This window comes from Bufo bufo, chromosome 7, assembly GCF_905171765.1.
Source record: "Bufo bufo chromosome 7, aBufBuf1.1, whole genome shotgun sequence".
NCBI lineage: Eukaryota > Metazoa > Chordata > Amphibia > Anura > Bufonidae > Bufo > Bufo bufo.
In genome coordinates, this window is record NC_053395.1 from 184,216,809 (window position 1) to 184,425,048 (window position 208,240).

The 208,240-nt window shown below is 43.5% G+C and overlaps 1 protein-coding gene across 1 annotated transcript; it reads left to right on the forward strand.

Annotated features, from left to right (window-relative positions):
- The first annotated feature begins 44,860 nt into the window (after positions 1–44,860).
- Positions 44,861–204,070, forward strand: OLA1 (Obg like ATPase 1). Its single transcript, XM_040440290.1, is given in 15 exon segments — positions 44,861–44,980; positions 49,727–49,751; positions 49,837–49,937; positions 60,732–60,816; positions 60,819–60,874; positions 62,076–62,092; positions 62,095–62,109; positions 62,112–62,201; positions 126,711–126,886; positions 137,178–137,258; positions 142,594–142,691; positions 186,627–186,767; positions 187,346–187,442; positions 189,836–189,958; positions 203,843–204,070. Coding segments are annotated over 14 exon segments (1,197 nt in total). The 5' UTR covers positions 44,861–44,980; positions 49,727–49,736; the 3' UTR covers positions 203,945–204,070.
- Positions 204,071–208,240: the final 4,170 nt, after the last annotated feature.

A 208,240-nucleotide genomic window follows, 5' to 3' on the forward strand; every position in this document is an offset into this window, starting at 1 on the left:
ACTAATTTATTTATCTCAAATAGCCAACGCTACCATTGTACCTGAATACCAGTATAGTCTGTCTTCCACACAATTATCATTTTGCTGTAACAGCCTGCCTACATTCAATATGCTGACTGTGCTGTTAATAATGTGCCTGCGAAGCTGTATGGTAGGAAATGTCTAAAGCCGATTAGTACGCCTTAGACCTTTTCAAGGGTAATCGGCCCACAGAGAGGGCTCTGAGTGCCGCCTCTAGCACCCGTTCCATCGGTTCAACACCACTGAACTAAGTTATCAGTTGTAAAGGGATATAAATACTTATTTGCATAACTGTACACATAAATAACAATAGGTGGGTGATAGAAAATTAATGTAAGCATCGTACTTGGACAATTTTTGTCTCTGACCTCTTTGATCAGATCCATCCTATGTCTTTTAAGGTCCAACCATTTTTTTAACATCGCACTTTTTGAATGAACCTTTCCATGCTGCTGCCACAGCCGGCGTGCTTCTCTCCATACTATGGCCTGTTTCTCTAAACGGCATTTTAGATCGTCATATCCCTTCTCCAACATAGTCTGCCAGATAACAATTAAAGGATGTAATCCCAAAGTTGTAAAATACAATTATTAGTAATTATAGCCATGTCAACCATCAAAAATAAAACATTTATATTCAAGGCAAATATAAGAACTAAACTCCACAGTGGACGCCACTTTAACAGTGACTTTGACAGTGGCCGCCCCTTTAACAGTGACTTTGACAATGGCCTCCCCTTTAACAGTGACTTTGACAACGCCTCCCCTTTAACAGTGACTTTGACAACGGCCTCCCCTTTAACAGTGACATGAACAGTGGCTGCCCCTTTAAGAGTGACTTGAACAGTGGCAGCCCCTTTAAGAGTGACTTGAACAGTGGCAGCCCCTTTAACAGTGACTTAGACAGTGGACGCCCCTTTAACAGTGACTTAGACAGTGGCCGCCCCTTTAACAGTGACTTTGACAACGGCCTCCCCTTTAACAGTGACTTGAACAGTGGCTGCCCCTTTAAGAGTGACTTGAACAGTGGCAGCCCCTTTAAGAGTGACTTGAACAGTGGCAGCCCCTTTAACAGTGACTTAGACCATGGCCACCCCTTTAACAGTGACTTTGACCATGGCCACCCCTTTAACAGTGACCTTGACAGTGGCCGCCCCTTTAACAGTGACTTTGACAACGGCCTATCCTTTAACAGTGACTTGAACAGTGGCTGCCCCTTTAAGAGTGACTTGAACAGTGGCTGCCCCTTTAAGAGTGACTTGAACACTGGCCACCCCTTTAACAGTGACTTGAACAGTGGCTGCCCCTTTAAGAGTGACTTGAACAGTGGCAGCCCCTTTAAGAGTGACTTGAACAGTGGCCGCCCCTTTAAGAGTGACATACTTGTTAGGTAGAATTACTTACAGTGATCAAAGCTTCCAGCTCTTCTGCTTTGAAATAGCTTTTTGCCATTTCCGAAGTTACTTTCAAAATCTGTCTCTGTAGAATCGGTCTCTCTCCACTCTCTTTCCGATTCAAAGAAAGGCACGCACGTACGTACAGACGCACGTACACGATTATTTAAATGACGTATTATCGAGATAACAAACCAAACATAGTAGACTGTATAGGCAGGCAAATTTCATATTGGTACCATGCTCTAAGTTGTATTCGCGTACGAATGAAACTTAATTCTATTGAGCCAACCAATAGTAAATCAGACTAATAGCTCTAATGTTCCATTCGAACGCGATTACAACTTATAGTGGGGGACCAATTGGAAAGTTGACTAATGTGAACAATTGACTGTTAGAATTAACAAATAAGAAAATAGAGCAGGATTCTCTTTATTGGTTGGTTATGGTTAGGTTTAATCTGGACAGCTGTAAGTTAAAAGAGCAATGCGAGTAATTTAAGTTCAAATAATCGCATTGCGATTTCAACTTAGAGCTGGGTTTCTAATGCTAGAATTAACGAAGTTAACGAATATGGAATATAGCAGTGCTAAGTTGAAATCGCCATGCGATTAATATAACTTGAAGTAATCATTGCGATTTCAACTTAGACCTGGTTTACTATGGTTGGCTTGGTAGAATTAGCGAAGATGACGAATATGACGAATGTATTCGTCATATTCCTCAAAACGAAGATAACGAAATATTCTCCATCTTCGTTTTAGCTCCATATTCGTCAACTTCGCTAATTCTAGCAATCAATCAAATAGGAAAGTTGACTAGAGACAGCTAAGTTTTTAATTCGCTATGCGATAATATTACTTTGCTTTTTTTTTTAATAAATAAAATAATTATAATACTTGATAATTATTATAATTATTCTATTTATTTTTAAAAAAAGCAAAGTAATATTATCGCATAGCGAATTAAACACAGCTGTCTCTATAGTCAACTTTCCTATTTGCTAGAATTAGCGAAGTTGACGAATATGGAGCTAAAACGAAGATGGAGAATACTTTGTTATCTTCGTTTTGAGGAATATGACGAATACATTCGTCATATTCGCTAATTCTAGATATCAAACCGATAGGAAAGTTATCTTAAGTTAAAATCGCAATACGCGATTATTTAAATCGCATATTAATCGCGATAACTAGAATAATGACGAATATTTGATTTCGACGAATATGAGATGAATATTCAAGTGAATTTCGTCGAAATCGAATATGGCACCTCCCGCTCATCACTAGTGGAGACATTGTATCTGTCATACAGGACATCGATCACCGCCGATGAGCTGATATCATTCATGTCCAGTATCCTTCTACTCCACATTATTAATGGGCCGATAACTATTATATATGATCCATAGATTTAGCTTGAGTTACTTGGGTTATCTATCATTTTGTTGCAGCTGAACTCCAAACAGATAAAGCGACGAAGTGATAGAAACCATATAAATAAGAAAATTGCTTACATCTTTCATTACTGAGCATGCAAATAAGTATATGGGTAACTAAAATACACACATAAACACTATATTTAGATAGTGTGACACAGGTATTTTCCTCCCAGCATGTGCTGCTGGGCTGATTTACAGCCAGCTGAGGTCAAATACTGGACAGGATTTTAAATGCCGGTCTGGGTTTTGGCAGCACCTGGCTGTCCTTAAATAGGCAGCTGAACTCAGAAGCCAGGTCTCTGTGTTCGGATCTGGAAGCTTTGTGTCTGCATGAAGGCTTGCTACCTGTTTGGTGTGAAAACCGGTTGGTGCTGCTATCAGCAAGGACTCTTTGAGGCAGAATTGCCGCATGGTGTGAATTACCACCAACACCGCAAGGTGACTTTTTGTTTGAATATGGCTGGTTGTTTTTTTTCACTTGCCTAAAGTGTGAATAAAACACTGAACTGTTTGATCCAAAGAACTTGTTGTTGCCTCTATACTGCGTCCGCTAATCCTGTCTACCAGAGCGAGTCCCGACAATAGATAGATAGAATGATAGATAGAGATAGCTAAATAATTACATAGGTCTAGATAGATCAAATAGAAATCTATAAATAGTTAATTTTCTCTCTCTCTATCTATATAGCTAGATCATGTACATATCAAACACCCCTGTTCATATTATGTACCCAGTAGTTACGGTGTATGTGATTTTAAATTCCACACTGGTGTAATCTCCTGCCTCTCTGCTCTGTCATTTAAAAGGTATATGATGCTCCTCCCGTCTTTGATGAATTTAATGACAGCAATTATTGAAAAGATTTTTTTTCAACAACCTTGGTGCATAATTTACAAAAAGTTTGTTTGACATGTTTTCTCCACTTCTAGTCCTGTATTAACAACCTGAGAAATCCAACGCTTCTGCTCCTGGGTGCAATTAACAGTGCGCTCAGATACAGACTGATTGACTCAATACTTCAGGGTGGTGCTTTACGTAAATGTATTTCCCTTATTGATGTAAACATGTTTGCAACAAGCTTCTGGGTTACTGCACACTGAACATGATTTAACATACACACATATACATATATATATATATATATCTTGAAATTTAAATGTGTGTAATTATCTAATATCTATCTCTCATATCTATCTATCTTCTATCTATTTATTTATCTACTATCTATCTATTTATTTATCTCATATCTATCTATTAATTAATCTTCTATCTATTTATCTATCTCATATCTATCTATCTATCTATCTATCTATCTATCTATTTATCCAGTTTCTATACCATCTAGTAGAAATTCCATTATTCCATCCTTTTCTTTCAGATTTGGACCAGGCAGGAGAATAACGCCAATATCTTTCTAACAACAACCAGATACAGACTAAATTGTATGTCATATCATCAACTAATCCATGTTCACTTACAAGCACTTGGCTCCTCGCAGCAATTAGGGGCTATTACAAGTCATTACACTGATCTATGTACCTTAAACAATGCAGATGATTTATGGGACACATCTCTGTGACTTCTCTTGTAATAGCCACCTAAGCTATAAACCAGCATTTGTAGATTGATGTGACCATACACACTCATAATAGTAACCTGCAGATGGGGAGGCCGGGCTCTCAGTATTGTGCGCTGCAGATCCCCATTCGTATGTATATGGAGTATTGTTACTGAACTTTTATTGGGGAATGGAGGGCAGCTCATCCCATCTTAGTTAGAGTGAGACAGATTTTGTCTTGTGGGTATAATAGGAAGTTTATTTATATGTAGCATACATGCTGCAGGAGGCACGCCCCTGTATTGTATATTACGTGCATGGCTGCACTCTGTACCAGGCATTCACAAATCACAAAGCTACACTATATTGGTGCAGATTTACTAATCCAGTCAATGGCATAAACTTAGACTGTCTAGACCTGCACCAGCTGTATCACAGGGGCTCAGGCTGGATGATACATGTGGTGCAGGACTATTGGTAAATTGGTAAATCTGTTGCATCTATAAGGGCCATGTGCCGGAAACTCAAACCTGCTCCAGCTAGGTGCTGGCGTAGGTTTAAACTGTAATTTATGCCAGTTTTTGGAGTAAATTATATGAAATGTGTTGGGCTCTCATGGCCCCTTCTGCTGGGCTCTATCCACTCCAAGTGGTGAGAAAGGTGTAAAACAGAAAAAGTCGCAAATGTTTTGCAACTTTTTAGGCCAAAAAATGTGTAATGCCTTTGTAAATGACCCCTAATGTATTTGAGTATCATTAGTCATTAATAAATACCTAAATTCGGAACACTTTTATCACAGCTCATTTTACTAAACTGCCCCCAGGCTGGGTGAATAAACTTGTACAGTATGACGGACATTTATCATCTCCTATATGCTAGAAAACAGTTGTAAAGTTTGACGCACGGTTGTGAATTTATTATTATTATTTTTTTTGCAGGTTTAAAGCCTTGCTCCCAACTTTTCCAAAAAAATGGGCAGGGGGGACAGCAAGTAGGCAATTCGGGGTCGGCGATAGCTTGTGCGGAAATGTACACTAGCTCCCTTGCTGGTGTAGATTTCCGTTTTGGCACACAGACCTGCACAGATGCACCCACACTAAGGGCTCATTCAGACGGCCGTATGTATAAGGCTCCATTCACACGTCCGTGGTGTGTTGCGGACCCGCAAATTGCGGATCCGCAACACACCTGCCCGGCACCCCTATAGAAATGCCTAGTCTTGTCCGCAAGCTGCGGACAAGAATAGGACATGTTCTATCTTTTGCGGATCTGCGGACCTGAAGATCGGGGCCGCGCTCCGCAAATGCGGATGCTGACAGCACACTGTGTGCTGTCCGCATCCATTCCCTCCCCATTGAAAATGAATGGGTCCGCACCCGTTCCGCAAAATTGCGGAACGAATGCGGACCCATTTGCGGACGTGTGAATGGAGCCTAACTGGAGTATAACAAGCTGGTCTTAATAAATGCTCCCCTATATCTCTTCCTTGTGGCTATATCTGGCTGTATACAAGATCACTGTATCAGGAACCCAAAGGAACCCTTTCCCTGTCACTCAAGAGAAGTTGATTTTATAAAATGTTGGAATAATTTGTAGGTCACATCCATTAGAATGCGTTGTTCCCGCTCTGTCTGCCTGTAGTCAGCTGTAAATCTAACAGAATGTAACTTTAAGGAATAGTTGACAACATAGTGATGGGTGACCTAGTTATGTGACAGCTCTATTAATACGTGACATTTCTGTGGTAGCATTTGCGACATGAAATGTGATGTCATTCTTGCACACCATAGAAGACGACACTGGATCAGTGAATCCTCAGCCCTGCAGCCTATAATAAAACTCTCGGGTGTGTCCCCGTCTTGTCTATATGCTAGGTCTTCAGACATGTTTACCGCGTTACTGTTAGTACATGGATATTTGTATTTGTAGCACTTTATCCAGGGTGGAAGCAGCAGAACGATTCACATGACAAGTCCAAGAAGCTTACGATCATATTACAAAATCAAACACTACTGCCTAGGTGTATTTAAAGGCTATGGACACCTTCGGGGGCAAAAAAAAAATTATGATTGCATTTTACTCATTTTGGGCTAAAAATAATTTTTCAATTGGTCTTTATTAAAAAATATTGAGTGTTTTTAAGATCAGAGAGCAGAGATATGGATCCCGTCAGATTAGCTAGCTGACGGAGCAGAGAGAAAATTCAGATCCCTCTGTTAGAGCATCTCAGCCCTGGACGGAAAAAAAGGCTCCATATTTGTAATAAAGACCAATTTAAAAAATGATTTTTAGCTCAGAAAGGGTACAATGCGATAATAATAATAAAAAAAATCCCCCAAAGGTGTACATTGCCTTTAAGTAACTGCTAGAATTATAGGCATGTTGGGTGGGTTACATTTTCAACCAAAAAGTTCTCAAATGGCACCCGTAAGCAGGATCAACCCTATTACACCACTTATAGTGCCTAGTTGGGCTGATCCCGCTGAATAAAAGGATAGATGTCTTGTGAAAATCTGTTGTGGTGTTCTTGAGAAAACAGACTTTTACTCTTTATGCAAATGAGTGCCTTAGTGGCCTGAGGGGTGGGGCTTAGGCCCTGGGTGCTTCTCAATTTCCCAGGCTGACAACTCCCAAGTCTTCAATTGCATAAAGAATAAGAGATCCAAATGCTGGTTTGAAAAACGTAGTATATTTTTCTTGGCACAACTCCTGAAAGGATAGGTCCGCGCATGGCGGTTTTTATACTGCAAATCCAGTAAAATCGGCCTGTGTAACATGCGGATTTTGCTGTGGATTTACCACAGATTTCCCTCCCCTGCACTGAAAAGAGTGAGATCCACAGTGAACATCTGCATTAGAAATTGACATGCTGCGGATCGGCGTGCATAACAATTCTGCTGTTGTACCAATGAATAGGACAACGTAAATAAGCAGATCCACTACACTGCGTTATGCATGGCACAACTCTGACACGGCAGACTCTCATAAATGACATCGACATCGTCATCACAATTCCACGAAATCAGGTTTAACGTAAGCATATATTAGTGATTACTCATCCACGTAAACTACATGGAAACAAAAAAGAAACAAGTGCGTCATGAAAACGAGACAACGGAACCAAAGCTACTAATTAGCTGAAACTTTCATTAAAACGTTCTAATATAAAACCCATGGAGTTCTGTGCAAGAAAAGGCACCATTAACCCCTTCCTAATGGAGCTGTGCGAGAACTCATTTTTTGCAGGATGATCTGTAATTTTTATTGATACCATTTTAGGGTGTGTATACGTTTTTGATCACTTTTTATTCTGTTTTTTTGGGAGGTAAATTGATGAAAAAAACTACTAATTGGCCATTTAGATTTTACGAATACGTTTTTTTATATTTTAATAGTACGGGTGTTTTTGCACACGGCAATGTTCATGATTAGGCTTGAGCGAACCGCGCTTCGGATCATAGATTAAAATTTTGTTTTGTACAGCTTTAAAATATATTTGTCAAGAGAAGGGGATGGGAAGGTGCAAACTGACTCCACCCACTCCTCTGTCCCTGCCTACTTGCACTTACCCGTCCTAGGCAACGGAGCGCAACTGGGCGGCGATCCCTAACCTGCGTAAGTGCGGAGGGACAAACAAACAAACAGAGAGAGGTCGAATAGCAAGGTCAAAACCAGGAGGTCAAGGCGGTATAAGGGAAAAGGCAGAATCAAAGTCAATGAGCAAACTGAATGTCAATACCAGGAGAAGCAAGTCAAACAAAATGAGCAAGCAAAAGACGAAGTCAAGTAGCGAGCCGAAGTTCAAATACGAAGTCCATATGCAAACCGAATAACCACAAGGTATAGAACCTTAATCACAGGCAACCTGTGGCCAGCAGGCTGCCTGTTAAATAGGGGAGCAAAGGAGTCATGTGACGTGCCTAACGTCACATGACTCATCCCCCTGCACACTGCTGAGCGCCGAGTGTCCAGTTCGGCGGTCACACTTTTCGTTGAACTTACGGGAGCGGAGGACGCCGGCCACGCTAAGGAGGCGAGCGCGGCCGGGTCCTCTCCGCCCCCCGTTGCCTTGGAGACGAGGACGCAGCGCACGTGCTCGCTCCAAAGTTATTGCAGGGCGCTTCGGCGACCCCGAAGGGAAGGAGGACAAAGCCGGCGCCCTGTGACAGTACCCCCCCCCTTCTACGAGGGGCCACTGGACCCAAAGTAGCTGGAGAAGGTTTTTCTGGATGAGCAAGATGACATTTTTTAATCAGCCTAGAAGCATGAATCTTATTCACTGGCTAAGGAGGGGAGCGCGGCCGGGTCCTCTCCGCCCCCCGTTGCCTTAAAGACGAGGACGCAGCGCACGTGCTTGCTCCAAAGTTATTGCAGGGTGTCGGCGACCCCGAAGGGAAGGAGGACAAAGCTGGCGCCCCGTTACAGTATCCCCCCTTCTACGAGGGACCACTGGACCCAAAGTAGCTGGAGAAGGTTTTTCTGGATGAGCAAGATGACATTTTTTAATCAGCCTAGAAGCATGAATCTTATTCACTGGCACCCAGGACCTTTCCTCGTGTCCATAACTCTTTCAATGAACAAGGTACTGAAATGAATTACGAAATTTCATAACATCAATGATTTTAGAAATAATAAATTCATTTTGAACATTCACCAGTACCGGAGGGAGGGACTGCCTGAGACGAAACTACGAGTGAAATATATTTTTTAAGCAGAGATTTATGAAATACATTGTTGATATGAAACGAGTCTGACAGCTTCAACCTAAAAGACAGAGGATTAATGATGTTGAGAATTTCATACGGTCCAACAAATCGTGGCCCAAATTTCCTAGAAGACACTTTTAAGGACAAATTTTTGGTGGACAACCAGACTTTCTCCCCAACCTAAAATCTACCCCTTTGGAACGCTTCCTATTGGCTTTAATTTTCTGAACTTCCTGAGCTTTTTCCAGGTTCGACTGAACCCGAGCCCAAACTGTGCACAGTTCTGAAGTTACGCTATCAGCTTCAGGGTTAGGTGAGGAAATAGATGAACAAGAATTAAAACGAGGATGGAAACCAAAATTACAGAAGAACGGCGAGATTCCAGTGGAAGAGTTCACATGGTTATTGATGGCGAACTCTGCCAAAGGAAGATATTTCACCCATAATTGCTGATTATCAGAGATGTAAGATCTTAAAAATTGTTCCACAGCCTCATTCAATCGTTCAGTCTGTCCAATAGTCTCAGGATGAAAAGATGATGAAAAGGAGAAGCGATATCTCACATCTCTGACAAAAGGCTCTCCAAAACCTGGAAACAAACTGAACAACCCTGTCAAATACAATGTTCTCCGGCAATTGTACCACTTGCTCAACAAAAACAGAAGCCAGAGTCTTGGCATTTTGGAGCTTAGCCAGAGGAACAAAACGTACCATCTTACTAAACCTATCAACCACTACCCAAACCACAGATTTACCCTCAGAGGGTGGCAAGTCAGTAATGAAATCCATAGAAATATGTGACCAGGGTTTACTGGGAATGGGTAGTGGTCATAATTCACCAGCAGGGCGTGTTCTAGGAGTCTTGGATCTGGCACATACAGTACATCGCAAGCAGAGACAAAAGAACTGACATCCCTAGATAACGTGGGCAACCAATAAGACCTGGACACCAGTTTTCTGGTGGCCTCAATACCAGGATGACAACATAAAACAAAATCATGGCACTCACCCAGCAGCTGGAGACGGAAATGACCAGGAACAAATAACTTATCTGTAGGTGTCTGCTCTGGAGCTAGGTGTTGTGCCGCCTCAATATCATAAGCAAGATCCGTGGATAAAGATGCCACAATGATGTTAGCCGGCAAGATAGGCTCAGGAGGTTGAAACGCACAAAAGCTTCGAGACAAAGAATCAGCTTTCACATTCTTACTTCCTGCCCTGAAAGTAATAGAAGAGTTAAAACGCGTGAAAAACAATGCCCATCTGGCCTGACGAGGATTCAGGCGTTTCGCCCCCTCCCAAAAATTTCTCCACTCCTCAAATGCCCATTTAATGGCTAACAACTCACGATTGCCAATACTGTAATTCCTCTCAGTAGGAGAAAATTTTCATGAAAAAAAAGCACAAGGTCTTAAATTAGTGAGGTTAGAGGGTCCCTGAGACAGAATAGCCCCCTCCCCATCCTCAGAAGCATCGACCTCCACCACAAAAGGTTTCTCTTGATCCGGCTGAATCAAGACTGGGGCGTTCCCAAAAGATTTCTTAAGAGTTTCGAAGGCTTCTATGGCCTCAACAGGCCAGTTAACAAGATCCGCCCCTTTCTTGGTTAAGGGTCTAGCAATTACTGAAATTTTTTTGATAAATTTAAGATAATAATTTGAGAACCCAAGGAAGCACTGTAATGCTTTAAGGGAAGATGGCCTTACCCAGTCTTGAATAGCCTGTACCTTACCAGGATCCATCTTAAACGAGTGTGGAGTAAGGATATAACCTAGATTTCTTGTAGATTTCTTGTACCCCAAAAACAGATTTCTCTAATTTTACAGATAATTGATTTTTTCTTAGAATTTCAAGCACTTGTTTGTTAGGAATAACATGTGAATGCCAAGTCGGGGAAAAAAAATCTAAATATCATTAAGATATACAATCATACATTTACGATAAATTCTCTGAATATGTCATTCATTAAATTTTGAAAGACTGCAGGAGCATTACTGGGCCCAAAAGGCATGACAGTGTATTAAAAATGCCCCTCCTGAGTATTAAAAGCAGTCTTCCATTCGTCCCCTTCTTTGATACGGATCAAATTATATGCTCCTTTCAAATCAAGTTTGGAGAACCATAGTGCCCTCAGAACCTTCTTGAACAGATCGGGGATCAATGGGAGAGAGTATTGATTTTTAATGGTGATTTTATTCAATTCACGATAATCAATACACGGTCTGAGGTCTCCATCCTTTTTTTTTTACAAAAAAAGAACCCCGCCCCCATAGGAGACACAGAGGGTCTGATGTGTCCTTTATTTAGACTTTCCTTAATATACTCCCTCATAGAATTGTGCTCTCGCCCAGATAAATTTTATATCCGACCCTTAGGGAACTTGGAATCCACCACTAAATCAATGGCACCGTCATAAGATCTTTGGGGGGGCAGACTCCCCGGGTCAGATGAGGAGAACACATATGCAAAATCTTTGACATATGAAGGTAACACCTTAGATTCGGCAGAGATACCTGCCTGTAAAATGGGTAAACAAGAGTTACATTTGGGACCCCATTTTTCGACCTCACCTCTGGTCCAATTAATGACAGGGTTGTGTAATTGGAGCCAGGGCATACCTAAAACCATTTCAGCTGGCAAATTTTCTAATATCAACAAGGAGCAATTCTCAGTGTGGGTGACCCCTATAGTCAGGGTTATTTCAGGTGTACAATACTTAACAGTTCCCCCAGCAAGGGGGTAGAGTCAATGGCTACAGTAGTTTTCTACCGGTCGGTCACCCTGCACAAGAGATTTTAACTGACTTTCCGCTACTGATGTTCTGTCAGGTTCATCATACAAAACCCAGAGGGCTTAAAAAAACGCGTCAACAGACCTAAGACACTGAGAGTCGGGGGGTAACAAAAATGCCCAGTCTTGGGGGTCGCCTTGTAATAAGGACATAATAATTCCCACTCTTTGTTGAGCAGAACCAGAAGAGTGAGGGCGCAAACGGGAATACAGTTTGCAGCTCTCCCTAAAGGCCAAAAAACTATTTTGATCTCCCGAGAACCGATCAGGGAGCTTAACATGAGGTTCCGCCTGTAGTGCGGATGATGAAGAAACAGAAAGGTTTCGGACAGTTTCCTGTGCTTGAAACCTCTCCCCTAACTCCTGGACAATCTGGGCTAGGTTTTGGACATGATCCGTGAGAGTTTGCAATGGATCCATGATATGGTAGTATGGCCTGTGATTCTGTCACGAGAAGGGGATAGGAAGGTGCAAACTGACTCCACCCACTCCTCTGTCCCTGCCGCACTTACCCGTCCTAGGCAACAGAGCGCAACTGGGCGGCGATCCCTAATCTGCGTAAGTGCGGAGGGACAAACAAACAAACAGAGAGGTCGAATAGCGAGGTCAAAACCAGGAGGTCAAGGCGGTACAAGGGAAAAGGCAGAAGCAAAGTCAATGAGCAAACCGAATGTCAATACCAGGAGAAGCAAGTCAAACAAAATGAGCAAGCAAGAGACAAAGTCAAGTAACGAGCCGAAGTTCCACTAAAAAGTCCAAATGCAAACCGAATAACCACAAGGTATAGGACCTGCCTGTTAAATAGGGGAGCAAAGGAGTCATGTGGCCAGCGTCACATGACTCATCTCGCACACTGCTGAGCGCTGAGTGTACAGTTCGGTGCTCAGACTTTTCGTCAAACTTACGGGAGCAGAGGACGCCGGCCACGCTAAGTACCTTTTTTTCATTAGGTACAACACGCTAATGGGTCATATGGCCGGACGACCCGTTTAAGAACTGAGAGAGTTCTTATGCTTTTACCTCCTCCTTGCAGTGTGATTGGTAATTGATTCATAACTTCTAGCAGGAATAATAAAGGAATGACACAACACAAAGTCATAAGAATAGATGCTTCACAATTGTTATTACATGGGGAAAGCAATTGATTGCTAAAAACAGACATGTCAGGAGAGATGACAGGTAATTTTTAAGTTTTATTCTGGCCCTTGAAAGTGGTTTAGTATGACAGTGTGTCCTTGGACGAAACAAGGTTATGCTCTCAAGATTTAAGCAATCTGTAGCTTTCCAGCAGGTTCGTCGGGTGGCGTTGGAATCTGTAGATGTAAAACATCTGCAGAAGCCTTTTGCCTACCTGAGCGATACAGTACATATCTAGTGAGCATCCTTCACTTGACAAATGTATGTAAAGTTTCATACAGGTCTTGTTTTTATATAATGCCGATCACGTCCAAGTGCATTTAACCGCCACACGTAATTTCGCCATCTACCCCCACCCTCAAGTGAATTTTACTAATCACAACACTTTATTGTGAAGGTAAATAGATGCTGCGTTTAATCAATACCGCCATCCATTCTGATCCACACTTAAGGTAACTCAAGTCAACTGTAAATAGTTCAGTATGTGGATAATTACAGAGAAGGCAGCAATTTACTCACAGCTAATTCCCCTGACTTCTTTTCTACAGGAAAAAAAAACTTATAGGAACCAAGCTCAACTTCCTAAAGGCTTTTGATGATTTAGAAAATAAAAAATAATAATAAAAATACAATCCCTTGTGGATTTTTTTGCCCAACATCTGTACAGGCGCCGGGATCAGAAAACCTAGGAATGGTTTACAAATGTTAAAATTAGGCCTTATGCACATGGAGGAGCTGCGTGCACACAGCATCTTACACCGAGCCATAGGCGTCCTGTGTGCTGCTCTGCATGGCTCCATATCACGAAGATACTGTCCCCCAAAAACGAATACTTCTACAGAAAATAGCTCCGTAATGAAGTGTTCAACAGACCATGGCATGAAAAATCCTCTTATGTCTCCGTATGAATTCTGAAGTATATGCACAAATAGATCAGCCCCTTAGAAGCCTATGTGCAGCATTTTACTGCCTCATACATCTCAGAAGTTGTACGGAGTTGTAATAAACTCATATGTATGAAGCCTCTCCAGTATGAAGATAATAAGTAGATGGAGCATATAATAATATATATATATATCTATATTATATATATTGTGACAACTCTGGGTCACTTAGCTCTCCAGGATCGCCGTCTTCTCCGCTTAGACGGTTGGCACACATCAAGAAGGCACTCCAACACTGCAGATTTGGGTGCAAACTGACCACGACCAGCTTTATTGTCACTTTTACAATAGACCAAACAATTCATAAATACAAATCCTCGGCCGTCTAGCCACTGACTATACAGTATTCTCGCTCTTTATCGGGTTCTGGGTCTACCACCCAGCTCCTAAAACACAACACGGTGCTTACCCCACACAGGGTTAGAGGGTCCCGGCTCCCACAGGCCTTGGCGCAGCCTGCTCCTTCCCCAGACAGGGAGTCCTGATTGAGGAGCTCAGTCCACCTTTATCCGGGCTCCTCAGCTGGCTGCTAATTACCAGTCTAGCTGCTGCAGACAGTGGGAAAAACCTATTTTCCCAGCCTTTCTTGTTCTCACCCTGCTTCCTCTGGGTGAGAAACACCATTTTAATGGCCCTCTGGCAGCTCCACTGCCACAATATAAAATATATATTTTCTGGCCCTTGTATATAAAAATGCTTTAACAAAAAGTTTTGAAAATGACTGCAGTCGTCTGATGTCCAATCTATGTACAAGACACGTAAGGCATAAGGTGGTAATTAAACTCTCGGTTCCGGGTTCATGCCACTCCAAACCCTCCTGCCCCACCACCTTTTCATCTCTTATAGGAACAAATGCCAGAGCGACAATTGGTCTCTCAAATAAGAGAATGACTTTGGAGAGGAGGGGGTTCATACTATTCATTGTGGTGTCTCCACAGAGCACAACATATCCTAATAAAGTAGGTAAGGGCACTCTACTTTCAAAAAAAACATCTCCAAACTTTTGTTTTTGTTCAATTATTCAACTTTTGCACACCTTGTAGGATTTGCTTGTAAACATATGCACAGGAGAATTCAGGACTATTCTATATGCTCACAAAAGAAATATCCATACCTGTACATCAGTGGGCATTGTCATGTTTTTTTCACAACTGGACAAGTTGTAGGAAGAAATATTTGTAAAACTAATACAATGTTACAAAAATAAACTATGTAGATGTTGTAGATATATAGATAGATAATAGATTCGATAGATAAATATATAAAAAGGTAGATAGATAAATAGATAGATAGATAAATATACTATATAAATATTGGAGGAGGAAGTTTAAAGGGAACCTGTCACCGGGATTTTGTGTATAGAGCTGAGGACATGGGTTGCTAGATCGCCGCTAGCACATCCGCAATACCCAGTCCCCATAGCTCTGTGTGCTTTTATTGTGTAAAAAAAACGATTTGATACATATGCAAATTAACATAAAAGAGTCATATCTTACTTGTGAGACCAGAAAAGAGTCATATTTTCAAGCTCTGACTCATCTCAGGTTAATTTGCATATGTATCAAATCGGTTTTTTTTACACAATAAAAGCACACAGAGCTATGGGGACTGGGTACTGCGGATGTGCTAGCGGCCATCTAGCAACCCATGTCCTCCGCTCTATACCCAAAATCCCGGTGACAGGTTCCCTTTAAGAGATGAGTTGAGGTCTTCTGGCTAGATTGTGTCTGCATTAGGTAAACCCGTCCCTTAGATTAAGGCTTGTCTTTGTTTGTTTCTATTCCCCAAATACTAGAACAATTTATATGCATTTTTTAAGTAAAATTTCTGAAATATATTTCTAAAGACTGAAGGCTATGAAGTTTTGTACACATAATAAAATCGCTTGGATTAGAATTCATCCAGATCTGCCAAATGTAAGAGTGAAGCTTTGATGGAAAAAAAAAGCGCTTTTCTTTACAGCTTATTTTGGTTCTATTTTGTGAAAGCCATGTCAAAAAAACATTTAAAGGGGCTGCCCCAATGTTTGATATTGATGGGCTATCCTTATTATAGATCATCAATCTCAGATTGGTGGGGGCCTGACTCCCAACACCCCACCGATCAGCACTTTGAAGAGGCCAAAGAGCGCTGCAGCTTCCTCCTAGGCCAGTGACGTCATGTTCATCAGTCACATGGTCTATGTTCAGCTCAGTTCCATTCAGGTAAATGGACCTGGGCTGCAATACCAAGCACAGACGCTATACAACGGACAGCGCTGTGCTTGGTAAGCTACGAGAAGGCAGTAGCTGAAATATCAGAGTCAACAAGTCGGCTAACCACAAGGTCTGTTAGTTCTGGCGCGACAAACGTGGCAGTGGAGGTTGCTCGTATGCTTTGTAATAGTGAGATCACAAAAGTCCATGCAAGCACCATGCGACGTGGATTAAACAAATCTGAAATGGTGGCCTGAAAAAAGGTGAAGAAGCCTCGACTTCAACATCATCGTAAGAAGAGTTGGCTCGAGTTTGCAAAAAAGTGTGGACAGTAGAAGATTGGAAACGGGCGATGAGATGAAAGTCAATAGACTGGGTTCTGATGGGTGCAAATGGGTCTAGAAAAAACAAGGGAAAAGAGGACTAACAGATCGAGAAACTGAATGAACTGTCAAGTTTGGTGGAGGAAGCCTGATGATATGGACTTGTTTCACAGCCAAAGGGATTGGATACTTGACCAGGATCAATGGTGAGCTCAATGCTGAGCTATAGATGAGTATCCTACAAGACAAGTTACTGTACTATGGGTATGAAAAGGATGACATAGTGTTCCAGCAGGACAATGACCCAAAGCATAGGCGAAGAGATTGGCGAAGAAATGGTTCAATGACAATGAAGTAGAGGTGCTGGATTGACCCCCACAGTCCCCAGACCTCAATACAATTGAACACTTGTGGGTAGAGTTGAAGAAAAAGCTGTATTCATACCCAAGTGAGTCGACCAGTATGCACCAACATTGGGAATTTGTAGTAGAGACCAGGGAACAGATTTTGGTCGAGACATGCTTGAACCTGATGGAGAGCATGTTCAGAAGGATTCAGGCAGTGTTGAAAGCCAAAGGTGGACTTACAAAATACTAACAATAAAAATTTAGAATTTTAGGAGTAAGGCTACTTTCACACTAGCGTTCGGGTGTCCGCTCGTGCGCACCGTTTGAAGGGGCTCACGAGCGGCCCCGAACGCATCCGTCTGGCCCCAATGCATTCTCAGTGGAGGCGGATCCACTGAGAATGCATCCGCCTGCCAGCGTTCAGCCTCCGCTCCGCTCAGTGAGCGGACACTTGAACGCTGCTTGCAGCGTTCGGGTGTCCGCCTGGCCGTGCGGAGGCGAGCGGATCCGTCCACACTTACAATGTAAGTCAATGGGGACGGATCCGCTTGAAGATGACACCATATGGCTCAATCTTCAAGCGGATCCGTCCCCCATTGACTTTCAATGTAAAGTCTGAACGGATCCGCTCAGACAACTTTCACACTTAGAAAATTTTCTAAGTTTTAATGCAGGCGCATCCGTTCTGAACGGATGCGAACGTCTGCATTATCGGAGCGGATCCGTCTGATGAAACATCAGACGGATCCGCTCCGAACGCTAGTGTGAAAGTAGCCTAAAACAGTAACGATGCAGTTACATGACAAGAATCTGCAGAACTAATCATATGATAAATAGTTGCAAGTCCAATTTATGTATGAGATAGCCAAGATGAATGTCTATAAAATGATGGTAGTCTAACGTTCAAAGCTGTAGTAGATGGTGAGATATGGAGCCTGAAAGTCACAAGTTTAAACCCTTTTGCTCGTCAGTGTAACTCTAATTGCAGTGGGGGTCAGGGAACCCGTTTATGAAGTGAAGTGAATTAATACCAAAATTGTGTCTCAAAATAAGCCAACCAATAATAGGTATACAGTTAAGACAAAAGTGTTGATCCCTGCATCGAGGCCAACTGAGATAAATCTAGTGCAGGTCTATCCATCTACAGGATTAGTAAAGCTGCCCCAATGTCTCAGTTTCAAGTAAGGAAATAATAATGTATGTTACTTTATTTTAAATATCTCAATACAGACTTCAATTAAATATCCTGGAAACATATTACATAAAGAAAAAAAATCCATTCCAGAAGTGCTAAAATGACGAATTTTCATAGAACATAACGTGCCCATTCTTAGGGCTGGCACCATTAAAATGTGCTTTTAAGTGTTTTAAACCTATCCACCTTGCCTCCTATGAGAAGATAATAAACTCAACTGCATACCTAAGAAAGAAAAACATTCTTAACGCACAATAGAATAATTTGAGCTACTTAATGATATGCCTTTTTTTGGTAGCTTAAATGAGTGCTCTGTATCTCCGCTCACCGCTGATCACAGGTAAAACTTATGAAAGAAAATTGAAATTACAGAGAGCATACGGAATGCAATCACAAGGATAACAAGGAACCAGTTATAAGCCAGCAGCTATTTAAGCACTTTAAAGAGAAATCTTCCTAGTATCCTTCTGCCTTGATTGATGCAACTTTCTTAAACTGTTTCTTCAATATATAAGTATCTCCTGAAGAAAACACAAGACTGACATTCTATTGAACGTGTAGCTAATGTGGGAAGGCTGCTGCTGCCGGTATAATTTGGTGTCAATTGCAGAGAAGCTCTTTGCAATCAAAAGATTTTTTATAGGATAAATAAATACATAATCCATTCCCCAAAGTATGTGGACACCCATCGCACCTACAGTATATGGACACAGTATTCCAAAACCAGCTGCATTAATTATGGATATATATATATATAGTGCCTTGAAAAAGTATTCCTACCCCTTAAACTTTTCCACAATTGTTCACATTACACCCACAAACTTAAATTTTATGTGGTAGACCAACACAAAATACATGGTTTTAAAAATGTATTAATAAATACAAAATCTGGAAAGTGTGGCCTGCATTTGTATTCAGTCCCCCTGAGTCAATACTTTGTAGGACAACCTTTCAATGCAATTACAGCTGCAAGTCTTTTGGGGTATGTCTCTACCAGCTTTGCACATCTAAGAGCTGAAATTTTGGCCCATTCTTCTTTTGGCCCAGTGAGGGCAGCAGCAGGAGCGCCTCCACAGGTCAGTAAATAGACGGGGAGCACTGCTAATGCAAGAAATGGGCCAATTCAGAGCTATTGATACAATTTCAGTAATTAAAATATATTACAAAAATGGTCATGATCACTGCCCCTACATACTACACAAAAAAATAAAAAATAAAGTTTAAATTGTAAAACCTTCTAGGACAAGGACAGATCTGAGTGGTGAATTACACAACACACAGTCTTCAATTCCACAGAAAATCCTTGAGTTGTGTACATTATAGTAATAACAGCATGATGGCTTAGTGGATAACATTGCTTTCCTGCAGCAATGGAGTCCTGGGTTCATATATAACATCAAGGGTGACATCTCCATGGAGTCTGCATGTTTTCAAAGTGTTTGGGTGGGTATCCACTTTCCCTGTAACTGCCACAGCTTCTAACATAACATAAGGCTGGTGGCAGTTGTAGATTTAAATTGAGCGTGTGCCACCACCACAGTGAGATGGACAAGAAATAAAGAAAAGAACAAACAGCAGGTGGCGCTATGCAGATACATTTTATTGAATAGCTCAGTGGCTATAATACATTTTTAATTACAAGCAAATACAAAAGTATTTAAATCCAGGTTCTCATTTGCAAAATGTAGACTATAAGTGATTAGTATTATTAGCCATGCACATTATTTATCATTCTGAAGGTCTCTAACTCACAAGCCTCCTGCAGTATTAACATATTTAATCATATCATTGGACTTTATAACATCACATCGAATAACTGGTGGCCAAGCCAGCAATCCGAATATTATTCTTGAATATCCTGACAGCAGTAAGGGTGGAGAAGTGAGACGGCCATCTTGAATTTTGTGCATCGGAACTCCCAAAGGCAGCAGCAATCAACCTAACCATATCCACACTGTAAGTTAGGGATGAGTACGTGTACGGACTTTCAGTGATAGGTTAATAGTATAGGATAGTAGAAAATCTGACAATCCATGGTGTCAATAGTAATAATGAATTATAATACACTTAAAGGACTTTTAACAAGATTACAAACATGTCCTATTGCACTACATATCAAAATCATAAACATCTGCCCATGTAATCAATGGTCCAAAATGAGGGAGTAAAACGATCTCACCCCTGCTGGTTTACCATCCTCTGGCTTTGTTTTTGATTGTTGTCAATGTCATCCAGGTAAGAGAGGACGAGCATACATAGATTGTCCTGCTCCGTGCTCATAGTGGACCTCCACTCTGTGCAGTGAGACGCCATACGTGTTCAACTGTGCTTGCCCCATGCGTCATAGGAAATATAGTTCTCACTACTGAATCTGGCAAGCTGTAGAGCTGTCCTGCTATACCAGCGAGTGTGATCAGAGCTGCGGGGGTACCAATTCAGGATGCAAAGTGGCTGAGTACATGTGGTGTGCTTTACAGTGTCTTAAAGGCTACGTCCACCTTTGGAGGCACTTTATTTTATGACTGCATTTTACTTATTTTTGGCTAAAAATAATTTTTTCAATTGGTCTTTATTAAAAATATTGAGCCGTTCTGTCACAAAGGGTTAACTGTCTAGCTGTGAGAATCGTACTTTTTACTTTTACTTTGTGCTGTCATCTAATAACCCTTATCTCTAATATACTAAGAAGTCATAAACACTTATTTAAGCCACATTATTATCAGTAAGATAAGGACTGAGCTATAATGAGGGTTTATAATGTCAGAGATAAGGAGCCGTCAGATTAGCTAGCTGACGGAGCAGAGAGAAAATTCAGATCCCTCTATTAGAGCATCTCAGCCCTGTACAGAAAAAGGGCTCCATATCTGTAATATAGACCAATTTCAAAAAAAAAAATTTAAGCTCTAAATGAGTACAACGTGATAATAAAATAAAAAAAATTGCCCAAAGGTGTACATAGCCTTTAACGATTCAAGCCCTGTAAAAAAAAAATGGGATCTTGGTACAGCTGCTTTACAGCAGCTTCCAGGATTAAAAAAGGGGTTTGATTTCCTAGAAACAGCGCCACTCTTGTCTATGGCTGTGTCTGGAATTGCACCTGGATGAGGTTTAGCTGCAATACCAACCTTTTTCTTTGGCAAAGCATGCATTTTTTTCCCCTAATCCTCGACAGTCCCCCCCCCCCCCCCCATCTTGTTCCCTTGTCATGTCCCCGTACACACGTGTTTCAAATTGTCGGCTGTTGTGTTTAGCACACAAATAAAATCACAGTTATCATGTTTTACTTGCTAAATGAAACCAGCTATTTATCCACATAGGAGCCATTGAGGGGTCATACTTTCCTGTAAAGTGTGTGTCTAATATAAAGCTCAAAAGAATTACTATTGACCTCGGTGTAATATATATAAAGGGAACGAGAAACATGAAAACATTCATCGGTAAATGTGCTGTAAACAGCAATGTAATCAAATTAGGTGTTTTATAGAATAGGTGGCTTTATTTAGAGGCCAAGTAGAGCACTGCCATGTTCAAAGGTATAGTCGTAAGCTTTATAATTGCAAATTCTTCTGCAAGTGGTATCCTTTTATTCTAGAAATGTATTAGGTGATAATGGCTTTAAAGTGAATTGATTATAAAGGATGCACAGAATTATAACAGAGAGTGATTATTAAAGCCAGCAAGTTATGTGATACAGATGGAGTGGTGTAATTGGAAGGATTACATTGGTCAATGAGCAACGTGAGGACATGGTGTATTCACGAACGTATGCATTCCCCAAACATACAATACATTTCCCTGTCCCTTCTGCATTGGGTCGAACACCGAACACTGCCTGCACCTGCAACTCCCCAAGTGGGCATGCATTGAGCCCAGTGAAGTGCTTCTTCTCCTTCATTTCCGGCACAGGCTGATTTAGGGCTCAAGCACACGACCGTATGTATTTCGCGGTCAGCAAAAATATAAAAAACGGATGACATCCGTGTTGCATCCGTTTTTTTTTGCGGATCCATTGTAACAATGCATGTCCTTGTCCACAAAGCGGACAAGAATAGGACATGTTCTAGGACATACGGACACGGAATGCACAAGGAGCTATTTCAGATTTTTTTGTGGCCCCAATGAAATGAATGGTTCCACATACGGGCTACAATAAAAACGGAACGGACAAAAAATACATTTGTGCGCATGAGCTCTTAGATGTGATGCAGCAGGGAAAGGGCGGGCAGACACATTGCAGCAGGGGGCGTCATGTCACAGCGGAGGGGAGGCGGGATTGGGCTCTGCATGAAGGCGGGCTTGGGCACTAGCAGGAGGCATGCCTAGGCTTCTTTGTGCGAAAATAACACCCTCTGGGTACCTTACTTGGCTCATTTGCATACCAAACAAATAGTTTTTTTTATTTTTTCAGAAGATAGAAAACACCAATCGCTGAAACAAAGGTACACTTGGGAATAAGGTACAATGTGCTATTAGGCAATTGCTTTACATCAATAGTATGATGTAGGTGGTAGATTCCCCTTAAAAAGGAGCTGTCACCTTTCCTGACTTGTGTCCGTTTTAGTAACTACTTGCATTCCCATGCATGGTGTCAAACCATGTGCAGGGACATCCCCCCCCCCGACAGGTAACACCCAGCTGTACCTTTACTGCAAGCTGCTGACAACCTTCTAGTAAAAACAGAGGAATAGCACAACATAGAGCCATAAGAATAGATGCTCCAGAATTGTTATTACACTAAAACAGACATGTCTGGAGAGGTGAAAGGTCCTCTTTAAAAGTGCAATAGACCTTAGAGATTGCCTAGTGCATGCGCACTGTGATGACCATTGTGGGCAGCAGCATCATTCCATGCAGTGCGCATGCGCGGGCGGGATATCGGCCAGTACACTGGATGACGTAAAAGGCATACAGGCCGGGCCAAGCAACAGGCTGGGAAGGGGTTATGTGAGAAGAAGGCAGAGCGGCCTGGGCACTTACAGCCCGAACTCCGCCCCTGGGCACCTGCGAGCCCTCATTTACATATGAATAAAACTCAGTTTTTGCCCCTGGTGAACATCCAAACAAAAAGACAAAGGTACCATTTGACTGATCTATAGTTATGCTATAGTACTATGTAAGTGGTCTATAGGGGCAAATTGTGGTGACAGACTCCCTTTAACCAATCACTGGTAACAGGAGTCGTCCCAGAAGATTGGAAATCAGCAAATGTTGTGCCCATTCACAAGAAAGGTAGTAGGGAGGAATCGGGCAACTATAGGCCAGTAAGCCTGACATCAATAGTGGGGAAATTAATGGAAACCATACTTAAGGATAGGATTGTGGAACATCTAAAATCCCATGGATTGAAAGGTCAAAAACAGCATGGGTTTACTTCAGGGAGATCATGTCACACTAATCTTATTGATTTTTTTGATTGGGTGACTAAAATAAAAATAAATAGATGGCGGAGGTGCAGTAGACATCGCTTATCTAGACTTTAGTAAGGCTTTTGATACTGTACCACATAGTATCTGTCCCATCAGTAAATTGCAGTCTTTGTGCTTGGACTCCCATATTGTTGAATGGATTAGGCAGTGGCTGAGGGACAGACAACAGAGGGGTGTAGTCAATGGAGTATATTCAGACATGGTCTTGTTACCAGTGGGGTACCCCAGGGATCTGTTCTGGGACCCATATTGTTTAATATCTTTATTAGTGAAATTGCAGAAGGCCTCGATGGTAAGGTGTGTCTTTTTGCTGATGACACAAAGATTTGTAACAGGGTTGGTGTTCCTGGAGGGATACACCAAATGGAAAAGGATTTAGGAAAACTAGAGGAATGGTCAAAAATCTGGCAACTCAAATGTAATGTTGATAAGTGCAAGATAATGCACCTGGGGCGTAAAAACCCAAGAGCAGAATATAAAATCAGTGATACAGTCCTAACCTTAGTATCTGAGGAAAGGGATTTAGGGGTCATTATTTCAGAAGACTTAAAGGTAGGCAGACAATGTCATAGAGCAGCAGGAAATGCTAGCAGAATGCTTGGGTGTATAGGGAGAGGCATTACTAGTAGAAAGAGGGAGGTGCTCATGCCGCTCTACAGAGCACTAGTGAGACCTCATCTGGAGTATTGTGCTCAGTACTGGAGACCATATCTCCAGAAGGATATTGATACTTGGATACATGGATTGCAGGATAAAACTTACCAGGAAAGATTAAAGGACCTTAACATGTATAGCTTGGAAGAAAGACGAGACAGAGGGGATATGATAGAAACTTTTAAATACATAAAGGGAATCAACAAGGTAAAAGAGGAGAGAATATTTAAAAGAAGAAAAACTTCTACAAGAGGACATAGTTTTAAATTAGAGGGGCAAAGGTTTAAAAGTAATATCAGGAAGTATTACTTTACTGAGACAGTAGTGGATGCATGGAATAGCCTTCCTGCAGAAGTGGCAGCTGCAAATACAGTGAAGGAGTTTAAGCATGCATGGGATAGGCATAAGGCCATCCTTCATATAAGATAGGGCTGGGGGCTATCCATAGTATTCAGTATATTGGGCAGACTAGATGGGCCAAATGGTTCATATCTGCCGACACATTCTATGTTTCTATGACACCCCTTCAGCTGCCCCATTGCCCAGAGTGCACGGGGGCCTTTCTACCGCTCAACTGTTTAGCTACAGCCTACTTGTTAGAACTGGTCTTCAGAGACATGAAGGATTTAAATTTGAGGAAGTACAAGTAGACTGCTTGAAAGGAGTCTGTCAGCAGGGAATTCACTTTTAACTCTGGCACAATGCTCGGTAGGGCTAGCTCAGCATACTACAATCATATCCAAAGCTGCATTATCGGGAAAAACTGCAGTTAAATGTTATGCAGATGAGCTGTTAAGTGCACTGAGGATTGGTGCACGTAGCCCCACCAGCCTTCTTTTTGCTAGCATCCCTTCTCTCCTTTTTGATTGTATGTGGCGGAAGGGATGCAGGCAATATATAGGTTGCGTTGTTCTGACAACTCTTGGAGAAAAAACACCACCAAAGCAGGATACACAAAATTTCATTTATTTGAAACCAGGGTGACAACGCATTTCAGAGTTGCAAACTCTTTTAACAAGTCTGTGGAATGAAGCGGTCGGTCACGGAGATGCTCGCGGACTGATCTCCTGGCTGGGACTGCATGGCTTCCCCCCACCTACAATATCTACGTTCCTCCAGAGGGTTGGCTACCCCTCAGAGTGATGACCTGACGACAGGGGCGTAACTACCATAGCGACAGACCATGCGACTGCTATGGGGCCCAGGGAAAGAGGGGGCCCAGTCTTAGTTGGGATTATCTCCTCTTCTAGTGGAGGACTCTACCCTCTAAAGCCTCATTCACACGTCAGTGTTTTCCCATCAGTGATTGTGAGCCAAAACCAGGATTGGAACCTCCACAGACATAAGGTATAAGGGAATGATCTGCACCTGTTCTGTTTTTAGAGCCGCAACTGGTTTTGGCTCAAAATCACTGATGGAAATCACTTGCCGTTCACTGACTGCGTGAATGAGGCTTAAAGGAACAACTTTTAGCAAATGAGGCAGTGGAAAAATGGCCCAAGAGTCATTGAAAAGGGTTTAGGCAGAAACCCCTCTGTCCTGTGTTGGGGGCCTGGTTTGATCCTTCCTACGGGACCTCTTCGGAAAAGATTCAGTAAACTTGTAATTTTTACATTTACATATATCTCTGCTTTTTCTGACTTTAGTTGTACACGGGGGAGGTGTTATCAGTGATTGATAGCATTCTCTGTGTAAGTGTGTATATAGAGATGGCTGTCAGTCACTGATAGCTGTACAGGGGGTGGTCTTAAAGGGGTTATCCCATGAGAAACGTAAAAAATGAATATCAGAAATCATATAGTACATGTCAGTCTCTTTTTAACAAAACTAGAACCAGCCCTGTACCCTCATATGGATCCAATTGCTTGGCTAGATTTATTTCAAGCTGGCAGCTCAGAGGGGCGTGTCCCTTTCCCAGGGGGTGTGTCCTTTCTTCTGCAGCTGGTGGCAGGTGAAGGATGGAACTGAGCATGTATGTCAATCTCAGTAAGCTGGACAGAGAATTTAGAAAAAGGGCAAACAACAGGTGGCGCTATACAGATAGATTTCAGTGAATAACTCAGTGGCTATACAACATTTTGAATTACATGAAAATTACAAAAGTATTCAGATACAGGTGCTGGTTTGAAAAATGTAGAATTTTTTGTGGGACAACCCAAAGAAATCTATTAATCTGGACACTTTTGCACTAAAAATGGCAACACTAGTCATTTCCATTTTTCAATATTTTCATGCGGTATATAAAGTTTGTGAAATTTCTATTTTATTGTATTATTACCATATTAAAGGAAATGTGTTACCTACAATTTGTTTCTGGTAGTTAAAACCAGATAGTGGAACATATCCTTTATTCTACTCTGCTTTTATTTTCTGATATTTTCAGATTTTTTTATTCTATTTCTTGAACATGATTATGGGGGCGGCCATCTTGTTTGAGCTCTTCTTAACAGCATTTAGAGGTAAGCTTTACAGCAGCCACCATTGGCCATAGACACAATGGTCTGGAGGGGACCTCACTGACTGAGATTTCTACGCATGCTCTTTGGTCTGAGCAAAGGTCATTGAACAAGGAATTAGTAGATAAGTTGTGACCATCACCTGTGGATCCCGTGTTATCTATACCCAGAGGTGATATCTCTAACTGAAATGATAATGAGATGACTGCTGAAAAGTGATCTGTACAGACCAAGAAGTGGCGTTTATTATTAGGCTTACTGGCCAGTGTGAAAACTGCAGGATTTTTGGATTGGCTTTAAATATAGATAGTGACATGGAAAATTCAAAATAACATTAACAAAAATTCTTTAAAATATGTGATTTAAACAATAGACTTTTAACCTGTTTTTAACTGCTAGAATTCAAGCAAAAATCACATTCATGTATACATACCTCATATGAAACATAAAGTAGTAAAAACTAAGATAAGCACTCATTTTAAACAAAAACTGGGGATCAGAGAAGTACAATTTGGGGATGTTATGGATATATGCTGCAGATCCTAATCACTTTCTTGAGAAACTTCTTACCATGAAGGCCGTTGATAAGAAAAAATTTGAGATTTTTGGAGATGTATACGTATAGCGGTTTCTACATTTCAAAGGCAGGGATGTAGCAAGTGTAATGCACTAGGCAAAAAACGCGTGAACAAGATAGACAAGAGAATGTAAAATATTGCTTTACAAACAGTGCTGTGCCCCTCTGAACGCTCGTGGAGCTGGGATACAAATTTCCGAAAACACTGATGAAACCATTACTCCTCCATCTATTTGTTCATAGCATATATCATTATTCAAGAAATTCAAGAACCATAATGACGGAAAATCACACAGAAAGGAAAGCAAAGAAAGAGACTGTCAGAGAGGACTGCATTTTTATTCAAGGAATTCAAGAGGTCCATAATGATGGAAAATCACAGTGAAAGGCAGAGACAAAACAGGGATTCCATCAATGGCATGACACTCAGGAGCCCTACAAGGGGGAGGACAGTCAAACCAAGCACATAAAATAGGTGCTGAATGGGGTTATTTCATGCTTCACTTCTGTTTACTTTATACCCCCCCCAAAAAAAATTATATATATATTTTTTTTACACAACACAATTTTCTATATATAGAATTTGCATATTGCATTTAGTCTTTTAGTGAAGATATAGTATAAAACACTGTGAAAGGAACCAAAAATTGCCCAATAAAAGCCCCGTATATCAGTCAAAATGCAGTTTAGGCTTCGTTCACATCACCGTTCAGGACGGATTCGGCACATAACTGAGCCGAACGGAGCCTACGGACCACATAGACTATAATGGGGTCCGTTAGGTTTCCGCTCAGAAGAAGATTTTGGGAGCGGAGACAAAAGTCCTGCATGCACAGCTTCTGTCTCCGCTCCAAAATCTTCTTCTGAGCGGAAACATTATAGTCTATGGGGTCCGTCCTTTCCGTTTTGAAGGAGAACGGAAAGGCTGAACGGTGATGTGAACGAAGCCTAAGCCTCTAAAAAAAAACATCACCTCATCCACACCAGATGTCCTGTGACAGATTTTCAGTTCAACCATATATTATGCATACTGGCCATCTTTTTGAGAAGACCACCCCGTAGAAGACCACTTTTTAATGTAGTTTTGATAGGTTGCCTCCATGAGGTATCACAGTACATCCAAAATACATACGGCATAACTGTATATACAAAGGCAGGTATTGTATATAGAGCAGGATGTTGGAGCAGTAGTCCTGTGCTTATACAAAGCAACTGATCTGATGAAACAGAATATCAACGTACCCCATATAAGAGGAGGAAAAGTAAGAGCAACAGTCTGAGCCCTTACACAACTCAGTAGACAGAAATATAAAAAAGGTATGGGTGTTAGAACATTACTATGCAAAACAAAATGGTTTTTTTTTTTCAGTAAAAAAAAAAAAAAGATATTCATAAACATAAGAAATTATATACATTTGCAATCACTGTAATCATACTGACCAGAAAGAATAAAGGTAATGCTTCATTTTTACCGTACAGTTAATGCCGTAAAAACAAAACCCATGAAACAGTGGCGGAATTTTATTTTTTCCAATTCCTAAATCGTATGGAATACTAAATAGTTCCATTAGAAAGTCAAAAAGTCATGGCTCTTGGAAGGCTGGGAGTTGAAAACAAAAAAGTAAAAAAAAAATGAAAATAGCTGCATCAGAAAGGGGTTAAAACCTGGAAGAAGGTTGGCCAAGCGGTTAACCTAACGCATGCACGTAGTAGGAAACATCTGAAGACTAGCTGGAATCCTCCCAATGCCTGTGCAGGCGGAATGGTATATTGATGTTCTGGTGTAATGAATATGCTGGGACTCTTAAAGCACATTTATTAAGACCTGGGTCTTAATAACCCCTATGTGTGGCGGTGGATCCGTCGGAGCTATGAAGAGGTGCAGGCATCTTCATAACTTCAGCAGATCCACCCCCTCTTCTAAATGTAAGGCAGCTTCCTAGCTGTCTTACATTTAGACCTTTTTCTACTCCTGAAACAGACCCATCCCTTTCCCCGCCCACAATCTTAGACCTGGCATGAGCGGGGTTAGTTGCGCCGCCATCTGCACCTGAAATACGCCTAATATAGGCATATTTCAGTATACTAAATGACCCCCTTAGTTCTTAACAATCTCAGACAGAAATACCATTACTTGGAACACTTTCTCTCTTCCTATCCCAGCACATTTTCAATTCGGCATGCTTCAGGAATTACAGAACGCTTCACCCACCCCTATATTAAGCTTCTTTAAGGTAGGAACTGGAGTAGGGGGTCCCCGGGAGTAGTAAAATTGTTCAGGGGTTACCCCAGTCCAGTGCCAGAAGTTGGCTCAGATTGGTTTACTGCTCAGCAGAGAATCTATGAACAGGTTGAAATCAGTTTATCCTCTTTATTGTCTTTTTGGTGCTGTGCTATAGGAAACCAAGGGTTCCTGAGAAATCTGGCAGGGAATTCCAAAATGTTATACGTTGGATCCTCTGAAAATTGCTTCTTCTACCCAAGGAACCCTCTTGCTAATTAACTAAACTTGTTAGAGGGGCAGGTAATGTATTTCAAAGTCTTATAGTCTAGCTTAGATTTCTTTGCCTGTCTCTTTTTCCAAAGCTGAAATAAATTTAGTTTGCACTTGAGAATTGAAGTTTCTAGCTGCCTAAGCTACACTGACACAAAACAAAAAGCTAGGAATAGGATAGTAGGAAATGGAATACTAAGAGAATAGAATAGAAACGCACAGAGCTCAAGCTACACGCAGCAACTAAACAGCAGAAAGCATGAACATCTAAAGGAAGGCTAACCAATCAAAATCCTCCCTACATTAACAAATTAGAGCAAGGTGATCATCTGACCCAGATCAGAGGTGAGGCTTCGAAGCAACTGCCCCAAACAATATTAGTGAACAGAAGAAGAGGCAACAGGGAAATCCCTGCTGCTCGTAACAATGTTTCTAGATTCTTATTGCTAGCAAACGTTCATATTTAAAATAAAATTATGAATATAAAAAATATAAAATTGACTTTCTACATCTAATTCTGTAGTAGTTCATCTCAGAATTTTGGATAAATGTAACTTCACTACAACAAAGAAACTTCTATATTCACTGAAATCTTCATGTTGTTAAAAGACTTACTACAGGTAGTGTACAGCCCAATACATCATACAACATTGACTGGAGAAGGTAATAATGCTTGTGTTATAATCAATTTTCAAAATTCCATAAATTTCTAAAACTAATTTCCAATTTTTTTACGAAGTCACCGAGAATATTTGAAAAAACGAGTGTCACAGAGTAACTGGGTGGATACAGATTGTGCCACCAAATATAATGTTTGACTGAGAGGCAAACCGTCTCCACAAAGGTGACTTGAAGGAACAGTTAGGGGGAAGCTTGGTGGATTAGGAAGGAAATAAAAGTTCCAAGGGTTCAGATAGGACACAGAAGAAGAGACGGTGGAAAGTCTTGGGAAGCACACAGAAGAGAGCATGATATAATGAGGGACAAAGATGTAAGACACCAAATAAGGGGAGGTGAATTATGTAGGTTGCTCTGAATTTAATGGGAAGCCAACAAAGGAACTGAAGCAAAAGGGAGGTAGAGTCTGAACTCCTAAAATGTGATAATTCCGGCTGAGCAGATTTTATATATCAAGAGGGAGAAAAAAAAAAATTGGAAAATTTTTTAACTGGACAACTGAAGTTTGGAAAATAATATAATTTCCTACAGAAAATCTGTTTTTAAGCAGCATATTGCATTGACTGTACATAGCAAGAAATACTGATACAAAGTATGAAGTTTATTACTAATATTCTATATAATAGCAATAAAGAATAGTAAAGTAAAACTCGGTGCAGTCACAGCAGACTCAGTACTGGATTTATATCTTAGACGCCTGTAGGCAAAGATTGTCTGATGACTTACCATCAACTAAGCAACACCATAAAGGGGTTTTCTGGGAAAATTAACTATCAAGAAAAGGCCCCTAGCGTCTGAAAGATTCATACTTACCTGCGCCCCGCCGCTCCGATCCTGCACACTGGTGTCCCTTGGTTGTCATTTATTTCTATCATATAATGAACCTGCTGCTGTTTTTCTGCTTCGCTGTTCCTAGAATGGAAGAGAAAAATAGCACAAATGTGAATGTAGCCTTTTTTGTAAGAGCAGGCAAACATTTTAAAGCCCCAAGTGACACGTCACTATTGACGGCAATCATTGTCTGCAGTGGCGAAAGTGGCCATAACCAGGCCCCGACCGAAAGAAAACATGCCAGGAACCAGAAGATAGACAAAATGAAGCCAGCGTGCAGGAAGGGAGCAGGTAAGTATGAATCTTTCAGGAGGCGATGCAGGCTATGGGCCTTGCCATGATCGTTATTATTCCCCAAAAAAAACTTTTAATAATACATGGCATTAAAATACAATGCATTCAGAAAGTTTTCACTCTTTAACTTTTTTTTACATTTTGTTATGTTGAGATCTTTTACTAAGATAAAAAAAAAAAGTTTTACCCCCTTAATCAGCACTGAATAACCCCATAATGAGAAAGTGAAAGCAGAATGCTAGAAAATTTGCTAATTTATAAAAAATATAAAACTAAAATCTTGCATTGACATAAGCATTCAGACCCTTTAGGCCTCTTGCACACAACCGTATGCCCTCTGAGATATATGTCCCGGAGCGGCATTGATCGTGCACACAGCATCATAGGGACTATTGTCCTGGACTCATATGATCTTATGAGTGCGGGACAATAGCCCCGCGGGTGGCCCGACGTGCACAGCATCATTGTAATCTATGATGCTGTGTGCTCCCGTGTGCACGATCAATGCCGCTCCGGGAGATATGGCCCGCTCACGGACCGTATATCACGGAGGGCATACGGTCGTGGGCAAGAGGCCTTACTCAGGACTTAGTTGAAGCAGCTTTGGCAGAGATTATAGCTGCCAGTCTTCTTAGGGATGATGTCACAAGGTTTATACACCTAGATTTGGGGATTTTCTGCAGATCTGTTAGGTTGGACGGGACCGCTGGTGGACAGCCATTTTCAGGTCTCTCCAGAGATGTTCGATAGGGTCAAGGCTCTGGCTGGTCCACGGCTGTGTGCTTAGGGTCATTGTCTTGTTGGAAGGTGAATCTTCAGGCCGGTCTGAGGTCTAGAGCTCTCTGGGTTAGGTTTTTATTAAAGGGATTGTCTGCGTTCAGAGCTCCCCTTCACTCATTTAGCCTGTATGAGTGGAGCTTCGGAGCATTTCTAGCTCCCCTTGCTGTGCACTGTATAGCGCAGGACATGGGCTGTTTGTTTCCTGCCGGTGACGTACCTGTCTTCTTCTCAGTATGCTAGGCGGAGGCTTCCGCCTAGCAGTGTTCCCGGCACTAATGAGCGGTCTTTAGCACTGCCCTAGCTTGTAAAACAGCCTAGGGCAGCGCTAAAGACCGCCTATTTGTGCCAGTGATGTCACTGGGCTCACTCGCTCCATTACAGCCAGCGAGAAGGTGAGCCCCCTGAGAAAAGCTGGTGTCTCCTACTCCTTGTACCGTTGCTGTCTATTAGCCTACAGGGCACGAAACCAGAATGGGGGCACAGTGGCGCAACAGAGCAGCCGAGCTGAAAAAAAAATTACGGCCATGACATCTACTAATAAAGCCCTACAGTGCCAGGTACTTATATTGTAATATCAGGACCAGTGAAAGAACCTCTTTAAAAATAATACAATAAATTTAAGGATACTGCAGATTTGTTGCATAAAATACACATGTAAGGCCTCATGTTTTTTCACTGTCAGTGATTTGGCTTCAGTGGTCCGTGTCCGATTTTGCTTCAGTTGTGTTTCCTTGTGTCTTCCTTTTTTTTTGTCTGACAGGGGGGGAAAAAAGGAAGGTTAATGAAAAGTGTAATTTTATTGCACCAAGGTCTTGTAGAAAAAAAACGGACGCAGACGACATACCAGTTGTGCATCCGTTTTTTTTGATGGACACATTGACTTGAATGGGTCCGTCCTCCGTTTTCCACTGACAAGAATAGGACAGGTTATAATTTTTTGACGGACTGGAATCACGGATGCGGAGAAAAAACTGAGGACTATCAGTTTTTTTTCACAGCTCCATAGAAATGAATGGGACCTCCGCTAAACTGTGAAAAATGACGGAACGGACGCGGATGCACACAACGGTTGTGTGCATGAGGCCTAATGGACAGAACTCTAAAGAGCTGTTCACACTTTCAGGACCTGACATGAATTTTGAGGACTTATTCTAGTATAGAGGATGATAAATCTGCTGATGGCCCCCTTTACAGGAAGTGGTCAGGGTGTGGTGGTCAAACAGAATTTGCAGCAAAAAAATATAAACTGGAAAATGGGTCCTGTCAATCAAGGAGGAGAGGGAGGGTTATGGCACAGGAAACAAGAGGCGCCAGGGTGCACAGAGTGGCTTGGGGCCACCCTCAGTGCACTTAACTGCTCATTTACATATAGATTAAAAGTACGTTTTCTCCTGAATGAAGCAAAAGAAGTGAACATTCGCATTAGCTAGCCCCACAAGGGCTGGTTGGTTTAACAGTGAATTTCCTAGTGACAGACCCCCTTTAACCCACATGATGAATGCCATTAACCCCTTAAGGCTTCAGATAAGTTTTTTTTTAGCATTTTCATATTTTCCTCCCATAACAGCCTTATTAAGGCTTACTTTTTGTAGGGAAAAGTTGTATTTTTTACTGGTGCAATTTAAATTACCATATCTTGTACTAAAAAAACAGAAAACCATTATTTGTTGGGTGAAATAAAAAAAATAAAAAAACATTTCCACCATGGTTTTTCAGGTTGTTTTTATGACATTCACTATACGCTAAAATGACACAAGCTTAGACTCATGCACACGACCATATGTATTTTGCGGTCCGCAAAAAATACAGATGACGTCCACGTGCATTCCGTATTTTGTGGAACAGAACAGCTGGCCCCTAATAGAACAGTCCTATCCTTGTCCGTAATGCGGACAATAATAGGACATGCTCTATTTTTTTACGGAACAGAAATACGGAAACAGAATGCACACGGAGTAACTTCCGTTTTTTTTTGCGGACCCATTGAAATGAACGGTTCCGCAAAAAAACTGAACGGACACGGAAAGCATATACGTTCGTGTGCATGAGCCCTTATTCTGTGGGGCAGTACAGTTATGGAGATACAATTATTTTCTGTTTTACTACCAAAATTTTTTTTTTGCATCGTCATATTTTGACACCCAGAACTTATTTAGGTTTTCATCTACAGGGCTAGTTTTTTTTGCAGGTTTAGCTGTAGTTTTTATTAGTACCATTTTGGGTTACATACAACATTTTGATAACTTTTTAATTTTGGGGGAGGGACAATGTGATCACAAAATGGCATCATTTTCATATTGACATTCACCACTCAGGAAAAAGATTTTTATATTTTAACAGTTCAGACATGGTGATACCTATTATGCAAATGTTTTTCTATGTAAAATTGGGAAGGGTTTAAATTTTAATATTTTTGTTAAAAAATTTTCACTGTAACTTTTAGTCCTCTTAAGGGTTTTGCACTCATCGCTTGTACCAAAGACTGCAATAGAATATTAATGCAGTCTATGGGATTTTGACAGGCTACCTGTCAGGCTTTGCCTCAAACACAGCTTTAGGCCGAATGCACACGGCTGTGAGCGATCCGTGGTATGCCGACCTGGATTCCTGCTGACAGCAGGAGCGCACGGCGTCATTGGTTGCTATGACGCCGTGCGCTTCATGCCGCCGCTGCACTATAGTAATACACTCGTATAGATCATACGAGTGTATTACTGTAGTGCAGCAGCGGCATGAAGCGCACGGCGTCATAGCAACCAATGACGCCGTGCGCTCCTGCTGTCAGCAGGAATCCAGGCCGGCATACCACGGACCGTTCACGGCCGCGTGCATTCGGCCTTAGGGCTCATGCACACTAACGTATTTTCTTTCCATGCCCGTTGCATTTTTTTGGAAGCCCGTATACCAGTGGAACCATTCACTTCAATGAGGCTGCAAAAAACCGGAAATTACTGTGTGTGAATTTGGTTCCGTAAAAAAATAGAACATGTCCTATTATTGTTCGGATTACGGACAAGGATAGTACTGTTCTATTAGGGGCCAGCAAAGTACGGAATGTGTTTTTTTACAGACTGCAAAACATCCGACGGTCGTGTGAATGAGCCCTTATACACTCACCTAAAGAATTATTAGGAACACCATACTAATACGGTGTTGGACCCCCTTTTGCCTTCAAAACTGCCTTAATTCTACGTGGCATTGATTCAACAAGGTGCTGATAGCATTCTTTAGAAATGTTGGCCCATATTGATAGGATAGCATCTTGCAGTTGATGGAGATTTGAGGGATGCACATCCAGGGCACGAAGCTCCCGTTCCACCACATCCCAAAGATGCTCTATTGGGTTGAGATCTGGTGACTGTGGGGGCCATTTTAGTACAGTGACCTCATTGTCATGTTCAAGAAACCAATTTGAAATGATTTGAGCTTTGTGACATGGTGCATTATCCTGCTGGAAGTAGCCATCAGAGGATGGGTACATGGTGGTCATGAAGGGATGGACATTGTCAGAAACAATGCTCAGGTAGCCCGTGGCATTTAAATGATGCCCAATTGGCACTAAGAGGCCTTAAGTGTGCCCAGAAAACATCCCCCACACCATTACACCACCACCACCACCAGCCTACACATTGGTAACAAGGCATGATGGATACATGTTCTCATTCTGTTTACGCCAAATTCGGACTCTACCATTTGAATGTCTCAACAGAAATTGAGACTCATCAGACCAGGCAACATTTTTCCAGTCTTCAACAGTCCAATTTTGGTGAGCTCGTGCAAATTGTAGCCTCTTTTTCCTATTTGTAGTGGAGATGAGTGGTACCCGGTGGGGTCTTCTGCTGTTGTAGCCCATCCGCCTCAAGGTTGTGCGTGTTGTGGCCAGGGCTGTGGAGTCGGAGTCGAGGGAAATTTTGGGTACCTGGAGTCCGAGTCGGCAAACAATGCACCGACTCCGACTCCTACTAAATTTAGATTGGAATAAAAAAAAAAAAGCAAGTTTAAATGTCCCAATTCACAAAAAGTTATAATTAATGACTTCTCTACTGTAAGAATAAAGACCAATGCATGCAGTGCCTCACGTAACCGCAAAACGAACACGTTAAGTGATCGTGAAGAAGCATGCTTTTCATGTGCTTCACTATATGGCACGCAACGCACAATTAGGAGCTGCAATACTTATACTTTCCATAGTGTTGTGTTCTGCTTTTACAGGGAACGCAGCATCCATGTGTAACCTAGCCTCTCACTGATAAGGGATTAAATAAATATGTTTTTTGCAGGACTAGAGAGTGAGACACTTGTATAAGTGAAGGGAATGGAGGGCCAATAGTTCAAGACAGAAGCTGTAAACCATTGGAAAAACTGCTGTCATTTAGCTAAGGCTATAAAAACTTGTAAACTCCGATTGTTAGCTTAAACTTTAAACATGACTATGGAATTCTCCTAGGAAAATCATGTTTTAGAATAAATGGTAGGTTGCGTTTCTTTCCCTCAAGGAATGTATAAAATACATTCGCATATTAATACAGAGGAGTCGGAAGTACATAAAACTGAGGAGTCGGAGTCGGAACATTTATCTACCGACTCCACAGCCCTGGTTGTGGCTTCACAAATGCTTTGCTGCATACCTCGGTTGTAACGAGTGGTTATTTCAGTCAACGTTGCTCTTCTATCAGCTTGAATCAGTCGGCCCATTCTCCTCTGACCTCTAGCATCCACAAGGCATTATCGCCCACAGGACTGCCGCATACTGGATGTTTTTCCCTTTTCACACCATTCTTTGTAAACCCTAGAAATGGTTGTGCGTGAAAATCCCAGTAACTGAGCAGATTGTGAAATACTCAGACCGGCCCGTCTGGCACCAACAACCATGCCACGCTCAAAATTGCTTAAATCACCTTTCTTTCCCATTCTGACATTCAGTTTGGAGTTCAGGAAATTGTCTTGACCAGGACCACACCCCTAAATGCATTGAAGCAACTGCCATGTGATTGGTTGACTAGATAATTGCATTAATGAGAAATAGAACAGGTGTTCCTAATAATTCTTTAGGTGAGTGTAGATAGCTCTCTATGACAGGCCTGGGAGCCTTCATAAGGCCCCAAGACTGACATAGAAGATCGAAGCCCTGCTAGTCACAGGGCTTCGATGGGAGGTCAGAGAGAGCCCCCTCCCTCTGTCTAACCCCTAAATGCCGTGGCCACTATTGAAGGTTAAGGACCAGTATCTCAGTTATCTCCGATCCTGGTCATAGTGGCCTCATGACATCTGTAATACACAGCCAGCATCTACCATGTATGGAGAAGGATCAGCTGATAACTATGCACCAAACATCTCTCAGGCCCAGCTTATATACTATTAGGTCAGGGGGCTTAAATGGGTTAAAAGAAAATATTTGACTCCAAAAACATCAGCTTGCGTTGCAAAAATAAAAATAAAATAAACCCTTACAAAGACCCACCTATTGAAAAATAAAGAAAAGTTGTGTTTTTTTGATATATCAACAAAAAAATTATATTTAAATATACACTGCTCAAAAAAATAAAGGGAACACTTAAACAACACAATGTAACTCCAAGTCAATCACACTTCTGTGAAATCAAACTGTCCACTTAGGAAGCAACACTGAGTGACAATCAATTTCACATGCTGTTGTGCAAATGGGATAGACAACAGGTGGAAATTATAGGCAATTAGCAAGACACCCCCAATAAAGGAGTGGTTCTGCATGTGGTGACCTGACCACTTCTCAGTTCCTATGCTTCCTGGCTGATGTTTTGGTCACTTGTGAATGCTGGCGGTGCTTTCACTCTAGTGGTAGCATGAGACGGAGTCTACAACCCACATAAGTGGCTCAGGTAGTGCAGCTTATCCAGGCTGGCACATCAATGCGAGCTGTGGCAAGAAGGTTTGCTGTGTCTGTCAGTGTAGTGTCCAGAGCATGGAGACACTACCAGGAGACAGGCCAGTACATCAGGAGACGTGGAGGAGGCCATAGGAGGGCAACAACCCAGCAGCAGGACCGCTACCTCCACCTTTGTGCAAGGAGGAACAGGAGGAGCACTGCCAGAGCCCTGCAAAATGATCTCCAGCAGGCCACAAATGTGCATGTGTCTGCTCAAACGGTCAGAAGCAGACTCCATGAGGGTGATATGAGGGCCCGACGTCCACAGGTGGGGGTTGTGCTTACAGCCCAACACCGTGCAGGACGTTTGGCATTTGCCAGAAAACACCAAGATTGGCAAATTCGCCACTGGCGCCCTGTGCTCTTCACAGATGAAAGCAGGTTCACACTGAGCACATGTGACAGACGTGACAGAGTCTGGAGACGCCGTGGAGAACGTTCTGCTGTCTGCAACATCCTCCAGCATGACCGGTTTGGCATTAGGTCAGTAATGGTGTGGGGTGGCATTTCTTTGGAGGGCCGCACAGCCCTCCATGTGCTCACCAGAGGTAGCCTGACTGCCATTAGGTACTGAGATGAGATCCTCAGACCCCTTGTGAGACCATATGCTGGTGCGGTTGGCCCTGGGTTCCTCCTAATGCAAGACAATGCTAGACCTCATGTGGCTGGAGTGTGTCAGCAGTTCCTGCAAGACGAAGGCATTGATGCTATGGACTGGCCCGCCCGTTCCCCAGACCTGAATCCAATTGAGCACATCTGGGACATCACGTCTCTCTCTATCCACCAACGTCACGTTGCACCACAGACTGTCCAGGAGTTGGCAGATGCTTTAGTCCAGGTCTGGGAGGAGATCCCTCAGGAGACCATCCGCCACCTCATCAGGAGCATGCACAGGCGTTGTAGGGAGGTCATACAGGCACGTGGAGGCCACACACACTACTGAGACTCATTTTGACTTGTTTTAAGGACATTACATCAAAGTTGGATCAGCCTGTAGTGTGTTTTTCCACTTTAATTTTGAGGGGGACTCCAAATCCAGACCTCCATAGGTTAAAAAATTTGATTTCCATTTTTTTCTTTTGTGTGATTTTGTTGTCAGCACATTCAACTATGTAAAGAACAAAGTATTTCAGAAGAATATTTAATTAATTCAGATCTAGGATGTGTTATTTTTGTGTTCCCTTTATTTTTTTGAGCAGTGTATATACACAAATAGTACAGTATTAGAGGAATTTCTTAAAGAGGACCTTTTATCAGAAGAAAGTGTGTGTAATTCTTATACTACCTTATCGGGCTGCTGCCACTGATGTCCGGACACTTAAAGGACCCCCCGTTCGCCCGCTGTGCTCCCCGTTTGTTTCATCGCCTCATATACAAATGAGGTGACTTGGTTATAGTAGGCGTTGACATTTTAGTTCTGCTGGGCGAGGTTATCTTCTCCCTGGCAGCGAGCGCATCCAATCGCAACGCCCCGCTCTTAGCCAGGGAGAAGGAGCTCAAGTTCTCGCGAGAACTTGAGCTTGTAGACATCCGGACCGAGCGCGAGAACTTGAGCTCCTTCTCCCTGGCTAAGAGCGGGGCGCTGCGATTGGATGCGCTCGCTGCCAGGGAGAAGATAACCTCGCCCAGCAGAACTAAAATGTCAACGCCTACTATAACCAAGTCACCTCAATTGCATATGAGGCGATGAAACAAACGGGGAGCACAGCGGGCGAACGGGCGGGGGGGGGGGGGGGGGGTCCTCTTGAAAAAATAAGTGTCCGGACATTAGTGGCAGCAGCTCGATAAGGTAGTATAAGAATTGCACACACTTTTTTTTCTGATGAAAGGAGCTCTTTAAGCCCTGCACTGCAAAATTCTGGTTAAAAAAAAATATATATATATATCACAAAAAATAATAGGAGTTAGCAACTTTTTGTCTTATTAGTGTGAAAAAAATTGTGGCATTTTTCATTTTTACATCACATTCTCCAGTTTTTAAAAGTGGGTGCGTAGTGGCCATGGTTATCCTGTTGAGCAGATGTAAACCAGATTTATCAAATTGTCTCCACCTCCCTCAGTAAAGGCGCGGTGTAGAGCGTGGGGGAACATCTTCAAGGTAACATAGTAACATAGTACATAAGGCCGAAAAAAGACATTTGTCCATCCAGTTCGGCCTGTTATCCTGCAAGTTGATCCAGAGGAAGGCAATGCAGAACTGACTGCAAATGTCCCCCTCAATGTATAGATTTCGGCCATTGCTCTATTTAAAGGGGTTGTGCTACTAAGAAAACTCACCTTAACCCCTTAAGGACACAGCCTTTTTACACCTTAGGACCAGGCCATTTTTTGAAAATCTGACCAGAGTCCCTTTAAGTGCTGATAACTTTAAAATGCTTTGACTTATCCAGGCCATTCTGAGATTGTTTTTTCGTCACATATTGTACTTCATGACACTGGTAAAATGGAGTTAAAAAAATAATTTTTTTTGCACCAAAAAATACCTAATTTAACAAAAATTTGGAAAAATTTGCAAATTTCAAAGTTTCAGTTTCTCTACTGCTGTAATACATAGTAATACCCCCAAAAATTGTGATGACTTTACATTCCCCATATGTCTACTTCATGTTTGAATTGTTTTGGGAATGATATTTTATTTTTTGGGGATGTTATAAGGCTTAGAAGTTTAGAAGCAAATCTTGAAATTTTTCAGAAATTTACAAAAACTCAATTTTTAGGGACCAGTTCAGGTCTCAAGTCACTTTGCGAGGCTTACATTATAGAAACCACCCAAAAATGACCCCATCTAAGAAACTACACCCCTCAAGGTATTCAAAACTGATTTTGCATACGTTGTTAACCCTTTAGGTGTTGCACAAGAGTTATTGGCAAATGGGGAGGAAATTTGAGAATTTCATTTTTTTGTCTAATTTTTCATTTTAACCCATTTTTTCCACTAACAAACCAAGGGTTAACAGCCAAACAAGACTGTATCTTTATTGCCCTGACTCTGCAGTTTACAGAAACACCCAATATGTGGCCGTAAACTACTGTACGGCCACACAGCGGGGCGTAGAGGGAAAGGTGCGCCGTATGGTTTTTGGAAGGCTGATTTTTATGGACCGGTTTATTTACACCATGTCCCATTTGAAGCCCCCTGATGCACCCCTAGAGGAGAAACTCCCTAAAAGTGACCCCATCTAAGAAACTACACCCCTCAAGGTATTCAAAACTGATTTTACATACGTCGTTAACCCTTTAGGTGTTGCACAAGAGTTATTGGCAAATGGCGATGAAATTTGAGAATTTCATTTTTTTGCCTAATTTTCCATTTTAACCCATTTTTTCCACAAACAAAGCAAGGGTTAACAGCCAAACAAGACTGTATCTTTATTGCCCTGACTCTGCTGTTTACAGAAACACCCAATATGTGGCCGTAAACTACTGTACGGGCACACAGCGGGGCGTAGAGTGAAAGGTGCGCCGTTTGGTTTTTGGAGGGCTGATTTTGCTGGACTGTTTTTTTGGCACCATGTCCCATTTGAAGCCCCCCTGATGCACCCCTAGAGTAGAAACTCCATAAAAGTGACCCCATCTAAGAAACTACACCCCTCAAGGTATTCAAAACTGATTTTACAAACTTTGTTAACCCTTTAGGTGTTGCACAAGATTTAATGGAAAATAGAGATACAATTTCAAAATTTCACTTTTTTGGCAGATTTTCCATTTTAATATTTTTTTTCCAGTTACAAAGCAAGGGTTAACAGCCAAACAAAACTCATTATTTATGGCCCTAATTCTGTAGTTTACAGAAACACCCCATATGTGGTCGTAAACCGCTGTACGGGCACACGGCAGGGCGCAGAAGGAAAGGAATGCCATATGGTTTTTGGAAGGCAGGTTTTGCTGGACTGTTTTTTTTTTACACCATGTCCCATTTGAAGCCCCCCTGATGCACCCCTAGAGTAGAAACTCCAAAAAAGTGACCCCATTTTAGAAACTACGGGATAGGGTGGCAGTTTTGTTGGTACTAGTTTAGGGTACATATGATTTTTGGTTGCTCTATATTACACTTTTTGTGCGGCAAGGTAACAAGAAATAGCTTTTTTGGCACCATTTTTTTTTTGTTATTTACAACATTCATCTGACAGGTTAGATCATGTGGTAATTTTATAGAGCAGGTTGTCACGGACGCGGCGATACCTAATATGTATACAATTTTTTTTATTTATGTAAGTTTTACACAATGATTTCATTTTTAAAACCAAAAAAATGTTTTAGTGTCTCCATAGTCTAAGAGCCATAGTTTTTTCAGTTTTTGGGCGATTGTGTTAAGTAGGGTCTCATTTTTTGCGGGATGAGATGACGGTTTGATTGGCATCTATTTTGGGGTGCATATGACTTTTTGATTGCTTGCTATTACACTTTTTGTGACGTAAGATGACAAAAAATGGCTTTTTTTACACCGTTTTTATTTTTTTACGGTGGTCATCTGAGGGGTTAGGTCATGTGATATTTTTATAGAGCCGGGCGATACGGACGCGGCGATACCTAATATGTATACTTTTTTTTTATTTATGTAAGTTTTACACAATGATTTCATTTTTGAAACAAAAAAAATGATGTTTTAGTGTCTCCATAGTCTAAGAGCCATAGTTTTTTCAGTTTTTGGGCGATTATCTTGGGTAGGGTATGATTTTTGCGGGATGAGATGACGGTTTGATTGTTACAATTTTGGCGTACATGCGACTTTTTTGATCACTTTTATTACCTTTTTTGGGAAGTAAGGTGGGCAAAATTTTAATTTCATCATAGTTTTTTATTTTTTATTTTTATGGTGTTAACCGTTCGGGTAAAGTAACATGACCGTTTTATAGATCAGGTCGTTACGGACGCGGCGATACCAAACATGTGTAGGGAATTTTATTTTTTTCATTTTTTATCAGTGATAAATGTGTTTTTTGATTTTTACTTTTTTTTCACTTTTATTCACTTTTTTTTTGACCCAGACCCACTTGGTTCTTGAAGATCCAGTGGGTCTGATGTCTGTATAATACAGTACAGAACAATATATATTGTACTGCACTGTATTTTACTTACACTGAACAGATCTATGCCTTTAGCACAGATCTGTTCAGCACCATGGACAGCAGGATGCCTGAGAGGCGTCCTGTTGCCATGGGAACCTTCCCCGTCTGCTCAGAACTTCGCAGACGGGGAAGGGTAAGGAGGGGATCTCTCGGGGGGCTGTCTGGGGGCTCTCTCCCTCTCCATCGGGGGGCTGCAAAGGCACAGCAGCCCCCCGATGGGAGAGGGAGGGAGCTCCCTGCGCTGTTAACCTTTTCCATACAGCGGTCCGTACGGACCGCTGTATGGAAAGGGTTAAACGGCTGACATCGCATCGCTGATGTCAGCCGTTTATACCAGGGTGCCAGCAATGTGCTGGCACCCTAGTATACCCACTGAACACCAATGAATTTTCAAGGGGAGGCGGGCGGGGGATCGCGATCCCGCCTGCCGCACCGCCCGCAACCCTCCCCCTGCACCTCCCGCCACCATAAAAATCATTCGGGGGTGCAGGGGGGGGGGTGAATAAAACTTTTTTTAGGCATAAAAAGTTTCTGATCCCACCAGAAACTGCAGAAATCGCAGCAAACCGCAGGTCTGAATTGACCTGCGGTTTGCCGCGATCGCTAACCGCGCATTTAGCCTAGGTGCCTGCTCAATGATTTGAGCAGGCACCGGGTTCCGATCACTGCCGGCCGGGCGGCAGTGATCGGAACAACACATAACGTACCGGTACGTCATGTGTCCTTAAGTACCAGGACATCATGACGTACCGGTACGTCATGTGTCCTTAAGAGGTTAAGGGTACTTTCACACTAGCGTTTTTCTTTTCCGGCATAGAGTTCCGTCCTAGGGGCTCAATACCGGAAAATAACTGATCAGTTTTATCCTAATGCATTCTGAATGGAGAGCAATCCGTTCAGGATGTCTTCAGTTCAGTCCCTCTTACAGTATTTTAACCCTGCGGTATTTTCTCCATTCAAAATTCCGGAACACTGATCCGGCATTATTTTACATTAAAATGCATTAATGCCGGATCCGGCACCAAGTGTTTTTCTGGATGACACCGGAGAGACGGATCCGGCGTTTCAATGCACTTGTTAGAATGATCCGTCTACAAATGCTATCCGTTTGCACACGGATTTCCAGATCCGGCGGGAAGTTTCGGCGACAGAACTGCCTGCCGGATCTTCACAATGCAAGTGCGAAAGTACACTTATCCGGTGATGGTTAACCTCTGGCGCTCCAGCTGTGGTAAAACTACAACTCCCAAAATGTACGCTGGCTTGGCTGTTCTCAGAACTCTATATAGAAATGAATGGAGCATGCTGGGAGTCGTAGTTTCACCACAGCTGCAGTGCCTTTAGCCATCACTGCCCTAACCTGTAGATAGGGGTTGCTGTCTTAACTGGACAGCCCCTTTAAATGTCTCCTCAAACGGCCATTACGCTTGCAATACACACAACACGTCAGCCTCTCCCACTCCCTCTGGCTGATACTGCACAGCGGGGCCCCGCGCTGAGGAATGACAGGCGAGGCTCCGCCAGCGCCAGCGCACGCGACGCCTGTGTGGATGCCCGGAAGCAGCATGTTAGGTCACCTGACCTCTTATCCTTCCTGCCAACCAATAGCACGCTGGTATTGCGCGTCGTCACGCTCGTCGCCCCGCCCCTTCCGTCTCTGAGACGCCGGCTGCTGCCGAACGTGACTGGGAATTCCGTGAGGCCTCGCACCGTTTCCTCCGCGACAGCCACCCCCCCCCACCCGGGAGAGACACGTGTTGTGGAGGTGAGCTGCGGTGTCGCTGTGTCTCTAACTCATCATGGCGCCTGTCAGTGCCGGGCTGCTGCAGACGTTGCACGTGTGTGCTGTGCAGATTGAGCGTTTCCACCCCCCATCAGCCACCCTTATCCCCACCATGGGAAATAAATGACTGTTGCTTTTATTCGGATTTGTCATTGCACTTCATAGTCGCAGCTGCTGCAGAACCTCTGAGTAGCAGAGATGTCACATGGTCAGCAGTGACTGGCAGCTTATCCTGTGCATGCGCTTCCAGTCTGGCTGATACCTGTGAGAGATGGCGGTCACTGACAGTCTGCTGCCTGGGGTGATGCATGTATCTTGATAGTCTTGTGGCATCTCCGCCATTGGAGTCCGGTGAACCTGTGTCCATTAGGCCCTGTGCAGATGGCGGTAATGCAGCTGCGCGGCGGTGTCCGTATCGTAGTTGCACCGCCCCAGCGCATGGTGTTCTGGCTATTATGGCTGCGATACAGAGGCTAAAGTATGGCGGCATTATGGCGGTCTGAACACGGCCCTAAAAGCGGTTTTTTCATGTAGCAATTGCATTCCTTTTTTTTTTTCTCCCCAAAAATCCTTAGAAGTTTATGAGGCCTTCAAGGAATTTTCCAGTTTTATGTAAATAACGCTTAGAGGGTTTGTACTAATCTGGTGCCCACCCATAACACGGTCCAGAGCCATTGCCATCAGGCTGGGGAAGCTGCAGGACACATGTAAGAGTCTGTCTTCACACAGTCAGTGATTGTGACGAGCCAAAACCAGTACAATGGAAAGATCTGCGCTAGTGATGAGCGAATCCATTCACCTGCACAAATTGACATTTGGGAGGGAGCGTGCCCACAGCTTTAGACGCTCGCTCTGCCGACAGATTAATTATGGCCATCGCTTGTAAAATCCTGGACAACCCCTTTAAGGTCGTCTTACATGGAGCAATCATAGGGTTAATTATCAGTGATAAGTGTTTATAGAAACGCTCCTCCTTCCCGATAATTGCCCTTCGTAAAGGTGCTGGTGATCACCCATTGAACTTGTCATTCGGCCAGCATCAAAACCTATCATTTTGGGGGCAGCAGAAAGTCCTGTCTAAATAAATGTATATGAGGCCGAGGAGGGATTGTTAGACACCTTCACAGACGGCACAAAATTCCACGACTGAAAATCAGTTCCATTCTTTTGAATGGGGCAGCGAGCACATGGATTTCTGGAAGCCCCAACTGATTGTCACAGGATGTTCTGCCCCGTGTGAAGGTGATTGCTGCATGTCCTTACAGTTCTCACCCCTTCTGGTGGTCAGGCAATTATCTGGAACCTCTAGGGGGAGATCTACCAAATGAAAGGCGGAATATGATTGATTGCTAGGGGCAACTAAGCCAGTTCTACTTTATACCAGTTTGAGAAATCCCCCCCCCCCCTTAGGCCTCATGCACACGACCGTTGTGTGTTTTACGGTCCGCAAACCACGGATGGCGTCTGTGTGCATTCCGCAATTTGCAGAACGGCACTGACAGCCTTTAATAAAACTGCCTATTCTTGTCTGCAAAGCGTAGATAAGAATTGGACAGGTTTTTTTTTTTTTTGCGGACCACGGAACGGAGCAACGGATGCCGACAGCACATGGAGTGCTGTCCGCATCTTTTGCGGCCCCATTGAAGTGAATGGGTCCGCATCCGAGCCGCCAAAACTGCGGCTGAGATGCGGACCAAAACAACGGCCGTGTGCATGAGGCCTTAGTTCGTTCCCGATCACTGCCTGGAACATCAGTCCATGTGAAAGGATGATTAGGGGCCGTTCACACTGTGTCTTTTGACAGCGAAATTTGATGCAGATTCTGGGCCAGAAAGCCGCCAGGTGGCCACAGGGAAACCGCCTCACGTTTTCTACGGGAGGTCGCAGTCTTTCTGCAGTGGTAAAACCCCCTTCCCCCCGGATAACAGCTATTCACCAGTGTGTGCTCATTTAAGGCTACTTTCACACTTAAGTTAATATTTTCCGGTATTGAGATCCGTCAAAGGGTCTCAATACCGGAAAAAAGCGCTTCCGTTTTGTCCTGATTCATTATCAATGTGGACAAAACGTAACTGAACAGAACGCTCCAAAATGCATTCTGTTCTCATACCGGAGAGCGAACCGCACCATGTTGTAGTTTGCTTTCCGTCCTGGGATGTGGAGCAAGACGGATCCGGCATGGCCCCCAATGCAAGTCAATTGGGACGGATCAATTTTCTCTGACACAATAAAAAACGGATCCGTCCTCCATTGACTTTCATTGGAGTTCATGACGGATCCGTCTTGGCAATGTTAAAGATAATACAACCGGATCCGTTCACGGATGCAGATGGTTGTATTATCAGTAACGGAAGCGTTTTTTGCTGAACCCTGCCGGATCTAGTAAAAAACGCTAGTGTGAAAGTAGCCTTAGGTGAATTCACACACTGCAGATTAGTTGCAGAAATTGCAGCCACCAAAATTCTGTCCCATGTCCTTGAATAGGCTTGTTTTTCAGCACATATTTCTGCAAACCCCATGCAGATGAATGGGACAGTTGCAGAAATTTCTGCAACAAATCTGCCACATGTGACTTCACCCTTAGGCTCTGTTCACATGGGGAAAATCTGCAGCAGATTCAGTGCCTGAATACAGTCCACATTCAAAACGGCATCAACGGCTTCTTGTTGGAGATCGTTTAGGCCTCAAGCACACGGCCGTTGCCTGGCCTCGCCCCTATTGCGGGCACCGGCCGCGTGTTCACCGTATCACGGATGCGGACACATTTTACTTGAATGGGTCCACAATCCGGAAGGTCCGGTGTGGAACAGAGGCACAGAACCCCATGGAAGCATCAAGCACTACAGAGTGCTTCTGGGGGGTTTCTCTCCGGGCCTCCGCACCGCCAAAAAATAGAAGATGTTGTGTGGACGGATCATGGGGCCATGCAAGTTGAATGGGTCTGGATCCGTCTGCGGAATCCGCACGGGTGTTGCCCGTGCATTGGGGTCCCCAATGTATGCCTCCCAAGTGTCCCTCTTTTTAACCCAAGTCCCTCTTTGATGCTTAAACGTCTCTCTTTTTGACCTGGGGAATTTGTGCATTAATACATTTACTAAACTATCTGTATGGTCTCTACCTGTATATTAGACCTGAACTTCAGAAATTTGGTGCAATTTGTACATTAAAATTTCTATAATCTGATGATTTATGTGCTAATATTTAAATGGATGTTGAAGCGCAAGAAGAAAATTGTCCCAGGGCTCCAGATGCTGTAAAAACATAAAGATCATCAATATCTGACCGGCGGGGGTCTGACACCTGGGACCCCCACCGATCAGCTGTTTGAGAAGGCAGCGGCGCTGGCAGTAGTGCCGCGGCCTTCTTGCTGTTTTCCGCAGGCCCAGTGACGTCACTACTAGTATCAATGGCCTGGGTGGGGCTAAGCGCCATTCAAATGAACAGAGCTTAGCCGCGCCCAGGCCAGTTGATACTAGTCGTGACGTCACTGGGCCTGCGGTAAACAGTGAGAAGGCTGGAGCACCGCTGCCTTCTCAAACAGCTGATCGGCGGGGGTCCAGGGTGTCGGACCCCCGCCGGTCAAATGCTGATGATCTGTTCAGAGGATAGGTCATGAGTTTAAACAAACTGCAGAACTCCTTTAAGTAGAGGATCCGGCAGGCTGCGCTGTGCTGGCACAGCCTACCAGATCCACAAGCGGAAATGTGAACGAGGCCTAAGCTTCCCTTTACTGGTCCATCCAAATGGTGGTGATGGAAGGGGGGTGGGGTCTAATGTTTGCCAAACCCCCATATTCTTGTAAGACCTCTTAAAGTGAATGGGAGCAGCACTGCTGTACCATCCCCGGCCATTGTAGGGAGAGCTGTGCTGTTCTGGAGAGCGGCAGTATTTTCAAATATCTGGGAGTCGGACCCTCAGCCATCTGATATTGATAACCTAGCTAGTTGTCACCCACATTTAATACCTGTCACATGCTTGGCCTGGCAGTGGCCTTTCTCCCAGAAGAACAAAAGGATCGGGCGAAAAAATTCTAATTGCCCAAATCTTCTCTCTCTTGTCATCATCTGTTGAGGGATAATTGGGAGCTCCCCATACACATTAGGGTCCATTCACACGTCCACAAATGGGTCCGCATCCGTTCCGCAATATCGGGAACGGGTGCAGACCCATTTATTCTCAATGGGGCAGGAATGGATGCGGAGAACACACTATGTGCTCTCCACATCCCCGGAGTGCGGCCCCGAACTTCCGGGCCGCGGCTCCGCAAAAAAATAGAACATGTCCTATTCTTGTCCGCAATTGCGGACAAGAAAAGGCATTTTCTATGAGAGTGTCGGCAATGTGCAGTCCGAAAAATGCGGAACGCACATTGCCGGTGTCAGTGTTTTGTGGATCCACAATTTAAGATACCTCTGTCACATGCTGCATGCTACATGTAAGTATTTTTGCACATCGAGCTGAGTTGCTTTGGGGCTTGTGTGGCATTTCATTCTCATTTATCGCTGTGGTTCCCGGGCAGAGTCGATGCCGTCAGTTGCTCATATTGATGGCGTCAGGTGTCGTTTTTGGAAAGTGTGCGCTCAGCTTATTCGCTGTGGCCCCCTCTATTATTAGCCTGCTGGGTGTCTGCATGTGCAGCGCATGGTGTGGATTTAAAGTGTGATTTGTGTAACTGGAAGAAATGCTCCTTTCTCTGATCTTCACACTGTTCTTTGTCCTCTCTTAAAGCGATGCAATAATGGCTCCAAAAAAGGTACACGCTTATTACTTCCATTTACTGGTAATAACCGATAGCCATAGAGAGTAATTAGGTGTGTGTGTGTTTTTTAACACTTTAGATGCCCCCCAAGAAAGCAGACGATGGACCAAAACAGCACCCGATTATCGGAAGATTTGGGACCTCTTTGAAGATTGGAATCGTGGGGCTGCCAAACGTAGGGTATGTAAATGAACCCATCCGTATTATTTCAGTCGGGAACGTGAAGGGTTAACCTTAGAGACGCCAGAGTCGCCCGCTGTGTTTAACCCTTCGTGGTCACATTGCAGCTGTCCTTGTTTAAAGTGCACCTGCTTAATGACAGGTGCACTTTAAAAAGCTTGGCCGAATGGCAGCTGAGGACATTAGGACACAAAAAGCAGTAGCCTCCATGTGGTGCAGATCTTCATAACGCGGGTCTTCATTAACGTTCACCTCAAACCTCTTTCACCGGGTTGTTCGGTGTATAATATGTTTATAGTATCACCAAGGAAAGACCGTGGACAGTCTATTTAGATATGCTAATAAGTTATATTCTCATAAAGCGTATCTCCCACTGGAGTGGTCCACTGTGGAGGTTTGTCTACAGGGTGTCATGATGCAGATCCAGCAACGGCAGGGCAAATGTAAAAGGCGGCTTCAGGCATTGTATAGTACTCTAGAAGTGGCAGCTTCAGGCATCGTAGAGAACTCTAGAAGTGGCAGCTTCAGGCATTGTATAGTACTCTAAAAGTGGCAGCTTCAGGCATCGTAGAGAACTCTAGAAGTGGCAGCTTCAGGCCTTGTGCAAGACTGTAGAAGTGGCAGCTTCAGGCATCGTATAGTACTCTAGAAGTGGCAGCTTCAGGCATCGTATAGTACTCTAGAAGTGGCAGCTTCAGGCATTGTATAGTACTCTAGAAGTGGCAGCTTCAGGCATTATATAGTATCTAGAAGTGGTAGCTTCAGGCCTTGTGCAAGACTCTAGAAGTGGCAGCTTTAGGCATTGTATAGTACTCTAGAAGTGGCAGCTTCAGGCATCGTAGAGTACTCTAGAAGTGGCAGCTTCAGGCATTGTATAGTATCTAGAAGTGGCAGCTTCAGGCATTGTATAGTACTCTAGAAGTGGCAGCTTCAGGCATCGCAGAGAACTCTAGAAGTGGCAGCTTCAGGCCTTGTGCAAGACTGTAGAAGTGGCAGCTCAGGCATTGTATAGTACTCTAGAAGTGGCAGCTTCAGGCATTGTATAGTATCTAGAAGTGGCAGCTTCAGGCATTGTATAGTACTCTAGAAGTGGCAGCTTCAGGCATCGCAGAGAAATCTAGAAGTGGCAGCTTCAGGCCTTGTGCAAGACTGTAGAAGTGGCAGCTTCAGGCATTGTATAGTACTCTAGAAGTGGCAGCTTCAGGCATTGTATAGTACTCTAGAAGTGGCAGCTTCAGGCATTGTATAGTACTCTAGAAGTGGCAGCTTCAGGCATTGTATAGTACTCTAGAAGTGGCAGCTTCAGGCATTGTATAGTACTCTAGAAGTGGCAGCTTCAGGCATTGTATATTACTCTAGAAGTTGCAGCTTCAGGCATCGCAGAGAACTCTAGAAGTGGCAGCTTCAGGCCTTGTGCAAGACTAGAAGTGGCAGCTTCAGGCATTGTATAGTACTCTAGAAGTGGCAGCTTCAGGCATCGTATAGTTCTCTAGAAGTGGTAGCTTCAGGCATTATATAGTACTCTAGAAGTGGTAGCTTCAGGCGTTGTGCAAGACTCTAGAAGTGGCAGCTTCAGGCATTGTATAGTACTCTAGAAGTAGCAGCTTCAGGCATCGTACAGGACTTTAGAAGTCGCAGCTTCAGGCATTGTATAGTACTCTAGAAGTGGCAGCTTCAGGCATTGTATAGTACTCTAGAAGTGGCAGCTTCAGGCATTATATAGTATCTAGAAGTGGTAGCTTCAGGCCTTGTGCAAGACTCTAGAAGTGGCAGCTTTAGGCATTGTATAGTACTCTAGAAGTAGCAGCTTCAGGCATCGTACAGGACTTTAGAAGTCGCAGCTTCAGGCATTGTATAGTACTCTAGAAGTGGCAGCTTCAGGCATTGTATAGTACTCTAGAAGTGGCAGCTTCAGGCATTATATAGTATCTAGAAGTGGTAGCTTCAGGCCTTGTGCAAGACTCTAGAAGTGGCAGCTTTAGGCATTGTATAGTACTCTAGAAGTAGCAGCTTCAGGCATGGCACAGGACTCTAGAAGTAGCAGCTTCAGACACCATACAGGACAGCTTGAGGTGTTGTACGGTACAATCAAAGTAGTAGCTTCACGTATTGTGCAGTAATATTGAAGTGCCAGCTTCATAGGGTACAGTGGAACTGGTAGCTTCAGTCATTGTACACTAATCTAGAAGTGGCAGTTTCAGGTATCATATGGTACTCTAGAAGTCAGACATGGTCCAGTGCTGTGGAAATGTTTCTGTACTGAGACAGTAGTGATTATTAGGTAATTCATCTGGACCTTCAGAATAACTGTAGAAAAGGCACTACAGTCAGCATCTCCTCCCCGTAATATGGGAGTAATCGGTTATATTAGGCTCCACGGCAAATGCAGACTAGATATAGACTGGGTTTATTTCCCCTTTAGCACGCCGCTTAGCTGGTCACCGCTGTCCTCGCAGTAGAACCTCAGTGAGATTATACCGTCCTCTCTGAACACCAGCGCCATCGTCCTGTAGACGTTTTGTTCATAGCTTCCAACCCTACTTAAGTCTTGGGGATTTGTCCTCGCACTCCTCTGGATGATCAGTGGGGGTCAATGTGAGCTTATACATTGATCCTGTTAGGACTGTATTACACCAACAGATTGTGGTCTGTATAACAAAAGATCTGGGTGTGTAAACGGTCATCTGACCAATGATTGGCCAGAAAATCTGTCAGATAATCTGCTGGTGTAATACAGCCCTTCAGGAGAGGCCATCAATAGCAGTTCGGTGGAGGGGCCACTGTTTGCTGCATGTATTGGGAAACCAGTAGAATAGATCTCATTTAAAGGGAATTAGTCAGCAGGCTGACCATGCTGAACTGCTGACTGCTCTAGCTAGGGGCTGTGGAGAGCAAGACAAGTCATATTTTTTGTGGAGCTTTTATTATCAGGAGTTGTGTGAAGATGAGCTTACATTCTGCCAGATTCTTCTCTGATTAAATTTTGTCGAATGCCTACAGCCTAGCTGCAGAAACAGAAGATTGGTACTGACCTGCTCCACGTCGTTCCGGTCCTCTGCGCTTCCTCCACTGTCTCCAGCTTTCGGTCCTCGCACTGTTTACATTTGGCGGTACATGGGCACGGTCACATGCTCTGCTGTATCCAATAACTGGCTTCAGCGGAGATGGGCCGCGAGCAGCATGTCACCACTGGCGTCAGCGGAGCACGAGACCATGCCGAGGTGTATACAGGGCAGGGAGCGGAAGGTGGAGGTAAGTATGAATCTTCTGTTTTAGGGGGCAGTCTGCGGGCTTTAGATAAAATGTAATTATTACTGGAAAACAACTTTAAAGGGGTTTTCTGGGAATTTCGTATTGATGACCTATCCTCAGGATCAGCTGCATGAGGCTGTGGTGCTCCATAAGCGTGTAGTCCTCTTCCTAGGCCAGTGATGTCACTGTACATTGGTCACATGGCCTAGACGCTGGGCTGTCATAGCAAGTGAAGCCGCTATACAGTGTACGGCGCTGTGCTTGGTGGGCTGTGAAGAGGCGGACATATGCTGAGTGCCGTGGCTTCTCCAAACAGCTGATCAGTGGGTATCCCGGAAGTTGGACCCCCACCGGTCTCATATTTATGTCCTGTAGCATCCCACCAGGAGACTACTACAGCTGTCGTTTAGAGGGGAGGGACTGTTAAGCAGCTCAATGCACATGCCACCTCCTGGCCACTTAAAGGAGTATTATCACCTCAGAGAATAGAGGTATATTGTCTGATAGGTGCGGGTCCCACCTTTGGGACCTGCACCTATCTTGTAACCGGAGCCTTTAAAGTCACGGAGGGCCGAAAATAGCTGAGCGGCCCCATAGAAATTAAAGGGAGCGGTGGCCGCACATGCGTGGTGCGCCCTTCGTGACTTTTAAGGCTCCCAGAGGTGGGTCCCGCACAATTGCATATCCAAGCAACAGGTCCCCATTGCCTGAGATGATACAGCCCCTTTAAGGACACACACAATAATACAATCTAAAAAAATAGAAAGGAAAAAAAGAAAAATACTGTCCATAATCACATTTTAAGTGATCTATCTAGTACTGAAAAATATTAGTAAAATTCCCATGAGGTTCTTAGCTCACATTTTGACGCTCCTCTGGATGGTGACCTCCTTGAAGTGGTTCTCCACCGCACGGAGTTACTTGGCTTGTAGTGCAGATCGGAGCAGTCCGCGCTAGCTTTGTGCCATTACTGTTCATACATCTGCTGTATTAATATTCTGGGCCTTTTGCCAAAGAGAATTTCCATCCCATTGTCGTTACATAATTGGAGGTAATGTCGTAGTAGGTCCAAGGCCTGTTTAAATGAAAGTAGGTCTAATTTAGCTGACTGTTAAACCGTACTTACCGTCAGGTGAGTCGGCGCAGTGGTGGTAATCTGGTAACGGTTCATTCTCCTGGCTAATGGTTTGCTGATTACCCTAACAGTTTCCCCGGCCGCTCTTCCAGTGTTGACATGTAATCAGCTCACGTTGGGGATATTTTAATGTGCCTTGTAAGTAACCTGTGCTATTTGTTGGGGAATACATGTAAAAAAATAAAAATAAAGTTGGTGTTAAAATAGTAGGAATTTCTAAATTGCAGACCTATAGTGGGGTTAGGTGCAGTGTCTGTGTGCCGCCATAATGTACCCTCATGAGTATAGGAGAATAAAATTACCGTTATCTGATTGTGCCCAGGGTCAACTGTGGAGGGCAGTGGTTACAGCTATACCACGGATCCAGACTGTTTAACCCTTGAGATGCCTCAGTCATTACCAGTTAGGGCATCAGCAAACGGAGGCGGCTCCATATGACTTTAGATTAGCAGCAGATTTGCGGCACAATACGAGATTCTGCTACAGATTGGCCGGGAATTGCTCCCTTTGCATTTCAAAGGCTGAGTTTGGCAGAATTTCTACACGGCATGAGTGCTGGTATATTCTGGTACCTGTGGAAGGAGGTTTGAAAATCCCATCCCTTGTATCATCCTGTAACTTTGCCTCTGAACCCAGCCTAAGTCTTCCCATCTTTAAGGGGGTTGTCTCATTTAGGCAATTGTCTTATAGGTGCAGGTCCCTCCCCTGTTACCAGCACCTATATCGGGAATGGAACCCGGTCAGGCCACCGCCAAGCGCTCTCCCCATAGAAGTGAATAGGAGCGCACTGCACACGACCGGCCACCACTCCCATTCACTTCTATGGGCCCGACGGAAATAGCCGAGCCAGTGCCTCGACTATTTTTTAGTGGCCCCATTGAATAGGAATGGAGGGTGAGGAAGGATGCACATGAGCAGTGCGTCCTCCACCACTTTTGGGGCTCTGTTCCAATATAGGTGCGGGGTACCAGTGGTGGGAGAGCCAATGGCAGGCGGTGACGGGCATGAGCCTCCCTAGCATCGCCAGGGCTCCCCATGACGGCATTCAGTTTGACGCAGGTCATGTACAGGTAATGACTAGCTGCAGTGGTGACGTGTCTCCCATGTGACACCTCACTGCTGTAGTGGCTGCATAACCCTGCAGCAGTATACAGAATGTCAGCTCTGCCGCCAAAACAGTACGTCACTAGCAGCAGGCTGAGGGAAGAGGACACAGAGGGGGGCTCCGAAAGTAAAGTTCTTTTTTTTTTTTTTTTTATGTCCATATAAAGAAAAATGCAGCCGGCACTGCCTAATGTCCAGCAGGATCCACACCTGCTCCATAAACATGCCTCAGTCCGGGGGTGCTCTGCCAAGTAGACCTATATTCAAATAGTTTAAAGAAGAAAAAACGCGGCACTCGCCATCAACTTCCTTTTTGCAGCTTTAGGCCTCATGCACACGACCGTTAGTTTTTTGTGGTTCCGCAAACCGTGGATTGCACTTTGTCAAGCCTCCCATGGCGTGGTGGGGAGGTATGCTATATGTATCACTCCCACGTCGTGGTCGAACAGGTGAAATGATCACTTCAATCTACAACTTGATGTCCTTATAAAAAAACATAGATAAACATCAATATATTCGAAAACCATTTCATACAAGCACAGCTAAGTCATTTATGTCATTTAATCCCAGAGGCATCAGTTTTAATGATCCATGCGGCTTCCCGCTGTAATAATCTGCGCTTCCTCCTCGTTCAGGCATATGGACTACCGCTATCCCTGCACGCTTCCGCACTTCATCTCTGCCTCCATGTACATCATGTATGTGCTCAATAAGTCGAGTCGCTCCAATTCTACTTTCTATAGATTTTTTTGGTGTTCCCTGAATCGCACGGAGAGAGGTCTAAAGGTCTCACCCACATAAAACCTCCCACATGGGCGTCTTGCAGTATATGAAGTGTTTCACTGTATGTCCCACTCCTCCTATGTCCACATATGAAATTCCCTCTCGGTGTACATTTCCCTAACCAATTTAAATCAGTTTTTGGTAGGTTGCTCCTGGTGATGACATCCCCTATGGTTCTACTCCTTCTGAAATTAATAATGGGACTGGTGTGTGCCCACCCCGTTCCAGCATATGCCAGTCGTTGAGGATCCCACTCCTAATTACTGGGGCCATGGGAGAATAGTCAAATGTGAACACTGTCCAAGCGTTTTCACGGTTCCTTTTGTTTTTCCCTTTTCTTCAGTGTTAGTGCCTTGTTTTGCTTCCGTTTACATGCCCTCACATAAGCTCTATCTATGATATATTCAGGATATCCTCTCTGGAGGAAACGTCTCTTCAGCTCCTTACATTGCTCCTCAAACTCTATTTGGGTCCTCACTTTTCTCGTCAAGCGCGTTAGTTTGGCCGCAAGGGACTGCCGTCTTAACATGGGGCGGGTGAAAATGTTTATAATGTAACAATGCATTTGTGGACGTAGGTTTTCTGTATACAGTGGTGGTATGTAGACTCCCATCCCTGATCATAACCTTAACATGCAGAAACTCAAGTTCTTCTTTTTCTATTCTGCTGGTAAATCGCATGTTCATATCATTTGCATTCTTAAGATATTCCACAAATGCATTGAATACCACCATGTCACCCGTCCAAATTATGAACACGTCATCGATATATCTCAAAAATAATCTGATATGCTGCACAAAAGGATTCCTCATCGTGAATAGATATTTCTCTTCAAAGGATGCAAGAAATAAATTGGCAAAGGTGCAGGAGACTGGTGTCCCCATCGCCGTACCTGAGCGAACTCGTGTTTTAAGTTCGGCGTCTAAAGTTCAGGAGCAGGTTATCGAAGTATCCCGTTATGGATTCTAAATTCCGTTATGGTCCGTGGTAGCGGAATCCATAACGGGATACTTCAATAACCCGAACTTTAGACGCCGAACTTAAAACACAAGTTCGCTAGTGTTAATACATATGATAACGCGTGGGTGACAAAGTCCACGTATAAAGCACTCCTGCCTGTTTTCTCCAACATGTCTCGGATTGTCTGTACCCCCAGTTCCTGGGGGATTCTAGTGTATGGGGTCTCCACATCTATCGATGCCAACAAAAAATCATCTTGGCATTCGATATCTTTGAGAACTTCCAAAAAAAATCATCCAGATAGGAGGGAATCCCTTTTAGCAATGGATGTAACATCCAATCCAGGTATTGGGAAAGGGGCTCGGTAACCGATCCGATCCCTGATGCAATAGGCCGTCCAGGTGGGTCCACCAGTGATTTGTGGATTTTAGGTACACAGTACCATACTGGTTTGGTAGGGAACTGGGGGTACAGTCTCTCTGCCGTGCGTTGAAACAACACTCCCATATCAACATATTTCCTCTCAGCTGCTGTTGATATTTTAATGTGGGGTTGGATTGGAGAAGTGCATATGTGTTCCTATCACTCAATTGTCGTTCCGCTTCTTTTATGTAACTGGTTTGAGAATTCTATCCTCATGCTTTGCGAGCCGGCCCAGAGCTTTATTTTCACCTTCCTTTAGATTGGATTCGCCAGTGGGAAACGGGTCTATACTGCTGCCGGTCGGCAAGGGTGCAGAGAAAGCGGACTTAATCCCTTTTCTGAAATATTCATATTGATTTGACGCTTCATGTTGCCCATCGCATCCCTGTAGCTCCAATAGTGTATCTATCATCTGTCTGTCTAACCTATCGGTGTATTGTCCAAAGTGGAAACCCAGGGGGCCTATTGTGATAGGTTGTTCTAATTCTATGACTTCTCTAGATGTTTCGTTCATATTTCGAAAAAAATAATTTTGCTTTAAATAAATCACTTCAAAACTAACTTTATCAAACTTCTTAACCATACTAAAATTAAGTCCCCTGGAAAATAAAGATAGACAATCATTATCCAGTTCAGCATCTGTCAGATTCACTACATTGTAGCCCGCCAGCAAATCCTGGACCTCCCCCACATCCAATACTAGCGTCTCCACGCCACTTGTTTCCTTTTGAAACCACTTTTGCAAGACCTTCCTTCTAGTCCTCCTCCTTCTAGTCCTCCTCCTTCTAGTCCTCCTCCTAAAGGGGTTGTGGTCTTAGATGATACGTTCTCCACTAGTTGCTGATAGACGTAAGTATTGCAGCGCTCACCTGTCTATCTCTTTGGGGGGCACGGACAAATGGCCCAGAAACGGTCGTGTAGAAATTGCAAAAGAAGTTGTAGAGTCCAGCTTTCCATAAAAAGATTATTTTATTCATTGGACATAAAATCCAGACATCCAATACAGTATAAAATGTCTACGCGTTTCGGACCCCAATATATGGGTCCTTCATCATGAAGGACCTATATATTGGAGTCCGAAACGCGTAGACATTTTATACTGTATTGGATGTCTGGATTTTATGTCCAATGAATAAAATAATCTTTTTATGGAAGCTGGACTTTACAACTTTTTTGCAAATTCTCCACTAGTTGCATCTTATTCGAGATTTGAATCCCCGCAATCGCTTCCTCCAAAGCGTTTGAGCCTGAATCTGTGGTTCCAATAGTCTTGGGATGTCACTTATTTTGACGTTTCCTCCGTTGAGGACCGTCTCTTAGTCATCCAGTCAAAGATTCTGCCATTATCGTAATCATAGTTATCTTTTTTCCTTTCTTTGATTCAGATTGTACTGGTATTACACGTTTCTCCGGTTGATTCTCAGTCCGTCTTGCTCTCAATTCATTTTTGTCCCTATTGAGTTCGGCCACCACGTCATTATATTCTTTCTCATTTCGCGACAAAATAAGTTGCATAAGTTTAAAGGAGTATTCCAGGTGAATAGATCCCCACTGTTCTGAAAATCCAAGGTCATCCAAGGAACTGGGAAATATCTTTATACATTCTAAGTCCCCTCGCATGCGAGACATATGACTTCAAGGAGTTGATAGTCCAAAAAAACCGCACTTCTTTCAGTGAGTTGGATGACTTTCATCTCTAATGCTCGTATACTCATGACTGTAAGCTGTCTTTGTCATCACACTGTGCAAAGAACGTGCCCGCATCTATCAGCCCCCTGATTAATTGCTGCTTCACACAAAACTTTTTTTTTTTAATCTTTTTTTTTTTTATGAGGTTCCTGAGACTTTGCTAAAATAAAAAAAAAACTTGGACAAACCCCTAATAATCAGTGATGGGAGAATTGTGTCTTGTTCACTTGATTATACCATTAATAACGTATCAAAACCTCACACAGTAAGTAATAGACTAAAAAAATTGTGGCTCTCAATCTGCATAGAGGTAAAAATTCAACACACGCTGAAGGGGATTTTCTGGGGTTCATATTTTGATCTCCTCCGATAGGTCATCAATATCTGATCGGTGGGGATCCTACTCCCGGCACCTCCACCGCTGTTTGAAGAGGACGCAGCGCTTCCGTGACATTGTGTTCGTTGGTCAAATGGCCCAGGTGCAGCTCAGTCCTAGTTAAAGGGGTTCTGCAGTTTAAACTGATGATCTATCCTCTGGATAGATCATCAACATCTAATCGGCGGGGGTCCCGACCCCCGGTACCCCGCCGATCAGCTGTTTGAGGCAGCAGCGCTCCACGAGCGCCACAGCCTTCTCACTGTTTACCGCTGGTCCAGTGACTTCACGACTAGTATCAACTGGCCCTGGGCAGGGCTAAGCCTCGTTCACTTGAATGGAGCTTAGCCGCGCCCAGGCCAGTTGATACTAGTCATGACGTCACTGAGTCAGCGGTAAACAGTGAGAAGGCCGTGGTGCTCCTGGAGCGCCGCTGCCTTCTCAAACAGCTGATCAGTGGGGGTCCCAGTGGTCGGACCCCTGCCGATCAGATGCTGATGATCTATCCAGAGGATAGATCATCAGTTTAAACAAACTGCAGAACCCCTTTAAGTAAATGGCATGGACTGCAATACCAATCACTGCCACTATACAATGTACGGCACTGTGCTTGGTATGCTGTGAAGAGGCTGCCTCACTCACCGGAGCACCATGGCCTCCTCAAAAAGCTGATCGGCTGGGGTGCCGAGAGTCAGACGCTCACCGATTAGATATTGATGTCCTATCCTGAGAGTAGGTCATCAATATAGGAGTCCTGGATAACCCCTCGAAGGCCAGCGTGAACTGCAGGGTTTAAAATGATCACGTAACTAGTTGTGCTCTAGTGCTTACCGCTTTCTGCATTAGTGGAAATATAAACTGAACCAATATTGTATTGGGACCCACTTTTGGTTCTGTCATTTTCCGGTGTCAGAAAGGTTTTTTATTTTTAAAATATATTTTTTAAGGGGGTAAAACAAACTGCACAGTCATTGCTATTAGTTGTTAATCCATTTTAATATGCGCCCACATTGTACAGCATTTCCCAGAAAGCCATAAAACGCATTCCTTACACCTTCTCTTACTTTAACATGAAATCAACTTTCTTTAATGTGTTGACAAAGAGCCAGCGTCCGCGGAAAACTTCCATTTGCACCATTGATCCAAATGAGAGCAGGGGTGCCCAGTCCCAGATGAGAGATTCGATTTTCTGTGTCAACATCACAAGCCAGCAAGGTAAGAGTTACTGCATTGTACAGCAAAGTGTCCTCCCTCTATGATGATGGTGAACCCTACAGTCCTCTAGATGCTGAGGATGCAATCATAAAGCTAGCTGTAAAAGAGCTGGCCCTTGTATTTCTGTATACTCCTGTGGTGCACAGGGGGGTCCAACCATACCATCGCTTGGGTATATCTCATGGAAACTCTGTGCCAGATCAGACCGTAGCTTGTGATTTACCTTCAGTAGTCCTATCTACTATAGACATTTACAGTAAATCCACAGTCCACGAACCCCCCCCCCCCCCCCCGCCCCATTCTGCAAGGCAGGGTGGCCAGAATGTGTGTCTCTCCATTCAGATTTGTAGGAGTTTACAGAAGGAGCAGATAAGCTTAAAGGGTTGTCTCATCATGGACAATGGGGGCATATCGCTAGGATATGGCCCCCATTCTCTTATAGGTGCGGGTCCCACCGCTGGGAGCCGCAGCTATATATAGAGAACGGGGGTATAGAGAAAGGAGCCCTGAAAGTGAAGGAGGGTGCACTGCGCATGCGCAGCCGCCTTCCATTCATTTCCTATGGGGCAGGCGAAAATAGCTCTTTCCTTCGGGCCCCATAGAAGTGAATGGGAGCGGGGGGCCGCACATGCACGGTACGCTGCTATTCACTTCTATGGGGAGCCGGCTTAGTGGTGGCTGACCGGAGTCCCAGCCACCACCTTGCGTGGCTCCGTTCTCGATATAAGACAATGGGGGCATATTCACACGTCCGCAAAATGGGTCCGCATCTGTTCCGCAATTTTGCGGAACGGATGCAGACCCATTCATTTTCAATGGGGGCCAGAATCCGCATTTGCGGATCCGCACTACCGCATCCGTGCTTCCGTTTCTTCCGCAAAAAAATAGACCATGTCCGCAATTGCGGACAAGATTAGGCATTTTCTATTATAGTGCCGCGGAATGCACATTGCCAGTGTCCATGTTTTGCGGATCCGCAAAACACTTACGGACGTGTGAATGGACCGTTAGCCTGTCAATTCAGTCTGCAGATGGTTATAGCCGCCTTGCATGGCGGAATGAGGTCAGGGAACCTCAACCTGGTCTTCTAAAATGCTTCCTTGACATTTTGCGTGTTCTATGTTGCGCTGATTTATATTTCTTGCAGAGATCTGATATTCCCTTATGACTCATTTCTCTAATGATTTAATTTACTCTAAAGCAAAGTGCCGGCCTTCCTGATGTGGTGGACATCGCCGCCTTGTCAAAGGGGCCAGTGCGGGCCAAGGCTTGGGGAACGCGTTTCTGTCAAACATCAGTGCCTGTGATGGAATATTTCATCTTATGCGTAAGTACCAGCTGATCTCACACATGTGGTGCTGAGAACGCCATTATCCTAGAAGGATAGAGTGACCTCAACCTTAAAGGGACACTACCATCATTTTTTGTTTTATTACATATTAACAGCCTATGAATATTCCCCCCCCCCCCCCCCCCCCCCAAAAAAAAAAAAAATCAGATGGAACATTTTCTGGATATAATGTTTTTTTTAAGTCACTCCATGTATTCTACTTCCTGTTCTGGCCCTTTAAGTTGCTCTTTTACTTGTAATTTTAGCACGGCAAACAGCCTCGCTTGACTTTTTCAGACCATTCCCTCCGACCAGATACATACTCACTTAGAGTATCACACATTACACTGGCAAATGCAATGCTCTTCCTTGATCTGTCAAGAGAGCAATATTGTTGTCATAATGTCATCCTAATTCCTGCTTAACTACTATTTTACTTACATCTATCCCTCACAGTAGCAATAAGCTAACACTTGGTTTCGGACTGTATAGGAATTTTCTCTTTCTGTGTTGACAATATTTGGTATTAAAGGGTTATCCATGATTAATGTAAAAAAAATGAAAACCATATATAATCTAGTACTGCACATGGGATCCACAGATCTCCATTTGTTGTGCTAGATTTATTTCAAGCTGGCAGCATAGGGGGCGTGTCCTTTCTCAGAGGGCGTGTCCTTTCTACTGCAGCTGGTGGCAGTTGAAGGATTGGAACGGAGCACGTGCTTCCATCTCAGCGAGCAGGACAGGGAAATTAGAAAAAGAACAAACAGCAGGTGCGCTATTCAGATAGCTTTCTTTGAATAACTCAGTAGCTATAATACATTTTAAATTACATTCAATTACAAAAGTATTCAGATCCAGGTGCTGGTTTGAAAACTGTTGAATATTTTTCATGGGACAAACCCCTTTAATATTCAGTGATACAGTACAAATGGAATGAAAAAGAAAAAAAGTTCTTTAAAAAATAGTTTTTTTTAAATGAATGTTGAGTTAAAAAAAAAAAAAAATTTTTTTTTTTTTTATGAAAGTGCCCCTTTAAGTTAAGGAATCTGTCCACCCCGATTTTGGACCATTATCTAAAGCAGGGGTCAGCAACCTTCGGCACTCCAGCTGTTGTGAAACTACAATACCCAGCATGCTCCATTCATTGTTATGTGACTTCTGAGAAGAGCAATAATGCATGCTGGAGTTGTAGTTTCACAACAACTGGAGTGGCCGGAGGTTGCCTATCCCTGATCTAAAGTAATGCATAATGCAGTAGTACTGCAGATATGGAGTCCAAAGCACTTAATATTCCTACTGCCCCCCATCTCCCCCCACTGTCAGAGCTGAGATGAAATACTTTGTCAGGTCTCTACACAGGGGTCCTCTCCATTATGTTAGAACAGCACAGCTTCGAATGCTGACAGTGGGGGAATCGGGGGCAGTAGGAAAATACTAAATAGTGATGTGGACTCCGTATCTGCAATACAACTCATGTATTACTGTGAACAATAGTCCAGATTGGGTGACAGATTCCCTTTAAAGGGGTCTTCCCATGTGGTATGATGGCAGGTGCGGGTCTCAGCATCTGGGACCTGCTCCTTTTTCCGGAGCCCTCGAAGTGAAGGAGAGCACACTACACAAGTGCTATTTTCAGAAGACCCATCGCGGTAAATGGAGGGCTCGCCACAGAAGCGCTGCCACAGCTGCAGGAAATAGCCGAGCCAGCACTCGGAGCTTCCTTAGCGGTAAAACGGAGATGGCCGTGCATGTGCAGCTGCTTCTTCCTTCACTTTGGGGCCGCATTCTGGAGATGAGAGCAGGTCTGAGAGGAGGGACCCGGACCTATCCTAACGATGGGAAGACTCCTTTAAATGGATCCAAAATTCTGTAATTTTCTGTGTAAATCGGATGGCCCCCTTTAATAGTATCAGTGTTGGCATCCGAAGGGACGACCATAGACCTCTCTAATGCCAGTGGCACACACTCCCTGTGCGTGGCATCTTCCACGTAAGCCACGTTTATCCGCCTATGTATTTTCTGCGTTTAGGTCCTTAAGTGTCACTTGTTACCCATTCACATGGTCCTGGACAAGTCATTTACACCATAGAGCTGTCCCTAATGATTTCATAGCTTTTGGATAATGAAGATCCCATTCCAGCTACTGGTCCCAGCTATAGCGGACATGGGGCTCTCCGGATGCGCGTCTGTTCATGTTACATGATACGCACTATTAATAGCTGGATGGATGGGCCGTCATGGCATGGCTGGCAGAGTAACGCGACTTAATGTCACCTTTTAAAGATCAGATTATGCAAAATGTCTTTAGACATCCATGATCTGTCACTTCTAGATAGAACAAGGTACTTAGCAATCAGTGGCTAAATATGTGGAGACATTCTGATTTTAGCTGTCAGAGGCCAAGTTTATGTGCTGCTTGGTGACAGGAGACAAGCCGGGGAGACCTCCCATTCAATAAATTCTATAAATGTCCTGCTGGGCGGCGATCATCATTGGCTCATTCAGGCTCCTTTACAGAAGTCACAAAAGTAAGACGCTTCCGGGGTAGGTTCGCTTTAGAAAAGTCTGTTTTAATCTGTTTTTCCCAAGCTGTGTATAATTATAGGATAAGTATTCAGTGTACATGTGTGAAGGCAAAGGGGGACATTCGTTAAGACAAGTTCATTGTAAATCAGTCTTAATCTGTCCCATACTGGCATTGTGTGTCACAATTTATTAAGAAAGACCACACCCAGTCATAGTTTTGGCGAAGCTCAACAAGTTTGTGCCAGAACTGGAATCTACACCATCTAGTGCAGTGGGCCGAGTTTGGGGTGGCCCCGACACTACACTGGGTCCCACGGACACCGTCCAGTGTCGCCACATGTTGCTGCTCTCCGGAAGGTATGATAAGGCGTGGTGCACCCCAAATGGGAAATACGTCCAGAGAGTCAGGGTCTGCAATAAAACCAGGGTGTTTTCTTTACTGGACGGATTCAGGTGCAAAACAATACAAAAGCAAAAAACAAACAATGCAACAGCACTCTGCAAACACCAATAATAAAGTAAATACAATCATGCCTGTGGCCTGCTGTCCCTGTAAGTATTGGAAGCCATTTGGCACCAGGAGAGGTGGAAGAAGTGGGCTCAAGTGCATTCCCTGAATAAAATAGAGGCCAGTGAGGCACCAAAGAGTACATTAAAGTGTGGGTTTTGGCGTGCATGAGGAGCCTGTAATCCCCTGAATATAATGAAGGCCATTGTGGCACCATGAGAGGTATAATATAATGTGGGCTTCGGCATGCAATGTGAACCTGCATTCCCTGAATGTAATGGAGGCCGTTATGGCAGCCAATAAATTGTGTTATTTAGTGTTAGGCTCCCGTCTTATGAGATCGCCTTGATGCCAGCGAACGGTGCACAAATAATTTTGTGCAAATCGTATTTGCCAAAAATCTCACATTTTATAACACAGCATTAGCAATTTATCATTTCTATAGTGAGTAAGGCACAATTGTATTCACTTTATTATTTGTCCAAGAACAAAGAGAAAGGTTGATTCCAGCTTCAGCATATAAAACGTTTTCTTTATTCGGCTTGTAATAAAATCCAACAAAGATGTCACATGGAGAGACACAAGATTGTGACGCTGTTCGGGCTGTGGTATTGAGCCCTTCTTCATAGGTATTGTCTTGAAGAAGGGCTCAATACCACAGCCCGAAACGCGTCACAATCTTGTGTCTCTCCATGTGACATCTTTGTTGGATTTTATTACAAGCCGAATAAAGAAAACGTTTTATATGCTGAAGCTGGAATCAACCTTTCTCTTTGTTCTTGGACTTATCAAGTGTGCTAGGTTCAAGCCACTTTCCTTTCCGTGCTTCAGGGCATGTGACCAGAGGTGAGAGCTGCTAAAATCCTTCCCTTACTTTATATTTGTGTTTGCTGAGTGCTGTTGCATTGTTTGTTTTTTGCTTTTTGTGCTTTCAGCCATGGCGATGGGCAACCTGCACACTGGGATGTGATAACTGACCCCCCAATTTTATTTTCTTTGCGAAACAATACAGGCAAGGCATAGGGCTGGCTTCTCCAGTCTGCTTCCTGGCAGAAGAAGGGTTTTGATGCTAAGGAAAGGCCTGAGCTAGCTGTCCCTCTCTATTTCAGAAGGCTGGTACACCTGGTCAAAGGCTGGAGGCCCACAGTCTGTAGCTCAGGAGTCCGGGGTGCTCCTTGTCACAGGGCTGGTGACCCATGGTCCTGTGGCTCAGCGTCCCCATCTAAGCTTTTTCTTCTGTCACTCATGCAGACTGGCATGAGTCTCCCACTTCTAAGCACTGATTCCCTAACTGCAGAACACTAGGGGCTCTGACTGATCTCCTTATATACAGTTTCTAGCTGAACAAGAACCTTCTAGTAGGAGGGGTGCAGCGGAGAAACACAGCACAAATAGATACAATGTTGACATTTCACGTGCCATGGCATTGGGGACACAGCACCATGGGGTATATAGTCCAACTACCACTAGGAGGCACTAGACACATAAAGTGTTGGCTCCTCCCCGTTGGGCTATACCCTTTCCACAGGCACAAGGGCTATTCATTTTTGTCTAGTGTCCGTAGGAGGCAGACCTGTCCTGCTTTTTTTGCAGGTCCTGCTGTTTATTTTTTATTTTATTCTTTTCTCAGTGATCTCCACCGTATATAACCTGCTGCAGGCTGGGGCTCCATCGTGTTCCACTTTAGTTGCCCCCCCCCTGCGGGCGCGTACTCCTGTACCATCGCCGTCACTCCAGTCCCCACAGACTGCATCCGCAGTGGCTTGCCGGCATTCCCATCGGTTCCCGTGTTGAGTCTGCCGAAGGGGTGACCCTGCGGCGCCCGAAAGACATCAGATGGTGAGTATAGTGAGTATATTCCCCTGTCCCTGTGTCCCTGCCCCTGGGTTAGTTCCCTCCTGTGGCCAGGGGGGTGGGATCCACCTTAGCTGGGGGTCCTGGGAAGCTTCCATCTTCCTCCACCTTTCTTTTCCCCCTTGGTTGGTTTTTTCTCGTCCTCCCTGGCCACACAGTCTTCTCCTGGGCCTTCCCCTCAACTTAGTCCCCCGGCTTTTGCAGGGACTAGGCCTCATCTTCCATGGCCCGTTCCCGGCTCCCAGGTGCTCTGTTTGCCCTGTTCCGCCCACCCCCAGGCGTCGCTACACACCCCCCCTACCCTCCTCACCTAGTTTTGTGGGTCCGGAGGCCCCTGGTCGGGCCGCGATTCGCCCCGCCCCCCTCGCTCCATTCCGGGCCCGCCCCTCATAAATCGAGGCCCCGGCTTTTGGGCCTGCTAGCCGCGATCTTCCCGGCCCCTCCTCCTTGCTTTCCCGGGCTTTTCTGACCCGCCCGGCCCTCGGAGGGCTATCTCCTCCACCCTTTACTGGTCTAACGTGGTTATCTATCCAGTGGATAGATCCTCAGTTTTAAAAGAACTGCAGACCCCCTTTAAGTCATTGTCCTATGTACTGTGTGAAGGCAAGCTAAAGCTGTACACAGGGATCACTCAAGTCGTTCCCCCCCCCACCCCTCCTCAATTGCTTCATTTCTCCTGCAGCCTCTATAGCTGCTGCAGCACCTCTTTGTGGGAACATGGCATCCGGGTCCAGATATAACAGCCTCTGCTGGCTGCTCTATGAGGGTCGCCTCTCCTCGGATCGCACGTGTTTTTCACGTGCGTCCGCTGTCTACGAAGGCTGCCATGCGGTCGGCCTGTCCCTGCTTGTGTGCAGTACCTCTTCCCAGTCCCCCATTGTGTCCCCTGACCAAATCCTTTGTGTAGGTCCCTTCTGAATGGTCTCCCTCTTTGTTAAAGCCATGGGAACCTTGTCCGACTCTCCCAATCTCTGGCGAGTCGCGGACCGCTACCTATCCAATTGCGGCCACCTATGCCCTCCCAGGGTCCTCCCTGCAGATGAGGCATGCTCAGATACCGGGTCCGGCAAGGGGTAGCTCACAGTACAACCTCGGGTGGTCTCAACAGGATCCACCCCTCCTCGCATCCTCGGGTCCTCCCCAGGACAGGCCTGAGGCTGGTGACGAATCCTTTCCTGTCACCCCAATCCGTTGCCTCTGGGGACACCTCTGTACCGATTACCTCGGAACAGAGCATCAGGGCGGGTTCTTCCTCCATACAGAAGCCCTCTGGGAGGTTAAGACTAACGTGCACGGAGGAACCTCTCCTACCCAGGTTGGTATCCCCTCTAGTGGATTTTCGGATGGCGCTCCCCTGACTGCACAGGTATTCAATCGCACAGGTAAGGCAGCCGTCCCCGTGTTTAGCATAATGAGTCACCTAATTGGTGTCTCTGGTACGTACGCCTTCTCCTTAACAGGGGGGGTACCTGCACCACTGCCAAAGGCTGTACCTGGCAAGCCTTCCTGGTTCCCCTATACCAGGGGCTATGCTCTACACATTTGAGAGTGTTTCCACCGGGTCCCCATCCTGGTGCTGGTGTTCGCCACTCTACCTTTCTAACAGGGGGTCCCTGTTCTAGGCAAGCGCCTCCTGTAGGTTGGTAAGGAAAAGCAATTACATCTGGCTGTTTCCATCCGCCTTGCTCCTTTTCATAGGTAGAGTACCTACACCTACTCCAATTACTCCTGCTGGCTCTAGATGCTGTAGCCGATACCTCTGGCTGGCGCTATGTGTTCCATTCGGCACTATTTCTCCCTTCCGGCGGGATATACAGGCCGCCTTCATTGCGTAGCAATTGCTCCTTCTGTCCTCCCAGACTTTTTTGCCCCTTTCATAGGTAGAGTACCTCACCATCTCCGATGCTGTAGCCAATACCCCTGGCGGGCTCTATTGTGTTCCATGCGGCAACATTTCTCCCTACGGGCGAGATATAGAGGCCACTTTCAATTGCCGTAGAATTGCCTCTGTCTGGTTCTAGTCGGCACCCAAGCTGCCACCTTGGTCCCTTCATAGGGTAGAGTACCTGCACCATCTCCAGAAGGCCTGTAGCTGTTGCTCCTGTCTGGCTTTATGGTGTACCATGTGGCATTTTCTCTCCCTTACCGACGAGATATTGAGGCCTCCTCCAATTGCCGTGTCATTGCAACCTACCTCATCTTAGTGTGCACCAAACAGCCATCTTACTCCCTTCATAGGTAGAGTTCCTGCACCGTCTCTTATGCTGCAGGCCGTTACACTCTGTCTGGCTCTATGGTGTACTATGCGGCCCGGTTTCCCTTTTTTTCAGGCGAAATAGAGGGCCTCCTTCAGTTGCCATTTCACCTGACTGATTGTAGTGTGCACCTGTCTTGTTCTTTGTGGTACCGGCGGCCCTATTTTCCCCTTCCCGGGCGGAATATAGGTACCAATTGCTAACGCGGTAGCTGTTGCACCTCTCTGGTTCTAGGGTGCACCATGTGCCACATTGCTCCGATCTTAAAGTAGTACCTCTACCATCTCCAGATGCTGTACCCATTACACCTTTCTGGTCGGATCTCTGCACTACGCAGCCATATTTCTACTTTACAGGTTGAGTAACCTGTACCCTCCAAATGCTGTTGCAGTCCCAGATTCTGTGGCTATGTTTCCACTCTCCTTAGACATGCAGCCACTTTCCCTATATTTTAGGCGTGTGGTTGTAATACTCAAAGTGCTGGGCCCTATGGTGCAATCTGTGGCCCATACAGTTTCTGTATTACTGGGTGCTTTCTGCCCCCAGGTTCTAATCTGTGCTGCGGATGTTGGTTTCACCCTTTTGGTTCTTCCATACATCTCCACTCCGTTACTGTCGTGCTCAATGGTCTCCTTGCACTTCTCAGGGCACGGTCTACAACAGGCCATCCTGGTTCTGCATGTGCATGGTTACCATATCTGGCAGGGGTGGGCCAGCCCAACCCCCACCTTGTCGGTCTAGTGCTACTTATTGTAGCTCCAGTATATGGCTGATCTGTTCTGATCTGGCGGGTGGTCCACATACAACCACGCTCCCTACACCATGGCCAGGTGGTTGTTGGCCTTTGTGCTAGGGTTGCTCTTGCCATCTCTATAAGGTACTACGCTATGCTGCGCTTCGCGTTACCCCATGTTATAGAGGAGTACTCGCGTTGTTTCCTATTACAGAGTGGCCCATTCCTGGTGGAGTACAGGGATCTCCACTGGATCTTCTACCTTGTTGGGGCACGTAGCTGGTGAGCATCGGCCGCTGCAGCAGTTTTCGGTCATCGCTGGATGTCCTCCGCCACATGGAATCCTTCTGGGGTCATCAGCATTTTTCGTCGCTGGACGTCCTCCCTGACGGGTCAGGGACAGGACCACTGAGCGCCACAACACCTGCCTGCAGTTAATTTTTCAGCTGATTGCTCTGGCATCGGACCCAGGTTCCAGGTGTTCTCGTATTCCCTTATATTCCTCTGCTTAGTTGTACTACATGTCAGAGGGGGCAGTCCCCTTGGACCTTGCCGTCGTTTGCACCTGTCAGGTACTTTCTCTCCCCTTGGGAGTTTTCAGTACGCCGGTCGCAGCTGGTTTCTTCTACATTTCTGTGTAGTCTCACCCGGCTTTTTCATGGCGACTTCTGCATTCCTTATGCATATGGATGTCTGTCAATTTAGTGGTACATCCCGAGCTGCTGTACTTGCCCTCTCCTGGACAATGTATACAGCTTGCTAGTCACTGTTCTTGGAATGGCTAGTTGTCCATGGCCAATGTCCCTTCCCTATGGTAGTTTCATTTCTCCTTTCCTGGATATCTGCTTGCGTGGTCTTCAGGTGGTTCAGCTCCTGGTTCCTTGTGAGCCCATTCCGGGTACTCCTTTCTGGAGTCCCTGTCCCCGTTCATTTGACCACTCAGGTTCTGCATGACAATCGTTTTTTTGGGGGGGTCGGGGCCTGGGCTGATTGTTCCCTTTATGGGTTCCAATAGCCTTGTGGTCTTCTTGGGATTAGTGTCTCTTTTCCCATCCTCCCACGTCAAGTACCTGGTATTGAGTGGTTTAGCGCTACGGTTTGCAATTCCGCCGTATGGTCTCCTTCGGGAGGGACCTCCTCCTGTTGTAGAACCTTTCCTCCTTAGGCTGTTGGAGTACTCTCCTTCTACTTCCATGTCTTTCAGTCCAGTGTGTCCTGCTGAGATTTCCTGGGCCTGTATCTGGTTCTTTTTTTCCCTGATGCTTCACATGCCCAGAGTTTCCTCTGGTCTTACGCTTCACAGTGATATCTTGTTTTCAGAGGCTCGAGCCTCGTCTCCTGTTTTTGGGACGCAGGTCTTACTCTTTTTTTCCTGGCTTTTACCTACAACCCCCTCCTTCTCCAAGGGTTGGCGGTTTCCTCTAGCAGCCTTGGGTTTTCGCCTTTTAAATAGGGCGCTTAACTTCATCACCTGCCTTGAGGTGAGGGGAGACCTGCTCCCTTCACATGTGAGCCTTGCTAGGGCTTCACTCACTCGTTTGGCCACAGGTTTTTTCGCTCTTTGGGTCTGAGACAATTTAGAGCGTTAGCTTGGTGTTCCCTTTTGCCGCCTTCTTGCATTTGGGATTTTCTTCCAGGCATTTTTCCTGGGGTGCTGACAGTCTTCACTGATTCTTCCTTGAGGTTTCTTCCTTGTTATGGAACCTCTTGCCCATTCCGTGTTTTTCTCCTGTTGGGTCACATGGTTCTCCTGCACCTGTATACCCAACCGGTGGCATGGCTGTTCTTTTCCCACCCTCGGGGACTGCTTTGGGACGTCCCATGGTGCTGTGTCCCCCAATGCCATGCACGAGAAAATTGGATTTTTTGTACTCACCGTAAAATCCTTTTCTCGTAGTAGGCATTGGGGGACACAGATCCCACCCTATGTTTTTACTTCCGATTTTCCGGGCTGGTCTCTTGATCTTTCCCGGTACAGGAGTTGTTGGTTCCTTGCTTTTTTTCTCTCTCCTACTGCTTTTGGTACAAACTGAATAGCCTTGTGCCTGTGGAAAGGGTATAGCCCAACGGGGAGGAGCCAACACTTTTTGTGTCTAGTGCCTCCTAGTGGTAGTTGGACATATACCCATGGTGCTGTGTCCCCCAATGCCTACTATGAGAAAAGGATTTTACGGTGAGTACAAAAAATCCATTTTTTCCGTCTCTCATAGGCTTACATTAGAGCTTCAATGATACTCAATAGCAATGACACAGCAGTTTTTCCAGACATAACAGAGCTAAACCAGACATCCAGAAGGTCAGTCTGTCTGGTTTCGGTGGTAAACAAGTCTGGCCTTTTCCCTCCAAAACATGCTCTTCTTTAAACCTTATGGTAACTGTAGAAAATCACCAGCTTCTCATTCAAAGTCCCAAAAGTCTCTCAGTATTAATTCCCATAGAGCCTCGCAAATACAGTGCAAATGAACAGGACATGTATTACACCATTTAAAATGCAGTTACACAGTAATAAACAGTTCAAGTTAAACCCTTTTAAGTGAAATAAAGTAAGAACTTGATGTTTTTGCATAGGGGGAACAGGGTAAATGTTCACAAATGTCCAGATTTCAAAGTAACCCTGCTCCAGGGCACTACACTAGTAGTTGTCGTAGCTTTCAGGTATGACTTACACTCGTATTCTGTTGTAAATTAATAATAAAAATAATAATAAATGTGCAGAGCTGGTTAGGCCGGGCTCTGCACTGCCCACTTCTTGCCTCGTATCGCCCACGTTTGGAAGATTGGCAAGTGAGGGTGCAGACCCACCAAAAAGTCTCAAAAGTTTTGTGCAAGTGTAATCAGAACTGCACTCGAGATGTGTTAGATGGACATAGACCGCCAATCACACGCAGATTTTTTACGTAAAACCACCATACACATTTGTCAATGGGAGTCCACTTTGCCCTGCGATTATTTTAAGTGTGGATTTCTAGATTTTGGTAAGAAAAACTATGTCCTTTTGTTGGCACATTTTCCTGCTAGACAGCACTGCAGCGGGTGTCCACTTGTGGATTAGCCAATTGAAAGGCACTAAAACCACAGAAGGACCCCCACATTCAGAATACAAATCACTCAGCCTAGGCTGCCTCGGTTTCTTCTGGTGTGAAAACCAACGTGTGAACATTCCCTTAGATAGCTTGTCAGTTGACCGCTATTCCCCCCAACCTCCCGATATTCTTATGTATGTTTTCTCAATAGGAAGAGGGGAATAAAGTCATCAGTATAAAAATCTTGTAAAACCCTTTTAATGCACATTAAATTGGTGACTTTGGCTAACATTTATCTATGGAAATAGCCACTGTTAGGCCTCTCTCCCACGGGCGTGTGCGCCCCATTGCCGTACTGCGGATCCGCAATACACGAGTGCCGGTCCGTGGGCATTGCGCATCAAGGATGCGGACCTATTCACTTCAATGGGTCCACAAATCCGGAGATGCGGAATGGAACCACGAAACCCTACGGAAGCACTACGGAGTGCTTCCGTGGGGTTTCGTCCCGTACTTTCCGTTCCGCAAAAAGATAGAACATGTCCTTCTTTTGCGGGAACAGCCGGATCGTGGAACCCATTCAAGTGAACGTTTCCACGATTCGCTGGCGGCTTCCCCACGGACAGTGCACGTACATTGCGGACCACGGGCGCACACGCCCGTGGGAAAAGGCCTTGCTCTGTTAAATCTGCAAAAATTAGGAAAGGGTTAGGATTTGAACTACACATTTACGCTTGTTTGTAGTCCTGAAACCAGGAAACACAGGAGCTGTATAAAAAACATTCTAGGATATATTTTTAATCAAGACAATTTATAAAGTTGCCTTTTTTTAATTTTAGTACTTGTAAAATTTGTAGATCACCGTTAATGTTAGCCTTGTTCTCCATTTTCAGTTATTAAGAGTGCTATTCTATGGCATGAAATGTTGTTCTTTTTTGCTAGACACGAAATCTTGATCATCAAACTGTTAAGATGAGTGATGATGGCCACAGCTTCTCCTGCGCATGTATTAGAAATAGCCACAAAACTTGGCTCTTGATATTTACTCTAAAGAAGATCCAATTTTCTAGCGACGCTTTATCCTGATGTAAGGCGCTCAGCCTGTAAAAGCTCCCTCTCTTTCCTGCGATTTCAATGCTATCTTTATTTAGTTTGTAGGAAAGAGATTTACAGTAGTGGCAGTTATGAAATGATTGTTGCTTTCTTTATATCCCATTTTCTCCCTAGGGGCTGCCATGCAGTGCGAGTCCCTTCACTATAATATATCAAAGCCTTTATATTAAGAATTGCGTGCCTCTAAGCTGTTGGAAGGTTGTTTTTTATTTTTTTTTCCTTTTTAAATCCATGTATGAAAAACAGATTGTCCGTGAGCTTTTTGTATGGTCCATTACGTATTTGTAAAAGCAATGGGTTAAAAAAGCTAATAAAGTGGTCGTCTCTCAAAGTCAACCCCTGTCCATATGCTCAATATGGATGTCATAGAGAAGGGGCCTCCTGCTCTAGACCCCCCCACTATGAGCCGGAGCAAAGACGCCAATAAACAGCTGCTCTTGTTCTGGTGGACTCAAGATCTCCATGGAGGCATCTCTCAGGACTAGAGGACCATATTTTAACATGAAAGGTATGGTTAAGTTTGGGGAAACCTACCCTACATGGTGGTATTTTTACATTGCAGACGATTTTCGAGATGGGGCTCCCTTTAATGCTTTTGGCAGCTTCTACCTTTTTCTGCAGGAAAAATAGAGACAAAATGGCGACAAGAAATAAATCTGCAAGTATATGGTTTTGCCCTGGCCAGTTTACACATAGTTAGTTTGACATGACGCTCAACTTTTCACTAGATACCGTCACCAACCACTGAATGTGGGAGAGGGCCTCCCCTCGAGTCAGATTTTGGGGGGAAAGAAGGGTTAGGCATAGTGAATTTCGGCGTTCCCGATCCTTTTGTTCTCAAGAGATAAGCCAGAGGTGAGCGTGGTGACGTCAGCGCAGGTCCTGCTGAATTAAGATAGAAGGTTCTTCTATCTTCATTCAGCAGGACCTGCGTTGACGTCACCGCGTTCACGGCGTGTTGAGCGCGATGATGTCAGCGCAGGTCCTTTTGCAGGTCCTGCAAGAGGAAGAAAGAAGACGATAACGCTGTGCGATCAAGTAGATGAGGTGAGTAATTTTTTTTAATTTTTTTAACCCTCAATGGACATTTTACTTAGCATTTTGTATTAAGAATGCTATTATTTTCCATTAAAACCATGTATAATGGAAAATAATAAAAATCTACAGAACACCAAACCCGAACTTTAGTGAAGAAGTCCGGCTTTGGGTCTGGGTACCAACATTCAGTTTTTCATCACGCGCTTGTTAAACGCATTAAAACGCTTTGCACTCACGTGGAAAAAACGTAACAATGCAACGCAATCACAGACAAATTGCGTGCGAACTCGCGCGGGTTTCCCTGAACCCGGCACGCTCGTCTGCAAGGGGCCTAAGACCTTACTGTTCAATGAGTCTGTATTGTTAATGGTCACCAAGCACCTTCAGTACCACGCGGCTATTAACCATCCACAGATCTACGGAACGGTATTCTCTTCATTAGTTGAATAAGAGCACTCGTACTCAAACACCGCACAACTGTGACAAACCCGCGCAATGTTGGTCCGAACCCTAAAATCTCCGGGTGAAGAAGCCGAGGCCTGAGTGTTGGGCCTTCTGGAGAAGAGGCCTGCTTGGATTGTGACCTTTTGGTAAAATTGATTGAAAGGAGACATCTTTATCCATTTGGGATGATTTGTGGTTTCCTTGGTAAACTTAGTGAAAATTAGCCTTTTAATAGCCCCAAGTGCCGTTATTATTACTACAGATCTCTGTATTCCAGTGCCTTCACACCGCACATCCCGGCTACACCTGCTTATACTTTTTATTTTCCCCTCATTTTATGCCTTGAAAGTGGGAATCCTGATGCATGGACTCAGCTCCAACCATTGCTCCATAGCGCAGTCATTTGCATAATTTCTTCTTGGTGGGATAGTTGACCTTTATTAGGACACCAGTAGAGCCTAAACGTTTTCCGAATGGGAGCCTGTAAATGATTTAGTGTCCAAATGTTTAAAAGCTCACAGGCCGTTTCTGCTTGTCACCAGAATGTCTCAATGGAGTCTCCGTGTGACGGCGCTCACTCGCAGATGGGAATAATGGACCGCTGAAGTGTAAACCTGTGGCCGATAAAAAGAGCTGCCAATATCCTCCACAATTATGTATGTTAATGTTTCAAGGGAACTGGAGATATGAGATAAGCTGTGGTCACAGGGGCAGACAAATTTTCTGGATTCGTCCTGAAGTGGCTGCTCACTGCGGAAGCAGATTATCATTATGTTTTAACCGCACAGCAAATGGAGGTCTTGTATTACCTGCAGATGCGCGTCCCTTTAAAATCATCAGAGCTGGCCATACAGAGTTGTCATTCGGCTGAAAGCCTCCCCAGCTCTCCATGCACAGTGAGCTGAGTGTGCATGTGGTCCGAACAGGTGGAGGGTAGTAAGCTGCTGCCAGACTCTGATGGGTGGTATACCTCTCCTGAGAACAAATGGAGAGTGCATGTTGAATTCATCAGACCAATTCTTTTTTCCCCCGACATCTGCCATTAGGGGAAAGTTAGTACTTCCCCCGCACATTAGATGGTCGACTGGTAAAGCTGAAAACAGATGACTTGCCTAAAGTTAATGTGGTGGCCACCTTTACGCTGACCATACACATAAGAGAGCTTCGTTCGAACACTTACTTGGTCAGCAACTCCCCAAACCTGCTAATCAACAAATGCGCTACGTGTCTCTAAGCATGCATGTTTATTTCAATCAGGAGATGGACTACTTGGGGAACAAAACACGTTGGACACGTTGAAATCCAAGGGTGTGTTCACATTTGTCTAGCGATCCGTAAACCGCCCCCCCACAAATGGGGCATTGTACCAGGTTGGGAGACTCTGCAGTCAGCATTTTGGCGAAACTACACAGGATCGGCGGACATATGTGAACTCATCCTAACTTCCTCATCTTAATGTTTCCCAACATCTACCTTCAAGGACCAAATCAGAGAGGTATGAATGCAGATGCAGCAGTTCCCTACAATGTATGCCTTCTTTACTTACATTAAAGGGGGTTTTCTGGGAATCTTTAGTCATGACCTATCCTCTGATCGTTGGGGTCTGACATCTGGGCACCCCATCGATAGCTGTTTGAGAAGGCACTAGTCTGGCAGTAGCATCACAGCTTTCCCTAGCCATGTGTTGTCACGTTCATTGGTCGTATGCCTAGGCGCCGCTCAGCTCCCATTGAAGTAATGTGCTGACCTGTGATTCTGAGCACAGCCGCTACACAATGTACGGCGCTGTGCTAGGTGAGCAGAGCGAATGCCATGGCGCTACTGTGAGCGCTGGTGCCTTCTCAAACAGCTGATCCGTCGGGCTCAGTAAAATGATCTCGGAAAACTATTTAAATGTGATCAGCGCTACTGTTTTTTATGGGTAGGAGCATTTGCGTTTTAGAGACTGCTTTCACACATGCAGTTTTTGACAGTGTTTTTGCAATTTTCAGCAAAAAGATGCACTGTATAGGACTTTATTTCATCATTTTCCTATTTTTTTCCATACATGCCAAGATATTGCTTAAAATGCACTATTTTCTAATTGTATTTTTTTCTTTTCTTTTTTCTTTTCATTCTACAAAACCTCTAACGATATCATTTTCTGTAATTTTTCATGAATCGCTCTTGTTGAAATCCAGTATTTTTATTAAAAAGGGATCGTTTGTGTGGTCTGTTACTTTCCAAACATAAGGCCACTCTCTTCTGCCGGGGCGCTTGATTGTTTTCTTCACCTTTTATGCTGTTAGGTGTGTCTTTGATACCGGGAATACAGGAGTCTTGCTACGCTCAGTCATTTGAAGTGTTACCTCGCACATCCCTTTGGTGGCCCCACAGTTGATCTTCTCGCTCCTCTTGGCTATTGACATTATTGTTTAAGTGATCTTTTTGGTGGTCTCGTTGATGCTCTTTCTCCAAAATTCCTTTGTGTCTCTGCTTTTGTTTAAAGACTAGAAAGCGACAAGACATTGCCGGCTGTCAAAGGTTTTGCTTTTTTCCTACTAGTTTGTACAGCCCGAGTGTCCCTGGGGTATTTTATTTTTTTATTTTTTTTGTTACCTTAAGCTGCTTTTGGTCTAAAAGTCAACTTTATATGGTTTCAATCTTATTAAATCATTGCCATCCACATGCCAGCTCGGCTTTAATCACAGCTGTAGTTCTTTTATGTCCTCTCTTATATTAAAGTTTTTGAAAAAGGTTTTTAACATTTTTCAGCATTTTTTTTTCTAGTTGGATCTTAGACATAAATTGTCATTGTTCAGTGTTATTAAATCACCTCTTTGCTTAGGTCATTTCATCCTATGACTGCGTAGCTGACATTAGATGGCCGCTCCAGTTTTTTGTCTTCTAAGGCTACTTTCACACTAGCGTTAAAGTTTTCCGGTATTGAGTTCCACCATAGGGGCTCAATACCGGAAAAAAACGCATCAGTTTTTTTCCTAATGCGTTCTGAATAGAAAGCAATCCGTTCAGTATGCATCAGGATGTCTTCCGTTCTGTCCCTTTTACGGTATTTGGCCAAAATTCCAGAACACTTGCAGATCCGGCATTAATTTCCATTGAAATGTAATAATGACGGATCTGGTACCAAGTGTTCAGGAATTGCCGCAGTGACTGATCCGGTTTCCGGTCTGTGCATGCGCATACCTTTAAAAATGTAAAAAAAAAAAATACTGGATCCGTTTTTTCTTCCGGATGACACTGGAGAGACGATCCGGTATTTCAATGCATTTGCCCAAACGGATCCGGAAACAAATGATATCCGTTTACACTCGATTTCCAGATCCGGCAGGCAGTTCTGCCGAAGGAACTGCCTGCCGGATTCTTCTAACGCTAGTGTGAAAGTACCCTTAGGGTTGTCAGCAAGTTCTGTTTTTATTTCCTGTATGGTATATCTCGAGAAATGTCTTCATCTGTCTTGTTCTTGTTATTCTACTAAAAGTTCTAGGTCACTCATTACCTAGATTTAGTAATAGATGTAGAAGTCATCTATTTCATTATTTTTTCCGCCTCTAGACCGGTCTGAAGCCTTAAACTGAACACTTGGTTATGGTTGGAGTTTTTGGTTTGGTTAGTTTCACTGGTGAGAGGGGGATGACTTGATGGCAGCCAGATATCCACATGCCCCATTCCCCCCCCCCCTTCCCAATCATGTGCTGTCAGGGGGACATTCGAGAGGTCATCTAATCTTGCCAAAATTGGTAGCTTCAGCCAACTCATTTTGACTGTATAGCCAACTCGTATTAGGTGCCATAACCTCGCCTTCTGTAGTGTTTCTTTATGCATAGTGGACCTGTAGAGCGCATGCATGACCACTGCATCATTCAGATACTTCCGGAACAGGTGGCTCCAAACCCCAGTTGTAGGGGTTCTTGCAAATGGACCCCCACCCATACATTAATCACTTATCCTGTAGATTGGAAATAAATGTTTGTGCTGGGATAATCTCTTTAGGAGCAGGGTTGCTCAACCTGCGGCCCTCCAGCTGTTGCAAAAATACAATTCCCAGCATGCCCTTATAGCTGTAAGCTCTCCAGGCATGCTGGTAGTTGTAGTTTTGCAACAGCTGGAGGGCCGCAGGTTGAGCATCCCTGCTTTAGAGGAACACTGCAGACAACAGTGACACGCCATGTTGTCTAGTGCATGTTCTGATGGAGTTATGCTCTCTTCGGTTCTTTAAACCTTGTTTCATGCGTATCCGGAAAATGTAAATACCTTCCGTGTTGCATCTGTATTTTTTGCGTACCAATTGACTTTAATGGGTTTGTAGTCCACATTTTGCAGCCAAGTATAGGACCTGTTCTATCGTTTTGCAGAACGTACATACGGGTGATCCTTGTCCTTTCTGCATGCGTATGTCCTTTCCGCATGCGTATGTCCTTTCCGCAAAAAGAATATGCAGACCACGGATCCGTTGGAAGTCAATGAGACCTCAAAAAAAGTTTCGGACTGAGTCCATATTTTCTGGATCCGTAGTTTCCAGACTACAAAATCGACATGGTCATGTGCATAAGGCCTCAATCTAATTATTGAGCTTTTTAATAATTGCAAAGTTACAAAATAGTTCATATCCGATCAATTCCCCCATAATGTTGACTCTATTCAGACAGGTATAGCAGTGGAAGATAACTGATAGTATAGGTGTAGCAATGGTATTGAAGAAGACAAAAAATAACGTTCATAACTGTCTAGATTGACTCTCCCTTCCCCATTTACATTAAAATTACCACAATTCTTTAATGGCAAATGATAATTTACTGGTTGAACTAGCGTTTTTTCAGCTCAGTCGCTACTTCTGTTCACATTATACGATCGTCGTCCACCGTGATTCGTTGGCGTTTGAATTGTAAAGACTATCTGCTCGTCTAAACCCAGCATTAGCCGACCACTGCAGAATACTGACTGCATGCCCGTCTCTCCTGTGACTAATAATTACGCAAATGACTCCTGCAATAGAAAGACATCACTTATAAACCAGCTGTGCAGAATGCTATGGCCGTCGTGAGCCAAAATGTGTAGAAAACCCTTAACATGCCATTGCAGCTTCACCGGTATCTTCTAAAGGGCAACCGCTTTCTGGTAGAATAAAAGAAGCCAACACCATGCTGTTTGCAGATGGAACTAGTCACATTTTCCCAGCGGGAGCCACCTTATGGGCCAGAAATTAGTTGTGTATCAGCCGTACGTCTAAGAGGTTGGAGTACAGGATTGTGAGGAAAGCCATCATCCTCATATGAAATTGAAATGGGTTTAGTAAACCACCTTGTTTAATTTGCATGAAATAATAGAAAAATGGGAGCGAGTATAATTTCATAAGGTGACATCTTTCGCTTCCCAATGGGTAACTCTAGCAGGATGACCATAGAATTGCAGGATGTGGTGGAGCACGTACGTTCAGATGGTAGCAGGTTGCGTTCTACCTGTATGTGACCTTGCTCCATTTCATTATGTCCACGTATGACCGATTTGTTGCAGACATTCATATACTCTGTCAGGACCGCGAGGGAGAGGGTTTTCCGCCACTGTGCCAATCCCATCCAGTGGAAACCCAGCCTTAGGCCTCGTTCACATTTCCGTTTTTCCACTAATGAGTGCTGTCTGCAGAAAATGTGGACCGCACGCGTACCCATTGATTTTAATGTTATGTTTGTTCACACATCAGTTTTTTTTTTTTTTTTTTTTAACCGACGTGAGAAATGCACTACTTGGGTCCATGATGCGGAACAGACACTCCCATTGAAATCTATGGGTCAGTGAAAATAAGACACAACACGGACGTCATCTGTGTTGTCTGTTTTTTCACTTATGGCAGATGCTTTGGAAATTGATTTTCCGCTGAGCAGTGTACGTGGAATACGGATGAGAAAGAGAGGGCAAAAAAATGGAGACAGAGACCAAACATGGATCCTACACGGATGAGACACCGATGTCAAATGGGCACGGAAATGAGAATGAGTCCCTGGGGTATATAGAAACGTGACTAAGATGTTGCAGCTTTTCTGCTGAAAATCCAACGTTACAGATTTTGCCGCAGAAATGTTGCCGCTTTGATGGAGATTTCACTCTTTGAGATGGAAAGGGTGAAATCCCCAGTTAAAAAAACCTGCAGCATAAATTGACACGGCGCAGAGTTCAAATCCGCACCACAGGTCAATTTCCCAGCTAATTTTTTTCCGATAAAAATTGCTAAAAACTAGGGTTGAGCAAACTTCTGTTTTCAAGTTCGGCGTACAAGGTTCGTGTTGGCTATAAGAATGACGTTATACGGGGGCCATAAGTTATAATCCATGGTAGCGGAATCCATAACGCAATTCTTACATAACCCTAACTTGACAACAGAAGTTCGCTCAATACAACTAAAAACCCATTCGCTTTGCACGAGCGTCTGCAACGGCAAATCTGCAGCGTTTCAGTCCCGCGTGGACATAGCCTTACAGCGATCCAGGAATATCTGCAACTTTGCCGCCCGCTCTAGTGGATCTGGATGGTACTTGGAGCAGACTTTGTAGGATGCTTTATGGCCGTGCCCTCTCAGCCCTTCATTCAAGTGCCTTGTGCTTCCAGCCCTTTCTGCATCACTTGATATTATCCCGATTTTGTCGTGAACTTGGCAGACGGGAAGCATCTCTTTTCACCCCACCAGCCTTTTCATCTGCTGTCTCTTGTGTGCCATCCTATTCATCGCCATGGGGTGACAAAGCAAGATCCCCGATCCCCCCCCCCCCCCCTTCCCCTTGTGCCCATGTGTGCCTTTGTCGAGTGCTTTGTACACTTTAAACTGCTCAGGCAAAGTCATTACCATGTTTAGACAAGCGTTCATTTATCTGTGTGAATCATTTGCATTGGATGATTCTTCTGCCTTCTGAGTGCCATCCACCACAACCATGTGTTAGAAAGTTTGCAGTACACTTTAACGAAGAGAGGCTCCGTAATGGCACTATAAATGAATGTGAAGATCTTCTCTTCTTTTCATTGGTGTTTTTTTGTTTTTGTTTTTTCCCTCACCGTAAAGTGACAAGCAGGTTTTTTTTCTTTTCTTTTTTTTTAATGAAATGTTTTATAAGCTGCGTTGGAATGACAAGTCCGGAGAACCATCTCGGCGCAGAATCGATTTGTCAACTTTCGCTCTTTCCTATGTAAATTGCTTCCGTCGCATCCCAAATAGAAATAACTCGGCCCATTTGCCTTTTAGGGCAGTTTATGAAAAATGTATTTGCTGCGGATAATTTCAGCTCTGTCTCTGTGGTCATTTCTCTGTCTATATCAGAAACCTAGATCTCCTCAATTTTACATGCATTTGTCAGAATCGTATTCAAAACCTTCATGAATTATTCCCCGGTTGTGTAGCCCAGGAGTGTTTGCGTGTATGTGATGATTTTTTTTATTTTATTTTTTTAAACCTATAATTTTTTTTTTTTTTTGCCTTTTTGTTCTTTTTACATTTTCACAGCTTATTACTTTGCAAGGAGGCAAAGTCAATTGCTTTGAAATGCTGCACGAAGCTCATGTAGACAGTGGACAAAGCGTATGGAATTGCTCCGCCTGTTGTGTGGAGCGTTTCAAGGGTGCAGAGCAAATCTTCTCGCCATTAAAGAAGCAAGGGCTGATGAATAGAAAACATTCAGAAAATAAATGGGGGTCAGTTCATATCCGGGCTGAGAGATTCCAGGTAGTCAGTGCGTCATTACGTCTACCATTTAGTATCACTGGATCTATATTGTGCTTCTTGCCTATATATATATTTTATTTTGTATTTTTTTTTGTGCTCTCTGAGCCATCTATGAATATTTCACATCTGCTTTGCCTTCCATTTTGATGTGGAAGGATCGCCAGTTACATGGCACGAAAAGTCATAGAACCAGGCGATGGGTTTGTTAGTCCCCTACCAAAATATTTGCAAGGACAGGAAATGGGCAGGGGTCAATGCAGAGTGCAGACCTGAGGCCGCTGCAACCTGTATCGGTCTTATGTGACTGATCATCTTGGCACAGTGGTGCTCGGGGGTAAATGGTAAGGCTATATATCAGAGAATACACCCAACATATACCGCCGATGTGATAGGAACAGCTTGACAGATGGAGTCCACCCATTTAACATTTAGGTCTCATGCACATGACGCTGTGAAATATCGGTACCATTCAGCACCCATTGTGATACTGTCATTGTGGCAATATATTTCAGTATAATGTTCAGTACAATTGCCTTATGAATTCCCTGCTTCATATCCAATTATTTTTTACAGTAGTGCAGTGCATGCAAATATTTTTCCATGCCTCCACAAACAAAAACAATGTGATATTTCAGACTTCACTGACTTCTCTGATATAAAAGAACCACCCAGGCCCAGATTTACTAACATGCCAAAAATCTGTCTTAAAAGTGGCGCAATTTGGCACATCTGGTGTTTACATAGTAACATGGTTTGTAAGGCTGAAAAAAGACATCTGTCCATCCAGTTCGGCCTGTTATCCTGTAAGTTGATCCAGAGGAAGACAAAAAAAAAAACTGTGAGGTAGAAGCCAATTTTCCTCATTTTAGGGGAAAAAATTCCTTCCGCACTCCAATCAAGCATCAGAATAACTCCGTGGATCAACGACCCCTCTCTAGTAGCTATAGCCTGTAATATTATTACACTCCAGAAATACATCCAGGCCCCTCTTGAATTCCTTTATTGTACTCACCATCACCACCTCCTCAGGCAGAGAGTTCCATAGTCTCACTGCTCTTACTGTAAAGAATCCTTTTCTATGTTTGTGTACAAACCTTCTTTCCTCCAGACGCAGAGGATGTCCCCTCGTCACAGTCACAGTCCTGGGGATAAATAGATGATGGGAGAGATCTCTGTACTGACCCCTGATATATTCCCTCAGTCTTTTTTCTAAAGTGAATAACCCTAATGTGGATAATCTTTCAGGGTACTGTAGTCCCCCCCCCCCCCCCATTCTAGTTATTATTTTAGTTGCCCTCCTCTGAACCCTCTCCAGCTCTGCTATGTCTGCCTTGTTTACAGGAGCCCAGAACTGTACACAGTACTCCATGTGTGGTCTGACTAATGTAAAGTGGTAGGACTATGTTCTGCCTGACACTGGTATCTACAGCTTAGCTTGCTGTTCACTAAAATTCCTAGGTCCTATTCCATGTCAGGGTTACCCAGTGTTTTACTATATATATATATATATATAATATTTTTTTTTTATCCGTTTATTTTTTATTGAAATAAACAGTATCACTTGAACACCAAAAAGGAGTTCGTATTTTTTTGTACAATTGAAAATAAGTACAAAGATAGTGGTGTACGCAGACAGTGTTTTACCATTTAGTATGTACGGGTGACTTGCATTATTCCTTCCCATGTGCATAACCTTACATTTGTCAGTGTTAAACCTCATCTGCCACTTCTCTGCCCAAGCCTCCAGTCTATCCAGATCCCTCTGTAGCAGTATACTGTCCTCTTCCGTGTCAATTACTTAATTACTTTGTTTACCGAATGCTTGACTAAGTAGAGGGAAGGGCGCGAGCTTTATAGGAAAGAGGGTAGACTTAAGATGCACCTTTTGGCACCTCAATTCTGGGGTAAAAATCTGTCCAAGTAAACCAACCAATAATTTGTATGGAGTCAGAGAAAAATGTCTATCCCTGCACCAGATTTATCATCCAGCCTGAGCACTGGGATAAATCTGGTGCATTTCTAGACAGCTTGTCTCAATTTACACCATCTTTCCGATTAGTAAATCTGTGCCCTACTTTTTCAGTTTTCTTACATAGAGAGTAAAAAATCTCTTCCAAACGTGTGCCGCCTGTTCCGTGCATCGGGGACTGTAAATTGCGGTCCCCAATGCATGTGCACCATCCGTGTGGCTGGCGCAGACAGATGCAGACCCATTCAACTTGAGTGGGTCCGTGATTAGTCCACACCCAAAAAAAATAGAACCTGTTCAGTCACGGACAGCAAACCACTGAAGCACTCCGTAGTGGTTCCGTGCCTCTGTTCTGCACCACACCTTCCGGATTGCGGACACATTCAAGTGAAACGGCCGGTGCCTGTATATGGCGGACCCGCTGTTTGCTGGCCGCAATACGGGCACCAGCCGACAGTGGTTGTGTGCATGAGCCCTTACAATCATATTACTTATGGAATCCTCCTTAGGATAACATGCATGCCACTTCCTATTGTTGACAGCTCCATAGTACCATAATTTGCATGAGGCCTAAACCTAGGGCTGCACATAGACCCTTTTTGTGCTGCAGTCAGAAGACTTGCTTGCAGTTTTTTTCATACTGTGTCTGCTGAGAGTCATATACACGTCTGTATAGCGCCATGCATCGTATGCATTTCTGCAGGCTGTGACTAGCTCAGCCCTTGCTCTGGAGAGTGTGTTGAGACCCTGGCCTAAATCAGTGACTCGTCTACAGACCCAGACTTGTTTACTAGGTAAGGCCTCTTGCACACGAACGTGTGCGCCCCGTGGCCGTGCTGCGGGCCACAATGCACGAACACCAACCGTGGGGCAGCCACAGCGGATCGCGGACCCATTTGCTTTAATGGGTCCGCGATCCGCCCGTTCCACAAAAAGATAGGACCTGTTCTATCATTTTGCGGAACGGAAGTACGGGACGAAACCCCACGGAAGCACTCCGTAGTTCTTCCGTAGGGTTCCGTTCCGTGCTTCCGTTACGCACCATTCCGCATCTCTGGATTTTGCGGACCCATTCAAGTGAATGGGTCCGCATCTGTGATGCGGAATGCCCACGGAACGGCGCCCGTGTATTGCGGGTCCGCAAATGCAATCCGCAATACGGTCACGGAGCGCACACGTTCGTGTCAAAGAGGCCTAAGTGTTCATTTCCAGTCGACACAATTATGGAGACGGGTCGTGTTTGAGTTTTTTTCTTTATTTATCTTTTATTAAAAAAATACTTGTTTTCTCACTCGAGAATGAGGTGCATTTTGCTTTTCTTCTCCCTCCTTATTATATTTCACAAGAAGATTGCACAATAAAGAGCGTTTTTATTCCCATTCCCTCCTTTTCAAGCCACCTGTTGCTCCTGATGCGCAAGTACATAAATTGGAACAAAATGCTCATCAGTCATCAGTAGAAGCATTAAAATTGCTTTCGAGACTTGCTTTACAAGAAATTCTTTTGTGCCTGTGACACTAGCTTCGTTTTATACAATTAAACTATTACACGCTAGAATAATTTAAATTGCAGCCGCAGTTCATCGTGATAGCGTTTTTTTGTTCTCCTAAGACAAAAATGTGTTTACTGTAAGACACGTTCTGCTGTTTAACATTTTAATATATATCGATTTATTTATTTATTTATTTTCCCTTCTGCAGGTGTCTTTTCACTTATTCTAGTAAGATCCTGTTGAAAATACATTTGTATGTATCTGTGCATGTAAAATAATGTTAGTCTTCCAGCCGATAAACCAGAAAGTCTGGTCTACCATCCGAAAATGTTAAACTGCATGCGATTTTATTAAAAATTGCCACGGTTTTGCAATGTGGTCACTGGCCATGTGATCTATAAAGGTTAAAGTAGCAGTCCCACAAAAATGTTCTGACTTGTTAGAAATGTACATGATGTAAACTGTAGTGAAGGTAATCTTCTCAACAGTCACTGTATTTGTGAGTTATAACCTCCCTTCTGATCCTCAGCTGTGTCATGTGACCAACACTTAATGTCATTCTCATAGGAATGAATAGAGAAGTAACGGACTTCCTCTCCTGTGTCAGTTGGAGATCAGAGTGTTGGTCACATGACACAGCTGAGGATCAGAAGGGAGGTGATAACTCAAGCAAGTGCGGATGCGGTGCGATTTTCACGCACGGTTGCTAGGAGACGATCGGGATAGGGACCCGATCTTTATTATTTTGCCTTATAACATGGTTATAAGGGAAAACAATAGCATTCTTAATACAGAATGCTTAGTAAAAATAGGGCTGGAGGGGTTAAAAAAAATAAAAAAAACAATTTAACTCACCTTAATCCACTTGTTCGCTCAGCCCGGCTTCTCTTCTTTCTTCAGGACCTGGGTAAAGGACCTGTGGTGACGTCACTGCGCTCATCACATGGTCCGTCACATGATTCATCACCATGGTGATGAATCATGTGATGAGCGCACTGATGTCATCAAAGGTCCTTTACCCAGGTCCTGAAGAAAGAAGAAAGTAGAGAAGCCGGGCAGCGCGAACAAGTGGATTAAGGTGAGTTAAATTTTTATTTTATTTTTTTAACCCCTCCAGCCCTATTTTACTAAGCATTCTGTATTAAGAATGCTATTATTTTCCCTTATAACCATGTTATAAGGGAAAATAATACAATCTACACAACACCTAACCCAAACCCGAACTTCTGTGAAACATGCCGATTTTTCTCACGCGCGTGCAAAACGCATTTAAATGTTTTGCACTCGCGCAGAAAAATCGCGCATTTTGCCACGACGCACCCACATCTTATCCGGCCCAAAAACACGACGCCCGAGTGAAAGAGGCCTTAGGATGTATTCAGACATGCAGTTGGATACAGTTAAAGCTACAGCAGGTAAAAAACCGCATGGCAAAAAAGCATTCAGATTTGATGTGTTTTAACCACATCCAACTTCACCACCTGGATACACCCTTTAAGGGGTTTTCAGGGCTCTAGATATTGATGACATATTCTCAATATCAGATCAATTGTGACCTCTACCTCCCGATCAGCTGTTTTCAGCAGCCTCCCAAATGCCAGAAAAAAGCACACTGGACCTCCGTCCACTGTGTAGTGGCCCTGTCGGGTGAGAACAGCTTATAGGGATGATGTCAGGATTGATGTAAAACATGAATATTGGACATCATATAGTACATGACAATGTCTTTGTAACAAAGCTAGAGCCAGCCCCTTACCTCCCATGGATCCAGAGGTCTGCCCATTCATTTCTGAAATTCTGAGGTCCTTTCTGCTACAGCTCTCTCCCTATCACAATTCCGGGTGTGTGTCCATTCTGCTGCAGCTCTTTCCCTGTAATTGCCACAGCTTCTAACAGAAGATATTGCTGGTGTCAGCTGAAGATTTAAACTGAGTGTGTGCGACCACCTGAGTGAGGTGGACGGAGAAATAAGGAAATAGTTGAATAGTTCACTGGCTATACTTTTTAATGATATGCATTTACAAAAGTTTTCAGATCCAGGTGCTGGTTTCAAAAAGGTAGAATATTTTTCGTGTTACAACTCCTTTAACCCCTTAGGGACTTAGGGCGTACCGGTACGCCCTGTTTCCTGAGTCCTTAAGGACTCAGGACGTACTGGTGCATCCTAAGTTTAAAAGTTCTATTGCAGCGCGGCGGGGGTTAATTGTGACAGGATGCCCGCTGAAATCATTCAGCGGGCATCCTGTCACAACGCCGGGGGGGGGGGGGAGATCATGTGACCCCCCCGTATTGGCGATCACCGCAAACCGCAGGTCAATTTAGACCTGCGGTTTGCAGCTTTTACCTGGTGCGGTGGTCAGCAGTGCCATCGGGTCCCCATGCAGCTGTGGGGGGGGACCCGATGGCATGGAAGGCAGCGCGATGTCTTCCGGTGACGAGCCTGTGAGATCCAGCCCCCTGGATCTCACAGGCCGGAAGCTGTATGAATAATACACACAGTATTACTCATACAGCCAATGCATTCCAATACAGAAGTATTAGAATGCATTGTAAAGGATTAGACCCCCAAAAGTTCAAGTACCAAAGTGGGACAAAAAAAAAAGTGAAAAAATAAAGTTTTCCCCCAAAAAATTAAGTTTCAAGTAAAAATAAACAAAAACGTCATTTTCCCCAAATAAAGTAAAAAAAAAAAGGTAAATAATAGGGGGGAAAAAAAGTATACATATCAGGTATCGCCACGTCCGTATCGACCAACTCTATAAACATATCACATGACCTAACCCCTCAGATGAACACCGTAAAAAATAAAAACTGTGCTAAATAAACCATATTTTTGTCACCTTACATCACAAAAAGTACAACAGCAAGCGATCAAAAAGGCGTTTGGCCACCAAAATAGTACCAATCTAACCGTCACCTCATCCCGCAAAAAATTTGCCCCTACCTGAGACAATCGCCCAAAAAATAAAAAAAACTATAGCTCAGAATATGGAGACACTAAAACATCATTTTTTTTGGTTTTAAAAAAGCTGTTATTGTGTAAAACTTATGTAAATAAAAAAAAGTATACATATTTGGTATCGCCGCGTTCGTATCGACCAGCTCTATAAAAATATCACATGAGCTAACCCCTCAGATGAACACCGTAAAAAATAAAAACTGTGCTAAATAAACCATATTTTTGTCACCTTACATCACAGAAAGTGTAATAGCAAGCGATCAAAAAGTCACATGCACCCCAAAATAGTGCCAATAAAACAGTCATCTCATCCCGCAAAAATCATACCCTACCCAAGGTAATCGCCCAAAAACTGAAAAAATTATGGCTCTCACACTATGGAAACACTAAAACATGATTTTGTTTGCTTCAAAAATTTAATCATTGTGTAAAACTTACATAAATAAAAAAAAGTATACATATTAGGTATCGCCGCATTCGTGACAACCTGGTCTATAAAAATATCACATGATCTAACCTGTCAGATGAATGTTGTAAATAACAAAAAATAAAAACGGTGCCAAAACGGCTATTTCTTGTTATCTTGCCTCACAAAAAGTGTAATATAGAGCAACCAAAAATCATATGTACCCTAAACTAGTACCAACAATACTGCCACCCTATCCCGTAGTTTCTAAAATGGGGCCACTTTTTTGGAGTTTCTACTCTAGGGGTGCCACAGGGGGGCTTCAAATGGGACATGGTGTCAAAAAAACAGTCCAGCAAAACCTGCCTTCCAAAACTGTATGGCATTCCTTTCCTTCTGCGCCCTGCCGTGTGCCTGTACAACGGTTTATGACCACATATGGGGTGTTTCTGTAAACTACAGAATCAGGGCCATAAATATTAAGTTTGGTTTGGCTGTTAACCCTTGCTTTGTAACTGGAAAAAAATTATTAAAATGGAAAATCTGACAAAAAAGTGAAATTTTGAAATTGTATCTCTATTTTCCATTAATTCTTGTGGAACACCTAAAGGGTTAACAAAGTTTGTAAAATCAGTTTTGAATACCTTGAGGGGTATAGTTTATAGAATGGGGTCATTTTTGGGTGGTTTCTATTATGTAAGCCTTGCAAAGTGACTTCAGACCTGAACTGGTCCCTAAAAGTTGGGTTTTTGAAAATGTCAGAAAAATTTCAGAAAAATTTCAAGATTTGCTTCTAAACTTCTAAGCTTTGTAACATCCCCAAAAAATAAAATATCATTCACAAAATGATCCAAACATGAAGTAGACATATGGGGAATGTAAAGTAATAACTATTTTTGGAGGTATTACTATGTATTATAGAAGTAGAGAAATTGAAACTTGGAAATTTGCAATTTTTTGAAATTTTTTGGTAAATTTGGTATTTTTTTATAAATAAAAATGAATTTTTTTTACTTCATTTTACCAGTGTCATGAAGTACAATATGTGACGAAAAAACAATCTCAGAATGGCCTGGATAAGTCAAAGCGTTTTAAAGTTATCAGCACTTAAAGTGACACTGGTCAGAGTTGCAAAAAATGGCCAAGTCCTTAAGGTGTCCTTAACCCTAAGTTCACACCTGAGCGTTTTACAGCGCGTTCCTACGCGCTGTAAAACGCACAACAAGGAAAAAACAATGCTTCCCTATGGGAATGGTTCTCACCTGGGCGTTTTACAGCGCGTACGATCGCGCTGTATAACGCCCGACGCTCAAACAAGTACTTGAGCGTTCTTTGGGGCGTTTTGTCGCGCGTTCCCGTACATAGACTTTCGGGAACGCGCGACAATGTGTGTTCGCTTGTCTCTGTATGCGCGATTGTAAACGCCCGTACAATCGCGCATACAGAGCGCTCCTTTCAGAACGCTCAGGTGTGAACCCAGGGTAAGAGATTAAAGAGGTTTCTAGTTTGCATCAACATCCTTTAAAACAGGGATGCTCAACCTGTGGCCCTCCAGCTGTTGCAAAACTCCCAGCATGCCTGGACAGCCTACAGCTATTAGGACATGCTGGTAATTGGAGTTTTGAAACAGCTGGAGGGCCGCAGGTTGAGCATCCCTGCTTTAAAATAATGATGTATGAAGGTAGCTGTTATTTTGTAATGTACAGTATTTTTTTTTTTTGAACCTTTATTGCTCCTATCTTCTGAACGTTTTTTTTTTCCCCTGTTCCGTTTTTTGCGTTCCGTATGTATTCATTTCAATGGGTCCTCAAAAAACCCCCGGATAGAACATGTCCTATTATTTTCCGCATAATGGACAAGGATAGTACTGTTCTATTAGGGGCCAGCTGTTCCGTTCTGCAAAAAACGGAATGCACAAGGATGTCATCTGTATTTTTTGCTGGACCGCAAAATACTGAAAAAGCAATACGGTCGTGTGCAAGAGGCCTAACTGTGCCTACGGTTAGTTTGCCATCAAGCAGCATAGCAAAAAAAATAAAATAAAAATACTGTGCACTGGTTGTACTGGTTTTAGCACAATAACATGAAATGTCCGCATAAAAAGAAACTTAACTGCAGAACTTTAGCCCTGAAACTAGTGTAAATTTATTACTGATTGCGGTAACCTGCTTTACTGCAGTAGTCCATATGTGAGCCTAATTCCAAGCGGGACTGCTGCGTTCCTGGCTATTGAGAGTATTAATGGAACCAAATTGCTCTTTTTTATGCAAATTTCTCCCCATTTCTGTCCCCCAAGAAGCTTTTTAAAATATCGCTGTTGGGCTCTTTAAATATAACAATAGCTAAAAGCCGAAGAACACGATCAAGCACATTTTTCGAAGGCAGCCCCGCTTCCATGGCATATTAAATTCAACCCAAGGTAAAGTATATTATTCACAAAACTCAATAGGGATCCTGCACTTGAAAACAGGAATTAAAAATGGAGTGCAAATGAAAAAGAAAAAAAAAAGTCTAGCTTTAACAGTGGTGAATTTCCATCAGCTCGCCTTGTCGACGCGTCCGCTCTGCTGTGTTTTGTGCCTGGCCTACGTATATGGGCTGCCTTTAAAACTTGAGTTGCAACTTTATATCCCCCCACCCTTTTTTTTGTCTTGACCCCGGGGCCCAACGTGTTCTGCCACCTGAGACAATTATCCTCCCGTGTTGTGAAATTAGATTAATTGGTAGTCATGGTATAGAGTGTTTTTTTTTGTCTTTTTTTTTTGCTTTGGAAAATGTGAGTGTCCAGGGGGAGTAATTTCCTAGGAAAGGAACGTAGCGATTGTTTTTGCATTATTAGATGAGTACTATGGCTTTGCTAATATCTCGCCTACTGTTTGACAGAGCAGTGGAAAACCTTCATATGGGAGGACGTAAGGAGGGAAAGGCTGGCTCTATGGTATTATTTTACCTGTTGCTGAAAGCTTTTTAATGAGAATGTTCACATCTTGATTATCAGATAATAGACGCTTACTATAGCGTGAAAAGTTGTGTGCAATACTTTAGGAACATGTAAGATTGTATGGATAATGGAGCTGCTTTGTCATGAAATGTGCCGGTCACAGCCCACCCACCCCCGATGCTGGTTAACAGGGAGTTATTATAAGTGCGGCAGTAATAACGTTTTACAGCAAACTCTGTCTACAGTTTTCTCTCTTTATGGTGGTCATATGAAATATATAGGTAATCAGGTAGTACATGGAGCACTAAACTTGTGTTTTTTTCCATCAGTTTCCATTGTACTTTGACAGACGAAATAATATAGCATGCTGCGTCATTTTATCCAGTAAAAAAAAAAAAGGGGGCTTCTTTATAAGTAAGTGTGATTTGTTACAAAAAATCCTTCATATTAAACCATGGCTTCTGCAAGAAAAATAGAAGCCATGATAGCAGTGTGAGCACAGCATTAAAGGATATGGACACCATTGAGGGAATATATATTTTTTAATTATTGCATTGTACTAGCTTTTAGCTAAAACAATCATATTAATTGGTCTTTCTAAAAAAAAAATAATGTTGAGCCCCTTTCTCTGTACAACCTCGAGATTCTCTAGTACCATGCTTTGTATTTTTACTTTTTCCCTTCATGCATCTCAGCTGACGGCTCCTTATCTCTGATCTCCTGACCTTATCAGCACTCATTACAGCTCATTTCTTTTCTTAGGCTACTTTCACACTCGCGTTTTGGCTTTCCGTTTGTGAGATCCGTCATGGAAAAGGATCCGCTCAGAATGCATCAGTTTGCCTCCGATCAGTCACCATTCCGCTCTGAAGGCGGACAACAAAACACTGCTTGCAGCGTTTTGGTGTCCGTCTGACGAAACTGAGCCAAACGGATCTGTCCTGGCACACAATGCAAGTCAATGGGGACGGATCCGTTTTCTATGACACAATCTGGCACAATAGAAAACAGATCCGTTCTCCATTGACTTTCAATGGAGTTCATGACTGATCCGTCTTGGCTATGTTACAGATAATACAAACGGATCCGTTTATGACGTATGCATGCGGTTGTATTATTGTAAAGGATCCGTTTTTGCAGTTCCAGGACGGAATCCGCCGAAAACGCGAGTGTGAAAGTAGCCTTACTGATAAGAGTGTGACTTAGGGCCCTGTTACACGGGCGGATCGAGCAGATGCTTGTCAGAAGGGAAGTGTTCCCTCCCGGCAATCACCTTCTCGCTATTAACATGTTAAAAGATCCCGATTACCCGAAGAACGAGCGCTTGCTCATTCATCGGATAATCAGCGGCAGTATTCTAGGGCTGTTTCACACGAGCGGATGCCGTGCATGTCCTCCACAGCGTGAATGAGAGCCAAATCGCGCTCCGGACAGCAGAGACACGGAGCATTAACATGACTGATAATGCTCCGTGCCTCTCTGTGTGATCTTTGTACTGCAAAATCACAGTGAGATAAAGTAGTCACTGTGATTTTGAAGTAAAAAGATCACAGAGAGGCACAATCGTGTTTTAAAAAAAAAAAAAAGTTTAATTTTTTTTTTATTAGCCATGCAAGAAAAAAAAAGACAGAATTGGTGAAAAAACTACTTACAAATTCATACAACTTTGAAACAGTACCCAAAGCCTCCAAAACTGCCTAAATACAAAAACACATAATTACTTCTTTCTTTTTTCCCCTCCCCACTCATCCCCTTCATCCCTTCACCCCCTCCCCCCCTCCGTTTATAAAAAAAAACACAACAGAAAAACCACCATTCTCTTTCCGTCCACTCTCTATACCTTCTCTCCCAATCACCTTATGAGCCCAGTCCAATCTCCTCCAAGTTCACCAACCATCTCTTCCAAGTTTCAGTAAACAACTTATTTTTTTTCTCAGTGACTGCGTAAAGAGGAGGGGGGCTTTTTTGCATCCAAAATTTAGCAATACATCTTACCGCTAGGAACAGGAGTTTAGAGGCTATTACTCGGTGTGAGACTGACCTAAAGCCAGACATGTCTCCAAGGACACATATTTCAAACTCTACCGGTATAATTAACATATGCAGCTTCAAAATCCTGCTTATCACTTCTCTCCAAAATCTCGAAATATAACTACAAGTCTAAAGAAGATACCCATCCTCAGATCCCTCCTCCCCACACTTCAGGCAACTAAAGGACTTATTTTTATAAAACTTTTCTAGTTTTGCTGGAGTATAATATAACCTATGTACTACAAAACATTGTATTAGTTGGTGTGCTCGATTTTTTTGATGCTTGAAACGGACTTACTATAATTTCCGACCAGTTGTACTCTCTACCTGGGGAAATACTACCCTCCCACTTTTTAATAACCTCACGCACATCTAGTTTTGTATAAATACAATTTGATAGTAGTTTATAGAATATTGAAATCCTTTTTTTCCCTTCACACATTCCTATAATGCTAATCAATTGAGGGGGTAATGTCTGAAGATCCTCCTTCCCCCTCAGGGACATTTTCAGAGCATGTTGTAATTGATAATAAAAGATTCAGAAATATCATACGCCCTGCTAAGTTCCTGAAAAGAAATCATCTTATTGTTGTTCCATACCTGACCCAGTTTATAAATCCCTCTCTTAGGGCTCTTTCACACTTGCGTTGTCCGGATCCGGCATGTACTCCACTTGCCGGAATTACACTCCGGATCCGGAAAAACGCAAGTGTACTGAAAGCATTTGAAGACGGAACCGTCTTCGAAATGCTTTCAGTGTTACTATGGCACCTAGGACGCTATTAAAGTCCTGGCTGCCATAGTAGGAGCGGGGGAGCGGTATACTTACAGTCCGTGCGGCTCCCGGGGCGCTCCAGAATGATGTCAGAGCGCCCCATGCGCATGGATGACGTGATCCATGTGATCACGTGATCCATGCGCTTGTGGCGCCCTGACGTCACTCTGGAGCGCCCGGGGAGCCGCACGGACGGTAAGTATGCTGCTCCCCCGCTCCCCGCTACACTTTACCATGGCTGCCAGGACTTTAGCGTCCCGGCAGCCATGGTAACCACTCTGAAAAAGCTAATGTCGGCTCCGGCAATGCGCCGAAACGACGTTTAGCTTAAGGCCGGATCCGGATCAATGCCTTTCAATGGGCATTAATTCCGGATCCGGCCTTGCGGCAAGTGTTCCGGATTTTTGGCCGGAGCAAAAAGCGCAGCATGCTGCGGTATTTTCTCCGGCCAAAACACGTTCCGTTCCGGAACTGAAGACATCCTGATGCATCCTGAACGGATTTCTCTCCATTCAGAATGCATTAGGATAAAACTGATCAGGATTCTTCCGGCATAGAGCCCCGACGACGGAACTCTATGCCGGAAGACAAGAACGCAGGTGTGAAAGAGCCCTTACTCAATACTGAGGTATCTACCCCAGCCAGGTCTTTTATCATGGGGTTATTCCACATTAGCGTATCCTTATGTAAGTCTGGAGCTCCCCACAACCCCTTTCAAGGAAATCCAAATTTTATACATCAATAACATAGTTGGAGATTTATCTGCCCATTTTTGAAGGTGAAATCCTGCATCTAGAAGCTGACATAGACCCACCTCTCTAAGCCTCGGGGGATAGGTAAGCAGAATAGAACGAAATAGTTGGGAATTCCCCCAGTCTAAACAGTTCTTCAGTTGGCCCGCCAAACTGTATAACCTAAGATCCGGAATAGATTAGCCTCCTTGGTTCTGGGGATATCTCAACTTTTGAAGTCGCATTCCTGGTTTAAGACCTCTCCAGATCAGGTCGGACAGCAACCCCTCTAGTATCTTAAAAATTCTATCTGGGAGCATTCCATAAGATATAATTTATAAGAGGTAATAGGCACATTCTAATCAACGCTATCCGTCCTGACATGGAGAGCGGCAACTTTTTCCGTATCCTAACTTTCTCTTTAATTTTCTTTATCATAGGAGTTACATTCTGATTAATAAATTCTCCTGGTACTGCAGAAACCACTATCCCCAAAAATTTCCCTCCTCCTTGCTGAATTTTTAGCAGGGCAGGAACAAAATTGCCTAGAGGGTCTATGGGGATACATGCAGACTTATCCCGATTTATTTTCAGACCAGCTACCAGTCTATATTTTTCGAACACCTCCAAATTTTTTACTAGAGATCCATGGGAGCCCACAAACAACATCAGGTCATCCTCGTATAACGCGATCTTTTCTTCATGCAGACCAAATTTGAAACCAACTATGTCTTTGTCCTGTCTTATTAAAGATGCCAAAGGTTCCAAAGCGATTGCGAACAACAGAGGGGATAAAGGGCATCCTTGCCGTACCCCCCTCTAAATCCGAAATGGCTCGGAAACCAAACCATTAAGAGCTACTCTCGCTCTTATATCAGAATATAGCAGCTTAATCCACTGAATAAAATATGGTCCAAACCCCAATTTTCCCAGGGTCTCAAAGAGGAAGGGCCATTCTACTGTATCGAAAGCCTTGGAGGCATCGATCGATAACCGGAATCTCTGACCCACATTGTCCGACTTCAGCTGCATATTCATAGAACATCTCCTGATATTAATGGAAGTAGATTTCCCCGGAATAAATCCAGTTTGGTCTTCATGAATAATTGTAGCCAGTATTTTAGATAGTATCTTGCAATCTGAATTTATTAGGGAATTTATCAGTCATGTTAATGCTCCGTGTCTCTGCTGTCCAGAGCGGGGCTTGGCTGTCTTTCACGCAGCGGATTCCACGCACGGCATCCGCTCGTATGAAACAGCCCTTACACTGCCTGATGATCTCTAACCAGCTTTAATACGAACGCTCTTTAGTGATCATCTTTACGATAATCTGCCAGTGTTATAGGGCCTTTAAATAAATGCTTATGACCTTTTAGTAATTTAGAGATGAGGTTTATTAAGATGACCGGCACAAAGTGAAAATACCATTCACACAGCTAGACAAACAATTAACCCTTTGTTACAGAATGGCGACATATTTTTTAATAAAGACCAATTGAAGAAATTATTTTTAGTCCAAAATGAGTAAAATGCAATCATAAAAACATAGCTTTTAAAGGGGACATATCTGTTTTAGCAACTATTTGCATTCTCTATATAATAACCATTCTGGAACATGTATTCTTATGTCTCTACGATGCCTCTCCTTTATTAGTCCTGCTTGAAGTTATAAATAACTTGCTAGCAATTGGCAATGAGGGTCCAGTTGCGGTGTCCCTGCACAGTCTGACACTGGCAGCACTGATGGGATAAAGTCAGACTGTGCAGGGACGCCCCCCAGCTGGTAACACCCCTCCTGCTTGCATTTCATTCCTAACTTCTAGCAAGAGTAATAAAGGATTTGCGCATTGAGTCATAAGAATAGATGCTGCAGAATTATTTTTACATGGGGAATTCAAATAATTACTAAAGGTGACCGATACTCTTCAAAGGGACTATTCATTTTTGGCAGTGTGAGGGTATCTGGCAGTAAGTGTCTGTGTGATGGAAATGCCCTGTTAACTGTTAGGCCCCTTTCACACGGGCGAGTTTTCCGCGCGGGTGCGATGCGTGAGTTGAACGCATTGCACCCGCACTGAATCCGGACCCATTAATTTCTATGGGGCTGTTCACATGAGTGGTAATTTTCACGCATCACTTGTGCGTTGCGTGAAAATCGCAGCAAGCTCTATTTTGTGCGTTTTTCACGCTACGCAGGCCCCATAGAAGTGAATGGGGCTGCGCTAAAATCGCAAGCAAGTGCGCATGCGGTGCGATTTTCATGCACGGTTACTAGGAGACGATCGGGATGGGGACGGACCATGTGATGAGCGTAATGACGTCTTCAAAGGTCCTATTCCTCACAAAAGAAGACAGAAGAGATGCCAGCTGCGCGAACAAGTGGATTAAGGTGAGTTAATTTCTTTTTTTTAACCCCTCCAGCCCTATTGTACTATGCATTCTGTATTCAGAATGCTATTTTTTTCCCTTATAACCATGTTATAAGGGAAAATAATACAATCTACACAACCTTGAACCCAAACCTGAACTTCTGTGAAGAAGTTCAGGTCTGGGTACCACATTCAGTTTTTTATCACGCGCGTGCAAAACACATTGCACCCCCGCGATAAAAACTGAACAGCGGAACGCAATCGCAGTCAAAACTGACTGCAATTGGGTACCTACTCGCGCGGGTTTGCCGCAACGCGTCCGGACCTTATCCGGACACGCTTGTGTGAAAGAGGCCTTACAGTTTTGCACGTGTGTTCAGACCTGGGAATTGTTAACCTATATGGCAGGGATGGCCAACCTGAGGCTCTCCAGCCGTTGCAAAACTACAACTCCCAGCATGCCTAGACTGCTTACAGCTATCAGCCTACAGCAGGGCATGGTGGGAAATGTAGTTTTACAACAGCTGGAGAGCCGCAGGTTGGCCAGCCCTGCTATATGGCATCCATATGACGCAGATTCTGGGGACACTCATGCCGTCATTGTCATACTGTGGTATATTTTTATGCTGCATTTTCGATTGTTCTATATATAAAGCTACCTTCACATATGCAGCACAAACTGCGGAAGTCTGTTGCGACAGACTACTGGAGTTTACCGTATCCGACATAGGCGGATTCTGCCGCTCACCTCCAGATCCCAATTGACTATAATGGGATCTGACAGGGGGTCCAGTAGCTTACTCCATGCTGTATTTTTTGGCCGGCCCAAAGCCAGTATTTATGCAGGAAAGTGGCTGGATCCCCATCTGATCTCATTATAATCTGTGGGGATCCAGGGATGTGCTGCAGTTTCCGGCTATGCTATGGAGTTTGTGCCGCTATGTGAACGTGGCCTAAAGTTTTTTTTATTTTTTTATTCTGTTTACTTGCTTTTTACATTCCTGGACCTGATTGAAATATTTTAAAATAAGGATTTTAATAGTCAAGTAATTAATTGGCCCCAATCCTATACTGATCAGCTGTACTGTGCTATTAGACTGTTTAAATCACCGGGTATTGTAGGTATTATTTAAAAATTCACATTTTAAATTCATATTAAATACGTCCACCGTTATCTCTGTATATTTTTATGGCAAAAAGTAGTTGTTTGTGACGATAAAGCCATTTGGGGTGGACAAACGGCTGTTAAGTTTGATCCTAAAACTTACGTTCCCCGTGGTGACAGTCACCCTAATAAAGTACCATAATGATTACGGAAGTGATCAGTAATGTGGAAATCTTACGTACCGCGCTTACATTTTTTATATGTGCGGCTCTATTTACCCTCACATGTATGCCCTTGATTATTGGAAAAGAAAATCCTGAAAGAATGTTAATTAACTTTGCATTAGGCAATCAGGGTGTTGTACTCCTACATTAAATCATCCACAGATGTGTGTTCCTGCAGAATGAAATCTGTGGTCGGCCTCCGCTAGATAGGTTGGAGCATTTATGGCCTTTCATCATTAAAAGTGCAATTTAGAGTCTCCTATTAGAGGAGCAGAAGATTAAGTCAGATTTGGGTGGAAAGCGACTGCACGGCGAAAGGAAAATCCCTGAATGTTTGAAATAATGAAAGTTAGTTTAGACTCTATGAAACTCTGCCTTCTCTGATTTATGAGACCGTTCTGCTGTTTTCGTGGCCTGTAGTTACAGGACGAGACTCTGCCTCATCCCCTCGTGAGATTGAAGCATCAGACTAAGGCTACTTTCACTCTAGCATTTTAGTTTTCCGGTATTGAGATCCGTCATAAGGGCTCTATACCGGTGAAAAAAAACGCTTCAGTTTGGTCCCCATTTATTGTCAATGGGGACAAAACTGAACTGAACGGAATGCTCCAAAATGCGTTCTTTTTAGTTGCGTTCCCATACCAGAGTGCAAACCGCAACATGTAGCTTGCTTTCTGTCCTGGGATGCGGAGCAAGACGGATCCGGCATGACCCCCAATGCAAGTCAATGGGGAGGGATCTGTTTTCTCTGCCACAATAGAAAACGGATCCGTCCCCCATTGACTTTCAATGGTGTTCATGACGGATCCGTCTTGGGTATGTTAAAGATAATACAACCGGATCCATTCATAACGGATGCAGACGGTTCTATTATCAGTAACGGAAGCGTTTTTGCTGAACCCTGCCGGATCCAGTTAAGACGCTTCTGTGAAAGTAGCCTAATAGGACTTCAGGCTTAGGATTTAAAGAGTAGCGTGAAAAATAGCCACAAATTTTAGAGGCACAAGAAGGACATTACATCTTCGGGTGAAGGACCACTCCTACATGGCGTCCCCATTTCAATATTTGTTCCTCTGCTTTCCTTAATGTGAAGTGTCTAGGGTCTCTTTGTAGCAATAGCATTAGTAATGTTTCAAAGACTTTAAACAAAATACAAAAACAAACATTTTACATAAAATGTCAAATTGCTGAAGCATTGCAATAAATGTAACGTGTACCTTAAAGGGGTTGGCCACTTTCTTATGAAATTTCTGACCTGCCATACCCTGATGGCGACACTACAATGCCGCATTCCTTACCGCAGCTCCCAAACTGAAGCGCCCCTGCTCCCCATGAGCCCTGTGTGTAATCATTGAATGCCGACCTTTGTGACCACGTCCACCGCTGCATCCTCCACGTGTCTCAGCAGTGCAGTGCTGTCTGCGCCCACAACGTATACACAGAGACATTACTGTTGTAGCCTACATCATTTCTTGCTGCATAAAACAAAATTGACCAGACCTTTTCATATGCACAGGTTACAGTACAGTGCCGTAAACAAACTTACATATAGAATATATAGCTATTTGATTTTTAACCCCTTAATGCAGAGTGACATACTGTACATGTACCACATCTGCAGGGGTTAACACATAATGCATTACCTGTGTATGTGTGTGTATATATATATATATATATATATATATATATATATATATATATATTTATTTAAAGAAGCAGTGGTGGTGAACCTATGGCATGGGTGCCAGAGGCGGCACTCAGAGCCCTCTCTGTGGGCACCCGCGCCCTGGAAAAAGCCTATGGTGTACCAATATGCCTTAGACTTTTCCTGCCATTCATCAGCGCAGGGCGCACTATGAACAGCACACTGAATGTAGGAAGGCTATTATAGAGAAATGATAAAGTACATGGAAGATATACTATACTGGACTGTGGTATTCAGGTTTAATTGCCGTGGTGGCACTTTGCAATAAATAAGTGGGTTTTGGGTTGCAGTTTAAGCCCTCGGCACCTGAACGGGTCACCATCACTGGTTTAAAGGGAATCTTTCACCCTAATTTTAGACCATTATCCACAGTAATACATGAGTAGTACTGCTGATAGGGAGTCCAGATCACTATTTTTATTTTACTACTGCCCCCCTGTTCCCTTGTGGCCGGTGCTCAGAGCTACATTGAAATACATTGTCAGGACTGCTGTGCATGCACACGAGTCCTCTCCATTATGTTAGAACAGCACAGCAGTCTGGACTGTGTATTTCAGCACAGCTTTGAGCTCGGGCAGCAGGGAAATGAATAGAAAAAATACTCACCCAGACTCCTTATCTGTGGTATCACACATGTATTAATGTAGCTTGTAGTCCAAAATCAGGGTGACAGATCCCATTCAAGCCACGCAGTGAACAGCACAAAATGAAAAAAATAAATATGTAGCAAAATTGTTTTTTTTGTTCTCTTCTTTCTTTCCCCCAAAATAGCTGATAACAGTTAATCAATAAATCATTTATACCCCACTCATCTCACCAAAAAACAAAAAAAAACAACAAGCCTATCATACAGCTGTATTGTCACAAATATAAAGTAATGTTCTTCAAATGCAACAATCAGATTATTATATTTTTCATAGGCAGGGTCAGTGTTAGAAGGGTAAGGTCACACATTGTGGCCATATGATCTGCAGCAGGCTCAGGACTGTATTCTTTACTTGGCCATGTGGTTTTGCAGATACCTCACGGCCTTTAACAATGAAGACTAAATTAACAATCCGGTCCTAAGTAGTTAATTTCAGCCTGCTGCAGCTCGTACATTCACCTGCAAGGTGGACAAGCTGCGTTGCTGTTCCCTTATGAATATATATATAAAAAAATCATCCTTAGGGCTGTTTCACACGAGCGAGTCCATTGCGGGAATCGCGCTCCGTGTATGAGTGTGATCCTCCGCTCTGGACTTGCAGGAGCGCACGGCATTATCATGATTTATAATGGTATGTGCCTCTGCTTGACCTTATTTCTACAGAATCATACTGACAGCTTTATGTCACTATGATTCTGTGGAAAAAAGGCCATGCAGAGGCACATAGCATTATAAATCATGATAATGCCGTGCGCTCCTGCAAGTCCAGAGCGGAGGATCACACTCACACACGGAGCGCGATTCCCGCAATGGACTCGCTCGTGTGAAACAGCCCTTACTGTTTTGAATTCCCTTGCTTTCCAGCACTACTGCTCCTTTGTATACTGCATGTTACCGCTGCAGCCAATCACTGGCCTCAGCACTATTCGGCAGGAGACCACTGAGGTCAGTGATTGGCAGCAGTGGTCATATATGGGCATGTCCCCACTGCAGTCAGAACAACAAATTTGGCAGGGAGGAAGGACCAGCATTGCTGTAACGGAGGGGCTTCGGGAGAAAAAAAGTCTATTTTTTTTTATTTATTATTATTATTATTATTATTATTATTATTATTATTGTAGCATTGTCCCTGCTGATTTAGTGCAAAAAAACATAGAAAAGTGTTAAAAGAGCAGATTATCTTTTAACTATTTAGAAGGAAATTTTTTTAATCTTTAACCTTATCATGGCATCTTATAGACAGTGGATGACGCCAGCCCTCTAAGTGGCCCCCTCATTTACATTTTTGGAAGGGTTGTTGGTGAGCACGTAAAATTTCCAGAACAATAACCTCTAAACAGGCGTAAGCAATAAAGAACATGTTTCATATCTCTTTTAATCTTCTACTGAATTTACTTGTGCTGTAAACGGTTATAACTGTTGGCTTTGCATATAATAACACGCTAGCGGAGGTGATGTGCTGCTTTTATGTAATGTTTGCTTTTTGTTATGTGCTTATCTCCTTGGCCATGCATCTGATATGGACTCGCAGGGACTGTTCACAGATTTGACCGCTATGTTGTATCTATTAAGCGCCTGCCGTCTCTGGTTACATGTTGCGGTGAAGGAGTACATACTTTTCTCCTCTCAGATCTCCCCGTATGTTTCATATAAAAAATCCCAAAACGGCTTAGGTCGTAAAACTGCTGTTCTCCAAAAGGGGCTGCTGATGTTCAGGGTTTCTCCACACGCCATGCGTTAACCTTTAACTACTGCCAAGAAACCGAGGAACGTTACAACATTTAGTACGATCAGAAATATTAATCCCAAGCCTGCGGATGAACCTTTTACTGAATGCTCCTAAGGCCTCATGGACACGAACCTTGTTTTGGTCCGCATCCGAGCCACATTCCGTGTGCTTTCCGCATCCATTGCTCTGTTCCGTGGCCCCACAAAAAAAAAAATATATAGAACATGTCCTATTCTTGTCCGTTTTGCAGACAAGAATAGGCATTAATATTAGGGGCTTCCGTTCCGCAAAACGCACACGGGTGGCCTCCATGTTTTGCGGATCAGCAATTTGTGGACCGCAAAACACAGCACAGTCGTGTGCATGACGCCTAAAGGATATGGTTTTGTCCTTTAAGCAAAAAAAGTTAAAAGGGTTTTTTTTTTTTTTTTTTACTGATGACCTATACTCTGGAAAGACGATCAGTATCTGATCTGTGGGGGTCTGACATCTGGGACCCCCGCCGATCACCTGTTTTGAGAAGGCCTCGGCACTCCTATGAGCGCCGTGTCCTCCTTGCGGCTTACCAAGCATTGTATAGCGGCTGTGCTTGGTATCGCGCTCAGCCTCGCACAAACGTGTCGTCACTTGGCCTAGGAAAAGCTGTGGGAAAGCTGCAGCACTCACAGCAGCGCCTCTCCCTTCTCAAACAGGAACCATCTTGTTTTTGCAATGCGTTATGATACTTTCTATAGATGTGGAGATATCGTAATGACAGCTGTAAAGATCTTCCCTGCTTAGAGCATGACTTCATCCTGCACAGTAGACAAGGCCAATAAGCCAAGAGCCCCCGAGATTCAGTCACAGGGATTGCCAAAACATTTTTATGTAGCCTTTTCTAATAGGTTGGGTCAGTTGTAGTGATAGACATGTATGTATTGCTCTGTAAGGGATACATGAGCAGGAAATGCATACTGTGGCCCTGATTTATCATGCCTTCGCTATAGAATTCTGGCTTCAAAAAGTTACAATATGGGGCTCTTGTGACTTTTTGGACTCATTTGCAAAACAATATTTCCACTTTCTGCATTATTTCGCCACGCACTCCAGTTTTGACTTATGGTTGGGAAAGTGGATGTGGTTAGCGATGTTAATGAGTTTCACTCCAGATTTATCACTTAAGGTCCCTTAACACGAGACGACAATCTAGCAGAATATCGGTAAGGTAGCGTTCCTTCCCGACAATTTGCTGACTGCTAGCGGTGTATTTACATGGAGCATTCTCCTCCAGAGTATGGGGAGCAGTGATCGCTAATGCCATCGCTCTTCCCCATACCGACTCGTTGTTTCCCGGCAGCAGATCGTGTTTACACAGCACAATCTGCCACCGGGAAACGATGATTTTTTGTGCTCCACATAAAATACAATTACCCGATGAACAAGTGCTTCGCTGGTTCATCGGGTAATCGGCGGTACATTTACACCGCCAGATCATTACGACGCTCGATAGTGACGATCTGTTCAATTGTCGGCCCGTGTAAAGGGCCCTTTAGTCACAATCTCACTCCAGTAGGAGGGTAGAGTAGGAAAACTGCAGTAGCTTTTCTAGCCAAAAGTGTTAGGTTTAAGGATAAGGGCTCGTTCACACGACGTTGGTGTCCCGTTCCTGTATTGCGAACCACATGTGCGGATCCGCAATACACGGGCACCGTTCCGTTGTCATTCCGCGGACCCATTCATTTCAATGGGTCTGGAGATGCGGAACGGAACACTACGGAGTGCTTTCTGGGGTTCCGTTCCGTGCCTCCGCACCGCAAAAATATAGAACATGCTCTATCTTTTTGCAGAACGGAGGGATCGCGGACCCATTCAAGTGAATGGGTCTGCGATCTACATCCGCCTGTCCCACGGAAGGTGCCCGTGCCTTGACGGGCTTCACACGTTCGTGTGAACGAGCCCTAAGACAAATTTCTTAAACAACATGTAAATCTTTGATAAATGTGGCATAAAGTACTCCAACACAGACCGAAATATTCCCCTCATGATAAATTCCCCCCTATGTCTCATATACTCCAGCTATAGTTGGTATGTATGCAGATATTATATTTCTCAGCCCAAACCTGGTATCTACTCGCCGCTCTGCTCCCATGCAGATTATGGAGGTCAGAGGGGGTTTGCCGCCCATGTCGTATACAGATAAATGCAATCCCCTCACCCATAAGAAAAAAGAGAATGGTCCAAATCACAAATAGTGCTTTCTTGCACATATATAATAGCACATTATCCAACCACCCTTGTAAAAGGCAGGTATTTGATTTAAGAGCCACACCTCTTATCACTGTCCCGCTGGCAGAGGCGTGATGGAGGGCGTGGGCGACATAACTCTCCCTGACAAGCAGATTAAAAGCAAGAAGGTGAAGAGGCCGAACAATTGGTTGATAGAAACGTCACTTTTGGCCACATCACGTGTAGCATCACCGTGCATTATGTGCTGGTTATTTCCCAGAACATTGCATAAAAGTCCTGTAGATATTAATGGATCGTCCCACCAGCGGTTTGTGGTTTTCACTTCTTCAACCCCAGGACCATAGTCCTTCTGGATATTCTTTCTCGAGTCCGATCCTTTTTTTAAATGTATGTAGAAATTACAGTAAAGTGCTGTTCTGGTTTAGAGAACCCTTTGACAGAGGCCTTACTATGGAATTCTGAATGAATTATGGGGTGAGGGTTCAGAACCCTTGTCTATTAGAAAAGTTTGAGAGCAACAATAAAGAATCCTGCGGTACAGAGGCAGCCCATTGATTTAAAGCACCTCTAACAAAGCAGATCTCCTATGTTCTCCCTTATCTGCAGGCTGATAGAAGGAGAAACACAGATCTGTATACATTTGACAGTATATATATATATATATATATATATATATATAGAGAGAGAGAGAGTCTCTATGATTTTCACATGAATATGTGTTGAAATACCCAGACTCCTACAGAAAGCGCAAGAGTCCTGTTATAAAGATACACAGTCTAGAATATATACATATTTACAGGCACCTTTCACATGAGTGAGTTCCACGCAGTGGACTTGCAGCGTGTCTCAATGAGAGCACCCGTCCTGACCTCCCAGCACTGACAGGGTCGCATAGCATTATATTGATTTATGCAGAATAACTGCTGTACTTCACTGACTCCTCAGTCCCACAGACTTTGACTGGAACAGCTGGACTCGTACTCAACTGTCACTGTCAAAAAAAGGAAGGGGAGAACTCGGAACTATCCTATAAATTGATGAATGTCCATTTTGAGAAAACCCCTTTAGGCCTCTTTCACAAGAGTGAGTTTCACGCATTGGACTCAGAGTGGGTCAGCGAGAGGAGAATCCTGCTCTGAGCATTTCTTTGTAGGTGTTAAAAAGATCCTATGTAACAAAGCTTCCAAAATCAAGTTAAAAGTGGCTGTTTCATCAAGAAAACCTACAAAGGAGTTACAAGGTGAAAAAAACATCTGTGATGGCCATCAAGGTGTGATCAGTGAGGGTCTAGCTTGAGGGAGAGGGCTGTAATATGTCTGCAGATTGGCATTTCGATTGTCGGGAAGAAATAGTTCCTTCCCGGCAATCGCCAGCTCGTCTGTGAAGGAGACCTCTGCAGTTACATAGAGTGATCTCCTCCACAGTATGGGGAGGAGTGATCGCTAATGCCATTGCTCTTCCCCATACTGAACCATTATTTGCCGGCAGCAGAGCATGTTTAGGCAGCAAGATCTGCCGCCGGCAAATGATAAATTTTTAGCATGCGTAAAAAATGCGATTGCCCGATGAACTTTTTCTCGTTCATCGGGTAATCGGCAGCATTATTACACAGGTAGAGCATCACTAATGAGCGTTCCTACGAACTCTTTTTAGCGATGATCTGGTTGACTATCTGCTGGTTTTATATAGCTTAATCGTTAGAGGACACTGTGCATGTCTACTGCGACCGGGGAGAGATGAGGGAAATGACCCCCATTATGCAGTAAGACCAACCTGAGGGAGCTCTACCGCTAAGCAGAAGGAAGGACTCTTTCATTATTTATCCAGGCACAGCCTCTTGTCCAGACGTGCTGTCAAACCAGGTACTGCATCTAGGCCTCAATCACTTAAAGGGGTTTTCCAAGTGTTTAATACGATAAGTGAGGTTCTGTTACCTAGCACCCCACGCCAGTCAGCTGTTTGAAGAGGCTGCGGCGCTCTGGTGACCGCTGCGGCCTCCTCACAGGTTATCAAGCACACCACCGTCCATTGTATAGTGGCTGTGTTTGGTATTGCAGCCCATGCCTATTGATTTGAATGGGACTGAGCTGCGCCTAGGCCATGTGAGCTCTGTGAGCACTGCAGTCTCTTCAAACAGCTGATCGGCTGGGCTGGCGGTGTTGAGCCCCTACTGATCAGATACTGATGAAGTACCTTCAGAAAAGACTCAGACAACCAATTTAATGTTATGTTTTAAGAAATTCTCTGTTAACTGATGATTTTATTATGTTATACTACACAGAGTGCTTAAAGAGAACCTGTCACCATGAAAATGCAGTGCAATTTCCCGGCAGCATGTTATAGGGCCGGTGGAGCTGAGCAGGTGGATATATACGATAGTTTTATGGGAAAAGGTTCAGTATAACTTGTAATTTATACATTTTTATCTCTGCTATTTCTGACTTGAGTTGTACACGGGGAGGTGATATAAGCGATTAATAGCATTCACTGTGTAAGTGTGTATACAGGGATAGCTGTCAGTCACTGATAGCCAGCGGTTTATGTGGGTGGTGTTAACTATAGAAAGAGGCCAGCATTAATTGTATAAATTACAAGGTTTACTGAATCTTTTTACCATAAACTATTTATCAATCTGCTCAGCTTCTTCTGCTCTATAACCTGCTGACTGCAGATTGCACTGCATTTTGTGGTGACAGGTTCTCTTTGAGGTTTGTGCTGTTTCCTTATAAAAACGCTGCCCTAAGGACTATTTTTGACATCCTCGTTAAACGAGACCCTGCAACTTTTTCCATTTTAAATATTGTAATATTTTACTATATCAGTATTAAATGTGTAATCAAGGTCAAAACAAGGACAGATTGTCTTAAAGACGGAGTGTAAAGGAGCCTGGTGCTTTAATAGATTTCAGAGTTGAGTCTTTCAAACAAAATGAAATAGAGCGATTAATCCCGCAGTTATACGAAGAATTAAAAAAAAAAAAAGAAGGGAAAAGAAACAAAGAAAAGAATAATTTCAGTAACAAAAGCCTGGGTCCCATAGGGAATGAAATTGTGTGGAAGTAATCTGCGGAACCTTATGAGTTAAGAATATAACATGTAGCTGTAAAATCTTCATTTTGATGTATTTCGATGATTTTTTTTTTTTTTTTTTTTTTTTTTTTTTATACATCCTCTCTAGTTTGGACAGATTTTGATAATTGTTTACTGAATAGGTCTCACAGGGAAGCGTTCATACAGCGCGCTCCTTGCAGGGAACGGGTTAATCCCGCATGGTAGTCTGGTAACATAGTAACAAGGGAACTTCTCATTAAGCAAGAAAGAGAGAAAAAAAAAAAATATTTCATTTTCTGGTGCAAGACATGGGGGTCTACGTGTATATGCCGGGTGGAGATCGCCATATGTGGAATTCCTATTTTGTGCCTGGGGTAAGAATTTAGCGGCAAAACGGTCCACAGCGTGTTTTCATTGCTTGTTGAAAGACTTTCACGCCGTTAAAATAAGCATTTTGATGGCGACTGAATTAAGAGTTTTTGTCAGTCTCTTCTCATCATGGATGATTAGACTAAAACGTCTGCTTGTCTTGACTTGAGATCGCCACAGCTTCAGATAACATGCTTTGTGATTGAAGGTCGAAATATTTTGAATTCTAATAGGCTGCCAGATGAATTGCTTGAAATAGACTGTAAAATTTCAAGGCTTCCTTTTTCCATCTGCTGTGAAAAGAACCATTGGGAATGGTTGAGCTTGATGATCATAGAATTACTAGATGGTGATTCTAAAACCCTCAAAGGGATGTTGCTATGGCGATGGAGTTCCAAACTGTGAAATGACTCACCTTTGAAAGGCTTCGGGGGTCTGAGATGCTGAACACATCATTGTTCAGGTGGTCATTGGTTAGGAAATTGCTGGTGCCTGTGTAATCAGCACTCCTGTGGTAGTTAACGATCTAAAAAGGTTTGTTCTGAATGATGTGGGACAACAGCGACGGGCAGAAGACGCTTCCTCTCCATCCTAGTTTGCTTAGTCGGCTACTTTGAAACAAAAAAAATAAAATAAAAATATCATGGAAAAAAAAATCACACTGAGTTTTTGGATTTTTTTATTTATTCTACGTTGAATAAAACATGAATGGAATTGAGGGAAACTGTTTCCATTCCATGGAGTTGGTCTTTGGACTTTCCAAGATATTTTAATTAACGACCTTTCCTCTGGATAGGTCATCAGTATCTAATCGGCGAGGGTCCGACAGCCGGGACCCCCGCCGATCAGCTGTTTGAGAGTAGCGCCACCGCCTTTTTCCTGCTCACCAAACACAGCACCGTGCGTTATATAGCGGCTGTGCTTGGTTTCGCAGCCCAGCCGCATTCACTTCAACGGGGCTGAGCTGCGCCTAGGCCACGTGATATCAATTAGCATAGACCACATGTCAAGCGCGCGGCCCTCCAGCTGTTGCAAAACTACGACTTCCATCATGCTCAGACATGCTACAGCTATCAGCATGCTGGGACTTGTAGTTTTGCAACAGCTGGAGGGACACGAGTTTGACATCCCAAGTTGCGAGAAGGCCGCGGCGCTACTGTGAGCGCTGGCACCTTCTCAAACAGCTGATCGGTGTGGGGTCCCAATTGTCGGAACCCCACTGATCGATCAGATATTGATGAGCTATCCAGAGGATAGGTTGTCAATTAAAATATCTTAGAAAATTCTTTTAATTTTGACAGAGCAATAGAAAGGATCCTCCGAGGGAAGAAGGGGGTCTCTGAGCCCGGCTACTTTCACACGGCCACGTAGGGACGGACTGACCTACTGGGAAATTTCCCGGTGGGATGATGCCCAGGGGGGTAGTCCAAACCCTCCTCACGGCCGCTGGGCAAGTACATAACCATCTGATGCTCTCAGCATTAATTAATACTAAGAGCATCAGGTACTTTTGCACCTGGCCAGCAGCCGCAGGTGCCGCGCCTTGTTCGTGAAATGCAGTCCGTGTGATAGCCACAATTCCAGGACTGACTGCAGCTCCTCTGACCTGAACTCACGGCATTGTAGATCGCACGAGCCACAGTCGGTCCGTCTCATGGGCTACGTTTCACGGAGCACACACAGCACACACAGCCATGTGAAAGCCGCCTAAGGCTACTTTCACACTAGCGTTTCTACTGGATCCGGCAGGGTTCAGCAAAAACGCTTCTGTTACTGATAATACAACCGTCTGCATCCGTTATGAACGGATCCGGTTGTATTATCTGTAACATAGCCAAGACGGATCCGTCATGAACTCCATTGAAAGTCAATGGGGGACAGATCCGTTTTCTATTGTGTCAGAGAAAATGGATTTGTTCCCATTGACTTGCATTGTGGGTCATGGTGGATCCGTTTTGCTCAGCATCCCAGGACGGAAAACAAACTGCAGCATGCTGCGGTTTGCTCTCCGGTATGAGAACAGAACGGAATGCATTTTTGAGCATTCCGTTCAGTTTCGTTTTGTCCCTATTGACAATGAATGGGGACAAAACTGAAGTGTTTTTTTTTCCCGGTATTGAGACCCTATGACTCTAGTGTGAAAGTACCCTTAGAGACATCTCTGCTGCCCACATTTGTGTTTTATGGAATCGGCTAGAACCAGCAGAACGTGCTTGACTGATTAGGTTCATCTCCCGGGCTGTTGTGTCTTGTCGGAGATTTCCTGCTACACGTTTTCTCTCTGACATTTGTGTCAGTTCAGAGAACCGACAAGAGTCCAGCGTACGGCTGCATTTTATCATTCGCTGTGGCAAATTCCAAAGAGAAATTTTGTGCACCACTGACCGTGCCGTCTAGGTACTGCTACATGACTGATGCCGTATTATGAGGTGCAGGTATTTACTGATCACTCTTACGGTATACTCACACACTGCTGTTTCGGTGCGGTTTTACTGGAGATTATTTTATGTTTTAATGGGCGTAACCTGCACTAGCTGTGAAACACCAGCAGTTTGCCGTAAAACCATGCACTTCCTGACAACTTCATCTTGTGAATAGACCCTTAAGAATCCTGTAATGTTTGCTGTAATAGATTGGCACATAGCTTTGTTGCCCATAGCAATCAGCAATCAACATGACCACTGCAACCAATTGCTGGCTGCAGCCATGAAGCTTTGACACCACTGTGGCCAGTGACTGCAGTGCCGACACTACATCAATGGGGCAGGGGATTGGTAAGGTGAGGATTACTCTTTTTGTTGTTTGATATTTTAAGCTCTTTGTAAAAAAAAACAAAAAAAAAAAAACACAATATTTGGCTGGAAAAATCTTTACGTTTTCCCAACCATGAAATTTGTGAAGCGCATCAAATAAATGTTTATTTCATAGACACATGAAATATCTCTTTTGACTGACAGGTCGAAGGAGTTTTCCGGGTGTTTAATATTGATGAGCTATCCTCAGGATAGGTCATTAATATCTGATTGGTGGTGGTCCTACTTCCAGCACTCCGGTCAATCAACTGCCGCAGCCTCTTCCTAGCCCAGTGACGCCATGTTCATCGGCCAAGCTCATTGAATTCAAGCGAATGCGGCTGGGCTGTAATATCGAGCATAGCCGCTATCCAATGGATGTACTAAGACTTTTATATAATTGACCAATCGTTCGTACGGTGTCATGCAGATATGTTCTAGATCCCTCTGTGTTAGACATGATGCAGCCAATCGTATGAGGGAGTCGAAATAAAAATCTGTAGAGTTAGGCCTCTTTCACACGGGAGTTGCGGGAAAAGGTGCGGGTGCGTTGCGGGAACATGCACGATTTTTCCGCGCGAGTGCAAAACATTGTAATGCGCTTTGCACTCGTGTGAGAAAAATCGCGCATGTTTGGTACCCAAACCAGAACTTCTTCACAGAAGTTCGGGCTTGGGATCGGTGTTCTGTAGATTGTATTATTTTCCCTTATAACATGGTTATAAGAGAAAATGATAGCATTCTTAATACAGAATGAATAGTACAATAGGGGTGGAGGGGTTAAAAAAAATTAAACTCACCTTAATCCACTTGCTCGCGCAGCCCGGCTTCTGTCTTCTTTTTTGCTGTGTGCAGGAAAAAGACCTGTGGTGACGTCACTCCGGTCATCACTTGATCCATCACCATGGTAAAAGATCATGTGACGGACCATGTGATGACCGGAGTGACGTCACCACAGGTCCTTTTCCTGCACACAGCAAAAAAGAAGACAGAAGAGAAGCCGGGCTGCGCGAGCAAGTGGATAAGGGTGAGTTTAATTATTTGTAAAAAAAAATTAACCCCTCCAGCCCTATTGTACTATGCATTCTGTATTCAGAATGCTATTATTTTCCCTTATAACCATGTTATAAGGGAAAATAATAATGATCGGGTCCCCATCCCGATCGTCTCCTAGCAACCGTGCGTAGAAATCGCACCGCATCCGCACTTGCTTGCGGATGCTTGCGATTTTCATGCAACCCCATTCATTTCTATGGAGCCTGCGTTACGTGAAAAACGCACAAAGAGGAGCATGCTGCGATTTTCACGCAACACACAAGTGATGCGTGAAAATCACCGCTCGTTTGCACAGCCCCATAGAAATGAATGGGTCAGGATTCAGTGCGGGTGCAATGCGTTCAACTCACGCATCGCATCCGCGCGGAATACTCGCCCGTGTGAAAGGGGCCTTAGAGTGCTAGCTTCTGACCTACAGCTGACTGTGTCTCAGGGTTTGTTGGGTGTTGTTGTAGCTGGAGATCCACAACACTGGTCACATACATATATTTTTCTGTTATTTGCGGTAACTGATCTCTTGCATCCTCCATGTCATCAGTGTATAGGCTCATGGTGTTGTTAGAATTTCTTGCTGAACACTTGTATCTGGTGAGCGGAGGTCTACGGGCAGTAGACAGCACTAGACAATCAGCACAGGGAAATTGGTGCACTTTGGTTTATACTGGAGCCTGAAGAGATTGCACAATTACAAGAAATTGTTTGTGAGCAAGGCAAGCGAGTGGCCCATAGATTACAGTCTGTCTTATGTGAGCGGCGGGGCTGTGTGTTCTTTATGTGTACGGCCTTCATCAGGCTGGGTTCTACCAATTCTATGTGCATGAGAAATGAATATCTGTGGAAGACGAGGACGATTTCCCATGTCCTCTTCAGTTAAACTTTTTGGGAATCTTTGGACATAGAAACGAGTAAAGATATCGTTTTGTTGTTCTAGCAATTTTATACCTTAGATTAAGAAATATTCTAGCCGACGTGTATATATATATATTTTCTTCTGAAATATGTCTGAAGTGAGACAGGTCGCCGCAGGTTAGCATGAAGGATTATAGCTGAAAAATAGCAAGTTGTACAATACGGAGCTTAGTGCACGATTCAAAGCAATTACCGAAGCTTTACCTAATATGGTTCGTGAACTTTCCGACCAGTAATGGTCCAAAAATGCTCCACAAATTATATATGTTTTGGGAAGCCCTGCTTAATAAAGTGCCACCGGGCTCATTTCATATTCAATCTCCAAAAAAGAGGAGAATGTTCAACCCCCATCATTTTTCCCAATAATTGATTTAAACTGAACGGTTCCAATGCATCTTGGCATTGGTATTTGACCCAAGATTTGAAGTATTCAGTGGACAGGCTGAAAAGATCTATGGCAGGCATGCTCAACCTACGGCCCTCCAGCTGTTGTAAAACTACAACTCCCACAATTCCCTGCTGTAGGCTGATTAGCTGTAGGCTGTTCGGGCATGCTGGCAGTTGTAGTTTTGCAACAGCTGGAGGGCCGCAGGTTGAGCATGCCTGATATTCTATGGTCTGAAACCGGAACAGTGTGAAAGATGGATATCAAGTTTAATGTACTGTTTTTTTTTTTTGTTTTTTTTTTAATAAGGGATCCTTGGTGGTGGGTTTGTATGAATCCTTAGTTGATGCAATGTTTACATTTTTTATGTGATAAGTTGTATATTGTGCAGTTTGGTATTGAGTGGGAACAAAGGTGCCCTTGTTCATTGTGGGTTTTAGTCTTTCTCGCCCACCTGGATGAGCACGCACACTACAACTTTAGGGTATGCCCACACAGGACCAATATGTTGTGGACATTCTGCAGCTGAAAATCCACAGCAAAATGTTGCATTTTATGATTTGCAGCAGATTTCACTTTTTGCATTGCAAAATGTGAAGTCACTAGTGAAAACCGGCAGCCTAGACCTATCTTGTGTAAATATGATACATTTTTTGTATTGGAATAGCTTTTTAGTTAAGACCCGGAAATATGCAATGCTAATATATGACAGTTCCCCGTATTGATGATTGTCCGAATGTCCCTCTGCGGCAAAAGGGCGATCACAAACGTTGGGACTTTCTTATCAGATGGGGTCCACGGTCTATGGTTAAATCGCTTGTTTGCAATCTGCCTTTTACCACGTACCACACGGACATCTTGTAGATACCCGTGACCAATTTTTTTTATATGGTGAGAAATTCTCAGTGGATACAAAGCAATGAGGGAAGGGGAAAGGGGTTCAGGCTGTTGAAATAAAGACCTAAAAATATAGGCTGTTTATGGGTGATGCCAGTGTGTTAGGCCCCATGCACTCAACCATATGTATTTTGCGGTCTGCAAATTGGGGAGACCGTCCTTGTTGCATTTTATTTTTATTTTTAGCAGACCCGTTGACCAGTGGATCCGTGTTCCGTATTTTCAGGCCAAGCGTAGGACATGTTTTTTGTTTTTGCAGAAGGGACGGGAGGATGCGGAAAGCACATGGATGATCCATGTGCTTTATGCATCCGTATGTCCGTTTTGCAAAAAGATAGACTATGTCCGTAAAATGTAGACCACAGACCTGTTGAAGCCAGAATCTGCTCACAGACCGCATCCGTATTTTGCAGATCCGTGATTTACTATGAGGATATTAAAGCTTTTATGCACCATTTGTTCCACCATATTTACCTAAATTTGTGCAATAAATCTCGTCGTTCAGTTTAGCTATTCAGTTGTTTGTCACTTGTTAAGATAGATCATCAAGGAGAATTGCAAATCATTTGTGGGTTCTATATACGCAGTTCCACATCCAGGAGTAATTTGCTTTAATTTCACCCAATTGAACCTATAGTTCACCCCCATCTCCATTCATCTTTAATTGCTGCGTTCTACGCATAAGAAAAGCGGATAAATCTCCACAATTAGGCCGGCAAATGATTGCAAGTCGCTAGGGCTTGGAAGGCGACAAAACTTGAAACACTAGGGCACCTAACAAAAGCCATTTAGCAAGCGGCTCTGCTGCCGCGTGCTCAAGGAAAGTCTGCATTGTACAGTGTGCCAGAAGGAGCGCAGCTCTGAGTGTCAAATAGAAACGTATGGAGGAAAACAAAAGGAAGCAAGGCCTTCCAAGTATACAGCCGTTTGACAATGCCCAGTTAATGGTATGGTTAAGATAAGTGTATTCTGATCAGCTAGTCTGGTGTGGACAACTCCCAGGAGGCAGTGCAGCTAAAAACGGGGCTACTAACACCTATATTTTTGGGCTTTTCATTTGGTGTCTAGTTAAATATTTCTGTACCACTAAGGATGTCAGCATGGCTACTAGAATAGCGTCATCGGCTTTGTAAGATGATACTTTGCAATATATTTTTAATTATAGTACTATGCAACTATAACAATAATTAAAGGGGTTATCTAAGACTGAATAACGCCCCTACTATGCCAATTTCCTTCCTGATCGCTCCATGGCCGTCTTTACATCTTCCCCGCCTGCAGAAAACAGCATCCGTTGACGGGACGGGGGGTGTGCAGCCAATAGCAGGCTGCGGCGGTGACCTGCCCCCTTGCGCCATGATGCAGGGGGACAGGTCACTGCTGTGGCCTGATATTGGCTGCACACACCCCCATCAACAGATGTTTTTTTCGTCAAAAGCTGCATGAGTGAATCTAGTCTTAGGCTGCATGCACAACACCGCACCGCGTTTTGCGCTCCGCAAATTGGATGCCGCCCATAATAGAAATCCTCAAAAAAAAATCCTCAAACGAACAAGAATAGGACATGTTCAATTTTTTTTAAAAAATTTGCGGGGCCACGGAACGGAGCAACGGATGCGGACTGTACACGGAGTGCTGTCTGCTTCTTTTGCGGCCCCATTGAAGTGAGTCGGTCCTCCTCTGAGCCGCCCAAAAATGCGGCTTGGATACGGGCCCAAACAACGGTTGTGTGAATCAGGCCTTAAACGGTGTAGGACATTTATTTAAATCCAAAAATGATAAGGATACTGCTTTTCACCGCTGGACCCCATTGACTATAATGGGATCTGGCTTTTTTCTGGCATAAGTGGCGCTTTTCCGCCATACAAAAAACGTTAAATGCAATGTTTTGTTTTTTTGTACAGCTGAAAGCCAGCATTTTACCAGAAAGCGGTCAGATTCCATCTTAGTCAAGGGGTTCAGAGGTAAAAAGCAGTATCTGGCTAGGCCCAATCCGGTGAACTCCGGCAGGCTGTGAACCTACCCAGTCTTCTTTGAAGCAGATTTAAGGGTTGTTTTCCATAGTCACTGGGAAAGCAGAAAAACCTTACTCAAAAACGATTCCAAAACGCTTATAAAAATCGAAAAGTGACCTGTTTTTGGCTTCTAATTCTGCTACCAATATGCTTTTTTTCTTTCTGCTGTGAACCTAGCCCAGGAGTGGTGCCGGGGGGTAATTTCAATACATAGTGCCCTGTGTTTAATCTCATACAAACCTTTTGCATTCAATTTGTCTTCATCCCGGACCGGCAGAGCAGCGACACATCCCTTCCAGTGAGATATAATGGTGCCCGGCGACAGTTTTTTTTTTCGCATGCAACTGCTCATTATCATCATTTTCAAGAAAAAAAAATGCACTGAGAAAAAAAAAGTGCAGTTGCCGCAATTTCTGGTGCCATATTCCACTTAGGCCGGACTCCAAACGAAGGTGCTGTCACCTTGTGCCGGGATGCGTCCTCCACGCAGGCATCTCCGAGTCGAGATCTTGTCGAGTGGTGGCTCCAGCCGAAGACAAAGGCCATCTTGCCGTTTGTATCAGCTAGTTTTCTATGCAATATTATAAAACTTTCAGTCCAATCAGCACCTCCATTTAAATGCCACAAATTACAGCAGCAAAACAATAATTCCGCTGATTAGCCCTTTTCCATTTCTTGTAAGTGAACTGTTTATGCTGTGGAGTACCTCTGAAAAAAAGCAAAAGCCAAAACAGCCTTGATTAGTCAAGGAGTAATTGGATGACTTGATTTCAAGCAAGAGAATGAATTGGTTGATGATAGCCTGCAACGAAGTGTAGTGGTTCTGTTCAGATGAATACATAACATACAGTCATAAGATCCTGACATGGTTAGAACATGGGAGCCAAGGCTTTATCTCCGCTCCTACGTTTTCCTGAGGAATAGATGATCATAAAGACATTTTGTAGGGGATTTATGGGATCTTCTTAGGGCTTTGCACAATGGAATAAATCTGCTTTCATTTGATTTGGGGTGCACAACGTTTTCTGGGTGGGGGCCACATTATCAGACTGAACCAACGTCAAGGGCCAAAAATAAAATTTGAAGAGGTATTACCAACTGAAATACTGTATTTATGGCATATTGAAGATACAGTATATACCATTAGTATCTAGTTACAGTTTCAGGACTCCCATCTAATGGAAGAATTTCTGAAAAATACATTTGAGCAGCCACAAAACATAGACATACATGTCTTGTAACCGGATGGTTGGGGGCTGCATGTGGCCCCGTGGGCCGCAGGTTGTGCACCCCTGTTTCTATAAGGAATAGTCTCTTAAAGGGATGCGTCACCAGGAAATTCACTGGTAAACCAGACACAATGTCTTGTAGGGCTAGCTCAGCTGAATGTAATGATCCATTTCACTTGGCGATTTGTTGCTTCATTCTGGGGGGAAAAAATTATTTTCATTCCATATGCAAATGAGTAGTTAAGGGCACTGTGGGCGGGCCCAAGCCACTCTGTGCACCCTTACTCCTCCCACTTCCTCCGCCAGTCCATCACCCTCTCCTCAATTGACAGGGACGTGCTGCTGCCTAGGCATCTCACCTAGTACTGTCAGTCAAGAAGGAGAGGGAGGGGCTTGCATAGGAAGCAGGCGGAGCAACGTGCACAGAGTGCCATGGGGCCGCCCTCAGTGCACTTAACGGCTCTTTTTTTTTTCTCTGGAATAAAGCAATGGATCTCTAAGTAAAGGCTATCATTACATCCAGCTGAGCTAATCCTACATGAAATAATGCCCGTTTTATCAGTGACTTTTCTGATGACCGAATTCCTTTAACTGGCACAGGTAAAGATAGAGATATAATATTTTTTTTTTTAATCCTGCACCTTGTTTGTGACATAACCTGTTATAATATCATGTGATTTATCTGGGCAGATTACATGCAGATTGATTTAAAAAATAAAATAAAAATCTGCTTGGAATTCAAGGCTTGATGCAGATTGTCACCCCATATTTTACCTCTTGCAATGAAAATTGGTGAAATACATGCCAAAATTCACATGTAAGGCCGAGTTCACACGAACGTGTGTGACCCGTGCCTGTGCTGTGGCCCGCAAATAGCGGGCCGCAATGCACGATCGCCGGCCGTAGGTCAGCCGCATCGGATCGCGGACCCATTCACTTTAATGGGTCCGCGATCCGGCCGTTCCGCTAAAAGATAGGACTTGTGAAACTGAAGTACGGGACGTAACCCCACGGAGGCACTCCGTAGTGCTTCCGAGAGGTCCCGTCCCGTGCGGCCGTTCCGCGATTCCGGATTAGCGGACCCATTGAAGTGAATGGGTCCGCATACGTGATGCGGAATTCACACGGAACTGTGGCCGTGTATTGCGGCCCGCGATTTGCGGGCCGCAATACGGCCACAGATCACACACGTTCGTGTGAACTTAGCCTAACACTGATGGTGGAAAGTAAAGCATATGTACATAAATCCCCATAAAACCCCATGCCTGCATACAGTTGCAGTCGTGTCGTGCATGGAGAGAAAAATGGAAGCCATGGATCCGGTATAACGGACCCCATGAGCTACAGCTGGATCTGGCGGGTTTCCATCATTCTGCTATGGGGAGTGATCACAGAGTGACCAATCAGATTTCAGCTTTCTTTGGAAAATGGAGTATAATTGTTTTTTACAGGTCACTACTATTCTTCACCCCTAGTGTAAAAAAAACTGTATTTCTAATGTGAGGAAGGATCTCGCTGCTGCCACCCGCCTACAGGGAGAGGGGAGACCCTTTGTCTTGTCCTCTTCTTGGCATGTGGGGGGGGCACTGCTTAAGGGGGTCGTCCTACAAAAAATATTCATCAGTATCTGATCGGTGGGGATGCCCGCCCAGCCATCAGCTGTTTGAGAAGGCATCGGCGCTCGCTGAGGCCTTCTCTTAGCTTTCCCTAGGCTATTGACGTAACGTTCATCGGGCACATGGACTAGGAGCAGCTCAGCCCTATTGAAGTGAATGGGGCTGAGCTGTGATACCGAGCACAGCCGCTATACATTGCATGATGGTGAGAGAAGGCTGCAGCGCTCACAGGAGCACCAGAGGCCTCTCAAACAGCTGGTCGTCGGGGATCCTGGGTGTCGGACCCCCACTGATCAGATACTGATGGTCTATCCAGAGGAAATCCTCTGGATAGACCATCAGTAGTAAAGTCTCAGAAAACCCTTTTAAAACGGCATCAAAACTACATGCTAGTTTTAAAAGGACCTGTCACCTCTACTGACATGTCTGTGGTAATATCTACACGTATTCCCCATGTAATAACAATTCTGGAGCATCAATTCTTAGGACTCTGTTGTGTCATTCCTCTATTATTCATTCTAGAAGTTAGGGTAGGGCTACCTGGTGAGCTGTGTCACAGGAAAGTCGCACAACATTTAAAAAATAATAATTTTAGCCAATGTTGTCACACTGTGACCTGCGACATACTGCGACACGACAGTTGCAAAAAATCCATCCAAGTTTCAACAGCTTCATGTCGCAATGCGACACCATTGACTACCGTTTTTGCACGACAAATGGTGCCGTGTCGGCCTAGCCTTAGGAATAGCTAGCAGTTTGCATGATGGTCTAGATGGGTGTTACCAGTTGGGGGAGTGTCTCTGCAGTCTGTTAATATCCAATCAGTGCTGCCTGTGTCAGATTCTTCCCAAACTGGTAACACCCATCTGGACCTTCATTGTAAATTTCTAGCAGGAATAATACAGGAATGGCGCAGCATACAGCCATAAGAATAGATGCTCCAGAATTGTTATTACACGAGAATGCAATTAGTTACTAAAACAGACCGTCAGGAGAGGTGACAGCTCCTCTTTAAGGCTACTTTCACACTGACGTTTTGGCTTTCCGTTTGTGAGATCCGTTCAGGGCTCTCACAAGCGGTCCAAAACTGATCAGTTCAGCCCCAATGCATTCTGAATGGAAAAGGATCCGCTCAGAATGCATCAGTTTGCCTCCGTTCCGTCTCCATTCCTCTTTGGAGGTGGACACCAAAACGCTGCTTTCAGCGTTTTGGTGTCTGTCTGACGAAACTGAGCCAAACGGATCCGTCCTGGTACACAATGTAAGTCAATGGGGACGGATCCGTTTTCTATGACACAATCCGGCACAATAGAAAACTGATCCGTCCTCCATAGACTTTAAATGGAGTTCATGACTGATCCGTCTTGGCTATGTTACAGATAATACAAACGGATCCGTTCTGAACAGATGCAGACGGTTGTATTTGAATGGATCAGTCTGTACAGATCCGTGACGGACCCGCACCAAACGCGAGTGTGAAAGTAGCCTAACTTAGTTTGCCATAGTTTTGCGGTAATATAAATGTGTTCTACTACATTTTAACCATCCTTCAACTGCTGTGTGTGAATACCCCCCTAGGCATGCCTAATGTGCTGCAGCAGTTTTTGGGAAGGCAAAGGAATAATTACGGTAATTGTTCTAGATATCTGGCGGTTTCTGTTTTTCAGACTGTATATTTTTCCTGCCGGCCGGTGTCTTCCCGGAGGTATTACGTGTGATCTGCTTTTATTGAAATAATTATCTTTCCTTTGCCTCATTTGCATAAAGTCTAGTTAGCGTGTTGCCCCATCATGTCATGGAAAGTGCACGAAGTCAGCACACATACTCCAGTAATATCTGCCTGCCGTACCCTCGCGCCTCCGGTTGGCAATTTCAAATTATGGCTTCGGCTGCACTTTAAATGCGTGTTAATAGCGTGTGCTCCTAACAAGGGCCAGCACCATTTTGTTCACATTGTGAGTGCTTGTCACTCATGGATGACAAATGTACCTTCCCCAGCTTCTCTGATGGCCCCCTCAAAAACCATACCCTCGAATCAGGCCGACGAAATTAGCCGCTGTGTAAATTGTGTGTCTGAGTGGTTCATTATCTAATCACGGTCAAAACCACAGTGATAAAGTAGATTGGAGCTGGGGGAGAGGTCTGCCAGATGATTTCAGGCCAATCCCCGTTTCCCATGGAAACTCAGACCCTGCCGGAACGATCAGATCATCATTTCTTGTAACTTTGGTGCATAGTAAAGAGGCGGTGGGGGAAAGTCGCCTGGAGCCGGATTTATTTAGTACTTGTCGCTCTACTGATTAATGGCAGGAAGCTATACATCTGGGAATCCGCTCTTTCCTCTGATCAAAATCACGTTGTTGACGCTCGACACCTTCCCTGCAGCTGGTCTCCCATCGCCATTCATTCCTTCCAGCTGTAGATACAAAGTTACGACAACTTCCGCTCTTCTACAGTAGCTCGGCTGAGGCTAGAATCCGTGACGCGCTCACTGGCTGTCCATGTTACAGAACTTGTATCCGATCGTACGGTGTTATAACGCAGGAGATCATGTCAGAATTAGGCCATCTGCACATGTTGCGGAAAAACCGTAGCGTATCACGTGTGTGAGTTTACACTGATTATTTTTTTTTTAGTGCGGAAATTGACCTGCAGTTGCGGCTTTCAGATTTAGGCTACATGCACACGAACGTTTTGTTTCCGTGTCTGTTCCGTTTCTGTTCCGTTTCCGTTCCGGATAGGATGCAGACCCATTTATTTCAATGCTGTCCACATCAGTATGTCCGATCCGTAGCCCCGCAAAAAAATAGAACATGTCCTACTCTTTTCCGTTTTACGCATTGTTACAATGGATCCGCAAAATAAAAAAACGGATGGCATACGAATGTCATCAGTTTTTTGTTTTTTTTGGTGGACCGCAAAACACATACGGTCGTGTGCATGTATTCCTTAATAGTGTGTTAATTATGTTTGCGGAGTTAGCTGCGGATTTCAGCCTTTTTAATGGAGAGATCTGCGGCAAAACCTGCATCTAATCCGCACCAAAAACCGTAATTGGACATTGCGTGTTTTGGTGCAGATAAATCCGCACAGAAATTTGTGCAGATCTTGTATCCGTTCACCCGCATTCGTGTGCAGGTGGCCTGATGCAAGAAAATTCCTTTAATCTGGCATCTGATAAAGCAAAAAATCTGAAAGTCCGGCGTTTGTGTCTATCATAGAATTGCAACGTATGATGGATTCTTGCAAAATGGAAGTAAAAATATTGAGCAGAGACGGTTTAACTGCATGGGGGTAGAGACAGAGTAAGTTTTGGTTGGAGTTGGGTACATCTCCTGAGCTGCAGCAGAAAGGACATGACCCCTGAGCTGCAGCAGAAAGGACATGACCCCTGAGCTGCAGCAGAAAGGACATGACCCCTGAGCTGTGATAGGGAGAGCTGAGACACACCCCCTGAGCTGCAGCAGAAAGGACACTCCCCTGAGCTGTCAGCTTGATGTAAATCTAGCAGAGCCATGAATGGTGAGATCTCTGGACCTATGTGCAGTACAGGGCTGGTTCTAGCTTTGTTAGAAGGAGGTTGTCATGTGCTATATGATGTCTGATTTGTATGTTTTACATCAGTCATTGTATAGTCTGCTGCAGGTCGTTAAAACTACTTTAATATTTTGTTGCTTACTTCTCAAATATGTGCCATTGTCTTCAGCTCGTTCTGAGTCTTTATCCTTGAGCTGCTCTCTTTATCAGCATAACCCCACACTAGAGACGTCTGGTATCTAAATTATTCCCCTCTCTCCATTGAGAACAAATCGGTGCTCAACATGCAACAGGGTCGGCCTGAGGTTCTTTGGGCCCACTAAAGGAAGTTATTCTCCGGGCCCAACCCCAATATCATCAATAAAGGCTTATAGGTAGGGATGAGCGAAATTCTGTTTTCAAGTTCGGCATACAAGGTTCGGGTTATCTAAGAATTCAGTTATAATCCGTGGTAGCGGAATCCATAACGGAATTCTTAGATAACCCGAACCTTGTACGCCGAACTTAAAACAGAAGTTCACTCAACACTACTTATAGGTTTTGATTCAAAGAAATGGATCCTAGTTGCAAATTATTGTCTCCAAGCAGCTCAAAAAGATTCTTTTCTCCTGGACCTTTTAGGGTCCCCTGGTACTGACGCTGCATGCATGTGTATGAAGCAGGAGCAACAGCTGTCGGCAGGATGATTCCTCTGACAACGCTATTGTGTATGGTCCTCTGTAGTGTTGTATACTTTTCTACGTCTGTTAATCCAGCACTTTTCCATTGATTTCATATGAAAGGAGTTTGGTTGTTAGTTTATTTAATCAAACCCAACCAAAGACTTGTGACTAGTGTTGAGCGAACTAAGTTCGGATTTGGGCTATCGAAGAATCCCATTATTGATTCCGCTACCACATACCACAACGGAATTCGGAATCCATATCGGGATTCTTTTATAACCCGAAGCCGAACTTTAGACGCCGAACTTAAACCACAAGTTCGCTCAACACTACTTGTGACAAAAGTTCCAAAAAGTCCTCTGGACGCCCTTGTGTGACACTGGCTTCAGAAGTGCTTGATATCGCCTTTTTGAAATGGCCTTTCAAGGACCATCTCGTTCCCTCATTTGGGTCGCATAGTGTTCCAGTGACACATGTGGCCCGCCATGTCTAGAATATGTTGTCCACGGCCAGTTTTTGTTTGGGTTGAGTGTTTTTAATGAAGCTTATGATGCGGCCGGGCAGGGACATTAATGACACCGGCTACAATTTCAGAAACGTTAAAGGATGAGTCAGTGAATGCACATTACGAGCCTTCGCCGCAAAGCGCTGGTCACCTATTGGTAATTAAGTTTACAGTTAGCAAGTAATCAAGAACTGAGCAAAAATGTAATAATTACGATGATAATAAAGAGCTTTTATATAGCGCATAAAATTTTTATGCAAAGCAATACGCCGAATTCTGGCGGCACAGATTCTTTGCCCAACTGAGTTTACAGTCTAATCTTTATGCCACGTCCAGCGACAAAAGTGACTTGTTCAAGGTCACCGGAGAACAGCACCGGCGAAGTCTCATCCTTCTGTTATCATTGGTGCTCCTCACCACAGAGGGCGCTGTCCACTATTTACCCATCTTCCCCGTGTTGTCTTTGATTTCCACCGTCCCGTTACCTGATTATTTACCTAGCTAGGTGTTGACTTTTAATACAGTTCTCCTGCTGTGCGGAAACCCACTGCTTAGAGGGGATCCCTCACCTCTCCTGACAGCACTGTTTTAGGAAACCATTGTATTTCTCATGAACTAATTCCTCTGTTATTCCTGTTAGAAATGTATGGGGGAAAAAATGGGTGTTAGCACTTGGGTTGGTGTGTCAGCACGGTATGTTAAATTATTGATGGTAAACTTCCCATGCTTCTGTGTGACTTCAGTTTATGGACACTGGTGCTAAATCTCCCTAAAGTACCAGTGATTGAGCAGATGAGCGCTCGTAAGAACACTCGTTCCCCATCGTAAAAATAAGAGAGCGCCGAACACCTTATTGGCACTCATTGGGAATCGCCCTTAGTGATTCATTTGCAAAGGTATGAGTTTGACGGTGGATGTTTGTGTAGTACGATTTTTTTTTAATGTTTCTCTTTTTTTATTTTTTTTATTAGGGGCATTTGACGATGATGACATCATCCACGTTGAAGGAACCGTCAACCCAGTGCGAGATATTGAGATCATCCATGAGGAACTCCGTATGAAGGATGAAGAAGCCATTATAGCTGCTCTAGATAAGCTTGAAAAAGTAGCCGTGCGAGGAAGTGACAAAAAGTTAAAACCAGAATATGTAAGTAATACAAACTGCAAACTACAAACTTATATAGATGTAAATATTTATGTATTTGTGTGTGTATATATTGTGGGGATTCGCTCTGGTAGGCAGGTTAGCGGACGCAGTATAGAGGCGCAACAACAAAGTCTTTGAATTAAACAGTTCAGTGTTTATTCACACATTAATGCCTCGTGCACACGACCGTTGTGTGCATCCGTGGCCGTTTTCCGTTTTTTTTTCGCGGACCCATTGACTTGCTGTGATTTGCAGCCGCATCCGTGATCCGTGTTTCCTGTCCGTCAAAAAAATATGACCTGTCCTATTTTTTTGACGGACAACGGTTCACGGACCCATTCAAGTCAATGGGTCCGTGAAAGAACACGGATGCACACAAGATTGGCATCCGCGTCCGTGATCCGTGGCCGTAGGTTACTTTTTATACAGACGGATCCGAAGATCCGTCTGCATAAAAGCTTTTTCAGAGATGAGTTTACTCAAATCCGACAGTATATTCTAACACAGAGGCGTTCCCATAGTGATGGGGACGCTTCTAGTTAGAATATACTGAGAACTGTGTACATGACTGCTGCCTGGCAGCACCCGATCTCTTACAGGGGGCTGTGATCCGCACAATTAACCCCTCAGGTGCATATCATAGCCCCCTATAAGAGATCAGGGGCTGCCAGGCAGCAGGGGGCAGACCCCCCTCCCTCCCCAGTTTGAATATCATTGGTGGCCAGTGTGCGGCCCCCCCCCCCCCCCCCCCCATTGTAATATCATTGGTGGCCAGTGTGCGGCCTCCCCCCCCGGCCCCCCCTCTATTGTATTAATATCATTGGTGGCCAGTGTGCGGCCTCCCCCCCTCCGTCGGCCCCCCTCTATTGTAATTTCATTGGTGGCCAGATTCTGATCGGAGTCCCAGTTTAATCGCTCTGGGCCTCCGATCGGTAACCATGGCAACCAGGATGCTACTGCAGGCCTGGTTGCCATGGTTACTTAGCAATATTACAATATTAGAAGCATCACTTCATACTTACCTGCTGGCTTCTGCGATGTGTGTCCGGCCGGGAGCTCCTCCTACTGGTAAGTGACAGATCAATGCGCCGCACAGACCTGTCATGAAACCAGCTCTTACTTCACCGAGGCCAGGAGCCTCTGCGACACATGTCTATCATCCACGATCATCCCTTGAATCCTCCTAATATATATATATATATATATATATATGTCGTCAAGCTTTCGTATTCCCTCATAAAAAAAACGTTTTAGGCTGAGCTGCGAGCCTCAAATGCATCGCTGTCTTCACCACAGAGCCACGGCTTATTTGCAAATGATTTGCCAAATAATCCACCGCCACTCGTATGGTTGTCACGATACCAACATTCGATTTCGATACCATAAAAAAGTATTGCGATACTCAATACCATTCAATACCACGCAAAAAAAATAAAACACCAAAAAAGTCGTGTGCATTCCGCATTTTATGGAACGTCCGGCCCATAATCGAATAGTCCTACCCTATTTTTTTTTTTTTGGGGGGGGGGGGGGGGGGGGGGGGGGGGGAGACAAGGTGACTAGAAAAATGTCGAATCGCGCATTATTTTATTTTATTTTTTTCTGTTACGGCGTTCACCGCATAGGATTTTTTTTTTTTTTTTTTTTTTTTTTTAGATTTTAATAGTTTGGACTTTTCAGACGTGGTGATATCTTTATTTATTGTTTATATATTTTAGATGTAAAATTGGGAAAGGGAGTGATTTATACTTTTTTGTGTGTGTGTTTTTTAAACTTTTTATTTTATTTTTTATTTACTTTTTTACTTAATAACTATTTCCCCCTTAGGGGCTAGAACCTGGGATCTTTTCATCCCTTGTCCTATTCCCCCTAATAGAGCTCTATTAGGGTGAATAGGACTTCACACACTCCCTGCTGCCCTGGGTTTTGTGCACACAGCAGCAGGGAGATTACCATGGCAGCCAGGGCTTTAGTAGCGTCATGGCTGCCATGGTAACCGATCAGAGCCCCAGGATTACACTGCTGGGGCTCCGATCATAACTGCCACTGCACCACCAATGAGGAGGGGACCCTGTGGCCACTGCCACCAATGACTTTAATACTGGGGGGTTGGAGGGGGGGTGCGCACTGCGCCACCAATGTTTTTAATACTGTAGGGGGGGGGGGGCGCACTGCGCCACCAATGAAGATAATTAACGTTTAATACAGATACAGGAGGCGGGTGCCGGCAGCAGAATCACATAGCCGGCACCCAACCACTATGACAGGGCGCTGCGATCCGCGGCAATCAACCGCTGATCGCAGCTCCCTGTCATAGAGGTCGGGTGCCGGCTATGTGATTCTGCCGCCTTCTGTATTAAACATTAGTTATTTTCATTGGTGGCGCAGTGGCCACAGCCCCTCCCCTCCTCCGTCCCTCTCTCCTCACAATGGTGGCAGTGGCAGCAGCGGCACAGGGGGGAGGGAGAGACTGCTTCCTTCTCCCCTGTGCTGCTGAGGGAACATGGCGCGCGCAGTAGCGCAGCCTAGTATCTGTATAAGGCAAATCCCGGTATCGCATTGATAACGGTACAAAAGGGGTACAATTGGGTGTCGATAATTCGATACCTGGTGCAACCCTAGTCACTCGTCTAGGCTCATGTCCCTGCTCAATGTTGTCATCAGTGATGGACGGGCATCCGGCTATCGCCGCCCTTGAACTTCTCTGTCCATTCATACACACTTTTTCACGTCAAAACACTTCCTCCATACTGTGCACAAAGTCTCCGATAAATATGGGCACCAGACATACCCGCAGACCACAAAAAAAAAAAAACTAAGCGCTGCGCACCGCTCTTCTTTCGTGCAGATCACAAGAGTGGGGCAGCCATTGTTTCTCGCACCTCAGTCACAAATGAGCTGACGTAACACGTTCAAACCTGCACAGCAGCGACTGGGGAGATGATGTCAAAATTCTGTGTATTTGTCATTTCTGGAAGTTGATTAAAATAAATTCCACAGCCAGAGTGCGGTTAATTTTTGACTCGCCCTCATATTTGTTTAAAAAATAAATTTAAAAAAATAGCACAGCGGACGCCCGCAGCCTCGCTCACGTTTTTATTCGAACGGCAAGCTGAAATACAGAAGAAGTTCATTATTCTTTGTGTTTTAACATGATCGCTGGTCAAAGGCCACTTGTACTTAAAGTCATTAGAGAGAAGATGCTTTCTCTGCCTCCAACCTCAGGTCACCGTGATGAGCTAATGAAAGAGCTTCCACAAGTCCTCTCTCCATGTAATGTTCAGATCACTTTTTGAGGTTATCCTGTTGATGCCTCTGATTATTCAGTGTCAGCTAGGTGAATATTTATACCAAGTGACATTTAATAGGTTACAAAGTGTGTGTTTTTTTTCTCCTCTATATATCAAAAAAAAAAAATCATATTTTAGTAAATTTGTTAGTCTTTGGATTTCAGTTTTCTAAAATGCAGCTGTCCACATAGGTGGGGGATCGTATCAGGAGAAGCAGGGAGAATCCCATATGCTTAGCTGTTCCCGTAGGCCGTCTATGTGCGCGCCCACCTCTGCATTCAATCCTGGGTGCAGTGGTACCTGGTGAACAGAAGTCGGGCTCAAATCCGCACCCAGTTCTGCAAGTGACACCTGCATTTTGCATCTGAGTTGCCGCAGCCAAATATGTGGCTTCGTGTGTGTTTACCCAGCCTAATGACTGTACTAATGACCCACCTCTATTGTAAGGCCTCTCATGCACACTGAATGACCCCTGAAGTGCAGATCTGGTGGTGATAAATAATAGGTTGCCACATATGCCCCCCTCTGTCCGAGACGAGCTGCACTTTCCTCCCGCTCTAAATGCTTTGCAAAAGGACTAACTGGCCCGGTGTTAGAATCTCTACTTTGGGTCCCATGAAGACCATTTGGGGGTTCCATGTGTACCCTCCCCTTTTAATGGAATAGTATATGATTCTTACTGTACTGATTAGGAGAGTATGCCCGATTTTGACATTATATTGGATTGGTATATGTTCTATGTATCATGGCTATTGGGTTCCTAAATCGTAGGCCTATGTGCTTGAGCACTTAAAGGGGTTATCGCACTAATAACACTTATTCGCTATCCACAGGATAGGTGTTTGATCGCTGGGGGTCCCACGAATAGGGGTCCGCAAGTGACGCCAAACAGCCCCTTAAGAATGCAGCGGTTCTACATCCACTGCTCCATTCAATTCTATGGGACTTCCCGATTCAGCACTCCTGCAAGTTTCATAGAAGTGAACGTAGCTGCAAAATTGTGCTGCCATTAGCTGCTGTGGGGTGCGTGGCTTGTCAAATGCTGCTAGCCGCACCATTCTGGTATCACCCTTTAACGGGTACTCGGGACAAAGAATCCGGTCCAATTCTACTAAGAAATGGGGCACATTGTATTATTCCAACCCTTACCTTGGCTATGTTCCCATGTAGCGGTGGTCCCTTTACATCTTGGGACAGCCCCACTTCATACTCATGTTAGAGGGGTATTCTAGTTAGATTAAGATATATCGTGTCCACAGGATAGGGGATAACTATTAGATCGGTGGGGTCCTTCCGCGGGGGCCTCTTAACCCCTGAAATGAACGGACCGGCTGGTATGGCACGCATGCGGCCGCTCCTTTCATTTCTATGCGAGTTCCGGAGATACCCAAGTACAGCATGCATACCCATCCAGCTTCTCCGTTTTTTTCACAGGGCTGCAGGGTGTCCGAGGCCCCCCATTCTCGTGATCAGTGGGGGTCCCAGAGCTAGGACCCCCACCAATCGAATAGTTATCCCCAATCCTGTTGATCTAACTGGAATACCACTTTAACGGCCATGTGGGTAAAGCCGCAATATTCACAGCAAAATCCGGCTGTCCTTAATAATGAATTTTAAAATTGCGCCCACCGCAAACAGGCCCGTTTTTTCTTCCACATGAGGCCGTGACTACGTGGGACCATATTCCTAGTAATATTTTACTTTTCAACCCATTTAGACTAAATATATCTTAAAGGGGTTGGCTGATTTTTTACTATTGATGACCTATCCTCACCGATAGCTGTTTGAAGAGAAGGCAGCGCTCATAGGAGAGCTGCTTTCTCTGCTCTGTTCACCTGCTCACCGCAGAAATTGCAGTGGCGTCCCCATTCACTCCTGCGGGATGGCTCCTCCCTATGCGCTTGAACTACAGAACCATCCCACAGAAGTGAATGGGGACGCCATACTTGTAATTACACCTGCTCACCACTGCAATTTCTACAGTGAGCAGAGAAAGCAGCTCTCATATAAGCGCTGCCTTCTCTTCAAACAGCTGATCAGCAGGGGGGGGCGGGTGTCGGACCCCTGCTGATCTGATATTGATGACCTACCGGGAGGATAGGTCATCAATGGTAAAAAGCGGACAATCCTTTTAAGTGCTGACGGCTTAACCTGTTTTGCTCCACTTTGAAACAATTTTTATTTTCTTTTTTCAAACGAAGATGACGGCTTATTTCCTTGCATGTGACTTTTTATTTTATTCCCCCCCCCCTTATGAGAAGTCTTGTTGCATGTCTGTACATAAGCTGCTCTTGGCCACTCATCGCAGTAACCAGCTGGGCCATTTCACCTGCCGACGCTATTAAAGAGGACTCTCTCCATAGATTAATCCCCCTGCGACATTAGGTTTTTTTTCTCTCTTCCTAGCGCTGACAACCAGAGTAGGCATTCAGAGTTTGCAGGTGGCCAGTATGACGCACATAATTGCCTACAATTTTAGGCAATGAATAAAAATGGTCTACATTACTTGTCAAAGGTTGTATATGCAGTGCCAAGGGAGATCTATGGGAAGCCTTTTAGGGTTTAAAGAACATTTAATAGCAAGGCTGCACAGTGCTTTTTTAATCATAATGCATTTGTAATATAGCACTTTGATCTTCTCCTCGTAGGAAACGGTGTTACATTAGCCACTTTTAAACATTTTTGCGAGTGAAAATTTGCAATGGCGAGAGTAAAAAGTGATTATTCTTTTAGGTAGAACACGCTGGATTTCATTTAAAAAGTTTTAGCAATCCCCCTTACTTGTTAAAATCTGTGGGGAGCCCCTGTTCCTGGTGTGTAGCAAATTAGCTATGCTATTGGAACTTTTGCTTTTCTTAGTCCCCCCCACCCCCCCCCCCCCCCCCCGTGTCCTTTTTATAATGTGACTGGAAAAGGCAAATTCTGTACAAAGTAGGCTGTGTATTTATTTATGGCTGCAATGGTGGCTGCTTGCTGTTTTTTTTTTTTTTTTTCCCAGAAAAAAATTGAGCAAATCCCAAAAAATAAAAATAAAAACATGGCAGACATTAAAATTTTCATTTGTTTCGTTTGGTCTCAAACATTAAGCTCATTTGGTCTCTCTTAAAAAAAATAAAATAAAATGCATATTTTAAGGGAGTAAGCTTGACCCCTCGGAGCAGACTCCTTGATTAACACCTGCTTGTACAGCGGACCTAACCACATGCGGCTTTGAGATATACAACAGCAGAACTGATCAGGGAAGGCTCGAAGGGATCACGTTGTGTCACTTGCTGTTTGCAGTTTCCATTTCACAGACGATTAATCTTTTTGTGAAGAAAGGCCACTGAAACAAAGCGCATTGGGCTTTTCCTGCAGTTACCACTCCTGAATGCACGCTAGCCTGCAAGCTAGAAAGCCTTTAGGTTTCCTGCCGGGAGAGATGTTCCGAGCTTGAATGCAGCTGGTTAGGGGTCAGCAGAGCAAACCTCTTGCCATTGTGTAATGGAGGCATTGGCACGGCTCAGTTTTTACAGGCGGGGTGGCGGAAGGGGGCAGGCAAACAAATTTTGGCAACAAATATAAAAAAGAAAAAAAAAAGGGGGGGCTGCTTATATAAAGGGATATCTTGGCCCGGCAGCTATCATTTCAGAGCTCTCCCGTTGCCAACAATCATCTCTGTATCTGTTGCTTTGGCTTTTGATTGAAGGTCCCCTTCATTGTTCACCTTCTCTTTGCAGCCGGTGTTAATATGCTTGCCGGACTCTTACAGACGTGCCACCTCTCTGTTGCATCAATATAAGACTTTGTGTTACGTTGCCCACCTTATTGTACATTTAACCCGTCTGTGCACAGCGGAAACTTTCCTTAAGGCCTCTTTCATACTACCGTATGGATATTTCAGTGTTTTGCGGTCCGTTTTTCACTGATCCGTTGTTCAGTTTTCTGTTTTGTTTCCGTTCTGTTTTTCCGTTCCGTTTTTCCGTATGGCATATACAGTATACAGTAATTACATAGAAAAAAATTGGGCTGGGCATAACATTTTCAATAGATGGTTCCGCAAAAACGGAACGGATACGGAAGACATACGGATGCACCCATTGACTTGAATGGAGCCACGCAACGTGATTTGCGGGCAATAATAGGACATGTTCTATCTTTCAACGGAACGGAAATATGGAAATGGAAAGCATACGGAGTACATTCTGTTTTTTTTTGCCGAACCATTGAAATGAGTGGTTCCGTATACGGACCGCAAAAAACGGCCCGCAAAACTGGAAAAAAAAAAATAGAACATGTCCTATTCTTGTCCGTTTTAGGCATGGTTACAATGGATCCGCAAAAAAACAAACGGATGTCATCTGTTTTTTTTTTGCGGACCAAAAAACACATACGGTCGTGTGCATGGAGCCTTATTCAGATTTACAAGCTAATTAGGATACGGCCAAACCTTTTTTAATGGCTCACATTTAGTTTTTGTATTTACATTTTATTGCTTGCTTTTTGAAGTGTCCTTCAAAAAAAATATATATATATATCTTCCACACCATGTTCAATATATTTACTCTACGTCTCTTTTAAATCTCTTTTAGGATAGGGCTATACGGCGAAATTTGACACTCAAGAGTCGCGCGCCAATTTTTGTAATGATAGTCAATGGTGTCTCACTGTGACATACTGCGACATGCAACATACTGTGACATGACAGTCGCAAAAAATCCATCCAAGTTGGATTTTTGTGTGTGTCGCAGTATTTCACATGTCGCAGTTCGACTCCATTGACTATGATTGCAAATAATGTCGTGCGACATGAATGTTGCAATGTAGTTGCACTCTTTTTGTGGCGCGACACATGTTGGCGTGTAGCCCTAGCCTTATCCGCATTCTTAGTCCTTCATCTGCATAAGGCAGTAATCTGCTGCCCACACATCCTCAGTAGCTGTCAGCAGGACAGCTGCTCCTCCTGACTCCCACATAGATGTGCATTCTTGGCTGGGCTAAGTGTGCATGTGATTCCAAAGGAGAAATGGGAATAAGCTGCTGCCAGATTCTTCTACCGGACATGCTCCTCCATTCAAATGGGAAACATAGGGTCCTGTTCTCGTGATCAGTAGGGACCCACGCCCATCAGACATTTGTCCCCACCCTGTCCATTGTTGCAGATGGGGGATGACTATTCTTCATGTTAATAGACAGTGATACCTCAAGATACAATGGCCTCAGGAGACAATATTTACAACGTACAGTGATCTTTTCTGACCCATCGTAAGTTGAAACTAGACTCAACATACAATGTCTCAGACTCAGATCCAACCAATCAAGGCCACTTCTCTGGTAAAATAGCTGGATCAGTTAGCAGCTAATCCTGACTGTTATATGTAAGGACTTGTTTTATCTGTCTCCGTTATCTGCTTATTTTTCTTAAATCTTCAGTTTTCTCTTATCTTGGATTTTGGGACTTTGGAACTGATTACTCAACTTACAATGGTTTCAACTTACAATGGTCGTCCTGGAACCAATAAAAGAGGACCTGTCACCGCTCCTGACAGGCCTGTTTTAATAGCGTCATGCATTCCCCATGTAATAACAATTCTGGGGCATCTATTCTTATGGTTCTATGTTGTGCCGTTCCTTTATTATTTCTACCAGAAGTTATGAATGAATTGCTCCAGTTGGGGGGTGTGTACCTGCACAGACTGCCTCTATCCAATCAGTGCTGCCCTTGTCAGACTGTGCAGGGACACACCCCCAACTGGTTACCTCCCCTCTGTACCCTTACTGCAGACTGCTAGCAGCTCATTCATAACTTCTGGTAGAAATAATAAAGGAACGGCACAACATTCAGACATAAGAATAGATGCTCCAGAATTGTTATTACATGGGGAATGCATGAAGCTATTAAAACAGGCCTGTCAGGAGCGGTGACAGGTCCTCATTAATATTGTATCTTGAGGGACCCCTGTAATTGAACCCTTAGGCTAAATGCACACGATCAAGATTGCATGCGGATTTGCCTGCACATTGTATTCTATGAGAATTTTAAATTCTCATGTACACGATGCTGATTTTTTTTTCAGTGCGGATTTTAAAGTCCGCAGCATGTCAATTTATTTTATTTTATCCTGACCAGATTTTACACATTCACTTCAGTGGGGAGAGTAAAATCTGCACCAATTCATGCAGATTGTCCGCACGGATTTCCCTGCGAACACCTGTGGATTTCTCCGCACATAAATCCCGAACATGTGCATTTATCCTTATATGTACCGTCCCTGCTCCTGTCTGTTGGCATAACTAGACATTTTGTAACCAGGATCCCAATATAGGCAAGTAACAAGTCCTCTGAAATGAAACTAAAAAATGTATCCTCACCAATGCTCTTTTCCCTCTTTGTTTTGTGTTACATTTGTTCCAAACTTCTAGTCCCAACATACACAACTATATGTTGCCATCGCTTCCCATTGTACAGTAGATAACGTGCGGTGTACGTTTTTTTTTTTTCATGATCAGAATTTACAATAAATTGAAATATAAAGTATGTGGACCTATACCAGCCAGACCTATCCTATAAGGACTCTTTGGCCTATAGATATGTTTGCTGTATATGTCAGGACATTTTCCTAGCATATACGGTATGTACAAAGTGTAAGAAATTGGCGCATAGTACAAAAGAAGAAGCTTTTATGTGCTCCTGACATATTTTGATATCATTTGTGAATTGTACTTTCTGCGCTGCTTTTCCACCACATCTTTTAAGCTTTTGGGTTTTGTGGTCCTTTCAATTAACTGTAATTGTAATCTCCGAACAGTTGCCATGAACGTGAAAAGTTTTTGTTCCGCAAAAGATACCCATTTACTTTCTGTCTTCGCGGCTCGTGTACATTTCTATTATTAGGTTGAATATTTTGCCAAACAATATTTGTTTCAGACAAATGATTGTGCCGGCGGTGTCACGCTGAGCTTTCAGCTTGTCATTCAATTTAATGATTTTGTTTTTCTGCTTCTCTGTTAATTTTCCTTAGGACATAATGTGCAAAGTCAAATCCTGGGTAATAGATGAAAAGAATCATGTCCGCTATTGCCATGAGTGGAATGACAAGGAGGTACAGTATCTGTTTGCAGCATTGACCGTACTGATAACATTCGCATTGTGTCACAACCTTTTCAGGCTAAGGAGCTGTAATCCTAGATCATCTTGCCCACGCTCGCTGTTTGCCAGTCTGCAGGATTTTCTATATCTTTCTGAAAGGTTCTTGTTGAAACCCTGCAGAAAACGCAGGGTTACTCTCCTGGTCTTCTGCATAGGGGGAAGATGGGGGGAAGGCTCCAGCGGCAGCCAGTTGTCCTATAGCCCAGTGTTTCCCAACCAGTGTGCCTCCAGCTTTTGCAAAACTACAACTCCCAGCATGCCTGCACAGCCAAAGGCTGTCTGGGCATGCTGGGTGTTGTAGTTTTGCAACAGCTGGAGGCACACTGGTTGGGAAACACGGCTATAGCCGACCCGTGACTGATTTCCTGGGACACACAGATGATTTCTTCATATATTTCTCTGTAATATGAGATGAAATGGGAGCAGAGGAGGTTAAAGGGAATCTCTGACCTTTATTATGCTGCCCAGCATAGTATAGTGACAGACCCGCTATCACTTCTGGGCTAGAATTCATTACTTTTACAGTACTGACAGGGTGAACCCCGCAGTGTACGCCAGCGATGTGAGGGGAGATGGCTGATGAGAATCATGGCTCTGCCCTCCCCCACCTCTTGGCTATGATTGGCAGGTTTCTTTCCTATGCGTAACATTATGCATAACATGGTCAGGAGGCAAGGAAGGGTGAGGACACAAATCTCATCAAACGCGTTGCTGGCGCACGCTGTGAGGTTCATCCTGTCTGTAAAGGGACAACCGTCTGAGGGCAGCAAAGCAGAGGTGATACGTTTCCTTTTAGAGGAGTTGTCTGAGTGTTTAAAACTGATGAGCTATCCTCAGGGGACAGGTCATCAATATCAGATCGGTGGGGTCCGACTCCCGGCACCCCCGCCGATCAGCTGTTTGAAGAGCGCTCTTTCTAGGCCTGTTACGTCAGCTTCGTCGGTCACATGGCCTAGGTGCAGCTTAGTCCCTTTAAAGTGAATGCGGCTGAGCTGCAATACCAAGCACATCCACTATCCAGCGGATGGCGCTGTGCTTGGCAAGCTGCGAGGAGGCCACGGCACTCACCTCAGTGTCGCAGATTTAAACAGGTGACCGTGTCTGATATCGGACCCCCCACCGATCACATACTGATGACTTATCTTGAGGATAGGTCCATCAGTAGTAAACACTCGGACAACCAAGAGATTGGCCAATTTATATAAAAATGTCCAAAAAATAAATAAAACAATTAATAAACATTAATGTTTCATTCAGGCAACCATAACTGTTTTTATATTTCCCCCAGCTGTAAATTTTTAAAGGCCCCTGGTATCAACGATCTAGCTGGCATTCTCTACATTCGTAGAATGCAAGATGGTGGAGGTCACTTGACTTGTCCTCGTGACCACTGCCTCAGGCTGTCCCTAGCGGCCTTCACTATAGTTCAGGTGCTAAACAGTAAGCTGGATGTATCCAACACATGCGCAGATAGAGGCAGCAGAATTCCCTTGTATCTGCACATGCGTCCAGTTACTGTTCTGCACCTCAGTGGATGAAGTCTGGAACAGCCTGAAGACCACTGCCATCTTGCGTCCTATGGACACAGAAGATGCCAGCTTGCTCTGTCTACGATGCTGATACCGGGGCAGTCTATTATGGTTGCATGAATGAAACATTGCTGTTTATGGCCATTTTAGAAAGTTATGTACAAATTAGTCAACCCTTTTAAGGGAGAAAGTTCTGGGGATTTGTTTTGTAATCTTTTGTGCATTTTCTATATTTTGTGTTCTTTTAAACATATGCAATGGAATTTAGACTGGAGATGAATTTATACGTCCACTCTACAGTGCTGTGAACTGGCAACCAGTGTTCAGAAATGCTGGTGTTCTGCACCCTCAGACCTTCACTAGTACAAAGGTGGCGCTCTTGCATCTTCTTAAGTGCTTGTAGAGCAGGTGGTATGACAATGGAGAGCATGAAAGGTGCTGTGAATACAGCCTTGTGATCCATCTCGAGGATGTACTAATTAAGGCCCGATGACCTTGCACAGTACCAGACTGCTGGCCTCCTAAGACCATCTGATGGGTGCCATATTAAACTTGGTCATCTCCTTCAGACAGGTCTCTCACTTATACCATGTTCATGCATATAGATTTAATACTGAGGAAGAGGTCACCCATTCATGACCTTCTCTATTATTGAGGGCACAGTGCTGCTGCAAAAAGCAGCATTGTTTCTAGGTAACTGGCCAGCTCTCATTTCTTGTCTGTTTAAAGAAATACTTGTTTTCCTCATAAAACTAAAATTGTTTTCTTAGAATGTTGTGTTGTACCATTCCTCTGTTATTTCTCCTGGAAATGTATGAATAAATTCACAGCTGAACATTAGCATTCACCTTGTTAGTATGGAGTGTCTCTACGCAACCTGGCATTCTCAGCACTGATTGTACGCTGTCAGGCTATGTAGGGTCACACCCTTTTTACCAGGCTAATAGAAACACCTATCTGTCAGTTCATGCATATTTTCTAGGTGGAATAAGAGAAGAGTGGCACTATGTAGGTGCTATGTATCTATAAAACATGCGTCAGGAGAAATTAATTTGCCAGGTTAATGTCTTCCGTATTAAAATATGAAAAAATAAATAGTATAGCCCCCTGTAAAGCTTAAACGGTTTGTGTCATCTGAGACATTGGTGGCGTAACGCTAGAATATGCTAGCAGTGACAGATAGGTGTGGGTTCCACACCTATCTCCAGAATGGGCCCCCGAAAGTGAGCGAGCGTGCTCAGCTATTTTCAGAAGTCCCATAGAAATTAATGGAGAACGCCCTGCACAAGTGCGGCCTCCTCTTCATTTCCTTTTATGGGACTACTGGAGATAGCCGAACCAGCGCTCTACTATTTTCGACAGTCCTATAGAAATGAATAGAGGACGGCCACGCTGCTCCTCACTCACTTCAGGGGTCCTATTCTGGAGATAGATGCGGGTGCCAGAGATGGCACCTGTATATATCTGACAATGTCTCAGATGAGGCAATCCCTTTAAAATACTTTAATCCTGCTTCTTGTAATGGGACATTTATATAGCATTTTCTAAAAAATTATTGTAAGACTGTGCGCTTTGTTAGTAGTAAAATTTGTGATGGGGGGGGGGGGGGGGGTGTTAAGGGGCCAGTGATGTGATATCCTGTAGGTTCTCCACTGATATAGGATCATTCGACTCCAATCAGTTCCGTTAACGTCTTGTTAAGCATTTTCCCTGTAAAGTGCATTCTGAGGACAAAAAATGACTGGTATCAGGGTGATTATGCTTAACGTTGTTGATATACGGTAGTACAGTGGTTTTTACTTATTACGAGATGTCACCACACCATACATATTCATTTCCACACATTACCATACGTGAAAGCATGTACAATTAGAATATAGAATCCCCGCTTGCTCAGGACTGCTAAGCATTGTGGCTGTATCGCCTCCTGTCACTGAGACGGTGTCAGCTATACCGTGTGGAAGGGTTACACAAGTATTGTAGGGGATCAGTCATAGTGCCGCAGTTATTATGCTAAGCGATGCATTATAACATCCGCAAATCCATTTTACTGCCCGTTCCTCAGCTACGACAATGGTTGTCACTGATCTGGCTTCCTAATGGATGTGGAGGAATCTCTTACATGATCTCTACCATTTTTATTATGTTTTTGTATGAACATTTTTTTATCAATTTTGTTTTTAAAAATGTAAGGCATTTCTGTCTGTCTAGTCTATTTTCTGGGATGTAGCTGTTGCAGTAAATCTGATAAATTCTGACTCCCATGGGATCACAGTGTAGCCCTGGTTCTGAGTTTGTTATTTATGTTTCACAAGCAAAAACTGTAGTAGGCTAGTCACCGCAGCACAGATCTCCGCCAGAGAATGCCAGGAATCGTTGCGTGCAGCTGTTTTTGTCCGGCCGAATCCTGCCATGTTTACCGAGGAACAGCCGGATCCCATTATAGTTAGTGGGGTCCGGCTGGCAGGCAGCACTATCCGGCAATGCCGTATCTGGAGAACTCTGGCAGGCTGTTCTTTGCCGGAGACCTGGGCCGCAGATGTAAAACTAGCCTTATAATTAGACCTTACCATATCCTCCCCTTTTAAGGCTCATACACACGGCCGTAGCTGTTTTTGAGGTCCGCATATTGCGGATGTGCAAAACACGAATTCGGGTTATGCGCGTTTTGCATTTTACAGATTGGTACATCCTGCCCTCTGTTAGAAATGCCTATTCTTGTTCGCAAAACAGACAAGAATAGGGCAAGTTCTATTTATTTTTTATTTATTTTTTGCGTTAAAGTGAATGGCTCTGCATTCGATCTGCCAAAAATCTGATGCGGACCAAAACCATGAGTGTGTGCATGAGCCCTTATAGGGATGCCTCGTGGCCCCACCTTCTCTGTCCGGTTCCCACCACCAATTCCGAATCACAGACCACTGCAGTCGCATGCAGATAGCACACGGACCCATTTATTGCTATTGGTCCGCAAAAAATGGATGTCACCCGTGCGCTGTCTGCCCGCTCCTCAGATGATAGAACATGTCCTATTCTGGTCGGCATTGTGGACGAGAATAGCTGTGTCTACTGATGGGAGTGAGAAAATTGTGGAGTGCGCACAGAAGGGATCCGTGGTTTGCAGATCCGTGGTTTGCAGACCTAAAAACAGATATGAAGTAGTAAGTCCAATAGGTCGGCACTGCAGGTAAATATTTTGTGGTGCTAGCGTCCTAGGATTGGCATCCCACGAAACAATAGCAAGAAAGGGCCGGCACTCACTATAGGTTATCTGCAAAAGTTCTGTTTATTGTCACATAGTCCTGTGACGCGTTTCGACACTCGCTGGTGTCTTTATCAAAGAGTACGTAAAAACGGATACGGTCATGTGCTTGAGTCCTAAAGCACATAAGGACTACTAGTTGGGCGCTACCTTCCTATTTTCTTTGAACCCCCAGTCATCTGCTATCTTCAAGAAACACAAGAGTAAAGCAGAATAGTTTTTTTCCTCTTTTTTGAACATTTAGTTTTGTTTTTTTCTCCCTGCTCCGTTGAAATAACACATAGGACTTGGGACTGATCCCCGAAGACCAAATGATTGTTTGGCCAACAGTTCCTGTATATCATTGGCCAACCTTTCTCACATTTATATCCCAGTAGAAAACAGACTGACCGCTCGTCACACATATACATGTCATTCAGACGTCTCGGCAATCCTCTCAGTACAGCTTTGCTGATATTTGCTTTGTTCTTTTTTTTTTTTCTCCATCTTTCGTCCAGATTGAAGTGCTAAACAAATACTTATTCCTGACCTCCAAACCGATGATCTATCTAGTCAACCTCTCGGAAAAAGACTACATCCGCAAGAAAAACAAGTGGTAAGTTGTCACCGTCCGGTATTATTCTGTCAGGCGAGTGTGTGTAGCACGCGGACACGGTTTCGCCAGGTAACAGATGAAATACCTGCCTATTAGTCTGTCTCTCCCAGCACCAGATTGAACCAATACAAGTGGTTTGCACTGCTTTGTCTGTACATGGGGGGATATTAGGCAGTGACAGTGATGGAAGGGACTTTTGAGATCTGCTCAGTAGGATTGCGCCACTGCGAAACTAAATGCGGCTTCTAGGAAAACCTTCAGAGGAAGGACTGCTATGAAGTAGTCTTAATATAGGACCTCCCTGGAGAACACTTGATATTGCATTGGATCGGTGACCACAAAAACCTTTGAGTGATCGTGAAAAGCAATATAAGGATAGCGATATTTGCAGCTAACCAATAATAGTGGTATCGGATGTAACTTGCAGGATTGGCATCATATGTAATCCGTTCTTCATGTATAGCTACGACAAGGGTGATTCCATGTATGATTTGGTCTTATCATTGTAAGGCTGATTTTGCTCCGATTAATTTCTTGATAATTTTTTTGACGCGCTGATATTGCATATTATGAAGACAAAAAAATAGCAGCTTAAAGGGGTTGTCTGCATTTATCAAGTAGACTAAGGGGGTTTTCTGAGCTCTTCATAGTGATAAGCTATGCTCGGGATAGGTCATCAGTATCTGATCAGTGCGGGTCCATCACCCGCCAATCAACTATTTGACAAGGCACCGAATGGAGACTAATCAATACCATATTTTCCCTGCAGTGGTAGCTGCAGGAGAAATGTGTGACATCCACAGTTTCCCCTGTTAAAGGGATTGTCTCCTATTAAAATAACAAATCCCCTATCCATATGGGGTTAAGCCTCTGATCAGCGAGGGTTTCTTCCCCTGCGGCCCCCAGCCAGTCACTAGAACAGGGGGCTTGTTTTCCATTGTTTGAATGGAGCCCCGGACATGCATGCTCTTTGCCACTGCATCCATCTCTATGGGGTTGATGGAGATAGCCATGCGCTTGATCTTGGCTGCCTGGAATGGATGGAACAGCGGAGATGCACGCGTGTCTGCCGCTCCATTCAAATATGACGAGGAACGTGGCTCCCCTGTTCTAATAATTGACGGGGGCCCCAACAGTCAGACAACTGCTGATCAGACACACATCCCTCATGCTGTGGATGGGATATAAGCTGTTGTGATAGGACAACAGTCATTTAACTGTTATATGACACAGTACAGGAAAGAGGGTAGCAGTAAAGAAAAGAACTGCACCTGCGCCGGATACTGTACTGCGCCAGATACTGAAGCTCACGGCGCACCGCAAGACTTTAGAAGAGGTCAGGGCCAGGCATGATCAAGTTTATTCTGCCGGGCCTGTCAATCAAAGTGCAGAGGACGCGGCAGTTACAGAGAGAGCAGAGCCTCTAGGAGTAATGGTAACGCCCCCGTTGCTCCTAGAGGCTCATTTGCATATATTAAAACCTCATTTTCCTCAGCAATGAGGGCACATATCAATCAATATGGGTGGGTTTGAGTTACTAGAGGGGCTGATAAGAGGGAGAGGCTGATAAGAGGGAGAGGCTGGGGGGTGGATCAGAGGCTGGGGGGCACATGAGTGGCTGGGGGGCACATGAGTGGCTGGGGGGCGGATCAGAGGCTGGGGGGCACATGAGTGGCTGGGGGGCGGATCAGAGGCTGGGTGGCACATGAGAGGCTGGCTGCCATGGTCAGCTCCCTGCTGTTGTGTGCACAGGGCAGCAGGGAGAGTGTAAAGTCCTCTTCACCCTAATAGAGCTCTATTAGGGTGAATATGACAAGGGTTCTAGCCCTTAAGGGGGCTAATAGTTATTAAATAAAAAGTAAAAAAAAAAAAAAAGTTTAAACACCCCCCCCCCCCCCCAAATATAGAAAACAATATATCGCGATATATATCGCATATCGCACATGCTTAAAATTATATCGCAATATACATTTTTGGCCATATCGCCCACCCCTCTAGTATATTTATACATGTGACTGGTACCGGAGATTCCGTTATGCTCCTGACCTCACCATTTGGAATAGTAGGTTATAGAAAGAATTAAAGGTGGCCTTCTCGCACTTGGAGAGTTAAACTGGTGCTGCTTTTATGTAGTCGTTTGGCTACAAATGTCAAATTCCCCGCAGCAAAAAAAAATAAAAAAACCCTGTATGTTTGTAGCCAAAAGTGTAATTATCTGTGCAGACAGGCCAGCAGGCCTAATGATTTCTATTGAATCCATTCAGCGCTGTTAGATCTTATTGGCACTGCAGCGTTCAAGATGAAAAGGGAAATGTCCATTTCTGGTTATGCGAGTGTGTATAAATGCAGGTTATTTAAAATGTGTATTTTACATACTCGCATAAAACTTTTACTGGGATTGTAAAAATGCAGGGATCTGGAGTCGAGGAGCTGGGTCTTTAAGGAATAGCTTAAAATTCTTGTAATGTTAGTTTGTATCTATACAGGGCACAGACTGCATGGGCCGTCAGCCAGTCATCCATACTTATATTCACTTGCAGGACTTTTCTCATGTTACCCTGAAACACATAACTTCGCTTCCTCCCAATAAGTCTGAATATGGACGCTCATAGAGGCAGGCTGGATGTCTGGACTTAAAGCGGTATTCCCATCTCAGACAATGGGGGCATATCGCTAGGATATATGCCCCCATTGTCTGATAGGTGCGGGTCTCACCTCTTGGACCCAAACCTATCTCTAAAACGAAGCCTAATAGGAGGCCGGCAAAGTGGTCTGCCAAAAATAGCTGAACAAACAAAACAATGGCTGATCTTAAGGAGACCAGCTACAGAAAACACGGTGGAGCCTCATTTAAGAGTCTCGACACAGCAATCCAAAGTGCAAAGCTCCCTGGGAAACAGTGATATGCAAAATAACCGTGGAGCCCGTTATGGGTCTTCAACACAGTGAAAGCCAGATATCCCTCAAAGGAAGGAAAACCGAGCAAAGGGGTGTCCCCATTACAGAGATCTCGGCCACCACTCCCATTAATTTCTAAGGGGCTGACTGAAATAGCCGAGCCAGCCCCATAGAAATGAATGGAGAGCAGCCGCGCTTACGTGGTGTGCCCTTTGGGACTTTACTGGCTCCGTTTATGAGATACGTGCAGGTCCCAGAGGTGGGACCTGCACCTATCGGACAATGGGGGCATATCATAGCGATATGCCACCATTGTCTGAGATGATGCAACCCCTTTAAGGACATGCTTCACAACAAATGCTTTCCATCGGAGAAAGGTTGGAATATATACTTTAACTCTTTAGTAGTTGACAGGTTCCCCATGGTCTGACGATTAAACATTTCAAGGCATATCCTACTGAAAGGTCTTGAATGTATCCAGTAAACCTCTTGATCTGGGGTGCCTAAAGTGACGGGAACAAGTTGCCTCCACCAATGGGACATACAGTCTTGATAACATGTCCATTCTTGCTGCTCCTTCCATGTAGATTTTGGCAAAAACAGGCTTGGATGCTTGCAGAGAGCAAGGGCTACATGGCGATCTTGGCCTAGACACCCATCGCATGACTAAGGATTGTTGTGTCAGGGGTCTCAGCATGATTCACAAGTTACCGCAACCCCAGAATCGCAAAGAAATCGAGCAGGGTTGCAATTCTGGGGTGCCAGCAGCTTCAGAGTTTCACTGCAATCCTATTCATTTCTATGGCTGCATTGCTACACAGCGATCTTTGGTTGCGCAACAGGTGTCTCAACCATGATCGCTCCGTAGGCCCAGCCTTAGGGCTCATTCACACAACCGTATGGTTGCCGCGCCTGTGTTGCGGACCGCAAACAACGGTCCACAAAACACAGGCACTGGCTGTGTGAACTCTGTATTGTGGTGCGGACCCATTGACTTTGAATACTGTGGTGCAGGAGAATGAGAATAAAGGAGCCCCCCTCATACCCATGGCTAAACAGACAGCTCACTATACAGGAGCGCTCCCACCTTATACCTGGAGAAGGCAGCTGTCTAAAATGGGTATGCTACGGACATGACATAGACATCACTTCATCAATCCCATACAAATGAATGGACCAATACTCGCTTAACTGCTCCATACAGAGAATCGTTCTCAGGATCGCGTGGGGTTTCAGTGGTTAAATCAAATAAATAAAATACATGACATTTCCTTTAATATAGCAAATACTCTATGACCATTCATCAATATGGAGTGGGGCTGTCACAAGTGGTGGTTGTCACAAATATTCCAGCATAATTGGTATGGTTGATGTAATGAACTCCTGATGAAGGTCACATTAGAAAACCCGTAGTGTCACTAGTCCTGTAAAAGTCTAGGGTGTAAAATTTCTGGGTATAGTGTCAATAAAAAAATAAATAAAAAAAATGGCTGATTTTGGGAAACCCCTTTAAATCGGCAAAATGTTTTGCAGGCAGCTCCCCAGATTTTGGCTTTGGAGGCTCCTCTGGGTCTGATTTTATGATTTTAGTAGGTGGGAAGTTGTTTGTGTACAACTCCAATTATGATTTATTTTTTATGTTTTAAAGGGGACCTGTCTGTCTCTTTTAGTGACTATGTGCATCCTCCATGTATTAACTATTCTGGATCATCTGTTCTGGCCACTGTGTTGCGCCATCCCTCTGTTATTCCTACTAGAAGTTTTTGACTGAATTGCCAGCAGTGCGCAATGAATGTCAAGATTGGTTTTACCAGTTGGGGGGGGGGGGTGTCCCTGCACAGTCTGACACTATCCAATCCGTGCTACCAGTGGCAGACTGTTTAGGGACACACCCTGAGCTAGTAACACCTCATTGCAGACTGCTAGCAACAGAACCAGCCATCAGTAATGACGTAGCAACGTGAGGGACAAATAGGATTACCCAAAAATTAGCACTGTGCCCTGGGAACAGGTACATTTTACTGGATTTGTTCAACTTTTACAGAAGTATTTATTCCAGTTTTCGAAATATTTTGTAAGCTCTAGATTATGCAGGTACAATAATGCATTGAAAATAATAACATTGCACACACAAAATATTTCTCCAACCGCCCTCTCGGCCTCAGAGCTTAATCTATATGCTGTTACCTGAACCAAGGCCAGTTCCCCGCTAAATATCAGAGTTTTGTTGAAACCCTTCTCTGTTTCCATCTCACTGTAATTCGTTAGCTCGAGTTATATGCACATGGTTTCAATTCTGTTGAAAAAAAAAATAAAAAAAATTACCATACAATATCAAAGAGCACGAGCGCTCTAAACTGAAAAATAAACATTTAGAGATAGAAAGCCAAAGCAATAATGAATATCACATGGCCCCTGCCGATAAATCACCAGAGAAGGCTGTACCCAGGTAATGCTGGAATGTGATTAACCACAGCCAAAATGGAACAGGTCCGATAGCCCCTTGCTCCCTCTGTAAGCCTAGGTGGGAGGAACTGTCCACTTTGGAATTCCACTTTATTGTGAGCGGTTCATCAGTTGGGGTCACAAAGGGAAATCACTCATGAGAACCTGATGAGCCCCATTAAAGTCAGTGAAGTTACCCAGTTCACTGATGTGGCCCCTGTCAAGGGAATATGCCAGCAGAAAATGACCTATTGTTAAAGTCACGTTTTTATGATAAATATATCTTTAAGAAATATTTTTTAATTTTCCATGTCCCTATCAATATTTTAAAGGGCTTCTTTCATCAGGAACACCGTTATTAAACTGGCTGACCTTAGTCATGTGCTAATGTCAGCTGAAGCTAGAGGTCTTTGTCCGTTTTTTTCTATGTGCCTCCGTTTTTTATGAACTTTTATTTTATGCAAATGAGCCTCTAGGAGCAATGGGGGTGTTGCCCCTGCTCCGAGAGGCTCTGTTTTCCCTCTAGCTTCAGCTGACATTAGCACATGTCTAAGGTCAGACAGTTTAATAATCATGTTCCTGATGGCAGAAGCCCTTCAAAAAAAACGTATTTAATCCTGCAATTTTCACACCGGTCACAGGTCTAATGATGGGTCATGATTAGGGATGAGCGAATCATGTTTCATCCGAAGTCGATTCGCATAATACTTTGTTTGAATACTGTACAGTATTAGAATGTATTGGCTCCTATGAGCCGAAGTTATTACTTTGTGAAGTCTAGCGAGACTTCGCGTAATAACTTCAGAAATTAATTTCTACTGTAAAAAAACATTTTCCAAACTTGGAACCAAATTTTTTTTTTTACAGTAGAAATTGATTTCTGAAGTTATTACCTGAAGTCTTGCGAGACTTTGCGAAGTAATAACTTCGGCTCATCGGAGCCAATATATTCTAATACTCGATTATGCGAATCGACTTCAGATGTTTCACCCGAAGTCGATTCGCTCACCCCTAGTCATGATTTATATCACCAAAAATTGTAAAAAAAATAAAATTTTTACATACAAATGTGATTTAAATAATAGGTCATTTTCTGATGACACATTTTCTTTGAGTTGTAGAATGCAGTTGACTGCTACACAGACTACAGACCTGTCTAGGGGTAGGTTCACATGGAGCTATTTGGAGGAAGTTTAGGCTTCATGCGCACAACCGTATCCGTTTTGCGGTCTGCAAATTGCGGATCCACAAAACACAGATACCAGCTGCGTGCATCCCTCATTTTCCCGTTCTGCACGACCAGCCCTATTCTTGTTCACAATTTAACGGACAAGAATAGGACATGTTCTGTCTTTTTTTGCGGGGACTTGGAATGGACCTACAGATGAGCACTCTTTTGTTTTTGCGGCCCCATTGAAATGAATGGAACGGTTGCGGACCGAAAATAGTCGTGTGCATGAGGCCTTAGAGGCAGATTTTCCTGCAGGTTTTTCAGCCAAAGCCAGAAGTAGATCCAGCAGGAAGGAGACCTATCAGTCCTTCCTTTATATTTCTGATTCCTTTCAGAACTACTGACTTTGGCTGAAAAACTGGCTGTGGCAAAATCTGCCTCAAAACCTCCTCCAAAAAACTCAGTGTGAACCTACTCTAAGTTTTCGTCCAGTCTGAGGGTGGAAAATCTTCAGCTCCTCCACCATGTGTGGTCATAGCCAGATTTGGAGAATATGGGGAAAACCCTTAGTGGTTAGGATCCAGATATGATCCATGAAGGTGCAGAAACAACCTTGTCACGGATTTTCTGCTATGTGTGAACACAACCTAAGAGTCACATCTGTACCAAGGTTCTCATAGGAGAGCTCTATAGATTTCTAATTGTGTAATAAACACTTCCCAGGCCTCCACGGACAGTCAGTCTACAGTCGAGACGCCAGCGTGCCATCACTTATCTCGTCTTCTCGTTTTATTCTTAAAGTCACTGCTAATTATTGCATTGTCTACTCCCTAATCATTGAAGATCTGTTGCCTCTGCAGTGTCAGTAGTGCACCAGCGTCTGTGGACTGGGAGCCGGACTGGGTTTTCTTTTGTTAAATTACTCTTTTTCAATTATATTTATATATATATATATATTTTGATCTGGATGTTTGTGTAGTTGAAGTTGAAAGATCAAAGCCCATTGATCTGAGTGATGTTCGTAACCATTTTCGGCACAGTTTTGGCCACCTGCTGGGGCTATTTATCCCTCCAGCTAGCCATTGAGCAAGCACCCCCTGCGCATCTCTGCTCGTAAAACCTGATTGAGGAAGTATTTCAGATCTGTTTACGAGCAAGCAACGTCGCACGCCCGGAAAAAGGCCCCCAAGTATTGCCCTTCCCTGCGCTCGGTCAGACGCGTTATTGCTGGAATTCCATAGCACTAGCCATGTCCCAGCTCATATATATATATAAGACCTGCTAGTGAAATACATAAAAAACCTAAACACTTATTGTTTCACTTGGATGTAAAGAGCACGTAGTATATATACAGATACGTCTGAGTCAGTGTATACATTTTTTATTTTTTTATACGTCTCTTCGCTGTAATATTAAAATGTTTTAGAAAGAAAATGTAATTATTTTCCCAGTTGTTTTATTTCAGATGCCATATAAGTAACTGGTAATGTATAATTTTTCGACAGCATATCCAAGTAAAATAATTGAAAAAAAGTGATAAATTCTTCACAGTCACAGACAAATTTGGGGGATATTTATCAAAACTGGTGCAAAGGAAAAGTGAAGCGATTCCCCATAGCAACCAATGGGCTCAGCTCTCATTTTTCCGCAGGCAATTTTTTCCAAATCGGACATAAAATAGAAGAACCTGGCCAACAGGATTTGTCTGTTTGGGGCTTAAACCCTCATGACAGATCCCTTTAAATCAGTTGTTAAAGTGACAAACATCTTTGCATATTCCATGCACCTGTCGTAATCCCGTCTTATACATTTACGTGTTTTGTATTATATATTGTGGAGTAGTATCTGTAGGACATAGGTTGTTTTTTTTATGCACACTTTCAATACAAAGCACGTTCCAGCTGATCTATTTGGATATTTAACCTATAGAAGTCATTGGATTTTATTTTAAAAATGCGTGTTCTGTATACGTTTAGCTCACACGTGTGGATTTGTTTTTTATCAACATCACAAACGGCAAAAGAAAGTTAATGCTTTACAAAAAAAATAATGTACAACTACAGATGAAAAACTGGCAACTTATAACAAGATATGGAAAAAAAATAGACACTATATACAGAAACAAGGAAGGAACAAATTGTAAAAAACAAAACAAAAAAAATTTTTTTTTTGTTGATCATTTTTTTATTTTATTTTTTTATTATTTTAAGTGTGAAGGAGATTTGTGACTCTAGCGTGCAGAGTAAGGTCTCTTGCACACGAACGTATTTTCTTTCCGTGTACATTCCGTTTTTATTGTTTGTTTTTTTGCGGACCATATGCGGAACCATTCACTTCAATGGGTCCGCAAAAAAAAAACAGAAGTTACTCCGTGTGCATTCCATTTCCGCATGTCCGTTCCGTAAAAAAACAGAACATGTCCTATTATTGTCTGCAAAACGGACAAGGATAGTACTGTTCTATTAGGAGCCAGATGTTCCGTTCCGCAAAATACGGACAGCACACGGATGTCATCTGTGTTTTTGCGGACCGCAAAATACATCCGGTCGTGTGCATGCACCTAGTAATGCAAAATATGGACCTGGGGGAATTTTGTACTGATGTACAAAAGTTGCAGACTTTTGGGCATATGGGATTTTTTCGCAAAAATGAGACTTTTTTTTTCAATTTTATGCAGCTCCTGCTGCTTTTGGGGCTTATTAAGGGGTGTGGCCTGCCCTAGCCTAGTAGATTTAGGGTACAGCCACACATTCAGGTTTTCTGATGCAGTTTTGGATGCCAGGCGTGAATTCAAAAAAATCTATCCTTTATACTGTCTCTCCTCTAATGATCCACACCTGATTTTGGCTTCCAAAACTGCACCAGGAAACCTGACCGTGTGGCCGTTCCCTTATTATAGTTTGTCATGATAGAATTAACGACAAATTTGGTGAACCTTACTCTACCACACATTGTATAAAACAGCAGGCTTTATAAATCCACCCCAATGTTTTTATAAAATGATACAAGACCAAAAGCCATTGATGTGGCCGTTTGCTTTTCCTCTGACATGCATCTGTATGTAATATAGAATATATTATACTGTATATCACTCAGTATCGTTTGTCTGCCACGTTCTTTTGGCCTTTCAGCAACTGCATATACATTGCAGGAATTCCTTGGAGCTCGTGAAGAACCACTTCAAAGTAATCCAAAAGTCAGATCTAGATCTAATCACCAGCGCTCATCCTCAAGTATGGCTTTGCTTGGACGGTCTAGGTAGACAACCCAATATGTTCCAAGTCCTCTCTCAATATTGGGTGCCGATGATAATGTGATCCTACTACTATAAGGGACATTTTCATATCACTATGTATGTGTGTTCATAAGATGCTAGTACTTTATCAGTCACTTTTCCATGAGACATTCTGATCTGGGGTTTTCTGGGATTGTCATACTGATGGCGTATCCTCAGGATAGGTCATCAATAGGAGATTGGCGGGGAACCGACTCCCAGCACCCCCACCAGTAAGGTGCATGAAGAGGCCACTTCTCTGCGTCAGCTCTGTGGCCTCTTCCTAGGCCACGTGACGTCACGTTCATCGGTCACCTCCAGTGAGCACCATGGCTTCCTTAAACAGCTGTTCAGCAAGGGTTGTCGGGAATTGGACCCCCGCCTATCTCATACACAGAATAAACCTACATCTAATGATACCTAAAAAAAAAGATAATTTTAAAACTCAGATTTTCACCCTTTTTCATTCCTGCGTACCACACTGCCTTCCCTGGTGGTTTGTGGGTTGGCAGCAGCGCCTCACCATGCGCCTCACCATGCGTTTTCACTGCTCCAGAAGGTGATACCCTGGACAGACACTAGGGGGCACTCTCACCGCCGCTAAGTTATAAAAAAATTCACAAATGTTTCATACAACAGTCTTAAACTACAGTGCACTAACTAATAAATCTGGCAAATTGTTGACCGTGTGCGCCAGAAAAGCAAATTTAGATTTTGAAAATTGGCAAGGGAAGAACAAAGCAGGAAAAAGTTGCAGCTTTTAGCACAAATGTGGGATGTGCCAAAAGTTGCATCTAAAATAAACTTGAGTAAATTGGTTAATAAATTAATAGATGGCTGGTCTTAGGGTCCATTCACACGTCCGTAGTGTATTGCGGATTCGCAATACACCCGGCTGGCACCCCTATAGAACCTATTCTTGTCTGCAATTGCGGACAAGAATAGAACATGTTCTATTTTTATCGGGAGCCGCGGACCGGAAGATCAGGCCGCGCTCCGGAAATGTGGATGCGGACAGCACACTGTGTGCTGTCCGCATCTCTTCCGGCCCCATAGAGAATGAATGGGTCCGGATTCAGACCCATTATTCGGACGCGTGAATGGACCCTTAGGCAGACATGTCTGCGGCAGACACCAGGCCAGCTATGGTCCCCACACCTTTAGTTTAGCCCAGTCCTCGGTCCTTTCTCCATGGAACAAGAGTACAGGGTTTTGAGAGCAGCAATTCCTGCTGGATGCACATTATCAAAACATGCATTCTCTCTGATTCTTCCTTATTCTTTTCTTGGCGTTCTTGTATGAAGGAACTGTAAAACGTCACGACACAGAAGCCTCACTGCATCTACATGTAAAATATCACTCTTCTCCCATGCCAGCGTCACAGAAGTTGTTTTTTTTTTTTTTTGTTTTGTTAATGGCATTTATGTTTAGCAAACTGCACAAATTTTGCTTTTAGAGCGCAGTGTATTTCTATGAATTCAGGAGTAATAGAGAACGTCAATCATCCCTTGTAATGAAGTGTACAGGGCTGGAACTGTCAAATTGGTACTTAATTAGAGGGTTGTGTTTCCTTCTTCTGCCCTGTCTGAAGCTGTGTCCCACTGCATCTGTCTAAGAAACTCGGATTTCCCCCGTAACATCCTAAATGACTTGTCAGCAGTGGTTTTTAGGTTTGACAGTGCTCCTTGTGTGTTTCTGGTCAAAAGATCTGCACAGTAATCTGCCTAAACGTTCACTTAAATATTTCCAGAATAATACATTTTAGGGCAAATTTTTATTTTTAGGCTTTATTTTATTTTTTCTTCAGCACAAACTGGGCTTTCATCATCAAAACACAACCAGTATTTTTTTAAGTTTTGCAGGCGAAAAATAAGCAGAAATATAAAATTCAATATTTCTTATTTGTTCATTTGCAATTTTATTTAAAAAAAAAATTTAATATTCATCACACACTGTTGTATATGATGCTATTGGTGATGGAGGGCCGATCATTTATACTGACGATGTGCCTGATCAGTCTTTTCTTGCAAATATTACGGCTCAAAATGGTTTTGCGGCCTTCTGCGATATGCATTAGGTTAAATTAGCAGACCGTGTCTAGTGCTTGAACTTCCTAATATTCACAGTGTTCAGATTAAGGGTCCATTCACACGTCCGTATGTGTTTTGCAGACCGCACATCGCCGGCACTCTCATAGAAAATGCGGACAAGAATAGGACATGTTCTATTTTTTTTTTTGCGGAACGAAAGTGCGGATCCGCAAATGCGGATGCGGAAAGCACATTCTGGCCCCATTGAAAATGAATGGGTCCGCACCTGTTCCGCAAAATTGCGGAACGGATGCTGACCCATTTTGCGGCCATGTGAATGGACCCTTAGCCTCCAAGTTGTGATCTGTGGGACCCTGCTCCGGGGGGTTGGTTGTGCACCTCTGTATGGTAGTGCCCGGTGAGGGTATTTCCCCCGAACACACCGGCTAGACCTGCACGTTATAGTAAAAAGTGGCAGACATTTTTTCAATCTCTTCGCATTGTTCTACAAAAAAACAGAGCGCAAAACAGAATATAGAGCTAGGAAAGAACTATAGGTCGCTTTACAAGCTTGTTTAAAGTAGAAATTTTTCCCTAGAAAGTGAATTTTTTTATTTATTTATTGGTTCTTCGATGTAAAAGGGTTTGGTATCCCTGCAGTATGGCCTGTATTCATACATATCACTCCACACATCTGGCCATCTGTATGTTCAAACCAGCATGGAAAGGATGTGGCCCATTTTCTTTTTTAAAAGTGTAAGTTTATCTTCATTTTCTACTGCATTGAAATTATTTCTCGTTCTAAAAAATTAAGTTCTAACAGTGCAGGTTATTAAATACTTGGGAAGATATTTTTTTTCTATTATGTATATTTTGCATAGATAATGATTATTTATTATTAAGGCACCATCTATAGAAACTAACAGAAAAAAAGAATACATTAATAGTATTAGAAAAATTGTCAGTTACAATAATGGGCGGTCTGAATGTACTTTTTCGTTTTCTATATGGTTGTAATCTCTGCATATCAGCACTAAAGAGTTAAATGCAGGCATTGTGCAGGGTGTACAAGCCCCGTGCTATACGATCAGTCGGAAAGGTAATGGGGAACTCCCCTGCTTTCTCCCTTTTCAAATACATTTAAAAAAAAAATGTATATATCTATATTAATTTATATTAAATATCTATATATCTTTATGTTTTTCAAAAGACGAAAACATACATATACCTTGGATACATTTGCATCATATGTTCCCTATTAGAGATTTTCAGATAAATAATTTTGGCTGTTCTACAAAGGATTTGTCGTAAATGCAGTTGTTATTATGCAAATGTGGGTTTTGGGAAAGAATTTTAATGTCTTTTTATTTGCACATACATCTTTTGGTATCTCTGTTGTAAATCTAGAGCATTGTATCTCACTGTTTTCTATTACTATAAAAAAAAAAAAATGGGCTAGCTTATAAGGAATAGATCTGCATGATAAAGAAGTATTGCAGCTCGGCAGTGCTACTCCAGCTGCCTGCAGGTGGCGCTGTTACACGACTGTAATGTTGGTTTGTACGTGTGACTTTTAACTCTTCCCTTTCTCACTTGTATTAGTGTTTTTTTTGTTTGTTTTTTTTGTTTTATATATCTTTTCATGCTGTCATCTAAAAGAATGCATTGCATTTTTATGCCTTAAAGGGGTTATCCCACGAATAGTATTCCTATGCAATGAAAGGGGTGTTTCAAATGAATTATTATTGTATTATGCATGGAATAAAAATATTAGTTTTTTTTACGTACATTATATTTTCCTCTGGTAACGCCCCCCGCTCTTTATCCTTCTGATCCACCTTCTCCTGCATTTAATGGTGGACTAACATGCTCAGTAGCTTCCGTGCTCCCTTCCTCCCATCTCGGTGCTGACGTAGTGATCTTGTAGCAGGTGAAGCGGTCCAGGCAGCTTTCATTCCTTCATCCCTACTTCTAAATTCAGAAGAAAATAGTTGGGGCATTACATAGCATATGTACCTCTGGGGCTGCCTATGAGTGGCTATTTTCTATGCAAGAGATGAAGGGGCTAAAGAGTAAATTGTGATGCTTTTGGGAAGATGCAGACGCTTGATGAGCTACTGCCCACCCACAGAAAGAGAACAAAGTCCTCCAGATAAGTGAGTAAATAAGAGTACAATTCATGAGATAATAGTATACTGCACAGGGTGGGATGCATTTACAATGGTTTACGGCTGCTTCACACAATTTACTAATCATTGTCTAGTATTTAGACTGTAAACTTAGACTAAACAGTCCAAAAATATATGCTAGATTATCAGTGGCTAATGCCGGAGCTTCTATAGGCTACTTTCACACTCGTGTTTTGTGCGGATCCGTCATGGATGGATCCGTTTAGATAATACGACCGTCTGCATCCGTTCAGAACAGATCCGTTTATATTATCTTTAACATAGCCAAGACGGATCCGTCATGAGCTCCATTGAAAGTCAATGGAGGACGGATCCGCTTTCTATTGGGCCAGATTGTGTCAGTGAAAACGGATCCGTCCCCATTAACTTACATTGTGTGCCAGGACGGATCCATTTGGCTTAGTTTCATCAGACGAACACCCAGCGTTTTGGTGTCTGTCTCCAAAGCAGAATGGAGACTGAACGGAGGAAAACGGAGCAGATCCTTTTCCGGTCAGAATGCATTAGGGCAAAACTGATCCGTTTCGGACCGCTTGTAATAACCCTGAACGGATCTCACAAACAGAAAGCCAAAACGAGAGTGTGAAAGTAGACTTAGACTGTCTAATCTAAGGGTATGCCACCTATTATTTGGCTTACATTGCCACAGGCATGTACGGCATGTGACTGCTGAGGTTGCTAATTGACTGGCTACTGTGACGTAAATATAGGCGTCACACTTCCGGTCCAGTGTGGACCAGAAGTGGAAGAGAAGGGAGCTCGGTGCTGGTGACAGGTGAGTCTTTTTTATTTTTATTTTATTTTTAACCTTTGCACATAGCCGAAACAAATAAAATGGGGTTCCCGGTCTCAGAGAGCCCCTTTAAGGCTACTTTCACATCTGCGTTTTCCTTTCCGGTTTTGAGATCTATCATAAGATCTCAATACTGGAGGAAAATGCTTCAGTTTTGTCCCCACTCATTGTCAATGGGGACCAAACTGAACATGAACGGAACAGAGTGGACCAAAATGCATTCTGCTCCATTTGGTTGCGTTCCCATGCCGGACAGAAAAACTTCTGGCCAGCATGGGATGTGGAGCAAGACGGATCCGGCATGAAACACAATGTAAGTCAGTGGTGCCAGATCCATTTTTGCGGACGCAAAAGAAAACGGACTTAAAATGGTTTTAGCGCCAAATCCATCATGGCCAGTTTAGAGATAATACGTATTATCATAACGGAAGCGTGAAAGTAGATGAAGTCCTGTTAACGGCAGCTCAGACAGGATAGGTACCCTCATAATCAGGTACAGAAAATAGAATAAAAAAATACAATCAGTACATACAAACCAATTGGAAAAAATGTGTCCCGATCTAATTTTAATTAGTAAAAATTATAAATGGCACATTCTTTTAAGGGTCCATTCACACGTCCGTAAAAGGGTCCGCACCCGTTCCGCAATTTTGTGGAACGGGTGCGGACCCATTCATTCTCTATGGGCCCGGACGGGAAGCGGAAAGCACACTATGTGCTCTCCGCTTCCGCATTTGCGGAGCGCAGCCCAGAACTTGCGGTCCGCAGCTCCGCAAAAGATAGAACATGTCCTATTCTTGTCCGCAGCTGCGGACAAGAATAGGCGTTTCTATAGCAGGTGCCGGCCGGGTGTGTTGCGGATCCGCAAAACACACCACGGACGTGTGAATGGACCCTTAAAGGAATGATCCCATGATTAATGTAAAAAAATGAAAATCAGACATCATAGAGTACATGACAATCTCTTTCTGAGCTTCCATTGCTCCAATTGTTCTGCTAGATCTTTTTCAAGCTGGGGGGGGGGTGATTTCCTTTCTCAGAGTGCGTGCCCTGCATGCTGCAACTAGTGGCAGTTGAAGGATGACACTGAGCATGTGCTTCTGTCTCAGTGAGCAGGACAAAGACATTAGAACAAGAGCAAACAGCAGGTGGCGCTATACAGATAGATTTCATTGAATAACTCGGCAGTTGTAATAATTTTTTAATTACATGCAATTAGAAAAGTATTGAGATCCAGGTGTTGGTTTGTAGAATATTAAGGCTACTTTCACACTCGCATTTGGTGTGGATCCGTCATGCATCTGCACAGACGGATCCGTTTTCTATTGTGCAAGATTGTGTCAGTGAAAACGGATCCGTCCCCATTGACTTACATTGTGTGTCAGGACGGATCCGTTTGGCTCAGTTTCATCGGACGGACGCCAAAACGCTGTAAGCAGCGTTTTGGTGTCCGTCTCCAAAGCGGAATGGAGGCGGAACTGATGCATTCTGAGCGGATCCTTTTCCATTCAGAATGCATTAGTGCCAAACTGATCCGTTTTGGACCGCTTGTGAGAGCCCTGAACGGATCTCGCAAACGGAAAGCTAAAACGCCAGTGTGAGAGTAGCCTAATACATAAGCTAAAAGTGGCTTCTAAGAGAATATAACAATAGGCTGCACCGTCTGAGCGATTCATTGTAAAATATCGTCGGTATTCTGTCCTGTGAAGATCCGGAAAGCTTCAGATATATACGGGACTTAATTATATTTCTGTAATACAAAGTAGACTTTTTAGAATCCGTTTTACTTAACCATCCAGCGCTGGTTATGTAATAGGTGCTGTAGTGTTTCCCGGTGACGGACCTGGCAGGTTATACCGGTAAATGTCCGATACAGACCCAAAGCATTGTTACGCCAAGCTGTTTCCTTGACAGAAGATAGCAAGTTTTGACAAACATAGCCAGCACAGCGAGTGTCCAATTTGAAAATCATTTAAATAAATGCAAACCGCCATTATGGGGGAACACAAACAGCCTGAAAGCGAGTTATCAGAATAATTGTCGAACTGTTATGAATGGAAGAGGATGTTGAAATAGGGCATGATTGGCTGATGTTACATATGTCCTTGATTACCTTCCCTTGTGCTTTTATCCTAATAAGTGACATTCTTTGTGTTCCCTTGGGTGGCTAGACAGTCTGACACTGAAGAGGAATAAATATTGCGTGTGCTACACATTAAGCTGTCATCTAAGACAGCATTTAACACAAAAAAAGAAAATGGTGGGGGGGGGGAAAGGTAACTGGAGAAATTCAGAAGATCTGGAAAGCGACACGTCTGTGGCTTCAGTGATAATTGCTTGAATTTTTGACATGTTTAGGTCCTGTGCAGTAATTCGGGGTTACTGTAGCCGGCTATGCACGTAATTGGCGTACTGTAGGTGCAGGCTGCCCGGGTCTGTTAGTTTTTGTTGGAAAGGTGGGGTTATCACATAGTCTTCAAATAACAGTAGCATTTAGGGTGCCTGCACACAATGCGGACAACGTGCGTTTTTTTTTCTGCGTGGATTTCGTGTGAAAAAAACACAGCGTATATAAGACAACATTTTATGTACACTTTGCTTTTTCCTTAGGGGCGGAAATTGATCTGTTGTGCGGATTTTAAATGGGTTATCCTGGAAATGGTATTGATGATCTATCCTCAGGGTAGGCCATCAATATCAGATCAGTGGGGGCCACCGCCGATCACCTGTGAGAAGAGGCCGCGGCTTCTCCCTAGGCCATGTGATGTCACCGTCCATCATTCACATGGCCTAGTTCTGGGATGGCCAACCTGAGGCTCTCCAGCTGTTGCAAAACTGCAACTCCCATCATGCCCAGACTGCATACAGCTATCCGCATGCAGCAGGGCATGGTGGGAGTTGTAGTTTTACAACAGCTGGAGAGCTGCAGGTTGGCCATGCCTGGCCTAGTTGCCGCTCAGCCCCATTGACGTCAATGGGGCTGAGCTGCAGTACCAAGCACAGCCACTATACTATGTACAGCGCTGTGTTTGGAAAGCTGCCTAGAGCCAGAGCTCCGATGAACGCGGATACTCCCTATAACAGCTGATCAGCAGGGGTGCCAGGACTCGGATTATCTCTACCTGCATAACCCCTTTAAAATCTACACTATGTCAGTTGTTTGTCCGATTCCGCACCTTCTGTAGAGAGGTTTTCCCCACAGACTTCTGTGGGGTTGTTAATAGAAACTGCACAACAAACGCACCAAAGCCGCGATAAATAGTGCAGATTTATGTGCGTTTTTCTTGCAGATGTTCTGCACACAAGTCCGCACCATGTGCAGGCACCCGTAGACATTTCTTAGATCATTGAGTCATGTGAAAAAGGAAATGTGTGCAAAATTTAGTGTTAAAGGGGTCGTCTCACTTCAGCAAGTGACATTCATCATGTAGAGAAAGTTAATACAAGCCACCTACTAATGTATTGTGATTGTCCATATTGCCTCTTTTGCTGGCTGGACTCCTTTTTCCATCCCATTATACATTGCTCGTTTCCATGGTTACGACCACCCTGCAATCCAGCAGTAGTGGACGCACTTGACGCTATAGGAAATCGCTCCGCCCTCTTTGGAGGCTAAGACCATGGAAGTGCACATGGGCCGGTGCCTCAATCTATTGTTGAAATAAAAGATCTTTTGTTAAAGGGGTTTTCCAAGATTCATACATTAATGACCTATCCTCAGGATAGGTCATCAGTATCTGACCGGTGGCGGTCCAGCACACCCGCCAATAAGCTGTTTGAAGAGGCCGCGGTGCTCTGGTCAGCTCTGCAGCCTCTTCCTAGGCTAATGATGTCATGTTCATTGGTTATATGGTCTAGTTGCAGCTCAGTGCCGTTCAATTGAGTGTTCCTGAGCTGCAATACCCAGCACAGCCTCTATGCAATGTACGGCGCTGTTTGTGATAAACTGTGAAGAGGCAACAGTGCCTCTTCAAACAACTGATCGGTGGGGATCCCGGGTATCAGACCCGCACCAATCAGATATTGATGATCTATCCTGATGATAACCCCTTTAATATTTTTTCCCTAGGCATTATTTTCATTCATTACTCTCCAATGTTTCTGGTTTTCTCCTCTGTGTTTGACCAGTTTCAGACAAGCATGTTGGCTGCATGTGGGACTGTGAATTCCCATAGTGAACTCTGCTCCTTTGACCTGACCTCCCAGGATTATAATGACTTATAATGCTGTGTGTCTCTGCCCGCCATCGAAAAGCTTCCCAAAGCCTCTAAAGTGATAAAATAAAGAATTCTATACTCACCACTTAAAGGGAGTGTGTCATCAGAAAATGACCTGCTGTGTGAATCACTTTATGTTTAACATATTTTTCAATAATTTTTTATGCTATTTTTAATTTTCCTGATCACTTTTTATATTTACACTAAACCCAAATAAACTGCAGTTTTTGCACTAACCACTATGTTTAATAATTGGCGCCACTTCTTGGTCTGTACAGATCACTTTCCTGCAGTTATCTGCTTATCTGCCATTCTAATCCTGCCTGTAATAATATCACCTCTGTGTACAGATAAGACAGGATCCACCATTCACAAAACATGATTGTCAAATCTTATCTATTTTTTCCTGGTACAATGACCTCTGCACAGGGCACAGAGCATGCCTAGAAAACTCTCCCATAGAAGTCGGTGAGGTCCCCTCCTGACCATTGTGTATGGCCCATGGGGCTGCCATAAAGCAATTTTTTTAATGCTATGTAAATGCTGTTAAGAATAGCTCAGGCAAGATGGCCGCCCCCATAATCCTGTTCGGAAAACTGAATAAAAAAAATCTGCAATAAAAAAAAAACAGATCAGAAAAAGGAGATGTTCTGCTATCTGATTTTAACTGGCAGGTAAAATTTTTGGTGACACATTTTCTTTAAATGCCTGCTCCAGTCCTCAGCATCAGTATGTGTTTATAAAGCTGCAGCCATGATGTAGCTGAGTACCCTACGTGACGGCTACAGCCAGTTGGTGGCCTCAGCGATCTCGTGCCATATTACCCCTGAGGCCAGTGATTGGCTGCAGTGGTGACATGGACTATGCAGCACATCACTGCTGCAGTCAAGTAAAGAAAACCTGGTGGAGACAACCAGAGTGATGACGCTGAAAATGGCAGATTTGGGGATATATATTTTTTTTTAACTAAGTCGGACACCCCCTTTAATGTATCCTTAAGAATTCTGTTGCCTTATGATTGCTTTATATTGGTTCTTTACCACTATATCTATCTATCTATCTCCTATCTTTTATCTGTCTACTGTATCTATCCATATATCTATCTCCTATCTATCTATCTATCTATCTATCTACTGTATCTATGCTATTCTATCTGATCTATCTATCTACTGTACCTAATCTATATGATCTGTCTCCTATCTATCTACTGTACCCTATCTACTGATCTGTATAATTTATCTATGTAATCTATTATGTATCTGTCTGTCTTTGTCTCTATCCATCTGTAAAAAATACAAAAGATAGCCGCACCCAATATACCATATGCAGCGAGGTGCAAACCTGAGGGATCCTGACCCAAGGATGCAGCCAGAGAAAAACAAAAATAGAAAAAAAATGAACAGCACTTTCCAAGAAATGTGAAAAAATAAAGGCTGCTGCTTGAGAAAAGCTTTAGTGTTGAGCTAAAATGTTGCAACCATTTTGGGTGAATAAAATGTAATTTTTTTCACATTTCTTGGAAAGTGCTGCCATTTTTTATCTATCTGTCTATCCGGCCATCGAACTTCGTTACAAAAAGCATCTAATATTCAGGGAACATTTTGACGCAGACCAGCTAAGCGCTATAGGTTTATACGAGGTGACAGTCGGGTAATTTTCTATACGTTTATATATAACATACTAGAAATGGCGTCCACAGCGGTTAACGCTGCAGATCGCTACAGAGCATGTAAAATTTGCCCAACTGGTAAATTGAACTGTAAGCCCCACGGAGGGAAATTGCTTTGCTGTGCTCCAAACAGCAGTTATCCTGGTAATAGTACACACATTTTATTTATTTATTTCCTTAGGTGTCCTTTTTGTGTGTGTGTATATATATATATAATATTTTTTTTTTTTTGAGGGATAAACCTTGACCAAATGATGCCATCTTTTCGCGTTCCTGGAAACACAAATTTCCCAAGCGAAATAGGCGCATTGACGTCTGAGGACACCTGCCCTTTCTGTCGCGATATTCCTATCCCTTCCCAAAAAAAAAAAAAAAGTAATTACTTTGTCCCTGGGTAAAACTAGCCCTAAGGTGTGTTGAATCTGGCATTTTATGTTGAAAACCGGAGCGCACAACAAGGAGCTTATCAGAACAAATTGCCTAGCCCATCCCCTTCCTCACTCAAAACCTAATGACCCTTTATCATCATGGTTTAGATTGCCGGACACAGATGTGAGAAAATACAAGTAATCTTCAGGTAACTACAGTCGCTCGACTGATGTTCTCAGAGAACTGACTGCTGGGAAGATAAAAAGCTACCTACTGAGCCTGTGACTTTCCAGCCGCAAAGCACATCATGATCTCATACCGCAAGTTTTATTTGCCTGAGAATCACAATAAGACGTATTAGGATGTTCAGCGGGCTAGACCCGCTCCGATAACAGACTCGTCTTTGTCGCTTGTTAGGGTCCCAAAAATTAATCTGTATTTATCGGCTTCTGAACGAGAGTTTATTTAGTCCCCATCGTATTGCCTCTCGCTTTTCCCACGCATTTGCCCAAGATTTGCCTATTTTTTTTATTTCACCCCTTTTGCTTATGAGGCATCGATGCTTTATGAGAATAACGGACAGGGATGTAACAAGTGCCTCGCTGCGGAGGGCTTTGTCGTCTGTATGCCGCCACCTCGTTAGGATTTCGGGGGATTGATCTAAAAAGCAGAATCTATAGGCCCTCTGTTGTATTGTATTGTTATTGTATTGTCAACTTTCACAAAAATTTCACGATGTAAAAAGAAACCCTTTTGTACGTCGGAAATGTTCTAAAGGTTCAAAGACTTCTCATGGCATAATGGGTGCAAAATATGTATTTTAACTTTTTGTGGAGGAATTGCTATATGCGTTTCAACCTAGGCATTGCTTTAGTCAGGGTGCTAAATCTCCTTAAAGGGGTTGTGTGTCAAAACATGTACTCTTTTTTTTTTTAAAACCAGGACCTGGATCTGAATACTTTTGTAATCGCATGTAATTAAAAATTTTGTATAGCCCGTGAGCTATTCAATAAAATGTATCTGTATAGCGCCACTTGCTGTTTTTGTAATTTCCTTATTTTTTGGCCATTTCACGGAGCTGGTCGAACGTGCTCAGTTTAAACCTTCAGCTGTCGCCAGAAGCGGTGGAAGTCACAGGGAGAGAGCTGTAGCAGAAAGGACACACCACCTGAGAACCAGGCTGACGATAATCTAACAGAGCAATCGGAGCAGTGAATATGGACATCTCTGGATCCATGCGAGGTACAGGGCTGGTTCTAGGTTTGTTAGAAAGGTATTGTCGTGTTTGATTTTAATTTTTTACACCAATCATGGCACAACCCCTTTTAAACAGACCAGCCCTATATGGAGACTTACTGGAAGTGCTTAATGGTATGGATACTTACTGGCAATGTTCCATGGGAGAGGAATATGCAAAGAGGTATCCTCTAAGAAAGCCAGCGACACCTATTGGAAGTGGCTCCCTATGAATCGAGATCTGACTTTCCAACAAGCCTTTGGATTTGGCAAGGGAATATAGCCGAGCCAGACATCCATCCATAGACAGCTGTTTCAGGGTTAGTACTCCAAAACAACTGTCTACGGATGGGTATTGGAAAGTTGGATCTTAACGCATAGGGAGCTACTTCCAATAGATAGTGCTGGCGAGATGGTTCTCTTTCTTGGGAGATACCGGTTTGCATAACCTATGCATTGCAAAGCCTGAAATCTACGGTGCGAATCCACAAAAACGATTGACCTTCTGCGAATTTAAAATCCGCACAGATTTTTTTCGCACTGGGTTTGTTACCTGCCACCTCTTCTAACACGTCTGTTTTCGTTCCCCGTGTAATAACAATTTTGGAACATCTATTCTTATATTATTTCTTCTACAAATTATGAATGAATTGCCTGCAGTCTGCAACCAAGGTCCATCTGGGTGTTACCAGTTTGGGGGTGTGCCCTGCACAGTCTATCCAGTTATTGCCAGTAGCAGACTGTTTAAGGAAACACCCCCCACTGGTGATACCCAGTCGGACCTTTACTGCAGACCGTTGGCAATTCATTTTAAAACTTCTAATAGGACTAATAAAGGAATGGCTCAACAGCGTTATGTGTAAAGCTCCTCTAAAATTATTATTATGTGGGGAATGCAAGTAGTTACTAAAAACTGACATATCAGGACCGGTGACAGGTCCTTTTTAAACTTTTATCCATTTTACTGCTCTAACACTTACATTACATATTTCTCCTACATGTGGATGTAGCTTTAGGGGGAAAAAACAGCAGTCCATCTTGTTCAACCTTTTAGGCTACATTCACACGACCGTATGTATTTTGCAGTCCGCAAAAAATACGGATGACGTCCGTGTGACATCCATTTTATTATATTTTGTTTTGCGGGACCATGGAGTGGACATACGGATGCGAACCCATTGTAATGAATGGGTCCTCATCCAGTCCGCAAAAAAACAAAACCGCAACGGACACGGAAACAAAATACGTTCGTGTGAGAGTAGCCTTATCCTGCTTTGGTTTTCGAGTTAATAATATCAAGAGGTGGTATATCACTTGGATATCCAGTCAGTTTCTGATACTACTGAGACACCCACCAGTTACAGAAATAAAGGGGTCCTGGTGCTCCTGAGCCTTTCCTTATACCGCCTCACTGGGCTTTACTGGAAAAAGTTAGAAGGGTTGTCCAGGATTAGAAAAACTTGGCTGCTTTCTTCAGAAAACTGCACCACCACAGGTCGTGTCTGGTATTGAAGCTGTGCTTCGTTAAATTTAAAATGTTATACTCCATTTAAAATTTTTACATTTATAGTCTATGGGGTCCGGCGGTGAACGTCAGTATCCGGCAACTTCCAGAATGGTCTGCCGTTTCTGTTCAACACAAGAGTGAACCTACCTTAAGGGCAGCCATACACATTCAGTAGCTGTTGGCCGAACAACCGCTATCTCTCCTGATTCTTTCCCGGCTCCCACATGTTGGGCTTATTCAATGGCAAGAGAGAGGAAAGCCACTGCCAGACACTTCTGGCGGTGGCTTATCTCCCGCGAGAACATAGGTATTTGGACAAAATTTTCACTTCACCCAATCCTCCTCTCTCCTTACAGATGTTGGGAGCTCCCCATACTTATTAGACCATTGTCGGAACCTGCCGTTCTCGGCGGGATTGGCCAACAATACACTAGTAGTGTATTGGGGTCTTATTACCAAACACAGGCCATGGACAGGTGTAGTGCTGTTATTTTTGTAGTGCTGCTATTTAGCAACTTGGTGGCGGTCATACTATACCACCCTTCACTCATAGTCTCCCCTGAACGAAACTCCCCCCAATCTTAAAGATACAAAGGGACTGAACACCCCTGTAGTGGTTTATATGATAATTACACCACATTAGGTGCCTCTTATATGTACAGCGTAATCAGACTCTTCGTATCATACAGTACCCATCTTTGGCATCCATTAAAGTCATTAAAACCCATAGAACCCAGCGCTCCGATCTGTTGCTTCGGCTGTATCGATTGGGGGGGGGGGGGGGGGGGGGCAATTCAGTTTACCACTACGGGACATTTAAAAACAGCACATATCATACCATTTCAAGCGACAGCAAGGTCATCCGGTGCAGGCCTTGATTATCTCATTTACTGCTATTCATCTGTGATGAAATTTACCTTGGAATTGCGCTATGAATCCATAATTAATTTCATTTATTAAAGGGTGCTCCGATTACACAAGCAAGTAATTAAAGCGTTGTATAATCCCAAGTTTTATATTGAGTTACTTGAGTTATATTGAGTTAGAAAAAAAAAAAAAAGTTTTCTGCATTAAAGTTTCCTTGACAGGCGCCCATCTCCTGCCTGCCGTTTACCAAACCTTTATAACGCTCCAGCTTCTGATAACATCAAAATTGGGAACGGAGCATTTGTTTTCCCTGCCTTAATATGCATAAGCCTCAGTAGTACGGCTGAATATCTGAAATGAAAGACTCCCTGGGGCATTAATAAGAGCCAGCTTTCTGTGTATTTTTTCTAATAAGATTAACCATAACAACCATAACTAGTTACAGCTGCAAAGCTAAAAATATATGTACGCTCTCAAGCCGTTATACTAAATCTTTTTATTGTGTGTTTTTACTGCACTGAGCCATCTATAATGCAGCCAAAATGAACGATTCCAACCTACTTCACTTCAAAAACTTTATTTTTTATTAATCTTGTGTTGGTATACAGTATACATTATTTTTTTTTCCCCCTACCCCGTTTGTCGCTGAATCCTGCAATCACGCATTCAGCAAAGTTTTGTTTGAGCCGTTTTACTCTGAGTGATTAGCTGAAATAATGACCCTGTCAGCCTTAATCACATTAAAATGTGGTTAACATCATTTAATTTTTTCTACTTAATATGCAAAAATTTCCAGTAGATTTGCACTGAAGGCCATTGAAATTCCATTAGAACGAGAATAAAAATTTCAGGCATCATTTAGTCAGAGAAGGAATAAAGGTCTCAATTGGAAACTGCTGAATCTTTTTTATTAGGGGGCATATGAATCATCCGCTCACACCAGACAGTGCTGGGCATGAATTATATTTGTGTGTGCTCGTGTGCAGTCCAGGTTTGTCTCCGTTCTTTTTAGGAAGGATACAGTTGAATTTAGCATTTGACAACGGAAAGTAACCTGCATGCTCATGTAGTATGCTTCACTAACACCCACATCTTTTTTGGGAGCAAGTAATTAACAAATTCTTTATTTGGTGAACTCCACCTCCATTTCGTACAAGAAAGTTTCCCTTCTTACTTATTACATAGTAACACAGTACGTAAGGCCGAAAAAAGACATCTGTCCATCCAGTTTGGCCTGTTATCCTGTAAGTTGATCCAGAGGAAGGCAAAAAACAACCTGTGAGGTAGAAGCCAATTTTCCTCATTTTAGGGAAAAAAATTGCTTCCGGACTCCAATCAAGCATCAGAATATCTCCCTGGATCAACAACCCATCTCTAGTAGCTAAAGCCTGTAATATTATTACACTCCAGAAATACATCCAGGCCCCTCTTGAATTCCTTTATTGTACTCACCATCACCACCTCCTCAGGCAGAGAGTTCCATAGTCTCACTGCTCTTACCGTAAAGAATCCTCTTCTATGTTTGTGTACAAACCTTCTTTCCTCCAGACGCAGAGGAGTTGCTGTTGGGACTATTTGCATTGGTCTTTATGTGAAATTATGGGGATTGGCATGGCTTGACTGATCTTCCCAAAAATAAAACCCACTAGCTAATTGCTGCTATTAGGGTTGTGTGAGGTTACAAATAAACTATATGCACCAATAGAGTAAAAACCACCCCACTAAATAACAAAATCTTTATTGGTACACATCAATGATATAAATATGATAAAATCAGCGGCATACATATACAGAAAAAGGAGGATACAATGGTCCTGTAGTAAATAGCTTCATATATCACATATAATACATCCAAATCAGGCGCCCAAATCTATCATCAAATCACATAGGTATATATAGATAAATAAAGTGCATAGTGCAAAAGGGATATTTTTGGGAGGTTTTTTTTCCAATTTTAATATGACTGTGCATTGTATAAATATGTTTCATTTTCCATTCACCATTCTTATTTTTTCTTTCAAAAATGTATTTAACAGCCATCATATCAATCAAGATTTCATTTTAAAGGGGTTGTTTGGGATCGACATGTTATTTAAATACCACCCCCTTCCCACTGGTCCTGTGAAGGAAGCCTACTTACCTGCTCACTGCTGCTCAATTATTTCCCGGCCGTCTTTACTACTTCTAAACTTCCATTACTTTTTTTTTTCTGTAGTCAGACAACCAAGAACTCACATAGACAATAAAAGATAAAGAAAAAAATGTTTAAAAGTTTGGCGCCAACAGTATGTTTCTAGATGCATTGGCTACCTGGCTCCTGGGACTTGTCCAATCCTGAATTAAACTATACATCAAGGGGTTGTCCGTTTTCACAATTGATGACCAATCCACAGGATATCAGATCGGTAAAGTAAACATAGAACCAAAACTGTCCCTTCTCAGTGTGACCGTGGCTTTAAGCCGCCACTCCGCAACCTTCAGGGCTGCCTCCCATTTATATGGGAGCAGCTAGCCTGTCTTTGGCGAAATTTTGTTGCGGCTGTCCAAGCCAAAATTGTTGCAGCTGTCCAAGCCAAAATTGTCCTGTAAGATCTGTTGTGTGAACGCCCCCTTATTGGTTAGAAGAGTTTTTTTGTTTTACTTTTTTCTTTCTCTTTAAAACTAACAAGAAACGTGAAGTTCAGTGGTGACATGTGAATCTGAGGCGGACAGGCCATAGCCATTACAGGGAAATTTCCCGGTGGGCTGATGCCCAAAGGGCCACCCAAGCCCTCCCCTAAATGCATAGCGAGCTGATGTAAGCACGTGGCATGTGGCGGAAAGCGCCCTCCTGCATCCTCAGGACGCCGATACAGTTGAATACTGCGGCCGGGGCAACAGTATTTTATGCTGGACTGTTGTATCTGGTTCTTTTTGGCTGGTATGTTGTGTTACGCTACAGTACTGACCTTCTGTCAGTTTGGACCTGACTACAACTTGGGGCCACTTTTAGTTTTTCCCCAGGGCCACTTTAATTTCCCAGTCTGCTCCTGGTGTGACTGAAAAAGTAGCTAGCTTCTCATCCTACTTGAATTTCAATAGAAATTAATAGATCTGCCAACCTGGGTCATGAACATTAAGAGACTGGATTTTCCACATTAGTACTTGTGTTGCTCTTTATGTCTACTGCAGCCTTGGTCGTGTAGATAATGTCTCACTCTCAATTAGTAGACATATTTGTGTGTCTGCAGGTATACGTTTCATCTTTAAGTGTAGGGTAAGAGGATGTTAGAAGTGTACGCTTACCCCTTTTCATCTTCCTAGTCTTGGAGAATTAAGAACGTGAGTGGTCCTTAAACACTTACCAGTGAAGCATTAATTGGTCATTAAATATATTTACCCAATTATTTTTAATGGCGATCAACCTAGACTTAATATAGAACTGATATAAGGATATGCCAGGATTACACATATGGTAGCTTTTCATCTGATCATCTGCCATCTACATTAAAATGTCTGATCAGATTTTACAATTGCTGGTGGTGGTAGTAGCATGTAAGTGATGATCTCATCACCAGTATGAAAAACAAAAAATTCCATTGTAGATATATCTTCCATAAACTACTATTTCACCGCCTTAGGCTCCATTCACGGAGCAGCGGATCCGCAAAACACGGAAAGCGGCAATGTGCGTTCCGCATTTTGCCGGCACTAATAGAATATGCCTGTTCTTGTCCGCAATTGCGGAACAGAATAGGACATGTTCTATTTTTTTGCGGAACGGAAATGCGGATCCGCAATTCCGTGTCCGGGGAGCACATCGTGCTGCCCCATAGGAATGAATGGGTCCGCAATTCTGTTCCGCAAAATGCGGAACGAAATTGCGGACGTCTGAATGGAGCCTTACTGTGTTAATATATGTATGTATGTATGTATGTGTGTATATACACACACACACACTGTATTTTTCACTTTATAAGACGCACCTGATGATAAGACGAACCTAGGTTTTTGAGGAGGAAATTAAGAAAAAAATAATACTTTGAGCCAAATGGTGTGCTTTTGGTGGGTTTTAAACTGCTGGATGATGCACTGTTATGGGGGGGGAATCTGTGAATGACACACTTTTAGGCTCCATTCACACGTCCGCAAGTGTTGTGCGGAATGGGTGCGGACCCATTAATTCTCTATGGGGATTGAATGGATGAGCACACTATGTGGTCTCCGCATCCGCATTTCCGGAGCGCAGCCCCGATCTTCCGGTCCGCAGCTCCAGAAGAAATTAGAGCATGTCCTATTCTTGTCCGCAATTGCGGACAAGAATAGGTATTTCTATGGGAGTGCCAGCCGGGTGTATTGCGGATCCACAATGCACTACGGACGTGTGAATGGACCCTTATGGGGGATCTGTGAATGACGCACTGTTATGGGGGGGATGTGTAGATGACGGAATGTTATGGGGGGGATGTGTAGATGACGGAATGTTATGGGGGGATGTGTAGATGACGGAATGTTATGGGGGGATGTGTAGATGACGGAATGTTATGGGGGGATGTGTAGATGACGCAATGTTATGGGGGGATTTGTGGATAACGCACTGTTATGGGGGGATTTGTGGATAACGCACTGTTGTGGAGGATCTATGAGTGAAGCACAGTTATGGGGGATCTGTGGATGACACACTGTTATGCGGTATCTGTGAATGATGCACGGTTATGAGGGATCTGTGGATGATGCACTATTATGTGACTATAACTAGGGGTGGGCGATATGGACGATTTTGTCTATATCGCATATATCGCCGGACCGCGATATGACCATGGAGCGGTAGTGAATTGAAGAAGCTTCTCACCGCTCCGGCTCCGCGCTGTACTGGAGTGGCCAGGGCCTGGCGTGCACACAGTGTCAGCCTGCTGACTGACGCTGTGTGTGAAGTCAGGTCCTGCAATGCATGCTGGGAAGAAGACGCGACACCTGCGGACTGCGATCTCGCCGAGCACCATGCAGGAAAGGTAAGTATAGCAATTCTTCTGGGGGAGAGCTGGATGATTGGGGGGGAGGGGTTGGAGGATCGGGGAGGGGATCTATTTGCAAAGGATGGCCATGGGGCTGATGGCACTGGCTCTGGGGGACATATGGCAGATGATGGCAAATGCCACATAAGGCTTGGGGCTGATGGCACTGGCTCTGGGGGACAAGGACATGTCTGATGGCAAATGCCATGGGGCTTGGGGCTGATGGCACTGGCCCTGGGGGACATGTCTGATGGCAGTTTTGTAATTTGTATTTTTTGTATACATACAGAAGAAAATAATATAACGCAATATATATTGCATTTTGCACATGCTTCAAATTATATGGCAATATGGATTTTAGGCCATATCGCCCACCCCTATAAGCCCCATCATCATACTGCAGTACATTGGTGTATTATTAAGGATGAGGGGGGTTATAGTCATATTAAATATAAACATTGTCCAGGGACTGTACCATTATTCGACTAAGTGTTTATATTAAATATGACTATAACCCCCCTCATCCTTAGGAATACACCCATGTACTGCAGTACATAAGTGTATTCCTATAGATAAGGGGGGTTATAGTCATATTTAATAACATACATTTCATTTTTAGGGGCCCCTAAACTGTCACTCACCCAGGGACTATAGGTGACAGGCCAGGGAATAGCACAGGGTGACAGAAGACTAGTAAAACTCCGTTGCTTTCTCTCCCACAGCCGGAGCAGCGGAGCTCTGTGGCAGAGGTTCTCGTGGCACTGGCGCTCACCACCAGTCAGAGGTACATGCATACGGACAGCAGTGTGGAGGAGAACTCTCTTCTTCTCCTCCTCCTCCTCCTCCTCATCTGGCATGGAGCGGACCCGGCCAGCAGATCTGTGGTAAGGACGTGCGGGCTGGCGGCATTCAGCATCACTGATTGCTTAACTGCCGCTGCCCGTCCCACACTTAATTTGCAGACTTAAAGAGGACCTTTCACCGATTATTACACTATGAACTAAGTATACAGACATGGAGAGCGGCGCCCGGGGATCTCACTGCACTTACTATTATCCCCGGGCGCTGCTCCGTTCTCCTGCTATGTCCTCCGGTATCTCCGTTCCCTAAGTTATGGTAGGCGGAGTCTGCCCTTGTTCTTCTGTACCGCTGGCCAATCGCATTGCAGAGCTCACAGCCTGGGAGAAAATAACCTGTGATTGGCCAGCGCTAGAGCAGCACAAGGGCAGACTCCGCCTACCATAACTTAGTGACTGGAATCTCCGCCTACTATAACTTACTGAGCGGAGATACCGGAGGGCATAACGGGAGAACGGAGCGGCATCCATGGATAATAGTAAGTGCAGTGAGATCCCCGGGCGCCGCTCTACATGTCTGTATAGTTAGTTCATAGTGTAATAATCGGTGAAAGGTCCTCTTTAACAACAGCTCCTGCGATAGTGCCGGCCATCTTGATTTTAGGCATGTTTGCTTTATAAGACACACTGACTTTACCCCCAACTTTGCGTCTTATAAAGCGAAAAATACGATTTACCTCCATAGTTCTGCACTGGTATCCAACCTTTGCAGGCTTACCATAATAACACACAAGCAGTGTTGGCACCCCTCTAAGCAGCCTTCCAGTGTGTTGTTGAATAGCGTTAACACATGTGCTTCAACCCTCTCCCATTTGACCAAGCCAAGAGGAATCGCACCCGATGTCCTGTAGCCTCTTGTGTGATATCAAAAAGGCAACCCTCTTAACTACTAATAAATACTGCAACACCGATATAAGAGCACTGGCCCTAAAGTAATGGCTGTGAGGTAGCTACAAAGCAGATAACCCCTAAAAATACACTACACACCGACTAATAGTAGAAAACGAGTTTATTGTACAATTACCAAATATAATGAAATACATGTATATGTGGCTATACAGACACAGGACAAAAAACAAGGACTACATAAACGTTGTCAATAAATAATTACAGATAATCCCAAACACTCCCAGGATACCTGCAAGAGAAAATCTCACTATACAGGTATGTACAGTGCACAAGGGACAATCAACTGCCATTTGTATACAGACCAGTGTAGTCCAGCCCCCTGTGCAAAGGGTGAGATACATTTAAAGGGACAGTTGCTCGGAAACTTACAGTTGATCCAGGCACAATAGCTTGTAGGACTAGCTCAGCTAAACCTAATAATACATTTTACTTAGTGATGCACCCATGCCACTCTGTGCACCCTTGCTCCCCCTGCCAGCCCCACCCTCTTCTTCATTGACAGGTCCAGGTTCATTCATAGTTATCTCACCTGGCCCTGCCAATCAAGAAGGTGAAGTAGGGGCTGGGAGATTAGGCAGGAGGAGCAAGGGTGCACCATGCCTTGGGCCCACCCACAGTGCACTTAACTACTCATTTGCATATGGAATAAAAGTACTTTTTCTCCAGAATGGAGCAACAGATGACAAAGTGAAAGCTATCATTCTATTCAGCTGAGCACTGTGCCTGTTTTAACAGTGAATTTCCTGATCATAGGTTCCCATTAATAGTGAAATTGTCACCCTTGTTCTGGACCACTACAGTGATATAGATGATATTTGAAACGGGGAATTTTCAGGATTACTATTTTATTGGGTGAACCAAGTAAATTATATTACAAAGTGGGAAAAATATGAATTATTTCCTACATAAGGCTTATGGACCCCAATTCTCCCCAGTTGTGTCTAGCTGTGGAATCAGGCTTATATTAACCGCTTAAAGGGGTTATCCCACGATTATTGTAAAAAAAAGAAAATCCGACATCATATAGTACATGACGATCTCTTTCTAACAAAGCTAGAGCCAGCCCTGTACCTCACATGGATCCAGAGATCTCCACATTCATTGCTCTGCCGTATGACGCTGGCAGCTCAAGAGGAGTGTCCATTCTGCTGCAGCTCAGGGGCGTGTCCATTCTGCTGCAGCTCAGGGGCGTGTCCATTCTGCTGCAGTTCTCTCCTTATCACAGCTCAGGAGGCAGTTGAAGGATAAAACCGAGCGGGTGCGGCCATCTCAGTGAGCAGGTCAAAGAAATAAGAAAAAGAGAAAACAGCAGGTGGCGCTATGCAGATACATTTTATTGAATAACCCATTGGCGATTGTAAATTTTTAACTACATGCAATTACAAAAGTATTCCAATCCAGGTGCTGGTTTGAAAACTGTAGAATATTTTTTGTGGGACAACCCCTTTAAGGCCACATGCACACAGCAGAGATTGTATCTCAGCACGCAGAATTTCCTGTGACACTGGACAAGGAAGCCATAGGCACACTGCTGGGGCATGGCGCTCCACACCATGCCATATTTCAGAATGATATATTGTAAATTACCTCTCCATCCGACGGAGCATCCGTATCTTTAAGCATCCGTATGCCATTGGAGATTAGCAGAGGGACTGGCGGGCTCCATAAAAATAGGTGGGTGCCATGTCCATGACGTCAATTGCATTTACCTCTTATGGCACCTCTCGATGTAAATGGATATACTGACAGAGAATTCATTTATCGGTTTTGCTCACAGTTATACATTTCTGCACCGGTCAGGTTGTCTCGATCATGTCTCCGATGATGCACGATGGGGGTAATTTCATACGTGAGGGGTCAGTCGTGATGCGCCATTCCATTGCCCACCAACACTGATTCATCCGGCATCAGAACTTTGCCCTTCCACAAATGTTTTAGCGTTGGGTACACCTTGTCAAACATCCGTCACATCACTGAATTCTGTAATAACATCACCCCGGCTGTTTGTTATACGATTTGCTCCATCTTATTTGGTCGAGGCGGACACGGAATAGGAAGAACGAGTCCCCGGCATTACAGCAGACAGCGCTTTCCAACCGTATTCCTTGTGAGAAGAAATAGCCGGTCTGATGTCAGTCACTTCAGAAACCTTTAGACCTCTGTGCTCATTTACTGCCAGAATGTAGCAGCTTTGCGTCTGCATTGTGAAGATCATCTGTCAACACTTTAAGATATTCTCCTTTGTTATTAAGCTTGTGCTTCTCTACACTGTCAGGTTTTTGCCTGTCTTGCCAATTATAGTTAAGGTACAATAGAGTATTCACTGCCTCTCAGTCTCTCAGTGGCGGCACAAAAAATGATTTGTAAGTCTTTATTCATCTGAATTTCACAATAGAGGTCCCGAGGAATGCAAATAATCTCTCCAAGGACTAAGCAGAAATCCTGTTAAAATGGCAGGCACTGCTTGCTGTCTGCTGGATGGAGGAGTAACCCTTTCAGGGGCTGGAAGCCAAAAAGATAGTTAGAAAATAGGCCTGCAAACCAAATGTGGTTATATCATGACCGTGCGTTGTTTGGGGGGGACATTACTGGTCAGCGAGGTCCACTACGGCAGACATTGGCAGCCGTATTTTAAGCCACCATCTGTTTTTTTTTTTAGTTCTTAATTTGTAGATTTCCCCCCTCCCTCCCCAAAAGTACCCACACCATTTTACAAAAATATGGCTGACCTGTGTATAAATGTTTTAGATCACATCCAACAGTTCAGAAAAATGAGAAATGCAGAACTCTACTTTCCTTCTTCAGGCCTGATGTAGGCAGTTATTAAAGGGGTGTCGGACCCCCACCTGATGCTGAAGATAGGCCTTCAGTATGAAAGTCCCAAACAAGTCCTTGGTAAAGTAGGCCCAGGAAAATTACACATTGGTGGTAAAGCATTATATACAGGTTACTATCAGGCTGGACAAGGATAGATCAGTAATCAGGTTAGTCATCCTACATTTTGCCTTTCACTTCAATTTTGACGCGTAATAATGGTACAGATGCCAAATCTAGAGCGTCCAGCTATGGAGTCCATATCGATTTAAATTGTTGGCCTTGACCCCCTCTTAGCATAAACTGACCTTTCCAATTGGAGTATCCGTTTATATCTATTTATCTTCTACTGATTTGAAATTAGTTATTGAGGGCTGCAGTCCACAAGATCTCATGACCTTCAGCCTCGGGTCAGCCTCTGATTAATGCCGTGGATTTCACACGTTGGACGTGTTTTCTAAACGTCAGAGCGTACCCTGAGGAGAAAAAGAGTAACCGAGATGTGTGTTGTGCAACATTGACCTATCGTACTGTCCGGTATAAGAAGGAAACCCCTACAGGATGGACAGATCATCTACCAGGGTGATTACTGGATCATCGTCAGCCTGGGCAAGATAAGTATTTAGGGGCTTTTACCGATGGTGCTGCCTAGATTATAACTGCTGCATATATCTGGCACCCCATGTGTCTTCTGTTACGTGTATATCCGACACCTACACTGGGGGCAGTGTCTGTACTCTAACTGCTATGTACAGTGGATAGAAAAAAGTCTACACACCCCTCTTAAAATGTCAGGTTTCTGTGCTGTAAAAAAATGAGACAAAGATAAATCATTTCCGAACTTTTTCCACCTTTAATGTGACCTATAAACTGTACAACTCAATTGTAAAAAAAAAATGAAATCTTTTAGGTGGAGGGAAGAAAACCAAAAAAAACTAAAATAATGTGGTTGCATAAGTGTGCACACCCTCTTATAACTGGGGATGTAGCTGTGTTCAGAATTAAGCAATCACATTCACAATCATGTTAAATAGGAGTCAGCATACACCTGCCATCATTTAAAGAAGACCTTTCACCGATTCTTACCCTATGAACTAACTATACAGACATCTAGAGCGGCGCCTGGGGATCTCACTGCACTTACTATTATCCCCGGGCGCCGCTCCGTTCTCCTGCTATGCCCTCCGGTATCTCCGTTCCCTAAGTTATGGTAGGCGGAGTCTGCCCTTGTTCTTCTGTAGCGCTGGCCAATCGCATTGCAGAGCTCACAGCCTGGGAGAAAAAAACCTCCCAGGCTGTGAGCTCTGCGCTGCGATTGGCCAGCGCTAGAGCAGAACAAGGGCAGACTCCGCCTACCATAACTTAGTGACTGGAATCTCCGCCTACCATAACTTAGTGAGCGGAGATACCGGAGGGCATAGCAGGAGAACGGAGCGGCGCCCGGGGATAATAGTAAGTGCAGTGAGATCCCCGGGCGCCGCTCTACATGTCTGTATAGTTAGTTCACATTGTCATAATGGGTGAAAGGTCCTCTTTAAAGTGCCTCTAATTAACCCCACATAAAGTTCAGCTGCTCTAGTTGGTCTTTCCTGAAATTTTCTGAGTCGCATCCCACATCAAAAGCCTTTGGTCCACAGAGAGATTCCAAAACATCAGAGGGATCTCATTGTTAAAAGGTATCAGTCAGGAGAAGGGTACAAAAGAATTTCCAAGGCATTAGATATACACTGCTCAAAAAAATAAAGGGAACACAAAAATAACACATCCTAGATCTGAGTTAATTAAATATTCTTCTGAAATACTTTGTTCTTTACATAGTTGAATGTGCTGACAACAAAATCACACAAAAATAGAAAAATGGAAATCAAATTTTTCAACCCATGGAGGTCTGGATTTGGAGTCCCACTCAAAATTAAAGTGGAAAAACACACTACAGGCTAATCCAACTTTGATGTAATGTCCTTAAAACAAGTCAAAATGAGTCTCAGTAGTGTGTGTGGCCTCCATGTGCCTGTATGACCTCCCTACAATGCCTCTGCATGCTCCTGATGAGGTGGCGGACGGTCTCCTGAGGGATCTCCTCCCAGACCTGGACTAAAGCATCTGCCAACTCCTGGACAGTCTGTGGTGCAACGTGACGTTGGTGGATAGAGCGAGACATGATGTCCCAGATGTGCTCAATTGGATTCAGGTCTGGGGAACGGGCGAGCCAGTCTATAGCATCAATGCCTTCGTCTTGCAGGAACTGCTGACACACTCCAGCCACATGAGGTCTAGCATTGTCTTGCATTAGGAGGAACCCAGGGCCAACCGCACCAGCTTCTGGTCTCACAAGGGGTCTGAGGATCTCATCTTGGTACCTAATGGCAGTCAGGCTACCTCTGGCGAGCACATGGAGGGCTGTGCGGCCCTCCAAAGAAATGCCACCCCACACCATTACTGACCCAATGCCAAACCGGTCATGCTGGAGGATGTTGCAGGCAGCAGAACGTTCTCCACGGCGTCTCCAGACTCTGTCAGGTCTGTCACATGTGCTCAGTGTGAACCTGCTTTCATTTGTGAAGAGCACAGGGCGCCAGTGGCCGTTGCCAATCTTGGTGTTCTCTGGCAAATGCCAAACGTCCTGAACGGTGTTGGGCTGTAAGCACAACCCCCACCTGTGGACGTCGGGCCCTCATATCACCCTCATGGAGTCTGTTTCTGACCGTTTGAGCAGACACATGCACATTTGTGGCCTGCTGGAGGTCATTTTGCAGGGCTCTGGCAGTGCTCCTCCTGTTCCTCCTTGCACAAAGGCGGAGGTAGCAGTCCTGCTGCTGGGTTGTTGCCCTCCTACGGCCTTCTCCATGTCTCCTGATGTACTGGCCTGTCTCCTGGTAGCGCCTCCATGCTCTGGACAGTACGCTGACAGACACAGCAAACCTTCTTGCCACAGCTCGCATTGATGTGCCATCCTGGATAAGCTGCACTACCTGAGCCACTTGTGTGGGTTGTAGACTCCGTCTCATGCTACCACTAGAGTGAAAGCACCGCCAGCATTCAAAAGTGACCAAAACATCAGCCAGGAAGCATAGGAACTGAGAAGTGATCTGTGGTCACCACCTGCAGAACCACTCCTTTATTGGGGGTGTCTTGCTAATTGCCTATAATTTCCACCTGTTGTCTATTCCATTTACACAACAGCATGTGAAATTGATTGTCACTCAGTGTTGCTTCCTAAGTGGACAGTTTGATTTCACAGAAGTGTGATTGACTTGGAGTTACATTGTGTTGTTTAAGTGTTCCCTTTATTTTTTTGAGCAGTGTACTATGGAACACAGTGAAGACAGTCATCATCAAGTGGAGAAAATATGGCACAACAGTGACATTACCAAGAACTGGACGTCCCTCCAAAATTGATGAAGAAAACTGGTCTGGGAGGCTACCAAGAGGCCTACAGCAATATTCAAGGAGCAAGACGAAAGCCTTTTCTTACGAAGAAAAACATCCAAGCCAGGCTAAATTTTGAAAAAAAAACACATCTTAAGTCTCCCAAAAGCATGTGGGAAAAGGCGTTATGGTCTGATGAAACCAAGGTGGAACTTTTTGGCCATAATTCCAAAAGATATGTTTGGTGCAAAAACAACACTGCACATCACCAAAAGAACACCATACCCACAGTGAAGAATGGTGGTGGCAGCATCATGCCAAGGGGCTGTTTTTCTTCAGCTGGAACTGGGGCCTTAGTTAAGCTAGAGGGAATTATGAACAGCTTCAAATACCAGTTAATATTGGCACAAAACCTTCAGGCTTCTGCTAGAAAGCTGAACATGAAGAGGAACTTCATCTTTCAGCATGACAACGACCCAAAGCATACATCCAAATCAATAAGGTGCTTCAATAAAATAAAAATCAAAAGGTGCTTCAACAAAGTATTAGTTTAAGGGTGTGCACACTTATGAACCATATTATTTTTATATTTTTTCTTCCCTCTACCTAAAACATTTCAGTTTGTTTTTCAATTGACTGGTACAGTTTATAGGTCACATTAAAGGTGGAAAAAGTTCTGAAATGATTTATCTTTGTCTCATTTTTTTACATCACAAAAAACTGACATTTTAACAGGGGTGTGTAGACTTTTTATATCCACTGTATATCTAACATCTATTATTCCTCTATATATGTGCACATCAAACACGCAACCTGATATACTTCTCTAAGGGTCTCCATATTGCCCTAGTTTGTTGTTTGTATATACCATACACGCATGGGTCTTGCTCCATCTAGTCTTTAAGATATTTATCTTGGACTGGGGTTGTCTCAATTTACCCACTATCCCCCATTTGTTTCTCTATAGTAAGATCCTCTGGTGAACCCCAGGATAAGACTCCCTGGGGAGAAACCCATTGGGCGATCCAACTTTACCTGGATACCCCAGTGTGCACTGGGTTTTCTAGGGACAACAGTGGGATCACCCTTGTCAGGATGGCAGTTCTGCTCTAAATTAAGATGGAATAGGTTCTATGTAGGGTTTTTTTCTGGGGTTTTCCTTGGTTATATCTTTTTTGGATTTTTTTTTATTGTAATAATAAAGGTTACATTTTAGGTGAAGTTTTTTGTTTTCTGTGATATATTTTGAGTACTTCTCCCAGATCTTTGGACCCACTGAGGGTAGACTTCTCAGGTCTGTGATACATTTTAGAAGCAGTACCTATAAAGTGGTTGGTCCTAACGCAGATAATGTGTTGCATGATTTTTTTTTAATACATACGTGTACTGTGTAAATACAGCATGCATATAGTGAATATCCGTGTCCACACAGTTCCATGACGTGGGTCTGTCGTCTTCCCTTCTGAAATACTTTTTGCTACCAAGTGACGTCTTGTGGATTCTTGTGACTGTAAATTTGTGCTGTGTAAACAGTGACATAACTGCAGCGCTGGAACCATTTCTCATTACAAATGATATATAAAGCCCGATTCCATTTGAGATAATGTATGCAAATTTCTTGTTTTCTTGAGCAGAAATCTGAGCTTTTGCTAAGCCCAAGTTATATATTATTTCATTAACCTCCAGTCACTGCAAAAGCTTTGCTCGAGATCAAATCCCAGTTATTGCATTGTTCAAAATGAGATGTTTAATGGTGCTGCTTCTGTAATTTCTACGTTCCATTGTTTCTTTTATATATGCGTGAGATTAAATATGTATGTATCGGCAAGAGTCGGCAAAATCTGTAGACGGCTTGTAGTGGATGTGCTGGTGGAAAGTATGAGGTGGTGTAGTGTAGGGCTGCAGTAAACGATTATTTTACAAATCGAGTATTCTATCGATTATTTTTTTTTTTTACGATTAATCAAGTAATCTAATAAGAAAAAATGATTTGACTGTTTTCCTTTATAAAAACTCATCAGACCCCCTGCCATCAGTCCCCAACACCCTTTGTTCCCCCCTGTGCGATCAGCCCAAGTGCATCAGTTTCCCCCAGTGCCATCAGCTCCACTATTCCCCAGTGCCTTCAGTATACTGGTAAACAGGGATACCGGCCGTGTCCGTTCTGCATTTTGCGGAATGCACACGATCAGCCCTATGATAAAAATGCGAACAAGAATAGGACATTCTCTATATTTTTGGCGGGGCCGTGTAATGGAACTATGGATGTGGACCGCACACACTATCTTTTGTGGCCCCAATAAAATGAATGGGTCCGCACCTGTTCCGCAATTAGTGGACCCATAAATCCGGTGGTGTGAATGTACCCTAATACTGTGCGATCCTGTGAGAGGAGGGGAGGTCAGCATGGGACCTGTCATGGACACACACTTACTGGTGGCTGTCTGGCCTTATATGCTGCCAACCGAGATTCAGATTGAGGTGCAGGGTCGCTAGATTCTGCTGCCCTCAGGTAGCGCACATCTAGCACCTCTACAGCTACTGACCAGAAACAATAGGGCACTAAGGACAGCGCTATCTATGCCAGTGAGGAATTTTAGTTAGCATGGAAAATGCGTCAAGAGTACCACATGCAAGGCTGTACTTGTCATACACACAGGTCGCCATATTGCTTGCCATCTCCAGAAGACCAGCTTAGCAGCCTGTGACTTGCAAGCAGAGCGCATAGGTCCAGACACCATGGCTCTTAGCCTGAGCACAGGTCTCCTCTTTTTTGTGTCAAATTATTCGATTCAATCGAGTAATCGTTTCAGCCCAAGTGTAGTGTTACTGTTGGGTGGTTTTGATATTTACTTGATTTGTTAGTTTTCTACCTTTAGACAGAGGCCATTATCAGTTCATCAGTGGTAAAATCCCTGTCGTTAAAGGGAGGCTGTCAGCAGTTTTGACAGCGCTCGATTGGTGATGTGTAAACCAGTTAAAGCATAGCTATGTTGATGGTCATACTATTTACACAAGTGAGAGAAGTTTTAATCTGCAATGTGTCGGGTGGTCACTTAGGGCTTATGCACACGGACACAATTTGCGGTCCCCAATGCACGGGCAACATTCGTGCGGTTTCTGCAGACTGATTCAGAAACGTTCAGCCTGAATTGGTCTGTGATTTCTTTTGGGGGTGCTGAGGCACGGAGATGAACCCCACGGAAGTAGTCCATACATGGGGTTCCGTGCCTCCGTTCCGCACTGCACCTTCCGTATTGCAGACCCATTCAAGTAAATGGTTCCGCATCCGTGATGCGTGCACAAACATCCGGGGCCCGTACATTGCGATCTCGCTGTTTCCGGGCCAAGATATGGGCCCGGCCGTCACACGTTCATGTGCATGAGCCCTTACTGTGAAGTGTCCTGGAATCTCTGCAGTAACTGCTCCTCAACCCCTCACCTCTGATGGACGCTAGAGCAGTCATGCGAACAGTGGAGAAAGGTTGGGAGCATTTACTGTGAAGAGCCCAGGACACTTGACAGTATGGGACCACCTAGCAGATATCTCAGCATGGCGATGGGAGACAGATGAATACTTTTTTATGCTAATACAGCTAGATATGACCCTGAACATTGCCATGTTTTCTACCAGTTTCCCCATCACTTATCTAGTGCTGTCAGCAGTTTTGAGTGGCCAAAACTGCTTATATACGCCCCCTTTAAATGGATGACATCACAGTTTTATATGAGGTATGTAAAAAAATTATAAATAACTGATATATATATTTATAAAGTGCCCCTGATGAGGCTGGTGTGAAACACGTGTTCGGCTGCAGTATTGATTGTGGCATTCGGTAGGTAGACGTGTTTTGTTAGTGTTGTTAGGAGCACCTGCACTTTATCAGGTATTTATTAATTTTTAGGAATTGCCGTCTTACTCATTTTAGTGTCCATGCTCTGTTTTCAAATGGCAGCACGGTGGCTCAGTGGTCAGCACTGGTGCCTTGCAGCGCTGAGGTCCTGGGTTCAAATCTTAATAAAGGCAACATCTGCATGGAGTTTGTATGTTCTCCCCATTTAGTAAGCCAGAAGGTGAAGTTCAGAATAGATGTTCAAATATGTACCGCTTGCACATAGGTATATCTTGCCAATGATCTTCTTGGCATGCAGTTAATCGCCACCATTCACATTACGTGGAGCAACCTCAGTCCTCAGAATCCTCCTCCAGTCCTCTTTATTTATGTTACTCACTTATATAACGCTGCTATATTCTGCATCGCTTTACAGACATTATCATCCCTCTCTTTCCCCAGTGGAGCTCACAATCTAAGTTCCCTATCAGTATGTTTTTGGAGTGTGGGAGGAAACCGGAGAACCCGAAGGAAATCCATGCAAACACGGGGAGAACATACAAACTCCATGCAGATGTTGTCCTCGGTGGGATTCGAACCTCCTTATGAGGGAAAACAGGCAAAAGATATACGCAATAGTGAAACACCACCAGAACTTGGCAAGATTTATTATATTCACAAGATAAAAAGTTTTAAAATTGCATTGTATAAAACGATCCCACCTCGGGGTCGGCCCAACTCTAGTTTCACATCAATAGCAAGGTGTACACATGTGAAAGTGGACCACAGATGACCATCTATTCTGAACTCTGGTGGGGAGCTGCGCGATTTTATTCCTTTCTGGATTGTTGTTTGAAGATCTACCTCATCAAAATCTGCTGCGCTAAAGTGTGGACTCCAAAAGGGAGAAGATTGATTGATTTGTTTTAATGTTCTTCCCAGTGTTTGCGTGGGTTTCCTCCCCCACTCCAAAAACATACTGATAGGGAATTTGGATTGTGAGCTCCACAGGGGACAGCGAGGAGGTAGAAGGGATAGACTTTCATTTTTGGATCCCCTTTGGTATATTGGGATGGTTTTGCCAGGACCTGTTGGTCCTTTAGGTTTCTAATTCCCTTTAAATGGCATTGTTAATACTCAAAAGTAAGCGATGGCTCTGTGCATGCTAAAACATACCATAGCATTTTATTACCATGTTCTACATTCCTAACGACACAGTGATCAATTTACTAGAAGTTAGAAGATGGACACTTTGCTATTGCATTTATGAGGGGTTGTCCAAGATTAGAAAACAACATGACTGTTCGGCTCTTTTGGGTAGTACAGCTCAACACCATTCCGCTGAATCACAATGAACTTTACTACCCGGCACAACCTGTGAACAAGAGGGGCATTGTTCCTAGAGTTAAGGAAAATCAGACCGTTTTTTTCTGCTCTTGTAAGCATTACCAGCAATTGTCTTTGCTCTGTGCTCTTTTATTATTTTTATTTTCAAACTTGGTTTAAATATGCTTTTTGTATGTAGGGTTCAAGCTGGTTTGAGTGATTCCAACTCAAAAGTTGCTGTCCCTCAACACATTTGCGTCCTACAACTCTTGTGGTGGCCTTCAATTCCTTTCCCAAGTAATTTTACTTGCAACTGAAAATTCCAGTTTGGGTGTATATTCCGACCTACCAACCCTCCAAGATCTAGCAGCTAATGGTCCACCATGTGAATTCTTGTAGCCTGTACCTCCCTGATGGTGGAGAAAAAATCTGTTGCAAATTGTAGAAGAACCCCACCGCCCAAAAGGGTCACTTTTTTATTATTATTATTAATTTTTTAATGCATTACTTATTTATATAGCATTAACATATTCTGCTGCCCTTTACAGACATTGATATCATTAACTGTCCCCAGTGGGGCTCACTATATAAATTCCCTATCAAAAAGTCTTGACAGTGTGGAAGGAAACGCATACCCTTGGTTAGATTTGACCCCAGCACTGCAAGGCCCCAATGCTAACCATTGAACCACTTTGCTGTTTTACTACCTTTTTTTTTTTTGTTGCTTCATTAGGGCGCTATTACAAGTGCAGCTTGAGCCCTGGGTACCACACCACGGTTAGCACTACTTGTTGGGCTCCTCTTGAAACATGGGTGCAGTCCAAGTGCGGCCTGGCAATTAGCCGGACCTGCAGCTCAAGCCGCTCACGTACCAGTGCCCTAAGTCTAAAACTTTTTTCCCTTTATAACACCTTCCAATATTAATACTTCACTCATCTCAAAAAAAAAAAAGCTCCAAAGCAAATGCGGAGAAGAATGAAATATTAATGGAGTACACCTGAAGCAATCACGACCCGCTAATGCCTTGACCTTGGAAAGCAATACACAAGAAGGTGGCATCGTAAAGCCGCGAGATTCTTATGAATATGTATGTGCTACTTGATAATAATGAATGTGGTACCGTCATGCATGCTCTACAAGATAATGTTGTGCCCTCTTTTGTCTACAGGTTGATAAAAATTAAGGAGTGGGTGGACAAGCATGACCCAGGGGCCTTGGTCATTCCTTTTAGTGGGGCCTTGGAACTGAAGCTGCAAGACATGAGTGATGAGGAGAAGCAGAAGTATCTGGAAGAGAAAGTGACACAAAGGTTAATTAGCATTCATTTTCCCTACACTTTATTATCAACTATTTCCTTGCTGTAATTTAATTGCTTGCACTGATAGAATAATAAATGACAGAGTAATTACCATTATAAAGAGGGAATCTTTTCCTTTTCTTTATCATGAGACAGAGTTGAAAAGATTTATTTTAAATTAAGTTTTTAACTGTCATCTGTCATCGCAGTGCGGTGTTTTTAATTATAGCATAGGTTTGGGGGGGGGGGAGGGGATAGATGGGGAAGGGGGGGTTTACTTTTAGAGGGCGACAATCAACCCGAAATTTTTTCGTCATATGTTAGTAGAACAGGAAGCTTATGCAAGAAAAGAAAATAATGCAGTTTTTTTTATGTCTTGAATGATGTTTCAATGTAAATAGAATCCTGCACGAAAAGACTCCATGTGAGGGTTTATTATAAAAAATGTTTTGGGGAAACGGAAAGACAAGGTGAGGCTGGACGTTAGGTGGTTCTCCTTGAGGTTTTGTGAGATCCAGCTCTTGAGTAGAGTTGATGCAGCCCGTCCCTCTCGGGGTTATATAACTGATCACTTGCTTTTCTTCTTTCAGTGTCTTGGCCAAGATTATTAAAACTGGATACGCAGCTCTACAGCTCGAATACTTCTTCACCGCAGGCCCCGATGAAGTGCGTGCTTGGACCATAAAGGTAAGGCTGGTACTTTATTCGTCCGCACCCTCCAGTTCTCCACTAGTGAATTGAGATTGATATCAGTCATGGCGGAGGTTAGCTAGTCATTACACGAGAGCCCTTTTTTTTTTTTTTGTGCGTCCAGGATAACGTTAATTATTCGAGAGCTGCTGAACGGTGAAAGTGGAGCGGCATTGATTGAGGCAGGTAACAATTGATTCTGCCTATTACATAGTCTGCATTTCTTCATCCTGTAGAATCTGGCTACCCCCCCCCCCCCCTTCCTGCGGGCAGAGATAAGAAACGCCAGCATTGTACTTGGTTAATCTGTGTGACCGAGCTTCTTCTCCAGTTAAACTGATGCCGCTCTTCATTCTGCATTCACCAACTTTGTTTGGCTTGTAGGTGTTTCCGTCCTCCCCTTTTTTTTTTTTCTTTTTCTCCTATCCCCCTCTTCTTCCCTGGGTTGCATTCTCAGCTGTGAAAGCAATATAACATCATTACACTCCTCACAGATACACAGCTGGTATCCAAAACGTAAAGCCAGTGTGTAATAATTCATCCCTTTAAGTGGTTTATAATTTAAGAGGTAGACTTTGTTCTGATAATGCTATACATTCCATCCTGACACTAATAAAAACCGCGATGATATGGGCTTAAAATATTGATATTCGCTGATTGTGCCCGCGGCGGCTGACTAATTTGCTCCCACAGGACAATGAGGAGGGAAACGGTTTTTGCTTTTAAATGGAAAATACCCTGTGTGAGGGCTCCCATTATTCCCACGTACGCTGGAGCGGACGTAGCTACAAATTATGTATTACAAAATATGTAATTATTACAAGAACGTACAAAGACTGCAGCATTCCTTTGATTTCGATCAAAGTAATACTATGTCTAGAGAGACGCTCGAGAGATTTAATTCTCTCTCCGCTGTTACAGGGACCTACAAATGTATGCAGAGCCTCTTAGCAGTGACGGGGTCAAAGGTAGCTCTAAAAATACACTATGGTTAACAGGGTTGTCAATCTGTCCACATAAAATTCTAGAATTATTAGCGTTTAGACGGGCACAGTTCTCTCCGTACAAAGAAAATACGTATATATTAACACGGTGTAATAAATGACCTAAATTCTGATTGTATGTTTTACACTACTGGATGATCTATTTCTGTATAGTAGAAAGAGAAATATAATGATTTATATTTACAGTTGTACAGCAAATAAAAAGTAAAGAAAAATAAAAAAATATATACGGTACATATAATATGATATTATATATAATATATGATGTAATATTTCAAAAAGTTTGCAGAACTTTAAGCAATTCTCCCCAGAAGACGTGTAATTACTGAGAAATGTAGTCAATGTTTGGAAGAGAGGATATTGCCATAAAAAATATACATATACAAAAAAAAGTAATAAAAAACTGACGTACGTTTTAAACACTTTCCAAAAATATCCAAATTTTCCAAGTCCTTTGCACAGTCCTTAGCACTAGCTCCACCAGATTAGTGATAAACCAAATTCCACTGTTTCCTGGAAAGGGACGCAACTAAGGAATAATGAGGGCTAGTTTTTGAGAACAAGAATGATTGCACGCGCCCGGTATCTAACGTGCGCAGATATTTAGTGAGGTAAGCATCAGTGAGTAGCCATATTAGCCCAATACATCTTGCATTGTAAAAACTGTGCTTTACCATGTCAGGATCCTAAGCAGCTTCACACGCGTTATTAGGCAGCCTCGAGTTACTGTTATTTCTCAAACGTGGGTGGCGATGGGCATGGAACTCGCACGCCCTGGAGTGTCATGCAAGATTGATATCTTTTAATACTGAAATGAAGCGCTCGGAATCGTGCCCATTTTCAATCGTTTTACTTTTTTTTTTTATCAATAGAAAGCGGTTACAATAAAGTTGGTCCCCAATTCCGTTATGAGCCATTCTGATATATGAGGTGTGACCTATGAAAACCATTTTAAGGGAAAGAGGCCTGGTAACGTGGAACTGTTTTGGCCCTGTAATTCATTATTACAGTAGTGGTGTAATCTGAATTCAAATTCAGAATAAAAAAAAATTTTACTTGTACATTTTGTGCCAAAATTGAACATAAATTTATGTAATTTCCATGGGCAGCTTGTTGTTAGATGCATTGACTTTAAAATTCCAATGGTGATGTACAACATTTTCAGCTCCGGCGTTTTAGCGTCATAAGGTGAAACCTGGAGAAAGTGGAATTCCTTTTCAGTATTTACAGTGAATCTGCATTGATAGCTTGTAAGTTTTCCATTACTTTTAAGGAACCTTTTGAGGGAAGCCAAGTCCAGGTCAGCTGACTGAACCACCCCTCCTGTAATCCATCTTCCCGAACAATTCATTTTTTTCCCCCCTGCTTTTTTTTTTCTTTTGACAGAAAGGGACAAAGGCTCCTCAGGCTGCAGGGAAGATTCACACAGATTTCGAGAAGGGTTTCATTATGGCGGAGGTAATGAAATATGATGATTTCAAAGAAGAAGGCTCTGAATCAGCCGTCAAGGTGAGTTGTGACTGCTACATGTTAGAGGACATCTTCTCGTGGAGAAGACACGGTGCAGAGATTGAGGCATCTGATTGTCACCTTGTAGGCTAAAAATTTTGACTCTCAATCCCGGGAGCTGCATCCCTTGACTATTTGCGCACCGTTGACAGGCTGACAAGGCCGTAGCTTCCATCTTCGCTTCAATGGCAAAATTTTACTTTACGGCAAATACAATTTAGTTTAGTGCTCATGCACACGAACGTATTTTGTTTCTGTGTCCGTTTTTTTGCAGTCCGTTTCAATGGGTCCACCAAAAAAAAAAAAAAAAAGAGGAAGTTACTTTGTGTGCATTCCGTTTCCGTTCGTCCATTCCGCAAAAAAATAGATCATGTTCTATTATTGTCCACATAACGAGCAAGGATAGGACTGTTCTATTAGGGGCCAGCTGCTCCGTTCCGCAAAATACGGAATGCACGCGGACGTCATCCGTATTTTTTGCGGACCGCAAAATACATACGGTCGTGTGCATGAGCTCTTATTCAGTGTAAATTAAAAGGACCGTAAATATACAATGCTTCTACGTGTCATAAGCTGTGGCGTAATGACATGATTCAAGACTTCATTAATAAATGCATTGTACTTTGAATATTCATGCGGGGCTGTAAAATTGTTTATGTATCCTGAAATTAAAGAGGTTATCCAGTTTCTAAAAGGAATTAAAATGTAAAAAAAAAAAAGGAGCAAATGCAATAAAAATAGAAAAAATGAATAAAAAAAAAACCACTAGTGGTCACATGTCATAATGGCAGCACGCTATTAACAAAGACCAGGGTAACTTTTGGAGCGTCTGTGCTAAATCGGCAGGGTTATAAACAGGAAAGTAATTTTGTGGGGTTATTTACTTCTCTTTTTATATTATGGTTTTTACTGAATATATTTATTTTGTGAAACTGCACAACCCCTTTTTAGCTTTTTGTATTAGTCATAGCCACAAAGTTTTAAAGGGGTTGTGCCACGAAATCACGAGAACTGAGGTTCGCATGCTTCAGTGTGAAAGGAGTTGCAGGTCCAGCATGCGCGCTGCCACTCCAATCTATGTGACTGTGGGAGATAGTCGAGTGCTCCACCTGCCTTTCTATTCATACTGGTGCACGGGACTGCTGCTGCTGTGATTGATGGAGGTCCCAGTGGTCAAACACCCACTAATCAGATGTTTATTCCCTATCTAGAGGATTGGGGAGAAGTTCATTTTGTTGAACCATCCCTTTGACTGTGGAAACTACTTCTTAGGCTACTTTCATATCTGCGGCACTGCGATCCGGCTGCCAGAGAATCAGCTGGGCACAAACTGCGGCATGCAGCGGTTTGTGTCCGGCCCATTCTCTGCAGATTTGCCGGATTGCGGCTGGATCACTGGTAAACCCCATTACCTTCCGGTTGCATCCAGCAGTGCCAGATCCGGCGAATTCTCTGCTGGAATCCATGCCGCGGATGTGAAACTAGCCTTACTGCTTGACTTCTAGTGCTGCAGAACAGCACCCTTTTATGGGGGTAGCGGCGGGGCTGTTTCCATCATGGTAAACTTTTTTAGGGCTCACACTAATGTGAACACAGGTTTTAGAAGCCTATCTGACTGACTTGTGCCCACGATCTTCCCGACATGATCACATAGTTTTAAGTAACATTAATCTATATTTCAAGGACCTGTTATGGCTCATTTGTCACAAGACATTTGTATTTCTACAGTGGACCGTGAACGTGGACTCGTATACTGTCTCTTCTGTACTATGGTGGGGTGTAAATCACCAAACGCTAAAGAGCAGGTGTAATGAGACCTCACATTTTAAAGCTTTCTAAGCAAGCAGTGCAAAGGGCATACACAATGTGAGAAGAATTAAAGGGCTGCTAGATTCCCTCTGCTGGTGTAGTACAATCTCACCACTTTCTGAAAGGAGATCTAGGGGACCACTTACCGTCACCCCCCCCCCCCCCCCCCCCCCCCGACAGGTCTGTGTCAGTAACTACATGCATTCCCCATGTAATAGCAATTCTGGAGCATCTATTCTTATGTTGTGTTTTCCTCTCTTATTCCTGTTAGAAGCCATGAATGTATTACTAGCCATTTGTAATGAAGGTGTTACCAGTTGGGGGGGTGGCCCAGGGTCAGGCTGTGCAGGGACGCCCCCCTCCATTTGAACCTTCATTGCAAACTGCTGGCAATTCATAACTTCTAACAGGAATAATAAAGGAATGGACCGTCATAGAGTCATTAAAATAGATGCTCCAGAATTGATATTACATGGGGAATGCAATTAGATACTAAAACAGACATGTCAGGAGAAGTGACAGGTCCTCTTTAATGTGGCCATGATAGAGAGTAACCTTTTTTTCTTTTCTTTTTTTTTTGCACAATACAATCTTCCATATACTCAGTGATGGCGAACCTATGGCACGGGTACCAGAGGCGGCACTCAGAGCCCTGTCTGTGGGCACCCGCACTGTGGAAAAAGTCTCCGGTGCACCAATATGCCTTAGACTTTTCCTGCCATTCATCAGCGCAGGGCGCACTATGTACGGCACAGGCAGTGCACCGAATGTGGGCAGGCTAATATAGCTAAATGATAAAGTACATGGAAGATATACTATACTGGACTGTGGTAATCGGGGTATAAACTGCCGTGTTGGCACTTTGTGATAAATAAGTGGGTTTTCTGAACGGGTCACCATCACTGCTTTATATGAAGATCGTTTATGGTCATTTACATTTTATTACCAAAATAATAAATGCACCAGCTCATCTCAGTAAAATACGGATACCGTCCAGGTGCATGCCACAACTTCTTTGTAGAAATGGCTTTTCTTGTCCGCAAAACAGAGAAGAATTGGACACGTTCTATGATTTTATTTAATTCATGTAGTATTTATAAAAACATGCAAGTAAAATAGCAGGCCATTTTGTGTTTGAACCTGGCGCCATGTGATGCGCGCGACATGAGCCTCGTTTCGGCTCGGCGCGCACTGACTACCGTCTGACCTGATCTCCATCTTGTGATATGCCACAGATGCTCTCAATAATTATAACTGGTAACAGCCTTGTGCAATTCTTTTAATATTATTATGTGACGATAAGAGGATGAGGAGTTTTGATTGATTCCTTATCCCCGGAAGAAGCCTGTGTGGAGAAACGGCATTGGGAGGAGGGGCCTGCAGAGTCGGCGTGCTGCAGATGGCACCGATTTGCATTGTTTTCCTATCCTGCCCATGTATAAGTTCTGTCAGTAACAGATATGTGCCCATTGTGCCCTGGGCATTAGTGATGCTTTTTGTGGGCATATTGTGATAGTGGTTTTACTGCTGGATTATTTTCTGTGGCGGACGGACTCTGCAGTTCCGTCTTTGCCCTCTCTTGGGGTTTCACCTGCTGCTATTTTATTTACATGTTTTTATACTACATGAATTAAATAAAGTATATATATTTTTTTCAATCTTTGTGGAAGAAATGTTTCTTTGGTGGGTTTGTTGTATGGATTTTATTTCTTCCTGCCTATATACTCATTGACGCCCTGGTTCATAGTTTGGTGTGCAATGTTCTATGATTTGCAGAATGGCCACAGAGCAGACAGCACACAGATGACATCTGTGCTCTGTCCGTTTTTTTTTTTTTTGTTTTGTGGACCCGTAGAAATCAGATGTGCAATCCTTTGCATGAGACCTAACATGTAATACACATGCAGATCTTTGTTTCAGTTCTAATATTTATACCCTGTAAAAAGAAATTGAGGAGTATTTACCAAAGTGTTTACCCCACTAGTTGCAGGTTATGGCACACGGCATATTTGCGGCATTGTTTTCGACTCTTTGCTTGGTGATTGGGGCTTAGAGTTGGCATGGCCTCCCACGGCCTGCTGCATTTACTATAATTTACGCCAAAAAATGACGTAAATGATAACTAATGTAGATTTGAGAGTCTGGCGCACAGACTTCCTGGAAATGCACCAAATTTATTAAGAGGACTGTGCCGATAGATTTCATACTAAGACTGCCATTTGTAGCCTACACAGAGGTTTCATTATCTCATGCATTGGAGGTTTCTCTGTACGAAGGAGCAGCATCAATGTGGATGTAAATAGATATATTTTCTGTATAAAAGTAGTCACAAATATTAGATTTTCTAAGATTACAATGGTGATTCCCCATCAATTTAATATTCATGGGGCCTATAAAGGGAACAGATTTCAGACAGATTTCTGAACCCTGTTTCTACATTGGTAAGTGCATCAGAGGTGAGTGACGCTGCTTAACTCTCACCTCCTTTCATGAGATAAAGACTGTGTGTGCCTGACCATGTTGCTGTCTAGGCTTGTAGGTCTCTGCCGCGCTCTCAGCTCTCTAGAACCAAATTTAGAAGAGCTGTAGAATAGTACAAGCTTATATTGCTACTAGATATATATATACCATATTTTTCTCCCTATAAGACGCTATCCCCACCAAGGAGGGGGGAAATGTCAGTGAGTCTTATGGGGCAAATACTAATAAGCGCTCATTAGTACAGGAGGACTGGGAAGGGGTGAATGCAGCGCTCCCCCAGCTCTGTACTCACCGCTTCCTTGTCTTCCTCGGCTGCTTGCTGTGCTGTGACTGTGCACAGCGTGAATACGTCGGTGCTCTGTGACCTCACAGCGCGCGGCCGAAAGAAAAGCTGGATGTTAGGAGCGGTGGCATCCGGAGCAGGAGAGGTACATTTAAAAAAATAATAATAATTTTAATATGATCTAGGCATGGAGGTCTGATTGGGGGTCATTCCCTGGAGGTCTGATCTGAGGTCTGATGGGGGTATTTATGGAGGTTTGTATAGGGGTCATTCACATGGAGATCTGACTGGGGGTCTGATCTGAGGTCATTCACATGGAGATCTGATTGGGGGTCATTCACTGGAGGTCTGATCTGAAGTCTGAGGGTCATTAACCTGGAGGTCTAATCTGAGGTCTGAATGGGGGACTTATTAACATTGGGGGTCTGTTCTGAGGTCTGATTACTTTGGGGGTCTGAGCTGAGGTCTGATTACTTTGGGGGTCTGAGCTGAGGTCTGATGAAAATACTTTTTTTTATTTTCCTCCTCTTAAACCTATGTGCGTCTTATAAGGCAAAAAATACAGTGTGTGTGTGTGTATATATATATATATATATATATATATATATATATATATATATATCTCATATGGCAGACATTTTCCCAGAGCACTTAATATACACAAAATTCTGCTCATGCTCGTGGGCTGTATCTGGTATTGCAGCTCTGTCCTTTGTCTATGAGATGTCTTGTTTTGCAGCTAAGCCCTATTTCTGTGAATGGGGTCTACTTGGAATACTAGATACAGGCCATTGACAGAAAGCAACTATGTTTTCCTAATCTCGTACAACCCATTTAAAGGGACTAATTTTTTACCTCTGCTGTGGTCTGTGCCTACATGAAGTGTGATGTAGTCCGAGACACACCCCCTGTCTCATTATTGGTTCAGGCTGCTGGTCTCTCCCTCACTCTGCAGCCTTGTCTACTCTGATTGGCTGCTGTGTATAGACAGAGGCCTATCACAGGCTCCCCAGGAAGTCACTGCATGGAGGGCTGATTAAAGAGAATGACTAAAAAGTGCAGAGTGCTAAACCACCAGCGAGAAAAAGATGATTATCGGGTGGTTGCTATGTACATACTGTGGGAAATGAGGGTTAGTGAGGGGGACCCTGGAGGGTCATTTTAAGTAGTTTAGATCTCCTCTCTTGGGACACTTTACAGCACACAGGCCCTGCTAGATATACAACACTTGTCATGTCCGAGGATGTTCATAAATAAGTCCGAGCAGTAGATATCGAAAGATGGAGACACTTCATATGAGTATTCAGAACACCTTTTATAGCGCTAAATCTTCTGAACCTTGAATACATTTCCATCTGTGAGTACGGATATATGTAGATACTAAAATGTATATATAAGCCACTGGAGACCACAGCCTGGGGAACATAACGTGGTATACCGCTTCAATGGGACACTCAATGTATTGAAATGCAGACTAAGAACAATATAGGTGGCTCAGCGGACAGGCGGGGTCTATATAGGATGTGAGCAGGCATGTTATATAGCAGTGATGGCTAACCTTGGCACTCCAGCTGTGGTGAAACTACGACTCCCAGCATGCTCGATTTATTTCTACAGAGTTCTGAGAGCAGCCAAGCAAGGGGGGCATCTTGTGAGTTGTAGTTTTACCACAGCTGGAGTGCCAAGGTTAGCCATCACTGTTATATAGGCTGTATACTTTAGCCCTGGAGCTTCGGACATGCACAGTCGCCGCTGCTGCTTTATCATATGGCTTATACTTCTCATCCTTTTAGTGGAGAGACGAGGATGATTTGTCTTCTCATTCTCACTTCTGGTTCCTTTATGTATTAAAGGAGGTCTGAGGTCCAGCATTTCTCATTAGCTGCTGCAGAGCCTGGCAGAGATCTACAGTCTCAGGGGATCTACATCATACCCCCATCTAGACCTGTCCTAGCTGGATGGTGCCTAGAAATGAACTTGGCATGCAGTCTATGAAGACATGACCGCTGCAAAACCATCCTCCTTGTGGACACTAGAGGGCGACTGTCGATTGGCTCTGCCAGAAGATTGTGTATCCCGGATAAGGTTCTTACTGTGGATGTGACGTCACCGCCGTGTTTTATATTAACATAATTGTCTGCTTTGCATGATGTGACATAATTAAATGGAATTTCACCTAATGATCAGGTTAGGAGCAGAAACAAAGGCTGTTTAATTACAGTTTTGACATAGATCACCTGTTTGGAAAAATTATGATGGTAATATCAGATATTACTAGCAACAGTAATACATTAGCATAGAATCGTATCTAAGACCAGGAAAATACAGACAATAAAAAAAAAAACTTTCCTATTTTAAAAAAGACAGTTATATTGCTTTTCTTTAACCCCTTAAACACCTACCTGTTTTGAGCCTTCAATTCCAAGCATTTTATTTTTTTAATTGGCACATTCCAGGAGCCTGAAAGGGGTTGTGCACCAAAAACCCCGACTAGCGCTACTGTTGCGCTACATTCCCTGACCCGTAAAGATAAATTCACATATGGCAGATTTACAGCATATTTACTTCTGAATAGGGCTTCCAAAAAATTCATGAGCTTGCAGCCAAAATTACCCCAGACAGAGGGTACAGATTTTCAATTTTCTGCAACTACTCCAATTCACCCCTAGCTGAGTGACAGGCAGTGTGGTTTTAAAGTCATCAATCCCCTTTGCCCTTATTGGTTCATAACTAGTCAGACTGACTATTCAGGACCCCGGGAAAGTTGAGTGACGACCACTGCGAGAACTGAAGTAGCAGCTATATACTGCAGAAGAGAATTTTTAATAACTTGACAGTAGAGGTTAACTGAAGAACATGTGTTTACTACCATGGATGGATGGAGACGAGAGCAGTAGATATTTAGCAGGCTGAATCCGCCACTTTAAGGGTACATGCACACGTTCAGGATTTTACGAAGTGAATGAAGAAAATCCGGTCAGGAAAAATAAAATAAATTGACATGCTGCGGGTTTTAAAATCCGCATCGTGTGCACTGAGAATTTCAAATTCTCATAGAATAAAATGTACATGACCTACGGTGCGGATTTTCCGCACGCAATCCTGATCGTGTGCATTTAGCCTTAGAGGGACCGGCCAGCCATCTAAGGGTGCCTTCACACGCAGCAGATTTTGTTGCATAAAAATTTCTGCAACTGAAAATCAGTTCCCTGCATGCGAATGCGGTTGTTTTGGCAGGAAGCGCATGGATTTCTGCAAGTCTCATTCAGATGAATGGAGCTAATTTTCAGTCAAGGAAATTTTCTGCAACAGAATCTGCCACGTGTGAAGCCGCCCTACTGTGTTGGGGCTACTGGCTTTCCCTGGATGGCAGATGTCTGAGGAAGGAAGGATCAGACAGTTTTATTTCAACATGCCCAATTGTTTTGTTCTCAGTGCAAATGAGCCTCCACTCGAGGTATCTGGCAGCGGTGTATTCCCCTCTTCCTGAGCTGAGCTCACTGTGTATTTGTAGGGAGAAGTCAGCAGGAATGGCTGTCGGTCATCTGGGCTATTTGGCTGCTTTAGATGTATAGAAATCGGTATTAAATAGCTGGAGATGTTAGTGAGTAATGGAAGTACTTAAAGTTTTTTTTTCCATAACAGACAATGGGGGCATATCGCTAGGATATTCCCCAATTGTCTGATAGGTGCGGGTCCGGAGCGGGGGAAATTAATGGAGGGCGCACTGTGCATGCGCAGCTGCCTTTCATTAATTTCAATGGGGCCGCCGAAAATAGCCGAGCGCTGGCTCAGCTATTTCCGTCTGCCCCATAGAAATGAACGGGAGCAGGGGCCTCACGTGTGCGGTGCGCCCCCATTCATTTGTATGGGAGCAGCGCTTCGTGGTGGACAGACCCCAGGAAACCCAGGGTCCTCCAATCACAACTCTCCCCACTCCGTTCTCCTTGTAGGTGCGGGTCCCAGAGTTGGGACCCCCACCTATCAGACAATGGGGGCTTATCCTAGCGATATGCCCCCATTGTATGTGATGGGAATACTCCTTTAAAGGGGTTATCCAACCTCTATAATGGGCACTTTTAAAATGTGACATTTTTTAAATATAAACTTGTTTATCCGCCTATTTCTCTCAATTTGTGAAATTTTTAACGCCAATAGCACTAAAATGCAAAGTTTTTAAGCTGAAATGCGCCATTTCGGGCAACCCTGCCAGATCGCACTTGCAATTTTTTAAACATATTTGCGACATTTCCTTTGGTAAACTGCGACTTTTGTGTCAGACTCGGGACGTTTTTGTTGAATGGCAATTTACTGCAAAAAAAACCCTGCTGTTTAGCTCATTTATATCGTCCTGTTTTAACACTTAGCGATCACTTGTTCCCACGACGCGTTGTTTTTTTCTTTTCATAAATGCGACTTTTTGACAAAGTCCCCTCTTTCTGCCATAAATGCGACTTTTTACACAAAACACCACCACATAAGCTGGCTTAATGGTCCGCGACAATTGGAGCCATTTCTGCCGATAAGAGGATGATAAATGAGGCGTAATATGCGCCAATTTGATAGCCCCGCCCACATCGACATTTGTAACTAATTTCCGGCGTGATGCATTCTTGATAGTGAAAATTCAGGAGAAAACAGTTGATATATTTGGCCCAAATCAAAACGCCATTCTTTTTGGCGCATTTTACGCCATCATTCTGTCTCAACATGCTTAGCGAATGTCCCCCAATATGTCCACATGTTTGCCAACAAAAGACCAGTTTTCTTTAGCGCGGTGGAGACCAGCACGTGGGAGCTTTTCCAATCCGTAGCACATTGTACATCGCTGTGTATTCTGTAATAGATTATATTTCGTGTGCGCAAATCTCCCTAATAGAAGCCTCCCGTACAACACGCGCCGTCCCACAGGCCCCTCTCTACACGGAAACCACAGAAGAAAGGGAAGCCGCGTGTTCTCCAGTAGCCTGTGAGTAACGCGGGCTTTTATCCAGCGGCATGAAAGTTATTTGATTGGTTCCACTATTGTTAGTTATGGAGCGTGTGACACTGTTAGTTGTAGGTGGCTCTTAAAGTAAAGAGACATTACTGTCACTGCTCCAAAAAAAACAACAAAAAAACGGATTAATTGAAGTGTTTTAAAATACATTTGACACAGGGATAAAATAAGCGGCTTGTTTGTTTGTTTTGCGGAGCCTGGTATGGCATAGCTTTGTATGGCGTCCTCGGCGCTGCAGTCAGGGCGTCTGCTCCGCGCTATCAGGTTGATCACTTCAAGTTTGATTCTCCTGTGCCTGAAACACCAGCACGGCATAACTAATTTAATGCCAGCGCTGTGAACTATACACTGAATAGCTCTGTGTGGGCTTTGTAGTCTACAGGGATATTTCATTATTAGCAATCATATCTGCTTAGGCAAAGCTGGCTTCTACAGATGGCGGCTTTCAAGTGCAAATGAACTGGTTAGACGTGTCTTGTTTAATACATACTCTAGATTCACAAATGGGTATTGATTTTTCTACCAGTTTCGGTTAGCAAAGGAAATGGATTAAATGGTCTCCTGAGCATTTAAAGGGACACTATTACATTTAATTAATTGTAAATCTAATCCCGTACCGAAAGAGGGGGAGGGGGGGGGGCAAAAAATAGAAATGCATGTGACTGCCATCCTGTGTCAGGCAAGAGATTGCGTTTCGTGGTGAGGACTGAAGTGTTAATTCGGTGAATCGTGTTTTGTTCCCAAGGAGCATGGCTACGTTGTATGGTTTACCGTTATGAGCCGAGGTCATTTCTAGCAGTTCTCAGCTATGATTGGGAGTGATGCAGTCCATTCCAGCCATAGCGATGATTTCTGCCATCATCAATAGGCATGCATATATTTTTTTTATGCCACGAAAGCCAAATTGCCGCTGCAGGTAAAGAGGAGACTTTTTGTTTGGACAGCATAGGAAGTGGCCTCGCAATTTTATAAAAGCGTCATTCACATCCTAATAGAAAATCTCTCTTATTATAATATTTATTTAAAAAGCAGAGTAGAGGTCTGATAATCTGGCATCCACCAAACTGCTGGATTATCAGATACACAAAACGTACATATTGAGAGTCGTAAATAAGGCCTGAAAAGCGTTCGCTCAGAGCCCTTTCTGAATAAATTTGAAATTAATCAGATGGTCGATTTGTCCGAATCGGACCCAAATAGAATTTTAAGAAATTCACTCTTCTCTAGTCGGAGAATACTCCAGACATATACTACTTAGATAAGAAAATAGACTTTTTGTAGCAAGATTTTCCCCTTCTAGTTAGCAGGTGAAAAGTTGCAGTGCACACAATTGCACGCAGTTCTATGTGTTCCTTCAGACGGCAGCTGTAGCCTGATTGGATTGTTAAAAATTGGAAAATCGGGCTACAAAAAGTCTGTTTATCCTCAAACTTAAGTGGAAACCGCTCCGCCAACCTACCAGAACCCACTGGATCACCTTGTCAGTGCTGGACCAGAAGGTATATAAAACACATAATAGAAGTTTAAATCTCCATGATGAAGTGTCAGGGTGGGGTCACTTGTTCATAGGTTTCAGGTAGGTTCCCACTTCAGCCTGCCGGTGCTCACCAGATCTGGCCTTGGTTGATACTGCCGTTCACTGCCGAACGCCATTGACTATTATAGTCAAAAATGTGAATCGGATGTGGAACAAAACTAAGTGATACACGCCAGTTTCTGTTGTATACCTGGCGCAGATTGCGGCGCAAAGGTTATTTGTGCCGCAATCTGCGACTTTCCCTGCTCATGGTCTAAAAAAGGGGGACAGGCCGGCATTTCTCATTTTCTACGCCTACGCTTTAGACCCGCCATGGATGCGCTGAAGTTATTTAGAGGCCGGTGCCTCTTCATAACTTCAGCAGATCCAGCTCACGGGGTTAAGACTGGCGTCTAAAACGGCGGTCTTGATAAATGACCCCCTATGTTCATGTGAATGAGCCCTAAAAGTGAGAATGGCCGTCCAGCCACAGTTCTGGTTTCCACAATTTTTCATCTATGAAGATACAGATGTTTGGGGAGATTTATCAAAACCAGTGCAGAGGAAAAGAGGAGCAGTTGACCAGAGCAGCCAATCAGGATGTTACATTTATTTTTTCAAAGGGTGCTAGACACTTGAGAGCTGGAATCTGATTAGTTGATATTGGCTATTCATCCATGTTTTTGAACGTTTAGTAAATTTTATACAACCTAAGGGGTAAGGCATGGCATGATTCTCTTTGAATCCCCTCTTACCCTGCAATAGGCATAACACATTTTTTATGTTCGTTTAACTTGGGCTACTTTCACACCAGCGTTTTCCCTTTCTGCTATTGAGATCCGTCATAGGATCTCAATAGCGGAAGAAAACTCTTCAGTTTTGTCCCCATTCATTGTCAATGGGGACAAAACTGAACTGAATGAAACGGAATGCACCAGAATGTGTTCCGTTTGGTTGCGTCCCCGTTGCGTACAGAATAACGCTGCAAGCAGCGTTTTTATGTCCGCGATGTGGTGCGGAGCAAGACACACGTCCTGGCACACAATGTAAGTCAATGGGGACGGATCTGTTTTCTCTGACACAATAGAAAACGGATCTGTCCCCCATTGACTTTCAATGGTGTTCATGACGGATCCGTCTTGGCTATATAAGACATAATACAACCGGATCCGTTCATGAAGGATGCATGCGGTTGTATTATTGTAACGGAAGCGTTTATTCAGATCCATGACGGATCTGCAAAAAAACACTAGTGTGAAAGTAGCCTTAGATTGTATCTGTGTATTGGCCACAAGCATGGGAGGCGGCATTTTGGGATAACAATACTGCCTGAGGCCTCAGCTGTGTCACTGGTGCAGATTCAGCCCATCATGAATAAGCTGGGAAAACGTACGGGATAAAATGTAATTCGGAAGGCATGTTCCAGATGATACTGAGCCTCATGGAGATAATATAAAATTTCAGACTGCAGTGTAAAGGGTAAAAAAAAAAATCTATATTCTCCTTTTGTATGGTGGCATCTATTTCATCTCCCCTTCCTACAAGATGGGGTAAGGGGCAGGAGTTTTCTCTCTGGCTAGGGGGTAACAGACTGACAAATGGGTAATTGTCTGCTATGTTTTTTCCTTCTTCTTCTCTAAGGCTAGGTCTACACAACCTGGACACCATAGACTATCATTATAAAAATTGTCGCGCGACACATGTTTTCGTGTAGACCTAGCCTAATACTCTGGAAGTATGTCAGCAGATCCCATACATTTTGCATTGCAGCTGTTTTGAGGGAAAATTGAGACATACGGTATTTGTTTTCCACTTGCCCCATCCTATTGAATAAACCTATTCGGCTGGTTGCTATATTATGTGAATGGCCTGCAAAGTGTTGTCCAGGTTTAGAAGACTTTTATCTTTCTCCTGATACAGCGCCACTCTTGCTCAAAGGTCGTCTGTGGTATTGCAGTCAAGTGATTGAGACTGAGCAGTAAAAGCAAACCCAAAATCCTAATCCAAGACCAACTACTTCACACAGTAAAAAGAAAGCATTGGAGACTTTGCGGTGTTCTTTTTCTAATCAGAAGACATAAGAATGGATAGAATACGGAGCAGTAGGAATAGGGAGCCACATAACAGGAAAACAGGGACTGGTCTTTACAGAATATATAAATGTATAGATTACCTCGCACACTTAGACAACCCCTTTAAGCAGGGGCGTAGCTAAAGGCTCATGGGCCCGAGTTCAGCTTGGGCCCCCCTTCCCTCAGTGCTTTGCGGTCAGGGGCCGGGAAGCACATAGCCTTCGTGTTGCCTGAGGCAAAAATCAGAACGGCACCCCCCTTCCCCCATAAATGTCCAATTCTTGACCTAACCCCTTCCCTCCAGGCAGAGGTGTAACTTGACCAGCATACACTTTCTATAATACTGGTGTCTTCTTATGCGGCACAAGGGTCTTTGGGCCCCCTCAGGCACCCCCTATAGCTATGCCCCTGCCTTTAAGGTGTTTTCCCCCCCAGAAACAGCACCACTCTGGTCAGCAGGTTGTATCTGGTATTACAATTCAGCCGGAGCTCAGTAAGGCTGGGCTACACTGCCATAGACAATTCTTGGACAAGAGTATTTCTGGTTGAAAAAGGTATTTTGGATGTATTTAGTGAAAGTGATATCCACAACCGTCTGAATTTCATGTTCATCTGGCCGATATGACGTGTATCCACACGCTGATCTGTCTCTATATACATAGCATTACATACATTGCAGCTACGGTGATTTTTAATTTCTCCTCTGTGTTTTTCTCGTTTCCAGGCAGCAGGAAAATACAGGCAACAAGGGAGGAATTACACGGTAGACGATGGAGACATTATTTTCTTTAAATTCAATACGCCTCAACAGTCCAAGAAGAAATAGTTACATTTTTTTTGCGGTTTTCTTTTTTCTTTTTTAAACATCGAAAGTGATATTTTTTTTTATTTAAGCAGAATATTCTGTTATTAAATAAAATACCAAACCACCTTGTCTCCTCACCCCCCTCCCACCCCAAATAAATACTGTTTGTTCTGAAATGATATGTGTCACCTCACTGTGAAAATACAAGTTCAGTAAATGTGCTTTCCGAATGATTAAGATCCTACTTGAAATCCTAGATGCTTTTCAGGACTCGCACTAGTCTCATGATACTTCATTAATCTCCATCATGTATGCCAAGCCTGACACATTTGACAGTGAGGACAATGTGGCTGGCTCTTTTTTTGAATCTACAGATAATGCATGTTTTACAGTACTCCAGATGTCTACACTCAATAAAACATTTGACAAAAACCAGCCTCTGTGTGTTTGGGGATGTCTGTATTGAGTGGATGTGGTGTGCTGAATGCGATACAGCACCTGCTGGCTGCTGATTACAGAATTTAAGACATGTGTATGATACAGTAACTGCCAGTGTGGGGCAGCTGTCATTGTATCTGAAAAGTGACTCTTTCATGGGAATCACAAGATTAGCTTGCCAGCAATTGTGCGCGTGTATCCTTGCAAATGGATAGTTTATACCTAGACTTGGACGCCAAGAAGAAATGTTTTTCTAACCTTTCTTTAACGACACGTGAAGAAATACATTTCAAGGAAAAGGGAATGTTAGGCATCTCCTCTTTATCCTTTTCTTACTATAGATTTAGCATCATAGGTTTCATTATTTTTTTTATCTTTTGATCTGTTGCGATCACAGTGTTACAGATTCCAAGAGGTGAAACTTTTTAAAGGGGTTGTCCGCCTTTTATTAAGTCGTTTCTACAAGATAGTACAGTAATCGCTGTAATAAAAACAGAAATGCAAGGGGCAACATAGTAAGTACGTCTTAGGAAATTCACCATAAGTGAAAAGTCGCCAATTGGTGTCTCACCTTGTGGAGTTGTGCTAAATGTAAGCTCAGTCCTATTGTAGGCTTAAGATGGAGTTGCCGGGTATGTAGCTGGGTGTCTAGGTGCCTTCAGAAGAGGTGCCCAACTGCTCAGGAGGAAGAGTAATACTTCAAAAACATTACTGTCCAGCGCAAGGAACCACTGCAACTTAGAAGCAGTAAAACAACGCGTTTCAGCAATTCTAAGTTCCCCTTCTTCAGGTTATGATTGCATCCATAACTTGAAGAAGGGGAACTTAGAATCCCTAAAACAGGTTGTTTCACCGCTTGTCAAATAAAAGACCACTTCTAAGTTGCAGTGGTTCCTTGCACCGGACAGTAAAGCTGGATTTACGCAGGCCGATTGTCGGGAAGGAAGTGTTCCTTCCCGACAGTCGGCTGCTCGTTCAGTGAAGGAGACCGCAGCATTTAATGGCTCTCCTTCACTGTATGAGGATGAGAGATTCTCATACAGAATCATGGTTTCTGAGCAGCAGATCGCTGTTTACACAGCAGGATCTGCTGCCCAGAAACGATGATTGGTGGTGCCTGCATGAAAGACAGGATCGGCTGCATATTTACCTGGCCAGATTGCCGGCAGCGACCGTTCGCAGGAACGGTCGTGCCCAATTCTTGGGCCGTGTAAATGCACCTTCATTTTGAAGTTTTATTAACTACTGACCTATACTCAGGATAGATACCCCTGTCAATCATCTAGTGATGGCCTATACTGAGGACAAGCAATCACTTAAAAGATGAACAGCCCATCGTTTTTATACCCTGTTAGACACAATTTCTAGAGAGCACCCTGTCTGGGAAGGGTTTATAATATAACAAACACTTCTGCCTAAACGGCTACTAACCACTCTTGTCCCAGACACTAAAACTTAACTTTTACTTCTTTATTAAAACAAGTGAAAACGGTAAACACATGTGAGCTAACTGAAAGATTAAAATTAACTATACCCCACAGGGTGCTCTTGAGGACTGGTATACAACGTATGAGCGCAGGCAGGGGTGCACTACCCCAAACTGCCTTTCCCAAATCCCTGCTATGTTAGCTAAGTTATTGCACTGTGCCCAATTACTAAAAGCCCCCCACGATTAGGGCGTGAGTTGTGGAGCAAAGCCTGTTCACACTGAAAGTTTGGCACCAAGCACACAGATTTCAGTCTAGCACCAGTGGAGTAAAGCAATTAAAATCTAAATTCTGCCCCCCAACATGTTTCGCCAGTTAATCTGGCTTCATCGGGGGTAGTAGCCAGACTTGAATGGCAAACGCTGCTATGGGAGATTTATAGACTACCTTCTCACTGGCTGTGGAGATAGGAGCCAATCCTACCTAGGTATACAAGTGCTTACTTAGAGTGCCCTATAGGGATACAGGTTGTAGCTGTGACGGGCTCCCTCGTCACCCGCTAGTAGGAGTTGCCTTATGACCCGCTGCGCAGTGGGGTTCGGCGCCCGGACTTAGCTTCTGTACGCGTCGATGATCCTCACTGCGCTTGCGCCGGAACTTAGCAATCTAGAGCCGGCAGAAAATGATACTGCGGCTGCGCCTACACTTAGTCCTTTTATTCTCCCTGTTTATGTGGCGCACTGCGCTTGCGCTTGGTCTTGGTCTCTGCAGCAGGATATTGTGGTCACTACGCCTGCGCTTGTACTTAGAAACAATGCACACTATTCATACAGGCATTCTAACTTATACTGCACTTATTTGAACTAGGTTGTTACTCAACTGGTTTGTAAGATCTGATATTATATATTCTATACCTTACATTTGGTAGTCATATAGGGTTGGGGTTCTCCAACATCATTTAGCTATCAGCTAGCTGATCTAGTATATTGATTTATGGAACTATATTTATTCCTCATATACATAGTAATCATTATGATAATTTATGGCACTATAGACCTTACACCAACTCTACCACTGTAAACACCTATTAGGGTGCCTGCCATATCATTACTTGAAAAATTTTGATATGCCCACAATATACTGTTTTCTCAAACGAAAGAGTATAATGTGCTATGATGAATATGTAAAACCTTCATTGAGGCCATTAGGGCTGAGGCTGTCCAGGCGGTAAATCCACATTGTCTCTTCTTGTCGGAGAATTCTATCTAAATCTCCTCTGCGTGCTCTAAGGTTTTTTTGCATAAACCCCAAAATTGTAAACATCTCGGATCACCATTATGAAACGCTCTGACATGTTTTCATATTGTCGTATACGATTTTGTATTAATACTACTAATGTGCTAGCAGATTCGCCGCCGGAATTCCTGGGATGTTTTGCCCACATACAATTTGGAACAAGGGCACCGTGCAATACAGAGGATGCCCGTTGTCTGACAATTAATACATTGTCTAATTTCATATTTTCTGTCATGCAGGGGATTTGTGAATGTTTTTAGCTTTTGCACATATGGGCAGAAACTACATCTACCACAAGGGTAGCTTCCCACTATATTGGACTTAAGGATCATTTGGTACACCGCTTCTACAGCACCAATCCACCCAAAACAATGTGGCTTAAGGTTTTTCCCTCTCCGATAGGTAATCGTAGGTTTTGATGAGAGCACCTCCCTGAAGTCATTATCCGTACATAGTACATGCCAATGCTTTTGTAAAATTTGGAATACCTTACGGTGTTGTACATCAAAAGTGCCAATGCACCTTATTGGGGAGACCGTGCATATTGGTTGGTTAGTACAGAAGAGATCAACTCGATTGGTGCTCTTGGCCCTATGGAATGCTTTATGTAAGGTTGTTCTGGTTCTGGCCAAGCTGCCAGTTCGGTTGATGTACTGCTCCAAATTAATTAATGTACGTGCACGGAGAGATCAAATCTGAGACAACCCACAGCACGGGGTTAAAACAGTATCTCTGGTTTATTTTCTGAAAACAACACACAATACATAGGTTTTACGACAGGGAGAAGTGGGAGGGGGGGGTGAAAGATAAAGTATATCTTTTCTATTGGCTACGAACACTCTATGCTTTTCTGTAACCTTGACGGCCAGAAGAAGAAATTCCTCCACCCTCCCCCCTTGCTCGTGGGAGAAACCGTTACTTCTTTCTTTGTAACTGCTTGCTTGAGCTGAACGGAAACCTCTTTGTAACTGCTTGCTTGAGCTGAACGGAAACCACAAAGAAACACATGATAAAACACAAAGTAAGATTCTAGTTTATAGGTGTTGGCTGAATGCCTGGCCGCCATCTTAGCTAAACATAGTCCTCAACAAGCAAGTATCCATTTTGTATCAATAGTCCATAACAAGGTCTTTTTCGGATACCCTCTTTGGTGAAA